Genomic DNA, 283,391 nt, shown 5'->3' with positions numbered 1-283,391 from the left:
AGGTTAATTTTGTACTTGCAGTGCAGAGAAAAGAGATTAGAGATGTAAAGTATGTGCCAAATAAAACCAACATAGAAGTTCAGTGGCAACTGGCAAACTGAAACTTCTGCTTTTAACAAAGTTCCAGAAACAAACTCCAAGAACTTGATGCAGAAATCAGAAAGGAAAACAAAGCAACCTGTGCACTTACTTTATTTCCAGTACTTTTATCATCCTAAGAGAATCATAGAATCCAGCAGGTTGGAAGAGACCTGAATCACAGAATCAGCCAGGTTCAGAAGAGACCTCCAGGTTCATCCAGCCCAACCTAGCACCCAGCCCTGGCCAATCAACCAGACCATGGCACTAAGTGCCCCAGCCAGGCTTGGCTTCAACACCTCCAGGCACAGCGACTCCACCACCTCCCTGGGCAGCCCATTCCAATGCCAATCACTCTCTCTGACAACAACTTCCTAACAACATCCAGCCTAGACCTCCCTTGCCACAACTTGAGACTGTGTCCCCTTTTTCTGTTGCTGAGTGCCTGGCAGCAGAGCCCAGCCCCACCTGGCTACAGCCTCCCTTCAGGCAGCTACAGACAGCAATGAGCTCTGCCCTGAGCCTCCTCTGCTGCAGGCTGCACACCCCCAGCTCCCTCAGCCTCTCCTCACAGGGCTCTGCTTTTGCCTATTGCAATTTGCTGTCTTCTTCCCTCTGTTTTCACATCTGCTGACCAGATAAGTAGCTATTCAGCCAGCAGACAAGAGTCCAAAGCTGCAGATGTCTTGGTGTTTGTGCCCAGGGGACAGCAAGTAACAACCTGTTACAGCCTGCCTGCAAACCCACTGCTCGGCTTCTCATTCTTGAGTCTCTACATAAGTCCTGCTTGATTTTAGTTTGGCACTTTGCTCTTTCCCCTGCAGTGTTGTGGGGGTGCCTGCAATACACAAAGCTTATCAGCTCGTGCAGCACTTCTGTGAGTCTTGGAGAAAGGTCATGGTAGTAACCAGGATGCTAACTTCTCAGCTTCTCAGAGAAGCTGGACCTCACCCTGGACCTTCAAACAGCCATCAGCGGCTGTCTGCTAGGACATTGCTCCCTACATCTGCGCCTTTGCCAATCTTGCATGCTCAAAGGTGTTCGCTTTTAGAAGGTGCTCCTGTAGTGGCAATGCAGTGACTGTGCCTGCTGATCACCAGGTCACCAGGACAGCAAAAAACAGCATCAAAAGCTTAACTACAGCACAAAGTCTCCATGCCTGCTCTGTGGCTGCAAGGACTGCGATCAGGGAAGCACATTCAGATCAAATCACCTTACAAATTCAGACCCAAGAGACTTCATATGAGGGCAGACTTAGGCTCTGTGAGAAAGCAGTGCCTGCATATAAACTCACCAGAGAGCATCTGCTAAGGCTACCTATACTGTGTCCCTCAAAATACCCTTCTGTGCCTGGGGGACTGGTTGTCTTAGAGCAGAATAAGAAGGTTGTGTGTCTTAGAGCAGAATAAGAAGGTTGTGTGTCTTAGAGCAGAATAAGAAGGTTCCATAAAGATAGCATGAATAAATGCTGTTAGTACTGCTTTAAAGAGACCTCTGATCCAGCCTTTGCACAGATGAGTGAGCAAACCCAGGCAAGGCTGCACAGGGCTGATTATTTTCTTGTGTCCCTGAGGAAATGAGCCTTCTTCCATGGGTGGAAGGGAGAACCTGTCCTTTTGCCTCCATTCAGATTTGGCTATCAGACCATCTCTCTGCCTACCACCATGGCAGCAATCATAGAATCATAGAATCAGCCAAGTTGGAAGAGACCTCCAAGCTCAGCCAGCCCAACCTAGCACCCAGCCCTGGCCAATCAACCAGGCCATGGCACTAAGTGCCCCAGCCAGGCTTGGCTTCAACACCTCCAGGCACAGCGACTCCACCACCTCCCTGGGCAGCCCATTCCAATGCCAATCACTCTCTCTGACAACTTCCTCCTAAAATCCAACCTAGACCTCCCCTGCCACAACCTGAGGCTGTGTCCCCTTCTTCTGTTGCTGTTGGCCTGGTTTCCAGTGCTGTGGAATGGTATCTCATGCGAGCAAGATGACCCAAGAGTGAGGAGGACTGAAGTGTGGAGAAGGACTACTGCAAAAGGAAGTGCCATGGTATTTGCAGAGCTCGTCATGGAGGATCAGGACAGCTGGGTAGCCTTGGAGACAGAAATTGAAGGTGTGTCACGGGGATTTAGATGCTGGTGTTGGAAGCCCTGTTTCATTTAAGATGCTTAGCATTATCTGTGAAAGCCCTCAGGAAACTGACTCCTTTACATTTTGATAGAGGCATCAGAAAAGGCATAGCCCCTTTCTTTTAGCAGGAATTCCCTAACCAGGGGCTGGAGGAATGTGTTGCTTTTCTCCTTGTTGAGACTAGGCAGCTGCTGTGCTCACTAGATTATAACCCAGGCTGCATGGGAAGATTTGATTTAAGGCAAGACTGGATGATGACTCTCTGCATTTAAAACTTCCAGGCAAGGGGGAGGGAACAGCTGCAATTACAGTTTTCAACTGGGAAGTGAGAAAATAGAGATAATTTCCATTTCTACAGCAATCTGAGTAATTATCCCAAAGAAAGTGTCTGACTGGCAGCTGGAAGCCTTGCTCCTACTAACCTAGAGCCAGCAGCCAGCAGCAGCAGCACAGATGAAATCCCTGGATGGAGTCACCCACTTCTAAATGTTGAGTCTCCTTTCCCCATGTTGGTTTGTTTTTCATTCTCACTTGAGGTGGATTCCCCCCCCAGAAAACACTGTTTTACAAAGCTTCCACATGGATAACTCTGCTGTGGTTCCATGTTGCTTCCACTTGCATCTCAACAGCCAATCAAACAAGTCTGCAAGCTATTCAGGCACTGAGCCTCTACAAACCCCTGCATCCATCGTGGGGCTAACAGCAACGATGCTCATTTTCAAGCACATTTGAAAGCCAGCCATATTTGGCAGGTGATGGGCACACCCCAGGAAGTTCCCTTCACACAGAGATAGTTTCCTTGAAGCCTTCTCTTCTCCAGGCTGCACAGCCCCAACTCTCTCAGCCTGTCCTCACAGCAGAGCTGCTGCAGCCCTCTCAGCATCTTGGTGGCCTCCTCTGCACTGGCTCCAACACTTCCATGTCCTGCTTGTGCTGGGGGCTCCAGAACTGCCCCCAGGACTGCAGGTGGGGTCTGAGGAGAGCAGAGCCAAGGGGCAGAATCCCCTCCCTTGCCCTGCTGCCCACACTGCTCTTGCTGCAGCCCAGCACAGGGTTGCTGTCCCTTTCCTCAGGGCTGCTCTCCAGCCACTGGCCATGCTGGAGCACATCTCATGCCTATTCAAACAAACAAAAGAGGATGTCTTGTCTTTCACTTTCTCCTTCCTACTAGAGGGAATTGCTGCTTTTCACCATTCTGCTTCTCATCTGGAGAGACTTTGGGGTTTTTGTTTTAATTTTTCAGTGCAGTAAAAATAATACAAAGCTTTGTGAATGAAGCTGGCAAAACACAGAATAGGGCTTTACTCTTCATACACAAAGATAAAATGGTAACATAATATTTAATCAGGGAGTGAAAGAAAGAGAAGTGAGTTCATTAACTTTTCCCTTGAGTGAGAACTCCTGTTTCCATTTTTCTTTTCTCTTTATTCAGATCATTTGAAAGCCAGCACCAGCCGTATGCAAATCCATCTGGGCTCTCAGAACACAGCTTTCCTGGAGAGATGAGCATGAACTCACTCCAATAAAGGGAAAGAGTCAGGATTTTTCCCTGCAAGTAATTGGCCAGGCAGCCAGCAGCAAAAGCTCTGCTAACCTCCCATTGCCTTTTCACTTTCTTGAGGGTGTGGGTACTTCACTGGGCAGTGCTGTGCAGTGAGGGACATCAGAGAGGCTTTGAGCCAAGAGCTTGGCTGCTTCCCTGGGCAGTGCTGTGCAGTGAGGGACATCACAGAGGCTTTGAGCCAAGAGCTTGGCTACTTCCCTGGGCAGTGCTGTGCAGTGAGGGACATCACAGAGGCTTTGAGCCAAGAGCTTGGCTGCTTCCCTGGGCAGTGCTGTGCAGTGAGGGACATCAGAGAGGCTTTGAGCCAAGAGCTTGGCTGCTTCCCTGGGCAGTGCTGTGCAGCCTTGGACATCAGAGAGGCTTTGAGCCAAGAGCTTGGCTGCTTCCCTGGGCAGTGCTGTGCAGTGAGGGACATCACAGAGGCTTTGAGCCAAGAGCTTGGCTGCTTCTCTGGGCAGTGCTGTGCAGTGAGGGACATCACAGAGGCTTTGAGCCAAGAGCTTGGCTGCTTCCCTGGGCAGTGCTGTGCAGTGAGGGACATCACAGAGGCTTTGAGCCAAGAGCTTGGCTGCTTCCCTGGGCAGTGCTGTGCAGTGAGGGACATCACAGAGGCTTTGAGCCAAGAGCTTGGCTGCTTCCCTGGGCAGTGCTGTGCAGTGAGGGACATCACAGAGGCTTTGAGCCAAGAGCTTGGCTACTTCCCTGGGCAGTGCTGTGCAGTGAGGGACATCACAGAGGCTTTGAGCCAGGAGCTTGGCTGCTTCTCTGGGCAGTGCTGTGCAGTGAGGGACATCACAGAGGCTTTGAGCCAAGAGCTTGGCTGCTTCCCTGGGCAGTGCTGTGCAGTGAGGGACATCACAGAGGCTTTGAGCCAGGAGCTTGGCTGCTTCTCTGGGCAGTGCTGTGCAGTGAGGGACATCACAGAGGCTTTGAGCCAGGAGCTTGGCTGCTTCTCTGGGCAGTGCTGTGCAGTGAGGGACATCACAGAGGCTTTGAGCCAGGAGCTTGGCTACTTCCCTGGGCAGTGCTGTGCAGTGAGGGACATCACAGAGGCTTTGAGCCAGGAGCTTGGCTGCTTCTCTGGGCAGTGCTGTGCAGTGAGGGACATCACAGAGGCTTTGAGCCAAGAGCTTGGCTGCTTCCCTGGGCAGTGCTGTGCAGTGAGGGACATCACAGAGGCTTTGAGCCAGGAGCTTGGCTGCTTCTCTGGGCAGTGCTGTGCAGTGAGGGACATCACAGAGGCTTTGAGCCAGGAGCTTGGCTGCTTCCCTGGGCAGTGCTGTGCAGTGAGGGACATCACAGAGGCTTTGAGCCAAGAGCTTGGCTGCTTCCCTGGGCAGTGCTGTGCAGTGAGGGACATCACAGAGGCTTTGAGCCAGGAGCTTGGCTGCTTCTCTGGGCAGTGCTGTGCAGCCTTGGACATCACAGAGGCTTTGAGCCAAGAGCTTGCCTGCTTCTCTGGGCAGTGCTGTGCAGCCTTGGACATCACAGAGGCTTTGAGCCAAGAGCTTGGCTACTTCCCTGGGCAGTGCTCTGCAGTGAGGGATGTCACAGAGGCTTTGAGCCAAGAGCTTGGCTGCTTCCCTGGGCAGTGCTGTGCAGTGAGGGACATCACAGAGGCTTTGAGCCAAGAGCTTGGCTACTTCCCTGGGCAGTGCTGTGCAGTGAGGGACATCACAGAGGCTTTGAGCCAAGAGCTTGGCTGCTTCTCTGGGCAGTGCTGTGCAGTGAGGGACATCACAGAGGCTTTGAGCCAGGAGCTTGGCTACTTCCCTGGGCAGTGCTGTGCAGTGAGGGACATCACAGAGGCTTTGAGCCAAGAGCTTGGCTGCTTCCCTGGGCAGTGCTGTGCAGTGAGGGACATCACAGAGGCTTTGAGCCAAGAGCTTGGCTGATTCCCTGGGCAGTGCTGTGCAGTGAGGGACATCACAGAGGCTTTGAGCCAAGAGCTTGGCTGCTTCCCTGGGCAGTGCTGTGCAGTGAGGGACATCACAGAGGCTTTGAGCCAAGAGCTTGGCTGCTTCCCTGGGCAGTGCTGTGCAGCCTTGGACATCACAGAGGCTTTGAGCCAAGTTTGGGTTTTTTTCCCCTTCTCACTAGTAACAGAAGAAGTTACTTTTGCACTTAAATTCACCATGCCACAAGATTCATGGTCTGGAGGGGTTTGGAGGCTCCATATGTGGTCTGTGGAGCCCCATGTCTCTACTTCTAGATGCCAACAGGAACTTTGGAGTTTGCCTTGAGTGTGCGGTGATGGTTTGGGTGTTACCTGCACCCCACTCTTATGAAGTCACCCAGACTGGACTCAGCCAGCTGAGGGTTAAGGGATGAAGCTTTATGTTCACATCTTAGCACAAGGTACAAGCAGAGAGTTACAATAGTTACAGCTATAGACAGAAACAGACAAGTTAAAGGTGATACAGAAACACAACAGCCCTGCCAGAAACCAGAGTGCCCAGGAGGGGCTCCCAACCACCCTTCCACCTCCTTCCCACCCCTCTACCTTATCCCAGAGTTTGCCTTAAATGCAAGGAGAGACCAGAGGATCAGCAAGAGGGGTTAGAAGCAGAAGGATTAGATACACAGAAACAGGCCAGGGAGAGAAGTGCAGGCACCAGCTGTGACAGAGACACACATACTGTCTTGTTTATGTTCTTGTTCTTATCCATCTCAGCAAGCCTATGAGTGCAGCAGACATCACCAGTGTTTCCTTTCCATGGCCTATCATCTAATTCTCCTCACTAAAGTTTTCCAGCTAACCTCAAACGACCACATGCACTCAGAGGCAGGGCTGCCTGTGACACAGAAGGGCAGGGGAAGAGCAAAAAGGTTTTGATTTTGAATGATGGGCAAGCAACATTCAAAATGTGATGTTTCCATTGTAACCTCATCCACCAGAGACCTGGAAATGGGAATGTGATTCATTTTACAACCAGAGGCCAAAGACAGGGGAAAGACTCAGAGTGACAGCTTTCAGCAATGGTTTGGGTGGGCAGCAGAGCCAGTGGCATCCTGGGCTGGCTCAGGAGCAGTGTGGGCAGCAGGACAAGGGAGGTTCTTCTGCCCCTGTGCTCAGCACTGCTCAGGCCACACCTGGAGTGCTGTGTCCAGTTCTGGGCTCCTCAACTCAAGAGAGCTGTTGAGGTGCTGGAAGGTGTCCAGAGAAGGGCAGCAAGGCTGGGGAGGGGCCTGGAGCAGAGCCCTGTGAGGAGAGGCTGAGGGAGCTGGGGGTGTGCAGCCTGCAGCAGAGGAGGCTCAGGGCAGAGCTCATTGCTGCCTGCAGCTATCTGAAGGGAGGCTGTAGCCAGGTGGGGTTGGGCTCTGCTGCCAGGCAAGCAGCAACAGAAGAAGGGGACAGAGTCTGAAGTCATGTCAGGGGAGGTCTAGGCTGGATGTTGTTAGGAAGTTGCTGTCAGAGAGAGTGATTGGCATTGGAATGGGCTGCCCAGGGAGGTGGTGGAGTGGCTGTGCCTGGAGGTGTTGAAGCCAAGCCTGGCTGGGGCACTTAGTGCCATGGTCTGGTTGATTGGCCAGGGCTGGGTGTTAGGTTGGGCTGGCTGAGCTTGGCAGCCTCTTCCAACCTGCTTGATTCTGTGATTCTGCAACTCTGAGTCTTGATGTATGACTCAGCTCTGCCCCTCTGAGCTGTTCAACAACCATCAGTTACCAGCTTCCTGAGCTGGATCAGGCATCAGCTCCAACTCTTGCTAAGCATCCTCATTATGGGAAGGAATGCTCTTGTCAAGTAGACACCTCAGTTAAAACAAGGCATATAAGAAAGAACAGTGAAGTTTAGCAATAGGAGTGGCTGTTCAGAGGCACTGATCTGGGCTGTCTCATGCAGTTCCACCCTGAAAGCTTCCCTGCCCAAACTGATGGCTGCACACTGTGGCCCTAAAGCACAGAGGCAGCGCTGAAGGAACTCCAGAGTCAACATGTCCTGAAGGTATGCTACTTTTAGAGGAGACTATCTTGTGTCTCTTCCAAATGACCCCTCTTAAGAGTGTTGGCTCCAGCTATACCCACTTGGAAAGCAGTTTTATTGAGCAAAAGCTTTTAAAGAGGTGGAAACCCAATCACTAATATAACCCAAATCAACTAAGCAATTCCCACACCCTCTCTGCAGCATAAAAATGTAGTTCTCTCCCATCACCTGGACCTGTTACTTCTGCATTCTTCCTGCTATCATTTCACAGGATCACATCACAGGCTCAAAGGATATTAGGGCTTGGAAGGAACCCAAGGAGATCATCGAGTCCAACCCCCCTGCCAGAGCAGGACCACACAATCTAGCTCAGGTCACACAGGAACACATCCAGACAGGCCTGGAAAGGCTCCAGAGAAGGAGACTCCACAACCTCTCTGGGCAGCCTGTGCCAGTGCTCTGGGACCCTCACAGTAAAGAAGTTCCTCCTTGTGCTGAGCTGGAACCTCCTGTGCTGCAGCTTACACCCATTGCTGCTTGTGCTATCCCAGGGAGCAGTGAGCAGAGCCTGTGTGATGGTTTGGGTGTTCCCTGCCCCCCTACACTTTGGAAAATCACCCAGAGTAGACTCAGTGGCTCTGGGAATTGAATGAAGCTTTGTATTTGCAGCTTAGCACAACAGACAAGCAGGTAACTACAACATAAACAGTTACATACAGGAATAGACAAGTCAAAGGTAATACAGAAACACAACAGCCCTGCCAGAAACCAGAGTGCCCAGGAGGGGCTCCCAACCACCCTGCCACCTTCCTCCCACCCCTCTACCTTACCCTAGATCTTGTCTTACATTTAAGGTAGCTTGGAGGGTCAGCCAGGGGGGTTAGGAAGCAGAAGGATTAGTCACACAGACAGCAGATGTACAGGGTTAACCCTGCAGGGGGTGTGACCTTGAAGCTCACCCTAGGGGGTCTTGACCCCTCTGCAGGGGTGGGTCTGGGCACTACCAGGTGATGGATACCCACTCCCCTTCCCTGTCTAAGGTCCATAAAAGCAGCGGGACTTGTGTGCTCTCTCTCTGCTCCCTGCTTACCAGCATCACCATCCTGTTCCTGGTTCTCTGTGTTTCACCACGTGGCCATCACAACAAGGCAGACAAAGCCATCACCAGCACAATCTGGCTGTATTTACACAGTTTGCATTTGCTTTCCCTTCCCTATACCTTTGTAACTTCCCTACCTCAGACATCTTTTCTAATTTATTGTTAAACTTTTAACTTCCAAATCGAGTGAGATTCGTTTATTTGGCTGTGCTGACCTTGTCCTCTCTCTCTACAGCCAATTCCTTTCTTTTGGGAAAGAAGGGGGGAGAGGGAAGGGCACTCTATAAATTGTTATTGGTTCTATCACATAGAAATGTGAGTCTCTGGGAATTTGAATTAGAACAGAAGACAGCAGGTTAGGTTAGAGAGAGAAGTGCAGCCCACAAAGCCCAGAGAGCAACTCTGTTACCTGTGTTTGTGTTCTTGTTCTTATCCATCTCAGCAAGCCTATGAGTGCAGCAGACACCACCAGTGCTTCCTTTCCACAGCCTGTCATCTAGTTCTTCTCACCCAAACATTCCAGCTAGGCTCAAACTAGCAGAGTCTGTCCCCACTCCTGACCCCCAGCCCTCAATGTTTACAAACATTTATCAGATCCCCTCTCAGTCTTCTCTTTTCCAGACCAAGCAGCCCCAGGTCCCTCAGCCTCTCCTCATCAGGCAGTGCCCTCCAGTCCTCATAGCCCTCCTCTGGCCCCTCTCCAGCAGCTCCCTTTCAGATGGTTTCTTTTTTAGCTCTCCTTTTAGTTCCCCACATTATCTGCAGCCACCAGGTCATGAGGAAAAGACAAAAAGCAGGAGAGCCAGTCCCTTCCTTGAAGATGCTACTTGTGCCAGATTAGTCTGTGCAAAACAAGCAGGAGCTGCTCGGATAATCTTTCTGGAATATTTCCTAAGCAGCTGCTGAGTCTCTCTGAGTAATAACAGAAGAGAAATCTGAGACGAGAAACTGCAGCTGCTGCCACAACAGAGAGAGCTTATTATGAGACATTGCACTCATTTGGGTTTTTTCACTTCATTTGTTTGGGGGTTTTATTTTTGCCAGAGAGATAAATTGCTGTGTAAAATCTACACCAGGAAGCTGCTATGTACCCCCCACCAACGGGCAGGTTCCCATCCAACCAGGGATGATGTCAGCTCTTTTGGGGACTATAAGTTTTGTTCTCTGTGGCATTTCCAGTGCTTTGCTACTGGAGTCAGTGTCCAGTTCTGCAGCCCCCAGCACAAGCAGGACATGGAACTGTTGGAGCCAGTCCAGAGGAGGCTACCATGATGCTCAGAGGGCTGAAGCAGCTCTGCTATGAGGACAGGCTATGAGAGCTGGAGCACTGCAGCCTGGAGAAGAGAAGGCTTTGAGGAGACCTTGGAGTGGCCTTCAAGTATCTGAAGGGGGCTACAGGAAGGCTGAGGAGGGACTATTGACAAGGTCTGGTAATGACAGGAGAAGGGGGAATGGGTTTAAAGTGGCAGAGGGGAGGTTCAAAGCAGATGTTAGGAAAGAGTCCTTTGCAGTGAGGGTGGTGAGACACTGGCATAAGTTGAGGGTGGGGAGACACTGGCACAGTATCACAGTATCACAGTATCATCATCAGGGTTGGAAGAGACCTCACAGATCATCAAGTCCAACCCTTTACCACAGAGCGGCACAAGTTGCTCAGGGAGGTTGTGGAGACCTGCATCAGTAGTTTGCAGATGACACCAAGCTAGGAGCAGCTGTGGAGCTGTTGGAGGGTAGGAGAGCCCTGCAGAGGGACCTGGCCAGGCTGGATGGGTGGGCAGAGGCCAAGGGGATGAGATTGAACAAGGCCAAGTACAGGGTTCTACACTTTGGCCACCACAACCCCAAGCAGCACTACAGGCTGGGGCCAGAGTGGCTGAGAGCAGCCAGGCAGAGAGGGAGCTGGGGGTGCTGGGAGAGAGGAGCTGAAGCTGAGGCAGCAGTGCCCAGGTGGGCAGCAGAGCCAATGGCATCCTGGGCTGGCTCAGGAGCAGTGTGGGCAGCAGGACAAGGGAGGTTCTTGTGCCCCTGTGCCCAGCACTGCTCAGGCCACCCCTTGAGTGCTGTGTCCAGTTCTGGGCTCCTGAATTCAAGAGAGATGTTGAGGTGCTGGAAGGTGTCCAGAGAAGGGCAGCAAGGCTGGGGAGGGGCCTGGAGCAGAGCCCTGTGAGGAGAGGCTGAGGGAGCTGGGGGTGTGCAGCCTGCAGAAGAGGAGGCTCAGGGCAGAGCTCATTGCTGCCTGCAGCTATCTGAAGGGAGGCTGTAGCCAGGTGGGGTTGGGCTCTGCTGCCAGGCAAACAGCAAGGGGACACAACTTGAGACTCTGTCCCCTTGTTCTGTTGCCGCTTGTCTGGCAGAGGCATGAGCCTGGCTGAGGCTGTGTGCAGCCTGCTCTAGGGTAGGGTGTCCCTGCCCATGGCAGGGGGGTGGAACTGGATGGTCCTTGTGGTCCCTTCCAACCCTGACTGATTCCATATTAAAAGTACTTCAGAAACAGCTGTCTTTATTGCTTAATTATTGCACTCAATTAGTGTGGCAGTGGACAGCTTATGAAGGCAAGCAGCAACAGAAGAAGGGGACACAGCCTCAAGCTGTGCCAGGGCAGGTCTAGGCTGGATATTAGGAGGATGTTATTGTCAGGGAGAGTGATTGGCATTGGAATGGGCTGCCCAGGGAGGTGGTGGAGTTGCCATGGCTGGAGGTGTTGAAGCCAAGCCTGGCTGGGGCACTTAGTGCCATGGTCTGGTTGCTTGGCCAGGGCTGGGTGCTAGGTTGGGCTGGCTGAGCTTGGAGCTCTCTTCTAACCTGGCTGATTCTATGATTCTATTACATTCCATGCCCTCCTCTGGAGGCTGCACACTTTTCTCCACCACTCTTCTCTTGTTGTGCAAGTTCAGTGAAGCACTTGGTGGTTCCTTTGCAAATCTGGACAGAATGATGTGTCACAGAAACCTCTCGTTGTTCAGGATAATTGGATGGATTAATTGCCATCGAGTCTCAAAGGGCAACTTCATCTGCATTAGCAACTCACCTGCTTCTTGCTGCAGCTACTGTACGTACATTGGGAAGGATGGGCAGGGTATGGTGGGAATGCAATGTGAGAAGGAATAATAACAAGCAGGCTGAGCACTCCAACCTTGGTTCCCACAGCTGCAGCATACCTTATCTGGGGCAACAGAGTTAAGTGGACATCTGGTTAATGAGCAAAGCAAGGTGTGGTGTATGTAAAAGACTGGGCTGTGCTTGCCTAGCTCATGCTGATGTGTAGGTGTGTGCTCTGTGCTCAAGACTATGTTAATGGAGTCAGAAGGAACACTAAAGGTCTCTGGTGGGGTCCACATTGAATCCTGTGGAGTCCCTGTGACATCACTCTGATCATACAGGTCCATGTAAGCTTTGCCCTCATTCTCCCACAGCTGCTACAGGATATGAGGAGCTTGAAATCATTTTTACTCTTCACGTCTCTTGCCATGTCTTAAGCAACTTGCCTAAGTGTCTGGCAAGCTGTTAGCACCATGTAGTCAAATGTATTATGAAAGTGAGTCAGAAGAGAAGCTCAAGTTGGTTTGGAGGCTTTAAAGATCTTTCTGAGGCAACCAGCTAGACCACAGCCTCCTAACCAGCTGAATCCCTGCTTTATTTGTCTGTTCTAAAAACAATGAAGTTCTAACCAGCAATGTGACTTTGCAAACAAGCCATTATGTGTTCTGGAATCACAACTGCTCTGTGACACAGACATGTTTCATTATTGATTCAACAAGTTTCGATTCCATATGGCTTCAGTTGGAGAAAAACGAACTGGAGTCTTATCCTTCCTCGCACAAAAGCATCGTCAGCTAAACTCCTCTAACAGAAGCTTGATTTCAGGCATGAGCAAGGGGTGGAAAGAGCCTAACTGAATCTGATTTAATGACTTTGCCAGTTTTAAAAATTACTGTGGATTTCATCTAGATGAAGGGGGCAAAGAACTCCCCAAACCCAAATAAACACAAACACACACATGAAAAGAGGCCATATTCTGATCCGGTGCCTGAGGTGATGACCTGGGCCCATTTGACAACTAGGAAAAGAGTAGTCCTAGAAGGGTACCCTTCCTAGCAGTGCCAGAGGATGGTGTATGTTGTGCAGAGAATCACAGAATCAACCAGGTTGGAAGAGAACTGGTCCAACCTAGCACCCAGCCCTGGCCAAGCAACCAGACCATGGCACTAAGTGCCCCAGCCAGGCTTGGCTTCAACACCTCCAGCCACAGCCACTCCACCACCTCCCTGGGCAGCCCATTCCAATGCCAGTCACTCTCTCTGCCAACAACTTCCTAACAACATCTAGTCTAGACCTCCCCTGGCACAGCTTGACACTCTGTCCCCTTCTTTTGTTGCTGGGTGCCTGGCAGCAGAGCCCAACCCCACCTGGCTACAGCCTCCCTGCAGGTAGCTGTAGACAGCAATGAGCTCTGCTCTGAGCCTCCTCTGCTGCAGGCTGCACACCCCCAGCTCCCTCAGCCTCTCCTCACAGGGCTCTGCTCCAGGACCCTCCCCAGCCTTGCTGCCCTTCTCTGGACACCTTCCAGCACCTCAACATCTCTCTTGAATTGAGGAGCCCAGAACTGGACACAGCACTCAAGGGGTGGCCTGAGCAGTGCGGAGCACAGGGGCAGAAGAACCTCCCTTGTCCTGCTGCCCACACTGCTCCTGAGCCAGCCCAGGATGCCACTGGCTCTGCTGCCCACCTGGGCACTGCTGCCTCATCTTCAGCTCCTATCTACTAGCACCCTCAGGTCCCTTTCTTCCTGGGTGCTCTCCAGCCAGGTAAGTATGGGTAAACTGGGAGAGTTATGGACCAGAATGCAACTCCTCTGCAGATCAGAAGTGAATAGGAACACTGAACCAAGGGGTTTTGATCAGTCCATGCTCCTGATTTTGGCAACCATGGCCTCTTGGTTGCACTGGATCCGACACCAATGATCTTCTCATGGAGGCAAAGCCATTCCTTAATAGAGTGCTGCATGAGATCACAGCAATGCATTTTTCCTCCTGCAGCTTGTGAAGCCAATGCCCACTCAAATCAACAGGAACCACTTAGCAGACTTCAGAGCACCCTGAGCAGGCCCTGATTTGTCGTTGGACCCCATGAGTGTAATTAAAGTGCCCTCTGTTGTGTGAAGTGGAGGATGGGCTTTGTTCCTTGGGTGAGCATTATTTTTGTTTCTGCCTTGTGGGTAGGACTGATGACAACAAAACCACCAATACCAGAAGCATCCATTTCACCCCTGTGTGAGCTGCCCAGGGGCTCCCAGGTGAAGGCTGATTTAAGGAACCATGGCCTTGGCTCACTCCCAACTTGACAAAGATTCACAAAGACATCTAAACCTTCCCTGACTTTTCTAACCCTTTGCTTAATTGCACTGTCCTCTTCTTTTCATTAGAATCATAGAATCACAGAGTCAGTCAGGGTTGGAAGGGACCACAAGGAGCAGCCAGTGCCAACCCCCCTGCCATGCCCAGGGACACCCTACCCTAGAGCAGGCTGCACACAGCCTCAGCCAGCCTGGCCTCAAACACCTCCAGCCATGGGGCCTCAACCACCTCCCTGGGCAACCCATTCCAGCCTCTCACCACTCTCCTGCTCAACAACTTCCTCCTCACCTCCAGCCTCACTCTCCCCACCTCCACCTTTGCTCCACTCCCCCCACTCCTGGCACTTCCTGACAGCCTCAAAAGTCCCTCCCCAGCTTTTTTGCAGGCTCCCTTCAGATCCTGGAAGGCCACAAGAAGGTCACCTGGGAGCCTCCTCTGCTCCAGCCTGCACAGCCCCAACTCTTTCAGTCTGTGCTCACAGCAGAGCTGCTGCAGCCTCTGAGCATCCTCCTGGCCCTGCTCTGGACACACTGCAGCACATCCACATTAGATTGTCTCACTCTCACTTGAGCCCTGACTATAAAGCAGGACATTTCAGGAAGCTTGGTGCTGGATCTACTCTGCTGTGGTGTCATACTGTAGGGCACAAATCCTGCTAGGCCAGTTTAACCCTTGCTCTCCTCCTCCTGTTGCAGGTCCAGGAGTTGAGCAGAATGAGCAAACAATGAAAGGTTTGGCCCCAGCAAAGCCCTGAGGGCTGGAGGCTTAGCACCACGTGTCAGGTGTCCTGTGCAGCCTCTCAGCATGCCTGATGGCCACACGAGGCACAAAGCTGTTGCAGACTGTGCTGCTTGTTATGTTTGCTTGCCATGGGAGCAGTGGCCAAAGGCCTGCAGATCAACATGACCAAGGCCTTGCCACGCAGGTCTCCAGAGGATTCAATGTGAATTATGCCAGAGACAAATCATAGACTCGTAGAATCAACCAGGTTGGAAGAGAGCTCCAAGCTCAGCCAGTCCAACCTAGCACCCAGCCCTGGCCAGTCAACCAGACCATGGCACTAAGTGCCTCATCCAGGCTTTTATTGAGCACCCCCAAGGATGGCGACTCCACCACCTCCCTGGGCAGCCCATTCCAATGCCAATCACTCTCTCAAAGGAAGTTCCTCTGTTTTTCATAGAATCAACCAGGTTGGAAGAGACCTCCAAGCTCAGCCAGGGTCTGTGTTCCAGGCCTCTCACCAGCTTTGTCGCCATTCTCTGGACACATTCTGTACTTTCTGGTCACATTCAGACCACCCCCAAGGAGGAGTCAGGAGGACCAGGAGTGATGTTCAGACCAGCTCCAGGGAGGAGTCAGGAGGACCTGGAGTGATGCTCAGACCAGCTCCAGGGAGGAGTCAGGAGGACCAGGAGTGATGTTCAGACCAGCTCCAGGGAGGAGTCAGGAGGACCAGGAGTGATGCTCAGACCAGCTCCAGGGAGGAGTCAGGAGGATCAGGAGTGATGTTCAGACCAGCTCCAGGAAGGAGTCAGGAGGACCAGGAGTGATGTTCAGGTCACCCCCAGGGAGGAGTCAGGAGGACCAGGAGTGATGTTCAGACCAGCCCCAGGGAGGAGTCAGGAGGAGCTGGGGTGAGGTGCAGACCACCCCCAGGAGGGTTAACCCTTTATGACAGGTTCACTCCAGCTCTTTCCCTGATGACTTTTACTGCTGCTGACAAGTGGCCAGGCAGTGGCAGCTCCGAATCAGGAGCGTAACCCTAACTGCAGCTGGCAGTGTCTTAACTGAGGCTGGCAGCAGCTGACTTTGCAAACCAGCAGGAAGTGTAACAAGCTCGCCAGCGTATTGCGGGGAGGGATGAGGCTGTGCCTGCAGCTCTGGTCAGCCAGGAACCACTGCAGGTGCACTGTGTGCAGAGCCAATTGCAGAGAGACTCAGGGCTGAGTTCTGCTTCCAGGTCAGCCTCCAGTACCGCAGCGCCGGCTCAGCTCCTGTCTTGTGCCCAAGAGGCTGTGTCTGCCAGCGAGACAGAATCTTCCTTCGGCTACGCCTCAACATTAGCTTATGTGTTAGTCTGAGCAAGTGTTTAGGAATTTTTGAAATTGATGGAGGAGAAGAGCAAAAGATTGTCAAAGAGTAACATGGTAAAAATACTTCCAACACACATAACAACCCAATTACAACACTGCAATTTAAAGAAGATATCCAGCAACTTCATGTTCACTCAAAGCAAGACCAAATCATGAGCATAGTTTTATTAGCATTTCACAGTACATATTTATTTTCTCTTTAGATGGAGAAAATCCTGAATGGGAATGATCCATCTTCCATAAACATGCATCTCTCTCCTGGAGTTCTAAAAACTTTCAGTGACTAAGCTTTGCGGCATCACTAAACTTTTAAATCATACTTAGAAAAATGTGAGTACATCTACTCAAGAAGCTTGTTTACACTACATGAAAGCAATCACACAAGGAGAGCAATCTTGTCTGCACGATTAGGTTCTAAGGACAATGGCAGTACCTAGCTACACCCATCTATAGACTGATGGCCTTCTGTTGGCTGAGGGATGAGATGCGTAGTTTCTCCAAACCAAGACTCTCATATACATATCATTATGATGCAACATCTCTTGGAGAAAGCTTTAACTCAAGGCTAACCTGCTGCAGTAGGCTCCAGCCTATGGAAAAAAGATACCTTAAAACAAGTTACTACCCTTAAATACTGCAGTTCAGGAGTACAAAACACACAAGTCCATGCAATATGAGTTTTGAAAGAACAACTTCCATATTAGATGCATTCCAGTGTTACCTGCTCTAGGTGATCTTGCTCTGGCAGGGGGGCTGGACCAGATGATCTTTCGAGGTCCCTTCCAGCCTATGACATTCTATGATTCTAACTGCTGCCTGCCTGCCAGCTTCTCCAGTGACAGCAGTATGGGCCCACTGGCAGCAGCCTCTTCCAGCCTCAGGCTTTGCGGTTCAGTCCCTCCACAGCTGCAGTCTGCTCACTAAGAGGCAGGGCTCCAGGGGCCGAAACGGCAGCTGAGTTAGACGCTCGTGAAGCCCAAAATGAGCCTGCACAAGGCACCCATTATTCTGGCTTCCCTCCACTGCCTTCCTGCTCCTGGTGGGCTTGCTTCTGCAGCCCTGGCATCGTTCAGCTGCCATCGCTGTGCTGGGGGTGTGTAAGACAGATGTCTAACAGCAGACTGACAGCTTTCCTGAAGACTCTTCCATTGTAGCTCTGGGCCAGGTGCCAGGGGAAAGCCCAGGAGACAAGCAGGAGAGTCCTTTGGAGGCCTGTCTCTCCTTGAGAAGCCAGGGCAGTGGAAATCTCAGCTCTGCTTCCTGTAAAACTCCAGGTGAGATCAGGCTCCCAGATCCCAGCTCCCCAGGAGAGCTGCTTGCACTTTAGACCTTCCCAGAGAGGGCTTCTGCTCATGTATAGCTTCTGCTCATGTCCTGGTCATGTGGATAAGCACCCACTGAGAGGAACCATTAAAAGCAACAACTAAGACCTCTCACTTGGAGCCTGTGTGCTTTTGCATGGAAACTAGGTGTAAGGAGGTGGGCATCATTAATCTCTTCTGACTGTGAAGCTGAGACGTGGCCAGGATAGGCACCTAAAGTCAGATGCCACAGAGACCTTAGACTGAAATACTAATACAGACATAGCCTCTGGTACCAGAGATATCATGGAATTATAGAATCAACCAGGTTGGAAGAGACCTCCCAGCTCAGCCAGCCCAACCTAGCACCCAGCCCTGGCCAATCAACCAGACCATGGCACTAAGTGCCCCAGCCAGGCTTGGCTTCAACACCTCCAGGCACACAGACTCCACCACCTCCCTGGGCAGCCCATTCCAATGCCAATCACTCTCTCTGACAACAACTTCCTAACAACATCCAGCCTGGACCTCTCCTGGCACAACTTGAGACTGTGTCCCCTTGTTCTATTGCTGGTTGTCTGGCAGAAGAGACCAACCCCACCTGGCTACAGCCTCCCTTCAGGTAGTTGTAGACAGCAATGAGGTCTGCCCTGAGCCTCCTCTTCTGCAGGCTGCACACCCCCAGCTCCCTCAGCCTCTCCTCATAGGGTTTGCATTCCAGGCCCCTCCCCAGCTTTGTCACCCTTCTCTGGACACCTTCCAGCACCTCAACATCAATCTGCTTGTCTATGTATTTCTGTGTCTTGTTTCCCTTCCCTATAGCCCTTTGTAACTCCCCTACCTTAAATACCTTTTATTTCTTGTTGAAGTTTTTCTTTTCACCTCCAAATGGAAGCAAGACTTCTCTTTGGCTGTTTAACCCTTTTTCCTCTCTACATCTAATTGCTTTCTTTCCAAAGGGGGCAGCATCCTATTATTCTATTGTTCTGTTAGGTATTTGGGCTCTGGGAAGCTACAGCAGACCAACAGACATGACTACACCATGGCTACTTCTATTAAACCAAGCACCACTGCCTCCCACTCAGAAATGCCAGCCAGGATTTTTCACTTACAAAAAGTCATCCAAGCAGACCTTGCAGTTGTTGTGGAGGGCCTGTAGGCCCGAAAATAGGCTTGTTTATGCCTTGCCCTGCCTGGACATGTTTTCCTGCCCAAACCAGAGGTAAACAGATTAAATGGATAGAAGGGGCACAATAGGCCTGGTCCCATAAAGTCTGGCCTGCCAGGACCCCTGCTTGTAAACACCCTGTGTAAGCCCCACGTGCCCAGCTCGTGTCTGCCTAGTGCTAGGCACATGTGGTCCCATATCTGGAGAAAGTCCAAAGTGCCAAAGTGGCATTTGCCTATTATGGCAAGGTTTGGCTGACTGCCAACCTGGTTGGTCATTCTGGTGGCCAAGGGGCCATTCATCTTGGCCCATATGTAATAAATAGGGGTGCACAGATAAACAACATGCTCAGACTTCCCAATTGCCTGACTGCATACTCACTTGCAGAGCTCACTTAAGCCTGCCTATATGTATGTGGAGCCCATAGTCTCCCAGCCAGCTGTGCACACCTGCACACCACTGTGTTATCAGGAGCAGATCCTGCATTGCCTGCCTTTACCTATGGAGTGCAGACTCCCAAGCAGCCGAGCACACCTGCACACCACTGTGTTATCAGGAGCAGATCCTGCATTGCCTGCCTTTACCTATGGAGCGCAGACTCCCAGCCAGCTGTGCACACCTGCACACCACTGTGTTATCAGGAGCAGATCCTGCATTGCCTGCCTTTACCTATGGAGTGCAGACTCCCAGCCAGCTGTGCACACCTGCATGCCACTGTGTTATCAGGAGCAGATCCTGCATTGCCTGCCTTTACCTATGGAGTGCAGACTCCCAAGCAGCTGAGCACACCTGCACACCACTGTGTTATCAGGAGCAGATCCTGCATTGCCTGCCTTTACCTATGGAGTGCAGACTCCCAGCCAGCTGTGCACACCTGCACACCACTGTGTTATCAGGAGCAGATCCTGCATTGCCTGCCTTTACCTATGGAGCGCAGACTCCCAGCCAGCTGTGCACACCTGCACACCACTGTGTTATCAGGAGCAGATCCTGCATTGCCTGCCTTTACCTATGGAGTGCAGACTCCCAAGCAGCTGTGCACACCTGCACACCACTGTGTTATCAGGAGCAGATCCTGCATTGCCTGCCTTTACCTATGGAGTGCAGACTCCCAGCCAGCTGTGCACACCTGCACACCACTGTGTTATCAGGAGCAGATCCTGCATTGCCTGCCTTTACCTATGGAGTGCAGACTCCCAGCCAGCTGTGCACACCTGCATGCCACTGTGTTATCAGGAGCAGATCCTGCATTGCCTGCCTTTACCTATGGAGTGCAGACTCCCAAGCAGCCGAGCACACCTGCACACCACTGTGTTATCAGGAGCAGATCCTGCATTGCCTGCCTTTACCTATGGAGTGCAGACTCCCAGCCAGCTGTGCACACCTGCACACCACTGTGTTATCAGGAGCAGATCCTGCATTGCCTGCCTTTACCTATGGAGCGCAGACTCCCAGCCAGCTGTGCACACCCGCACACCACTGTGTTATCAGGAGCAGATCCTGCATTGCCTGCCTTTACCTATGGAGTGCAGACTCCCAGCCAGCTGTGCACACCTGCACACCACTGTGTTATCAGGAGCAGATCCTGCATTGCCTGCCTTTACCTATGGAGTGCAGACTCCCAAGCAGCCGAGCACACCTGCACACCACTGTGTTATCAGGAGCAGATCCTGCATTGCCTGCCTTTACCTATGGAGTGCAGACTCCCAAGCAGCTGTGCACAGCTGCACACCACTGTGTTATCAGGAGCAGATCCTGCATTGCCTGCCTTTACCTATGGAGTGCAGACTCCCAGCCAGCTGTGCACACCTGCACACCACTGTGTTATCAGGAGCAGATCCTGCATTGCCTGCCTTTACCTATGGAGTGCAGACTCCCAGCCAGCTGTGCACACCTGCACGCCACTGTGTTATCAGGAGCAGATCCTGCATTGCCTGCCTTTACCTATGGAGTGCAGACTCCCAGCCAGCTGTGCACACCTGCACACCACTGTGTTATCAGGAGCAGATCCTGCATTGCCTGCCTTTACCTATGGAGTGCAGACTCCCAAGCAGCCGAGCACACCTGCACACCACTGTGTTATCAGGAGCAGATCCTGCATTGCCTGCCTTTACCTATGGAGTGCAGACTCCCAAGCAGCTGTGCACACCTGCACACCACTGTGTTATCAGGAGCAGATCCTGCATTGCCTGCCTTTACCTATGGAGCGCAGACTCCCAAGCAGCTGAGCACACCTGCACACCACTGTGTTATCAGGAGCAGATCCTGCATTGCCTGCCTTTACCTATGGAGTGCAGACTCCCAGCCAGCTGTGCACACCTGCACACCACTGTGTTATCAGGAGCAGATCCTGCATTGCCTGCCTTTACCTATGGAGCGCAGACTCCCAAGCAGCTGAGCACATCTGCACACCACTGTGTTATCAGGAGCAGATCCTGCATTGCCTGCCTTTACCTATGGAGTGCAGACTCCCAAGCAGCTGTGCACACCTGCACACCACTGTGTTATCAGGAGCAGATCCTGCATTGCCTGCCTTTACCTATGGAGTGCAGACTCCCAAGCAGCTGAGCACATCTGCACACCACTGTGTTATCAGGAGCAGATCCTGCATTGCCTGCCTTTACCTATGGAGTGCAGACTCCCAGCCAGCTGTGCACACCTGCACACCACTGTGTTATCAGGAGCAGATCCTGCATTGCCTGCCTTTACCTATGGAGTGCAGACTCCCAGCCAGCTGTGCACACCTGCACACCACTGTGTTATCAGGAGCAGATCCTGCATTGCCTGCCTTTACCTATGGAGTGCAGACTCCCAGCCAGCTGTGCACACCTGCACGCCACTGTGTTATCAGGAGCAGATCCTGCATTGCCTGCCTTTACCTATGGAGTGCAGACTCCCAGCCAGCTGTGCACACCTGCACACCACTGTGTTATCAGGAGCAGATCCTGCATTGCCTGCCTTTACCTATGGAGTGCAGACTCCCAGCCAGCTGTGCACACCTGCACACCACTGTGTTATCAGGAGCAGATCCTGCATTGCCTGCCTTTACCTATGGAGTGCAGACTCCCAAGCAGCTGTGCACACCTGCACGCCACTGTGTTATCAGGAGCAGATCCTGCATTGCCTGCCTTTACCTATGGAGTGCAGACTCCCAAGCAGCTGAGCACACCCTGCATTCCCTCTGCCTATCACTGCCCGGTAAGCGCCACTGCTGCTAAGAACACCGGGAAGCAGACTCCACTTGTCTGCACGCAATCAGCCTGTCTGGCCAGTGTTACATCGTGCTGAGACAGCATGGCATCCTGACTCTGCACCTGAGGTCCTGCCTGCCAACAATCCTTGGTCAGAACATCCAGGAGAAGCCAGGAGACAAGGGCACAAATTGCATCCTTCACCAGGAGAATAAGGACAGAGACTATTTTCCCACAGCTGGGAAGAATCTCCTTTCCCCTGAAGCCAGGAGGATTCCAGCCTCAAAGTCCACGGGCAAAGACTCCCCTGAAGTCTGGACACTGGCATAGGCTGTGACCTAGCCTCGGAGGGTGATTGATAATTAATAGGAGTTTTGAGTAATTGCTTTAATGCCTCTGTGATATCTGTTGTCTCTGCCATAGAGCAGAAAAGAGTTTCCAGCCCATCCTTGCTGGGTGAGTACTATATATAGATCCCAAGCGGTATTAAGCCGCGGGGCAAAACTCCTCTCTCTGTTTAGAGTTTGGACATTTGGTAGTTATTAACAAGTTATGGTTGGTTTTAATCCTAGAATGTCCTCATAACCGTGTGGAAGCCATTTTAATATTAATATACAGTGGCTGGGGATGGAGAGTTTAGAATATTGAGTTGATTAAATATCTATTTCTATAGGATATTCTTTCACCCCACTTAAAAATTACTCCCCTCAGCCCCAATCGGCATGGGCAGCAGAATCACAGTATCACAGTCTCACAGTATCATCAGGGTTGGAAGAGACCTCACAGATCATCAAGTCCAACCCTTTACCACACAGCTCAAGGCCAGACCATGGCACCAAGTGCCACGTCCAACCTTGCCTTGAACAGCTCCAGGGACGGCGACTCCACCACCTCCCCGGGCAGCCCATTCCAGTGTCCAATGACTCTCTCAGGGAAGAACTTTCTCCTCACCTCCAGCCTAAATTTCCCCTGGTGCAGCCTGAGGCTGTGTCCTCTCGTTCTGGTGCTGGCCACCTGAGAGAAGAGAGCAACCTCCTCCTGGCCACAACCTCCCCTCAGGTAGCTGTAGAGAATCCCCTCCGCGACAGCTGTCTGTGACAGCAGGTGGTGCCTTTTCTCCTAGGAGCTGCGCTGGTCAAAACGGGCAGTGCTCCTTCTGCAAGCCAGCTATGCAGACCCCAGACAGGTTGGGCTCTGGTTTGTTGTGCGTGTTTGTCCTGAGCTGCAGTTATTACAAGCTCTGTCTTTCAGGGACTTGTGTTGGATGAGAAATAGCAACTGATGGCCACGGAAGGTGGAGCCCTGCGTGTTTGCTGTCACGCTGGAAGGCGATGCCATCTGTGACACGATTCACATCGGTGGCTCAGCGAAAGTCTGTTGGCAGGGAGTTATTCACCAGATTAATGTTTCAGAAGTTCTTGTGCTTCCAAAACAACACTTGCCTTCTCACCCTCTCTGATGTTTTCTTTCACGTCTCCATAGGTAGGCCCTGCCAGATGCCACAGTGCTTCATTAGTGTGTCTGGATGAGGCAGCACGTAGAGCCTTTGCCAGCAAAAAGCCACAATGCACAGCCTGACAGGATGAACAGAGACCCTGCCCCTCTGATGCTTTGAGCAGGCAGTTAAAGTGGCACCAAACACTCTCTCATGGGCACACACGCACATCCTTCCCTCAGACCCCATCCTCTTGGCATCCCAATATAGTGCAGAGCAGGTGTAGAACAGACTGTGGAAAGAAAATTTGATTCTTAGTCTCATAGAATCAGCCAGGCTGGAAGAGACCTCCAAGCTCAGCCAGCCCAACCTAGCACCCAGCCCCAGACAATCAACCAGACCATGGCACTAAGTGCCCCAGCCAGGATTGGCTTCAACACCTCCAGGCACAGCCACTCCACCACCTCCCTGGGCAGCCCATTCCAAGGCCAATCATTCTCTCTGCCAACAACTTCCTAACAACATCCAGCCTAGACCTCCCCTGGCACAACTTGAGGCTGTGTCCCCTTCTTCTGTTGCTGGTTGCCTTCATAAGCTGTCCACTGCCACACTAATTGAATGCAATAATTAAGCAATAAAGACAGCTGTTTCTGAAGTACTTTTAATATAGAATCAGTCAGGGTTGGAAGGGACCACAAGGACCATCCAGTTCCACCCTCCCTGCCATGGGCAGGGACACCCTACCCTAGAGCAGGCTGCACACAGCCTCATCCAAGCTTGTGCCTCTGCCAGGCAAGCAGCAACGGAACAAGGGGACACAGCCTCAAGCTGTGGCAGGGGAGGTCTAGGCTGGATGTTGTTAGGAAGTTGTTGTCAGAGAGAGTGATTGGCATTGGAATGGGCTGCCCAGGGAGGTGGTGGAGTGGCTGTGGCTGTAGGTGTTGAAGCCAAGCCTGGCTGGGGCACTTAGTGCCATGGTCTGGTTGATTGTCTGGGGTTGGGTGCTAGGTTGGACTGGCTGAGCTTGGAGGTCTCTTCCAACCTGGTTGATTCTATGATTCTATGATCCAGCCTGTGATAAAACTAGTTTTAATGGTTAAAACCTAAAGTGCTGGGAGCCATCAGTGTGTCAGCTCTGTAAATGCCCTGGCAGTAAGATGCAGTAAATTCACTCACAGCACCAGTGGACCACTTTGGAATGAAACAGAGAAAGCAGAACATTTTCATGTCTATCCATTTCTAGTCTGCTGTGGATTGGAGACTGTGCCTGATGATTTTGTGCAGCAGAGTGACAAACACCTTAAAGAATTACTTCCCTGAAATGGTTTGGAAATGTACCTGTTCTTGCCATATATTTCATCTGTGAGGCAATTTTCCCCTGCCCTTCTCCTCCTCCAGCCTGGAGTTTCTGTGAGAAAGATGCAGTAATACAGAGAGACATCAGCATCACTCAGTGAATGAAAACACTGAAACAGCAAACGCTTTCTAAAAATAAAAGTCTAGTGGCTGTGTCTTTAGGTCTCTAAGGCATGAGATGGTGACTAATCAGAGCAGTTTTCCTGTGAAAAAGGGACAGAAGCCAGAGAGATGGAACCAAATTTAATAGTACAAAACGCGAGGTCGTGCCCCGGGGGAGCAATAAGAAGAATCTCTGCGCCAGCTGGGAGCTCATCATTTGGAAGTGACAGAGGAGGAGGAAGACCTGAGCACGCTTGCTGATCAAATGTCTGTAAGCTGGCAGATGTGAGAAAGACAAATGTGAACCTCAGGCATGTCAGATGAGGGATTCCTGATAGAGCCTGCGAGATGTTAATGCCCTTGCACAAGTATTGCATGGCCATATAAAAGATGGATTCATTTAGAATTGCCTTTCTCTCTTAGGATGACCAGGGGAGGAGAGAGCTTTCTTCTACAAGAAGGAGACTAAATGAGCTGGGCTTTGTGAGTCTAGCAAAATGCAGGCTGGGAAGAGATATATTTGTTGGTTACAAACAGCCCGGAGGGGAGTACCAGGAAGAGAGGAATGCTGTTTGAGTGAAAGGGCAGCGCAGGCACAAGAACAAGCGCCGAGGAATTTGCCAGGAACACATTTCAGCTGGAAATTAGAAGATAAAGTCCTGACTGTCCAAGAAGTCTATTTGTGTCTATTGTGATTGACTTCCAGGAGGTTTTATCGGCAGAAAAGAAACCCCAACTTGTTTAAATGCAGTGCTGAGACAGTTTTTTTTACCCTAACCCCATCGTAGCTGTCCCAAACTGCAGGGGATCAGGCAATATTGTAGCCAGGTGGGGTTGGGCTCTTCTGCCAGGCAAACAGCAACAGTACAAGGGGACCCAGCCTCAAGCTGTGCCAGGGGAGGTCTAGGCTGGATGTTGTTAGGAAGTTCCTGGCAGAGAGAGTGATTGGCATTGGAATGGGCTGCCCAGGGAGGTGGTGGAGTCACCGTCCCTGGAGGTGTTGAAGCCAAGCCTGACTGGGGCACTTAGTGCCATGGTCTGGTTGGTTGGGCAGGGCTGGGTGCTAGGTTGGGCTGGCTGAGCTTGGAGATCTCTTCCAACCTGTCTGATTCTATGATCCTATGAATATGATACACAAAGTCCCTTTCAGTCCTGCTTTTCACTGTCCTCATGTGCCTGTCTCATTCAGCAACCTGAGGGTTTGCACTGATGCTAATCAACTCCATTGGAGCTGTCAAAGCTCTCTGGCTTTTCTTCTTTTCTTGACTAGAACGCGCAGCTGAGGCCTGGTACTGTCTCTTGGCTACTTTCTGGCATGCTGCCTTGTGAAAGTTGGTAAGGACAATCCCAAACCTGCTTCTAATGGATGCATGCCACAAGTCAGGGACTTGAAAATAGGCCAAAGGCTCCAAGGCAGCTGTTGCACTGAAATGAGCTGTGCTCCTGCCTAGGGTGAAGGGAGATCACTTCCTGCCTGACAGTTACCTCTGATGCACATAGACACCTTACTCCTGCAGTGCAAGGAGCTACAGGAGCAATCATCACTAACTCCTTGTGAACAGCTAGAAATGAAGCTTGGGACAAAGGCATGCTGCAGGGTGGAAAACTGTCACTTGGAAGTGCCAGGTAAATGATGAACAGCAACTTATAGCAGCTTGCCTGCCGACTGCCCAGCCCTTTATGCAGCACTCACTCTTATTAAGTCATCTGAGATCCTGAAGAAACCCATGCCAGAAGCACAACTTAACTGGGTATGGCAGATGATTGGGTGGTAGGGGCTGGGTGAGGTTAGGCACATGGCATTGGAGTCCTCACTTAGAATCACAGAATGGTTTAGGTTGGAAGGGACCTCAAAGCTCAGCCAGTTCCAACCCCCTGCCATTGGCAGGGACATCTCTCACTAGGACAGGTCACTCAAGGCCTCATCCAACCTGGCCTTCAACACCTCCAGGGACGTTGTGGAGCACAGAAGCACCCAATGTGATAAAAGATGCTTCTGTGCTCCACAAGCTCCCTGGGCAACCTGTGCCAGTGTCTCACCACCCTCACTGCAAAGAACCCTTGCCTAGCAGGCACTTTGAATCTCCCCTCTGCCAGTTCAAACCCATTCCCCCTTGTCCTGGCATTACCAGACCTTGTCATTAGTCCCTCCTCAGCCTTCCTGTAGCCCCCTTCAGACACTGGAAGGCCACTCCAAGGGCTCCTTGAAGCCTTCTCTTCTCCAGGCTCCAGAGCCCCAACTCTCTCAGCCTGTGCTCAGAGCAGAGCTGCTGCAGCCCTCTCAGCATCTTCGTAGTCCTCCTCTGCACTGGCTCCAACACTTCCATGTCCTTCTTGTGCTGGAGGCTCCAAAACTGCCCCCAGGACTGCAGGTGGGGTGTGAGGAGAGCAGAGCCAAGGGGCAGAATCCCCTCCCTTGCCCTGCTGCCCACACTGCTCTTGCTGCAGCCCAGCACAGGGTTGTGTCTGGGCTGCACTCACACTGCAGGCTCCTGTGGAGCTTAGCATCAGCCCAGACCTCCAGGTCCTGTTCCTCAGGGCTGCTCTCAGCCATTCCCCACCCAGCCTATTGTTGTGTTGGGACTGTGCCCACCCAGGTTAAATGGAAGTATTGAGCAGGTTAAATGGTACCATTGAAACAGGTTAAATGATACTATTGGTGTAACTGCAAGATGGGAAGCTCAGCCTGAGACAGATGGAGGTTTGCTGGATGTCTCTTAAGATCAATATGCTCTGGCCACCTCCGAGCTGCAAGGAGGTTTTTTCTTCCTGTGCCTGTAGCTGGAGGCTCTGGGAATGAACAGATCTCAGAAAGCACTGAGATGCATAGCATTAGATAAGGAAAGCTTTTTCAATAGGTTTCTTTGCTTTCACCCCTTAATATACCAGTGCTGCCCTTTGCTTTCTTCTCCCAGGCATATCAGAGCCATCAAGCTGCAGCACTGTTGGGCTGCTCGTCCTTTTCATGTAGCACTGGAACTTCACGCAGCAATTTGTCACTGTAGATAAAACATCTTTGCTCTCCCAGGCAACTTGCAAGCTAAAGCAGGCATGGCATGCAAATTCAGCTGGAAGTTAAGAGCTGGAGAGCAGATGAGTCTGGAGGAGAGGAAAGAAGTGGGAGAGTGATTCAAGAGGATGGTTTTGCAGAAGACTGCCAAGGAGTTGGAATGGGCTACCCGGGGAGGTGGTGGAGTCACCGTCCCTGGAAGTGTTTAAAAGCAGGCTGGATGAGGCACTTAGTGCCATGGTCTAGTTAATTAGAAGGGTTAGGTGATAGGTTCTACTCCATCTCAGAGGTCCTTTCCAACCTGGTTCATTATGTGATTCTGTCCTGTGCAGAGCAGCAGTGCATGCACAGGCAAGAGCAGGGAGGGCTGTCCAAGCACAAGCACTGCAGCACAGAGGGGTTAAAGGTGGATGCGAGGAGAATTAGCTGGACCTGAGCAAGGCCTTTGGAACTGTCCCACACCACATCCTGGTCTCCAAGCTGGTGACACATGGGTTTGATGGGTGCAGCACTGGATGGATACAGAACTGGCTTGATGGCTGCACCCAAAGAGTGGCTGTCAATGGCTCCATGGCCAAGTGCAGGCCAGTGACAAGTGGAGGCCCTCAGGGATCAGTCCTGGGACCAGTTTTGTTCAACATCTCTGTGGGTGCCATGGACAGAGGCACTGAGTGCAGCCTCAGCAAGTTTGCTGCCCACACCAAGCTGTGTGGTGCAGCAGCCAGGCTGGAGGGCAGGGATCCATCCAGAGGCACCTGGACAGGCTGCAGAGGTGGGCACAAGCCAAGCTCAGGAGGTTCAACAAGACCAAGGGCAAGGTCCTGCAGCTGGGTGGAGGCAATGCCAAGCACAACTCCAGGCTGGGCAGTGAGTGGCTGCAGAGCAGCCCTGAGGAGAGGCACTTGGGGGTGCTGCTGGAGGAGAAGCTCAGCAGGAGCCAGCAGTGTGCACTTGCAGCCCAGAAAGCCAAGCAGAGCCTGGGCTGCAGCAGCAGAAGTGTGGCCAGCAGGGCCAGGGAGGGGATTCTCCCCCTCTGCTCTGCTCTGCTGAGACCCCACCTGGAGTACTGCATCCAGTTCTGGAGCCCCCATTCCAAGAGGGCTGTGGAGATGCTGGAGAGTGTCCAGAGCAGGGCCAGGAGGATGCTGAGAGGGCTGCAGCAGCTCTGCTGTGAGCACAGCCTGAAAGAGTTGGGGCTGTGCAGGCTGAAGCAGAGGAGGCTCCCAGGTGACCTTCTTGTGGCCTTCCAGCATCTGAAGTGGGCTACAAAAAAGCTGGGGAGGGACTTTTGAGGCTGTGAGGGAGTGGCAGGAGTGGGGGGAATGGAGCAAAGCTGGAGGTGGGGAGAGTGAGGCTGGAGGTGAGGAGGAAGTTGTTGAGCAGGAGAGTGGTGAGAGGCTGGAATGGGTTGCCCAGGGAGGTGGTTGAGGCCCCATGGCTGGAGGTGTTTGAGGCCAGGCTGGCTGAGGCTGTGTGCAGCCTGCTCTAGGGTAGGGTGTCCCTGGGCATGGCAGGGGGGTTGGAACTGGCTGCTCCTTGTGGTCCCTTCCAACCCTGACTGGTTCTGATTCTGTGATTATGGAGAAACACAGAGGAAGTAGGTTCAAGGAGGAAGTTAGAGGAGTTAATAACATTTCATATGAACTGTGCAGCTCTGAAAGGAGGGGAAGGAGCCCAAGGACACTGCAGATGACACAGAGTGGCTGCTACTGCTGGCCTAGGGCCTCCCCTCTGCTAGTGGAAAAGAATCATATACACAAACAGATCTACAATGCATTTGGAGATGTTTCAAGGTGAAAGGCACCTAAAAAAGGACTTACTATTGATAACAATAAGAAGCTGCGGAGATGTCCAGGCAGAAATGCACCTGGGGTCTGTCCCTTCACAACACAGATGATATTCAACTGCAAGTCTGCATGGGAGCTCCTTATGTACACATCTGAACACAACACTCGAAGTGCAGCCTCACCAGTGCCCTGTACTTGGCACTGGTGTGGCCACACCACAGGCACTGTGTTCAGTTTGGGGCACCTCAATACAACAAAGGCATTGAGGTGCTGGAGAGGGTGCAAAGAAGAGCAACTCAGCTGGTGAAGGGCATAGAGAAGGAGTCTTATGAATTTGAGAGCACTGGGGCTGCTCAGTCAGAGGAAGAGGAGGCTGAGGGGAGATCTTTTCTCCCCCTACAACTACCTGAAAGGACAATATGGAGAGGTAGGTGCTGGTCTCTTCTCACAAGTAGTCACAGAACACGAGGGAATGGCCTCAAGCTGCTCCAGGGTAAGTTTAGGCTAGACTTTAGGAAACTTTTCACTGAAAGAGTAGTCAAGCATTGGAACAGGTCCCCTGGGGGGGGGAGTGTTGAGTCACCATCCCTGGATGTGTTTAAAGGTCACTTACATGTGGCACTTAGTGAAACAGTTTACTGGTGAACTTGGTAGAGCAGGGTTTATGCTTGGACCTGATGATCTGAAGGATCTTTTTCAACCTGAATGATTCTGTGATTTTATGATCTTTGTATTTAATTTGGCCAGTTGGCTTGGGTTCAGAGCAGTAGAGTCCTTCTTGTGTGTTTGGACAGCACACATATAAAGCCCTTACTCTTAGCACAGCAGCTGAACATAAAAGCTTGTTAGTGCCATTTTATACTCCAAGCACTGAGCAAACTCTCAACAAATGCTGTCTTCAAAAGCTCACTGCACACCCACACCAGTCAACCTTTCCATGGAGTCAGAACCTCAGAAAGCCCTCAACAAGAAAGAAATATTGGCTCACAGGATCAGAGGCTCACAGGGCGTTAGGGGTTGGTAGGGACCCAAGGAGATCATTGAGTCCAACCCCCCTGCCACAGCAGGGCAATCCTATCTAACACAGGTCACAGAGGAACACATCCAGACAGGCCTAGAAAGGCTCCAGAGAAGGAGACTCCACAGCCTCTCTGGGCAGCCTGTGCCAGGGCTCTGGGACCCTTACAGTAAAGAAGTTCCCCCTTGTGCTGAGCTGGAATCTCTTTGGCTGCAACTTACACCCATTGCTCCTTGTGCTATCCCAGGGAGCAGTGAGCAGAGCCTGTCCCCCCCACTCCTGGCAGCCTTCAGATACTTATAACCATTTATCAAATCCCCTCTCAGCCTTCTCTTCTCCAGACTAAGCAGCCCCAGGTCCCTCAGCCTCTCCCCATCAGCCATGCCCTCCAGTCCCCTATTCACCCTTGTAGCCCTCTGCTGGACTCTCTCCAGCATTGGCCTGGTGTGAAATCATTTCAGGGCAGGTGGGACGAAAGAAATTACATTCATCAGGTTTTACCTAGCCTACTGATACTGTTCTGAAAGTCAGCCTCCTACCTTTGTTATATTTTATACCCTCTCTGATGAGCTACATTTTACTCCAAAGCCCTGCAGGGAAGCCAACCTGGAAGTAAGACTAAAAGAAACAATCCTCTTACTCCAGCTTTTTGGGTAAAAATGCCTAGCACTGCAGCAAGCTCCCTGTGCTCAGTGTTCCAGAGAAACTGAGGTCTTGGGGGACCCAGGCTGTGAAACAAACAGGCATGGGGCAGCCCTTCTCAGCAGGGGCTCGGGTAGCACAAAGCAGCTCTCTCCCTCCCTCTTCTCCCATGAGAAGGAGTGGATTCATTAGAGAAGTTCTGCCACTTTATAGAGGGGCAGGCAATGAAGAGACAGAGGTAAGGAGAACACACTTAGCAAGGTGTGTTCAGGACATGGGTGCAGGAGCAAGGAAGGAACCCTGGGGCAGCAGTACAAGCAGGTAGCTGGCTATGCAAGGCTCCTTGCACCCAAAAAGCCTCAGAAGTCCCCTTAACTGAGTACCCAGTGACAGCCTGATGAGCACAGAGGGAGCTTGTGCTGCTCCCATCCCTCTACTGCTGTGGGGACTCAAGGCTGATTGGGAGATAAAGCTACATTTAGGCTGATACCTGGAGGAGGGAACTGTCCCAATGACTTGTTGTTGATGTCCACTGGGGAACCCAGTGTGCCCTTGGAGAAGCCTCAGCCCTCTAGGGAAAACAAGTTTTTGCTGTAAAGGGTTGTGTCAGGGGACAGAGCAGGGCTTTGCTTTCAGGCAGGCTACGTTCACATGATGCAGTGCAGAGCAGATGTCCAAGAGACAGCCAAGAGGTGGGACTGAGGCAAGGAGTGGAGAATGAGTCACCTAGAGCCAAAGCCAAGTGACGGCTGAACGCTGAAACAACAGGGTCAGAGCAGGGTGAGAAAGAGAAGAAGTCATCCTAGCAGGGAGGAAAAGAAATGAAGTGAACCAGAGAGACAGGAGGAGGAGAGTGAACAAAGCCAGAGGAGTACAGGAAAGAAGGGCATGGCAATGACCACACTTCACCAGACATGGGGTGTCTAGCTTGGTGAGCTGCAGCAGCAGCCAGGAGCAGCCATGCAAGGGAAAAGCTGAGAGAAGTCAGGAGGGGCATGGAGCATGACTTTCCCCAGAGGACCTTCCCAGCTTCTGGCAGACCATGATGTAGCAGCATCTTGAGCCAGGGGTTGCACTTGCAATTTTAATATCCTTAAGGGACCTTTTCTCCTCTGAACCTAATTGCTTTGCAAACCCTCCTTTTTGGCTTCCATTACCTGGCAGCAGTGAGCTCCACAGCCTGGGAGCATGCAGGGGGAAAGCATGGGGGGGGGGGGGGGGGGTGAAGGGGAAGAAAGATCACAGGATCACAGGATATTCAAAACTGAAGGCAGTATTCCAGATGAGGTCTCACCAGGGCAGAGCAGAGGGGCAGGAGAACCTCCCTTGGTCTGCTGGACACACTCCTCCTAATACACCCCAGGATCCCATTGGCCTTCTTGGCCACAAGGGCACATTGCTGTGCCATGGGTAACTTGTTAGCCACCAGCACTCCTAGGTCTTGATGCTGAAAAAGTGATGCTGCAAAAAAGATGCTGAAAGGTGAGGGAGAACGAAGGGAATCCTTCTAGGAAGGGACCTACTGCATCAGCTGGCTCAGCTATGGTTAAATTGTTACCCACCAGCACTCCCAGGTCCTGATGCTGGAAAAGTGATGCTGCAAAAAAAGATGCTGAAAGATGAGGGAGAACGAAGGGAATTCTTGTAGGAAGGGACCCACTGCATCAGCCAGCTCAGGCATTAGCACTCCTAAAATGGCAAATCAAGGTCACATCTCTGTGATATGTGGCAAAGTTCTCACGCCTGTCCCTTGGAGGATCCAAGACATTAGCTGTACATTGAAATGGACTGCCCCAAGCATATCACTGTCAGAAGGAAAACTGTTTCTGAGGAAGAAAACATCAAAACAAATGACTTTCAGAACCAAGTGGTTCTATCTCCTCCAGAGGCCCAAGGAGTCCATGGTTTCCACAAGGCCAGTCCCTCTCCAAGGGAAGAGCTTCAGACACTTGAGCAGCCTGCAATGAATCATAGAATCAAGCAGTTTGGAAGAGACCTCCAAGCTCAGCCAGCCCAACCTAGCACCCAGCCCTGGACAATCAACCAGACCATGGCACTAAGTGCCCCAGCCAGGCTTGGCTTCAACACCTCCAGGCACAGCCACTCCACCACCTCCTTTCTGGTCACTTCAGTGCTAGTCAGTGTTGCAGAGGCATAAACTTGCCCCAAGAACAGCAAGAGGAGAGGAGAAGGTCATTTCTTCCCCTCAAATGATAAAGCATTTCTTTGTACTTCCAGGAAACATGCAGCAAATGATAACATTCTACCCCTTAAAAGAGATAGCAAGGGAGGAGGGGACACAGGATTTGAGTTACAAAAGAAGCTGGCACATGACAGCAGTGGAGGCTACCAGGTACAAGGCCACAGTGGAAAAGGAAAAAAGAAAAAAAAAAGAAAAAAGAAAAAAGAAGAAAGGGGGGGAAAGGCATTCAAAGTCTCTACAGCATCCATCAGAGTGATAACACCATTGCATGGTACATTCATAGCTCCCTTACAGCCCCAGCAGCAGCACGTCAGCGGGGCTAGGCTTAAAGCAAGACCCGAGCCAGGTGCCTGCTGTTCCAGCACCAGCGGACAGGCCTGTATTACCCTGTGCAGGGACACTGCCCGGCCACCAGCAGAGACGCTGAAACTCATTCCACCCTTCAATCGGATTTCACGGAGGAGAGCGCAGCACAGAGGAGGGCTGGCGGCGGCTGCTGGGTCCCTGCACCCGCGGGGCAGATGCCGCCCTGCAGGTGAGGAGGACTGGGATGGGTTTGCTGCGGCACTGCTGCCGTCTGCAGCCAGCGGTGGGCTCCAGCAGGCTGCCCGGGCCGGGGGGCAGCGCCGGGCAGCAGAGCAAGCGCTGCCCTAGCTCTGGCGGCAGATTCCAGCCAGCACAAGCCGCTTCCATCTCGGCGCACTGCGAACCGGCTGGAGTAACTGGGTCACACTTCGCAGCAGCGGCAGCGGCGAAGCCTTCTCTTGCTTCAGCGACTGCACCACCTCAGAAGGCTTTTCTGAAGGGCTGCAGCCAGTGCCCGTGCTGAGCGAGGACCCCCCCTGGAAGGGATGAGACACACCTGTGCGGGGGCAGCCCCACTGCTTCGCCATCCGGAGTGAGGAGCAGCTCCTCCTCAGTGCAGTGAGTATGTGCCACTCCGACAGGGACTTTCTCCAGCTCACAGTTTGTATCCAGGAGCTGTCAATGCCCAAGCATTGTAGACTGCATAAGCATCTACCCCAGGCTGTGTATAGCCTGTGCAGACTGCATACACATCTACCCTAGGCTGTGTATAGCCTGTGCAGACTGCATACACATCTACCCTAGGCTGTGTATAGCCTGTGCAGACTGCATACACATCTACCCTAGGCTGTGTATAGCCTGTGCAGACTGCATACACATCTACCCTAGGCTGTGTATAGCCTGTGTAGACTGCATACACATCTACCCCAGGCTGTGTATAGCCTGTGCAGACTGCATACACATCTACCCTAGGCTGTGTATAGCCTGTGCAGACTGCATACACATCTACCCCAGGCTGTGTATAGCCTGTGCAGACTGCATAAGCATCTACCCTAGGCTGTGTATAGCCTGTGCAGACTGCATACACATCTACCCTAGGCTGTGTATAGCCTGTGCAGACTGCATGCACAGCTACCCCAGGCTGTGTATAGCCTGTGCAGACTGCATACACATCTACCCTAGGCTGTGTATAGCCTGTGCAGACTGCATGCACAGCTACCCCAGGCTGTGTATAGCCTGTGCAGACTGCATACACATCTACCCTAGGCTGTGTATAGCCTGTGCAGACTGCATACACATCTACCCTAGGCTGTGTATAGCCTGTGCAGACTGCATACACATCTACCCTAGGCTGTGTATATCCTGTGTAGACTGCATACACATCTACCCCAGGCTGTGTATAGCCTGTGCAGACTGCATACACAGCTACCCTAGGCTGTGTATAGCCTGTGCAGACTGCACAAGCATCTACCCCAGGCTGTGTATAGCCTGTGCAGACTGCATACACATCTACCCTAGGCTGTGTATAGCCTGTGCAGACTGCATACACATCTACCCTAGGCTGTGTATAGCCTGTGCAGACTGCATACACATCTACCCTAGGCTGTGTATAGCCTGTGCAGACTGCATACACAGCTACCCTAGGCTGTGTATAGCCTGTGCAGACTGCATACACATCTACCCTAGGCTGTGTATAGCCTGTGCAGACTGCATACACATCTACCCTAGGCTGTGTATAGCCTGTGCAGACTGCATACACATCTACCCTAGGCTGTGTATAGCCTGTGTAGACTGCATACACATCTACCCCAGGCTGTGTATAGCCTGTGCAGACTGCATACACATCTACCCTAGGCTGTGTATAGCCTGTGCAGACTGCATACACATCTACCCTAGGCTGTGTATAGCCTGTGCAGACTGCATACACATCTACCCCAGGCTGTGTATAGCCTGTGCAGACTGCATAAGCATCTACCCTAGGCTGTGTATAGCCTGTGCAGACTGCATACACATCTACCCCAGGCTGTGTATAGCCTGTGCAGACTGCATGCACAGCTACCCCAGGCTGTGTATAGCCTGTGCAGACTGCATACACATCTACCCTAGGCTGTGTATAGCCTGTGCAGACTGCATGCACAGCTACCCCAGGCTGTGTATAGCCTGTGCAGACTGCATACACATCTACCCTAGGCTGTGTATAGCCTGTGCAGACTGCATACACATCTACCCTAGGCTGTGTATAGCCTGTGCAGACTGCATACACATCTACCCTAGGCTGTGTATATCCTGTGTAGACTGCATACACATCTACCCCAGGCTGTGTATAGCCTGTGCAGACTGCATACACAGCTACCCTAGGCTGTGTATAGCCTGTGCAGACTGCACAAGCATCTACCCTAGGCTGTGTATAGCCTGTGCAGACTGCATACACATCTACCCTAGGCTGTGCATAGCCTGTGCAGACTGCATACACATCTACCCTAGGCTGTGTATAGCCTGTGCAGACTGCATACACATCTACCCTAGGCTGTGTATAGCCTGTGCAGACTGCATACACAGCTACCCTAGGCTGTGTATAGCCTGTGCAGACTGCATACACATCTACCCTAGGCTGTGCATAGCCTGTGCAGACTGCACACACATCTACCCCAGGCTGTGTATAGCCTGTGCAGACTGCATACACATCTACCCTAGGCTGTGTATAGCCTGTGCAGACTGCATACACATCTACCCTAGGCTGTGTATAGCCTGTGCAGACTGCATACACAGCTACCCCAGGCTGTGTATAGCCTGTGCAGACTGCATACACAGCTACCCCAGGCTGTGTATAGCCTGTGCAGACTGCATACACATCTACCCTAGGCTGTGCATAGCCTGTGTAGACTGCATACACATCTACCCTAGGCTGTGCATAGCCTGTGCAGACTGCATACACATCTACCCCAGGCTGTGTATAGCCTGTGCAGACTGCATACACATCTACCCTAGGCTGTGTATAGCCTGTGCAGACTGCACACACATCTACCCTAGGCTGTGTATAGCCTGTGCAGACTGCATACACATCTACCCCAGGCTGTGTATAGCCTGTGCAGACTGCATACACACCTACCCCAGGCTGTGTATAGCCTGTGCAGACTGCATACACATCTACCCCAGGCTGTGTATAGCCTGTGCAGACTGCATACACAGCTACCCTAGGCTGTGTATAGCCTGTGCAGACTGCACAAGCATCTACCCCAGGCTGTGTATAGCCTGTGCAGACTGCATACACATCTACCCTAGGCTGTGTATAGCCTGTGCAGACTGCATAAGCATCTACCCTAGGCTGTGTATAGCCTGTGCAGACTGCACACACATCTACCCTAGGCTGTGTATAGCCTGTGCAGACTGCATACACATCTACCCTAGGCTGTGTATAGCCTGTGCAGACTGCATACACATCTACCCTAGGCTGTGTATAGCCTGTGCAGACTGCATACACATCTACCCCAGGCTGTGTATAGCCTGTGCAGACTGCATACACAGCTACCCTAGGCTGTGTATAGCCTGTGCAGACTGCACAAGCATCTACCCCAGGCTGTGTATAGCCTGTGTAGACTGCATACACAGCTACCCTAGGCTGTGTATAGCCTGTGCAGACTGCATACACATCTACCCTAGGCTGTGTATAGCCTGTGCAGACTGCATACACATCTACCCTAGGCTGTGCATAGCCTGTGCAGACTGCACACACATCTACCCCAGGCTGTGTATAGCCTGTGCAGACTGCATACACATCTACCCTAGGCTGTGTATAGCCTGTGCAGACTGCATACACATCTACCCTAGGCTGTGTATAGCCTGTGCAGACTGCATACACAGCTACCCCAGGCTGTGTATAGCCTGTGCAGACTGCATACACAGCTACCCTAGGCTGTGTATAGCCTGTGCAGACTGCATACACATCTACCCTAGGCTGTGCATAGCCTGTGTAGACTGCATACACATCTACCCTAGGCTGTGTATAGCCTGTGTAGACTGCATACACATCTACCCTAGGCTGTGCATAGCCTGTGCAGACTGCATACACATCTACCCTAGGCTGTGTATAGCCTGTGTAGACTGCATACACATCTACCCTAGGCTGTGCATAGCCTGTGCAGACTGCATACACATCTACCCCAGGCTGTGTATAGCCTGTGCAGACTGCATACACATCTACCCTAGGCTGTGTATAGCCTGTGCAGACTGCATAAGCATCTACCCTAGGCTGTGTATAGCCTGTGCAGACTGCACACACATCTACCCTAGGCTGTGTATAGCCTGTGCAGACTGCATACACATCTACCCCAGGCTGTGTATAGCCTGTGCAGACTGCATACACACCTACCCCAGGCTGTGTATAGCCTGTGCAGACTGCATACACATCTACCCTAGGCTGTGTATAGCCTGTGCAGACTGCATACACAGCTACCCTAGGCTGTGTATAGCCTGTGCAGACTGCACAAGCATCTACCCCAGGCTGTGTATAGCCTGTGTAGACTGCATATACAGCTACCCTAGGCTGTGTATAGCCTGTGCAGACTGCATACACATCTACCCTAGGCTGTGCATAGCCTGTGCAGACTGCACACACATCTACCCCAGGCTGTGTATAGCCTGTGCAGACTGCATACACATCTACCCTAGGCTGTGTATAGCCTGTGCAGACTGCATACACATCTACCCTAGGCTGTGTATAGCCTGTGCAGACTGCATACACATCTACCCTAGGCTGTGCATAGCCTGTGTAGACTGCATACACATCTACCCTAGGCTGTGTATAGCCTGTGTAGACTGCATACACATCTACCCCAGGCTGTGTATAGCCTGTGCAGACTGCATACACATCTACCCTAGGCTGTGTATAGCCTGTGCAGACTGCATACACAGCTACCCTAGGCTGTGTATAGCCTGTGCAGACTGCATGCATAGCTACCCTAGGCTGTGTATAGCCTGTGCAGACTGCATACACATCTACCCTAGGCTGTGTATAGCCTGTGCAGACTGCATGCATAGCTACCCTAGGCTGTGCATAGCCTGTGCAGACTGCATACACATCTACCCCAGGCTGTGTATAGCCTGTGCAGACTGCATACACATCTACCCTAGGCTGTGTATAGCCTGTGCAGACTGCATACACATCTACCCCAGGCTGTGTATAGCCTGTGCAGACTGCATACACAGCTACCCTAGGCTGTGTATAGCCTGTGTAGACTGCATACACATCTACCCTAGGCTGTGTATAGTCTGTGTAGACTGCATAAGCATCTACCCCAGGCTGTGTATATCCTGTGTAGACTGCATACACATCTACCCTAGGCTGTGTATATCCTGTGTAGACTGCATACACATCTACCCTAGGCTGTGTATAGCCTGTGCAGACTGCATACACATCTACCCCAGGCTGTGTATAGCCTGTGCAGACTGCATAGGCATCTACCCTAGGCTGCAAAAAGCCCATGCAAAGAGATGCTGCCACTCCACTGCAGGGAGAAGATGGAATATGAGCCCTGTGTGCTAATGGGTCTGAGAAGAGGCAAGGATCAGCAGATAGAATCATAGAATGGCTTAGGTTGGAAGGGAGCTCAAGGATCATCCAGTTCCTACCCCCTGCCAAGGCAGTTGGAACAGGTCACTCAAGGCCTCATCCAACCTGGTCCTGAACATATCCAGAGAGGGAGCAGGCAAAACCTCCCTGGGCAGCCTGTGCCAGTGTCTCACCACCCTCACTGCAAAGAACACTTTCCTAACACCCACTTTGAATCTCCCCTCTGCCAGTTTAAACCCATTACTCCTCATCCTGTCATTACCAGATCTTGTAACTGGTCCCTCCTCACCCTTCCTGTAGGCCTCCTTTAGATACTGGAAGGCCACTCCAAGGATCTCCTCAAAGCCTCTCGAGGCCCTCTGAGCATCTTCGTGGCCTTTTCTGGGCTGTCTCGAACACTTCCATGTCCTTCTTTTGCTGGGGGCTCCAGAACTGCACCCAGGACTGCCCCCAGGACTGCAGGTGGGGTGTGAGGAGAGCAGAGCCAAGGGGCAGAATCCCCTCCCTTGCCCTGCTGCCCACACTGCTCTTGCTGCAGCCCAGCACAGGGTTGTGTCTGAGCTGCACTCACACTGCAGGTTCCTGTTGAGCTTTTCACACCCCCAGACCCTCAGGTCCTGTTCCTCAGGGCTGCTCTCAGCCATTCCCCACCCAACCTGGAGTTGTGCTCGGGATTGAACCCACCCAGATATTTTGGTGCAACCCCCAGTCTTCTCTGCTTCATTCCCTCAGCTGCGTTGTGGCTCAGGCTGCCACCTCAGCGCTCTTGTAAAGAAGTCAGAGGTAGCCACGGCTCTCACGTGCCTGCTGACAGCCTGGCAGCACTGGGGGAGCCCACGCACTCGCCCTCTCAGCTCAGCATCACCTCTTCACTGTGGCCACTGGCAAGCTTCAGGGAAATGTTCCAGGAAGCCTTGGAGGCAACTCTTAGGAGCTGCATCCCAGTACCTGCCATGCCAAGTAACCCTGACAGAAACCATGAATGCATCTCTGATGCACTTACATGTACAGTTCTACCATGATCCATCATGTTGCACTCCTGGCACAGGCAGTCCAGTTTGTGCCATTTCATCCCCTGAGCTGCTGATGCACAGCTTAGAAGAGCCCTTCCTCCTCACAGAATCAGCAGCTTGTTTGCCCACATTAGCCACTTTGCCCATCAGTGCTGTGTCTGTCTCTTTAAGTGTAACTCCTTTAGGAGCATAAACTGATTTGTCTTGACCGCCTGCACAGATGGGCAGAGTCCAAGGGGATGGGGTTCAATAGCTCCAAGTGCAGGGTGCTGCACTTTGGCTACAACAACCCCATGCAGAGATACAGGCTAGGGTCGGAGTGGCTGGAGAGCAGCCAGACAGAGAGGGATCTGGGGGTGCTGATTGATACCCACCTGAACATGAGCCAGCAGTGTGCCCAGGTGGCCAAGAGAGCCAGTGGCATCCTGGCCTGCATCAGGAATGGTGTGGCCAGCAGGAGCAGGGAGGTCATTCTGCCCCTGTACTCTGCACTGCTTAGACCACACCTTGAGTGCTGTGTTCAGTTCTGGGCCCCCCCAGTTTAGGAGGGACATTGAGATGCTTGAGCGTGTCCAGAGAAGGGCAACGAGGCTGGGGAGAGGCCTTGAGCACAGCCCTACGAGGAGAGGCTGAGGGAGCTGGGATTGGTTAGCCTGGAGAAGAGGAGGCTCAGGGCAGACCTTATTGCTGTCTACAACTACCTGAGGGGTGGTTGTGGCCAGGAGGAGGTTGCTCTCTTCTCTCAGGTGGCCAGCGCCAGAACAAGAGGACACAGCCTCAGGCTGCGCCAGGGGAGATTTAGGCTGGAGGTGAGGAGAAAGTTCTTCCCTGAGAGAGTCATTGGACACTGGAATGGGCTGCCCGGGGAGGTGGTGGAGTCGCCGTCCCTGGAGCTGTTCAAGGCAGGACTGGACGTGGCACTTGGTGCCATGGTCTGGCCTTGAGCTCTGTGGTAAAGGGTTGGACTTGATGATCTGTGAGGTCTCTTCCAACCCTGAAGATACTGTGATACTGTGATACTGTCTTTATTTTTCAAGCTCCTCACCACAGTCTTCCTCATCCAGGTGGGAACAAGGCAGTCACTATTTTTAACCCCTTCTGCATCCATTCTTTGCTCTGCCCATTTTTGCTTCCCGTTCGTCACCTCCGTGACTCGTGCGACGAGACAGTGACTCCAGCCCATAACTCACCTGCTCTGCTGGACAGCAGCAAGGTGCTATTTCCAGCACGGGCTTCTTTTTTACCCTGTTCTTTATATAGGCAGCTATTTTCTTCTCTTTCGTGGCGTCTGCTGCAGACTGAGCAGATGCTGCCACCGAACCGTGCGCGGTGGCACCCAGCCTCCCCCCGGCATCGCCCAGGCGGCCGCGGGCCGCTGCAACCCTAGCGAGACGCTGGCGGCGCTCAGGCAGCTTTCTGCACTGTGTTTGCCGACAGCGACGCTCACCTGCCCCTTCACCCACCTTGGGTAAGCCTCACTGGGTGCCTGCAGGCTTCTCTTGTGGGCATGCAATGTGAGAAGGAATAATAACAAGCAGGCTGAGCATTTCAGACTTGGTTCCCACAGCTTCAGGATTCTTCCCCATGGGAGAGAAGGGACAGTGCACATCTGGTTAATGAGCAAAGCAAGGTGTGGTGTATGTAAAAGACTGGGCTGTGCTTGCCTAGCTCATGCTGATGTGCAGGTGTGTGCTCTGTGCTCAAGACTGTATAAATGGAGTCAGAAGGAACACTAAAGGTCTCTGGTGGGATTCACATTGAATCCTGTGGGGTCCCTGTGGCATCACTCTGATCATATTGCTCTGTGTAGCTTTGTCCATCCATCTCCCACAACATTCTCTACCCTAAGTAATTTCATGCCATCTGCAAAACTTGCTGCTCCACTGCTTCCCCTACTTTTCCAAGTCATTAATAAATATTAAGCACCAGCAATAGGCTCACAGCTCACTGCCCAGCCTGCTCTTCCCAGTCCCAGAGGGAGAGTATGTCCCCACTTTCCTTACTCTCACTGCCCAGCACTTTGCCAGTAAGACCCCTGGCTCCCATCCAGGGCACTGGCTCCCATCCACCTCTGCATCCGTGACCTGCTGAAGGGGGCTCCAGCACTGCACTGCAGCTTTGCAGGGCTGGAAGAGTGTTTTGGTCCTCGATCTGCTGGCATTTCTGACAACAGAGTGTAGAATGCCCAACAGCTGGCTCACTCAGCTCCTCCATGCTGCAAAGTACTTAATAATTCACAATGCTAAATGGCCCCTTTGGTTCAGACTGAGCTTCCCATCCCTCAGGATGCCAGGCACAGCACTGTCAGCTCCTGCTATTCATCCTGCCCTCAAGCCAGACCATGACTGCAGCACACAACAGAGGCCCCCAGACTGAGCTTCTAAAGATCTTCAGGTGCTATTCAGCCCTCTGAGGATGTAGCTCCCCTTCCCATGGTGGGAGGAGGAATCAGTAGGCTGTGGGAGGAAGAAGTGGTCAAGTGTTCCAAAAGGAATTACCCTGGTAGGGATTTCAATGCTGCCTTGCAAGGCAGGAAAAATATGAAGCAGCTTTCCCTGTCTCTTAGGAGGGCACTCATTTTGCCTGCCCACATGCCTTTGCATAGAGTCCAAAAGCAGTTTCTTCCCCTCACCACTCCTCTCTGGCTCATCCTTCTTTCTGCTTGTCCCTGCCTACCACACCGCAGAAAACCCACGCTTGGCTTAAGCCCTCTCCCTGACTGGCCTGGGGGGCCGGAGATGGCCAACAAGGAAGTTGCTGCCTGGGGGGGGGCTGGCAGCCAGCAGCCTGCAAGGTGCTCAGGGGCCAATGGATTTAATGCCTATGGCAGATGCTGACACACTACTGGTTGCCTGGAGAGAGATGGGGCCAGAACCCCCCCACAGTGAGAGGAGGCAGGCAGAATGAGAGCAAGGCACTTGGTGCAGCTTCTGCCTGGTAGCATGCCAAGGCTCAGGCCTACCCACCCCAGCTGGAAGAATAGAATAGAATAGAATAGAATAGAATAGAATAGAACAGAACAGAACAGAATAGAATCAACCAGGTTGGAAGAAATCTCCAAGCTCAGCCAGCCCAACCTAACACCCAGCCCTGGCCAACCAACCAGACCATGGCACTAAGTGCCCCAGCCAGGCTTGGCTTCAACACCTCCAGCCACAGCCACTCCACCACCTCCCTGGGCAGCCCATTCCAATGCCAATCACTCTCTCTGACAACAACTTCCTAACAACATCCAGCCTAGATCTCACCAAACACAGCTTGAGATTCTGTCCCCTTCTTCTGTTGCTGCTTGCCTGGCAGCAGAGCCCAACCCCACCTGGCTACAGCCTCCCTGCAGGCAGCTGCAGACAGCAATGAGCTCTGCCCTGAGCCTCCTCTGCTGCAGGCTGCACACCCCCAGCTCCCTCAGCCTCTCCTCACAGGGCTCTGCTCCAGGCCCCTCCCCAGCCTTGCTGCCCTTCTCTGGACACCTTCCAGCACCTCAACATCTCTCTTGAATTGAGGGGACCAGAACTGGACACAGCACTCCAGGGGTGGCCTTCTTCATAATGATTCGTAAAATCCCATTCCTTCCCATTTTTCAGAGAAGGCAACCCTTCTGCACAGACCCAGGCTGGAACAATGGCCATTGCTTGGAAGATGAAGATTTTGAGCAACAGGGAAACAAGAGGTTAGAGAGAAAAACCGTGCCCCATCTGCCCCTCCGCACCCCCACTTTGCCATGCCACTTTCAGGGGCCATATCTCTCTCCTTGGAATCATAGAATTGTAGAATCACAGAATGGTTTAGGTTGGAAGGGACCTCAAGGATCAGCCAGTTCCAACCCCCTGCCATAGGCAGGGACACTTCCCACTAGAACAGGTCGCTCAAGGCCTCATCCAACCTGGTCTTGAACATCTCTAGGGAGGTTGTGAAGCACAGAAGCACCCAACGTGATCAAATCTCCAAACTCATTCGGGCCAACGTAGCACCCAGCCCTGGCCAATCAACCAGACCATGGCACTAAGTGCCCCAGCCAGGCTTGGCTTCAACACCCCCGGGGATGGTGACTCCACAACCTCCTTGGGCAACCTGTGCCAGTGTCTCACCACCCTCACTGCAAAGAACTTCTTCCTAACATCCAGTTTGAATCTCCCCTCTGCCCATTACTCCTCATCTTGTCATTAGTTCCTCTGCAGCCTTCCTGTAGGTCTCCTTCAGACACTGGAAGGCCACTCCAAGGTCTCCTCAAAGCCTTCTCTTCTCCAGGCTGCACAGCCCCAACTCTCTCAGCCTGTCCTCACAGCAGAGCTGCTGCAGCTCTGTCAGCATCTTGGTGGCCTCCTCTGGACTGGCTCCAACACTTCCATGTCCTGCTTGTGCTGGGGGCTCCAGAACTGCCCCCAGGACTGCAGGTGGGGTGTGAGGAGAGCAGAGCCAAGGGGCAGAATCCCCTCCCTTGCCCTGCTGCCCACACTGCTCTTGCTGCAGCCCAGCACAGGGTTGTGTCTGGGCTGCACTCCCACTGCAGGCTCCTGTGGAGCTTTTCCTCACCCCAGACCCCCAGGTCCTGTTCCTCAGGGCTGCTCTCAGCCATTCTTCACCCAGCCTGGAGCTGTGCTTGGGATTGCACCCACCCAGGTGCAGGACCTTACACTTGGCCTTGTTGAATGTCCTGAGGTTGGCCTGGGCACAGCTCTGCAGCCTGTGCAGGTCCCTCTGGATGGATCCCTGCCCTCTAGCAAGTCGACTGTGCCACACAGCTTGGTGCCATGGAAGGGCTGAGCATGCAAGCCACAGCAAAGCCTGTTTTCCTAAAGACAGAACGGAAACAAAGGAGAGATTTCCCATTCACAATTTCAAGCTTGTTCTCCCTAAAACTCTCTGAAGTGGTGCTACAAACCCTTCTTTGATGTTTGCTTACATCCTCCTTTATCTGCTTCTGGGATTTCGTGTGTGTGTGTCTTCTGCAGCTCCCTTCCTTGCTCTGCCCTGGCTTCCTGCGCTTATTGCACGCAGCTGCTTTCTCCTCTGTTCACACCTCTCCTCCCCGAGCTCCAATATCTGACCCACCTTTTGTACTGCTTGCAATCTGGATGGCAGCTCCTATCATTTCAGCTACAGATTCCACAAAGGAAATGTGTCTGGGGAGTTTTTGCAAGCTTCTTGAAAGAGAGTGGCTGTGAACAGCTGTTGGTGACCTCCCTGCTGCGTCCCATTCATTCTCAAAGAGCATAAATAGCAGGACCAGAGTCTCTGTGACAATGCTGCACACTACCCACTCCTGAATGGTTTTGTCTGAGCTTTTCTGTTGCTTTGAGGCTTTTATTTCCTAAGGTAGGGGCAGGAATGGAAGAAGAGCTTCTGAGAGAGGGTTTATAGATATTGTGTTATTTGCATTATCACTACAGATGAAGCACAATAGAGTGAGAGAATGAGTGAAAACTCTTCCCCCCCCCAAATCAATTCATAGTGCAAAGGCATTCATTATTTCACAGAAGTCTCCTCCTTGCTATCAGACCTCACTATCAAACATTCCTAGAGACATTCCTCCTCCACTGATTAATATGAATTTATTACAGTCCTCATGGCATTCCTTGGAAGAAAGTCACAGCACAAAGATGGTCAGAGGGAGAGGGTCCAGGGAGACCTCAGAGCTACATTTTGATATCTGAAGAGGAACTACAGGAAGGCTGGGGAAGGACTGTTTAGAAAGGCCTGTAGTGACAGGATGAGGGGCAATGGGTTTAAACTGGAGCAGGGTAGGGGTTGTTCAGCCTGGAGAAGAGGAGGATCAGGGCAGAGCTCATTGCTGTCTACTACTACCTGAAGGGAGGCTGTAGCCAGGTGGGGTTGGGCTCTTCTGCCAGGCAAGCAGCAACAGAACAAGGGGACACAGTCTCAGGGGTGGTTCAGGCTGGATGTTAGGAGGAAGTTGTTGTCAAAGAGAGTGATTGGCATTGGAATGGGCTGCCCAGGGAGGTGGTGGAGGCACTGTGCCTGGAGGTGTTGAAGCCAAGCCTGGCTGGGGCACTTAGTGCCATGGTCTGGTTGATTGGCCAGGGCTGGGTGCTAGGTTGGGCTGGCTGAGCTTGGAGGTCTCTTCCAACCTGGCTCTATGATTCTATGATTCTACTCTGTGGTTCAGGTTGGACATAAGGAAGAAGTTCTTTACACTGAGAGCGGTAAAATACCAGAACTCATTGTACAGAGATGTCCCTGGACACATTCAGGACCAGACTCGATGTGGACCTGGGCATTCCTGATCTAGTTGGAAGTGTCTCTGCTCACTACAGGGTGGTTGGACAAAGTGACCTTTGAGGGTCCCTTCCAACCCAGTGCAGTCTGTGAATTTCATGGCCTCTCTCCCAGCTGGTGCTGCACCTCAGTATAACTGGTAGTGTTTTTTTCCAGCATAGATTTGCATCCAGTGGCACCAAAATCTTCACAAGCTTATTGAAGCCTGCATGAATGTTGATGTAAAAATGAAAAAACAAACCCTGAGTGACCAACCAACTCTTCAGGCAGCCAGAAGCTTTAATTTCAGTATTGTCAAAAGGAGGCATTCAGAGCAATTCTTTATTCCTTTCAAGTCAAAAAGCCTCAGATCCTCATAGATGAAATAAAGAAAACTAAATACACATCTTTTCCTCTTTGCTTTGCTGTGTTTTAAGTCAGTTCATGTTTTCTTAATTTATCATTCTGTCAGGGGCTGACAGGAGTTGCCAGTTGAAGCAGACTCTGTTGACTTTCCAGAGCAGAGGAATGATACAAAACTTCTCTACCCATGGGGTCTGCTACAGGCCACACTGCCCCATTCAGGCAGCTGCCAAACTTTCTACAAGAGCTTCTGCCCCTAAAAGTACCCTTCTTAATTTTGCACAGATGTTCTCTGCGTTAGCAAGCCCTGGCCCCTGCAGGGGGAAGCGCTTTAGCCTGTGCTGCACAGAAGACTGCTTCCCGGGGCAGGGCTCTGAGCAGTGCTGGCTTCTCTTCTGCACTTCACCAGTAGGTTGTTCCCACCTGTTCCAGGGTACCCCAAATTCCTTTCTTCACCCCCCCTCCCCACTCTGCAGGTTTAAATGGGAGAAGAAGGTGCAAAAACTGCTTTCCTGCCCCCTGCCCTGCAGGCTTGAAGGGGGAACAGCAAAAGGCACGTTCCGGCTCACGTGCTGACCCATGCGGGAGCCCGCGCTGGAATTGGGCTGCTGCTTGGCTGGGTTTTTGCACCCAGCATAAAATGGTAAATGGACACTTTGTCTAGAAAAGCTTAAATAGAGCAAGGGAGGATGGGAAAACATTCCTGCCTTGAGAGTTCTCACCTTGAGAGTTCCCATCTTGAAAGATTTCCCCACATTGAAGGAGCTCCTGACAGAGTGCCCAACAGGACAAGATCCTGCCATGACTGGGCCATCCCTGCTTTTGGATGGCTCCTGCCTTTTGTATGGCTTTTGGCTTTACCCCACCCCTGCTTTGGACTGCTCTCCCCACTTTTGCACCCTTCTGTGCCAACTTGCAGGCTTGGCAAGCCCTGGGGTCCTTTGAGAGATAGCCACCAGCAGCATTCAGACCAGCCCCTCTCAGATCATATCAGCAGCCAACTTCCTGACTGCCTCCTCAATTGGGAAGACACTAGCAGTTTTGGCTCTCCCCAGCCACTGCAAAGGCAGCATTGTTCCATGATCATCCCACTCGTGGAAGAAGTGCTCAAGACATTTCTGAGTTTGGCAGCTCTGCCACTCGCCTTGGGATTCTGCAGCGTGTATCTCTGTGATTGGATATTGCCTGCAGCGTCAGAAGGCTGCTCCTGCAGAGGAATCCAGCAAGGGATCACTGTTGAATGCCGGCCTCACCTCCACGAGTAAGAGCTGCTGTTCCCTTAATCTTCTGCTCGGCCTGATTGCTAGTGGGGTAAAGCTGTGTTCATAGCTTAGCCTCTTCCATTTCTTGACTTCCTAAATCTCTAAATTTATCTATATCCTTTTTGAAGTAATTCCCAATCAATCTGAATCTGTAGATAAACCTAAACTAATTTTTGTATATAGTTTGGGGGTGGGATTCCAGGAAAATAAAATGATTCTGTTTTTATAATTCCTGCCTCAGCCACCTTAATTCCCTGCCTCCACAACACCACCGGAATGGCATTCTAGCCTAGGAATCTTGCTGGCCTTTCCTCCACAAATGGCTAGCAGTTTGTCAATGCAGAGCTGGCCCTGGGTTGCCTGAAGCACAGAGCATTGCAAGTGTTTCCCATAAACCCATTATCCCTTGCCCACTGTAGCAGAGTCCTCCCATGCTCCATGCTCTCTTTGTTGCCCATAATCACAGGGTGCTGCTGCCAGCATCTGAATTGCAACTTTACAACCTGGCTAAATTGCTGTCCACTCCCCGCAGATCTCATTCAGCACTTCCACTATCACCCTCTCACTGGCTGTCTGTTTCAAATTGATTGGTCCGAAGATGGGGCAGCCTGCACTTGTCTGGGTTATTTCCTGCCCAGGCTGCTAACCTCAATAGACAGAACTTCTTTAAAGAGAGCATCTTGGCAGACCATCAGAAAGGAAAACTCCCTGACGGTGCAATTACAGTTTAATGTGTAATAGAGACGCTGGGAAAGCCCAAGTGCTTTGGGCATATGAAACACAACTCACTGCTGCACACAGAAAAAAAGATGAAAAACCAGCCAGAGAGGACTTTGCAACAGGCAGGGGGGGAATGGATTTGATGTGAACCAATAGCTCATTTCCATCTCCATCTTTGATATCGTGGCCAGGGACAGCTGACAAAGAGGAATGTGGGCCAGGGAAGAAAAGGTGGAGATACCTGTGGGCAGGGACAGCTCCTGGCAATGGGCTAAGTGAGAAAATAACACCATGTGCTAGTTTGAGGCTAACTGGAGTATTTTAGTGGGAGAAATGAGATGACAGGAAACAGTGGTGATGTTTGCTGCACTCATAGGCTTGCTAAGATGGACAAAAACAAGAACACAAAAAACAGATAACACAGTGGGTCTCTGTCACAGCTGGTGCCTGTACTTTTCACCCTGGCCTGCATCTGTGTAACTAATCCTTCTGTTTTCTAACTCCCCTTCTGATCCTCCAGCCTCGCCTTGCACATAAGGTAAAGTCTGGGATAAGGTTGAGGGGTGGAAAGAAGGTGGAAGGGTGGTTGGGAGCCCCTCCTGGGGACTGCTTTCTGGCAGGGCTGTTGGGTTTCTGTATTACCTTTACCTTGTCTATTTCTGTCTGTAGCTGTAACTATTGTAACTCTCTGCTTGTCTCTTGTGCTGAGCTGTGAATATAAAGCTTCGTTCCTTAACTTGCAGCCGGCTGAGTCTAGTCTGGGTGATGTCATAAGTGGGGGGGGGAGGGTAACTCCCAAACCATCACACAGGCCTAGATCACAGGATCACAGGATATTAGGGCTGAGTCTAGTCTGGGTGATGTCATAAGTGGGGGGGGAGGGTAGCTCCCAAACCAGCACACACCAACTTGCCCTGATCTTTGGTTCAGTGACACTGGCAAAGGGATTAATTCAAACCGACTGACCACAACTTTACACTTCACGTTGCTGTCACATATGATTAACGCTGATCAAATCACACACTGCAGATAAATCCTCCAACAACTGCAGCCCCGTCGTGTGTCCCTGAATTATCAGCCAGCAGCCTGCCTACTTAGAGACAGGATTGTTTTAGGACGGCCGTGACAAGCAGTTTGTGTGAAGGCATTTTAACATATGGCTTAGCTGCAGCTCTCCTGCTCCTCGCTGTGCCATTGGTCATGTATGTCATCCTGTATTGCTCCTAACTAGGCACCATACTTCACAAGCAGGAGAAACATCCTCTCCTCATCACTATAAATTTGCAATCATGCTGAATTGTTCCATGAGCCTATTATGCAACTGATAGGGCTCTTCAAAAGAGCTTTGAGGATAACAGCAGCCTGAGCGTTCAATTACATTTATTCACATTACTCTAAAGGATAGCTTGCTTCTCTGAGCATCTTTGTGGGTAGAAACAGGTTTTTTCTACAGAGTGCTTGGGAATAAAATGGGTCACAATTGCTAAGGAAGACAGGCTGCATGTTTTATTCACAAGCACACTTTGTGAACGTTTATTGCTACATACACCCAGCTCTAGTGAAGATGGACATCTCTGCTTTCCCTTCTCATTTGCCCTCCCTTGGTTCTTACTTTTATCTCCATGTGTTTATTCCTGCAACCTATTGACATTTTCAGCTCTCAACTGGGGAACGTGGGGGGAGTGGTGTTAAAAAATAAATAAGTGTTTTGGGGAAACTATGCAAAAGAAAGTATCACACAGTATCACAGTGTCACAGTATCATCAGGGTTGGAAGAGACCTCACAGATCATCAAGTCCAACCCTTTACCACAGAGCTCAAGGCCAGACCATGGCACCAAGTGCCATGTCCAGTCCTGCCTTGAACAGCTCCAGGGACGGCGACTCCACCACCTCCCCGGGCAGCCCATTCCAGTGTCCAATGACTCTCTCAGGGAAGAACTTTCTCCTCACCTCCAGCCTAAATCTCCCCTGGCACAGCCTGAGGCTGTGTCCTCTTGTTCTGGTGCTGGCCACCTGAGAGAAGAGAGCAACCTCCTCCTGGCCACAACCTCCCCTCAGGTAGTTGTAGACAGCAATAAGGTCACCCCTGAGCCTCCTCTTCTCCAGGCTAACCAATCCCAGCTCCCTCAGCCTCTCCTCGTAGGGCTGTGCTCAAGGCCTCTCCCCAGCCTCGTTGCCCTTCTCTGGACATGCTCAAGAATCTCTCAATTCAAGAGAGATGTTAAGGTGCTGAAAAGTGTCCAGAGAAGGGCAGCAAGGCTGGGGAGGGACCTGGAGCACAGCCCTGTGAGGAGGGGCTGAGGGAGCTGTGGGTGTGCAGCCTGCAGAAGAGGAGGCTCAGGGCAGAGCTCATTGCTGCCTGCAGCTACCTGAAGGGAGGCTGTAGCCAGGTGGGGTTGGGCTCTTCTGCCAGGCAAGCAGCAACAGAAGAAGGGGACAGAGTCTGAAGTTGTGCCAGGGGAGGTCTAGGCTGGATGTTGTTCGGAAGTTGTTGTCAGAGAGAGTGATTGGCATTGGAATGGGCTGCCCAGGGAGGTGGTGGAGTGGCCATCCCTGGAGGAGTTCAAGAAAAGCCTGGCTGGGACACTTAGTGCCATGGTCTGGTTGATTGTCTAGGGTTAGGTGCTAGGTTGGACTGGCTGAGCTTGGAGGTCTCTTGTAGCCTGGTTGATTGTATGATTCTTATAACCCCTGCCACAGAAGACTGGAGAGGACCTGCTGTGCTATGGGATCCCAGAATTTCACACTTGAAAGGTCTCGACCATCAAGCTCTTGCAGCAGTGTGTTGGGCTCAGCAGGAGAAAGCAGATCAGGAAAGTATTGACCAACCCAGCAGTGGGGGCTGTGTGTATGTGTGGGAGCCTGTCAGTCAGGGAACAGAATGGAGATGAAATCCTCCTCTCCTAGAGACCAACTCCAAGCACAAGGGATGGAGGAAGAAAGGATCCAATGTCCCTCACACTGCAGGAGGAGGAAGAGGGGAGGTTTCTGCCTTACACAGTTCTTTTTTCTAATGGCTGTTCTTCTATACTGCCTGAGAAAAGTCAGGATGGAAGAGGGAAAAAACCATTACACCAGCTCCAAGATAAAGGTAAGGACTGCTTCCCTCGAAGGCAAAATAAAAAGCCTGACTTAAATAAGAATGAAAAAGAAAAGGAGGTAAAGGAGGAAAAGATAGATAGATAGATAGATAGATAGTCCCTTGACTTGTATGTTATGTTACCATCTGGGAAATATTCTGTGCTAGTTTGAAGCAAGCTAGAATGTTTTGGTGAGAAAAACTAGATCATAGGCTGTGAAAAAGAAAAAAAACAGTGATGTCTCCTTCCCTCAGAGCCTTGCTGAAGAAGAATGTAAACATTAGATAACACTTTTGCCATTTTCACTTCACTCTGCTTCTGGCTTCGGACTGAGCTGCATCTCCCTAACCTCACTGCCACTAACCTTTGCTTCTTAACCTCTTGGCTGAACCTCTCCTCTTCCTTAAGACTGGGGTAAGGTTGAGAGGGGCAGGGGGAAGGTGCAGGGGTGGTTGGGAGCCCCTCCTGGGGACTCAGGTGTCTGGGAGGGCTGTTGTGTTTCTGTATTACTTTTAACTTGTCTGTTTCTGTCTATAACTGTATATACTGTAACTATCTGCTTGTCTATTGTGCTAGCTGTAAATAAATAGCTTCATTTCTATTCCCAGAGCCCAACTGAGTTAGCTGGGGTACCTTCTGAAGTGGGGGGGGGGGGCGGATAACACCCAAACCACCACATATTCTTATCTGTGGGGAGTTGTTTTCAGTGCTGCTGCTCTCGGAGTCAGCTTTTGATGCAGAGTGCAGGTGTGCAAACACAGCTGGATGGGAGGCTCCCAGTTTTCCACACAAGTGAGAAACAGACCCAGATAGCTATGGGGTTGTCAGAGCCAGAGAAACCATCCAGCTCAGCCCTGAGTGGGAATGGTCATGCCTGGGATACCATAGCTGCAAGGGCTGTGGTGTGGCCGTCACACAGATGGATGCAGGTGTGTCACTCTGTTGCTGTGTCTCCATTTGGTACAGCAGGATCTCCAGAGGTCCCCATGTGGGCAGGGGTGACTGAGCACACTGAATGTTGTCTACAACTACCTGAAGGGACATTGTAGCCAGGTGGGGGTTGGCCTCTACTCCCAGGCAACCAGCAACAGAAGAAGGGGACAGAGTCTCAGGCTGTGCTAGGGCAGGTCTAGGCTGGATGTTAGGAGGAAGTTGTTGGCAGAGAGAGTGATTGGCATTGGAATGGGCTGCCCAGGGAGGTGGTGGAGGCACCGTCCCTGGAGGTGTTGAAGCCAAGCCTGGCTGGGGCACTTAGTGCCATGGTCTGGTTGACTGGCTAGGGCTGGGTACTAGGTTGGACTGGCTGAGCCTGGAGGTCTCTTCCAACCTGCTTGGTTCTATAATTCTATGATTCTATGTCCTGTTGTCCTGGTAGGGCCAGGCCGGTTTAACCCTTGCTCTCCTCCTCCTGTTGCAGGTCCAGCAGTGGAGTTAGATGAGCAAACAATAAAGGTTTGGCCCCAGCAAAGCCCTGAGGGCTGAGGGCTTAGCACCACGTGTCAGGTGTCTGGTGCTGCCCCTCAGCATGCCTGCGTGGTCACAGGAGGCACAAAGCTTTGAATGCATTGGCCAGAACAATGATGCCAGTGCCTATTGGCCAGTTGCATTTTCAAGATGAAGAATTTAATGTGGGGGTGATTTAGAAGCTGCCTTTCTGCACTGAGCCTTTCTGGCTTTCTGTCCTCTGCGCTGACCCTCCACTGGCAGCAGCATCCCCTTCACAAATTGTTAACTGGGAATCACGTGTCCACATGTTTGCAGCTTGCACCAGCAGCTGCAACATCTCAGTTCTTCTCTCCTTCCTTCTGCCTGGAATATCTTATATTTTACCCTGAGATCATTATTGTGAGCTTTGGGAGCATCTTTGTACAGGAGACTTACTCAGGGACCAAAGCATCATAAGTACATCTGCTGAACACCTGGAGTGCTGAGTCCAGTTCTGAGCCCCTCAATTCAAGAGAGATGTTGAGGTGCTGGAAGGTGTCCAGAGGAGGGCAGCAAGGCTGGGGAGGGGCCTGGAGCAGAGCCCTGTGAGGAGAGGCTCAGGGCAGAGCTCACTGCTGTCTACAACTACCTGAAGGGAGGCTGTAGCCAGGTGGGGTTGGGCTCTGCTGCTGGGCAACCAGCAAGAGAAGAAGGAGACATAGTCTGAAGTTGTGGCAGGTTGAGGTCTAGGCTGGATGTTGTTAGGAAGTTGTTGTCAGAGAGAGTGATTGGCATTGGAATGGGCTGCCCAGGGAGGTGGTGGAGTTGCTGTCCCTTTAGGTGTTCAAGAAGGACTGGCTGGGGCCCCATGTCTGTTCTAAACCCAAAAGAATAGACAAGAAAGGGCAACGAAGTGAAAAGGATGTGACCAGTTGAGCACTCTAACTCTAGTGAGACACCCAGAAAACCAAGAGCAGGAGAAGAGGAAAATAGGATCATAGAATCAACCAGGTTGGAAGAGATCTCCAAGATCATCCAGTCTAACCTATCCTAAATGGATAAATCCTAAATGGATTCGTTATCAAGGGGGCTGCTGGCACAGCACTGCCAGGACAAGCCAGTGGAGGCTACCCTCTCGGTAAGATGTCATTGAATGCATTTCATCCAAGGATATGCACCCAGTGTTGCTCTCATGGCCTCAAGGCTGTTTAGAGCAAGGTGTTACCACCTTCAGGGGCACCACAAAGCCTGGCTATGTCTTCCCTAGTGGAGCAAAAGAGGCATCCTCAAAAAACAGGGCTCGTTCCTACATAACACTGCACCACATCTCCTTCAGTTGAGTCAGCATCCATTCACCCTACCTCACCAGAGCCTCCCACAACACATGGATGCACCTGGGACCAGTGCAGACAGAAAAACAGACACTCAGAATCACAGAATCATAGAATCAGCCAGGTTGGAAGAGACCTCCAAGCTCAGCCAGCCCAACCTAGCACCCAGCCCTGGCCAATCAACCAGACCATGGCACTAAGTGCCCCAGCCAGGCTTGGCTTCAACACCTCCAGGCACAGCCACTCCACCACCTTGCTGGGCAGCCCATTCCAATGCCAATCACTCTCTCTGCCAACAGCTGCCTCCTAGCATCCAGCCTAGATCTGCCCTGGCACACCTTGAGACTGTGTCCCCTTGGCACAGTTCCTTTTTACTGCACACCAACTGAGCACTGGAACAGGACACTGCTGGCATTCAAGGTACCTGTAGAGCCAGTGCATACCTTTCAGTATCAGTTCCTTCACAGCTCCAGGCTCTTGATCCAAGATATCTCACTCTGAGCATCAGGAAGCTGTGATTTAAATGTAGAACACAGTCACAGAAGCACCTGAATGAAATGTGTCTGGGGCTAAAGCCCTTTCCCCAGGGCATAGGCTTTGCCCTCCTGCAGAAGCTTGCAGCTCATGGCAAGGGCAGGCCACCAGTGGCACAATACCCCCCAAGGCTACATCCCAAGAGCCCTGTGCAGATCATCCAGCAGCAAGGTGTAAGAAGCTTCCCAGGAATGCCCAGAGAGAGGTGAGAAGCACTCAGCATGAGGGCGAAGGGAGACCCTCACCACCTCCCCTTTCCTGAGGCTGCAGTGCAGCACAGCCTGGCTGCCTGCCCTGTCCTACCCCATGCCATGAGCTGTGCTTTCCCAAAAGCTGTAAACCTAAAGCCCCTTCTGCCTGCCCAAGAACCCACATCTCTCACACCCACCATTTGTTGCACCTGGGCTTTCCCCTGCTCCCCCAGCGCCAGCCTGTGAGCAACACACTTGTGGCATGAACTGGGCCAAAGTGCCAGGCAGAGCCTAGGCAGGCTGGAGACAGCCTCCTGACACATCCTGGCGAGAGCAAAGTGCTTGCTATTGCAGCAGTGATGCCACATCACAGCAAGGAGGTGCACAGAGCAGCACAGAGCACCCCACAGGGGGAAAATACTGAATCAAAAGACTGCATTTTGTACCCTTAACATAGGACAGGAGGGAATTCACTGACAGAGTACTGGTGGAGCCTCTTTTAACAAGCAGACATCAGCCCAGGAAAAGGCTTTGCACAACCGTGGTTTCGAGTGGCTCATCTGCAGCACCTTACAACTTGGTTGACAGCCTCAACAAGCAGGAGAGACAGGCAGCAGAGAAATGAGAGTCAGAAACAAGGAGGAAAGAAAGAGCAGAGAAGCAGAGACAGCCTAACGACAAAAGGCTTGTCTGCTCCTGAGACAGAAAAGTAAGCATTTGTGTCTGTGTGTGCAGGAAATGAGCGTGGCAACGCTTGGAGCTCTGTGGACTGCGTGGAAAAAGATCTCTGTACATACACAGTGTGTAGTATGAATTGATCACACAGCAACCTAGAATCACAGAATCAACCAGGATAGAAGAGACCTCCCAGCTCATTCAGGCCAACCTAGCACCCAGCCCTGCCCAACAAACCAGACCATGGCACTAAGTGCCCCGGCCAGGCTTGGCTTCAACACCTCCAGCCACAGCCACTCCACCACCTCCCTGGGCAGCCCATTCCAATGCCAATCACTCTCTCTGACAACAACTTCCTAACAACATCCAGCCTAGACCTGCCCTGGCACAGCTTCACACTGTGTCCACTTGTTCTGTTGCTGCTTGCCTGGCAGCAGAGCCCAACCCCACCTGGCTACAGCCTCCCTTCAGGGAGTTGTAGACAGCAATGAGCTCTGCCCTGAGCCTCCTCTTCTGCAGGCTGCACACCCCCAGCTCCCTCAGCCTCTCCTCACAGGGCTGTGCTCCAGGCCCCTCCCCAGCCTTGCTGCCCTTCTCTGGACACCTTCCAGCACCTCAACATCTCTCTTGAATGGAGGAGCCCAGAACTGGACACAGCACTCAAGGTGTGGCCTGAGCAGTGCTGAGCACAGGGGCAGAAGAACCTCCCTTGTCCTGCTGCTCACACTGCTCCTGAGCCAGCCCAGGATGCCATTGGCTCTGCTGCCCACCTGGGCACTGCTGCCTCAGCTTCAGCTCCTCTCTCCCAGCACCCCCAGGTCCCTCTCTGCCTGGCTGCTCTCAGCCACTCTGTCCCCAGCCTGTAGTGCTGCTTGGGGTTGTTGTGGCCAGAGCGTAGAACCCTGCACTTGGCCTTGTTCAGTCTCATCCCATTGGCCTCTGCCCACCCATCCAGCCTGGCCAGGTCCCTCTGCAGGGCTCTCCTACCCTCCAACAGCTCCACAGCTGCTCCTAGCTTGGTGTCATCTGCAAACTCACTGATGCTGGACTCAATCCCCTGCTCCAGATCACCAATAAAGATGCTGAACAGGGCCATGCCCAGCACTGATCGATGTCTCTGTGCTTACACGTGGTGATGTCCACCTAAGTGTGAGTTATACCTGGGTTATCTGGGCACAGCTACAGAGCATGAAATGTTTATTGTGTGTGTGAGGACTAAGAGAGCAGGGTGCTCACCTGAGGAAAGGAGTTGCAGAGGCACGATGCAATTTGAGCTTCAATGTATAAAGCAAAGCATCTGTTGGTAGATTTTATTCTTGAATCTGCAAGCACCTGGGATAAGTGAGGAGGAAATGTTGTGTTTGGGGAATGGGGGTAAAAAGGTGCATCACTTCACATGTGAGGGAGGGAGAGACCATGGGATGCACACTCCTCCAGAAGGGAAGCACAGCAGGGACTCTGTGCTGTGACTGCATGTGCCAAAATTCACCCTGACCAAATGCCAGCATTATAATCTGGCTGCTCTGCCCAGACACCACCTGAGCTCTATAAGTTTTTCAAGCCCAGCACCTTCGATTTGTAGTCTGATGTGCAAGATCTCTGGCTTGATGTTTGCAGCCTTTGCAGTGCTTCTTTTTACAAGGAGTGATGGTCAACCAGAATTAGCACAGAGAGAGATAGTTTCAGTGGTGTCTCAAACAGACAGCTGAGCCCAGCGTTGCTCATAGAATCAGAATGGTTTAGGACCTCAGAGCTCAGCCAGTTCCAACTCCCTGCCACAGGCAGGGACACCTCCCACTAGAACAGGTCGCTCAAGGCCTCATCCAACCTGGCCCTGAACACCTCCAGGGAGGTTGTGGAGCACAGAATCACCCAACTGCACTCCTGTGACCATCTTGGTGGCCTCCTCTGGACTGGCTCCAACACTTCCATGTCCTGCTTGTGCTGGGGGCTGCAGAACTGCACCCAGGAGTGCAGGTGGGGTGTGAGGAGAGCAGAGCCAAGGGGCAGAATCCCCTCCCTTGCCCTGCTGCCCACACTGCTCTTGCTGCAGCCCAGCACAGGGTTGCTGTCTGGGCTGCACTCACACTGCAGGCTCATGCTGAGCTTTTCAGACCCCCAGGTCCTGTTCCTTAGAGCTGCTCTCAGCCATTTCCCACCCATCCTGGAGCTGTGCTTGGGATTGCACCCACCCAGGTGCAGGACCTTACACTTGGCCTTGTTGAATGTCCTGAGGTTGGCCTGGGCACAGCTCTGCAGCCTGTCCAGGTCCCTCTGGATGGATCCCTGCCCACTAGCAAGTCGACTGTGCCACACAGCTTGGTGCCATCTGCAGACTCTGTCCATGTCACTGCCAAAGATGTCACACAGCACTGGTGCCAGCACTGACCCCTGAGGGAGCCACTTGGCACTGGTCTGCAGGTGGCCATTGTGCCCCTGACCACCACTCTATGTGTGCAGTCATGAGGAGTGAGGTCCTTGCTTGCTCAGGGGGAGTCTTTCTTTCCTCCAAGCCCCAAGCTACTGTTTAACTGAAAATGGCTTTTTTTTATTTTCCAGGGAGCTTTAGGGCAAAACCAACCAACCAAACAGACCCCACAGCCACACGAGGGGGGAAAAGAAAAATAACAACACAGAAACCCCAAACAAAACTCACCCCCTGCCCCCCCCCCAAAAAAAAAAAAAAACAAAAACAAACAAACAAACAAACAAAAAAAAAAAAAAAAACCACCAAAAAAACCCAACCCAAACCACCAAACCAGCGCAGCACAAAGCACCCCAAACCCAACCCCCTGGCTTTGGCCCCTGGCTGGCTGCGTGGCTCCCACGTCGCGGCGTGTGCCGGGGTGGTTGGCGATGCGCACCCTGCTGCAGCCGGCAGGCGCCCGGGGCGCGGCAGGGAGTCTGGAGGGGAGGGCGGCAGTGGCTGGGTGCAGGTGCGAAAGGCAACGCCTGCTGCTGGCCGCCGGCTGAGGAGCTCTCTGTGCTCTGCTCCCACGGCACGGAGCAGCAGATGGCCAGGGAGAGGAAGCAGGGAGCGGCTGCGCGGAGCACAGCGAAGAGGCGAGGGAGGGCGGCAAGGAAGCGACAAGGACGGCAGGGGGAGGGCAGCGCAGGCGGCGCACAGAGCAGCTCTCAGCTGCCCCCTGCTGGCCTGGCTGCGGCGCTGCGATTGCTCCTCTCGCCCGGCCGGAGGGCAGCGCTGCGCGGCACGGCCCCGGGGGGTGTGGGGCAGGCTGTGGATGGAGTCTACCTGGGCTGCAGCAAAGCCTTTGGCACTGTCTGCCACAAGCAGCTCCTGGCACAGCTGGCGCCTCGTGGCATGGACAGATTCACTCTGATATGGGTCAAGAACTGGCTGGAGAGCTGGGCCCAGAGAGTGGTGGTGAATGGCGCCACATCCAGCTGGCAGCTGGCACCAGTGCTGTGCCCCAGGGATCAGTGCTGGGCACAGTCCTGTTCAACATCTTTATTGATGATCTGCAGCAGGGGATTGAGTCCTGCATCAGTAAGTCTGCAGATGACACCAAGCTAGGAGCAGGTGTGGATCAGAGTGGCCGAGAGAGCAGCCAGGCAGAGAGGGCCCTGGGGGTGCTGGTAGAGAGTAGCTGAAGATGAGGCAGCAGTGTGCCCAGGTGGGCAGCAGAGCCAATGGCTGGATGTTAGGAGGAAGTTGTTGGCAGAGAGAGTGATTGGCATTGGAATGGGCTGCCCAGGGAGGTGATGGAGTTGCTGTGCCTGGAGGTTTTGAAGCCAAGCCTGGCTGGGGCACTTAGTGCCATGGTCTGGTTGATTGGCCAGGGCTGGGTGCTAGGTTGGGCTGGCTGAGCTTAGAGGTCTCTTCCAACCTGGTTGATTCTATGAATGTCTATGATCTTGATATAAGAAATATATTTAATCTTGATATAAGAGATTTCATCTTGACCTAAGAAATACATTTTACACAGTGAGAATCACGACAGCACAACTTCCCCAGAGATGGCACGAAGTCTCCATGGCTGGAGGTTTCCAAGCCGTGGCTGGACAGTGTCAATCTCACCTATGCAGCAGATAATCTTCCTTCTAACCTTTTTCTGTTGAAAATGCATTTAGGAAATCCCTGAGTCTTCAGGAACAGAAACATGCCAGCGCTTCCCGTCTGGGAGACTGCTTCTGGTTCCCTGTTGCCCCCTGCCTGGGCTGAGATTTAATTCCAGTTCCCCTGCCTGAATTAGCAGCATCAGACTTCGCCGCGCTGCCTCTGCCGTGCCAGGAAGGAGGAGGCACTTACCGGGCAAAGCCATTAGAGGCCGGGAAAGGTGTAAAGTGAGCCACAAGGCTCTGCTCCCACCTCTGCCCTTCCCTTCCCACTTGGCATTGGCCATGTTCCAAGTGCTGAGTCTCTGCCATCGTTATTTGTCTCCCGGAAGGCAACTCATGGCTGTGTACCCCCTGGGAAGGCTGGGGGCAGCCCACAGGGAGGTTGCCATGTGTTGTGTAAGTGGCAGAATGCGTCTGAGCGGCTGCAAGAGGAACCAAAACTGGAACCCGAAACTAGCAACTGGTGTGTGGCAGAAATCAGGCGTTAAGAGGAGTCTCTAGCCTTGAGCACTCAGATCTCCTCGGGGGAAAAGGAGGTGTAAATTGTATGGACAACTAATCACTGTCCTTCCTGAGCCCTGGGCTGACCTCTTCTACAGACACAAAATACACTCTGCAGGGAGGAGGTAAGTGAGGGCCAGAGTCTGGCTGAGCCCTCTTTGAGCCTGGCCGGTGGCACATAAGCCTGGTGAAAGCTGTGCACGAAGCCTGGGACAGTAACAGTTTGTCTGCTGCCTGTTGTAGGGACAACTCTTACGGCCCCAAAACACTCCCGGGCCTGTTAGTCCAAATGTGAGTTAGTGCAAGGCAGGAGTAAAAGTTGGAGGGAGGGAGGGGGAAGGGAGGAAGGAAGGGAAGGAAGGTAGGTAGGAAGGAAGGAAGGGAGAAAGGAAGAAAGGGAGGGAGGGAGAGAGGGAGGGAGGGAGGGAGGGAGGGAGGGAGAGAGGGAGGGAGGGAGGGAGGAGAAAGGAAGGAAGGAAGGAAAGGAAGGAAAGGAAGGAAAGGAAGGAAAGGAAGGAAAGGAAGGAAGGAAGGAAGGAAGGAAGGAAGGAAGGAAGGAAGGAAGGAAGGGGGGAGGAAGGGAAGGAAGGGAAGGGGAGGAAGGAAGCAAGAAAGGGAGGAAGGAAGCAAGAAAGGGAGGAAGGAAGGACGGACCATGGCCAGGTTGTACCCATGTTGTCCCACTAGATGACAGCATCAACATGTTCCTGTGCACCCTACAGTCAGGCTAGCTCCAAGCAGGCTGCTGCAGGCAAGGCACCTGCTCTCTCCACTTCTTGACCCTGGAGACAGCTGGTAGCACAGCTGGTAGCACAGCTGGTAGCACAGCTGAACGAAGTTCTTGGAACAAATGTTGCAGGCCAGGCCTTTGCACAAGAGCTCTAGGGTAGCTCTGAGCTGTAAACTGGAGCCTGCCCAGCTGGCTGGCAGACGCTGTGCCTGAATATCCCTAAGCTGTTGTCATCGTAAGGCCATCCCACAAGCGCCCAGTTTCCTCCAGTGAGAGCAGCCAGCCACTGCTCCCTGAGAAGCAACAGGCTAGCTGCCCCTTGAGCATGGATCCAGCTTTGTGTCCCCTCCTTCAGCCAAGATGTTCACCACCCAGGGTAGACCCTTTACCCTGGAACCACAGGAAAGAGCCAGTTCCGGGTATAAAGCAGGCGTAGGACAAAATATTCATGCTTCATGCAGGCAAGTAACCCAGGGAACACCTTCAGTGGCATGTTTTAGGTAGAGCATCCATCCTGGCCTCCCCTGGGGGGTACCTGAGTAAAGGCAGCCCCTGAAGTGGTGGTAGCTAGCTGTCCAGCCTATCAAAGCTGCCAAGTGATTCCTAGTAGAGATTCACTGACTGGGTTCCTGTCTGGAAGCCACACCATTTGCAAACAGTTTTCTACTTCCAAGACATGCCTCTTCATGAGACTCTCCACCTGCTTTTCACACATGTGCACCCCACTGAGAGCTGGGAAAATGTGCAGAGCAGCCAAGTCCTACATGAGAGATGAGCCAAGTATGTCAGGCTTTCTGCACAGAAAGCTTTGTCAAGCATTGGTAAAGGCTGTCCTGGGAGGTGGTGGAGTCACCATCCCTGCAGGTATTTACAGTGTGTGAATTTGGTGCTTAGGGACATGGAATCACAGAATCAGCCAGGGTTGGAAGGGACCACAAGGAGCAGCCAGTCCCAACCCCCCTGCCATGCCCAGGGACACCCTACCCTAGAGCAGGCTGCACACAGCCTCAGCCAGCCTGGCCTCAAACACCTCCAGCCATGGGGCCTCAACCACCTCCCTGGGCAACCCATTCCAGCCTCTCACCACTCTCCTGCTCAGCAACTTCCTCCTCACCTCCAGCCTCACTCTCCCCACCTCCAGCTTTGCTCATTACCCCCACTCCTGGCACTCCCTGACAGCCTAAAAAGTCCCTCCCCAGGTTTTTTGGAGCTCCCTTCAGATCCTGGAAGGCCACAAGAAGGTCACCTGGGAGCCTCCTCTGCTCCAGCCTGCACAGCCCCAACTCTTTCAGTCTGTGCTCACAGCAGAGCTGCTGCAGCCTCTGAGCATCCTCCTGGCCCTGCTCTGGACACTCTCCAGCATCTCCACATCCCTCTTGTAATGGGGGCTCCAGAGCTGGATGCAGTACTCCAGGTGGGGTCTCAGCAGGGTGGAGTAGAGGGGGGCCACACTTCTGCTGCAGCCCAGGCTCTGGTTCAGTGGTAGTGGCTTAGTAGCAGTCATGGAATTGCAAGCCCCAGAGAGCAATGGGACACGATGATCCCAAAGCCTCTTTTGCCCTCAGCAGTTCTGTGCTCCTACAATTCTAGGCCCAGGCAGCCATGCATATCCCCAGGCTCAGCCTGCAGAGGGTTGGTGCCTGCAGAGGGTCAGTGCCTGCTGTGCAGTCTGCAGTGCTGGGTTAAGCCTCAGCTGTCCCACAGTGAAGCATCACCTTTAGAATCTCTTCCATCCTGCCTTCCTAACAGCAATTTCTTAGTTTTTTTTGAATGCAACATCTTCTTTTTACACCTTGGAGGATCAGAGCTCTCCCTCCCCTACTGATCAATCTGCACCAGTACAAGCTGGGAGGTGATCTGCTGGAGAGCAGCCCTGTGGAGAGGGACCTGGGGGTGCTGGTGGAGAACATCCATGGCACAGCAATGTGCCCTTGTGGCCAAGAAGGCCAATGGGATCCTGGGGTGTATTAGGAGGAGTGTGTGCAGCAGAGCAAGGGAGGTTCTCCTGCCCCTCTGCTCTGCCCTGCTGAGACCTCATCTTGAGTACTGCCTTCAGTTTTGGGCTCCCCAGTTGAAGAGGGACAGGGATCTGCTGGAGAGGGTCCAGCGCAGGGCTTCGAGGATGATGAGGGGACTGGAGGGCACTGCCTGATGAGGAGAGGCTGAGGGCCCTGGGGCTGCTTAGTCTGGAGAAGAGAAGACTGAGAGGGGATTTTATAACTGTTTATAAGTGTCTGAGGGCTGCCAGGAGGGGGGGACAGGCTCTGCTCTCTGCTGCCTGGGACAGGACAAGGAGCAATGGGTGTAAGCTGCAGCACAGGAGGTTCCAGCTCAGCACAAGGGGGAACTTCTTTCCTGTAAGGGTCCCAGAGCACTGGCACAGGCTGCCCAGGGAGGTTGTGGAGACTACTTCCCTGGAGCCTTTCTAGGCCTGTCTGGATGTGTTCCTCTGTGATCTGTGCTAGACTGTGTGGTCCTGCTCTGGCAGGGGGGTTGGACTCAATGATCTCCTTATCCAACCCCTAACATCCTTTGAGCCTGTGGTCCTGTGATTATCAGGGCCTCAAGAGCAGGTGTCCTCCAAAACTCCAGGTGACAGAGAGGATCAGCAGTACTCAGTGCTTTACATATGCATACATGTGTTGAGTCAGTCGAGGCAGCTGCGGTGGTGCCTGCCTGTAGCGGTGCATTTTTTCATCTCTAGATGAGGCACCAGGCTTGCATTTGCCTCAGGTGCTCTGTCACAGATGTTCTTCTCTAGCACAGATGTTTTGACAGAAAGGAGACTCACCGTTACTGCTTCTGCAGTTGCCATATTGAAATGCCTCTTCTCACATGTCGCTGTCCCCTCTAACCCTGGCACCATCTGTGGCTCCTCAGAGCTGCAGTCTGGTGGCTTTCCTAAAGCTAACTCAGTTTTCCTGATGTGATGCACTCAATACCAACAGAGAGGCACACTTGAGGTACCATTTGATATTCAGAGATATGCATAGCACAGAATCATAGAATCAACCAGGTTGGAAGAGACCTCCAAGCTCAGCCAGCCCAACCACGCACCCAGCCCCAGACAATCAACCAGACCATGGCACTAAATGTTTCATTCAGTCTTTACTTGAACACCTCCAGGGACAGCCACTCCACCACCTCCCTGGGCAGCCCATTCCAATGCCAATCACTCTCTCTGCCAAAAACTTCCTAACAACATCCAGCCTAGACCTGCCCTGACACAACTTGAGACTGTGTCCCCTTCTTCTGTTGCTGCTTGCCTGGCAGCAGAGCCCAACCCCACCTGGCTACAGCCTCCCTGCAGGTAGCTGCAGACAGCAATGAGCTCTGCCCTGAGCCTCCTCTTCTGCAGGCTGCACACCCCCAGCTCCCTCAGCCTCTCCTATCCAGCCCCTTTCCCTTAGAACAGCCCCCAGGCAAGCTGCTCCTGTAATGCAGTGATGGCAAGGAAGAGGGGCAGGATAGGCAGTAGAGAGCCTGACAAGAGAACGCATTTTGGCAGCAGCAGACAGGGACACAGAGCTGTTTTCAGCTGCACAAGACTAGGCAGTCCACATGTGGCCTCAATTCTAGGCCAAGTGAGACATTTGGTAAACAAAGAGGGTGGGGACACTGTTTATTGCCACCCTTTTTTCTGTATCACTCAGACCTGCCTTTGGAAGACCTTGGATTCCACACCAGCTCCTCCAGCACTCAGTATTTAATTTCCACCACAGGGTTTAAAGGCTCCTGCAAGTCACTCTCTGTCCAGACATGTTTCCTATGGTCCCTTCCTGTCAGTGCTCTGTAGTACACGGTTCCTCTTTGGCAGTGGCTAGATTTTGGCTGAGCTTGTCAGGTCCTAAATGGGCTAAAAGCAAATAGAACCTAAAGAAGTTGTAAGTTCAGCAAGAGTGTTGGAGGCTTTTCTGGTTGAGTTTGGGGCTGTGATAGAGGCACTCGCCCTGCCGTAGGAACCACATCCTGGTTCTGCCACTCGCTCACACTGGCGCTGGCTGCTGAAACCACTCTGAAGCCAGCTAAAACTCCAGTTTGGGCTGCAGCAGGGAGCAGTGTGGCTGCAGCAACCGGGCCCTGCAGCCGCCCCGGCAGTGTGCCCCGCTGGCTGTGCAGCCCTCTGTAGAGCCGGGTGCCATGCGGCCATCCGCAGAGACACAGCTCCTGCGGGTGGCACACGGAACAGCTGGCAAGCCCCCAGGACGGCAGAAATGGAATGAAACAGGGGTGCCCCTGTAGACCAACACCCACAAGTACTCTTTTCTCAGACAAAAGGAGAAATCAGGACATCTACCCAGCAGGAATAGGAACAGGAGCACCAGCGAAGCATTCCAGTTCGACAGACTGCACTTGCTCTCCCGGGTTTGCCATCTGCCCCAGCACTCAGGGCAGGGAAAGCCACCAAGGGACAGTGTGAGACAAGAGTCAGGAGTGAGAGCACAGCATAGCAATCCCCAGACCCCTTGCCTCTGGCACAGGGCAGTAGATCTAAGTGAGTTACCCAGCAGAACCCCCTGGTGAACCTGCCAGCAGTGACAGGGGTCTCTGGGGCACCCAGCCACATGAAGAAGAGACCAAAGCAGACTTTGGGGAGAGTTCATCATAGAAGCAAGTGAGGTGCACTCTTTTTGTGGAAGAAGAGCTGGAAACCAAGGGGACCCTTACATAGGAACTCACTGGCAAACTGTATTTCCTTCCCATTCCTCATGGGAAAGCTCACCTTGCCTTTTGACAGAGAAAGAGGGGTTTGTCTGGCTCCACCTGCCAAGAGCAGCAGTCTCAGGCTGTCCCAACAGGCATTACATTTCTGCATGATGCTTTTTAAGGGCTACTTAATCATAGAATCAACCAGGTTGGAAGAGAGCTCCAAGCTCAGCCAGCCCAACCTAGCACCCAGCCCTGGCCAACCAACCAGACCATGGCACTAAGTGCCCCAGCCAGGCTTGGCTTCAACACCTCCAGCCACGGTGACTCCACCACCTTCCTGGGCAGCCCATTCCAATGCCAATCACTCTCTCTGACAACAACTTCCTCCTAACATCCAGCCTATACTATGTAGCTGTCCTGATGCACTGGCCTTACTGCCTGCCCCCACTTCACTGGTGTTCAGCCAGGCAGCAGTAAGAATAGAAATGCAGTTTGAGGATGCCTGCAGACAGCTTTGTTTCAGGGCTTTTCCCCTCCCGTTGTCAGGGGTGCCCATGCCACCCACATCAGTACTTGCATCCTCCTGCCTTTGTACCACATTGGCTCACCTGCCCCATGGCACCCAGCAGGGCTGGAAAGGAAAGTGGCTGTTTGTGTGAGAGGCCAGGCAGCAACCTCCAGTGCTCGCCTGCTGGTTTTATGTAGGCAGAAAAGCGCATGGGAAACGCAACCAATGAGCACCTCTATGCAGAAAGCATCTCTGTTGTGGGGTTATCTCTTCCTGTCATCTCCAGAAAGACATTTCCGAGGCACCGAAGGCGGAATCTGCCTAACAATGTGACCCAAAACAAAGACATGCAAGGCACTGACACCGTATTGAGGGTGGTGCTGCTGAGAGCCAGGTGGGCAGAACTGAACATTGCTTTAGTCCCTTCTCTGCTCTACCCAAGCCTTAACCCTCTCTCTCCCTTTCTGTGTACTTCAATAACACTGGCAGCTTTCAGTGGCAGTGCATGTGCCAAGGGCAGGGCAGCAGGACCTGCCACGGGCTCTGGCTGCATGGGCCTCACCACATGCCCAGCAAGACACAAAGGAGAGTCAGTATCAGCTGTGCACCTCTCATGGCAGGAGACAGCAAAGGTATACACCAATTTACCTGAAAGGAGGTGGCAGCAGGACAAGGGAGGTTCTTCTGCCTCTGTGCTCAGCACTGCTCAGGCCACACCTGGAGTGCTGTGTCCAGTTCTGGGCTCCTCAAGTCAAGAGAGCTGTTGAGGTGCTGGAAGGTGTCCAGAGAAGAGGGACAAAGCTGGTGAGGGGCCTGGAGCAGAGCCCTGTGAGGAGAGGCTGAGGGAGCTGGGGGTGTGCAGCCTGCAGCAGAGGAGGCTCAGGGCAGAGCTCATTGCTGTCTGCAGCTACCTGCAGGGAGGCTGTAGCCAGGTGGGGTTGGGCTCTTCTGTCAGACAACCTGCAATAGAACAAGGGGACACAGTCTGAAGCTGTGGCAGGACAGGTCTAGGCTGGATGTTGTTAGGAAGTTGTTGTCAGAGAGAGTGATTGGCATTGGAATGGGCTGCCCAGGGAGGTGGTGGAGTCGCTGTGGCTGGAGGTGTTGAAGCCAAGCCTGGCTGGGGCACTTAGTGCCATGGTCTGGTTGATTGTCTAGGGCTGGGTGCTAGGTTGGGCTGGCTGAGCTTGGAGCTCTCTTCCAATCTGGTTCATTCTGTGATTCTTTGATATTTTTGGAGGCAGGGATCACTCTTGATGGCACTGGTGAAGGTTGGCGACAGCAAAGTGACCTGGACAAGGCATACCTGAGGGCAACCGTGCTCCAGTGCCACAGGCACACCTTGAAAGTCCCCCCAGTCTCGGCAGACACACTGCTCTTAGGTTGCCATGCATGCAGGTGGAGTGCTGAGGAGTCATTTAAGGAGGGAAATGAACCCCCAGAGTGGGAGCTTGGTGGGACAGGGAAGCTAGAACAGGAAGCGGCGCAGCAGCAGTGCTGCTGGGGATGTCTCGCAGCAGGTCACAAGGCAGCTGGCCCCCGGATCAAAAATAGAGGCAGAAGCAGGAGGCCCAGCAAAGCACCAACACATGCCCCAGCTCAAAGGGCAAACTGCAGTTCAGACAAGAGCTCTGCACGGAAGGAAAAGTCTCATCTCACAACTGCAAGCACAACAAAGTTTCCTGACTCAAAACCTTCCTGGTCATTTATTTCATCTTCTCAAGCAGCCATTTCTGTGCCTGCTCAGACTTCTCCACCTGCTGTATTGTTCATTGTGCTACTTGTACAGAGCCTGGCTTACTCCCTGGGCCAGTTCACAAGCTCTTTGCTCTCCTCCTCTGCCCAAATCCCAGCTGGGCTGGCAGATGTCCGTACTGATGTGAGGATCCTCATCTGCTGCCTCCTCTCTCCCCCAAGCTCCACTTTGCACTTTTTTAGCCATGCTGTGCTGCTCTGCTGAGGGCTTTGGGAAGGCTCCTTCACCCAGGAATCTTCTGTTAGTGTGGACAGAACATCTCCACCCTCGCCAAGGAGGAGAAATTCTACTGAGTGGAATCACAGAATCACAGAATCAACCAGGTTGGAAGAGACCTCCAAGCTCAGCCAACCTAGCACCCAGCCCTGGCCAATCAACCAGACCATGGCACTAAGTGCCCCAGCCAGGCTTGGCTTCAACACCTCCAGCCACAGCCACTCCACCACCTCCCTGGGCAGCCCATTCCAATGCCAATCACTCTCTCTGACAACAACTTCCTAACAACATCCAGCCTAGACCTGTCCTGCCACAACTTCAGACTCTGTCCCCTTCTTCTGTTGCTGCTTGCCTGGCAGCAGAGCCCAACCCCACCTGGCTACAGCCTCCCTGCAGGCAGCTGCAGACAGCAATGAGCTCTGACCTGAGCCTCCTCTGCTGCAGGCTGCGCACCCCCAGCTCCCTCAGCCTCTCCTCACAGGGCTCTGCTCCAGGCCCCTCCCCAGCCTTGATGCCCTTCTCTGGACACCTTCCAGCACCTCAACATCTCTCTTGAATGGAGGAGCCCAGAACTGGACACAGCACTCAAGGGGTGGCCTGAGCAGTGCTGAGCACAGGGGCAGAAGAACCTTCCTTGTCCTGCTGCCCACACTGCTCCTGAGCCAGCCCAGGATGCCATTGGCTCTGCTGCCCACCTGGGCACTGCTGCCTCCTCTGCAGCTCCTCTCTGCCAGCACCCCCAGCTCCCTCTCTGCCTGGCTGCTCTCAGCCACTCTGTCCCCAGCCTGTAGTGCTGCTTGGGGTTGTTGTAGCCAAAGTGCAGAACCCTGCACTTGGCCTTGTTCAGTCTCATCCCGTTGGCCTCTGCCCACCCATCCAGCCTGTCTAGGTCCCTCTGCAGGGCTCTCCTACCCTCCAGCAAATCAACATCTGCTCCTAGCTTGATCCCTCACCATCAGCAGGAAGCCCTACAGTGGCAAGCCATGGCAATGCCACTACTCCTCAGGCTGCTTGGCAATAGTTACCAGATGTATTTTTCTGTGTCAAACAAAAAAGAAGTCTTGATAACCAAAAATACCTATGCTGAGAGTAACCTTTCCTTTTCTCTGCCAGCAGAAAACCACAGAAAACTGAGCTGAAACAGTCCTTAGAGAGGCTGTGTAGCAGGTTCACCTGGGCTCTCAGCAGGACAGGGATGCCCTCACAGGCCTTTGAAACTCCCAGTGCTGGAGATCCTCCCCTAGAAGTTTATTTCAGTGCTTCACCTAATAAATAAATAAATAAATAAGAAGCCAGAACTAACTCTCCCTTGCTGTAATTTAAGCCCAGAGCCAAACATGGTAGAGAAAGTGAAAAGTTTACTGTTTCCCTCTTGTGTTTTTCCCACGCAGATGCTTCAAGTCTCTCGCATCTCCTGTTGGTTTGCTCTTCTCTGCATTAGTCGACAGCAATTCATCCAGCTTCAGACTACCCTTGAATCACATGCAGCTCCTTCTTCATCCAGGAGGTCAGGCACAGAGCTCTGTAGAGCTTTTTCTTACAACCATAGAGTCATAGAACCACCAAATCAGCCAGGTTGGAAGAGACCTCCAAGCTCAGCCAGCCCAACCTAGCACCCAGCCCTGGCCAATCAACCAGACCATGGCACTAAGTGCCCCAGCCAGGCTTGGCTTCAGCACCTCCAGGGACAGAGACTCCACCACCTCCCTGGGCAGCCCATTCCAATGCCAATCACTCTCTCTGACAACAACTTCCTCCTCACATCCAGCCTAGACCTGCCCTGGCACAACTTCAGACTCTGTCCCCTTCTTCTGTTGCTGCTTGCCTGGCAGAAGAGCCCAACCTCACCTGGCTACAGCCTCCCTGCAGGCAGCTGCAGGCAGCAATGAGCTCTGCCCTGAGCCTCCTCTGCTGCAGGCTGCACACCCCCAGCTCCCTCAGCCTCTCCTCACAGGGCTGTGCTCCAGGCCCCTCCCCAGCCTTGATGCCCTTCTCTGGACACCTTCCAGCACCTCAACATCTCTCTTGAATGGAGGAGCCCAGAACTGGACACAGCACTCAAGGGGTGGCCTGAGCAGTGCTGAGCACAGGGGCACAAGAACCTCCCTTGTCCTGCTGCCCACACTGCTCCTGAGCCAGCCCAGGATGCCATTGGCTCTGCTGCCCACCTGGGCACACTGCTGGCTCGTGCTCTTGGTATAATTCATCCAAATATGCATGAAGACAACAAGGAACAGTAAAAGCAAGAAAGACAAAGGCTTCAAGGCTCAGTGCTCCATACCCTAACACGAGGACAGTTAAAGGACAATGGGTACAAGGGTGGCTGCCCATCACCTTGAATCTCCTCTGCTGAGTCTCTTCATCTCCACTTGCTGCCCCCTCTAACTGTCTGCATCCAAGCCGTGCTTCCCTAGCTGAGCGTTACGCGAGGCCGGGCAGGAGGAGTTCCTGGCTATGGGAGGCTCTCTGCCTGATAAATGGTGGAGCAGAGAGGCTGTCATCGCCCCCAGGGTAGAGGCTCAAGGCCTCTGTCTCGGGCGGCTGGGAGCTGGCGGCTGGGCGCGGGGCCGGGGCCGCGGGGGCAGCGGCTGCGGCTGCGGCTGAGGCTGTGGCAGTGGCAGTGGCCGCTGCTGCACGCGCAGCTGCTTCGGGGTGAGACTGCAGGGTGGCTGAGGGAGCTTCCGCACCACCATCTCGCTCTCCACCTTGCAAGCCTGCATCACTTGCTCCTCACCTGCAACGATAGAGGAAGGCAGCGGTCAGGCACACGCCCAGGGCCAGGCAGAAGATGAACAGGTCAATGTCTATGGCTCAAGCAAGATATGAGTCTTACCTGGAAGGCCACTGTCATTCAGCCTGGAAAAGAGAAGGCTTCCAGGAGAGCTTAGAGTGGCCTTCCAGTATCTGAAGGGGGCTACAGGAAGGCTGAGGAGGGACTCAGACCGCACCTGGAGTCCTGTGTGCAGTTCTGGAGCCCCCAACACAAAAAGGACATGGAAGTGTTGGAGCCAGTCCAGAGGAGGCCACCAAGATGCTCAGAGGGCTGCATCAACTCTGCTATAAGGACAGGCTACAAGAGTTGGGGCTGTGCAGCCTGGAGAAGAGAAGGAGACCTTAGAGTGGCCCTCCAGTATCTGAAGGGGGCTACAGGAAGGCTGGGGAGGGACTACTGACAAGGTCTGGTAATGACAGGACAAGGGGGAATGGGTTTGAACTGGCAGAGGGGAGACTGAAAGTAGATGTTAGGAAAGGGTTCTTTGCAGTGAGGGTGGTGAGACACTGGCACAGGTTGAGGGTGGTGAGACACTGGCACAGGTTGCCCAGGGAGGTTGTGGAGCACAGAAGCACCCAACGTGATCTTTGATCACGTTGGGTGCTTCTGTGCTCCACAACCTCCCTGGAGTTGTTCAAGGCCAGGTTGGATGAGGCCTTGAGTGACCTGTTCTAGTGGGAGGTGTCCCTGCCTATGGCAGGGGGTTGGAACTGGCTGATCCTTGAGGTCCCTTACAACCTGAACCATTCTGTGATTCTCAGGTGTTTCTGCAACTCCAGTGGAACAACCAAAATCTTCTCTGTCCGCACCTTCCAGGCAAGCATGAAAGCTTCTTGTCTGCCTGGATGAGGTAAGGTACCTGGAGGCATTTGGGACAGCTCTGTGTTAGGGGAACCAGCTTTGCTGGGGAGGCATCAGTGGCTACCAACTGGACACTCCCAGCCCAGGATGCTCTGTCCTCTTTTAGAAGCAGACTCATTGAAAGGAAAGTGGGATGCAACCTCAGGAAGCAACCTCAAAGCACTTTGTCCTGCCACTATCTGCACTGGGATTTGCAGACAGCTGGAAGCCAGAGGTCCATTTTGCTAACATTAATTTCCCCACACATAGAAGAGGTACACTCGTTCCAGCTGACTTTTAATCACTGACTTGTCATTTGCTGGAGTGTGTCCAGAGAAGCTATGGCACAGTCGCTAATGTGGAACACTCAGCTGGGTATGCTCACAGCAGTGCTGTGCTCAGGAGCTGTGGCACAGTCTCTAATGTAGAAGAACACTCAGATGGGTATGCTCACAGCAGTGCTGTGCTCAGGAGCTATGGCACAGTCTCTAATGTAGAACACTCAGATGGGTATGCTCACAGCAGTGCTGTGCTCAGGAGCTGTGGCAAAATCTCTAATGTAGAACACTCAGATGGGTATGCTCACAGCAGTGCTGTGCTCAGGAGCTGTGGCACAGTCTCTAATGTAGAAGAACACTCAGATGGGTATGCACACAGCAGTGCTGTGCTCAGGAGCTATGGTACAGTCTCTAATGTAGAAGAACACTCAGATGGGTATGCTCACAGCAGTGCTGTGCTCAGGAGCTGTGGCACAGTCTCTAATGTAGAACACTAGGATGGGTATGCTCACAGCAGTGCTGTGCTCAGGAGCTGTGGCACAGTCTCTAATGTAGAAGAACACTCAGATGGGTATGCTCACAGCAGTGCTGTGCTCAGGAGCTGTGGCACAGTCTCTAATGTGGAACACTCAGATGGGTATGCTCACAGCAGTGCTGTGCTCAGGAGCTATGGCACAGTCTCTAATGTAGAACACTCAGATGGGTATGCTCACAGCAGTGCTGTGCTCAGGAGCTATGGCACAGTCTCTAATGTAGAACACTCAGATGGGTATGCTCACAGCAGTGCTGTGCTCAGGAGCTGTGGCACAGTCTCTAATGTAGAAGAACACTCAGATGGGTATGCTCACAGCAGTGCTGTGCTCAGGAGCTGTGGCACAGTCTCTAATGTGGAACACTCAGATGGGTATGCACACAGCAGTGCTGTGCTCAGGAGCTGTGGCACAGTCTCTAATGTGGAAGAACACTCAGATGGGTATGCACACAGCAGTGCTGTGCTCAGGAGCTGTGGCACAGTCTCTAATGTAGAACACTCAGATGGGTATGCTCACAGCAGTGCTGTGCTCAGGAGCTGTGGCACAGTCTCTAATGTAGAACACTCAGATGGGTATGCTCACAGCAGTGCTGTGCTCAGGAGCTGTGGCAGTCTCTAATGTAGAACACTCAGATGGGTATGCTCACAGCAGTGCTGTGCTCAGGAGCTGTGGCACAGTCTCTAATGTAGAACACTCAGATGGGTATGCTCACAGCAGTGCTGTGCTCAGGAGCTGTGGCACAGTCTCTAATGTGGAAGAACACTCAGATGGGTATGCACACAGCAGTGCTGTGCTCAGGAGCTGTGGCACAGTCTCTAATGTGGAAGAACACTCAGATGGGTATGCACACAGCAGTGCTGTGCTCAGGAGCTGTGGCACAGTCTCTAATGTAGAACACTCAGATGGGTATGCTCACAGCAGTGCTGTGCTCAGGAGCTGTGGCACAGTCTCTAATGTAGAACACTCAGATGGGTATGCTCACAGCAGTGCTGTGCTCAGGAGCTGTGGCACAGTCTCTAATGTGGAAGAACACTCAGATGGGTATGCACACAGCAGTGCTGTGCTCAGGAGCTGTGGCACAGTCTCTAATGTAGAAGAACACTCAGATGGGTATGCACACAGCAGTGCTGTGCTCAGGAGCTGTGGCACAGTCTCTAATGTAGAAGAACACTCAGATGGGTATGCTCACAGCAGTGCTGTGCTCAGGAGCTGTGGCACAGTCTCTAATGTAGAACACTCAGATGGGTATGCACACAGCAGTGCTGTGCTCAGGAGCTGTGGCACAGTCTCTAATGTAGAAGAACACTCAGATGGGTATGCTCACAGCAGTGCTGTGCTCAGGAGCTATGGCACAGTCTCTAATGTAGAACACTCAGATGGGTATGCTCACAGCAGTGCTGTGCTCAGGAGCTGTGGCACAATCTCTAATGTAGAACACTCAGATGGGTATGCTCACAGCAGTGCTGTGCTCAGGAGCTATGGCACAGTCTCTAATGTAGAAGAACACTCAGATGGGTATGCTCACAGCAGTGCTGTGCTCAGGAGCTGTGGCACAGTCTCTAATGTAGAAGAACACTCAGATGGGTATGCTCACAGCAGTGCTGTGCTCAGGAGCTGTGGCACAGTCTCTAATGTAGAACACTCAGATGGGTATGCTCACAGCAGTGCTGTGCTCAGGAGCTATGGCACAGTCTCTAATGTAGAAGAACACTCAGATGGGTATGCTCACAGCAGTGCTGTGCTCAGGAGCTATGGCACAGTCTCTAATGTAGAACACTCAGATGGGTATGCTCACAGCAGTGCTGTGCTCAGGAGCTGTGGCACAGTCTCTAATGTAGAACACACAGATGGGTATGCTCACAGCAGTGCTGTGCTCAGGAGCTATGGCACAGTCTCTAATGTAGAACACTCAGATGGGTATGCTCACAGCAGTGCTGTGCTCAGGAGCTATGGCACAGTCTCTAATGTAGAACACTCAGATGGGTATGCTCACAGCAGTGCTGTGCTCAGGAGCTATGGCACAGTCTCTAATGTAGAACACTCAGATGGGTATGCTCACAGCAGTGCTGTGCTCAGGAGCTATGGCACAGTCTCTAATGTAGAACACTCAGATGGGTATGCTCACAGCAGTGCTGTGCTCAGGAGCTGTGGCAAAATCTCTAATGTAGAAGAACACTCAGATGGGTATGCTCACAGCAGTGCTGTGCTCAGGAGCTATGGCACAGTCTCTAATGTGGAACACTCAGATGGGTATGCTCACAGCAGTGCTGTGCTCAGGAGCTATGGCACAGTCTCTAATGTAGAAGAACACTCAGATGGGTATGCTCACAGCAGTGCTGTGCTCAGGAGCTATGGCACAGTCTCTAATGTAGAACACTCAGATGGGTATGCTCACAGCAGAGCTGTGCTCAGGAGCTATGGCACAGTCTCTAATGTAGAACACTCAGATGGGTATGCTCACAGCAGTGCTGTGCTCAGGAGCTATGGCACAGTCTCTAATGTAGAACACTCAGATGGGTATGCTCACAGCAGTGCTATGCTCAGGAGCTATGGCACAGTCTCTAATGTAGAAGAACACTCAGATGGGTATGCTCACAGCAGTGCTGTGCTCAGGAGCTATGGCACAGTCTCTAATGTAGAACACTCAGATGGGTATGCACACAGCTCGTGTGGTGCAGTTGTGATCTCCTCAGCCAGGGACTGGTTGTGCTCACCCTTGTAGTCAGCCTGACCACCTGTGCCTTTGAGGAACCAGCTAGGGTTTCCCACAGGCATTGCCCTCCTTATCTGGACGAGGGCTGCTGTGGTGCACCAAGGACCTTTTGCTCTAACTGTGTACCTGGAGAACTGACTCACACAGACTAGCTGCTACTTGAGATCACACAGGAAGCCTGACAGCGTGCAGGGGCAGCACTTAGAAGCAAGCCTTTAAACAAGCCACTCCTCCCAAACGGACCAGATGACTCTGCTTAAGTGGCAGCTCAATATCCTCTGCACACCCAAACTAACATCAGTGTCCAGGTTGTAACTCAAGGCAAACTCTCTGTCAGTCTTAGACCCCACTCTCAGAGAAGACTCTGGCATCTGTTAAGGTCTAAATTACGGTCCTAGAGAGGGAGGGGTTCTCAACCACAGATGAACTCTCTGCCCACTCCAAAACCCTCACTCTTTAAACTGCTCCAATTTAGATCTCCAGTAGTAGAATAGAATACAATAGGATAGAATCAACCAAGTTGGAAGAGACCTCCAAGCTCAGCCAGTCCAACCTGGCACCCAGCCCTAGCCAATCAACCAGACCATGGCACTAAGTGCCTCAGTGTTTGCTTCAACACCTCCAGCCACAGCGACTCCACCACCTCCCTGGGCAGCCCATTCCAATGCCAATCACTCTCTCTGCCAACAACTTCCTCCTAACATCCAGCCTAGACCTCCCCTGACACAACTTCACACTGTGACCCCTTCTTCTGGTGCTGCTTGCCTGGCAGAAGAGACCAACCCCACCTGGCTACAGCTTCCCTGCAGGCAGTCGTGGACAGCAATGAGCTCTGCCCTGAGCCTCCTCTGCTGCAGGCTGCACACCCCCAGCTCCCTCAGCCTCTCCTCACAGGGCTCTGCTCCAGGCCCCTCCCCAGCCTTGCTGCCCTTCTCTGGACACCTTCCAGCACCTCAACATCTCTCTTGAATGGAGGAGCCCAGAACTGGACACAGCACTCAAGCTGTGGCCTGAGCAGTGCTGAGCACAGGGGCACAAGAACCTCCCTTGTCCTGCTGCCCACACTGCTCCTGAGCCAGCCCAGGATGCCATTGGCTCTGCTGCCCACCTGGGCACTGCTGCCTCCTCTTCAGCTCCTCTCTCCCAGCACCCCCAACTCCCTCTCTGCCTGGCTGCTCTCAGTCACTCTGTCCCCAGCCTGTAGTGCTGCTTGGGGTTGTTGTGGCCAAAGTGCAGAAGCCTGCACTTGGCCTTGTTCAATCTCATCCCATGGCCTCTGCCCACCCATGCAGCCTGGCCAGGTCCCTCTGCAGGGCTCTCCTACCCTCCAACAGCTCCACAGCTGCTCCTAGCTTGGTGTCATCTGCAAACTTACTGATGCTGGACTCAGTTCCCTGCTCCAGATCATCCATAAAGATGCTGAACAGGACTGTGCCCAGCACTGATCCCTGGGGCACACCACCAGTGCCATCTGCCAATTAGATGTGGCACCATTCACCACCACTCTCTGGGCCCAGGCTTCCAGGGGCATAGTTGTGTAGAGAGGACAAATTCTGTGAGATGCCTGAACCTTTTTCTTGCCCTTTCTCTGCCTAATGATTTCAAGGATCACAATTCCACATTAGAGAGATTTAGTGAGAAAAAAGAACCTTCTGACAGAATACCTAAGTCGTATATTTTAACTCACAGATGCTCATGACTGGTGGCCACAGCCAGGTTTTAGAAGAGCAATTCTTCTCTTGCTAATGAACAAAAGGGCTTCCAAAAAGAGTCTTTCATTCAAAGCATGTATCAGAGACTGAGGCCAGCAATGTCAGCTGATCTGCCAAGAGTCACCATGTGCCAAAACCTTCTTCTTGCTCACACCAAGGCAGAGAGCAAGCTCCTGTCCACAGTGGTGCTGTGAGCAGGAAGCTCCAAGTTTTTAGGTGGATGGATAGCAACATAAAACCCCTTCCAACACTTACCATCACCTTCATACTTTTGTCTTTGCTTCTTCCTGATGCAATAAGTAATCAAAATCACAAAGGCCACAAAGAAGACTGCACCTCCTGCTATGATAAAGATGAGATATAAGTCCAGCTGGCCTAGAAAAGGGAATGAAAGGGGATGTCAGCAGGGTAGAAATAACCTGCACAATGTCTACCTGCAATTCTGAATTCTCTTCTGTTGACTGGCTGGGTGCAGTCCCAAGCACAGCTCCAGGCTGGGCAGGGAATGGCTGAGAGCAGCCCTGAGGAACAGGACCTGGGGGTCTGGGCTGATGAAAAGCTCCACAGGAGCCTGCAGTGGGAGTGCAGCCCAGACACAACCCTGTGCTGGGCTGCAGCAAGAGCAGTGTGGGCAGCAGCGCAAGGGAGGGGATTCTGCCCCTTGGCTCTGCTCTCCTCAGACCCCACCTGCAGTCCTGGGGGCAGTTCTGCAGCCCCCAGCACAAGAAGGACATGGAAATGTCCAGAGGAGGCCACCAAGATGCTCAGAGGGCTGCAGCAGCTCTGCTGTGAGGACAGGCTGAGAGAGTTGGGGCTCTGCAGCCTGGAGAGGAGAAGGCTTCCAGGAGACCTTAGAGTGGCCTTCCAGTATCTGAAGGAGGAAGGCTGTGGAGGGACTATTGACAAGGTCTGGTAATGCCAGGACAAGGGGAAATGGTTTTGAACTGGCAGAGGGGAGATTGAAACTGGATGTTAGGAAAGGGTTCTTTGCAGTGAGGGTGGTGAGACATTGGCACAGGTTGCCCAGGGAGGTTGTGGAGCACAGAAGCACCCAATGTGATCAAAGATCATGTTGGGTGCTTCTGTGCTCCACAACCTCCCTGGAGGTGTTCAAGACCAGGTTGGATGAGTCCTTGAGCAACCTGTTCTAGTGGGAAGTGTCCCTGCCTATGGCAGGGGGTTGGAACTGGCTGATCCTTGAGGTCCCTTCCAACCTAAACCATTCTGTGATTCTGAGTGCACAGGCAGCCTCAGAGAGAAAGCCACCCCCTGCCTTTCTCTGTGCACAGCAGAGAGCTGCTGGTCTTCCTTGTGGAGCATTCTGATTGCACACTGATGGATTCAAGTTCTGCAGAAAACTGAGACCAGAGCATTCATCTGAGCCAAATCACCTCACTTAAATTAGCACAAATGTCCTATTCCCGCTAGCAGTGGACCCTGTTAAGGACAGGAAGCATCCAGGCAGCACTCAGCACATATCAAAAATAGACTTTTTGAGTACTTGTTATAGAATCTTGTCATGATCTTGGAGGTCTCTTCCAACCTGGTTGATTCAATGACTCTATGACTATCAACCAATATCCTCAGGTTCCTTTCCCAGTTGCAGCTTTCCAACCAAGCCTCCCCAAGTCTGTAGCTCACTATGGGGTTGTTGTGACCCAAGTAGCAGGACCTGGCACTTGGCCTTGTTGAACCTCATATAATTAACCTTGGCCCATGGATCTAACCTGTCTAGATCTGACTGCAAAGCTTCCCTACCCTTTAGCAGACCATCACATCCACCCAGCTTGATGTCATCTGCGAACTTGCTAAGGAGATACTCAATGCCCTCCTTCAGGTAGTCAATAGATATGTTAATGAGAAGAGGCTCCAGCACTGAACCCTGGGGAACACCACCTGTGACTCCATTCACCTCTACTCCTCAGCCCTGGCCACCCAGCCAGAGTTGCATCCAGTGCCAGAGTGCACTTATCCAAGCCTTGTGCCGTGAGCTGCTGAAGGGGACTGCTGTGGGAGGCAGTGTCAAAGGCCCTGCTGAAGTCCAGGCAGACAATGCTCACAGCCACTGGAGAAGGAGGTCAGCTTAGCCAGCTAGGACCTGCCTGCCATGAACCCACACTGAGTGGGCCTGGTCCTTCAGGAAGCAAGGGGTGCACAGGACAGCAAAGGCCATTCTGCCCCTTGGTTCTTTGCCCTTAGGGCAGTTTCAGCAGACCTTGGGTTGTTTCAGCAAGGCTTCTGCCTTAAAGCTTGCTCCCTTCTTATACCATGGGCTGGCCTCTGGACCTGGACTTCCCCTAAGTTCCATGTGGCACAAATAGCTGCACATTGGAAATGCTGAGCCAGCTCTTGACCACCTCCCATTCTTTGCTAGCTGTTGCAGGAACCTAGAGCAAAAGAGTGCTTGGAGCAAGCTACTCACTGTGAGGTGGAATGAACACAAGCCTAGCACGTTTAAGGACTTTTCCTCAGCACTGCACTGGAAATCCAGACATGGAACTGAATGCAACATCCATAGAATCACAGAATCAGTCAGGGTTGGAAGGGAACACAAAGATCTGCCAGTGCCAACCCCCCTGCCATGCCCAGGGACACCCTACCCTAGAGCAGGCTGCACACAGCCTCAGCCAGTCTGGCCTTAAACACCTCCAGCCATGGGGCCTCAACCACCTCCCTGGGCAACCCACTGCAGCCTCTCACCACTCTCCTGCTCAACAACTTCCTCCTCACCTCCAGCCTCACTCTCCCCACCTCCAGCTTGGCTCCATGCAGTCTCAAACCTGAATCATAGAATCACAGAATCATAGAATCAACCAGGTTGGAAGAGACCTCCAAGATCATCCAGTCCAACCTAGCACCAATATGAGCTGTTCCCTGCTTTTTCCTTAAGTTACAAAGCTTTCACAGGAGGACTTATGACTTCTTTTGCCCATCTAATACTTCTGAGCACGACTCTGCCCATTTAAAATGCAATTCCTTCCATTCTTTGCTTCATCTCTGATTCAGAAAGATGATGTGCTGAGTGAGTAAGAAAATCCATGGTACATTTGTGTTGTGCTCAACTGAGCCAAGCACTCCCAAAACTCAGCTGATTTCTCTGTAACCTCCATCTAGGGACATGCTGCAGACTCCAAAGAGCTTATTTTTCTCTTGTGGAAGCATCCATTCACATCAGAGAAAGGGACCTGGGGGTGCTGGTTGATCGTAGCAGAACAGGAGCCAGTAGTGTGCCCAGGTGGGCAGCAGAGCCAATGGCATCCTGAGCTGGCTCAGTGTGGGCAGCAGGACAAGGGAGGTTCTTCTGCCCCTGTGCTCAGCACTGCTCAGGCCACAGCTTGAGTGCTGTGACCAGGTTTGGGCTCCTCAATTCAAAAGAGACGTTGAGGAGAGGCTGAGGGAGCTGGGGGTGTGCAGCCTGCAGCAGAGGAGGCTCAGGGCAGAGCTCATTGCTGTCTGCAGCTACCTGAAGGGAGGCTGTGGCCAGGTGGGGTTGGGCTCTGCTGCCAGGCAAGCAGCAACAGAAGAAGGGGACACAGTCTCAAACTGTGCCAGGACAGGTCTAGGCTGGATGTGAGGAGAAAGTTGTTGTCAGAGAGAGTGATTGGCATTGGAATGGGCTGCCCAGGGAGGTGGTGGAGTTGCCGTCCCTGGAGGTGCTGGAGCAAAGCCTGGCTGGGGCACCTAGTGCCATGGTGTGGATGCTTGGCTAGGGCTGGGTGCTAGGTTGAGCTTAGAGGTCTCTTCCAACTTGGTTGATTCTCTGATTCTATGATCCACAGGTATCAAGCAGCCAGCAGCTTTGTACATATGTTCATGAAGAGGAGAAAACTGCTGTACAACACCATGAAGATAAAAAGCAAGATCAGATCCCCTGAAATCAATGTCATGGCTTCATATACCCAGGAGAAGATCCCAAGCCATATTTCCCAAAAGTGAGCTGTTAATTTATGTTGTGCTGTTAATTTATTCTGAGCAATTTTATAGTATCCTACTGAATTCCAATCTTTGGGCTAGGTGACTGAGGTCAACCTTTGGGAACTGCCATTAGTTTTAGAGGAATAAAGGAGGATGAAAATGAGACAGAAAGTGCCTCTGCCTTTCCCAGAGTGCTGTATCTGATCAAAGCTCTTTCAGGCCCACCTCCCCACTCTCTTCTCTGCTTCACTGGTCTACCAGTAGTGATGACTGACACCACTTGAGCCCGTCAGGATGCTGACACTACAAAGTCTGTCAGGATACATCTGTCAGCTTCAGGAAAAAGAGTCAGCAGTGATGGAGTGGAGGGAGAAAATGAAGGGATGAGTAAGACCATCGCTCTCATTCATTCCTTTGGTCACCCTCACTGTGCTGGCAGGCTGCAGTTTCCCCCAGGAGACCTCACCTTTGGTGAAAGCAGCATTGCAGTGTGCCCTGGGAACCCCTCTGCCACCCACAAGGCTCTTGATCCCAGATAAAGCTCTCCCTCCTCCTCTTCCAATCACCCAAGGCCTTACTGAACATAGTGGATCAGTGCTGGCCATGGGAGAAGAGGAGGAGCATGGCTCACCTCACTCCCTCTGGCTTGGCCTTTCTGCTGTTGGTGGGAGGCAGCAGCAGAGTGGGGAGAGTGGAGGTGTGACAGGGTTAGGTAATGCCAAGCAGAATCATGTTCTGGCCACCACAGCAGCATTGCCTCTCAATAACTGTAGTGATACTGGCCTTGCATATACCCCAGGTATGGAGAATCATTGATGCTCCTGGCACCTAGACCAGTAGAATCACAGAATCAACCAGGTTGGAAGAGAGCTCCAAGCTCAGCCAGCCCAACCTAGCACCCAACCCTGGCCAAGCAACCAGATCATGGCACTAAGTGCCCCAGCCAGGCTTGGCTTCAACACCTCCAGCCACAGCCACTCCACCACCTCCCTGGGCAGCCCATTCCAATGCCAATCACTCTCTCTGACAACAGCTTCCTAACAACATCCAGCCTAGACCTCCCCTGCCACAACTTCAGACTCTGTCCCCTTCTTCTGTTGCTGCTTGCCTGGCAGCAGAGCCCAACCCCACCTGGCTACAGCCTCCCTTCAGGTAGTTGTAGCCAGCAATGAGCTCTGCCCTGAGCCTCCTCTGCTGCAGGCTGCACACCCCCAGCTCCCTCAGCCTCTCCTCACAGGGCTCTGCTCCAGGCCCCTCCCCAGCCTTGCTGCCCTTCTCTGGACACCTTCCAGCACCTCAACATCTCTCTTGAATGGAGGAGCCCAGACCTGGACACAGCACTCCAGGGGTGGCCTGAGCAGTGCTGAGCACACTACTATAGATCTGTGCAACTGCATCAGGCTTTGCAAGTTTGTCTTAGCAATTATGGCAAAATAGATTCTTTTACCTGAGCACTTAATTACTTTTTCAGCTGTTTTTTCACTGACTTGGTTCTTAACCACACATCTGAAGGGCCCAGAATACCGTGTGTGCAGCTCCAACCTCGTCCCGTTCTTTTGGAGCTTTTTGGTTTTATCCTGAGTCAGCTCTATTAGAAACGTTTCATCTTTCCTCTTCTGCTTCACTTCACACTTGACAGATGCAGTTTTATTGATGCACTCAGCACTGAGAATTGGCTGGGGAACTGGCTCTGAAAAGAAGAGAAGGCACAGGCACATCTGAGATGGTTTCTCCTTTTGAAAAGCTCCAACACAGAGTAAGCAGTAAGGAAATAACAGCAGGCAAATAATAATAGCAAATAATAGCATACAACTGCAGAATAATGAAGAGCAAATTAGACATCTACTGCAGAAGTAATAAAGAAAATCATTGACACTCCTGGCACATAGACCAGTAGAATCATAGACTCAAGCAGGTTGGAAGAGAGCTCCAAGCTCAGCCAGGCCAACCTAGCACCCAGCCCTGGCCAATCAACCAGACCATGGCACTAAGTGCCCCAGCCAGGCTTGGCTTCAGCACCTCCAGGCACAGTGACTCCACCACCTCCCTGGGCAGCCCATTCCAATGCCAATCACTCTCTCTGACAACAACTTTCTCCTAACATCCAGCCTAGACCTCCCCTGCAACAACTTCAGGCTGTGTCCCCTTGTTCTACTGCTGCTTGCCTGGCAGCAGAGCCCAACCCCACCTGGCTACAGCCTCCCTGCAGGCAGCTGCAGACAGCAATGAGCTCTGCCCTGAGCCTCCTCTTCTGCAGGCTGCACACCCCCAGCTCCCTCAGCCTCTCCTCACAGGGCTCTGCTCCAGGCCCCTCCCCAGCCTTGCTGCCCTTCTCTGGACACCTTCCAGCAGCTCAACATCTCCCTTGAATGCAGTGTATTAGCCTGCATGTTTGGCCTAGCAAAGCAGAGCTGCACCGCCATCTCTGGACTACTTTGAGGCTGGTCCTGGCTCTCAGCCAGCCAGGCAAGAGGAGGAAGTTGTGTTTTCAGGGTATGTGGCAGATGAGAGGGACCTGGAGCCACAGCCTCCTTCAGCTCTGCCTTCAGTGGTTTTGTGCAGATGAAGTCAGCTATGATCTGCCTGTGTCCATCAGGGGAGATTTCCTCTGGGCCACAGCAAAGAGCTCCTTAGGATGCTTCATGTGCTGCCAAGGGCACTCAGCTAGCACAGCAGCTGCAGCATGGAAATCCATCAAAAGGGAACAGAAAACACAAACCAGACACCTCTTAGCTCTCAATGAGATTGTGACAGTGAGAATTGATTCCTCTCTCTTCTGATGTCCCGCAAACAGCTCACAGTTTTGGTTCCAGATTCTCCATCACTGCTGATGCTGAAAGAGCCAGGAAGGCCTGCAGGGCATTCCTCAGCTAGGGGCCACTGGCAGGGACATCAGATGGAAAAAAATTGATTTTACCTTTCAGACCAGCTAAACAAAATTATACCAGAGCCACCTCTGCTTATAGGCAGTGTTGGTTATTGAGATCATAAATTTTAAAGCCAATAAGGGCTCCTCATGGCAAATGCAGTCTAGGTTCACACTGTGACATCTGCAGCCTCCCTTCCTCCTTAAGCCCACTCCTCTTCTGCAGTCTGTAATCTACTGTAGAGGAGAACATCCCAGTGTGAAACACTGGAGTCCAGGTCCCCATGATGAAATCATGTAATAGTATCATCTAAACTATTGCAGCTGGGGGGGAACCACTATTTGCCCATCCCTACTAAGTATCATTTGGCTGATAAATTACTCTAGCAGCCAACAGTTGCTAAAGAACTAAGTGTCTAGCAGAGGTAAGGCAGCCTCTATGCTGCAGAGCAGATTAAATGATACAGCACATAGCTATGTTGGAACTTTAACCTGAAATTGAACCCAGGACACTCCAATGGCAGCTTTAATGACTTTAAAGCATAAGCAAATAGCATCAGGTCTCGATGGCTTAGAATCAAAGCATCAGTCAGGGTTGGAAGGGACCACAAGGAGCAGCCAGTTCCAACCCCCCTGCCATGCCCAGGGACACCCTACCCTAGAGCAGGCTGCACACAGCCTCAGCCAGCCTGGCCTCAAACACCTCCAGCCATGGGGCCTCAACCACCTCCCTGGGCAACCCACTGCAGCCTCTCACCACTCTCCTGCTCAACAACTTCCTCCTCACCTCCAGCCTGACGTTCCCCATCTCCAGCTTTGCTCCATTCCCTCCAGCCCTGTCACTCCCTGAGAGCCTAAAAAGTCCCCCCCCAGCTTCTTTGTAAGCCCCCCCTCAGATCCTGGAAGGCTTCCTGAACCTGTAAGTAGTTTGCACCAATAATTCCCAAAGTGGTGTGGTCTGAGGTCAGAGCAGAACTAGTTATGGTCAGTAACTCTGGTTTTCAGCTCAGCCTCCTCCAAGTAACTGCACTTTCTGAAGTGAGCAGCATGTTTGTGCAGAGAGTGCCTGCTTCTTGTAGTGACAGTGTCCAATGTGTGGAGTTAGCACCACGGACAGGTGTGCCCACCACGGTCACTGCTACGTCTTGTGCACCACACTGGGGGTGGCTGCTCCTGTGGGGAGGGACAGAAGACAGCAGAGGTGACCCTAAACTGACCAACAGGGTATTCCATTCCATACACATCATATTCAGTATAAAGCTCAGGCATCACCAGGGTCAGGCTCTTTTCTTCAATGGCCAGCATCTGAGCAGAAACCTGTCCACTCTGCCTTCATGAGATCCTGAATACAGCTCCAGAATCCAGCTCTTGAATCCAGTTCCCATCTGTCTCTGAGTCCAGTCTGGGACTTACCCAGTGCCTGTTCACAGCATCAGTGGTGATGATGATACAATTGCCATCAATCACAGAATCACTGAGGCTGGAAAAGACCTCTGAGATCATCAGGTCCAGCCTGTAACCTAATATCAGCTAAGCCATTACCACCAAGTGCCACATCCAATCTTTTCTTAAACACCTCTGGGGTGGTAACTCCCTGGGCAGCCCATCCCTCACCCTGTTTGTGAGGAACTGCTTCCTAATACGCAGCCTAAACCTTCCCTGCCAGCACTTCAGACTGTGCCCATTCAGCCTGAACTATTCAGAACATGAGGGTGGTTGGGCTCAGTGTTGGGTTTGTTAAGATATATATATATAGATATATATATATATATATATTTAATATATTTAAATATATATATATATAAAATCACAGAATCATAGAATCAAGCCGGTTGGAAGAGAGCTCCAAGCTCAGCCAGCCCAAGCACGCACCCAGCCCTGGCCAGTCAACCAGACCATGGCACTAAGTGCCCCAGCCAGGCTTGGCTTCAACACCTCCAGGGACGGAGACTCCACCACCTCCCTGGGCAGCCCATTCCAATGCCAATCACTCTCTCTGACAACAACTTCCTAACAACATCCAGCCTAGTCCTGCCCTGCCACAGCTTCAGACTGTGTCCCCTTCTTCTGTTGCTGCTTGCCTGGCAGCAGAGCCCAACCCCACCTGGCTACAGCCTCCCTTCAGGCAGCTGCAGACAGCAATGAGCTCTGCCCTGAGCCTCCTCTGCTGCAGGCTGCACACCCCCAGCTCCCTCAGCCTCTCATAGGGTTTGTGTTCCAGGCCTTTCATCAGCTTTGTTGCCCTTCTCTGGCACCTTCCAGAACCTCAGCATCTCTCTTGAATGGAGGAGCCCAGAACTGGACACAGCACTCCAGGTGTGGCCTGAGCAGTGCTGAGCACAGGGGCAGAAGAACCTCCCTTGTCCTGCTGCCCACACTGCTCCTGAGCCAGCCCAGGATGCCATTGGCTCTGCTGCCCACCTGGGCACTGCTGCCTCAGCTTCAGCTCCTCTCTCCCAGCACCCCCAGCTCCCTCTCTGCCTGGCTGCTCTCAGGCAGCTGTCAGTGCTGTCAGTGAAAGCAGAAAAGATGTATGTCTTAGAGAAGTGTCCTAATACAGAAAGAGGGACAACGAGTAGAAGAGGTTGTAGGAGAGGGCAGGGATGCCCAGTCTCATCCAGCTGGGCTCGGCATGGCGTGGTAAGAGCAGCCCTCACCCAGCACGACGAGCGCCGTCTGCTCCTCCGCCACCAGCTTTCCGTTCTCCAGGTACACAGTCACAGTGTAGCTCCCACTGTCCTCTTTCACAACGTTTTCTATTTGGAGAGTCCCGTTTAGGAAAATCTTACACCTGCATTGGTCCCTGGGCACATAATACCTAACTGTCCTGTTGTTCAGCCGAAGCAGCTTGTTTCTGCCTCTCAGCCATGTCGCATCATACACATCCCCGGCGGCAGCAGCCACGCTGAGCAGAGCCGACTCGTTCACTGCCCTGTACATCCTGGTGGCGACAGAGCCTGCCGAGGGAAGCACAACCAGAGACCAGCAATGAGTCGTAGCAGCCCCATTACTATGTTCAGAGCCCACAGCACTGACCCAAAAGGGTGCTACCCCCCAGGCTGCTTGAGCCTCTCTGCATTACTGCTGCTGTCTTCTTTCCCTGCACCTCTATGTTTTTCATTAAATTAATCTCAGAGTCCAATTTAAGCCTGAGAGGGAAAGAAGATAAAAGCTAGGCTTCCAAAAGCTGGCTTTATGCCCTGGCTAAATTATTTAGGGTAATTCTGCATGCCAAGATTCATGGCTGCTGTGAGCTTACTGCTGAGCTTGTGTTCCACATGTGACACAGGCTGCTGCTTAGAGCGCTCACCGCTGCAAACATCACTGTGCACTGCAGCAACACAAGCTAGTGGCAGTCCTGAGGAGTAGGATCACAGAATCAAGCAGGTTGGAAGAGAGCTCCAAGCTCAGCCAGCCCAACCTAGCACCCAGCCCTGGCCAATCAACCAGACCATGGCACTAAGTGCCCCAGCCAGGCTTGGCTTCAACACCTCCAGCCACAGCCACTCCACCACCTCCCTGGGCAGCCCATTCCAATGCCAATCACTCTCTCTGACAACAACTTCCTAACAACATCCAGCCTAGACCTGCCCTGACACAACTTCAGACTCTGTCCCCTTCTTCTGTTGCTGCTTGCCTGGCAGCAGAACCCAACCCCACCTGGCCACAGCCTCCCTGCAGGTAGCTGTAAATAGCAATGAGCTCTGCCCTGAGCCTCCTCTGCTGCAGGCTGCACCCCCCCAGCTGTCTCAGCCTCTCCTCACAGGACTCTGCTCCAGGCCCCTCCCCAGCCTTGCTGCCCTTCTCTGGACACCTTCCAGCACCTCAACATCTCTCTTGAATGGAGGAGCCTAGAACTGGACACAGCACTGCAGGGGTGGCCTGAGCAGTGCTGAGCACAGGGGCAGAAGAATCTCCCTTGTCCTGCTGCCCACACTGTTCCTGAGCCAGCCCAGGATGCCATTGGCTCTGCTGCCCACCTGGGCACTGCTGCCTCAGCTTCAGCTCCTCTCTCCCAGCACCCCCAGCTCCCTCTCTGCCTGGCTGCTCTCAGCCACTCTGTGCCCAGCCTGTAGTGCTGCTTGGGGCTGTTGTGGCCAAAGTGTAGAACCCTGCACTTGGCCTTGTTCAATCTCATCCCATTGGCCTCTGCCCACCCATCCAGCCTGGCCAGGTCCCTCTGCAGGGCTCTCCTACCCTCCAACAGATGAAGGGAGGAAGTCTTTGAAATGAGTTTTCCATTGACAGAAAAAAAAAAGTCTTCATTTCTGCCGAGGAAGATGCTTTATATATCACTTTTTTCTCTTCCTTCTGGCAGAGCAAAAAGCCTTCAACAGCCTTACATACTGTCTGCATCAGAGCAAACAGTGAAAAAATATCTCTGCATGAGTTTATTGTCTCCATCTCTTATAACTTTATGAGTTAACATCTTAATTATTGAGATCAATGTTGGTTTAAAAATGGGAGCAATACTATGCAAAATAGAGAAGATGCATGCATTGCTCACCCTTTTCACTTCCACAGCTCCACTGCAGACAATAAGATGCCTCCTTCTTTCTGTTAATATTTGTAGTAGAATATCACAGGCTCACAGGATGTTAGGGGTTGGGAGGGACCCAAGGAGATCATCCAGTCCAACCCCCCTGCCACAGCAGGACAATGCTATCTAGACCATGGCACTAATCATAGAATCATCATAGAATCCTAGAAATACTCCTTGTCCTCACCCCAGCACTGCTGCCCTTGGGCTTGGCCAGCTGGCAAGGAGGCTGCCAGTGCAGCAAGTCAGCAGAGAGGGGCTGGTAAGGACGGGGAGTGCCAAGCATGCAGGGGTTTTGCTGGATCTCTACCTATCTCTCTCTACCAAACGCAGTGTGCAGGGAGTGTCTCGCTGAGCAGCTCTTCCCTGAGCAGCCAGCAGCTTCTGCAGACACAGATCAGAGAGGAACACATCCAGACAGGCCTGGAAAGGCTCCAGAGAAGGAGACTCCACAACCTCTCTGGGCAGCCTGTGCCAGGGCTCTGGGACCCTCACAGTAAAGAAGTTCCCCCTTGTGCTGAGCTGGAACCTCCTGTGCTGCAGCTTACACCCATTGCTCCTTGTCCTGTCCCAGGCAGCAGTGAGCAGAGCCTGTCCCCCCCTCCTGGCAGCCCTCAGATACTTATAAACATTGATCAAATCCCCTCTCAGCCTTCTCTTCTCCAGACTAAGCAGCCCCAGGCCCCTCAGCCTCTCCTCATCAGCCATGCTCTCCAGTCCCCTCATCATCCTCATAGCCCTGCGCTGGACCCTCTCCAGCAGATCCCTGTCCCTCTGGAACTGGGGAGCCCAAAACTGAAGGCAGTACTCAAGCTGAGGTCTCATCAGGGCACTTGCCCTTTCAAAAGCTCTGCTCCTCTTTGGTAAGCAAAGGAAATCACAAGCCATGATGCACTGTGAGCTGGCTCTCTGATGTAGTGCAAGCTACCTCGAGGGTGGACATAAAACTGCACTCTGGCGTTTCTCGTTATGTATGTGTCAAATTAAGGCTCATTAACTTAAACCCAAAAGTGTTTACAGCTTATTAGTAGAACTGTTACAGGAAGCTCAGGTCCTGCCCTCCCCCCCCCAGCCCCCGGCTGAAAATTAAATCAAATAACAGCAGCGAGACTCCAAAGGTCTTCACTCACTGGGAAAGTGGAAGTCATTTCTTATCAGTACCATCCCACCAGGCAGTAAGTGCTTTAAAATCCAATCTTAACAACATTAGTCTGAAAGGAACAAAAAAAGAAAAAAAGAGAAAGAAAGAAAAGGGGAAAACAGAAAAGGAATGAAAAGAAAGGTAAGAAAGACTCACATCTTACACTGGGGGACAACAACAGCAAACACTTCACTAGGAGAATCCTTCCAAAGTTCATTTTCAGGGTCAAACCCCCCCAGCAAAAGAGTGTCTCCTTGTCTAACAGTAGCTCCTGGCAGGTGAAAGGTTTTCTGCTGTGAGCAGAGTGCTGTGGGACGTGTGGGTACAGCCCTCATGCCCTCCTCCCCTCCTCCAGCTCTCAGCCAGCACTTCTCGTTTCTAGCCCAGGCTGGGCAAGGGCAGAAGTGCCTCTCAACAGGCTGTTTTGTCAGGATGGAGACGACACACAGCAACAAGGAAAGCACACACTGAAGTGCAGGAATGCTCCTGAGGTCTGTCTATCCAGCTTCAAAGGCCACTCCTCACCCTCACAGTATCACAGTATCACCAAGGTTGGAAGAGACCTCACAGATCATCAAGTCCAACCCTTTACCACAGAGCTCAAGGCCAGACCATGGCACCAAGTGCCACGTCCAGTCCTGCCTTGAACAGCTCCAGGGACGACGACTCCACCACCTCCCCGGGCAGCCCATTCCAGTGTCCAATGACTCTCTCAGGGAAGAACTTTCTCCTCACCTCCAGCCTAAATCTCCCCTGGCGCAGCCTGAGGCTGTGTCCTCTTGTTCTGGTGCTGGCCACCTGAGAGAAGAGAGCAACCTCCTCCTGGCCACAACCACCCCTCAGGTAGTTGTAGACAGCAATAAGGTCTGCCCTGAGCCTCCTCTTCTCCAGGCTAACCAATCCCAGCTCCCTCAGCCTCTCCTCGTAGGGCTGTGCTCAAGGCCTCTCCCCAGCCTCGTTGCCCTTCTCTGGACACGCTCAAGCATCTCAATGTCCCTCCTAAACTGGGGGGCCCAGAACTGAACACAGCACTCAAGGTGAGGTCTAACCAGTGCAGAGTACAGGGGCAGAATGACCTCCCTGCTCCTGCTGACCACACCATTCCTGATGCAGGCCAGGATGCCACTGGCTCTCTTGGCCACCTGGGCACACTGCTGGCTCATGTTCAGGCAGGTATCAATCAGCACCCCCAGATCCCTCTCTGTCTGGCTGCTCTCAGCCACTCCGACCCCAGCCTCAAACCTCCTTACAATTTCAGCACCTGTAGGCCACCATCCTGGTGTGAGTTTTTGAACTGATGGGGAGAGGTGATGGGAATCCTCCTGCTCCACAGCCTCAGCAGCAGCAGCAGCAAGAGGACAGCCATTCTGGGATCCCCAGGGAGGAGCAGGTAGTTGATTCCTGTTGGGCAATGTGCAGAAAGGAGGAAGGCTTCCCTTGGAAACTGTTAGGATTGCAGAATCACAGCAACCTCTACCTGTGAAGCGCTGGCCAGTGCTATCCAAAGGCTCCTGCAGGCACAGAGAGCTCTCTGAGCAAGCTGAGAAAGAGGGATGAGAATGGAAGGCTATGAAAACATTGACTTGGGTCTACCTAGAAACCAGCTCTGAAGCTGGTTGGTGTGAGAAAGCTGATGAGGAAAGAATCACAGAATGTCAGGGGCTGAGGTGACCTCCAAAGCTCATCCAGTCCAACCTCCCCTGCCAGAGCAGGATCACCTATACCAGATCACACAGAAATGCATTCAGGCAGGTCTTGAATATCTCCAGAGAGGGAGGCTCCACTACCCCCCTGGGCAGCTGGGAGACTCCACACCCCCCTGGGCCTGGGAGTTAGGTCCAGAAGCACATAAGAAGCTCTTTAGTCCTGTTTCCAATATGAAACTGATTGGGTGGTGAAGATTTTAACTTGTATCATCCCTCTGCTACAGCATCCACTGAAATCTTGCAGCCTCTTATCACAGGTGGAGACCAAGAGAGAAGGCAAAAAAAAGATGTGGCAAAGGAGATAAATATTTCTCCTTCACTTGTGTGACTCTTCTTCCTTGAAGTCATAAGAAGATTGTGCAAGACTCCTCTTCTTCTCCAGCTTCATCATATTCAGCTGGTAATGAAGCTGGCAGAAACTATTCCTTTTTTGCACAAAAAGAGAAGTTTCCTGCAGTAAAGCACACCAAGGGCAGAGTCTGGCTGCCTCTGCACAGCACCACAAAGCCTACCTGCCCTTACTTCGTTTGGCATCGTTTCTCTAGAAAGGATGCACAAGGGAGGCACACGCAGGAGGAGAAAGGCTGCAGCAGCACCAAGATGACATCTCTGTGCTGCCCTCTGTGGGGAAAAGAAGCTGAGGGCAGCGGCTGCTGTGCTTGGGCATGCCCATGTGGGTGCCATGGACAGAGGCACTGAGTGCAGCCTCAGCAAGTTTGCTGACCGCACCAAGCTGTGTGGTGCAGCAGCCAGGCAGGAGGGCAGGATCCATCCAGAGGCACCTGGACAGGCTGCAGAGGTGGGCACAAGCCAACCTCAGGAGGTTCAACAAGACCAAGGGCAAGGTCCTGCAGCTGGGTCGGGGCAATGCCAAGCACAACTCCAGGCTGGGCAGTGAGTGGCTGGAGAGCAGCCCTGAGGAGAGGGATTTGGGGGTGCTGCTGGAGGAGAAGCTCAACAGGAGCCAGCAGTGTGCACTTGCAGCCCAGAAAGCCAAGCAGAGCCTGGGCTGCAGCAGCAGAAGTGTGGCCAGCAGGGCCAGGGAGGGGATTCTCCCCCTCTGCTCTGCTCTGCTGAGACCCCACCTGGAGTACTGCATCCAGTTCTGGAGCCCCCATTACAAGAGGGCTGTGGAGATGCTGGAGAGTGTCCAGAGCAGGGCCAGGAGGATGCTCAGAGGCTGCAGCAGCTCTGCTGTGAGCACAGACTGAAAGAGTTGGGGCTGTGCAGGCTGGAGCAGAGGAGGCTCCCAGGTGACCTTCTTGTGGCCTTCCAGCATCTGAAGGGGGATACAAAAAACCTGGGGAGGGACTTTTGAGGCTGTGAGGGAGTGGCAGGAGTGGGGGGAATGGAGCAGAGCTGGAGGTGGGGAGAGTGAGACTGGATGCGAGGAGGAAGTTGTTGAGCAGGAGAGTGGTGAGAGGCTGGAATGGGTTGCCCAGGGAGGTGGTTGAGGCCCCATGGCTGGAGGTGTTTGAGGCCAGGCTGGCTGAGGCTGTGTGCAGCCTGCTCTAGGGTAGGGTGTCCCTGGGCATGGCAGGGGGGTTGGAACTGGCTGCTCCTTGTGGTCCCTTCCAACCCTGACTGATTCTATGACTCTATGATCTCACCTGTCAAGCAGACTGTGCTGGCAGCTCTGGCCAAGGGGGGGCTGTGAGGACCTCTCTCCTCAGCAGTGCTAACAGGGACATGCAAAGCCTGCACCCTTGTACACATCTGCTTCCATCACAAGTAGTTAGAGGGCTTTGGGTGAAGGCAGCAACCCCCATCTCTCCTGCTTTTTTCTGGGTCCACAAAGCAGCATGGAGGGAGGCCCCCAGAACAACAAAACCACAGCCCACACTCGGCTCAGCCTTGTCTCACCTCTTCCTCAGTGCAGCACCTCTCAAAGCCACTGCCTGCTTCCAGTGTGCCCCTGTGTCTTGCCTTTTTGTTGGCACACTCAGATTGCAAACACACTGGGGCAGGGACCTGCCTTCTGCTCTGTGCACAGATGGAACCTGCTCTGAGCCATCCTGCTCATGGGATAATGCCTGCTAGAGAGCTACACACAGGAGCTGGGAACGCTGCAAATGAAAGAGAGGCATGGGTGTGTGAAAGCCAGAGAGAGGAGAGGTAAAGGACCAGAGCAGTAGAAGAAAGCTGGAAAGGATGCCCTGCATTCATAATGAAGGGCACTACCTAATCAAGCTTGTCATGGCCAGATGCCCATGCTCGTAAAATCACAGCTGCACTGGCACAGAGTGGAAGCCCCTATGCTTCAGCACATCAAAGGTGGCATCCCTTTTCCTCTTACAGCAGCAGGTACACAGAACAGAGAAACTATTCTTCAAGGACAGAAATTACCTGTTCAAAAGCAGGCTTTCTGTGAGCTGTGAAGAGGCACTCAAGAAAGGTGGTGAGGGCTCAATACTGATGTCCCCTGACCACTGTGCATCACAGAAGTGACCCCAAGCTTGGCATTTCTGAGTACTTGGGTGGGTGTGCACAAATAGGCTGAGTGTGAGCCAGCAGTGAGCAGTGTGCCCAGGTGGGCAGCAGAGCCAATGGCATCCTGGGCTGGCTCAGGAGCAGTGTGGGCAGCAGGACAAGGGAGGTTCTTGTGCCCCTGTGCTCAGCACTGCTCAGGCCACCCCTGCAGTGCTGTGTCCAGTTCTGGGCTCCTCAATTCAAGAGAGATGTTGAGGTGCTGGAAGGTGTTTGGAGAATGGCAACAAGGCTGGGGAGGGGCCTGGAGCAGAGCCCTGTGAGGAGAGGCTGAGGGAGCTGGGGGTGTGCAGCCTGCAGCAGAGGAGGCTCAGGGCAGAGCTCATTGCTGTCTGCAGCTACCTGAAGGGAGGCTGTAGCCAGGTGGGATTGGGCTCTGCTGCCAGGCAAGCAGCAACAGAAGAAGGGGACAGAGTCTGAAGTTGTGCCAGGGCAGGTCTAGGCTGGATGTTAGGAGGAAGTTGTTGTCAGAGAGAGTGATTGGCATTGGAATGGGCTGCCCAGGGAGGTGTTGAAGCCAAGCCTGGCTGGGGCACTTAGTGCCATGGTCTGGTTGATTGGCCAGGGCTGGGTGCTAGGTTGGGCTGGCTGAGCTTGGAGGTCTCTTCCAACGTGGTTCATTCTATGATTCTATGAAAATCAACTTGCTCAGAGATGTTATATAAGAAAAGCACAACAAAGCCAGCAAAGGGGCACACCACCCACCTGCAGCAAGGGTTCCACATGAAATCTTGGTGTAGTCCATCCCACTGAGCAGCCCCTTGTCTAATCAGTGCTGGGAACCTCCTGCATCAGATGCAGCTGGACAAAGTCCCCTGTGCAGCTAACCTTGGCTTTCCTGCCAGTTGAGAACTGGCAATACACTTGTGCTTTTGGCCTCTCTTGAGCAGCAAGACAATGTCATGCTGCAGTCCTGCCTTGGCTCCAATCCCTGTATCAGAAGAAGGGATTCTCTGGGTGCTCCTGGGAGAGAAGCACTGGAAGGCCCTCCACTGAGGTGTCCGTTCACGCCAAGTGAAGGCATCAAGTAGGGAGTGTGCAAAGGTAAATGTGTATCTTTGGAGAGCTGGGCAGCTTTGGGCTGCTGCTCCACAGGGATTCCAGAGGCCAGCATGTATCTTCAGCTATGTGGTGTGGGATGCACATCCTGAGAAGAGCTACAGCAGGGAGCAGTGGCAGAGCAGCCTCTGGGACCAACCAGCCATGCCCTCATGGCACAGCTCAAACACCAGCTTGAGCTGTGCTGAGCAGGATGAGGCAAGCTGGGCCAGGTAACCATGCCCTTAAATTCTTCTGCTCACTGCAGGCACCATCCCTTCTCCCCATTACACAGGAAGTGGCACTGCTGGGGCAAGCACGGGCCAGCCAGGAAACCAGGGCACCAACAGGAAGGAGATGGCTCCCAGTGCCCAGGTGCTGGACTCAGCTTCAGTTAGCTCTGTCAGCACATGGCCAAGGATGTCTGCCCTTTGTTTAGCTCACTGCCTTGGTAAGCATTTCAGTCTCCTGAGACACAGTGGAGCAGAGGACCAAGCGCAGCTGTGACCCTGAGGTGTTTATTCACAGCCATTGCTACCACTGTGGTATTGTTTCCACCCCAAACCCACAGAGCACTGCAGTCATTTGCTCTTCTTACTGGTGCTCTCTTTTATTCTTCTGTTCTTTCTACTGTGCTAGGCAGGCTCCTCGCTGGGAATGCAAGCATCATGCTTGCACTTCACATAAAGCTGACAGACTCCCACATGTCTGAAGGCAACACCTCAAGAGGCAAGATGCAGCTGTTACCGGCTGTAAGCGTTCAACTTAGAGATGAGCCAATTAACACTCATGCTTGAGGCTTATTGAAGAGAGAGAGAGAGAGAGGTTGTGATGGTTTGGGCGTTCCCCACCCCCACACACCTTAGAAATCACCCAGACTAGACTCAGCAGCTCTGGAAATTGAATGAAGCTTATATTTACAGCTGGCACAATAGACAAGCAGATAGTTACAGTATAGACAGTTATAGACAGAAATAGACAAGGTAAAAGGTAACACAGAAACACAACAGCCCTCCCAGAAACCTGAGTCCCCAGGAGGGGCTCTCAACCACCCTTCCACCTTCCCTCTACTCTTCTCAACCTTACCCCAGTGCCAAGGAAGAATGGAGGTTTGGTCAGGGGGTTAGGAAGCAAAGTGGATTAGCCAGAGAAACAGCAGAGAGGCTAGAGAGAGAGAGAGAGATGCAGCTTGGAGCTCCCCAGCAGGAGTTATCTATGTTTGGATTCTTGTTCTTGTATCTCTCAGCAAGCCTATGAGTGCAGTAGACATCAGCCTTGTTTCCCTTTCACAGCCTGTAATCTAATTCTTCTCACCAGAACATTCAAGCTAGCTTCAAACTAGCACAGGGGTAATGTTATGAGACCTGTTGGAAGAGTACAGATACACTTATCATGGTGTTCTCAGGAAAATCAGTGTGCAGTGCGGATTTGTCACCCAGCTGCTAATTTGCATCTCCTCTGGTATGAAGCTTGGGTGATATTAAATGGTATTAGCATGGGACAGTCCTCCCTGAAAGGAGAGTGAGACATTGTGCAAGTTTGAAGCTAGCTGGAATGTTTTGGTGAGAAGAATCAGATGCTAGGCTGTGAAAGAGAAACACTGGTGGTGTCTGCTGCACTCATAGGCTTGCTGAGATGGATAAGAACAAGAACACAAACATAGATAACAGAGTCTCTCTCTGGGCTTTGGGCTACACTTTTCTCTCTAGCTTGCTGCCTGACTAATCCATCTGCTTCCTAACCCCCCTGACCAACCCTCCAAACTCCCCTTGTACATAAGGCAAAGTCTGGGGTAAGGTAGAGAGGTGGAAAGAAGGTGGAAGGGTGGTTGGGAGCCCCTCCTGGGCACTCTGGTTTCTGGCAGGGCTGTTGTGTTTCTGTATCACCTTTACCTTGTCTATTCCTGTCCATAGCTGTAACTATTGTAACTCTCTGCTTGTCTCTTGTGCTAAGCTGTGAACAAAAAGCTTCATTCCTTAACTCCCAGCTCATCTGACTCTAGTCTGGGTGATTTCCTTAAGGGGGAGGAGGTGGAGAGGGCAGGTAATACCCAACCCATCACAGACACCCTGCACTCACCAACACCCAAGAGCCCCCACCATGAAAAATAAGAGTGTTGCAAATTCATGCCTCTCAATTTCTCACAAAGACAAGCCTGAGGTGAGGCACAATTTATGAGAGGAGTGAAGTGGATCTCAATTAGAACCCCAGATGGGTAACCTCTTGTGAAGTAAGGGACAGCTTCGATCAGGCTAACCTTATTTTTGGAAGCTCTGCTGGGTTTGCACTCTAGACTGCAAGACTAACAGCTGAGCTCAAAGTTGCTCTGGACAGCAGCTGAGTGTTCTCCAGTGGCACATTCCCTTCTCCTTTAGCATAACTTAGTAGGGCACTGCGAGTTGTGGGCTAGAGTGAGAAAGAAGCAAAGTCAACCTTGGCCCCTGTGCTCAGCACTGCTCAGGCCACCCCTTGAATGCTGTGTCCAGTTCTGGGCTCCTCCATTCAAGAGAGATGCTGAGGTGCTGGAAGGTGTCCAGAGAAGGGCAGCAAGGCTGGGGAGGGGCCTGGAGCAGAGCCCTGTGAGGAGAGGCTGAGGGAGCTGGGGGTGTGCAGCCTGCAGCAGAGGAGGCTCAGGGCAGAGCTCATTGCTGCCTGCAGCTACCTGAAGGGAGGCTGCAGCCAGGTGGGGTTGGTCTCTTCTGCCAGGCAAGCAGCAACAGAAGAAGGGGACACTGTCTGAAGTTGTGGCAGGGGAGGTCTAGGCTGGATGTTGTTAGGAAGTTGTTGTCAGAGAGAGTGATTGGCATTGGAATGGGCTGCCCAGGGAGGTGGTGGAGTGGCTGTGCCTGGAGGTGTTGAAGCCAAGCCTGGCTGGGGCACTTAGTGCCATGGTCTGGTTGATTGGCCAGGGCTGGGTGCTAGGTTGGGCTGGCTGAGCTTGGAGGTCTCTTCCAACCTGGTTGATTCTATGACAGAGGGACAGAACAACCTCTGCCAGCCTTAGACCACACCTTGAGTGCTGTGTTCAGTTCTGGGCCCCCCAGTTTAGGAGGGACATTGAGATGCTTGAGCGTGTCCAGAGAAGGGCGACGAGGCTGGGGAGAGGCCTTGAGCACAGCCCTACGAGGAGAGGCTGAGGGAGCTGGGATTGGTTAGCCTGGAGAAGAGGAGGCTCAGGGCAGACCTCATTGCTGTCTGCAACTACCTGAGGGGTGGTTGTGGCCAGGAGGAGGTTGCTCTCTTCTCTCAGGTGGCCAGCACCAGAACAAGAGGACACAGCCTCAGGCTGCGCCAGGGGAGATTTAGGCTGGAGGTGAGGAGAAAGTTCTTCCCTGAGAGAGTCATTGGACACTGGAATGGGCTGCCCGGGGAGGTGGTGGAGTCGCCGTCCCTGGAGCTGTTCAAGGCAGGATTGGACGTGGCACTTGGTGCCATGGTCTGGCCTTGAGCTCTGTGGTAAAGGGTTGGACTTGATGATCTGTGAGGTCTCTTCCAACCTTGGTGATACTGTGCTAACTACTCGAAGGCCTGTATTAACCACACTCTGGCCTTTCATCACCAGCAAGAGGTTACATAGCTACCTAAGGAAGATACCAGAACAGCTGCTCTTAGAAATACACCTAGGAAAGCAACTTGATACTTCCATCGAAGCAACCTCTCAGATTCCATGAGTGGCAGGAAGAGTTGCCCCTGCATTGTGCAGGGCCAAGTTCCTGCTGAGTTTCAGCCATGTGGCTGATGAGGACCATACATCTCCTGCTTTGCTCTTTGCCTTACATGGAGCCAAGAAAGGAAGAAGCCCAAACTTGAACGAAGCGGTGCAAATACGAATATCATGAACTCAAAGCTGCAGCCAAGGCTTTGGCAAGGATATTGACTCAGTGTTTTGGAGCCTGCCACATTCAAACTGAAAGCACTGCTTTGCCTGTGTGCAGTGGAAACACTCCAAAAATAGCAACACACTCTGTCAGTGCTGAAACAGCTCTTTGCAGAAACCTTTCCCTCCTTCTCTACACAGGGGCAGGTTTTCAATTTGTGGTCTAAGCAGAGCAGCCCTGGAGTGACTGTCTCAAGTTAAATGATTCACTTGTGATGTCCATAACACCACACCATCAGCCTCAGGTGCTCCTGTTCTCAACTCATTTCCTTCTTTTCTAACTGTGAGCCTGTGTCAACAGCCAAGCCTCACAAAATGCATCCAGTTTAAGTGTGAAGATGTGCAACATCCCTAGACACAGCAAGGTGACAAACTACGGGGCACAAAAATGACTGAGGCTGGAGCAGATGGCAGCATCCCAGCAGAGAGTTATGCCTGCAGATGGGGCTTTTCAGCCTGTGATGGTTTGGGTGTTCCCTGACCCCCCACACTTAAGAAAATCACCCAGACTAGGCTCAGCTGAGCTGGAAATTGAATGAAGCTTTGTATTCACAGCTTAGCACAAGAGACAAGCAGAGAGTTGCAATAGTTACAGCTGTAGACAGGAATAGACAAGTTAAGAAGTAATACAGAAACACAACAGCCCTGCCAGAAACCAGAGTCCCCAGGAGGGGCTCCCAACCACCCTTCCACCTTCCTCCCACTCCTGTACCTTACCCCAGCCTTTGTCTTACACTCAAGGTAGTCTGGAGGGTGAGCCAGGGGAGTTAGGAAGCAGAAAGATCTGTTAGCAAGTTAGGGAGAGAAGTGCCTGCAGTCAGAGCCAGAGCCAGAGAGTGACTCTGTTATCTATGTTGGTGTTCTTATTCTTATCCATCTCAGCAAGCCTGTGAGTGCAGCAGACAGCACCACTGTTTCCTTTTCACTGCCTGTCATCTAATTCTTCTCACCAAAATATCCCAGCTAGGCTCAAACTAGCACACAGACTCACTTGTCTGACTCACTGATTCCTATAATCTATAGTGACTAGATTTAGGATCTAACTTTCAGTGCCATATTCTAGTGGCACTTTAGTGGCATTACTACTGCCACAAAACGTGCTGTGGTCCATGCAAAAGTTTGTTGGCATGAGGCATTCAGTCTGCCTTACATGAGAAGCCAGAGGCCAATGGGATGAGGCTGAACAAGGCCAAGTGCAGGGTTCTACACTTTGGCCACAACAACCCCAAGCAGCACTACAGGCTGGGGCCAGAGTGGCTGAGAGCAGCCAGGCAGAGAGGGAGCTGGGGGTGCTGGGAGAGAGGAGCTGAAGATGAGGCAGCAGTGTGCCTAGGTGGGCAGCAGAGCCAATGGCATCCTGGGCTGGCTCAGGAGCAGTGTGGGCAGCAGGACAAGGGAGGTTCTTCTGCCCCTGTGCTCAGCACTGCTCAGGCCACACCTTGAGTGCTGTGTCCAGTTCTGGGCTCCTCAAGTCAAGAGAGATGCTGAGGTGCTGGAAGGTGTTGAGAGAAGGGCAGCAAGGCTGGGGAGGGGCCTGGAGCAGAGCCCTGTGAGGAGAGGCTGAGGGAGCTGGGGGTGTGCAGCCTGCAGCAGAGGAGGCCCAGGGCAGAGCTCATTGCTGCCTGCAGCTACCTGAAGGGAGGCTGTAGCCAGGTGGGGTTGGGCTCTGCTGCCAGGCACCCAGCAACAGAAGAAGGGGACAGAGTCTCAAGTTGTGCCAGGAGAGGTCTTGGCTGGATGTGAGGAGGAAGTTGTTGTCAGAGAGAGTGATTGGCATTGGAATGGGCTGCCCAGGGAGGTGGTGGAGTGGCTGTGCCTGGAGGTGTTGAAGCCAAGCCTGGCTGGGGCACTTAGTGCCATGGTCTGGTTGATTGGACAAGGCTGGGTGCTAGGTTGGACTGGCTGAGCTTGGAGGTCTCTTCCAACCTGGGAGATTCTCTGATTCACTTCAGCAAAGAAGGGCATTTCCTCAGTTTATTCTCCTGAGAAAGCTATAAAGAGGCATTTGTATCTGTCAAATACCAAGCTTTAAACTCTCCACAAAAGGTAAGGAAACAAAGCTCCGTGTTGGGAACTAAATCACCTGCAGAAAGCAAACTCCAAACTGTTAACAGCAGGGCAGGAATATGTACAAGCAGAAGTTTATGTTGCACAGCTTTCAGCATGGCCTCCTATGACAACAGGAGAAATTCTGACCCAGCTTGTGCACAAGAAGGATGTTCTTAGCTGTATTCAGGATTTCTAAACAGCTGGCTGAGTCCTACCTTCCCATCACCCTTCTTCCATCTCACTTGGTGAAAACCATACCAGAAAGCCAGGTCAGAAGAAAAGTCCTGAAAGGTCTGGCTAGAACTAGGTGGAGGCAGGGAAGAAAACATATCTCCTGTTGGCTGCTGTGGGCAGATTTGTATTTACTTCCCTTCTTGGCTTATCAAAACCAGCACAGCACATTCCTTGCAAATGCCTCATGAGAAAGGCAAAAGGGGAGAAGTTGTCCCTGGTGCCCCAGGTGAAGCATTGCCAGAGAGGCTCAGAGGGCAGCTGTGATCTACCATCAGGACCAGTGTGCATCCATCTGAAGAACCTGATTTGTGCCACATGTCAGGAAAAGTAGGTGTGAGGAAGTAGCAGCAGTGGCTGTTGCTTTCTGGAGGACAACATTTCATACTGCCTCAAGAGTGTGCAGGATGATAGAGACAGACCTTGCTTGAGACCCCTGCAGTGTCCCCACCCTTTTGAGGGACACATCTACAACTGCAATTACTCACCATCACTTCTGTACCCTCGGCCATTAAGCCTTTACCCTTTCTTCTTCTTGGATCCTCCTCTCTTGGTCTTGCCATGGTTCATCCTGTGGCAACAGGGATAGAAGAAGCAGAGGTTGTCCCACTCAGGAGGCAGCTCCTGCTCCAGGCTTTCTGTGCCATCTTGGAAACGCCTTCACCCGCCCCAGCTCCTGTAGCTGACTTGAGGTGAATTGAGACTGACTGCCAGGCAGCTGGCCACCCATTCTCACACATAGCCAGATCCTAACACTGCTGTCCTGAATCTTCTAACTAAGAACTTGCCTGCTGTTTCAGAGCAGAAGGCTGAGGCCTGCTGCTCTGAGGTGGAAAGCTTTCACGGGAGTGCAATGTCAACTCTTAGCGCTACTTGCTGCAGGTCACGCAGTGAAAGTCACTGCTGCCATTCCTTTCACAGAAACAAAACCATCATCACTTCATCTTCTCCTTTCATTCTTTATCATTGTTGCGTGACTTTTAGTATCCAGAAAAACTTTACAACTGCTTCACTTCTTGGGAAAAAATGTTGTAGCCTCAAAGAGGAACTTGTGCAAGCCAAAGCTGAGACTGCAGTGCTGGCAAAATGATCAGCACTAAGCTGCATTTCTTTATTCCATTGGCACATGATACAGGGGCAGAAAACAATTCTCTTTCAATGGACTCTATTTGCAACTCCAAATGATTGGCTGGAAACCGCCTCCAAGTAACCCTTGGTCTGTAAGCAATCTGTTCTCTATCCTGGCAGACCATGCTAAAACTATCAGTAGCTGTCATCAGCGTGGGTGACGTACAAAGAGAGGTTACTGTGCCCCTGTGCTCAGCACTGCTCAGGCCACACCTCCAGTGCTGTGTCCAGTTCTGGGCTCCTCCATTCAAGAGAGATGTTGAGGTGCTGGAAGGTGTCAAGAGAAGGGCAGCAAGGCTGGGGAGGGGCCTGGAGCAGAGCCCTGTGAGGAGAGGCTGAGGGAGCTGGGGGTGTGCAGCCTGCAGAAGAGGAGGCTCAGGGCAGACCTCATTGCTGTCTGCAGCTACCTGCAGGGAGGCTGTAGCCAGGTGGGGTTGGGCTCTGCTGCCAGGCAAGCAGCAACAGAAGAAGGGGACAGAGTCTCAAGTTGTGCCAGGAGAGGTCTTTGCTGGATGTTGTTAGGAAGTTGTTGTCAGAGAGAGTGATTGGCATTGGAATGGGCTGCCCAGGGAGGTGGTGGAGTCACCGTGGCTGGAGGTGTTGAAGCCAAGCCTGACTGGGGCACTTAGTGCCATGGTCTGGTTGATTGGCCAGGGTTGGGTGCTAGGTTGGACTGGATGAGCTTGGAGCTCTCTTCCAACCTGCTTGATTCTGTGATTCTATGAAATGCTGCAGAGTTCAGGCTCCAATTTTTGGGCTTTCCCTCATTTCCAATATTAAGTATGAAATAGACACATTATCCTTAGCCCCATCCAATATTTTATCATGGATACTGCCTAAGTGTGACTTATAATATACTAACCAGAGCAGTATAGCAATCAAAAATAAGCTGGCATTACCCACCCATAGTTTCTGCCTCTACAGACCATTAGCATTTGGCACAGAGGCACAATAAGCAGACTTACAGAGGTCTACCCCCCAATGCACTACGACCAGCCCCCGCCCAAAAATGCTCATAAAATAAATGGGTACAGGCAAAATATTCCCCTCTTCCAGGAGGCAGACACTAGATCTATCCTACTCACAACACCCACACCTTCAACCACTAGGCACCACACGAAGAGCAAAGGGAAATCCCACAAGTCATAGACTCAGAGAATCAGTCAGAGTTTGAAGACACCACAAGGAGCAGCCAGTTCCAACCCCCCTGCCATGCCCAGGGACACCCTACCCTAGAGCAGGCTGCACACAGCCTCAGCCAGCCTGGCCTTAAACACCTCCAGCCATGGGGCCTCAACCACCTCCCTGGGCAACCCACTGCAGCCTCTCACCACTCTCCTGCTCAACAACTTCCTCCTCACCTCCAGCCTGACTCTCCCCACCTCCAGCTTTGCTCCATTCCCCCCACTCCTGCCACTCCCTGATACCCTGAAAAGTCCCTCCCCAGCTTTTTTGTAGCCCCCTTCAGATGCTGGCAGGCCACAAGAAGGTCACCTGGGAGCCTCCTCTGCTCCAGCCTGCACAGCCCCAACTCTTTCAGGCTGTGCTCACAGCAGAGCTGCTGCAGCCCTCTCAGCATCCTCCTGGCCCTGCTCTGGACACACTCCAGCATCTCCACATCCTTCTTGCAAAGTCACCTCCACTCTCTCCCTGCAGACCCACAGCCAGCTCCAGCTGGAACATGAGGCATTCCTGATCTCAGTATAGCACGTCCAAGCCCAGCTCCCCAGGTGAAGAGGAGGCATGGTGCTGGCAGATGGCCCCACCTCCAAGCAAAGCTCAAAGGCAACAGGAGGTACAGACTGAAGAAAGTGACAGCATTAGCTCCTGGAAAAGGAACCAAGCTGCCAAGCACATCTGTAGGTGTGTTGAGAGGTGAGTGGTATAGCCATGTATCTAAACTTGCAAGCATAACGACAACTGGATGAAATCAGGTCACTCGTGGTTGACAGGAGGGTGGGGGGAACCCCAGGAATGAGAAGCTGCTTGGAGTTGAAATCTTACCTCCTGGCTGAGGTGGCAAACAGCTTCATGAAGATGGCAATGACACAACCCACTGCTCTGGGCTGTTCATATGCTACATGAATGTGATTGCTATCCAACCTCTGAGGGGCTCAGCCACACCTAGAATCACAGAATCAGCCAGGTTGGAAGAGACCTCCAAGCTCAGCCAGCCCAACCTAGCACCCAGCCCTGCCCAACCAACCAGACCATGGCACTAAGTGCCCCAGCCAGGCTTGGCTTCAACACCCCCAGGCACAGCCACTCCACCACCTCCCTGGGCAGCCCATTCCAATGCCAATCACTCTCTCTGACAACAACTTCCTCCTCACATCCAGCCTAGACCTGCCCTGGCACAGCTTGACACTCTGTCCCCTTCTTCTGGTGCTGGGTGCCTGGCAGAAGAGCCCAACCCCACCTGGCTACAGCCTCCCTGCAGGCAGCTGCAGGCAGCAATGAGCTCTGCCCTGAGCCTCCTCTGCTGCAGGCTGCACACCCCCAGCTCCCTCAGCCTCTCCTCACAGGGCTCTGCTCCAGGCCCCTCCCCAGCCTTGCTGCCCTTCTCTCAACACCTTCCAGAACCTCAACATCTCTCTTGAATGGAGGAGCCCAGACCTGGACACAGCACTCAAGGGGTGGCCTGAGCAGTGCTGAGCACAGGGGCACAAGAACCTGCCTTGTCCTGCTGCCCACACTGCTCCTGAGCCAGCCCAGGATGCCATTGGCTCTGCTGCCCACCTGGGCCCTGCTGCCTCAGCTTCAGCTGCTCTCTCCCAGCACCCTCAGCTCCCTCTCTGCCTGGGTGCTCTCAGCCACTCTGGCCCCAGCCTGTAGCACTGCTTAGGGTTGAACTCTTTAGAAGGGTATCCCTGCCCCCCCCACACACACTCAGACACTTTCCCTTATCATTGCACATCCTTTGCCCTCCAGACAGTCTGCTTTGGCACAGGCAGGGAACAGTTTCCTTATTCCACAGTGGATGGCCATGTGATTCAGCCACATACCAGTTGCTTTCTGGTGATGGAGAGAGCTGGAGCTAAGAGGCTGTCAGTCCCAGAGCTGTACAAGAGCTGCACTTCAGCCTGTTAGGCAGCCTGGAGCCACACAGGAGGCATTTGAGGGAGGCCAGACAGAAAGACAGTGCACTTCCCAGTGGTTACTGTACAGCCCAGAGAGCTCTCTGAACTGACTGTCTCTAAGTTAAATTTCTCTTGACCCAGTTAACACCACACCTGCCACCATTTGCTTGATGGGAAAGTACAAATATTCAGCAGGGCTTCCTCTTGGGGCCATTCAGGTAAGGACTCCTCTGCTGCCTCCAGCCACATCCCCCCCCTGAAAGATGAGTCACACCATCTCGCAGAGAGGAAACGCAGCACTCCCTGTGAGCAAAACCAATGCAGGATGCACTTGCAGCTTGTCTAAGGTCACAGAGTCCCCACTGGGGGATGATGTTGTCTCCCAGCCTACTTTGCACCAGAGGACATGGCCACAGACACTGCATATGCTCAGGGAGGGGCTGACCAAAGGCACCAGCCATGCTCTGATGTTAATCCAAGCCTCTCTGATGACACGTTATCAAATTCTGCTTCCACCTCACACAGAGGTGGGTGTTGAAGTTCTTCTGGTCCACTTCCATTACTGGCCCATGGGGTGTGACTCCTCCACACCTACTGGTAGCAATACCCATCCTTCTGCATGTTATAGCACCTTCAGAACTTGTTGTCTACTGTTCAGGAAGTGGTTTTGAAGATATCCATCAGTGTCACTGCACCCCAGAGCTGAGTCGCTCATGGACTCATCCTCGTATGCTCACTTTGAAGCTGCAGACATTCATAGAAAGTGGCATAAACTTCTCTGTACCTGCCTAAAAGCTAGAGTCTTCTCCTCCAAGATTCTCATAGGCAGCAGGTAACCCAATCACTGCTCACAGGCCTCTTCACAATTCACAGCACACATTTCACTTGCTGTTGTAAGCCATCTCACTACCGGTTGTGTCTATCTCTTCTCAGACACCAACAGCTGCTGCTTCTGCAGTGCTGGCCGTGCAAGGGAGGGCTGCTCCTCCAGCTCCCACGCTGCCAGCTCCTGCCATGGGGCCTCTGGCCCCATGCTGGGTCTGGGGGAGAACCCCAAGGGCTGCATACACAGCCACAGGCGTGGCGACCTGAGGCAGAAGTTGGAAAGCAGAGCACAGATTGTTTCATTAGTGGGACAGACCTGAGAATTCTGTGGAGATGGAATCTATCCAGACAACCAGGCCATGGCACTAAGTGCCCAAGCCAGGCTTGGCTTCAACACCTCCAGCCACAGCCACTCCACCACCTCCCTGGGCAGCCCATTCCAATGCCAATCACTCTCTCTGACAACAACTTCCTCCTAACATCCAGCCTAGACCTCCCCTGCCACAACTTGAGACTGTGTCCCCTTCTTCTGTTGCTGCTTGCCTGGCAGCAGAGCCCAACCCCACCTGGCTACAGCCTCCCTTCAGGTAGTTGCAGACAGCAATGAGCTCTGCCCTGAGCCTCCTCTACTGCAGGCTGCACACCCCCAGCTCCCTCAGCCTCTCCTCACAGGGCTCTGCTCCAGGCCCCTCACCAGCCTCATCGCCCTTCTCTGGGCACCTTCCAGCACCTCAACATCTCTCTTGAACTGAGGAGCCCAGAATTGGACACAGGACTCAAGGTGTGGCCTGAGCAGTGTTCATTCTGAATGCTAAAAAGCAATCTAAATGGTGTGGCCCCCATTCTGTGGTCTGTTACATGTTTATGTTCTGCTTTTGCTTTCACCTCTACCTTAAGACAAATAAGCTCATTCTCTCTTCTCATTTAAATTCACAAACTGCATGAGCTGCATTATGAAAAGACTACACAGTACATTTCATGTCACTTGTTGCTTAGCATATGCCATAAGGAGCATTTTTTTTCCTCCTTCCATCACAAGACCTTGACATGGATACCAGTCCCAATGTTCATTCTGCACAGTACCAGAGGCACACCAGCACCAAAGGCTCCCCCAGCAACCCAGAGAGGCAAGGGCTGGCAGGGCGCAGCCTCACCAAGGCCTGACAGCACCATGTGCACCAAAACATCTTACTTTGCCAGACAGCCCCGGGCCCAAAAGCATCCTCACTGTTGCCTGGGTGATACAGCTTCAGAGTCAGGCTAGAAGACAAATTCAGGCAGGTGGCTCCTTGGGGTGCTGGGTTCACAGGCTGCAGGACAGCATCACTCTCGTCCAGTCACACCACTGTTCCAAGGCTAGCTCTGTAATGGCAAAGGCAAGAGATTTTACATGATCACAAACTATCAGGACAGTGGCTTTACCCACCTGGGCCCCCTCTGCTAAGACTCAGCATGAGAGAGTCACCTCCTCCTTGCAAAAGGAGCTGTGCAGTGAAGCATCCTTTCACATAGCTATAGTGCTTAGCTGTCACCAAAAACCAAACCCACAGCTGGATAAAAAATCATCTCCTTGCATTCCTTATCTGCATCTCACACTTCAGGCAAGGCACCAGAGCAGGGGGTTGTGAGCTGCTGGTGCATGTACTGGAACAGGTTGCCCAGGTTGGTTGTGGATGCTCCCTCCCTGGGGGTGTTCAAGGCCAGGCTGGCTGAGGCTCTGGCCAGCCTGATCTAGGGTAGGGTGTCCCTGCCCATGGCAGGGGGAATGGAACTAGACGATCCTTGTGGTCCCTTCCAACCCTGACTGAGTCTATGATTCTATGAGTCTATGATTCTATTATTCTATGATTCCATGTCCCTAAGCACCAAATTCACACATTTTAAATACCTCCAGGGATGGTGACTCCACCACCTCCCAGGGCAGCCTTTACCAATGCTTGATAAACCTTTCAGTGAAGAAAGCCTATGGCAGGGGGTTGGAACTGGATGATCCCTGAGGTCCCTTCCAACCTGAACCACTCTGATTCTGTGAAGACCTGCAAACACATTATCACCTGCAAACACACACTCTGCTGGGGACGAGTTATGTGGCACTGCTCTGCAGCCTCTTTTTGACTGACTCAGAAACAACTGCCCTTGTCACCTCTGTTACCTAGACTGCTCTAGTCAGTTCTAATCAGTAGTAACTTGGTATCACCTTTCATTTAATTGGACAGGTCAAAAGTCAGAAACCAACCTGTACTCTCAGTGAACACCATAAACAAATGAATTGTTAAATAACAGAACTTAAACGTCTCCACATAAGTTAGAAAAGAGGTCTTTTTATTAGGAGCAAAATTACTGTGGGGGAAAAAAACAACCCACACCTGAAAAGAACAATGACTGGGCATGAGCACACAGAGTTAATGACAGAGCACAGCCTGCACCACTTCTCTCCTTGCCGCACAGAAACAGAAACCTTTGCCCCACTGCTCAGCTGCACCTTCAGCAGGCAAGGACAGAACACTGGCCGGGTCCTATCTGCCTTGCAAAGATGCCTTCTACTCCCATCTCAATACAAAAAGTCCCTCCCGGCTTGGGGTTACCCCAGGGACGGGTGCTAAGAGCCGCCTAAGAGCAGCGAGGCAGCGCTGGGGAAAGCCGGAGCCGCAGCGCACCGGCCCGGCAGGAGCAGACTGGCCCAACCCTCACCCCACAGCAGCCTCTCCAGTGAAGTTCAGAGCACCCTCCAGCCCTTGAAGCATGTATTGGAGTCGACTGTCCCCTGCCTGCCCCTGCCAGGAAGTGCAGGAGAGAAGCAAAGCTGTCTGCATCCCCCCATTTCAGTGACACCGTTCACCAGCATCCAGGTCACTGTGCTGCCCCTCCGGGAGCCTGGTGTCGCACTTTTGTCGTTCACCTCCCAGCCTTCGAGGATTGCTTTTACTTGAAAGGAGACAGCTCAGCACCATGAGGAGAAGAACTATCATCTCCCTCCTACCGTGGAAAATCTGACTCCTATGGCAGCCTTAAAAAGCAGGCAGGCTGAATTACCATCAACACAGCCCATCAGATCCAAAACTCTTCAAAACGGAGTGAGGGCACAGGGAAACAAGAAGAACAAGCACCTAAGGCTGGGCATCACCGACGCAGAGCCTCGCCGTGAGCGCAGACGTGAAGTAGTTCAGGTACGCACGCAGCTGGTCCAGCAGCGCCCCCGCCTGGCAGGGAAGCGCTGCGGTGGGCTGAAGGTACTGCGGAGCTTGCGGGCCTCCTTGGGGGGCACGTACAAGGTGTACCTTAACTCTGTTTCCGAGGGCTTCGTGGCACAATGTCAGCACGACATAAAAAGGGTCATAACAGCAAGAGAGTCGTGCAACACACACTTCTCACCCTTTCCAGCCCCAGTCTCTACCATCTCTGCCTTTTCACTACCATGCATTCCTAGCCCCTCGGGCTAGTTTGACACCAACATGTCTGGCTTCCAATACCAAAATCCACTTATACACTAAATACTTTGGCAGTGTATCCTGCAGCACTCTCTGTGGCCTGACAGCCCAGCAGCCCCTGGCAGCTTCACCAGGGTCCCAGCTACCTGCTGCCTGGGACCAGCCACCCTTGCCCTCTCCTCACCTCATCCTTCTGCTCAGCAGGTCTGCCCCAGCTGCTCTGCTCTCAAACCTCCCCTGAGCAGAACAGGATGTGCTACTTGTGTAGCAGCAAGACTTGCCTAAGAGATTCCATAAATTGCTGCTGTCTGTGCAAATAACACAGCAGTGAGGAAGCCTGCGTGCACGGGCAGATGGCCAGCTCCATCAGCTCGCAGGAGCCAAGCCGTTACGCTAAAGGCACTAATGCTTGCACTAACGAGCAATCGCAGCATTACAATCAGCCTTTCTACCCGAATTACACAGCCCAGCCCCAGGCACCCTTCTGCTGCAAGCAAGCAAGCAAGCTAGTGACAGAGGTGTTTCAATCACTGGTGACCCAAGCAGTTAGGTCCTGGCAAAACACGATCAGTAGCCCCCTGCCACCGCAGCGTATCAACAGGGGAGCGAGCCAGCATCACCCCCTGGGGTCTGCAGGCAGCAGCCCTGCCCAGCCCTGCCGGCCCCACACAGCCAGCAGCGAGGCACAAGTCACAAAGGAGCTCAGAGCAGCGATTCAGATAAACGTCTGGCGCAGCACCTATCTAGCTGAAACCTCCAACGAGTTGGTTGGTTGGCTTTTTCCAGGGCCTGTGGGGAAAAAAATGCCTTGAAATCTCCTAGAAGAGGCTCTCTCAGGAAATTTCTGCCAGGTCTTTGTTTCTCTCTGGGACTGGCAGGCCACTTCGATCCACCTGTGAAGCCTATCCCTTGCAGGAACCACTGCCTGGTGAGGACATGGCAAGGTGTGTGGTGGGCAGGGAGCAGGAGGACCTGTCTCATTTCAGCTGTCCTCCAGGCCTTCAGTGATTAACTGCAGGTCTATTAACAGACAAAGCACTAAAGAGCTGCCCAGTCTGGTTTGTTAGTGAACCTCTCAGCCCACAGCAGCACAGAAGGGAAGCCATGCCTCTGCTTTTTCTTCTCTTTTGGTCTTTTAAATGAGGTTATCAGGCCTGAAACCTCAGCAGTTTCCCCTGCTAATTTTTTTCTGAACCAATTCTTGTACATAATGAGACTATGGGATGCAAAGGACAGGTGTCATAGGCTTCAAGCCAGGGTGGAACAGCAAGCACGCCAGATCAGTTATCACTTGGATCTGGGAAACAGTCTGAGGCATTTTCCTGGCTTTCCACATCAACGATGACCTCTGGGTCTGGTATTTCCTCGGGCTCTGTCCCCACTGGTAAATTTTCTTCCACGAAGGCCTGGGGCTCAGTGCCTTGACCAGTTTGGGCAGTGTCTGGAAGAGAAGGGAGAAACAGCTTAGAAGCGCCTGTGTTGTGCTCCCCCCTCACAGTGGAAATCCTCTGCCTGGTCCCTGGTGCTGCAAGCTGCCTAACCAGCTCAGCCCCCTCTCCCCAGACATATGCAAGGCAAAATTCCCTTTTCTTTGTAACTGCTCCTTTATTGAGCTGTTCACTGGGGCCTTTGGGTTTTAATATAAAATACCTTGGTGCTGAAGCTCTCCAGGCTTAACTGCCCCAAACGTACCCAAGCTAAATCCATTCAGTGACATCTGAGTAATTAAAGCAGGCTAATGTCAGCCCGCGGCTTGGATGGCAACACTCTGTGCTGGGTTAGGAACTGGCTGGAGGGCTGAGCCCAGAGAGTGGTGGTGAATGGTGCCACATCCAGCTGGCAGCTGTCACTAGTGGTGTCCCTCAGGGATCTGTGCTGGGCCCCATCCTCTTTAACATCTTCATAGATGATCTGGATGAGGGCATGGAGTCAGTCATCAGCAAGTGTGCAGATGACACCAAGCTGGGGGCAGATGTGGCTGGGTTGGAGGGCAGAAGGGCTCTGCAGCAGGACCTTGACCGCCTGGACAGATGGGCAGAGTCCAAGGGGATGGGGTTCAATAGCTCCAAGTGCAGGGTGCTGCACTTTGGCCACAACAACCCCATGCAGAGATACAGGCTGGGGTCAGAGTGGCTGGAGAGCAGCCAGACAGAGAGGGATCTGGGGGTACTGATTGATACCCACCTGAACATGAGCCAGCAGTGTGCCCAGGTGGCCAAGAGAGCCAGTGGCATCCTGGCCTGCATCAGGAATGGTGTGGCCAGCAGGAGCAGGGAGGTCATTCTGCCCCTGTACTCTGCACTGGTTAGACCACACCTTGAGTCCTGTGTTCAGTTCTGGGCCCCCCAGTTTAGGAGGGACATTGAGATGCTTGAGCGTGTCCAGAGAAGGGCAACGAGGCTGGGGAGAGGCCTTGAGCACAGCCCTACGAGGAGAGGCTGAGGGAGCTGGGGTTGGTTAGCCTGGAGAAGAGGAGGCTCAGGGGTGACCTTATTGCTGTCTGCAACTACCTGAGGGGTGGTTGTGGCCAGGAGGAGGTTGCTCTCTTCTCTCAGGTGGCCAGCACCAGAACAAGAGGACACAGCCTCAGGCTGCACCAGGGGAGATTTAGGCTGGAGGTGAGGAGAAAGTTCTTCCCTGAGAGAGTCATTGGACACTGGAATGGGCTGCCTGGGGAGGTGGTGGAGTCGTCGTCCCTGGAGCTGTTCAAGGCAGGATTGGACGTGGCACTTGGTGCCATGGTCTAGCCTTGGGCACTGTGGTAAAGGGTTGGACTTGATGATCTATGAGGTCTCTTCCAACCTTGGTGATACTGTGATACTACTGTGATACATTTAATATGTTGTCATTTTAACACTTTTCACATGTGTCTCTGCTTTTTACTTCTATCTAGAAAATAGGCAGTGCCAGGACTAGGGGGAATGGAGCAAAGGTGGAGGTGGGGAGAGTGAGGCTGGACACGAGGAGGAAGTTGTTGAGCAGGAGAGTGGTGAGAGGCTGCAATGGGTTGCCCAGGGAGGTGGTTGAGGCCCCATGGCTGGAGGTGTTTGAGGTCAGGCTGGCTGAGGCTGTGTGCAGCCTGCTCTAGGGTAGGGTGTCCCTGGGCATGGCAGGGGGGTTGGAACTGGCTGCTCCTTGTGGTCCCTTCCAACCCTGCCTGATTCTGTGAAATGTAAATGTGGGATACTTTGTCAGTCACACTGACAATGTGGAGTTTGTTTTTAATTAAAAAGAAAGCTCAGTGCTTTCATATTCATTTACATTATCCATTAATGTTCAGAAACCATGACCTAATTGAATTACTTTAGTTCTGTTTCTTGCACTATGTCTATCAGTAGCATTTAAAATTTTGAAAGCAAGGTAAAGCAGTATCCAGGGTAGACATATGGCATAGCTGAGCTGTTGAGAGCCTGTGCATAGCATAGTGAAGGATACCAGAAGTGGAGATAGCAGATCTAAGACCAGGCTCTGACCTAGGTAATGTTGCTCCAGTTCATGATGTTGATGCTACCAGCATCTGAACTGGCTGATGGTGGTGCGTTACTAGGGAAGGCTTTGCCAGTGTCCATGTTTGTGAAACAAAACTGAAGGAAACATGAGGGAGCTGGGGGGGTGCAGCCTGCAGCAGAGGAGGCTCAGGGCAGAGCTCATTGCTGCCTGCAGCTGCCTGCAGGGAGGCTGTAGCCAGGTGGGGTTGGGCTCTGCTGCCAGGCAAGCAGCAACAGAAGAAGGGGACACAGTCTCAAGCTGTGGCAGGGGAGGTCTAGGCTGGATATTGTTAGGAAGCTGTTGTCAGAGAGAGTGATTGGCATTGGAATGGGCTGCCCAGGGAGGTGGTGGAGTCTCTGTGCCTGGAGGTGTTGAAGCCAAGCCTGGCTGGGGCACTTAGTGCCATGGTCTGGTTGATTGGCCAGGGCTGGGTGCTAGGTTGGGCTGGCTGAGCTTGGAGCTCTCTTCCAACCTGCTTGATTCTATGAAAGACTGGATGGGGCACATAGTGCCATGGTCTAGTTGATTGGATAGAACTGAGTGATAGGTTGGACTGGATGATCTTGGAGGTCTCTTCCAAACTGCTTGATTCCATGAGGCAAGAATTGAAGCATTCTTATCAGGCATGCACAAACCAGGAGATGTCTGAAGGGTTTTCATTGTTGGCCACACTGTGCTAAAGCTGTGAGGTTGTGTTTTCCATTTCTTTAAAGGATTCAAACTGTGACTGTATTCCCACTTCAGCACCAATCTAACAGAAACATATGAGCTTCCGGATTTGAGGGGATTTAGCTATGTTTGCAGTTCAGCATATTATCAAAGAATGGTTTAGGTTGGAAGGGACCTCAAAGCTCAGCCAGTTCCAACCCCCTGCCATAGGCAGGGACACCTCCCACTAGAATAGGTCACTCAAGGCCTCATCCAACCTGGCCTTGAACACCTCCAGGGAGGTTGTGGAGCACAGAAGCACCCAACGTGATCAAAGATCACGTTGGGTGCTTCTGTGCTCCACAACCTCCCTGGGCAACCTGTGCCAGTGTCTCACCACCCTCACTGCAAAGAACCCTTGCCTAACATCTGCTTTGAATCTCCCCTCTGCCAGTTCAAACCCATTTTGATGGATGCTGTCCTGAAGAGGACTGCTTACAAAAACATGTCCATTCTTCTCAAGTGTTACTCTCAAGAGAGGGAAGTGTGTGAGAAATGTGCAGGTAAATGGGTGAGTTTCTAGTGTTGAGAGATATGTGTTTTAGCATGGGACATACTGGGACAGACTGCTGGCAATACCTTCTCTGGGATGCTACTAGATGCCTGCAACTACATCTCATGGCTAAGTGAGGGCCAAAGCTACTTCTGTGCAGAAGGAAGGTATTGATAAATGACCTGCTGCAGCTTCTGACATCTGGACAAGGTGCAGCACCTTCCCTGTGCTAGCAAGTTGCAGGCCTCTCTCTCCAAGCAGCTCCTCCCACATCAGCCACACACATCCATTCTGTCCTTCACTCCAATGTAGCCTATTTGTCTGGCTTAAAAACAAGTCACTGGACCCACCAGGCTTTGAAGGGCAGTCAATTTGGGCAGCTTGAGCCTCGACGTGGTCTCCATTGGGAGGACTCTTCATACCTTCACTGGAGATCATGGACATGGCTAGTCCATCATCTTTCTCCTCCTCTGTAAAACCAAAACCATGACAGAAGGAGGTTTCTCAAGTCCCAGCAGCCTTGACACACTCATTGTGAGGCTAGACCACCAACACATAAGGGCATCTCCTCTTCAGGCGGCACTGGCACTACTCCCAGAGCAGACAGATGCCAAGTATGCTGGGCCACTGCCAACCTGTTGGAGGCTAGCCTTGTCGTGCTGGCAGAATCACAGCCTGAGGCAGCCCCACTGCTATGGGCAGACTGCCCTCGGGGACTGGTGCTGACAAAGGGCATCCTTTCAGGATCAGACCTGAATGAGGCTCAGGCTCTGTGCCCGTAGGTTTTGCTGCGTTCCTTTCTTCTCAGGAGCACATGGTGGCAAACACGAGGTGAATGAAAAAGGGAAGAGCAAGGCTGAATTCAAGCCCCTGCTGGTTCTAACAGATGCCTGTCAGCAAGCAGCTTTCTGCTCCACCGCATCAGAGGAGACAAGCAGCTACCAAGCTGAGACCGTTTCACCTCCAGCCTGCACAAAGGCAGTCCCCTATGAGACTCACCTGAGGGAGCATCTGAACGAGCATTCTCCACTCACCTGAAGGCACTGGAATGAACTTGCGTTTCCTTTTCATGCAGCAACATATGGCCGAGGACACAGCCACCACCAGGATAACCACACCCCCTGCACACCCTGCCAGGATGTAAATGAACCACGGGTACTGCAGCAGGTCTCCTGCAAAAAGGACAGGCTGCTGTTAGCTACCAGGGTGGCAAAGCTTCTTTCTCCAAACAAGAGAGCCCCTGCAGGAAGTTTAGAGCATGAGAGCATTCCTGTTGCTTTGGTTTTGTTTGGATCAGGGGAGCTGATGTATCACAGTATCACAGTATCACAGTCTCACAGTATCATCAGGGTTGGAAGAGACCTCACAGATCATCAAGTCCAACCCTTTACCACAGAGCTCAAGGCCAGACCATGGCACCAAGTGCCACGTCCAGTCCTGCCTTGAACAGCTCCAGGGACAGCGACTCCACCACCTCCCCGGGCAGCCCATTCCAGTGTCCAATGACTCTCTCAGGGAAGAACTTTCTCCTCACCTCCAGCCTAAATCTCCCCTGGCACAGCCTGAGGCTGTGTCCTCTTGTTCTGGTGCTGGCCACCTGAGAGAAGAGAGCAACCTCCTCCTGGCCACAACCACCCCTCAGGTAGTTGTAGACAGCAATAAGGTCTCCCCTGAGCCTCCTCTTCTCCAGGCTAACCAATCCCAGCTCCCTCAGCCTCTCCTCGTAGGGCTGTGCTCAAGGCCTCTCCCCAGCCTCGTTGCCCCTCTCTGGACACGCTCAAGCATCTCAATGTCCCTCCTAAACTGGGGGGCCCAGAACTGAACACAGTACTCAAGGTGTGGTCTAACCAGTGCAGAGTACAGGGGCAGAATGACCTCCCTGCTCCTGCTGACCACACTATTCCTGATGCAGGCCAGGATGCCACTGGCTCTCTTGGCCACCTGGGCACACTGCTGGCTCATGTTCAGGCGGGTATCAATCAGTACCCCCAGATCCCTCTCTGTCTGGCTGCTCTCCAGCCACTCCAACCCCAGCCTGTATCTCTGCATGGGGTTGTTGTGGCCAAAGTGCAGCACCCTGCACTTGGAGCTATTGAACCCCATCCCCTTGGACTCTGCCCATCTGTGCAGGCGGTCAAGGTCCTGCTGCAGAGCCCTTCTGCCCTCCAACCCAGCCACATCTGCCCCCAGCTTAGTGTCATCTGCAAACTTGCTGATGACTGACTCGATGCCCTCATCCAGATCATCTATGAAGATGTTAAAGAGGATGGGGCCCAGCACTGATCCCTGAGGGACACCACTAGTGACAGCTGCCAGCTGGATGTGGCACCATAATGTATCACAGAATTGTCAAGGTCGGAAGGGACCCCAAAGATCATCTAGTTCCAACCCCCTGCCTTGGGCAGCGACCCCCTCCACCAGCTCAGGCTGCCCACAGCCACATCCAGCTTGGCCATAAGGACATTGTGTCACACAGCATACTTACGGCGTGGAATTGTTTGTTAAGAGAGGCTTGTGTGATGAGGCTGTGTGCTCTTGCCTTACAGCTGAGCTAACTCAGCTTTTCATCAAATCAGCCTGGGATGTTGGTGCTCTGGAAGGTACTACACACTTCAACAAGTGAGGACAGGCCTGGGGGTGGGGAGGTTCCTGTTCCATCATGGCTACAAAAAGGGCATGGTTCTGTCTTTGCTGAGCTCCTAGGATTGTTTAGGGTGGAACAGACCTTGGAGTTTGTGAGCAGAGGGCTGGAGCTGCTCTGCTGTGAGGAGAGCCTGAGGGAGTTGAGGATGTTAAGTCCAGAGAGGAGAAGGCTCCCAGGTGACCTTATTGTGGCCTTGAAGTATCTAAAGGAGGCTACAAGAAAGCTGGGGAGGGACTTTAGAGACCGCCAGGGAGTGACAGGACTGGGGGGAATAGAACAAAGCCATAAATGGGTAGATTCAGACTGGAGGTTAGGAGGAAGTTCTTCAGCATGAGAGTGGTGAGAGCTTGGAGGGGGTTGCCCAGGGAGGTGGTGGAAGCCTCATCCCTGGAGGTGCTTGGGGTCAGGCTGGATAGAGCTCTGGACGGCCTGGTCTAGTGTGAGGTGTCCCTGCCCATGGCAGCAGGGTTGGGACTGGGTGATCCCTTGTGGTCCCTTCCAACCCTGACTGATTCTATGATTCTAAGTTTTGTGAACAGAGGCAGGTGAAAAGTGGAGGGAGACCTAAGTCTCCTGCCGACAGTAAAGCTGCAGAATCTGCCCTTAGAGCTTGTTAATGCAAGCTTCAGAGCATCCCCTTAGAATAGCCATGTAATGACCACACCAACCTGAAAGCAAGTCTGATCAGAGCCTCAGGCTCCACGACTTCAGGCACCAGATTCAGGGCTGCAGGAAGCTGGCTTCACTGCTGCCTGGGGAAGGATTGCTTTTTATTCACCTTCCCAACCAAGATCCTGTGAAACATCCAGCAGGAGGTGGTGGCTACATATGGCCAAGTGGAAGGCCACATGCAAGTCTGTAGCAATTATTATCCAGTTCAGAGTCCCTTGCTCAGTCAGACTTGACACAGAGCAGAGAAGTTGGCAGAGAGCATCAGACACGCAGAGAGCCATCCACCCAGACTTGCTCCTTCACTAAGGCAACAGAACCACACAATTCATAGAACCATAGAATCGACCAAGTTGGAAGAGAGCTCCAAGCTCAGCCAGCCCAACCTAGCACCCAGCCCTGGCCAAGCAACCAGACCATGGCACTAAGTGCCTCAGCCAGGCTTGGCTTCAACACCTCCAGCCACAGAGACTCCACCACCTCCCTGGGCAGCCCATTCCAATGCCAATCACTCTCTCTGACAACAACTTCCTCCTAACATCCAGCCTAGACCTCCCCTGCCACAACTGGAAACTGTGTCCCCTTGTTCTGTTGCTGCTTGCCTGGCAGCAGAGCCCAACCCCACCTGGCTACAGCCTCCCTGCAGGGAGTTGTAGACAGCAATGAGCTCTGCCCTGAGCCTCCTCTTCTGCAGGCTGCACCCCCCCAGCTCCCTCAGCCTCTCCTCACAGGGCTCTGCTCCAGGCCCCTCACCAGCTTTGTTACTTGTCTCTGGACAGTAGCTGCAACCCCTTCTGCCATGGGCAGGGACACCTCACAGTAGATCAGGTTGCTCAGAGCCTCATACAGCCTGGCCTTAAAAACTTCCAGGATGGGGTTTTTACCACCTCCCTGGGCAACCTGTTGCAGTGTCTTGCCACTCTCATAGTGAAAAACTTCTTCCTAACATCCAGTCTGTATCTATCCACTTCTAGTTTTGCTCCAATTTTCTCCACCCTGGGGCAGCCAGTAGGAAAACTCTTCTCAATTTGAAAGAAAACATGCAGCCCAACTCCTGCTAGAACAGGATTTCCTTAAAGCTCCTTAGGCAAACCCAAGCCATCCCTTTTTCAGTCATTTGGGTTCTTTCTCTCTGTGCACATGACTACAAGGCACCACACTGGGGAAACTAGCAGCCTTGTTTGAATGGAGCTTGTGTTAAGGCAAGCAGCAACAGAAGAAGGGGACACAGTCTCAAGTTGTAGCAGGGGAGGTCTAGGCTGGATGTTGTTAGGAAGCTGTTGGCAGAGAGAGTGATTGGCATTGGAATGGGCTGCCCAGAGAGGTGGTGGAGTCGCTGTGCCTGGAGGTGTTGAAGCCAAGCCTGGCTGGGGCACTTAGTGCCATGGTCTGGTTGACTGGCCAGGGCTGGGTGCTAGGTTGGGCTGGCTGAGCTTGGAGGTCTCTTCCAACCTGGTCAATTCTATGATTCCAGGAGATACTACACAGTGTCATAGTTCACTTACCAGAACAGCTAAACCAGAGGTAAAGAGGTGCTCCTGTGTGTGAAATCACCATGCACTGACAGTGTTTTCAGAATACTTGTTACTATCTCTTCAGAAACAGCTACCAAGTCCCCCAAAAAATCTATACTCAAACTTTCATCAAATGAGAAATCATTTCCCCAATAATTTTATTTTCTTTTTGATAACAGATTAGAGAATGAACTGGGACTGTTTAGTTTGAGGGAGAGGAGGTGGAGGGGAGAACTTAATTGCTCTCTATGACTACCTGAAAGGAGAGGTAGGTGCTGAGCTCTTCTCACAGTTTGTCAGTGATAGAACATGAGGGAACATCCTCAAGCTGCACCAGAGGAGGTCGAGGCCAGACACAGGGATTCATTTTTTCACGGATAATTTTGGCACAGGCTGTCCAGGGAGGTGGTGGAGTCACCATCTCTGGGGATGTTTAAAGGTCATTTAGATGTGGTGCTTAGCAATATGATTTAGTGGTGGACTCAGAATCACACAATCTCTTAGGCTGGCAAATCCCTTCAAGCTCACCGAGTCCAATCATTAGTTTCACACTGACAAGTCCTTGACTCAACCAAAGCCCTCAGCACAACATCTCATCACTGTGGTTGGAAAGGACCACCAGGATCAGCCAGTCCAACCTTCATCCCAGCAGCCTTCATCACCAGACCATAGCCTCAAGCATCACATCCACTCTCCTTTTAAACACCTCCAGGGATAATGACTCCACCACCTCCCTGGGCAGCCTGTGCCAGTGCCTGACCACCTGCTCAGGAAAGAACTTCCTCCCAACAGCCAACCTAACCCTCCCCTGACACAACTTGAGGCCATTTCCTCCTGTCCTAGCATTAGTAATTTGGGAGAAGAGACCAGCTCCAGCCTACTGCAACCTCCTTTTAGGTAGTTGTAGAGGGCAATAAGGTCCCCTCCCAGCCTCCAGACTAAACACCCCCAGCTCCCTCAGCTCTCCTCACAGCTCATGTTTGCCAGAGCTCTCCCCAGCCTCATCGCCCTTCTCTGCCCCTGCTCCAGCACCTCAGTGTCCCTCCTGTGCTGTGCTGACCAAAACTGGACCCAGTACTCGAGGTGTGGTAGGGTGAATGTTACAGCTTGGTAGAGCAGGGTTAATGCTTGGACCTGATGATCTCGAGGGTCTTTTCCAACCTGAGCCATTCCATGATTCCATTACTCCAAGGTTGTTAAAGGTAGAATAGAAATCTAATGGAAGTATTCCTTTTCTTGCCTTGCTTTCCAGCCCCCCCCCCCCCCTTTAAAATTGTCATTTGTTAAAAGGAGGGGTTGAGATAAAATATTGTATTAAAAATCAGTAATGAATCAATAAAAGTCTATTTTATGTGTGCTGACTTTTTAGCTTCTAAGCTGTCTGCTTTAGAGCCTGCATCATCAGAGTCCTTTGATGCCTTGGAAGTTTACAGTGTTTAGGCCAAACTGCTTTAGGCTAATAATGATTAAAAGTTTCATTTCATCAGCCAATAGGCTGCCTCAGGTGTTTTCACCAGATCTTATACTTACCTATTCAGCCCTCTGCCCAGAGCAAAAAATGAATTAGTCTTTAGTCAATTTAATTGAATTTCTTTTTCTCCTTGCTAGTGTTCAAAATTGCACAGTTCATTGTTTACAAATGTGGTTACATTTGGTGACTAAGAAGTAGAATTGCCACTACTCTCTTGCTCTCAGACCTTTCCAAATGCTCATGCATGCATCCCAGCAGAACCACACAAACATTCAGGCTGTCAAAGCCCCTCAGGATCACCAAGTCCAACCACTAACCCTGCTCTACAAGGTTCACCCTAAACTGTATCCCCAAGCATCACATTCAAAGGACCTTCAAACACACCCAGGGTTGGTGACTTAACCACTTCCCTGGGGAGCTCATTCCAGTGCCTGACCACTCTTGCTGTGAAAAAAAATTCCATATGTCCAGCCTAAACCTACCCTGTTGCAGTTTGAGGGCCATTGCCTCTTTTCTATCACTGTTTACCTCTGAGAAGAGACCAGCACCAACCTCTCCACAATGTCCTTTCAGGTAGCTGTAGACAGCAATGAGGTCTCCCCTCAGCCTCCTCTGTTTCTCACTAACCATCCCCAGCTCCTTCAGTCACTCTTCATAATATTTATTCTCCAGGCCCTTCCTCAGCTTCATTGCCCTCCTCTGCACTCACTCCAGCACCTCCACATCCCTCTCATATTGAGATGTCCAAAACTGAACACAACATTCAAAGTGTGGCCTCACCAAAGTCAAGCACAAGGGGACAATCCCCTCCCTACTCCTACTGGACAGAGCACTTCTAATCCCAGCCAGGATGCCACTGGCTTTCTTTGCCACCTGGGCACACTGCTGGCTCATACTGAGTTGCTTGTCAGCTACCACCCCCAGGTCCCTTGCATCTGGGCAGCTTTCCAGCCACACTTTCCCAAGCCTGTAGCATTCCTTGGGGTTGTTGTGGCCCAAGTGCAGGACCTGGCATCTGGCCTTGCTGAAGCTCATCCGATTAACATTGGCCCATCAATTCAAGTCTCTCTGTAGAGCCTCCCTGCCTTCATGATGATCAGCACTACGACCTAACGTGGTGTCACCTGTGAACTTAGTGATGACACACTCTAGGCCTTCATCAAGGTCACTGACAAAGGTGTTAAATGAAAGTGGTCCCAATACTGAGCCCTAGCTGCCAGCTGGATCTAGCAGACCTATCACTACATTCCCCTGTGGCCTTTTAAGGAGGAAATGGGGAACTGATATCGTACCCAGGGCAGCCACCCAGAACAAACAACGGCATCGGAATTCATGTGATCTATCAGAGGGCTTGACCAAACAGCTCAGGGATGTTCATCCTCATGCACTAGTTCCTCAGCCAACTTGGGGGCTGACTGTGCTGAACACCCTCTGATCTGGAGAAGATTTAAATCACAGCTCCTCTATCACATGAGCCAAACTTGTAGAGATGAGCCAGCAGTGCCAAAGCAATCGGGTACGAGCAGCTCACAGCACTTCTGTTCAATGCCAGCACACATGATAGAGGGTTTATGTCAGCAATGTTGCTTTCACATCAATAACTTGCCAACCACAGAAGAAAAGACACTACCTGCTCTGGAGTTGGAGCATCTCAGAAAAATTCAAAATGCCAGATGTTATTACTGCACAATGTTTTTTTTCCTAGAAGGTGATTAAATTAATTACAGTTAATTTAGTCAAAAGCCTTGTGGTTAAGTTAAGCCACCCTGACATAGCTATGCAGGGTTCTACACTTTGGCCACAACGACCCCAAGCAGCACTACAGGCTGGGGCCAGAGTGGCTGAGAGCAGCCAGGCAGAGAGGGACCTGGGGTTGCTGGGAGAGAGGAACTGAAGATGAGGCAGCAGTGTGCCCAGGTGGGCAGCAGAGCCAGTGGCATCCTAGGCTGGCTCAGGAGCAGTGTGGGCAGCAGGACAAGGGAGGTTCTTGTGCCCCTGTGCTCAGCACTGCTCAGGCCACCCCTTGAGTGCTGTGCCCAGTTCTGGGCTCCTCAATTCAAGAGAGATGTTGAGGTGCTGGAAGGTGTCCAGAGAAGGGAAAGGAAGCTGGTGAGGGGCCTGGAGCAGAGCCCTGTGAGGAGAGGCTGAGGGAGCTGGGGGTGTGCAGCGTGCAGCAGAGGAGGCTCAGGGCAGAGCTCATTGCTGTCTGCTGCTACCTGCAGGGAGGCTGTAGCCAGGTGGGGTTGGGCTCTGCTGCCAGGCAAGCAGCAACAGAACAAGGGGAGAGAGTCTGAACTTGTGGCAGGGGAGGTCTAGGCTGGATGTTAGGAGAAACAGCCTCCTCACAGAACTACATGTCCAAACAGGGGCATGGAAGGAAAGGTCTCTTCCAACCCTGATGATACTGTGATACTGTGATTTCCTAAGCAAATAGCTTCTGTGTTTACCCTGCCTCTAGTGGTGTGGGGCTGATGGAAGGTAACGTGTATGGACTGATGAAACTTTGTGCAGCTGGCCTAGATCAGGAGAAGAGACAAAGCAAAACACCTGAGCCGAGTCCAGCAACAGCAGGGATTAGCTAATGGAGGCTCTTTTACAGGGCTGTTGCAGAAACTGGAAGGCTGTCTGGGTCATGGCTGAATGTCAGGCTAGGAAGCAGCCTGTGTCTGTTAACTGGCATAGAGGATCGGTCACAGGGAAGTACAAGATCTCCATCACTGGGAAGGAGGAAAACAAACAGGGAGTGATGCATCCTTGCTGCGAATTCGGGCAAAAGGACCTCCTAAACAACTTTCATTCCTTCTGCTCTTGTAGGCTGTGTCGATCTGAGGCATGGGAGGGAGAAGGAAGTCAAGGGGACGCGTTCTAAACGCAGGATGTGCTCAGTCTGGAAGACAGATGCCAGCAGACAGAAGCGTCTGGCATTACGCAGACAGCAACAATCCCTCGTGTTCCCTGCGGAAGACCAAAGGAGAGGCTTTCTGGAGACAGCATTGCTCACCATAGTTGCAGGACAGCACAACGGGCCTGGTCCTCGTGATGGTGTTCCCATGGTGAACCTCACACACAAATTCCCCAGGCACGGTCTTGTCCAGGCGAACCTTCTTGCCGCCGTCCTTGACGCACGCCTCGGGCGCGCTGAGCGCGCTGCCGTTCAGCAGCCAGCGGAAGCTGCTGCTCTGCTCGCTGCTCACGTCGCAGTACAGCTCTCCGGTCCCGTTAGGGAAGCACTGGATGTCAATGGAAGGCTCTGGGCACACAAAGCGTGGGGCAGTGGGAATGGGGAGGAAAGAGAGAGGTGAAGAGCAGATTCAGCAGTGAACATAAGCTGGACACAACCTTCCTTTACCAGGTGTGATGGTTTGGGTGTTCCCTGCCCCCCCACACTTTGGGAATCACCCAGAATAGACTCAGCAGCTCTGGAAATTGAATGGAGCTTATATTTACAGCTTAGCACAATAGACAAGCAGATAGTTACAGTATAGACAGAAACAGACAAGGTAAAAGGTAATGCAGAAACACAACAGCCCTCCCAGAAGCCTGAGTCCCCGGGAGGGGCTCCCAGCCACCCCTTCACCTTCCCCCTACCCCTCAACCTTACCCCAGTGCCAAGGAAGAATGGAGGTTTGGCCAGGGGGTTAGGAAGAAAAGTGGATTAGTCAGAGAAACAGCAGAGAGGCTAGAGAGAGATGCAGCTTGGAGCTCCCCAGCAGGAGTGAGTTATCTATGTTTGGATTCTTGCTCTTGTATCTCTCAGCAAGCCTATGAGTGAGGTAGACATCATTCTGTTTTCCTTTTCACAGCCTGTAATCTAGTTCTTCTCATCAAAACATTCTAGCCTGCTTCAAACTAGCACTGCTACTACTACACTTAATGGCATCTAAGGAGCACAGAAATAAGTAACCAGACTCTTCAGAGCTTGCCCCCAGCCCTGAAACATTTAGCAGTGCCCACTCAAGTCTTCTAGTAAGCCCTGTTTTGAGGATGCCACAAAACTCTGGCACCTCTTGATTTTCCTTATTGAAACTGAAAAAGTGAAAAATAAAACTCCTTCACCTGAGAGGACAGTGGAAACACCACAAAGCTTCTGCCAGACAGAGGCTTCCTCTGTCACCAGCAGGTAACTGTAGCTTCAGAGGAGACGCAGCCCTCAGCTGCTCAAATCATGCCCCATTAGGTACCACCACCAGACACCTGCAGTTAGGCAGAGTGATGCAGGCTAGGCCACTTAAAGTGAAGTAAAGAATCATTGTTCCTATTACATTGTCTTGAACCTCTGCCTTTCAGTCTACTGCAAGGAGTCAACCGACATTGGTCACTTTGCAACTAGAGTTTAATGATGAAGGAGGATGTCTATGCAAACATTCACGTAAGTAGGCTCAGGAATCACTTTCTTCAGCTAGAATGTGGTCCTCGAATAAATTTACTGCCTCCAGGAGTGCATTTGGTGTGAAATTGGTTCCCTGAACTAGGTGTGGTAAGAGAACATAAGGAAGAAACAAGAGTTCCCAAAGCAAATCCACTGGAATGGGGGTTAAACACAGGACACTTCTGCAGTCTTTGCCCACTTCCAATCTAAATCCCTGATCTTCATGCCAAGGAGTCACATCTTTGAGCTACTCTCCATGGCAGTTCTGCCTGTTTGCCCCTGAAAAGTGTAAGGATTCATTTGTCTTCACTGAGACCTTTCTGCTCAGACATTTGCACTACAGTTTCATGTGCTTCTGAGAAGCTTGTGGAAATGGAAGCCCTGCAAAAGGAGTGGTGGAGATGAGGGCTAGAACAGTCACTGGCTGGAGCACTATTCAGCAGCAGGGCCAACCCATTTAAGCACTCTCAGTGTTAATCCAAGCAATGAGTCACTTTCTGTCTTCTCACTCCACAGCTGGTTAAGCAGGCTCACGAAGGAGAGCAACAGGGAGGACAGCAGGGGGACTGATGCAGTAACACACCTATTGCTGGTCTCCGAACAGAGACAGAAGATGCTGAGCTCTAAGCTGCTCAGGTGCAGCTAAAACTCAGATTCCTTTAACACCTCTCCCCAGCTGCATGAAGCAAGGAAAAACCCAGCATGCCTCAACCCAGACCTGCACAGAAGTAACAGTTTAGTTGCCACAGATGAGTTCGGTAGAGTTAACTCCTTAAGGTAACACACCTATTGCTGGCCTCTGAACAGAGACTGAAGACGCTGACCTCTAAACTGCTCAGGTGCAGCTAAAGCTCAGACTCCTTTAGTACCTTCCCTCGGCTGCACAAAGCAAGGGAAAACCCAGCATGCCTCAACCCAGACCTGCAGAGAAGTCCAGATCAGTTTCTACAGCTGAGTTAGGTAGAGTTACCCCCTTAAAGAAGGGCACCCACAGGCAGCACAACACCGTCAGCCAGTGGCAGTTTTCACAAGGGCTATGTCTACATACTGTAGGCTCAACGTCACAAACACTTCACGTTGCTTTCTCTTACATCAGGAGGAAAACAGTGCATAGCACATCTGACTGACTACTTGCAGGAAGGCTGAACTGGCAGGAGAGACTGACAATGTGGCTGCAGAAAGAGTCCTGTAGTTTAGTCACCATTACTGCTCCCTGAGCTGACAGAGGCTCACAAAGCTGTTCCAGAGGCACCCGCAAGCTCAAGCAGTTTCTTAGGAAGAATTTCAAGGCACCATCTCCCAGACAGGCTGACAAGTCCAAAAGCTATTTGTTGCTAAGAAGGTCACTTACCAAATACTTCCAGCTTAAAAGATCTGGTGGTGTTCTGAAAAACAAACTCATAATTTCCTTCGTCCTCTTTCTCCACACTCCTCAGCACTAGGGAGCCATTCTGCAAGTTCAGACATCTGCTGGCAGAAGTGCCACACTCTGCCAACAAGGTATCATTTAAGACAGCTGTCAAGCATCTCTTGTCCCCCTTGCTCATTCTGGAGAGGTTCTGCAGACTTTGCACTCCCACAGAAAAGACTGCTGACCCACCGCTGAGAACACCAGTCCAGATGACAGAGCCTGAAAGGAGAGGCACCAAGGGTGGGCAGTGAGCTTGCCGTGTCCATCCATCCCCTCTCAGCTGTCTCCCAGACAGGCAAACGCCCAGGTGAGACGTGTGAGAGACAGACTCATCCCTAGTGCTAGGCTGGGGTCACCAGTAATGGAAAGGCAAAGGACTGGGAAGCCTTCCACACAGGCCAACTTCCCCTCCTGACAGCAGGAGCAGCGTGCACACCTGTGCACAGGGTGACAGAAGGCTGAGCAGTTTGCCTTTTCTCTCCCTAGATTTGGCATGACCACCTACCAACCCCCCTCAGAGTTGAGAGGCTGTGCAAAGAAAGATCCTCAGGGCGTCCATGCCGTGGGTGTTGTACACAGGAGGGCACAAACAACTGCTGCCTGCACGGCTGCTTTCGCCCAGAGTAAGGTCGCACTTTGAGCTCGATCAAGTCTTGCAGCATCCTGGCAAGGATATTCAGGGTATTAAGTTGCTATACTCAAATCAGAGATGGGTAAATGGCAGGGGTCAGCAGCTCCAGGACTAACCCAAGGTGATGGCAAGCGTTAGGAGCAGAACCGCATTGCTCCCCAGCCCCTCCGGCCAGCATTCGGCATGCGAGGAGCTTACGTTCTCCGCTGAAACGCCTTTAGAGATGCAGCACCCTGAGAAAGTGCTATCTCCTCAGCACTCATTTACTCAAACATCATCCCACTGACTCTGCCCTGACTGCCCCTTTCATGCCTTAGTGGTCACACCCTTTGATGTCTCCCCAAACCTAGCAGAGTCCTTAAAAGATCCTGGAGCACGATTAAGGCATCTGCTCACCTAGGCAAAGCTGTGCCAACTTCATAAAGAAAAATGCCACTTACCATGAGTAACAGTGATTACCACCAGCAAGCACTGCAGGGTGAAAGGAGAGCTGAAGTCCATTTTAAAGAGTTCCTTGCATCATATGCTGAGAAGAAGATCTGGCTTCAGAGCTCAGTGAAGCATTCAGGAAATGATGTCAGAAGTGGCAGGGGGGGGAGAAAGAAACTCCATAGTGAATAGATTGAATAATGCTTCAAAATAGAACTGCAAGGTTTTGGGTGACTGAACTCGGGCTGAACCACGGCGAGCACAAAGTGCTCTGCAAAGTCCTGCACCTTGGAGCTAGCTGCAAGTGTGAAAATAGGGCTGAGACATGAGGAGAGATAAAAATATCTCGTGGTCAGCTCACCTTGTTTAGTAAGCTGTGAACACCGAGGCCAGGCAAAGATAAAGGACCTATTTATTTCCTCCTTTTCTAGTTTATCAAAGTGCATCATCCCCACCCAGGGAAGGTAAATCAGCCCAGTCAGATAAGTGACCACACATGGAGACCAGCTGATGTTCCAAAATGCCACTCATGGAGAATCTCACCAGCAGGAGGTGTGGGTGAAGGCTCTCCCTCTGCACACAAAGGCTACCTTGCAAGGTTGAGCCTCATTGGGCTCTCCAGTGACTGAATAGTATCTGCCACACAGGAAAGTGTTCAGTGCAGCCACCAGGCGAAGAATGAAGGTTGCAGAAAGTTAAGCTGTGTTGCAAAACCAGACTGAATACAGCCCAAAGTCCATCCTGGCACTGTTGGGAGTGTGGATCCCAGAGATGAGCCTGAAAATGATTGCTGTGAGGCAGTTGTGTAGAGAGCCACATGCAGCCAAAGGCTTGGTTTGCACTCACTGAGATGGTGTTGAAGCTTGATGGCATTTTGCACTGAGTGGATCACACAAGCAAAGCAGCAGAAACTGACTGGGGGAAGTAAACCATCACAGCATTAGAGCAAACATAGACTCATAGAATGGTTTAAGTTGGAAGGGACTTCAAGGATCATCCAGTTCCAACCCCCTGCCATAGGCAGGGACACCTCCCACTAGAACAGGTTGCTCAAAATCTAGAATCATAGAGTAGAATCATAGAATCACCCAGGTTGGAAGAGACCTCCAAGCTCAGCCAGTCCAACCTAGCACTCAGCCCTGGACAATCAACCAGACCATGGCACTAAGTGCCCCAGCCAGGCTTGGCTTCAACACCTCCAGCCACAGAGACTCCACCACCTCCCTGGGCAGCCCATTCCAATGCCAATCACTCTCTGCCAACAACTTCCTCCTAACATCCAGCCTAGACCTGCCCTGGCACAACTTCAGACTGTGTCCCCTTGTTCTGCTAGTGGTTGCCTGGCAGAAGAGCCCAACCCCACCTGGCTACAGCCTCCCTTCAGGTAGTTGCAGACAGCAATGAGCTCTGCCCTGAGCCTCCTCTGCTGCAGGCTGCACACCCCCAGCTCCCTCAGCCTCTCCTCACAGGGCTCTGCTCCAGGCCCCTCCCCAGCCTTGCTGCCCTTCTCTGGACACCTTCCAGCACCTCAACATCTCTCTTGAATGGAGGAGCCCAGAACTGGACACAGCACTCAAGGTGTGTCCTGAGCAGTGCTGAGCACAGGGGCACAAGAACCTCTCTTGTCCTGCTGCCCACACTGCTCCTGAGCCAGCCCAGGATGCCATTGGCTCTGCTGCCCACCTGGGCACACTGCTGCCTCATCTTCAGAAACAAATAACTTAATCCAACCTGGCCCTGAACACCTCCAGGGAGGGAGTAACCACAACCTCCCTGGGCAACCTGTGCCAGTGTCTCACCACCCTCACTGCAAAGAACTCTTTCCTGGCACCTGGATGTTTTTTAGACACACTTAGCAGATGTTCTAGGGACTAACTGTGACAGCAGTTCAGGATGCAGCTGGGAATCTTCTATTTCCATGCTGTTTCTCTGGACATAGACATAGATGCAGCCCACAAAGGAACCACCACATGGTGTAATTCAATGTTTGCATGCATATCTGAGAACCAGCTAAGCCCCTTGTGAGGTGGTCTCTGCTGTGCTTCAAACAGTTTGACTGATCTAGACTTCAGCCAGTGGCATGGTCACTCTGACTGCTTAAGCAATGACAATTCCTTCTCAGTCCCTGCTCCTAGTGTCCAAAATGCACAAGTTTGTTCAAGGCTACCACAGCCCCATCCTGTCTTTATCATACATGCAGGCCTAAGCTGAGTGGTGGCAGAAATAGCCTTCTCTGAGAAAATCAGTGAAGTGAGACTTCAGACACCCACAGCAGTGCAGAGGAAGAGAGAGAGAGAAAAGTATTTACAGCAAGAAACACTTTCGTTTCCTTCTGTGATGCTGAAATAACACAAAGAAAATTCCTCTCAAATGCCACTGCAGGACAGGGGCAAGCATCTGCCTCAGGCGTGCACATTCCACTCCTTGTCACCTTCATGCTTGAAGGGCAAGCTGGGAGAGCTCAGGGTTGTGGTGCTGTGGTGAAGACAGGAGATAGAAGAGACAGCATGTGCAAGGTTGATCCAAAATACAAAACAAGACCAAGTGCAAGGTCCTACATCTGAGTCGAGGCAATGCCAAGCACCAATCCAGGCTGGGCAGTGAGTGGCTGGAGAGCAGCCCTGAGGAGAGGCACTTGGGGGTGCTGCTGGAGGAGAAGCTCAACAGGAGCCAGCAGTGTGCACTTGCAGCCCAGAAAGCCAAGCAGAGCCTGGGCTGCAGTAGCAGAAGTGTGGCCAGCAGGGACAGGGAGGGGATTCTCCCCCTCTGCTCTGCTCTGCTGAGACCCCACCTGGAGTCCTGCATCCAGCTCTGGAGCTCCCATTGCAAGAGGGCTGTGGAGATGCTGGAGTGTGTCCAGAGCAAGGCCAGGAGGATGCTCAGAGGCTGCAGCAGCTCTGCTGTGAGCACAGACTGAAAGAGTTGGGGCTGTGCAAGCTGGAGCAGAGGAGGTTCCCAGGTGACCTTCTTGTGGCCTTCCAGGATCTGAAGTGGGCTACAAAAAAGCTGGGGAGGGACTTTTGAGGCTGTGAGGGACTGGGGGGAATGGAGCAAAGCTGGAGGTGGGGAGAGTGAGGCTGGAGGTGAGGAGGAAGTTGTTGAGCAGGAGAGTGGTGAGAGGCTGCAATGGGTTGCCCAGGGAGGTGGTTGAGGCCCCATGGCTGGAGGTGTTTGAGGCCAGGCTGGCTGAGGCTGTGTGCAGCCTGCTCTAGGGTAGGGTGTCCCTGGGCATGGCAGGGGGGTTGGAACTGGATGATCCTTGTGGTCCTTTCCAACCCTGCCTGATTCTGTGATTCTATAGCACCCCAAAATGTTCAGAGGCTCATAAAAACAATGAAGCACCAAAGGGGTCTGGGAATAGCCATACTCAGCAAAAGTTCCCCTTCGTCCCCAGCCACTGACAGCAGCCTCACAGAGCTCATTTGCAGACCAGCAGGAGAACCAAAGGGAAATGTGCCCTTTCTACCCTAGCTCTGCTGTTACAGAAGTGACTCTGCATGACTGTGACATTGCAGTGTCCTGTATTTAGTCTCCCTCTCAGTGACTCCAGGGCAAATGAGTACATTTATGAGTTCAATATTTCTGACTGCAAGTGTCCCATACATCATGCAGTAAATGAAGTCCCATTAGGTTGCTGCTGTCCCTCTCATCCTCACTAGACAAAAAAAGGAAAGGAAAAAGAGAGAGAGAAAAAAAATCATCACAGCCAGGATAAAGATGAGAAAATATGCACAACCTGTGTGGTCATCAATCCACAGCCTCCCCTCAGCAGCAACCCTCTCAAGTTTCATAGGCAAAGAAGTTTTAGATATAATTAAACAGTATCATAGAATCACAGAACCAATCAGGCTGGAAGAGACTTCCAAGCTCAGCTGTTTAAGAGGGACAGGGATCTGCTGGGGAGAGTCCAGCAGAGGGCTGTGAGGATGATGAGGGGACTGGAGGGCATGGCTTGTGAGGAGAGGCTGAAACTTTAGTCTGGAGAAGAGAAGACTGAGAGGGGATTTGATCAATGTTTATAAGTATCTGAAGGCTGCCAGGAGTGGGGGACAGGCTCTGCTCACTGCTGCCTGGGATAGGACAAGCACCAATGGGTGTAAGCTGCAGCACAGGAGGTTCCAGCTCAGCACAAGGGGGAACTTCTTTACTGTAAGGGTCCCAGAGCCCTGGCACAGGCTGCCCAGAGAGGCTGTGGAGTCTCCTTCTCTGGAGCCTTTCAAGGATGTGTTCCTGTGTGACCTGTGTTAGATAGGATTGTCCTGCTCTGGCAGGGGGCTGGCCTGGATGATCTCCTTGGGTCCCTCCCAACCCCTACCATCCTGTGAGCCTGTATCATAGTATCATAGAATCAACCAGGTTGGAAGAGACCTCCAAGATCATCCAGTCCAACCTAGCACCCAGCCCTATCCAGTCTTTTCTTGAAGACCCTCAGGGACGGTGCCTCCACCACCTCCCTGGGCAGCCCATTCCAATGCCAATCACTCTCTCTGTGAAGAACTTCTTCCTAATATCCAGCCTATACCTACCCTGGCACAACTTGAGACTGTGTCCCCTGTAGGAGAGGGGAGCTTCTAATGAATAACAGGATCACTAACAAGCACATGGACGTTAACTTGTTAGAAATGGGAGCTGAAGAAGATGTCTCTCCAGCTTGTCATTCATGTCTCCTGAAGGCATGGGGCTGCTCTGCTGAGCATTACAGGACAGCAAAGAGATGGGCTCCTCCAGAGCATGAGACAGGTAGGCATCAAGTGCATGAAACCAAGCTTCTGCTGTGGCTTTTCTCTACTTGGGCTGCTTGAGCAGAGGGCTTCTGCAAGTTAGATCCTCTGTTTCCTCCTGGACACTGTGCAGACCTCATAGTCTCTGTCCCTTCAGGACCTCCCTGCCACACACTGTTACTTGAACAGAAGCATCTGGTTTGGTGGGTCCCAGATAGCCTCAGCATCACCTAGAAAAAGCAAGGGCTGTGACAGGAGTGAGACAAGACCAGTGGTGTGTGTGTCTCACCAGGGAGGTGTCTGAGGCATGACAGACCTGCTGGCAGGGCTCCCAGGTTTCTCTCTCTTTGTGCATCAGAGCAGATGTCCATACAGGTCATCATCCCTGTTGCTAAGCCTCCAACAGAACAAAGTCTTCACCTGTGTTTGTGAGCTCTTGGTTGTTCCTTCCACATCTTGACAAAAGAAAGCTTGAAATACCCACAGATGCTCTGAAGAAGAGACAGCTTTCCCATGGGACCCTGCCTCTGAAGACAGGGTCCTAGGTTGGACTGGCTGAGCTTCAAGGTCTCTTCCAACCTGGTTGATTCTATGATCATCTCCTTGGAAGTTGGGTGGATTGAGCTGAAAGAATGTTCACCTGTAATTTGTCTCTGAGGCACAGACAGGAGGAATGAGAATGGAAGTCCAGATTCCCAGTCTCCTCCTGAGACCATGGCACTAAGTGCCCCATCCAGGCTTTTCTTGATCAAAGATCACATTGGGTGCTTCTGTGCTCCACAACCTCCCTGGGCAACCTGTGCCAGTGTCTCACCACCCTCACTGCAAACAACCCTTTCCTAACAGCCAGTTTGAATCTCCCCTCTGCCAGTTCAAACCCATTCCCCCTTGTCCTGGCACTACCAGAGCTTGTCAATAGTCCCTCCTCAGCCTTCCTGTAGCCCCCTTCAGATACTGGAAGGCCACTCCAAGCTCTCCTCAAAGCCTTCTCTTCTCCAGGCTGCACAGCCCCAACTCTTGTAGCCTGTCCTCAGAGCAGAGCTGCTGCAGCCCTCTGAGCATCTTGGTGGCCTCCTCTGCACTGGCTCCAACACTTCCAAGTCCTTCTTGTGCTGGGGGCTCCAGAACTGCCCCCAGGAGTGCAGGTGGGGTGTGAGGAGAGCAGAGGCAAGGGGCAGAATCCCCTCCCTTGCCCTGTGCCCACACTGCTCTTGCTGCAGCCCAGCACAGGGTTGTGTCTGGGCTGCACTCACACTTGTGATGGTTTGGGTGTTCCCTGCCCCCCCCCCCCACTTTGGAAATCACCCAGACTAGACTCAGCCAGCTCTGGGAATTGAATGAAGCTTATATTTACAGCTGGCACAATACACAAGCAGATAGTTACAGTATAGACAGTTATAGGCATAAATAGACAAGGTAAAAGGTAACACAGAAACACAACAGCCCTCCCAGACACCTGAGTCCCCAGGAGGGGCTCCCAACCACCCTGCCACCTTCCCCCTACCCCTCTCAACCTTACCCAGTGCCAAGGAAGAATGGAGGTTTGGCCAGGGGGTAGGAAGCAAAGTGGGTTAGTTGGAGAAACAGCAGAGAGGGGTGAGGTGAGAGATGCAGCTCAGCCAGTTCCCCAGCAGAAGAGAAGTGAGAGCCTTATCTAGGTTTTGATTCTTATGTGATCCATCTCAGCAAGCCTATGAGCGAGGTAGACATCAGCCTTGTTTTCCTTCCACAGCCTGTGATCTGGTTCCTCTCACCAAAACATTCTAGCTAGGCTCGAACTAACACAACACTGCAGGCTCATGTTGAGCTTTTCATCACCCCAGACCCCCAGGGCCTTTTCCTCAGGGCTCTTCTTGCCTTGCCAGTGCAGCATGTTTTGTCCAAAAGTCACTTGCTCCAAACATGATACAGGAGCACCTTGATTATGCATCTCCAGTCCCTAAATAGCAGGGCAGCTATGATTTCAGAGCTTTGCTGTGAGAAACTAAGTGCATGGAGATCTCTTTGTCACTCTGCCTGCATGCACCTTTCTGTGTTTGTATTTGTTGGGGTTTTTTGCTTGCTATTGCTATTTCTTTGATCAAGAAAGGCTTCAGAGTCCAAGAACAGCTTGCTGGCTGGTTTCATTTAACAAAGAATTGATATTCTTCTGAATATGAGTCTGCATCAGTCTTTACATCTGCATCAGTCTCTGGGGTCCTGCTGCTCCCACACAGAAACGTCTCACAGGTTTGCCCCCTGTTCTCTCCTCCTGGCTGCAGTAAAACTCATCAAAGAGCCACTCAGAGTCTGCTTATAAAACCCCTAATCTCATGTGTGAATAGCTGCAGCTGTGGATTGTAGAGATAAGCTACTATGGCAAGCAAGGTTGTATCTGCCCTGGCAGTCTGTGGTGTAGCCATGGCCATGCTCTTCACTGCAGGGGACAGACAGGTGGAATAGATGGGTTGATAGATGAGTGGATGGATGGATGGATGGATGGATGGATGGATGGACGGACGGATGGATGGATGGATGGATGGATGGATCTCCTGCAGCCCGGTGTGGAGCTGGGGCAGGGAGCCCTGAGCAACCTGCAGAGCCAGCTCTGCATGGCAGGGGCCTGGGGCTTGTTTTCTGTTTCCATGTGCTGAGTTTCTGGCATTTACCTTGGCTGCCTCCCTCTGTGTGAAGCGAGACATTAGTATCTCCCCAGAGACGTGTGCATTTCCTCAGTTAATGCTGACACAAACCAGTGACAGCAAAAAGAGATATGCTGCTTACACTTATCAAAGCAGCATGTCCAGTTACGATGTACAGATGTCCTTGTGATACTTCATAGCTTATTTCCTGCTTTACTTCCTAGCTCAGGTTTTCCAGTCCCCTGTGCTTCACCAGTGCCTTCCATAAGGAATGAATCTCAATTCTCCTTTCATAGAATCAAGCAGGTTGGAAGAGACCTCCAAGCTCAGCCAGCCCAACCTAGCAACCAGCCCTGGCCAAGCAACCAGACCATGGCACTAAGTGCCCCAGCCAGGCTTGGCTGCAACACCTCCAGGCATGGTGACTCCACCACCTCCCTGGGCAGCCCATTCCAATGCCAATCACTCTCTCTGCCAACAACTTCCTCCTAACACCCAGCCTAGACCTCCCCTGCCACAACTTGAGACTGTGTCCCCTTGTTCTGTTGCTAGGTGCCTTGTTCTGTTTCTGGTTGCCTGGGAGAAGAGAGCAACCCCCACCTGGTTACAGCTCTCAGGTGCTGACCAAGACCAGCCAACATTACAGAAGCTCATTTAGACTTCTGGTCATTAAAAAGTTGCTGTCACCCTTAGGATTTCTCTTCTACCTCTTGTCTTATCTATGGGTGTTTCTCTCTCTAGCCTTGCTACCAGACAGCTTAGGGTGAATGTTGTGAATTCACCTTCAGCTCCACTACCACTGAGTGGCTATGAGAGGAGACACCCAGGCAGGTTCACAAAGGAAGCAGAGACATAGAGGAGGTACTGTGCCATCCTGCTCTCTCATCTTGGCACTCACCTCATTGCCAGGTGAGATGAACAACAACATCCCAGCTGCCCCAGTCAAGCTTACCAAACACAGTTTCACTGGCATAGCTCTCCTAGTTCGGCCCATGATGATGAGAGAACAAAAGAAGAGCCCATATATGGAATTACCACATTTATATTTAGCACTGCTGGGGGGAGGGGGGGGACTGTCTGTGAAATGCTTTGTATTTGCTTTGGGAAAGGAAAAAAAACACCTTACTACAGAGCTATTCAAACATGTGGGTACAATCATGCTGCCACGTGAAAAGAGCTTAACTGAAGGACCACATCAAGGGCAGCAAGCAGAGTGCCTACAGTTTATAGGCTTTGGCCAGTTTTGCTCTGCCCTGCTCTGGGCTCCTCAATTCAAGAGAGATGTTGAGATACTGGAATGTGTCCAGAGAAGGGCAATGAAGCTGATGAGGGGCCTGGAGTATCTCAACATCTCTCTTGAATTGAGGAGCCCAGAACTGGACACAGCACTCAAGGGGTGGCCTGAGCAGTGCTGAGCACAGGGGCACAAGAACCTCCCTTGTCCTGCTGCCCACACTGCTCCTGAGCCAGCCCAGGATGCCATTGGCTCTGCTGCCCACCTGAGCACTGCTGCCTCAGCTTCATCTCCTCTCTCCCAGCACCCCCAGCTCCCTCTCTGCCTGGCTGCTCTCAGCCACTCTGGCCCCAGCCTGTAGCACTGCTTGGGGTTGTTGTGGCCAAAGTGCAGAACCCTGCACTTGGCCTTTTTAAATCTCCTCCCATTGGCCTCTGCCCACCCATCCAGCCTGGCCAGGTCCCTCTGCAGGGCTCTCCAACAGCTCCACAGCTGCTCCTAGCTTGGTGTCATCTGCAAACTTACTGATGCAGGACTCAATCACCTGGTCCAGGCTATCAATAAAGATACTGAACAGGACTGTGCCCAGCACTGATCCCTGGGACACAGCACTGGTGCCAGCTGCCAGCTGGATGTGGCACCATTCACCACCACTCTCTGGGCCCAGCCCTCCAGCCAGTTCTTGACCCATATCAGAGTGAATCTGCCCAAGCCACGAGCTGCCAGCTGTGCCAGGAGCTGCTTGTGGCAGACAGTGTCAAAGGCTTTGCTGCAGTCCAGGCAGACTCTATCCACAGCCTGCCCCACAGTCACCAGGCAGGAACCTGAGCATAAAAGGAGATTGGGTTGGTCAGGCAGGACCTGGAGGTGCTTGCACACAGGGCTGGTTTATTTCAACAGGTCTATGGAAACAGGGGGGGTGACAGACTCCTGGGTGAGCCAGCAGAACAGCACCAGTGGGCACAAAGGCTTGCAGCAGCTCCTCTCTTTTTATCAGCCACTCCCTCCTGCCCCTGGCTTGCAAAAAGTAGGAGGAGATGCCTGCAACTACAGCAGGGCTCAGTCGCCCGGCCAGACCCCACATGCACAGGACCTCACCCAGTCCCTCCAGCTTCACGGGCAGGAGGGCACAGCCCCTGCAGGCAGCTGGGCCTGCTCGTGGCTCCCAAGCTCAGGCTTTTCCCACAGCTCCCAAGGGAAGATGCAAAGGGCATGGCAGCAGCCACAAGCACAGCCTGAGCAGCCCCTTGCAGGGAGGGGCACAACAGAGCAGTCTCCTACCTGGAGGGCTAAACACTTCGGTACATCAGAGCCCCACTACCCACTGGTACTGCTCCGTGCTCAGCTGGTGTGAGCAGGGCTTCTGGCCAACAGTTAACTCCTGCCAGCAATACTGGCTGCAGCTCTGTGTGCCAGGAGGCACAAAAAGTGCCTGGGCTTGAGCTCTGCCAGCAGTGTGATCCCTGAGGGCAGCATGGGGGAGCTCTGGCCAGGCACACGGCCCCAAGCAGGGGACAGGTGCTGAGCAGAGCAGCCCTGCATGGACAGTAGCACTTCCCCTGCCACAGTCTGAACTTTCCAACTCATTGCACAATTCAACGAGAAACTCTGGCAAAGCTCTTCTTTCTGGTTTGATGTTTCACTCTGCTTCAGCTTTTGCTTCTGATTACCTTGAAATCTGGAGAGAGAAAACATCATCTCCTCAGTTGTTGCTGGTTTAGCCTATTGGTTGCCTCTCAGCAAATCTTTACCCCTTGGCTCAGTGGAGTTTGTACTACCTAGTCCCTGCACAGCAGAGTTTTCATCACTGTCTAGAAGGAAGGGGGGAAAACAAACAGACATTCAAATGATTAAACATTTAAATGATTAAAAGGGGAAAAGGATTTGGGGGTCCTAATGGATGGGAGGTTGTCCATGAGCCAGCAATGTGCACTCATGGCCAGGAGAGCCAATGCCATTCTGGGGTGGATTAGAAGGGCTGTGGTTAGTAGGCAGAGAGAGGTTCTCCTGCCCCTCTGCTCTGCCCTGCTGAGGCCACATCTGGAGTACTGTGCCCAGTTCTGGGCCCCCCAGCTCAAGAGGGACATAGAATTGCTGGAGAGAGTCCAGCACAAAGCCACAAAGCTGCTGAAGGGACTGGAGCAGCTCTGTTAGGAGGAGAGCCTGAGGGAGCTGGGGCTGTGCTGCTGGGAGAAGAGGAGACTGAGAGGTGACCTCATCAAATATGTGCAGGATGAGTAGCAGGAGGCTGGAGCCAGGCTCTGCTGGGTGATGCCCAGTGACAGGACAAGGGACAATGGGTGGAAGCTGAGGCATAGGAAGTTTCATTTAAACATGAGGAGGGTTTTTTAACCTGTGAGGGTAACAGAACACTGGAAGAGGCTGCCCAGAGGAGATATTCCAAACCCAACCAGATGTGTTCCTGTGTGATCTGCTCTAGGTGCTCCTGCTCTGGCAGGGGGTTTGCACTGGATGAGCTTTTGAGGTCCCTTCCAGCCCCTGACATTCTGTGATTCTAGGATTCTATGATAACAAACTCAGTGTGGACAACAACAAAGAAGGAGTTGAGATGCAAGTTCCTGGGCTGACTACGAACTTGCTTTCCTTTAGACACTCTTCTTAAGACACTCCTGGGGCAGGAATGGAGGTTTTCATGATATAAAACCCACTGTAGCTCAAGGTTTAGAGTCCAGGCAGGCAAAATGGCTTTGGCAAATATGTCAGCACAGACAGTTTGTGACCAGTGCCTACAGTTCCAGCATTTTCACCTGAACATCATCACAAGTCCCTCTGCCAGGGGTCTCCACAATACTTCAATGTGTTTTCCTCAAGCACTTATCATAGAATCAACCAGGTTGGAAGAGACCTCCAAGATCACTTGTTGGTGAATCCAGTGCTGAAAGGCAAGAAATCAGTCTGGAGAAGCAGGGAAGTGTAGGGACTAGCTACAGAAAGCTCCATAAGTAATTACAGGGATTTAGGCTGAGTGCCACCTTCCATGCAGAAATACCTTCAGAGAAGAGAGCAAAGAGAAGTGTTTGACAGCTGATGCCAAGTGGCTAAAATTAGATTTGTATACTTACTGAAAAGTCAGGGAAAGTGCAAATTGAAACCTAAGGCTCTGCAGTGCCTCTCAAGAAGAGTATCTGAGTTTCACTTCACTTTACTCACCACCTCCATCACTTCCTGTGACTGCAAAACATAGCAGAGGAGGAGCCAGGAAGATACATCTGCTCCCCGAATCACTCACTGCACACATGATGCCTCTCAGGTTGCACTGCTCAGCACTCAGAGACCCCTTTTGCACACAAGAGAAGCCATTGGGCTCTTCACACTCCCACCTTATGTGTGACTGCAAGGTCTGCTCACTGCAGATTACATCTTGATGTCTGTCAGGGACAGGGTCTCCAGGCTGATGAGTCCCATATGCCCAACACAGCCTGGCTCAGGGCTAGCATGGAAACTTCTCCTACCAAGTGGAGAGAACTGTGTAAGGGACACAAAAGAGAAGGAGGAAGGGAGCATTAGGGAGGAGACAGGACTTACACAGGGAAGGACCTATCACTGCAGTTAATACAGGGCCTCCTTATGATAGAATGGTTTAGGTTGGAAGGGACCTCAAGGATCATCCAGCCCAATAGGCAGGGACACCTGCTCCCCCAGCAGTTGGTCAGCCTCGTGCTCCAGGAGAGCACATGCAGTGCTGAGGCATAGCTCATGCTATGTTGCTGGGCAGCTAAGGCACCATAGAATCACAGAATCAACCAGGTTGGAAGAGAGCTCCAAGCTCATCCAGCCCAACCTAGCACCCAGCCCTGGCCAATCAACCAGACCATGGCACTAATTGCCCCAGCCAGGCTTGGCTTCAACACCTCCAGGGACGGCGACTCCACCACCTCCCTGGGCAGCCCATTCCAGTGCCAATCACTCTCTCTGGCAACAAGAACTTCTCTTTCACAGCCTGTGATCTAATCCTTCTCACCAAAACATTCTACCTAGCTTCAAACTAGCGTGGCAGTCAGTCTCTGCAGAGCTGTGTCCGGTCTCTGTCTCAGTAGTGTAAAGCTGCAGCCTGCTCATCTTAACCTTCCCCATAATAGAAACTGCCCTGTCAGATCCCCCCTGAAGTGCAGAGAACTGGATCTACACATGAATGGCTCACATTCAAATAGGGCTCCTGTCCTCTGAAAGTGTTCAACTGACATGCCTTTGTGCTTCTGACAGTGCCACATCTGTGCAACCAGGGCAGCAATAACCACAACTCCTAGTGATACTGCAAGGGTATAGAGCAGTGCACAAGCAGACAAACATCTTCCAAACATCTCCTTTTGCTCTATAAGGAAAATTCAGTGTTAAACAAAATCCCACACTGTGCTTTCATCCTGCTGTACTATGTTAGATTTATTGACCTTTGGTTTTGTAACATCCTCTAAGAACACCACTGCCAGAAAGCTGACTCCCAGAATTAAATTAAAGGTTATCTTCTTCCTTTGCTCTAAGGACTTTACAACCAAAGGGTCTCTTTTCACAAAGCATATAGGGCAGCCTGCAGCCCATGGCACTGGGACAGACCTCAGCCAGCAGCCTGCCTCACTGGCTGCTCTTCAGGTAGTGATAGGACTAGGGGGAATGGAGCAAAGGTGGAGGTGGGGAGAGTGAGGCTGGACACGAGGAGGAAGTTGTTGAGCAGGAGAGTGGTGAGAGGCTGGGATGGGTTGCCCAGGGAGGGGGTTGAGGCCCCATGGCTGGAGGTGTTTAAGGCCAGGCTGGATGAGGCTGTGGGCAGCCTGCTCTAGGGTAGGGTGTCCCTGGGCATGGCAGGGGGGTTGGAACTGGTTGATCCTTGTGGTCCCTTCCAGCCCTGACTGATTCTGAGACTCTATGATCCTTCTTCACCTGCCGCAGAGCCAATACATATCTTCCATCTCTACCAAGTGCATTTGATCGCTGTTGTAGACAGGCAGCTTTCCATCCTGCCCCTGCTCTGTGGAAAGTCCTTGCTCCCCAAAACCACACTGTGCTTGCCCCTTCCTGCACACCCTGCCTTTGGGTGCTCTGGCAGTGTGCACCACAGCAGTCCTCCCCTTTTGCCTTCTCTTTGTCTCGGGTCCCCTCACCCAGCATTCCTGGCACAGCACTGCTCACAGATTCTCTTCTTCTGCCTCACACCACTGAGACACCTGTAAGCTGCAGTAAGAACAGTTAGTGAGGTATATTCACACACTAGGCATTTTACTACCACTGCATGATACTCCAAGATACTTGTAAGTCTCTCTGCATCTGTCTGGTTGGGGTTATGTATCACATGAAAATCCAAGCAGTTGGTCAGCCTCTTGCTCTGAGGGAGCACATGCAGCAATGAGGCACAGCTCATGCTATGGCGCTGGGCTGCTAAGGCGCCACTGAATGGTAGAATCATAGAATCAAGCAGGCTGGAAGAGAGCTCCAAGCTCAGCCAGCCCAACCTAGCACCCAGCCCTGCCCAACCAACCAGACCATGGCACTAAGTGCCCCAGCCAGGCTTGGCTTCAACACCTCCAGGGACAGCCACTCCACCACCTCCCTGGGCAGCCCATTCCAATGCAAATCACTCTCTCTGACAACAACTTCCTCCTAACATCCAACCTAGACCTGCCCTGGCATAACTTGAGACTGTGTCCCCTTCTTCTGTTGCTGCTTGCCTGGCAGAAGAGACCAACACCACCTGGCAACAGTCTTCTGTTGTGGGGGGCCTGTAGGCCTGAAAATAGGCTTGTTTATGCCTTGCCCTGCCTGGACATGTTTTTCTGCCCAAACCAGAGGTAAACACATTAAATGGATAAAAGGGGCACAACAGGCTTGGTGCCATAAAGGTTGGCCTGCCAGGACCCCTGTTTGTAAACGTGTTGTGTAAGCCCCACGCACCCAGCTCATGCTTGCCGGGTGCTAGGTCTGTGTGTTACTGTACTTGGAAAGTCCAGGCCTGTGGCTTTGCCTATCATGGTGTTGTTTGGCTGACTGCCAAAACCTGATTGTTCGTTCTGGTGTCCAAAGGGCCATTAGTCTCAGCCCACACTTAATAAACAGAAGCACACAGGTAAACGACGTGCTCGGGCCCCGTGCTCAGGACTTCCCCCACGCTCACATTCAGGCACACTTGCTCATTGACAGATTCAGACTCGCCAGCACTGCTTATGCCTATTTGCTTTGCTGTTATTGCGGAGACAGAACCTCCCATAGTCTCCCAGCCAGCTGTGCACACCTGCACGCCACTGCGGTGAGTTATCAGGACCAGATCCTGTACTGCCTGCCTTTACCTGTGGAGCTCAGACTCTCATGCAGCTGTGCACCCTACTGTATGCCTGCTGCCTTACTGCCTGGTAAGCGCCACTGCTGCTGACTGACCAGGAGCAGACCCCACTTGTCTGCACGCGATCGGCCTGCCAGCCAGCATGAGACTGTGCTGACACTGCACAGCATCTTACTCCTGCACCTGAGGTCCTGCCAACAGCCCCTGGACAGAGCACCCACGAGAAGCCAGGAGACAGGGCAGAGATTGCATCCTTCGCCAGCAGCACAAGGTCAGAGACTGTCCTTCTCCAGAAGCTGGGAAGAATCTCCTCTCCCCAGAAGCTGGGAAGGATCTCCTCTCCCCAGAAGCTGGGAAGAATCTCCTCTCCCCAGAAGCTGGGAAGGATCTCCTCTCCCCAGAAGCTGGGAAGAATCTCCTCTCCCCAGAAGCTGGGAAGGATCTCCTCTCCCCAGAAGCTGGGAAGAATCTCCTCTCCCCAGAAGCTGGGAAGAATCTCCTCTCCCCAGAAGCTGGGAGGATTCCAGCCTCAAAGTCCACGGGCAAAGACTCCCCTGAAGTTTGGACACTGGCATAGGCTGTGACGTAGCCCCGGAGGGTGATAATTGATAATTAATCAGAACTGTAAGTAAATGCTTTGTTGCCTCTGTAATTTCTATTGCCTCCTGCCACAGAGCAGAAAGAGCTTTCAGCCCACCCCTGCTGGGCAAATCGCAAATAGACCCCAAGCGGCATTAAGCCGCAGGGAAACTCCTCTCTCTGTTTAGAGTTTGAACTGTTTGCTACTTATTAATAAGTTATGGTTGGATATTAACCCTAGAATGTTTCCATAACCGTGTAGAATTCTTTTAATATTAAATACAGTGGTTGGGGGTGGAGAGTTCAGGATATTGAGTTTAATAAATATCTATTGTTATAGAATATCCTCTCGCACCAATTAACTTCTCCCCTCCAGCACAATCGGCGTGGGCAGCAGAATACTCCTTCACAACACCTCCCTTCAGGTACTTGTAGACAGCAGTGAGGTCACCCCTGCGAGCTGCTCAGAGATGTTTGGGACCATGAACACAAGAGTCCATCAGCATTATAAGAAAAGGCAAATAGGATATGTGGCTTATTTTTTACAGTAACTGTTTATCAAGTAAAAACACTAATTGTGGCCATTTGAGCTGGATTTCTAGCTGGGACATTCAACAAATTGGAACAGAGAAACTTAGCAGTGAAAGCTCTGAATGGAGAGGTGAACATTGTAGGGATAGGCCATAGAATGGCAACAATGGGTAAGTTAATATCATTTCACTGGAGCATCAAGAGCTGGGAGCACAGCTTGGAGCTTCCCCTTGCTACTTAATATCATACAATCAGTCAGGGTTGGAAGGGACCACAAGGAGCAGCCACTTCCAACCCCCCTGCCATGCCCAGGGACACCCTACCCTAGAGCAGGCTGCACACAGCCTCAGCCAGCCTGGCCTCAAACACCTCCAGCCATGGGGCCTCAACCACCTCCCTGGGCAACCCATTCCAGCCTCTCACCACTCTCCTGCTCAACAACTTCCTCCTCACCTCCAGCCTCACTCTCCCCACCTCCAGCTTTGCTCCATTCCCCCCACTCCTGCCACTCCCTCACAGCCTCAAAAGTCCCTCCCCAGCTTTTATGTAGCCTCCTTCAGATCCTGGAAGGTCACAAGAAGGTCACCTGGGAGCCTCCTCTGCTCCAGCCTGCACAGCCCCAACTCTTTCAGGCTGTGCTCACAGCAGAGCTGCTGCAGCCTCTCAGCATCCTCCTGGCCTTGCTCTGGACACTCTCCAGCATCTCCACAGCCCTCTTGCAATGGGGGCTCCAGAACTGGATGCAGTACTCCAGGTGGGGTCTCAGCAGAGCACAGCAGAGGGGGAGAATCCCCTCCCTGGCCCTGCTGGCCACACTTCTGCTGCTGCAGCCCAGGCTCTGCTTGGCTTTCTGGGCTGCAAGTGCACACTGCTGGCTCCTGTTGAGCTTCTGCTCCAGCAGCACCCCCAAGTCCCTCTCCTCAGGGCTGCTCTCCAGCCAGGCACTGCCCAGCCTGGATTTGTGCTTGGCATTGCCTCCACCCAGCTGCAGGACCTTGCCCTTGGTCTTGTTGAACCTCCTGAGGTTGGCTTGTGCCCACCTCTGCAGCCTGTCCAGGTGCCTCTGGATGGATCCTGCCCTCCAGCCTGGCTGCTGCACCACACAGCTTGGTGTGGGCAGCAAACCTGCTGAGGCTGCACTCAGTGCCTCTGCCCATGGCACCCACAGAGATGTTGAACAAGACTGGTCCCAGGACTGATCCCTGAGGGACTCCACGGGAAGAAGCAGGAAATAACTCTATGCCTTTTCTCACAAGCTGAGTTTGGCATGTCTGAGTTACAGAGCCATTGCAGTCCAAATGAAAAGAACTCCCACACAAATGCTAATTACTTGCATCTACAAAGCTGACTGCTTCTGGGCAAAGATTAACTTGCCCTAAGAAGCAAAGCTTTAGCCTACATAGAAACCACCTGCCAGAACACAGTTAAGTTGCCTGGCCATTTCAAAACAGGACAGGACACATCTCAAACAGCATAAAATACTTCCTGTTTGTTTATTCTCTCCATCCATCCAAGGAACAAGGAGAAATAAAACCTCTTTGGTTCCTCCCTCCAGGAAAGAGAGGATGAGAACTGACTAAATGGCACCAGAAAGTGTCACCTCATACGAAACCCACTCTCTACTCCATGGTCTTGTGTTGCTCTGGCTCAAGTCAGAGAAGGCAAGCTCAAGCCACTGAAGCATAAAAGATTAAATTGCTGTCAATGTCGAGGCTTTTGGGAGACAGAATGCTTTGGCAGGTGCTGACAATATCAAAGAAGCAGTGTAAGGAAGAAAGTCACTCTCATCCTCCACTCCTGGCTGTGACATGCAAGGAACTAGAGTGAAAGGCGGCAAGGAGGGTAGAGAGCAAGTATCAACCTCAGGGTACTCAGCCTGCTGGTAAGGATGGAGAGAAGCATCAGCTCCCCATAAGCCATGAGGAAGCAGTTAGTAACCTGTTATGCCACCTGGACACTCACAGATCTCTGGGGCTGAATGGGATTCACCCAAGAGTGCCAAGGGAGTTGGTGGAGGAGCTTGCCAAGATGCTCTCCATCATCAATCAGCAGCCCTGGTTCATGGGGGAGATGTCAATTGGAGCCTTGTCAACGTGACACCCACCACAAAAAGGGCTGAAAGGAGCATCCAGGGAACTACAGGCCCATCAGCCTGGCCTTGGCACTGGGAAAGGTGCTGACATGTAAAGTGCAGGATAACAGAGGGATCAGAACCAGCCAGCATGGGTTCATGAAAGGTAGGTCCTGCTTGACCCACCTCATCTCCTTCTATGACCAGGTGACCTGCCCAGTGGACAAGGGAAAGGCTGTGGATGTTGTGTACCTGGAAGTGAAGCCTTTGACATGATCTCTCACAGCATTCTCCTCAAGAAACTCGTGGCCCAAGGCACTGACTCTTTGCTGGATTAAAAACTGGCTGGGTGGCTGGGCCCAAGGAGCTGTGAAAAACAGAGTGAAATCCAGCTGGCAGCTGGTCACAGCTGGTGGCCCCTAGGAGCCAGTATTGTGGCCAGCTGTGTTTAACATCTTTATTAATGGTGTGCATGAGGAGATGGAGGGCAACATCAGCAAGTCTGCAGATGACACTAAACTGAGCAGGAGTGCTGATCTGCTCGAGGTGAGGAAGGCACAGGTTGACAGCAAATTATCCATGGGACAATAATGTGCCCTGGTGGCCAAGAAGAACAATAGCACAATAAGGTGTATTAAGAAGAGTGTGCCCAGCAGGTTGTCCCTCGTTAGACCACATCTGGAATACCACACACAGTTCTGGGGTCCCCAGTTCAAGAGAAGAACTACTGGAAAGAGTTCAATGGAGGGCTCCTAGGGAACTGGAGCATCTCTTCCAGAGAATCCTAGAATCATAGAGTGGTTTAGGTTGGAAGGGACCACAAACCTCAGCCAGTTCTACCTCCCACTAGAACAGGTCACTCAAGGCCTCATCCAACCTGGCCTTGAACACCTCCAGGGAGGTTGTGGAGCACAACAAAGATCACATTGGGTGCTTCTGTGCTCCACAACCTCCCTGGGCAACCTGTGCCAGTGTCTCACCACCCTCACTGCAAACAACCCTTTCCTAGCAGGCACTTTCAATCTCCCCTCTGCCAGTTCAAACCCATTCCCCCTTCTCCTGTCATTACCAGACCTTGTCAATAGTCCCTCCTCAGCCTTCCTGTAGCCCCCTTCAGATACTGGAAGGCCACTCCAAGGTCTCCTCAAAGCCTTCTCTTCTCCAGGCTGCACAGCCCCAACTCTCTCAGCCTGTCCTCACAGCAGAGCTGCTGCAGCCCTCTCAGCATCTTGGTGGCCTCCTCTGGACTGGCTCCAACAGTTCCATGTCCTTCTTTTGTTGGGGGCTCCAGAACTGCCCCCAGGAGTGCAGGTGGGGTGTGAGGAGAGCAGAGCCAAGGGGCAGAATCCCCTCCCTTGCCCTGTGCCCACACTGCTCTTGCTGCAGCCCAGCACAGGGTTGTGTCTGGGCTGCACTCCCACTGCAGGCTCCTGTTGAGCTTTTCATCAGCCCAGACCCCCAGGGCCTGTTCCTCAGGGCTGCTCTGAGGAAAGACTGAGAACCTGGGGGCTGTTTAGTCTGGAGAAGGAAGGCTGAGAGGAGATCTTGTCAGTGTTTAAAAATATCTGAAGGGTGACTGTCAGGAGGACGGAGCCAGTCTCATTTCAGTGACACCCAGTGACAAGACAAGGGGCAATGGATGTAAACTCAATCACAGGAAATTCCATCTCGGCATGAAAGAAAAGTTTTCTACAGTGAGGGTGACAGAGCACTGGTACAGGCTGCCCAGAGAGCTTGTAGAGTCTCCTTCTCTAAGCATCTTCAAACCCTGTCTGGATGCATTCCTCTATGATCTGCCCCAGGTGGTGTTGCTTTGCAGGGCAGTTGGACTCAATGATCTCTGGAGGTCTTTTCCAACCTCTAGCATTCTGTGACTCTGTGACCTAATTTTTTTAGCTAGCAAATTCAAGCACTGGATAAAGAGACAAAAAACCCACATGTGCTAGTTTGAAGCTAGCTAGAATGTTTTGGTGAGAAGAAATAGATTACAGGCTGTGAAAGACAAACAGTGATGATGTCTACTTCACTCATGGGCTTGCTGAGATGTGTAAGAACAAGAATCCAGACGTAGATAAGGCACTTCTTCAGCCTGGGAGCTCTGAGCTGCATTTTTTCTCTCTCTACCCTCTCTGCTGTCTCTCTGGCTAATCCACTTTGCTTCCTAACCCCCTGGCCCAACCTCCATTCTTCCTTGGGACTGGGGTAATGTTGAGAGGGGCAGGGGGAAGGTGCAGGGGTGGTTGGGAGCCCCTCCTGGGGACTCAGGTGTCTGGCAGGGCTGTTGTGTTTCTGTGTTACCTTTTCCCTTGTCTATTTCTGTCTATAACTGTCTATACTGTAACTATCTGCTTGTCTATTGAGCTAAGCTGTAAATATAAGCTTCATTCAATTTCCAGAGCCAGCTGAGTCTAGTCTGGGTGATTTCCAAAGTGTGTGGGGGCAGGGAACACCCAAACCATCACACCACTAGATCTGAAATAGTCTAAAATTAGCTCCCAAAAACTAAACAAGGAAATCACTAAGAGCTCCACACATTTAGGTGCTGAAATGGTTGGGTTTAAAAGTCCTAACCGTAACATCTTGGTGTGATGGTTTGGGAGTTACCTGCCCCCCACACAGACACTTATGAAATCACCCAGACTAGACTCAGCCAGCTGGAAGCAAAGGAATGAAGCTTTATATTCACAGCTTAGCACAAGAGACAAGCAGAGAGTTACACAAATATACACAGCTGTAGACAAGTTTAAACTATTACATAAACACAAAATCCCTCCCCAGACAATCAGACTGTCAGGAGGGCTCTCGACTCAAATCTCCTCCCCCCTCCCCTCTTTCCTGTGGGGGGATTTCTTGCTAACAGAGGACACGAACTGATAACCACGAGCAACCTGCGCTGCGGCGTGTCCTTGAGTCCGTCCTGCCGGCAGGAACTAAGGCAGTGAAGCGAACTCCCACGGCCAGCTGCAGGAGGCAGGGTCTGCTGGCCGCAGGAGGCTGACCCCACAAGTTGTTTATATAAGTTTAACCTGTCTGCACCTCACACATAGCCTTGAGCCTATCTGTGCCTTCCACATGTACCAATCTTAAGTGAGTCAGCCATGCATGCCTCTTCCAAGTTAGCATATCAGTCACTGCATCATGGCAATAAACCAGAGAACGATGATCTAACCATACCCATGTAACGACCTGCTACTCTGGGGTGCAACACCAGCACCTTCCCTCCCTACAGAAATGACCACATCAACCCCTGTATATCTCACATAACAAATCTGGAGAGATCTGAAGATGTCAAAAAGACAACAAGGAGGTCAGAGGAAAAAGGGTTAGGTCAGATTAAAGAGTCAAGGCAAAGGCAACCACACAGACCAGACTGCCAGAAAGAAGGAACAGAAGTGAGAGCTGAGCAGGGTGTGAGCAGTGAGAGTCTTCTCTACACTGTGACTAGTTGCATTTCTCAGCAGAGGAATAAGGGATACAGGCTATTGTTGTTTGGGTTTTTTTTCTTTCTTAGCACAGCTAAGGATTTCATTTCACTCAGCAAAATATTCCAATTAGCCTCAAACCAGCACACGTGGGTTTAGAGTTGTAGCACAGTGTAGATGCTAACTGCAAGTCTAACAACCTTTAGTCAAAAAGGTAACGTGCCAGGTTTCTCTTCTAGACTATAGAAACCCAGAAACAAGGGCAGAAGCTGCTAACTATCACAGTATCACAGCATCACAGTATCATCAGGGTTGGAAGAGACCTCACAGATCATCAAGTCCAACCCTTTACCACAGAGCTCGTGATCTGCTGGACGCACTCTGCCTAATACAGCCCAGGATCCCATTGGCCTTCTTGGCCACAAGGGCACATTGCTGTGCCATGGATGTTCTCCACCAGCACCCCCAGGTCCCTCTCCACAGGGCTGCTCTCCAGCAGTCACCTCCCAGCCTGGACTGCTGCAGTTTATTATCCCTCCCCAGGTGCAGGACTCTGCACTTGTCCTTGTTGAACCTCATTTGGCTCCTCTGTGCCCAGCTCTCAGTCTGTCCAGGTCTCTCTGGATAGCAGCACAGCCTGCAGCTGTCTCAGCCAAGCCTCCCATCAAACTTGCTGAGCAGAGTCTGTGCCCTCACCAATGTCATTGATGAAGACATTGAACAGGACTGGACCCAGCTCTGATCTCTGGGGGACTCTGCTCTGTCTATGCCCAGCGTTGCCATGTGTCTAGTGCTGTGAGGATTTATTTCCCTTGAGCCAGCTCATCCAAAAAGGCCACTCCAATTGGGGACAGTCAAGGTCAAAAGTACCATAGTCACACACTCTCCCATCTATCATTGTCACCTCACCGTAAGCTTAAAACACAGCACGCAGGACAGAACAGCACTACTAGACAGTTCAGCCCAATTACAGCCACCAGGCTGAAGCTCTGGTGCTTACACACGTTTGAGAACTTCATCCAGGAGCTGGCATTTGAGACCTAAAACTGGGATTCACTTCCAAATCCAGTTACTGAAATACAGGCTCTCAAAGGAATCACCAAGCCCTGGTCTGTCCAAGCACCACAGCTTCTGTGCAGATGGTTTTGTACTAGTCTTCCTCCTCAGCACTTTCATAACACTTCAGTGAGAAACTCCTTTTCAGTAAGAGGTTTTTGATGAACTACAGAGACAACAGCACACTCTGATAGAGAAATGCTGAAAACTATTCCTGGCAGCTAATGAATCAGCCCCTTCTATTCTCTCTTCTACAGGGTTAACCCTCCCGGGGGGGAGTGATCTTGAACCTGACTCCAGGTGGCCTTGACCCCTCCCCAGGGGTGGGTCTGAATACTACCAGGTGATGGTTAGCTCACTCCCCCTTCCTGTCTAAGATCCATAAAAGCAGGGGGGGCTTCCTATTCACTTTCTCCCTCCCTGTCTGCCAGCATCACCATTCCTGTTTCCTGCTGCTTTGTCTTGCCACATGGTGGACAAAACCCACTGCCATCAAATCTGGTTGCCATCCCTGGAGCTGTTCAAGGCAGGACTGGACGTGGCACTTGGTGCCATGGTCTGGCCTTGAGCTCTGTGGTAAAGGATTGGACTCAATGATCTATGAGGTCTCTTCCAACTCTGATGATACTGTGATACTGTGATACTATATTTACACATTTTGAACCTTGTTTTCCCTTCCCTACACCTTTGTAACTTCCCTACCTCATATACCTTGTATTTATTGTTAAACTTTTCTTCTTTAACTTCCAAATCACAGTGAGATTCTTTATCTGGGTCTGCAGACCTTGCCTCTCTCTCCAGCTAATTCCTTTTTTTTTTTTGGGAAAGAAGGGGGAAGAGGGAAGGGCATCCTATAAATTGTCACTGCTTCTATCAACTATATTTGAGTCTCTGGGAAGCTTAAATTAGAACCCAGACATCTCTACATACAAAGACAGAACTTGCAACTCGCCCTCAATTCATATCCCCTAATAAGCCAACTCTGTCAAGTTATATTTGTTTGATTAGCATTATCTTGCCAGAGTTTATTACAGCACTCCTTCAAACATGAAAGCTTTAAGAAAGAGCTCGATGCTTAATTAATATTCTGGGTTTAATTGCTTGACTTTTTCATATTCCAATTACACTGATGTAATTCCTTTAGCTGAACTCTTTTATTTCCCAGTGGAATTAATTCCAAGCAGAGGCTACTTACAATAGCAAGGGTGGTAGCCAGAACACTTTGGGAGCATAATTTTGTTTCAGCCTAGCACTCAAATGTTGTTCTGGTTCTGCAGATAATAAACCCAGAGGCATAAACTTCTAAGAACACATCTAAACAGATTTCACATTCTCATTTAGCATAAAATTACTAAGAATCAAATAAATGTTCTCACCTGTAAGAATTATTATTCTTATGCAACCTGGGAGGTTAAACTAGGCAACATTTCAAAGGTGACCTTTCCTTTGCTCTTAGGTACACACTTCTTCATGAGCTTGTTCACTGGGAAATGTTTTGTGCTAGTTTGAAGCTAGCTAGAATGTTTTGGTGAGAAGAACTAGATTACAGGCTGTGGAAGGAGAACAAGGGTGATGTCTACTTCCCTCATAGGCTTGCTGAGATGTATCAGAACAAGAATCCAAACATAGATAAGGTCTCTCCTGGGGACCTATGAGCTGCATCTCTCTCTCTAACAGCATCTCCGTCTCTCTGACTAATCCACTTTGCTTCGTAACCCCCCTGGCTGAACCTCCACTCTTCCTTGGGACTGGGGTAAGGTTGAGAGGGGTGGGAGAAGGTGGAAGGGTGGTTGGGAGCCCCCCCTGGGCACTCGGTTGTCTGGGAGGGCTGTTGTGTTTCTGTATTACCTTTTACCTTGTCTATTTCTGTCTATAACTGCATATACTGTAACTATCTGCTTGTCTCTTGTGCCAGCTGTAAATATAAGCTTCGTTCAATTTCCAGAGCTGCTGAGTCTAGTCTGGGTGATTTCTAAAGTGGGGAGGGGTGGGAACACCCAAACCATCACACATTTAAATCCCACTAGCTTATATCCCTAGGGAATGGTATGCATGAAGTAAGAAGGGGAAGAGAAAGATGTGCTAATATTTCCTTACTGAGCCTGACCAGAGAATGTTCAGACACAAAGGCTATTTTGCCTCAAAAAAATCATGAGGCTGCAACTGCTGTCAGAGCAGCTGTAAGCCACCAGCTTGACACAAGCCCTGTGAGGAGAGGCTGAGGGAGCTGGGGGTGTGCAGCCTGCTCAGGGCTCAGGGCAGAGCTCATTGCTGTCTACAACTACCTGAAGGGAGGCTGTAGCCAGGTGGGGTTGGGCTCTTATGCCAGGCAGCCAGCAACAGAACAAGAGGACAGAGTCTTAAGTTGTGGCAGGGGAGGTCTAAGCTGGATGTTAGGAGGAAGTTGTTGTCAGAGAGAGTGATTGGCATTGGAATGGGCTGCCCAGGGAGGTGGTGGAGTCACTGTCCCTGGAAGTGCTCCAGCAAAGCCTGGCTGGGGCACTTAGTGCCATGGTCTGGTTGCTTGGCCAGGGCTGGGTGCTAGGTTGGGCTGGCTGAGCTTGCAGGTCTCTTCCAACCTGCTTGATTCTGTGATTCTAGGGTTACCAGAAGAGTATGCACCCAAGAGCCTTAACATGAAATGAGTGTCAGCTGACTCACATTTGACTATCCAAAATGACCACTTGCTGTGGCTTGCACTCATACAGAAATGAGCGACACAACTCAAAGGTGACCATCTGAATGACCTCAGGATGACTTAAAGTATATGCACACTTCTTGTGTGCAGACTTTACAGGAAAGCACTCACAACCTTCACTGGATATATTTGAAATATGCAAAATACAGCTTTGTGTGTGTCCCAGGTTGAGAATTATAGGGTTAAAAATCTTCCGGGGACTAGAGTATTGTTATTCAATCCCATAATTCTGCTATCTCTTGATAAACTCACAACAAGGTCAGCTCCTGATCCTTTCCTCCTCCTCCTGCCTTGTGTCTGGCAGGAGCCACTTGATTGAGAAGAACATAGAATCATAGAATCAAGCAGGTTGGAAGAGACCTCCAAGCTCAGCCAGTCCAACCTAGCACCCAGCCCTGGCCAATCAACCAGACCATGGCACTAAGTGCCCCAGCCAGGCTTGGCTTCAGCACCTCCAGGCACGGAGACTCCACCACCTCCCTGGGCAGCCCATTCCAATGCCAATCACTCTCTCTGACAATAACTTCCTAACAACATCCAGCCTAGACCTCCCCTGCCACAGCTTCAGACTCTGTCCCCTTCTTCTGTTGCTGGCTGCCTGGCATAAGAGCCCAACCCCACCTGGCTACAGCCTCCCTGCAGGCAGCTGCAGACAGCAATGAGCTCTGCCCTGAGCCTCCTCTGCTGCAGGCTGCACACCCCCAGCTCCCTCAGCCTCTCCTCACAGGGCTCTGCTCCAGGCCCCTCCCCAGCCTTGATGCCCTTCCCTGGACACCTTCCAGCACCTCAACATCTCTCCTGAATTGAGAAGCCCAGAACTGGACACAGCACTCCAGGGGTGGCCTGAGCAGTGCTGAGCACAAGGGCAGAAGAACCTCCCTTGTCCTGCTGCCCACACTGCTCCTGAGCCAGCCCAGGATGCCATTGGCTCTGCTGCCCACCTGGGCACTGCTGCCTCAGCTTCAGCTCCTCAATCCCAGCACCCCCAGCTCCCTCTCTGCCTGGCTGCTCTCAGCCACTCTGGCCCCAGACTGTAGTGCTGCTTGGGGTTGTTGTGGCTGAAGTGCAGAACCCTTCACTTCGTCTTGTTCAATCTCATCCCATTGGCCTCTGCCCACCCATCCAGCCTGGCCAGGTCCAGTACTCAGTGTCTGAATCTTTTTAAAGCCCAAAACAACAGCAAGACTTTCTCAACAGCAGCAGTCAGCATTTTTAGCTGTCACTTTATTCTGGGTTTAAAGTGGAAAGGTGTTGAGTTGCACCAAGAGTCACACTGGTCTGGTTAACATGGCTGTGCCCACTGCAATTGCCACACCACAATGAAGATGTGTGTGTGTCTGTGTACACATTTATGTGCAGCTGTAAGCTGGGCTTGTTTAAAGCTCTGTCTTGCTTGTTTGACCCTCGGGCAGTCATTGTAACCAGAGAAGGCCCACAGGAAAACCAGCTGAGTGACTTCAGCCTCCCTTTGATAGGCTTGCTGTGCAAACCAGCCTCCAGGACTGTTCTAACTCCTTGAACTGTTTCAGAAGTCTCTGTTGATAACCACACACAGACCACTGAAGCTCAAATAACTTGCATGCACCAACACCACTGGGCAGACACAGCATCTGCAGGCCATTCCAGGGCAGATACAGCATCTGCAGGCCATTTCAGGGCAGGTACAGCATGTGCAGGTCGTTTCAGGTACACAGTGTCCCTGGGAACTTGTTGGATGATCGGAATTGAAATGAAGTTGCCCTGGGACCCAAGGCTGCTACATTTCTACTTTCCATAACACAGTTATCCTGAGGTCACCAAAATATGTATTTCACTAAATAACCACACCAATGTAGCTCAATTCCTGGATTAATCTTGACCTAAAGTGAAGTAATCCAGGGCTGAGGGAGCTGGGGGTGCGCAGCCTGCAGCAGAGGAGGCTCAGGGCAGAGCTCATTGCTGTCTGCAACTACCTGCAGGGAGGTTGTAGCCAGGTAGGGTTGGGCTCTTCTGCCAGGCAAGCAGCAAGAGAACAAGGGGACACAGTTTCCAGTTGTGGCAGGGGAGGTCTAGGCTGGATGTTAGGAGGAAGTTGTTGGCAGAGAGAGTGATTGGCATTGGAATGGGCTGCCCAGGGAGGTGGTGGAGGCACCGTCCCTGGAGGTGTTGAAGCCAAGCCTGGCTGGGGCACTTAGTGCCATGGTCTGGTTGCTTGGCCAGGGCTGGGTGCTAGGTTGGGCTGGCTGAGCTTGCAGGTCTCTTCCAACCTGCTTGATTCTGTGATTCTATAGATGGTGAAAGAGCGACCCCTTCAGTACATCAGTATCCTACTCCTCAGACATCTGAGAGCAAAACTGCTTTCTCAGCACTTCATGGGACATTTATCTAGATGAAACAAAAAACAGCACAGGAGAGCCAGTTAAAGCTGTACAAACAACGAGCTGCAAGCTCTCTCTGGTGCAAAACAAGCTTTCAAATGCAAATTATAAGCACCTCAGCTATGCTTCTCCTTCGTATTCTCCCACAATTGGTTCAAGGCATTTGTATTAGGTTTGTGTGGCAAGATCTTCGGAAGCAGGGGTAGCCTCTGTGAGAAGCTGCTAGAAGCTTTCCCTATGTCAGAGCCAACACCAGCTCCAAGATAGCAAAGGTCAAGCACACCAGTGGTAGTCATAGATCCTGAGTGTTAATGTATTTGAGAAGCAGGGGGCAAAAATACAGCAACTGCAGCAGTGAGAGAGGAGTGAGTCTGTGTGAGAGAGACAACTCTGCAGACACCAAGGTCAGTGAAGAGGAGGGAGAGGAAGTGCTCCAGGTGGCAGAGCAGAGATTCCCCTGCTGCCTGTGATGAAGGCCATGGTGAGGCAGGCTGTCACCCTGCAGCCCATCAAGGTTAACAGTACAGCAGATGGCCACCTGCAGCACATAGATGGCCCCACACCAGAGCAGGCAGACACAGCAAAAGGAGGCTGTGACTCCACGTGCAGTTCACACCAGAGCAGGTTTGCTGGTATGATTTGTGACCTCGCTGGAGCAGGGTTTTTTGAAAGGCTACACTGAATGGAAGGGACCCACACCAGAGCAGTTCCTGAAGAACTGCAGCCCATGAGAACAACTGATGTTGGGCAAGTTCACAGAGGATTGTCTCCCATGGGAGGAACACTATGCTGTAGCAGAAGAGTGTATGTTTTCCTCCTCATGAGAATCACAGAATCATAGAATCAACCAGGTTGGAAGAGACCTCCAAGTTCAGCCAGTCCAACCTAGCACCCAGCCCTGTCCAATCAACCAGACCATGGCACTAAGTGCCTCATCCTGTCTCCTCTTGAATACCACCAGGGATGGCAACTCCACCACCTCCCTGGGCAGCCCATTCCAATGGCAAATCACTCTCTCCATGAAGGAAGAGGATGGGCAAAGACAATACGTGATGGAACTGACCACACACCCCATTTCCCAGAATCAGTTCAGGGAAGGAGGTAGAGAAAAACTGGAGTAAAGTTAAGACTGGAAAGAAGAGAGGGATAGGAGAAAGGTGTTTCTAAGACTGGGTTTTATTTCTCACTAGTATACTCTGATTTGGTTGGTAGTAGATTAAGCTGATTTTCCCAAGTTAAGTCTGTTTTGTCCACGACAGTAATTGCCAAATGATCTCTTCCTTTTATTATCCTGACCCATTAACTTTTCATTACATCTTCCCTCCCCTGTCCAGCCAAGAAGACTGACTGATAGAATGGCTTTAGTGGGCACCTGGCATTCAGCCCATCACATTTCACTTCACCCATTCTGATTCGCCTCCCAGAGATGCTAACTGCCTACTGTCCCTCCATACACAGGTATACATCAGCACTACCTTGCTGCTTCTGTGGTGGTAGACTTGATGGGGCAAACATGGGCTTATCCATATTGGCTTGCCCAGACATGCTCCCCTGTTCCCCTGCTCCTCCTGTGCTGGGGGAGACAACCACAGGAGGGGAGGGCAAAAGTCCTGGCTTCACCTAATACGGTGAGGCCTGGCAAAGTGCCATTCCAATTGGCTACTCTGTGTCCAATGCCCCACTGGTCACAGGCTAGATACTGATAAAAGGGATAAGTGGGTAGCACAGGGGCTGCTGCTGCCTCATTTTTGCATCCTTGAATTTGCCTGGAGAGCTTACCAGGAACAGGCTCTAAATGGCTGCATGCGATCTGAGACTGCACATGGCAAGACATCCTGCTTGCACCTGAAAGTCTCCTGCTGAGACGAGAAGTCCTGGAGATACACAGGTCATCCAGAGGAGCCAGGAGACAAGGTCAGAGATTGTCTGCCTCCTGTCCCCAGAAGCCTGGGAAGAATCAAGTCTCAGCGGCAGACAAGAGAGAGTTCCACCTGCTTTGGTACTGCCTGATTTATATTGTTGTGAGTAAATACTTATAAGCCTCTTCAAGTATACTTGCATTTGCCATGTTAAGAAATAAGAGCTCTGGTTTTCCCTGTGCCCTGCCTGTATAAATTTCCAACCTGTGCATTTTTGAACCTGTGAGTACATTTTCTGGCGAGTTTTAATGTTACTAAACAGTTTCCACAGTTGTTAACAATCATCACCTGGATATCAAAATTAATACAGATGATTAATTTTGCATCATCCCTCACAGCTTCCCATCACTGTTAGACAAATAAATGCATACCTGTCGCTTCCCCTCACCTAACTTCTGCTGCTCAGTATGCTCTTTGTGCATGAGTTTCCCAAGTACCTAACCAATGCTCTGTCACGGAGGGGTATTGCCCATACGCCAATTATGGCAGGGGGGAGAAATTAATTAATGCAAGAGGATATTTATAAAAATATATATATTCATTAACTTCCAATATTCTGAACTCTTGGAACCCCTAACCACTGAACTTTAATATTCGTTGTCACACAGTCATGAAAACATTCTAGGATATATCTCTACAGTGTAACTTATTAATAACTAGCAAACATTGCAACTATTAACAGAAAGAGTTTTCCCCACGGCTTAATGCTGCTTAGGGTCATATACTATTTGCCCAGCAAGAGTGAGCTGAAAGCTGTTTCTGCTTTATGGCAGAGGTAGTAGAAGTTACAGAGGCATTCAGGTATTTACTCACAATTTGGATTAATCAATAATCACCCTCCGGGGCTACATCACAGCCTGTTGCAAGTGTCCAATTCTTCAGGGTCTCTGCCTGTGGACTTTGAGGCTGGAATCCTCCATCGTCAAGGGAAATGGCAGTCTCCAACCTTGTGCTGCTGATTTCTTCTGGCTGCTCTCTCCAGGGGTAAGTAGGCAGGATCTCAGGTGCAGAGGCAGGATGCTGTGCAGTCTGAGCACGGGTCTAACGCTGGCTCCTCGGGCCAATTGAATGCAGACAAGGGTCTGCTCCTGGCAACTTGTGGCAATGGCACACGCCAGGCAATCATATAAAAGCAGGCATAAGTACGCAGGCAGGCAAGCAAGCAATGTGGGGAAGCCACAAGTAATGTGGGAAAGCTGCACGTTGTCCCGGGTTTGGGCTGATCCCTCCCCCAGGAAGAAAATTCACAACACAAACCCCCCTCCTTTTTTGAAAGTCAGGGAGAGATGAAATTGTATTTTCTTATAGTATAAGTATAACAATGTAAAGAGAGATAATAACTAGAGAAGGAAGGAAAAAAAAACAATACAATAACCTTAAGGGAGATGGGGGAGGGGTCAAGCGGCAGTGAAGCAGCTGCAGCAGCAGAAGCCAGCGGGAGAAGGGGGAGAACAAACTGTGCTTCTAGACATTAAGTTCTTGATGCTCCAAAGAAATTATATTAATTTATCTATTGTTGCCATTTATGTGGCCTATCCCTGGAATGTTCATCTCTCCCTTATGTCTGAGCTAGAGGATCAGCTCAAACGGCCACACACGTGAGCCTGTGTACCCCTATTTATTAAATGTGGACCGAGAGTTAATGGTCTCATTGGCCACTAGAATGACCAATCAGGTTGGCAGTTAGCCAAACCTTACCATACTAGGCAAAACCCACAGGCCTGGACTCCAAATATGGAAATCATGTGGGCCTAACACTAGGCAGGCATGAACTGGACGTGTGGGGACTTACAAAATCAGGTGTCCTGGGCAACTGACCTTATGGCCCCGGTCCGTTGTGCCCCTTTGTGCTCATTTACCCCTCGTGCAGGCAGAAAGACATGTCCAGGCAGAGCAGGCATAGACAAGCCTGCCTTCAGGCCTACAGACCCTCCACAACATGCTCTGACACAGACTGTACATCCCCAGTGTCACTGATGACTAGTTCACTCCAGCTGACACAAACACAGAAGAAGGAGAGTATCGACTCACATGACACCGAGTTCCATGTTGAAAAACATCTGTGTATTTAAAAGAACGATGGTGGACAATGACAATGTGATAAACTGGGACTAGATTTGTGTCAGTGAGAAAAGAAGACAAAACTTGTGAAATGCTTCTGCAGGAACTTGCAAAGAGTTATTTTTACACAACAAAGAGTTTTCATGGAAACCTGTGAAAAGACAAGGGATGCTTGTTGAGAATCAGTAACAGAACAAACTAGCAGATATCAGAAACTGAGACTGCTGACCATGTAATGCTAACTATGTAACAAAACTTCTACAAGGAGTGCTGGACTTACACCAGAAGAACAAAGGGGATATTGAAGATGTATACAGAAGGATGACTCCGGCTTTGTATCTTCAAAAGAAACAACAAAGGGAAAGAAGAGACCCAGGAATTTTCGCCCATTCCAAGAAATAACTAGCATAACACTGGCCTGTCTTGGAACAGTTAATGAGTATGTGTGCTCTTCTTAGCATAGCTAATGCATATGTATAGAGAAGTATAATATAAAGCTTTGCACTAAGAAACTAACTCATGCTTGTAGGTGGAGATGTCTCCCCACGGCACCCAACGCGTTGTTTGCTTGCTTCTCATCAGCTGAATAAAACTTTTCTTCATTCATTTTGAGTCCATCGATTGTAACAGTGAGCTTCAGCAATGCCAGATTCAAAGCGCTACTGCAGAGCGTTTGCCGCCGTCTTCAGTGCTTCCTCCCTGCGGCAGTACATACAAAGCCACTCCTCACCCTACGAAACCGGGATGGGGGAAATGGAGATGCTGGGAAAGAGGGAGTGATTTGATTGGGAATAATCTGACAAGGCAAAAATTACAAAAGCATAGTTATTTTTATCTTCCCAAAAAGCCCCACCCCAAAACTATATACAAAACTACTTACATTTTATTTACAGGTTCTAATTTGTTCAGGAATTTTCACAAGAGGCAATTTTAGTAATTTAGGAGAGTCAGACAATGGAAAAGTCTAAGCCGCAAAATAGCTTTACCCCACTCAGAAATCAGAGGCAAGCAGGACCCTAGGGAAAAGCCAAGAGAGCACTGGATTCACTCACCAGGGCTGAGTAGGCATTTGGAGGTGGCCCCTGGATCTCCTCTGCAGCAGCCTCTGGAAACTGCAAGTTATAGTCCAGTTGTGGAACTACACAGTGTAAATCCAATGCAAATGGAACCTGCCAAAGTCAAAGAGTCTGCAGATCTGGTGGAGCGGCACTGCCTTAGCAGCACAGGGACAGTCGCACTGCTGGTGTGTTCCTGCCAACAGCAGCAGTTAACGGCAGAGGCAGAGTCGTTGCAGCTCGGGGGTAGGGAGCAGGAAGCCAGGATACGCTAGTCTGAGGAGAAGCTGGGTCCAGGTGCTGCACAGAAATCTCTCGAATGGATCAAAATGGAACTGCATGAACCAAACAGTCCTGTGCATGCTTTCTGGTCACTCCATTTAAAGTCCTTCCTAGACAATGTGTCCAGTGCCAATATACAGTGGGCATGAAGAACCCAGCCAGTCACAATCCCAGATTCCAGCATGGGCTTTCTGAAGAGTGAATATATGTGTGGCAGTGGAGGAAAAGGCCTTTTGCCTTTCCCCATTCAAGCTGGCAGTGGGGAGCGAAAGCAATCTTGCACCTTTGTCTTCCCCCATTCAAACTCTGCAGGTGAAGTGGAGGAAGGGAGTTTGGAATACCCTACAACATCGAGAGACCCTCCCCCCACCCAAGGCTGTGGGTCAGTGGACTCACATGAGAGCCCTTCCCCCAAGCCACAGGCACAGTATGACACAGACCCCATGCTGTGGCATGTTGTGATGGTTTGGGATTTACCCACCCCACACACACAATGAATTCACCCAGACTAGACTCAGTCGAGCTGGAAATCAAGGAATGAAGCTTTATATTCACAGCTTAGCACCAGAGACAAGCAGAGAGTTACAATAGTTACAGCCATAGACAGAAATAGACAAGTTAAAGGTAATACAGAAACTCAACAGCCCTGCCAGAAACCAGAGTGCCCAGGAGGGGCTCCCAACCACCCTGCCACCTTCTTTTCACCCCTCTGCCTTACCCCAGAGTCTGTCTTACGTGCAAGGTGAGTTGTGAGGATCAGCAAGGGGGGTTAGAAGCAGAATGATTAGTTGGGTTACACAGATACAGGCAGAGCAGCAGAAGCCCAGGGAGAAAACATAGACACTGACTCTGTCTATGACTCTGACAGAGACACTGTCTTGCCTGTGCTGTGTTCTTGCTTTTACATATCTCAGCAAGCCTATGAGTGAAGCAGACATCACCTTTGTTTCCTTTTCATAGTCTGTAATCTAATTTATCTCATTAAAATATTCCAATTAGCCTCAAACCAGCATAGATGTCTAAGCAGAGGACATCTCTTTACCTGTTCCTGGCAGCTGCTTCTTTTGTCTGGGCTTTGGCCATGCTGTCCTGGTGACACGTGACAAAAACTAGAATTGGCTTTCACAAAACGGGTGAGCTGCAGCACAAGTGAGCTCATTCAGTCTTCCCCCCACCACACACAGGGACTAAGCAGAAGTAGCAGTTCAGGAGGATTCTCTGACATAAAAGAAGATGAAAAGAGGAATTTCCACAACATTACTGCTACTTTTGGATCTATATCTTCCAAATACTATTCTTGAGCAATCTGTAACCATTCCTGTTGTGAAGATAACCCCCAACTGAACTATCAAACTTTGTGTCATGTTATGAGGGAGCCAGAGACAATTTGATACACAAATATACTAATAATTTCTAACCTTATTCCCCTTTATTCATAACACCATGATGCTTAAGGAACACTTTCCTCCCCCCACCCCCAGACAAGAATGTCAATTAAATAAGGGAGACTGCATTATATTTTGAGCAGTCTGAAACATCTTAGTGTAAACCTTCTTTGCCTCAGGAGTGAGAATGATTGTTGTCTGGGTACCCAGCCCTCTGAGCTGGTAGACAGGAAAGGGGAAGAGAATGAGGACCCCATTCTCCAAGCAGAAATGGTTTGTAACCTGCTACACCATTTAGATGCACACAGGCCCATGGGACCAGATGGGATCCATCCATGGGTGCTAAAGGAGCTGGCAGAAGAACTCTCAATCATTTTTCATCAGTCCTGTCAAACTGGTGAGGTCCATACAGCCTGGAGCTTAGCAGATGTGATGCCCATCTACAAGAAGGGCTGGAAAGAAGGATCTGGGAAAATACAAACCAGTCAGTCTGACCATGGTGCCAGGAAAAGTCATGGAGCAGATCACCATGAGTGACAGCAGGTGTCACGCACAGCACAAGAAGAGGATTGGTCTTAGGCAACATGGGTTTATGAATGGCCAGTCTTGCATGACCAAACAGCCTTCAATAGAGTTTCCCACAGCATCCTCCTAGAGAAACTGACTCTTCATGACTTGGACAGGCACATACTATGTTGGGCAAAGAACTGGCTGAATGGCCAGGCCCAGAGAGCTGCGCTGAATGGGGTTAAATCCAGTTAGCATCCAGTCACAAGTGGTGTTCTTAAGGCCTCAGTACTGAGGTAAGGGCAAGTTCTGTTTAACATCTTGGTTTGGATTGGAGGATGGAGTGCACCCTCAGTAAGACTGAAGATGACACCACCAAGTTGGGTGAGCATATCAATAAGCTGAAGGGAAGGCTGGATCTGCAGAGAGACCTGTGCAGATTTGATTGTCTAAGGCCAATGGTGTGAGATTCAACAAGATCAAGTGCTGAGTGCTGCACTTGGACCACAACAACCTCCTGCAACACTATAGGGTAGTAGAAAAGACTCTGGAGAGCTGCTTGAAACACAAGGATTTGGTGTGGTTGATGGCCAACAGCATAGTCAGGTGGCCAAGAAGGCCAAAATCATCCTGACTTGTATCAAGAATAGTGTGGCTAGCAGGTCAAGGCCTCTAGAGGTCTAGGTCACTACTTGGCACTGGTGAGGTCACACCTCAAATACTGTGTTCAGTTTTGGGCACCTCGCTCAAGAAAGATTTTGAGGTGCTGGAGTGTGTCCAAAGAAGAGCAACTAAGCTGGTGAAAGTCCTTGAACACAAGTCTCATGAGGACCATCTGAGGGAACTGAGATTTTTGTCTTCAGGAGGATAAGAGCAGACCTCATTATCCTCTAAAACTACTTTGAAGGAGGTTGATGCAAGGTGAGCGTTGACTTCTTCTCACATATAAGAAGTGACAGAACAAAAGGAAACAGCCTCAAGTTGTGCCAGGTCCATCCAGGTCAGATATTAGGGAAAAAATTAATAGAAAGGGTTGTCATTGGAAAAGGCTGCCCAGGGTGGTGGTGGAGTCACCATCCCTGGAGGCATTTAAAAGGCATATGGATGTTGTGCTTAGGGACCTAGTAGTGTAGCAGCATTCTGATCTCTAGGTGAGTGGTTGGATTTGATGATCTCAAAGGTCTCATCCATCCACAACAGTTCTATGATTCTGTGAGGTACAAACTATAGTGTGTTACTGCTAGGAGCAGCTGTGGAGCTGTTGGAGGGTAGCAGAGCCCTGCAGAGGGACCTGGCCAGGCTGGATGGGTGGGCAGAGGCCAATGGGATGAGACTGAACAAGGCCAAGTGCAGGGTTCTACACTTTGGCCACAACAACCCCAAGCAGCACTACAGGCTGGGGCCAGAGTGGCTGAGAGCAGCCAAGCAGAGAGGGAGCTGGGGGTACTGGTAGAGAGGAGCTGAAGATGAGCCAGCAGTGTGCCCAGGTGGGCAGCAGAGCCAATGGCATCCTGGGCTGGCTCAGGAGCAGTGTGGCCAGCAGGACAAGGGAGGTTCTTGTGTCCCTGTGCTCAGCACTGCTCAGGCCACCCCTGGAGTGCTGTGTCCAGTTCTGGGCTCCTCCATTCAAGAGAGATGTTGAGGTGCTGGAAGGTGTTGAGAGAAGGGCAGCAAAGCTGGGGAGGGGCCTGGAGCAGAGTCCTGTGAGGAGAGGCTGAGGGAGCTGGGGGTGTGCAGCCTGCAGCAGAGGAGGCTCAGGGCAGAGCTCATTGCTGTCTGCAGCTGCCTGCAGGGAGGTTGTAGCCAGGTGGGGTTGGGCTCTGCTGCCAGGCAAGCAGCAACAGAAGAAGGGGACAGAGTCTGAAGCTGTGGCAGGGGAGGTCTAGGCTGGATGTGAGGAGGAAGTTCTTGCCAGAGACAGTGATTGGCATTGGAATGGGCAATTAGTGCCATGGTCTGGTTGACTGGACAGGGCTGGGTGCTAGGTTGGACTGGCTGAGCTTGGAGGTCTCTACCAACCTGGCTGATTCTGTGATTGTATGGTGCACATTTCTGAAGATGTCTGTAGCAAACCACAAAATGCCAAACTTTGTAGAAATGTCAGTTGATGATATGCAAACCTAAACAGCAGCCACTGCAGACATGCCTGCAGCTACTAGTTGGAGAGCTGTGATATGTAATCTTGTAAAGACCCAGGCCTGCAGTGACTAAGGAAAGCAGGAAGGAGACAAAGAAGCAGAGATATCCTGACAGCAGCAATAAAGAGGGTCCTGCTGACGAGAGATGAAAAGAACCCTGTGAGGAAAACTGCTGGCACTCAGATAACCATTCAAGACCACTGTGGGGGGTTGGAACCGGGGTAGAGAATGGGGTAACACCTATGTAAATGAACTCCAAGGGATAACTGTAACAACTCTAAATCTCACTGTGAATATGCCTGCTCTCGTAACACAAACTGCGGGTTGTGGCAGCATGGGGTGCGCAGGACTGATGGAGCCATCCTGCCTGCCCCCAGTGCTGCAGTGAAACATACCTGCTTCCTAACTCTGCGGTGAGTGGGGGGCTCGATTCGCAGGTCAGTTACCTACTGGTAGTGAGTGCCTGCCGCAGGTTCGCTATTTGCGATGCGCCGGGCGCAGTCCTGCCTTCGTAACAAACCTTTCCATACTGCGAGTGCGTTCGTTTCTCACACCTATTAACTCCCATACTCCTTCAGACGGCAGCCTCTTCCAAGGCCCTCTCCACACTATTCTCCCCACCTCTCGGAACTGCTTCCCCCCTTTCCTTTCAGATCTTTCCAACCCTTCTCCACCCAGCTCCTGTGGGACCACAATCCGCGACACCCACCCTAAGTAGCCTCCTACCTACAGCGCCTAGCGTGAGGGAACCTCTGCAGGGCTGGCTCCGTCCCGCAGGGCCGGCACAGGACGCCACGGAGGGTGCCTGGAGCCCTGCCGCAGAAGCCGTAGGGCGAAGATGGAATTAAGAACGGAGGGACAACATCGCCCAACCCTGCCCAGAGGACAGCGAAGAACCTCTAAATACGCGCGGGGAGTGACAGACAAACAGACGGTGCTACGTCGCCGCCTGCGCTACCTTCTCACCGTGCCGCCTACCAGCGCCTGCTGGCGCCCTCGGGCTGGCAGTGCAGCTTGGCGAGCTCCGGGTGCTGTACCGCGGCGGCGGCAGCGCTCCGCTCCCCGTGCTGTGCAGCCAGACGGAGGCGGCGCGGCGCAGACCGCGTATGCTCGGCCGACCGTTCTCACGGCCGCGGCTGCCGCTAGGCGGCGCACTCGCACCGCTCCGGCCGGCCGGCAGCGGCAGGGGGAGCCGGGTGGCGCCGCCCGGAGCGCAGGGGCTGGCTCTGCCAGGGCTGCCCGAACGGGGCTGTTCGCCGCGGGAAGGCACGGGCTAGCACCGAGTCACGGAACGGTAGGGGCTGGAAGAGACCTCTGGAGACAAAATAGAATCAAACAGGTTGGAAGAGACCTCCAGGCTCAGCCAGTCCAACCTAGCACCCAGCCCTGGCAGTCACCCAATCAAACCCAGCAAGAAGCTCCTAGCAACAAAGGGTTGCTACGATCTCCTGGACTGCCAGGATCATGTTAGGCCCAGTCACAGGCATCCTTGAGTCTCCTGGAAGAAAGTTCTTTTTCTGCATCCATTTTTAAGGCTGTTAGCAGATTTCACTCAAGGCAAGAAGCTCAAACCAGCAGTTACCACCAAGGCATAGTATTAATACTGTAAGATGGAATCCTGTCAAAGTGCTGGCACATCCTGTAGTCTGAGGAATGGGTCTGTGATGTACAATGAAATTCTCTTGAGCTACCTGTCCAACCAGCATGGGTTTAGGAAGGGCAGGTCCTGCCTGACCAACCTGAGCTCCTTTTATGCTCAGATTCCTCCCTGGTGAATGTGGGGCAGGCTGTGGATGGAGTCTGCCTGGACTGCAGCAAAGCCTTTGACACTGTCTGCCACAAGCAGCTCCTGGCACAGCTGGCAGCTCCTGGCTTGGACAGATTCACTCTGAAATGAGTCAAGAACTGCCTGGAGAGATGGGCCCAGAGAGTGGTGGTGATTGGTGCCACATCCAGCTGGCAGCTGTCACCAGTGGTGTGTCCCAGGGATCAGTGCTGGGCCCAGTCCTGTTCAGTATCTTTATTGATAGCCTGGACCAGGTGATTGAGTCTTGCATCAGTAAGTTTGCAGACAACACTAAGCTAGGAGCAGCTGTGGAGCTGTTGGAGAGCCCTGCAGAGGGACCTGGCCAGGCTGGATGGGTGGGCAGAGGCCAATGGGATGAGATTGAACAAGGCCAAGTGCAGGGTTCTGCACTTTGGCCACAACAACCCCAAGCAGTGCTACAGGCTGGGGCCAGAGTGGCTGAGAGCAGCCAGGCAGAGAGGGAGCTGGGGGTGCTGGGAGAGAGGAGCTGAAGATGAGGCAGCAGTGTGCCCAGGTGGGCAAGAAGGCCAATGTTATCCTGGCCTAGGTCAGGAATACTGCTCAGGCCACACCTTGAGGACTCTGTCCAGTTCTGGGCTTCTCAATTCAAGAGAGATGTTGAGGTGCTGGAAGGTGTCCAGAGAAGGGCAGCAAGGCTGGGGAGGGGCCTGGAGCACAGCCCTGTGAGGAGAGGCTGAGGGAGCTGTGGGTGTGCAGCCTGCAGCAGAGGAGGCTCAGGGCAGAGCTCATTGCTGTCTGAAGTTGTGCCAGGGGAGGTCTAGGCTGGATGTTAGGAGGAAGTTGTTGGCAGAGAGAGTGATTGGCATTGGAATGGGCTGCCCAGGGAGGTGGTGGAGTCACTGACCCTGGAAGTGTTGAAGCAAAGCTTGGACGAGGCACTTAGTGCCATGGTTTGGGTGTTTCCCCCACACACTTTGGAAAATCACCCAGACTAGAGTCAGCCTAGCTGAAAATCAAGGAATGAAGCTTTATATTCACAACTTAGCACAAGAGACAAGCAGAGAGTTACAATAGTCACAGCTATAGACAGGAACAGACAAGTTAAAGGTGATACAGAAACACAACAGCCCTGCCAGAAACCAGAGTGCCCAGGAGGGGCTCCCAACCACCCTGCCACCTTCCTCCCACCCCTCTACCTTACCCAAAACTTTGCCTTATGCTCAAGGTAGCTTGGAGGATTGGCTGGGGGGTTCGGAAGCAGATGGATTAGTCACACAGATGGCAGGTTAGGTTAGAGAGAGAGGTTGAGCCCTAGAGAGACAGAGAGCAACTCTGTTATCTGTATTTATGTTCTTGTTCTTACCCATCTCAGCAAGCCTATGAGTGCAGCAGACATCACCAGTGTTTCCTTTTCACAGCCTGTCATCTAATTCTTCTCACCAAAACATTCTAGCTAGGCTCAGACTAGCACACATGGTCTGGTTGATTGGCTAGGGCTGGGTGCTAGGTTGGACTGGATGAGCTTGGAGGTCTCCTCCAACCAGGTAGAATCTATGATTCTATGAAATTCAGAAATAAATTTGCTTTCTGAGGTGATTGTTCAGCTGGGAGAGATGTCTTGGAGCAATGGACGTCTCTAAAGAGTTGTAGCAGTTTGGCTTCTTCACATATGCTGCTTTATTGAGGAGAAAACGAATCCCAAAACTTTAATAAGCTAAGGGATGCCATTATCTTCTTGGAAGGCACTGCACTTAATCTTGGATAGTGTTGTAGTGGTTTGGGAATTACCTGCCTAATCCCACAGCTAGGACTCAGTCAGCTGGAAGCTTTATATTTACAGCTTGGCACAACTTACAAGCAGATATATGCAGTCCCGAGGAAGAATGGAGGTTCAGCCAGGGGGGTTAGGAAGCAAGGTGGATTAGTCAGAGAAACAGCAGAGGCTAGAGAGATAAAAAAATGCAGCTCCAAGCTCCCCAGCAGAAGAAGAATGGCCTTATCTATGTTTGGATTCTTGTTCTTATACATCTCAGCAAGCCTATAAGAGAAGTAGACATCATCCTGTTTCCTTTCACAGCCTGTGATCTAATCCTTCTCACCAAAACATTCTAGCTAGCTTCAAACTAGCACAAAAACTAACTTACCTATTTGCTTTGTCAGGGAAAAACAAGGAAGAAAAGGGAAAGGGACTGCCAAATCACTACCCAGCTGAAGGTCAAAGTTATCAACAACCACGGTGGTGTTTCTGAACTAATACAGCTATTTCGAAACCCAGTCACTTCTTTGACAGCACCTGTCCAGTAAATGCTGCCTTACCATTTGCATCAAGCTGGAGGCTTTTCCATTTGTGCATTTTTAAGACAGGCAAACCCTTTTCAGAAGATTTATCCCAAATTACCAATTTTTAGTTACTGAACTGCCTGCAGGATGCTACCTGCATGGTAACTCATAAGTGCCCATCTCTTGGTCACAGAATCACAGAATTGTTGATCAGAAGAGACCTCTGGAGCCCACCTCCTGCTCAAGATGAAATATTTATCACCAGCACCAGATCTGGTCAGCCATGGCTTCAAAAACCTGCAAGGGCAAAGATCCAGCAACCAGGATTTCTTGTCTCTTTCTTCCTTTTGCATACATTTGGACCTTGACTGAACAAAGTGATCTTCAGTCCTCCACATTTCTCAGCAAATGTGCTGCACACCATGGGACGAGGATACAGCAATGTGCCTGTCAATTGAACTGCACTGTAAATTGAGGCTATGTTTTCCCTCTCATTCTATTTCAGTATTCCCATCTCATTTTGTTGACATTCATTTCTCCATCTGTCCACAGCCAGTGAAATTAGCCTATGAGTGTAACAAGCCCATATCAGTCATCACTTCAACAGTCTTTAATGCGAATTGAAGCTTAAACCTTAGCAAACAAAGCCTCAGCATGACAACACTGAATGCTGCTCATTTCTCTCTTAACTTCAGGGCACACACTGCTGACTAATTCAAATCACTTCTGCTCTGCTAAGAACAACTTGAAGTGGCGATGGAATGAGGAGGCTTTGAGTGCATCTGTCACTTTGTTAATAGGAAAGATTTCCAGATTCCTGAAAAACTCTCCTTTCTCAGCACTGCTCAGGCCACTCCTTGAGTGCTGTGGCCAGTTCTGGGCTCCTTAATTCAAGAGAGATGTTGAGATGTCCAGAGAAGGGCAGCAAGGCTGGGAAGGGGCCTGGAGCACAGCCCTGTGAGGAGAGGCTGAGGGAGCTGGGGGTGTGCAGCCTGCAGAAGAGGAGGCTCAGGGCAGAGCTCATTGCTGTCTACAACTCCCTGAAGGGAGGCTGCAGACAGGTGGGGTTGGGCTCTTCCGCCAGGCAAACAGCAACAGAACAAGGGGAGAGAGTCTCAAGTTGTGCCAGGGCAGGTCTAGGCTGGATGTTAGGAAGAAGTTCTTCCCAGAGTGATTGGCATTGGAATGGGCTGCCCAGGGAGGTGGTGGAGTTGCCATCCCTGGAGGTGTTCAAGAACACACTGGATGAGGCACTTAGTGCCATGGTCTGGTTGATTGGCCAGGGCTGGGTGCTAGGTTGGACTGGCTGAGCTTGGAGGTCTCTTCCAACCTGGATGATTCTATGATTCTGTGCACTCAGCTGGGTTCTCATCCCATGGCCAGACTGTTTTGTACCAGTGGTGAGTTAGGTCCTAGAAAGGCTGGGTAATTTTCTATACTATCACCATAGAGCAAGTGGTGGCTTGAAAAACCACCACCCAGAAAGGCAGTGTATTTATCCATTGGGTTTCAAGGGACAAGGTGAAAAGATGTTTGTTATTTGTGGCCTACTGACATGAAGTGAAGCTGCTCTCTCCTGCCTGTGGCTACAGGATGGCTTCCTCTGTGTTCAAACCCACTCCTAATTACCTGGTAAGGCAGCATAGAAACCCACCTCACCTGGGCAAGAAAACAGCAAGCATCCAGGTCACCAGCAGGAAAATTGTGATGGTACAGCTGGCCAGTCCCTGTCTGGCTGGAGGTGCAGCCCCCACGGGATCAGACTGCTGGCTGTGAAAGGCCAAGGCAACAAACACACCCCCACCGTGCAGGAGAGCAGCCGCCTGGGCTAGCGCTGGAGGCCAGTGCCGCAGCCAGCGTATCCAAGTTGCTATAAATGATCTTAGGCACAACCCAGTTCGGACCAAAGACAACAGAAAAATCGTTTGTTAAAGCAGAAGCAAGCAGCGCTGGGCACGAGGGGAGGCTTCACTCTACCACCTCGCTCAATGAGCACACAACAGCCTCTGCCGCTTATGCATTCAGCTTACACGTTGTACAGGGCTAACCCCCCAGCGGGAGTGACCTTGAACCTGACCCTAGGTGGGCTTGACCCCTCCCCAGGGGTGGGTCTGAACAGGTGACTCATGGTTAGCCCACTCCCCCTTCCTGTCTAAAGGTCTACAAAAGCAGGGAGACTTCCTGTTTCTCTCTCTCTGTGCTCCCTGCCTCCCTGCTTACCAGCATCACCATCCTGTTCCCGGTTGTTTTACCACGTGGCCATCACCCGCGAGGTGGTCAAAGCCATCACCGTCAAAAAACATCTGGTTGTATTTACACATTTTGTATCTTGTTCTTTCCCTTCCCTGTACCTTTGTAACTCCTCTACCTCAGACACCTTTTTAATTTATTGTTAAACTTTTCTTCTTTTTAACTTCCAGATCGAGTGAGATGCTTTATTTGGGTGTGCTGACCCTTTCCTCTCTCTACACCTAATTCCTTTCTTTTGGCAAAGAAGGGGGAAGAGGGAAGGGCACTCTGTAAAATTGTTATTGGTTCTACCAAATTTATTTGAGTCTCTGGAAATTAAAATTAGAACTGAGACATTCAGGAAGGCACATCAGAAGGCAGAAGGATGTGTTACACAGAAGATGCCCAGGGAGAAAAGCAGAGACAGAGCAGACACACACACACTGACACTGTCTGCCACTGTCTTATCTATGTTTGTGTTCTTATTTTTACACATCTCAGCAAACCTACAAGTGAAGCAGACATCACCATCATTTTCTTTTCATAGCCTATCATCTAATCTTTCCCATCAAAATATTCCAGTTAGCCTCAAATCAGGACACGTGTCTCCGCCGTCTGGGCTGTTGGCGGTTCCCTGGGTCTCTCTGGTGGTCGCTGGAGATGAAAACCCATGTCCTCCTCCATGCAGCCTCCCGACTGACCCCTGGTGCTCTCACACTAAAACCCAGCCGTGCAAGTCCCCCTCCCCTCCAGGTGGCACAACCCCACCAGTTCCTGGTAATTCCCCATCCCAGGGAGGCACATCTCCCCCCCAGTGGTATCCCAACATGAATCATACCCCTGTTCATCACAAAGTGGCACAGCCTAGTGCACACCGGTAGGCAGTAACACTGTGGGGACTGCTCTTAAGTGCAGTCATGCCGGGAACTGCCCAGGAGGAGGCTGTCAGTGCACCCAAGGCAACAGCTCTTCAGCACCAGCGCTTGTGTTCCAGTGCCCTGAAGGGAGCCTGCGGGCCATGAACTTAGGTTCAGAACTGCAGAGGATTAACTATGTTAACCCCTTCCTATGACACCTGCTGCACAGCGAGAACTCTAACATCATTGTGGGGAGAACTGATTTTCAAACCTAAGCTCTCGGACCCCCCACATGTAGCCATCTGCTTTTTCAACCCCTGCAGGATCTGAGTTACACGGAGAAGTTAAGGAAAGAAAGCACCATGTGGTAAAACCAAGTGTACATTTCTTTCCCCTGGGGAAACTCCAAATGAGGCAGTAACTGAGAACACCGAAGCGACTTCCTATCATCTCCCCGACCTTGCGTGGCGTGGTGTCCGCACAAGGAGGTGCAGAGCCACAGGAAAGCTCTAAGCACTCCACCTCAGCTGCTTCCCTTCTCCTCTAAAGCTAAGCCTGGCAGTTTAATGTCAAAGCACCCGAGTGTTCTTTAGCAAACACAACAACCCGTATACGGGCCATGAAACAACAGTGCAGCTTCAAAACCCCGCAGTGTGCGAGGGCATACCTCTAGGCAACAGCCAATGAGGCAGTGCTGGATTCTTAAGTCTTATTCTTAAATAGCAGCGATAAACGCCAATAATCTACCCCTCCTCCCACCTGACCCCGGCGCAGGTCCCCAGGCAAAGAGGTGAGGGACGTCAAGCAGCGAGGCCGTGGGCGGTGAGGCTCCCCGGCAAGGGGCGCAGGGAGCGGGTCTCCATCCCAGCGGCGCTGCGGGGTGCCGGCACTCCGCACCCAGGGCTGACCCCCAGGCCGTGGGCGGTGAAGCTCCCCAGCAAGGGGCGCAGGGAGCGGGTCTCCATCCCAGCGGCGCTCCGGGGTGCCAGCACTTCGCACCCAGGGCTGACCCCCAGGCCGTGGGCGGTGAAGCTCCCCGGCAAGGGGCGCAGGGAGCGGGTCTCCATCCCAGCGGCGCTCCGGGGTGCCAGCACTCCGCACCCAGGGCTGACCCCCAGGCCGTGGGCGGTGAAGCTCCCCGGCAAGGGGCGCAGGGAGCGGGTCTCCATCCCAGCGGCGCTGCGGGGTGCCGGCACTCCGCACCCAGGGCTGACCCCCAGGCCGTGGGCGGTGAAGCTCCCCGGCAAGGGGCGCAGGGAGCGGGTCTCCATCCCAGCGGCGCTCCGGGGTGCCAGCACTCCGCACCCAGGGCTGACCCCCAGGCCGTGGGCGGTGAGGCTCCCCGGCAAGGGGCGCAGGGAGCGGGTCTCCATCCCAGCGGCGCTGCGGGGTGCCGGCACTCCGCACCCAGGGCTGACCCCCAGGCCGTGGGCGGTGAAGCTCCCCGGCAAGGGGCGCAGGGAGCGGGTCTCCATCCCAGCGGCGCTGCGGGGCGCCAGCACTCCGCACCCAGGGCTGCCCGCCGCGCCCGGCGCCCCCCGCCCCGCCCCGCCCCGCCCAGGAAGCGCCCTTTGCCCGGGAGCAGGAAGCGGCTGCGCGGCGAGGCGGGTGCCGGGCGCGCTGCAGGTAGGCGCCGCGGGGCCAGGCCTCGCCTCCCGCACCCGCTCCGCTGCGCACAAAGTCAGCTGCGCGGGGCAGGTCCGGGGGTGCCGGCGCGGCTCTGCGCTGGGGGAAGGTCAGCCGCACCCAGAGCTGTTGGCTGTCGGCCCTGTGCTGTAAGGAGCTGCCCGCAGCTCGGAGAAGGGGAGGGTCAGCCTGCCCCTTTAAAGACCCCGCTGCGCCGTAGTTGCCACCCTTGTCCGCTTACAGCCCTTAGCTGTTGCCGTGTCTCTCTTACGTCCAGAGCAGGGCCAGGAGGATGCTCAGAGGCTGCAGCAGCTCTGCTGTGAGCACAGACTGAAAGAGTTGGGGCTGTGCAGGCTGGAGCAGAGGAGGCTCCCAGGGGACCTTCTTGTGGCCTTCCAGCATCTGAAGGGGGCTACAAAAAAGCTGTCAGGGAGTGCCAGGACTGGGGCAGTGGAGCAAAGCTGGAGGTGGGGAGAGTGAGGCTGGAGGTGAGGAGGAAGTTGTTGAGCAGGAGAGTGGTGAGAGGCTGCAATGGGTTGCCCAGGGAGGTGGTTGAGGCCCCATGGCTGGAGGTGTTTAAGGCCAGGCTGGCTGAGGCTGTGTGCAGCCTGCTCTAGGGTAGAGTGTCCCTGGGCATGGCAGGGGGCTTGGAACTGGTTGATCCTTGTGGTCCCTTCCAACCCTGACTGATTCTGAGACTCTGTGATCCTTCTTCACCTGCCGCAGAGCCAATACATATCTTCCATCTCTACCAAGTGCATTTGATCGCTGTTGTAGACAGGCAGCTTTGCATCCTGCCCCTGCTCTGTGGAAAGTCCTTGCTCCCCAAAACCACACTGTGCTTGCCCCTTCCTGCACACCCTGCCTTTGGGTGCTCTGGCAGTGTGCACCACAGCAGTCCTCCCGTTCTCCCTTCTCTGTCTTTGTCTCGGGTCCCCTCACCCAGCATTCCTGGCACAGCACTGCTCACAGAGCTGGGCAGCAAGGCAGGTACTGACAAGCTCCATCCGTTATCAACAAATCTGACAATAAAGAGAAGTGGGCTCTCAGAAATGTGTACAGCTGCACAATTAGCTGTTTTCTGTGAGCAAAATAAGTTTAAAAGCCTTCATCTTTGGACTTTAAGGCAAGCACTGCCTATCCCAGGTAATACTTAAGGAGAAGATTTGAACACCTTCTTCTAAATTGCAGGTTCAAGCTGTCACGCTTGCTGTGACTGTGCAGAGAGCATGTCACCACTGACAGCACGTCGGGAGCAGGAGAAGCTGGAAGCATGGAGCTCTACAATAGGATGAGCTCTATAACCTCCACAGCGCAGGACAGCCATGGGAGGAATACAGACCTGAGTGATGTGGGCAGAAAATAAGTAGCCAAGGTAAAGACATAAATTGTAGGATGCAGCTACAAAATCTGTATATGCTTTCACAGTATGAAAGCCAAGGCCCCAGGAACATTATGGCATGTTTGCAAAGACCCTTCTGGAGGTCCAGATTAGATGTCCTTCATATCTTGTTTTATTAAAGTAGTGAATGTTGCCAGCAGTGACCTCTCACACCCACCAACAAGAAATTCAAGTTTGGGTTTTGCTTTTTGCTTCCACATATGATTGCTGCCAACCAATTCTGAGCCCAGCACATCTGGTGTATGTCCTATTATATATCAGAAGAGGAGCAACCCTGAGTTAAGGGCAGTGTCTGACAGCAGATACCTCAGTAGTGCACAAGATGTCCATAAATGTTTGTTGCTTAGTTGACTTCATTCTTGTCTGCAGCGTCTTTGTTTGTTCCTGATATTCAGCAGGGGCAGTAGACTTTAAGGCCTGTGACAAGCTCTTGCTGAATGTTAAACAAAAATTACTTTTGTTTGCTTTTGCGAGAAGGATTCCTGATTGCTGAACCTGATGTAATTGCCCAGATGGACCAAGAAAAAGAACAAGATCATGAGCCTGTGGAGGAGATGCACATGGGTAAGGAAAAAGTTAGGTAAGTTTATAGACAGCAAGTAAAATGCTCTTTGAGCTGCCTCAGTGTTATTTAAGCCACTTTGTGTTGTGCAGCTGACATTGAAACCTGCTCTCTCCCCCTCAGGGCAGGCCAACAGCCTGCCTTAGCCTGCTGCAGAAGACAGAATATTAAGACAAAATGTGAAGATTTCTTAGGAGCGAGGAGACACCTGTAGCATTGCCCTTGGCTCTTTGTTCACAGCACGTCTGCTCTGGGCCTCATGACAAAGCCATACAGTCTTTCCTGCAGATAGGTTTCCATTTGCTACCAGTCTTTCTTCTACATGCACCTACGTGATGCTGATCAGGCTCTCTAGGATAACAGTTTGCCCATTCTCTGCTGTGTCCTACGTTTTGCCAGGTGGTGACCTTCCAGATCACCTTGCAAGCACAGATCTGCAGGACACGTTGGCAGTGGAGTCCAGAGGAGGAGAGGAACAGTTTGGGGTCAGCCATGGAAGTCAGTACAGTTCCTCAGAAGCTCAGCAAGGTGGCTGTGAAGAGGAAGAAGAGGCTAAGCTGTCTTGCTCCAATATCAGCCTGGTGAAAAAACGGGAAAGAAGGATGGCAGCAGCCTCACGGCGAGCTCCTCATGTAGAGCCACCCACCATTTGCTCTGAGTGTGGCAAGGGCTTCAGTCGGAGCATCCATCTCATCCAGCACCAGCGAATGCACACTGGAGAACGCCCATTCCTGTGCAGGGAGTGTGGCAGGGGCTTCAGCCAGAGCTCCCATCTCATCCAGCACCAACGGGTCCACACGGGCCAGAAACCCTACACCTGTGCTGAGTGTGGGAAGAGCTTCAGCCAGAGCTCCAATCTCCTCAAGCACCAGCGGATTCACACTGGACTCAAACCCTATGTGTGCAGCGAGTGCGGAAAGGTCTTCAGCGACAGCTCCACTTGCATCAAACACCAGCGTATGCACACAGGCGAGCGGCCCTACAAGTGCCTAGCCTGTGGGAAAAGCTTCATCCAACACTCCCATCTCCTTCAGCACCAGCGAGCCCATGCCGGTGTCCGACCTTACGCCTGTGATCAGTGTGGCAAATGTTTTGGGCAGAGCTCTGACCTTATTAACCACACTCGTACCCACACAGGTGAGAAGCCTTACAAATGCAGCCATTGTGGCCGTGGCTTCAGTGGCAATTCCAACCTCATCAAGCATACTCGCATCCACACTGGGGAGCAGCCATACCGCTGCACCCAGTGTGGGGAAAGCTTTCGGTTCCAGGCCCAGCTGGTGCGCCACCAGAAACGCCACACACAGTAGCCGATGGAGAGAAGGCCATGTGGACCATAGGTAGCTGCTCCCTGGGGATGGAGCTCTTGGAGTCTGTCAGCTTTTATTCTGAGTAAATCTGTTTGTGGACGCTGCCCAGACCCTGGAACAAAGAGTGGGGCCACTGGCAAATGAACTAGTTCACATTCACTGTGGTGCAGTGGTTGTTCTGAGCCCCTCTTTTGGAGGTAGGGAAAAGAAAGATGCTTGTCTGTATGGTATGTTCAAGGCCAGAGGAGAAGATAAAGATATGCTGAGGATTGGTGCCTTTTTCTGTCATTTCTAGTGGGAAATTATTTTAATCCCAGTAAAAACCAGGTAAACCTGTATAAGCTGCCAGGACTTTCCCTTGTGCTAAGGGATGATCACTTGCCTTAGAATCCACATCTCCCATTTGCCAGTGTCCTTGTTTCCAGGTGGCATTAGCATCTATTTTAACCCCCCACAACACTGCTCTGCATACACATTGTGGGCCCAGCTGATGCTCTGCTGGGGCCATGTCTATGGAATGGTGGTTTTGCTGGGTTGTATGGTTGCCAAGCTGACGGTTCCATGGATCATACTGCTGTCTTACAGCTCAATCCTCAGCAGCAATTAAGTAACTCAACATCCTAATAGGTGTCTCTCTCAGATTCTTGTTTAGGTGCTTTTGTGAGTAGCACTTTATGAATGTTTTTATAAGGCTTTTAGAAGTATTTAGGATGACTTTTTAAATTGTGATCTTCTACTTGCCACTTGATGAACAGAAGAAGGATGACATTTGAAAAATAAACTATGTCAAACTTTGATTTTATATTAAATGTTAAACATTTTTTCTTGCATAACACTTTTTAACTCAAATGCTGTGGTTTTGAGTTGTTGGTGATTACAAAGAGGTAATTATGTTGATTTCTAGAATTCCTGTGATATTTTTGTGAGTGGTTTTGACATCTTTAATAATCAGTTTCTGAGGAATATGAAGGAGGAAGGATTCTGAGAAAGCAGAAAGAACTGACTTCTGAGGAGATCTTCTTCACTTTGAGGAAGAGAATACTACCCCTAGGAGTGGGTCCTTAAAAGGAGTATCAGCTCAGACGACCACTTGGTATGGGGGAGGAGAGAACTGGCAGTATTTACAAAGCTGTTAATAGCTCTAGCATAGAACTCCCTGTAACGAATGTGGCAGTGTATACTTAAATGCCTGTTCCACCCACGGAGCCAAGGGGGAAGAAAGCACAGTGTGCTTCAGGCAAAAAATGAAGTGATAGAATCTGTGGTGCTGTAGAACTTTTATTTCCAGCACCACAGATAGGCCTGATGCTAGCAATGAGCTTTCATGTGGAGGTGCACTCCCAAACGGGGGCTTATCGCTAAGGGCAGAGAGCACCCAGCTTGAAGAGCACTGGGTCTTGAGAAAAGAAGCAAACTGTGAACAGAAGGAATGTGACTGAAATTACTGGCTGAGTAATGCAGACACACTCCTATCTCCTTAGTCACCAAATGCTATCCTAGAGGGCACAGCTTCATGCTTTGTTGGCACAAAGATCTGGTCTCACTGTACTCCCACCTCCTTCCCTAGAGCCTGAATTAATACATAGAATCATAGAATCATAGAATCAACCAGGCTGGAAGAGACCTCCAAGCTCATCCAGTCCAACCTAGCACCCAGCCCTAACCAATCAACTAGACCATGGCACTAAGTGCCTCATCCAGTCTTTTCTTGAAGACCCCCAGGGACGGTGCCTCCACCACCTCCCTGGGCAGCCCATTCCAATGGGAAATCACTCTCTCTGTGAAGAACTTCTTCCTAATATCCAGCCTATACTTACCCTGGCACAACTTGAGACTGTGTCCCCTTGTTCTATTGCTGGTTGCCTGGGAGAAGAGTTGCCTGCTGAGTTCAGAGGGCTGTGCCCCAAGTCACATCTATAAGATGATCCACACTTTTTAAATTACAGTCTTTGGAGAGTTAATTTTAAACTGCATTAGTCCAATCTAGACCACAGCCTCATGTCCTGGAGTCCTGTACCCCTAAATTCCTCTCCTGCCCGGACTTTGGGGGGGAAAGGGGAAAAGCCGCCTGGTTTCCCCCCCCCCTCGCCTGCCCTGCAGCCGTGAAGGGGGGGAGGACTGCCCCGTGAGTTCCCGCGCTGGAGCCAGGCTGGGATTGGCCGTGCGCTTTCGCACCTAAGGTGTGGTAACTCTGCCCTTTGTCTAGCGAAGGTTATAACTATTGGGGGTCTTCCCGCCTTTGGGGTTCCCGCTTTGGAGTTTTGCCTGTGCCTGGACGTATGTGTCTGCCTGAGCTCACACACTCCCCTCGGCTGGACTGCAGAGAGACCTTCAAGGATTTGCTTTCCTATTGACACCTTTGTGTGCCTAACGACCCTTAACGACCTCTTAACGATTCACCTGCAGCCCCTGGAAAAGAAGAGGAAGACAGACCGCAGGAGTGAGTTATTTGGCTTAGTTTAATTTAGTAAGAAACCGCTATTAATTAATAGTTAATGCCTTTTCCAACTTCTGACTTCCAAAATAGTCAGATTATTGACGGTGTCCTTGTAGTTTAATTCTCAAGCGACTGAATCTGCTAATCAAACTAAATTAATCTTTGTATATCTAGTTGTGGGGGCGGGTTTTTTGAAAAAAATAAAAAATAACTATTTTTGATAAATTCCTGACTCAGCCACGTATTAATTCCTGCTCTGTGCAACACCTCGTGAGCATCAGAATCACAGAATCAGCCAGGTTGGAAGACACCTCCAAGCTCAGCCAGTCCAACCTAGCACCCAGCCCTAACCAGTCAACCAGACCATGGCACTAAGTGCTTCATCCAGGCTTGGCTTCAACACCTCCAGGGACGGCCACTCCACCACCTCCCTGGGCAGCCCATTCCAATGCCAGTCACTCTCTCTGCCAACAACTTCCTCCTAACATCCAGCCTAGACCTCCCCCAACACAACTTGAGACTCTGTCCCCTTTTTCTCTTGCTGCTTGCCTGGCAGCAGAGCCCAACCCCACCTGGCTACAGCCTCCCTGCAGGTAGTGGCAGACAGCAATGAGGTCTGCCCTGAGCCTTCTCTGCTGCAGGCTGCACACCCCCAGCTCTCTCAGCCTCTCCTCACAGGGCTGTGCTCCAGGCCCCTCACCAGCTTAGTTGCCCTTCTCTGGATGTGTTCCAGCACCTCAACATCTCTCTTGAATTGAGTAGCCCAGAATGAGCACAGTACTCAAGGTGTGGCCTGACCAGTGCTGAGTACAGGGGAGCTCAGTGTTGGAAGAGGACAGAGTAAAAAGAAAGTCACGTGGCCAGCATTGCTGTTAGTTTCCAAGAAACACATCATTTAAGATGTTACTTTACACACTTTGTTTTTTAGTGTTTCTTTATTGTGCTCCCCATTCTTCCATCCCCCATTGCCACAATGTGATGTGAACTACACTTGGTTTATGTGGTGCCCTTGTTGCATGTGTAAGCAAAACCTGTATTTACCCTGCATGGTAGTTCTCCCTCATAAACTGTCTGAAAACACATCTTTTGCCTTAGAGCTGGAGCGTTGGCCTGTCGTGTAGATTTGTGGAAGGAGCAATGCAAGGCAATGGATGGAGCAGGTGCACAGGTGAAAGGTATGAGAGGCACAGAAGCCAGACAGTATTAGCCCAGGTGCACTTGGCACTCTCTTGCTCTAATGCTGCTTCTGTTTCAAACAGAGAACCTGCCAGTGGGCATCATCTACACTCAATGAGTCTTCATACAGGCACTGCACACCTTTGTGCCATCACTGTTCGCTCTTGCCATGGCAAGCCAGGGCACTTCACACTGTCTCTGTTGTTACAAACTCCCTAGTTCAGCATACAAAACAGCTTAATAGATGGTTCCCTTACCTGGTAGCAGTGGGGAGCAGAGCTAAGAAACAACATCTGAGGACATTTTCTGTCCTACACCTTTCATACTCTGTCTTCGTACTGGAAGAACAGGATGTGGGCAGTTTTGGGACCAGCCTCTTTCCAGGAAAGGCAACTGAAAATGCTCTGAGAACTACTCTATGATTCTGATTCTGGTATTTTGGAGGTCTGACTTTCATGTTACAAAAATACCAGGCTGACATCTAACTAGGCACGGCCCAGCCCACATGCTGGTTTTGATGCACCTGTGCCCTAGTGTCACGGAAGGTAGTTTGGGAGGTTGTGGGGAAAATACGCGAAGGCTCACTTGTGGATTTCAAGTGATTTATTGCTCAAACACGGAGATCCCCTCCCGAACTAAATTCCCCACCTGAATTCTTTAGGATTGAAGTTGTAGAATAACATTTCAGAAAATAGCAGATAAAGGAGAGTCTGTGATTTCCTTAGAGTTGAGTCTTTAAAGTTACTCAGTCTTTAAGTAGAAGAGCCTTTGATTTACTCACGATTCTGCGGTTCAGATTAGCAGGGTTCGAAGTTTGGGCGGTGTCCCTTTGTTCGTCAGGATCGGGCCCAAGCGGGTTCAGACCTCTGCGGGCCCCTCGTCGGGCAGGGCCGATCAGGAGTGGGAGGTCACCGGGGCAGGAACCAGGCAGGCAGGCAGGTAGGCAGGCTAGCGAGTGAGCAGGCAAAAAGCGCGGGCAAAAAGTTTTCGACCCGGGCAGGCAGACTGTTTTATAATGTTTCTAAAGAGGTGTGACCCACCAATTCAAACTAATTTTACGTTCTTCTTACAGATTGGCACAAATTATAATTAACCCGTATGATTGGACAATTTCTACCAAAAACAACTTCTGAGACCACCCCAAGTTCGGACCACACCAGGTGTTGAGCGTGCATGAGAACCAAGGCTGACAGTTGGAAAAACAGTGGCCAATGTTTACCTCTTATCTTGACTAGGGAGGAAACTTCTCATGGGACTGGAAGATTGTTTTGGGTTTACGATGCTTTGGCCTTCAATGTGAGACACTGGTACGCACAACATGGGGACCTGCTAGGGAGCTTTGCTACCCTCCATGACACCGAGTCTCCTACACACGTAGCTCTCCCAAGGTACCCTGCTGGTCCTTCGGGAGCAGCTGGAGTTACTGAACATGGACTCTTGGAAGAAAATGTACTGCACAACATAGCACAGAATATAGCACACTACCATGTTGTGCAGGGGGGACTGAGCACCCTGGTTAACTCCGCAGAGCTATATTACATGCCAGTGCAGACGTAAGGACACTAATAGCTGAGTAGGGTGGTAGACGTTCATGCAGCATGTCTGTGCTGCCACTTGCTATACTGAAGCACACCAGCACCTTCTCCTTTCACTTTGCTGATAGTCTGCAGGCAGCTGTTCTCCTTTTCTCCTCCAGGCTCTCTCTGCCAGCTGCTTCGAAAACATTAGCCTCCTCTCTCATGAGCTTAAACAGTTTGTCCAATATTTTGACCACAGATTCTTTGTTTTTCCCATTAATTGGAAAAGATTTAATCATTAAGTCAGTGTAATTGAAGTGCTTAAACAGGAAATTACCTAAGCTCTGCTGCATGGGCTGCTGCTTAGTCGATTTGCCCACAAGAGAAGTTGGGCTTTTCATGGCAGAGCTTAGATTTCAAGTGTCCCGAGCAATACTTGGGATGCTACCCACATCTCTCTTGAATTGAGGAGCCCAGAACTGGGCACAGCACTCAAGGTGTGGCCTGAGCAGTGCTGAGCACAGGGGCACAAGAACCTCCCTTGTCCTATTTTGTCATGTCTTTCTCATCCCCTTAGTCCTCGAGCTATGGGCAGCTTTTCTGTTTGCAGGTTTGGAGGGGGAGGGAGCAGAGAGGGAAAGAGGAGTAAAGAGGCTCCAAGTCTCCTCAGACATGGGAGAGAGGAAAAAACGGGCGGGGAAATGAATGACGATTTTCACAGGCAAGCTGTTAACCTTGGCGACTCTAACGCCGCACACTCCACCCCCACAGCCTTTCACCGCGCCCCCACCAGAGCTGCCGCTTCGGCTGAGAGCGGCGCTAAGGGGTCGTGCTGCGCCTCCGCGCCACGCTCCATGCCGCCCTCCGCGCCGCGGTTATCGCCGCTGCTGTCTGGCCGCCAGGTGGCGCTGCTGAGCGGCCGCTCGGTGCTGCCCGCGCCGCGGCGCCTGCTCCGCGCCCTCGAAGGGGACGGTGGGAGCCGAGTGGAGCGGCGCGGCCGGGTCCGTGGGCTTCTCTGGGCGAAACAGGAGTACTATCGACTCCGGATCCTCCGCTCGGCACAGAAGGGCATGGCGGGGGGGGGGGGGTTGGCTGTGTGTGCCTCTCTGTGCGCGCCTGTGTATTGTTTCAGGTTACCTGGGGGCTGTGCGGCGAGCTGAGGAGCCGGGCAGGTCTGTGAGAGCCTGCGTAGGTGTCTGGGGTGCAGACATCAGCTGTTGGCTTGGCAGGGGGTAAGGGTCGAGGCCTGTGGTTAGAATCATAGAACGAACCAGGTTGGAAGAGAGCTCCAAGCTCATCCAGCCCAACCTAGCACCCAGCCCTGGCCAAGCAACCAGACCATGGCACTAAGTGCCCCAGCCAGGCTTGGCTTGAACACCTCCAGCCACAGCCACTCCACCACCTCCCTGGGCAGCCCATTCCAATGCCAATCACTCTCTCTGACAACAACTTCCTCACAACATCCAGCCTAGACCTGCCCTGCCACAGCTTGAGGCTGTGTCCCCTTGTTCTGTTGCTGCTTGCCTGGCAGCAGAGCCCAACCCCACCTGGCTACAGCCTCCCTTCAGGTAGCTGCAGGCAGCAATGAGCTCTGCCCTGAGCCTCCTCTGCTGCAGGCTGCACACCCCCAGCTCCCTCAGTCTCTCCTCACAGGGCTCTGCTCCAGGCCCCTCCCCAGCCTTGCTGCCCTTCTCTGGGCACCTTCCAGCACCTCAACATCTCTCTTAAATTGAGGAGCCCAGAACTGGACACAGCACTCCAGGTGTGGCCTGAGCAGTGCTGAGCACAGGGGCACAAGATCCTCCCTTGTCCTGCTGGCCACACTGCTCCTGAGCCAGCCCAGGATGCCATTGGCTCTGCTGCCCACCTGGGCACTGCTGCCTCCTCTGCAGCTGCTCTCTCCCAGCACCCCCAGCTCCCTCTCTGCCTGGCTGCTCTCAGCCACTCTGGCCCCAGCCTGTAGCACTGCTTGGGGTTGTTGTGGCCAAAGTGTAGAACCCTGCACTTGGCCTTGTTCAATCTCATCCCATTGGCCTCTGCCCACCCATCCAGCCTGGCCAGGTCCCTCTGCAGGGCTCTCCTACCCTCCAACAGCTCCACACCTGCTCCTAGCTTGGTGTCATCTGCAAGCTCACTGATGCTGGACTGATGTTGGTTTTAATATTTGGCTCTGGATCCATGATTGCCAAGGGATAAAGCTGGGATGTCGACTAAGTCTGGAGCCTGAGCATTCAAGTGGAGGTGTAACACTGCGTGACATCCAGGAGTGGTGTCCAGGGCAGGTCTGAACATGCTGAGGCTTGAGCGGCATTGCCCTGGGAAACAGGTGGCCCTGGAATGCAAGGAGTCTGAAGAGACAAGGGATGATGCACCTCCCACAGAAACATGCGGAACAGAGATGGGAGCAGAGTGCAATTATCCTGCACCCAGCTGCTGATCATGCCGAGCAGATATGCATCTAAACATGAAAATGCTGCTCAGATTACAGCTACAGTGTGGGAGTCCACATCCATTATTTGTAACATAGAAACAGGATCTGAGTGAAGTTGTTGTGAGGCATGAAAAACACCTGTCCAGAGTAGGTAAGGACAAAGGGCTCAGACTGCCAAAAGGAAAGAACCTATCTGCAGGGAAAAGATAAAGTTTCCTAACAAAATCCTCTTCAAAAAGGTTTCTAGGTCTGCAAACCCAAGAGGAGTTCATCATTTCTGTGAAGGAGTATGGGTCCGTGGGGTACTCAAAGGGATTTCTTGTATGAAATTATGCTGGGCAGGATGTACTCATATATGTTACCCTCTGAGCTAGGTATGCAATTTGCAATGGGGTCTGCTGCTCCATGGGAAAGTGTGTGGGCTATAATGCATTAATCAGAAAAGGGTTGAAAAATCACTTGTGTAAACTGCTGTTCTCTTGGGGGATAAAAGCAGGCAAATTGTTTGCCTGCAGGATAGTGAAAAGGCAGATTGGCAGTAGCTTTTCCTGCTTTTATTCTCCATGGTGACAGAGCAACAACTTGGAAACTGCAAGCGTGGCAACTATATAAATGCTTGGCAACTGGAGGTGAGGATGACTCCCAGAAAGCTACAAAAGTTGCATTTTTGTTATACAGAGTGTTGTTATGTCCTTCTCCTCCCCATGTTGAAAATAGGTTGGCTACAGATGAGAGGGACAATCTAAGTTCAAAACCAAACCCAAGAACCAAACCAAACCCAGCCAGCTGCAGCAAAGTAAGCCACTCACTGCATAAGGTGTGGGAAATCATCTTCTGTGGCTGAGCAGCTGAAGAAAAGCCCAGCTTGATGATAAACAGCAAGAGGACTATACCCCTGGGCTGAGGCTTTCAGCAGGGTCTAGGAGAAGTCAGCTGCAGAGGACACCTAGCTCCCAGCCCAGAGTATCCAGACTGTGTAGCTTCTACAAACAAGGTGGATCTGTTGGGACACATGACAAGGGACAGTATTGGTGCTCTGCACTCAGTCTGCCTGGGACAGAGGTGCATGAGTGGCTCCTTTCAGGTCTTAAGTTCATTTTGGTGCTTGGAATCATAGAATCAACCAGATTGGAAGAGATGTCCAAGAGACCATCAAGCCCAACCTAGCACCCAGCCCTGTCCAATCAACCAGACCATGGCACTAAGTGCCCCAGCCAGGCTTGGCTTCAACACCTCCAGCCACAGCGACTCCACCACCTCCCTGGGCAGCCCATTCCAATGCCAATCACTCTCTCTGCCAGGAACTTCCTCCTAACATCCAGCCTAGACCTGCCCTGGCACAGCTTGAGGCTGTGTCCCCTTGTTCTGTTGCTGCTTGCCTGGCAGAAGAGACCAACCCCACCTGGCTACAGCCTCCCTTCAGGTAGTTGTAGACAGCAATGAGCTGTGCCCTGAGCCTCCTCTTCTGCAGACTGCACACCCCCAGCTCCCTGTCTCTCTTCACAGGGCTGTGCTCCAGGCCCCTCACCAGCGTTGTTGTCCTTCTCTGGACCCCTTCCAGCACCTCAACATCTCTCTTGAATTGAGAAGCCCAAAACTGGACACAGCATTCAAGGTGTGGCCTGAGCAGTGCTGAGTACAGAGGCAGAAGAACCTCCCTTGTCCTGCTGCCCACACTGCTCCTGAGACAGGCCAGGATGCCACTGGCTCTGCTGCCCACCTGGGCACACTGCTGCCTCCTCTTCAGCTACTCTTTACCACCCCTCCCCAGGTCCATTTCTGCCTGGTGCTGTTGGGGCACAGAAGACAACATTGGTCTCAGAGCACTTGTAGAGGCTTTGCAGGAAAATGAAGTTTGTTCTGTATGAAGGGAGCAGGTAGAGAGCCAGCACCAATCACTGGAGATTAAACCTTTGCCATTTCCTTGAACTGAGCTTTGCTATTAAAATTATTTTGTGAACTTTTAGTTCATACTTTTAAGCTCTAACTAATAGCATCTTGGAATTTCATTTGCTTTCTGTGACTCATGAAATGCTGCTGCTCCCTGCCACAGCTCTCAGCAAGGACAATGAAAACTGGATGCACTTGGCTCTGTTGTTTGCACGGCAGAGCTCTGGCTGCTGCTGTGGGTTTGAAAGCAGTGCTTGCTCGTTTTGAAATTACAGTGAGCTTTACTTTTTACATTGTTTCCAGTAACATGTGCTTGGCCTTGAGAGATTATCTGAAGGACATGGGGGCGTTGTTTTGTGTATTACATAATTTTCACTTTTATAGGGGGCAAAAATGTCTTTCTGCAAAAAGCCACTCACTCTACCTCTAAGCTGACTGGAATGTGTAAGCACAACGCTGAAGGGTAACTGGGAGGAGCCAAGGGGGCAGAGAAGGATTCCAAGCATGACAAAAAATGACCAGCAGAAAAGGAGAGGAGGTGCATGTCTCTCCTGGGACAGGCCCCACGCAGGCAGGGGTGAATGCCAAAAAGCAAAAATAAAGGTCCCAAGAGAACTTATATGGGAGCCATCATGGATTCATTTCTTCAGTGCTGGCTGACTTTAAGATTTTTCTGTTTCTAATCCAGCCTGCATGTTAAAGCTCATATACAAATTACAGCTGTCCCATCACGTTATGCAACTGACTTCCTTTCTGCTCTTCCATGCAATGGGGAAGGGGCTTGAGGAGCCCCACATAGCAATGAGCGTGGTTGAGCCCCACGTAGCAATGAGCGTGGTTGAGCCCCACGTAGCAATGAGCATGGTTGAGTCCCACATAGCAATGAGCATGGTTGAGCCCCACAGAGCAATGAGCATGGTTGAGCCCCAGAGAGCAATGAGCGTGGTTGAGCCCCAGAGAGCAATGAGCGTGGTTGAGCCCCAGAGAGCAATGAGCATGATTGAGCCCCACAGAGCAATGAGCGTGGTTGAGCCCCACATGGCAATGAGCGTGGTTGAGCCCCACATGGCAATGAGCGTGGTTGAGCCCCAGAGAGCAATGAGCGTGGTTGAGCCCCACATGGCAATGAGCGTGGTTGAGCCCCACATGGCAATGAGCGTGGTTGAGCCCCAGAGAGCAATGAGCATGATTGAGCCCCACAGAGCAATGGGCGTGGTTGAGCCCCACAGAGCAATGAGCGTGGTTGAGCCCCACATGGCAATGAGCGTGGTTGAGCCCCACAGAGCAATGAGCGTGGTTGAGCCCCAGAGAGCAATGAGTGTGGTTGAGCCCCACGTAGCAATGAGCATGGTTGAGCCCCAGAGAGCAATGAGCATGGTTGAGCCCCAGAGAGCAGTGGGCATGGTTGAGCCCCAGAGAGCAGTGGGCGTGGTTGCACAGGTGTTGCAGAAAGCACACGTGGCCCTATGGAGATACACTCCTACACACTTCCAGAGCCATGGGGGCAGATCTGCAGCACATGGTTTATGCCAAAGGTCTCTGCCCTTGGACCTAGTCAGGAAATGAGCTATATCCCCTTTAACTTCTGTCCTAAGGCCTGTACTCAGTAATGCAGAGCAGAGCCATGCCCAGGTCTTTGTGTGACAGAAGAAAACAGAAGCTAGCTCCGAGCAGTTTCTCAGCAAAACAATCTCCATGACATTAAAATTCTCCCCAGAATAGCCTGGGCACAGTAAGCATTGTGCTGTGTGCATGTGGCAGGGCTCGACCTCAGAAACACTTTGTGATTGCTCCTTCTCAGGGATCTCTATTCGTACAACCCAGGCAGGGGCTGTCCTGCATCTCTTCCGAGAAGAAGCTTTGGGAGGGACCTTAGTTCAGAGAGACACAGGCCCTGCAGTGTCGGGAGGATTAGCAGTTAGTTTGCTCAAGACAGCCTGGAACTGTGGGAGCAGGCGAGCAGCTCGACCAAGCAAAGCTCTTCTGTGCAATCTCAGATCAGTGTTACTGTCACAGCCCAGTAGTGGCATCCATTGTGGCTAACTCTTCTAAAGCCCTCCCCCCTCCAAAAGGCTCTGATAATGTCCCTTCTCTCCTCCCTGCAAAAAGGTTCTATCTTAAAAAGCTCAATACTTCTTTTGCTACTCCCTTCCACAAATTTCTCTGGCCAGTTTTAGCTAAGTCAAGAGGGTTGCCATTTAGAAGTCTCCTTGGTGATTGCAGAATCATGTCTGTTATGACAATTGGTTTTGCCCACCTAATGGAGGGTTGTTGCCCTAGGTCAGGACAACTGCCTACTGCTAATCCAGGGGCAGCAGGTACCCAGAGTCCCGGGCCAGAATAAAACCCCCTGTTAAGTGAGCTAGAGAGGGACCCAGAGACATCAAAAGAGGAGCTGGGACCTCTTGGGGAAATTCAACACACACAGCTGCCAGTGCTGGCTGCGGGGAAGGTGAGGTAGGCCTGGGGCATGCTGCCAGTGGCCATCTGTGACCTATTAATAGTAATAAAGGGTGGGATGGTTATGGTTCCGGTCTGCCTATGCCAGCACAAAGACTTGAGTCCATTCTGGCTGTTTGGCTCAAGTGATGTATGTTGGAGGTCCTGAGATTTTAAAAAAGCATTCAAACTGCTACTGTTGTTACTTTTCCATTTCCATGGGAATGGAGTGGTCTGAGGATATTCACACTGAAGCCACCCACTGCAATGTTTACAATGCATCTGAAGTGGGTTTAAGGCAGCTGAGGTTGTTTTAAAGCAAAGATGATTCCTAATTAAGGGAAAAAACTTGTAGGGTCACCAGGTGGTTCTGGAGTTTAATGAAAGATGGTAGCTTTGGAGACTTCAGCCTTCACTACTGAAAGGGAGCTTGGCATGATAGGACAAGGGGGTTTGAACTGAAAGAGGGGAAGATTAAGATTAGCTACAATGAAGAGGGTGGTCAGGGCTTGGTCTAGTGGCTGCTGTTGCTGCCCGTGGCGGGGGGGCTGGACTAGATGATCTTTAAGATCCTTTCCAACCCAAACCATTCTGGGATTCTGTGATTTTAAAGGAATAAGGGAATAATTAGAAGTCATTACCATCAGTATTTATTTTCCCATTCCATTATGTCAAGAAGTTGTTCAGTAGCCCAGATCACATTTCTGCCAGCACAGCCAAATTAACCACTGATGCCTGATTGTGCTGTTGGTCTAAGAGCTCTTTTTAATGACTTTCTTTTTTTATTACAGAATTTACTCAGTATCTCATTGTCACTGTTGTGATGCTTCATTTTAAAGCCAAAGAACCATCGTGTCCTTGACATGACCCAGGCACCCATATCCTATATGAAGGGGATTTTAATTTTATGCCAGCAGCATTACTGGATTACTGGAAAATGAGAACTTGAGACCACATAATAACCAGGTTCATTATTGTCCAGTGCCAGCAGCTGCAGGTGTTCTCAAAGATGGAGCAGGTACAAAGCATTAGTTATTTCCTGAAACAGGAGGCTCCTCTCAGCCTCTCCACCAGCTTCTGGCCCTCTACCAAGCCCTATGAGGAGAGGCTGAGAGAGTTGGGGGTGTGCAGCCTGCAGAAGAGGAGGCTCAGGGCAGACCTCACTGATGGCTACAACCACCTGTAGGGAGGCTGTAGCCAGGTGAGGTTGGTCTCTTCTGCCAGGCAGCCAGCAACAGAACAAGGGGACACAGTCTCGAGTTGTGCCGGGGGAGGTCTAGGCTGGATGTTAGGAGGAAGTTGTTGGCAGAGAGAGTGATTGGCATTGGAATGGGCTGCCCAGGGAGGTGGTGGAGTCACTGTCCTTGGAGGTGTTGAAGCAAATCCTGGCTGGGGCACTTAATGCCATGGTCTGGTTGACTGGATAGGGCTGGACTGGATGATCTTGGTTGGATAGGTTGGACTGGATGGCTAGGGATGGGGGATAGGTTGGATTGGATGATCTTGGAGGTCTCTTCCAACCTGGTTGACTCTATGATTCTATGACTCACATCACTGGGGTTGTGTAACTCTACAGAGGAGTCCCTCCTCTGTGTCACCTCTCATGTTTTTTTGATTTGGTCCACTTGGTGCTGCTGCAGAAGCTTTTTAAAATAAAGCAAAACAAAAGCAGCCTGAAGATAGAGGCTGTGAGCAACTGAGAAGTCTTTCCAGTTTGAACAGGGTGATAGGGAATTTACATTTTAGAGCAAGGTGGAGGCAGCTGATGGGGTGCCCACCAGATCCAACTTCAGGGACTTAAGTAAGACCTGCTCTGTTTTTTGGGGGCTGAACTTTTTATCATCTGATAGCACTCATAGAATCATTAATCATAACATTGTCAATACTCTTCCAGGTACTTGGACTCAGAAGGAATGTTGGATGGTTCTTATGAACCACTGTTTCTACAATTAAACGTTTGCTTAAGAGAATTAACTTGCAACTGCCTATTTATAAGCGAGATACATCAAAGGCAACTTCTTACACTTGGTGCACAAATGCTCCAAACAGCCAGCTTCAAGCAAACAAAACTGATGCCCACAAGTGAGGGGAAGGTTTGTATTTCTGATGCACACAACTCATTCCTGAGGCCTTGACCAAACAGCCTGCAGTGACCGAAAAGGGGGCAGATGTAACTGCAGTGAGGAGGAGGTTGTGACACTGGCTCTCATTGTGATCCACACGGTACTGGTCTTCAGAGGCTGTCAGATCACCAGTTTGGCTCCTTCCCAACACAGTCACTGCGGTGTCACATTTCTATGCAAAACGTTTCCTGAGTCTGCTGGATGCCTAATGGAGAAGATGCAAAGCCAAACTTCCTTGAAATCCATGGCACAGAGATTCCCAAGGTTTTCAGACTGCCAAAACATCCACATTTCTTTGCTGCTAGTATCGTCATATGTCAGGGATGAAGTCTTTAATCTACACTAGCATGCAGTGTACCTCTGTAGGCTTCTCAAGGCCACAGGGATGTCCTGTGAGATCCAGAGATCACCTGCCTGCCTCTTGCTACGTGTGCTGTGATTTTCCTAGCAATGTGTATTAAAGACAAAAAGCACAATTAAAACCACTTGAAATGTAGTCTCTGCAGACATAATACCTGTAGTTGGCATGCAGCTGGCAAATGCAGCTGCTCTCCCAAGGGGGTCAGGAAGGAACTGGAATAAAAGGAACTACACCCTTTTTTTTTAAAGGGTGAAAAAGAGGACCCTGGGAACCACTGACCAGTCAGCTTCACCTCTGTGCCCAGTTATGAGCACAGAAGACATCCTTCTGGAAGCTATGCCAAAGCATATGGATGGCAGGGAGGTGATTAGAGACAGCCAACATAGCTTCACAAAAAGCAAATCATGCCTGACTATCTGGAGGGCTTCTATGATGGAGTGACTGCATTGGTGGATATGGGGAAGAGAAACTGATGTCATCTCACCTTGAATTTTGCAAGCCCTTTGACAGTTCCACACCACATCTGTGCCCATAAACTGGAGATAAGCTGGTGAGGGGCCTGGAGCACAGCCCTGTGAGGAGAGGCTGAGGGAGCTCGGGGTGTGCAGCCTGCAGAAGAGGAGGCTCAGGGCAGACCTCACTGATGGCTACAACTACCTGAAGGGAAGCCAAACCACCACAGGAGGCTGCAGCCAGGTGGGGTTGGGCTCTGCTGCCAGGCAAGCAGCAACAGAACAAGGGGACACGAGTCTCAAGTTGTGCCAGGGGAGGTCTAGGCTGGATGTTAGGAGGAAATTGTTGGCAGAGAGAGTGATTGGCATTGGAATGGGCTGCCCAGGGAGGTGGTGGAGTCGCTGTGTCTGGAGGTGTTGAAGCCAAGCCTGGCTGGGGCACTTAGTGCCATGGTCTGGTTGATTGTCTAGGGCTGGGTGCTAGATTGGACTGGCTGAGCTTGGACGTCTCATCCAACCTGGTTCATTCTATGATTCCATGCTAAGGGTTTGAGGGATGGACTATCTGATGGAGAAGAAACTGACTGGATGGCTGCATCCAGAGTTGCAATCAATGGCTCAGTGTCCAAATAGAGAAGTGATGTCCCTCAAGGGTCTGTATTAAGGCTAATACTGTTCAATCTTTATTGACAGAGGGGGACCAGGTGTACCCTCAGCAAATTGGTGGGTGACACCAAGCTGAATGATGCAGTTCATCGACTGGAGGGACAGAATGCCACCCAAAGAGATGCTGATAGGCCTGAGGAGTGGGCTTGTATGAACCTCATGAAGTTCAACAAAGCCAAGTGCAAGATCCTGCACCTGAGTCAAGGCAAACCCTGTATCAATATAGGCTGGGAGATTAAAAGATGGAGAGCAGCCCTCTGAAGGAGGACTTGAGAATAGTGACAGATGAAAATTAGACCTGAGTCAGTAATGTGCACTTGCACCCCAGAAGGCCAGCCGTACCCTGGGCCGCATCAGCAGCACAACCAGCAGGCTGAGAGGGGCAATGCTTTCCCTTTACTCTGCTGTCGTGAGACCCCACTGGGAGTACTGTGTCCAGCTCTGGAGCCCCAGCACTAAGACCAAGCAGGTGCAGAGGAGGGACACGAAGATGACCAGCAATCTCAAGCACCTTCCCTGTTAGGAAAGGCTGAGAAAGTTGGGGGTGCTCAGCCTGAAGAAAGCTTCAGGGAGAACTTACAGCAGTCTTCCAGTACTTAGAGGCAGCCTATAATAAAGATGGTGACAATCTTTTTAGCAAGGCCTGTTGTGATAGGACAAGGAGTAATGGCTTTAAACTGGAAAAGATTAAATGTAAGGAAGAAGTTATTTACTACAAGGGTGATGAGACACTGGCACAGGCTGCCCAGAAAAGTTGTGGATGTCTGATTCCTGAGAGTGTTCAAGGTCAAGCTGGCTGGGGCTTTGAGCAACCTAATCTGGCACAAGATGTTCAGTGTTGGAGCTAAACATTTAAAGTTCCCCTCCTGCACAGATTGTTCTGAGTCCATGATTGTATGCCCTTGCAGGCTAACTCTTCTCTGGTCAGAAGACCCAGGACTGGGATTTCCACAACTAGTCACTGCTGGAGGAGCATGGGAGGAGAAATAAGGTATGGTTTCACCAAATTCACCTTCTAGCATGAAAACTGCACTGCCATGAAATCTAGGGACATTATTCTTCTCCTCTGACTACTGCTGGTGATCTGGCAAAGGAGTGATACAGAAATGAATCACCATTTTCCTGGAGAACTGCAGCGATGTTAACACCTGTTGTGTTCAAAACAGTATTGCTAGAGTGAGCACCTGCAGCCAGACAGCTCCCCAGACTGCCAGAGTAAGACTTTCCTTTTTTTGCTTCTTTAAAACAAAAAGGCCACTCACTATGCAGAGATGTCTGGTAGTGCTGGAAGCAGAGCACCAGCAAGGCTAGAGCACTGCTTATGAAATGATGGAGTAGATATTGTAGCTTGAAACTCTACAGGGTCATAGCTCAGCTGCATGGAAATCCAACTGTATGAAAACAATTCACAGTTGGGATGGGGAAAACACATCATGCTCTCGTTACAATAAAGCTACTTTGGTCCACTTTCAAAACAATACATCAACCTCACCTGCAACTCTCATCACACTATGAACAGAACTAAATATACTGAACAAACCAGCTTGTCATTGTTTCTCTCTGTTCAGCCCTTGCCGAAGTAACGCCTCATCAGTCCTCTGTGATAGTGCCTGTAAGGATGGAGATTTTCCTTCACAATTTAAGGCCCAATCAGCTGGAGGCAGTCTGCAGCTGTAAGAACAAGGCCTCCTCCCAGCATGGGGATGATACAGACAAGGCTCTAAGTATGAAGACAATTCTGATCCAAATAGAGAACAGAGAGAGAGTATATTGGCCTCTGCAGATGGGACAGGGCAAGAGGCACAAAGGCAGCCTTGCTTGTAGTCCAGGGCTGCAGGGACAGCAGGAACGTGGCTACCTTCCAGTGCAGAATGGAGGGCACTGGAAAACAAGGTGCCAAAGACAGCCCTGGCCTCATTTTCCTGGCAGAGTCCCAGAGCCTCTGAGACCAAATGCTGTTCATGGGAGTCCATCTCTTATCAGAGCCTCTGCTCCCCCGATGAAGCAAACAATCAAAACAGTGCATGGCTGATAGCTGTGAAGGTTCACAGAGGCTTGTCTTGCTCGTTGCTCTCTATCTTTTCTGCCGTAGTCACCTCATGGTGTCCAGCCCATCAGCATGACATGTCCACAGGAACTTCAGACCACAAGGGACATCCTTGTTGGGAAATCATTCTGAGAGCAAAGAGAGAAGATATGAAATGTCAGGAAAGCCCCCACAGAACAGACAAAGAGACAGACACAACTTTGACAGAGACACAACCAAACAGCAACAGCTTTGTCTACTCACACCCATTTCCTCTCTCACACATGCCACTTGAGCACTGGCCTAACAGCCAAGCTGCTCTAGTGACAAGGCCTCCCTTATGGAGCAGACGTCAGCCAGCTCCTTGCCCCAGCGAGCAGAACTCCACAGTTCTCACTAGCCCAGGCTGCCACAGGATGCTTTGCGCTTGCTGATAGTCTGTGAGGAATGCTTTTGGTGCACATGACCTGACACATGCTCTTGGGAAGGCACCCACTGGAGTCAGTATCTCACCCCTTTCAGAACAACAAAGTCACTTATACCATACCTTGCTACCAGCCTTTTCCCATATAGAAGAACAAAGCCACTCACTCCTGCCTTAACAAGTGCTAGGGCTACAGCAACGCCCTGTCATTTGTGTAAGCCCTGAATAAGCTCCCTCCCCTGCCATGATCCTCCTAAATCCTAGATAAACTCCCATTTCCTTGGATCACCAGGCCACAGATACCACAAATATCCTTTCCCTCCCCAGCTGCAGGCACACCTGGCTCTCCTCTCCAACACCAAGTCCTCTGTTGGAGCTATTTCCCTTTCTGGTCTAAAATGCCCACAGTGACTCCCCTCTTCTCACAGCAGCTCCCCTTATCTGGGCTTCCCCAACACATGTTCCCACTTCTGGAGAGCCCCTTTCCCATCAGCTCTGGTTTGTAACCCCTGCCTGACTGCATCCCACTCAGCCAACAGGATCAGGAGCACCAGACATGGCCTCACTGCTTTCTTGGGGTCCTTTTTCCTCTTCTTCTCGGAGGCATTGAGGTAGGCCTGCTCCCTGGACCTGTAGGAAGGGCCTCGGCTCAGCTCCCTCTCACTGTACGGGGGCAGGGTATCCTCCTCTTCCTCCTGCTGAGGCGCTGCTGGTGGCTTCTGTGACTGCTGCTGCGACTTCTCGGCTTTGTAGGTAGAGGGTGGTGACCAGGCATAGTATGTCCCCCCTCCTCGCTGGCTGGGCTGTGAGCTCAGCTTCGAGGGCGTTTCACAATGGTCACTGCTCTCATCGTAGCTCCGGGACTTCCTCTCCAAGACGCTGCTGAGGTAGGAGTGATCGTACTTCTGGCTGCCTCCGGGAGTCCGGCTCACCAGCCTGGGCAGGTGCTTCTCCTCATGGGCCCGTCTCCGGGGCGGGCTGTACGACCAGCCGCGCTCTGAGTCCGTCAGCAGCTCTCGGTTGCCTCTGCTGCGCTTGGTGTAGTACTCCTCTATGGAGCTGTCCTGGTGGGGCAGCCCTCCGCTGCGGCCGCCGTGCGACTCGGACCGCTCGAAGCGCCGAGTTTCCTGGCTGTCGGCCCGGCGCAGCCGCTGGCTGTAGGACTCTGCGAAGGCTGCCAGCTCGTCCATGGAGACGGCCGGCACTCCCACCGAGAAGCTCTTGCGGGACAGCATCTCCGACTTGGACCGCTCCTGGCTGCAGCAGGGAGAGGTAATGTTAAGAGGGCAGGACTCAGTTGCTTTCAACCCCTTGGCTGCCTTCACAGGCAAGAGGCACCTCTCAGGGCTTCTGTAGGAAGAGATCTATCCAATGCCACTGGCATCCTGGCCACTATCAGGATTGCCTGTATTGGGTGGCCCAGGGAGGTGGTTGAGGCCCCATCCCTGGAGGTGCTTAAGGCCAGGCTGGATAAGGCTCTGGGCAGTCTGATCTAGGGTAGGATGTCCCTGCCCATGGCAGGGGGGTTGGAACTGGATGATCCTTGTGGTCCCTTCTAACCCTGACTGATTCTGTGATTCTAGGAGCAGTGTGGGCAGCAGGACAAGGGAGGTTATTCTGCCCCTGTGCTCAGCACTGCTCAGGCCACACCTGGAGTGCTGTGTCCAGTTCTGGGCTTCTCAATTCAAGAGAGATGTTGAGGTGCTGGGAGGTGTCCAGAGAAGGGTAAGGAAGCTGGTGAGGGGCTTGGAGCAGAGCCCTGTGAGGAGAGGCTGAAGGAGCTGGGGGTGTGCAGCCTGCTGTGCTAGTTTGAAGCTAGCTAGAATGTTTTGGTGAGAAGAACTAGATCGTAGGCTGTGAAAGGAAAACAGTGGTGATGTCTACTCCCCTCAGAGTCTTGCTGAAGGAGAAATGAAAACATTAGATAACACTCTCGCCACTTTCTTTCACTCTCGCTTGGGCTGCTGGCTGAGCAACATCTTACTCCCTAACCTCACCTTCCATTTGGCCTAACCCACTTTGCTTCTTAACCTCTTGGCCGAACCTCCCTTCTTCCTTAGGACTGGGGTAAGGTTGAAAGGGGCAGGGAGAAGGTGGAAGGGTGGTTGAGAGCCCCTCCTGGGGACTCAGGTTTCTGGGAGGGCTGTTGTGTTTCTGCATTACCTTTTACCTTGTCTATTTCTGTCTATTACTGCATATACTGTAACTATCTGCTTGTGTATTCTGCTAGCTGTAAATAAATAGCTTCATTCATATTTCCAGAGCCAGCTGAGTCTAGTCTGGGTAACTTCTAAAGTGTGGGGAGGCAGGGAACACCCAAACCATCACACATGCAGAAGAGGAGGCTCAGGGCAGACCTCATTGCTCTCTACAACTACCTGTAGGGAGGCTGTAGCCAGGTGGGGTTGGGCTCTTCTGCCAGGCAGCCAGCAACAGAAAAAGGGTACACAGTCTCAAGTTGTGCCAGGGGATGTCTAGGCTGGATGTCAGGAGGAAGTTGTTGGCAGAGAGAGTGATTGGCATTGGAATGGGCTGCCCAGGGAGGTGGTGGAGTCACCATTCCTGGAGGTGTCCAGGCAAAGCCTGTATGGGGCACTTAGTGCCATGGTCTGGTTGACTGGACAGGGCTGGATGCTAGGTTGGACTGGATGAGCTTGAAGGTCTCTTCCAACCTGCTTGATTCTATGATTCCATGATTCTACTTCTCTTTGCTGACTACAAAGGCAGCTTAGCATGGATAGCTCAGACTCTACATGTCTAATGCTACTTCAGACTGCATCTCCCTTATCCTTTGGTATTCAAGGCTGGACTTGCTTCTCCTTGGCCTCAAAGCTTGTAAGTGTATATTCCACTGGCAAAACCCAGGAACCTGGCTACAGAACCTCGTGGCAGGGTAATTTTGAATTAGCTTCAAAGAGAGGGAGCTAGCACAACAGCCCTGTACAGAGGGAAGAAAATCTCTGCCATTCACAGAACACAGAATGTTAGGGGTTGGAAGGGATCTCCAGAGGTCATCGAGTCTAACCACCCTGCCAAAGCAGGATCACCTAGGGTGGGTCACACAGGAACACATCCCGGTGGGCAGAGAAGGAGACTCCACGACCTCTCTGGGCAACTGTTCCAGTGTTCCATCACCCTCACTGTAAAGAAGCACTGAGGTGGAACCTCCTGTGTTCTAGCTTGTACCCATTGTTCCTTGTCCTACCACTGGGTACCACCAAAATAGCCTGGCCCTTTCATCTTGACACCTGCTGCTTTTGGGCGCACAGGCTGCTGGTACGTGAGGGAATGTGCCCTTCTGGGCACCAAAAGTATGAGGAGTAGAGCTCCGTCTGCACCAAAGCACCAGGGTGCGACTCCTCTATAGCACACCAGCAGTGGGAGCGCTGAAGAGATCAGGAACAAATCTCAGAAGAGGACTTTGGGAAGGGCAGCTTGGTCTCCTACTGATCTCACTTGTACTCCCTACAGGGAATGAGGCCAGTGCCTGGCTTTGCCCAGCGGGGTAGGCTTCAGCAGCTCATGGCAATCAGATGCGTTCCAACCTCATCTAACGACACCTCCGGATTTCACAGTTCTCTCTAAGCGTGTCCTGCTAAGCAGAACGCGAGCAGCAGGAAACACAGAGGAGCCAACAGTCCATCTGTCCCTGCTCCTGCAGACACAGCCACCTCCAGCGCGGCGCTCCTCACCTGTGCCGGAAGCTGTCCCGCTCATCCCTGTAGTCGGAGACCGCCTGTGACCTCGCTGTGCCGCCCCCGCCCATCACCCCGGCCCAGTACTCGGCGTCGCCGTCCAGGTCTTCCGCGGGAGGCAAAGGTTTCCTTCGCGCCTGGCGGTAGGGCTGCCGGAAATTCAAGTCCTCCTCATGCAGAGAGCTGAGTTCAGAGATGGTGTTGTTATCTGCAGAGGAGGTGGCAGAAAAGAAGTGAGACAGGCACCACCTGACAGAAGGTGTGAGAAGAGTGCAGAACCGAGCTGCAGCTTTCTCAGAGAGAGGCTGAGCTGGCCTCTGCTACAACTAAACCAAAATGGAATCCAAGGCTCCTCTCCAAAACCTTAATCCATTCTGGCTAGAACTCCTGGGGCTTAGTGTGACCATAGAGCTGCTGTTAGACCTACAGGTCTTCTGAACTGCTAGCTGGCAGCCAGGTGGAACAGCATCAGGTGGCTGTGTTCCAGGTGACTGACCTCAGCCTCTACGCTCAAATCCCCACCCAGCCCTGCGACAGTAACGCGCTTGAGCTCCGTGTCCTCAGGCGGTGGGCACTGAGCTTAGTAGAACATCATCACAACAGTTGTGCCACCTCCCCCTTTCTTGGTGTGAGACAGGCTGCCTCTGGATTTGGCCTAAATTGCCCAGCTAAAACTGAAGCAACCCCCTAGGAAAAAAATAGAGAAGCAAAGAACGAGACTGTCTGAATCACTGTCAGTCTCTACCCAGTCAAGCACATTGACATCTGCAGGCCTGATATACCCATGTGGAGAGGCCTTTTTATAGCACATCTTGTGGGTGGAGAATACAGTGTGCTCAGCAATGACTATTTTAGAAGTATATATAATTTGTTAGTTATGCCTACTCTGAACAGAGCTTTGATGCAGTGTCATTCCCTAAAGCCCTTACCTTCACCAGTTTGCTGCATCTCAGGCATCTGTTTTAAATGAGGCTCTACCAGTGCCTAAACATGGCTAGCTCTGCCCATACTGGAATCACAGAATCACAGAACCAACCAGTTTGGAAGAGCCTTCCAAGCTCAGCCAGTCCAACCTAGCACCCAGCCCTGGCCAATCAACCAGACCATGGCACTAAGTGCCCCAGCCAGGCTTGGCTTCAACACCTCCAGGGACAGTGGCTCCACCACCTCCCTGGGCAGCCCATTCCAATGCCAATCACTCTCCCTGCCAACAACTTCCTCCTAACATCCAGCCTAGACCTGCCCTGGCACAGCTTCAGACTCTGTCCCCTTGTTCTCTTGCTGCTTGCCTGGCAGAAGAGCCCAACCCCACCTGGCTACAACCTCCTTTCAAGTAGTTGTAGACAGCAATGAGCTCTGCCCTGAGCCTCCTCTGCTGCAGGCTGCACACCCCCAGCTCCCTCAGCCTCTCCTCACAGGGCTCTGCTCCAGGCCCCTCCCCAGCCTTGATGCCCTTCTCTGGACACCTTCCAGCACCTCAATATCTCTCTTGAATTGAGGAGCCCAGAACTGGACACAGCACTCAAGGTGTAGCCTGAGCAGTGCTGAGCACAGGGACACAAGAACCTCCCTTGTCCTGCTGCCCACACTGCTCCTGAGCCAGCCCAGGATGCCATTGGCTCTGCTGCCCACCTGGGCACTGCTGCCTCCTCTGCAGCTCCTCTCTGCCAGCACTCCCAGGTCCCTCTCTGCCTGGCTGCTCTCAGCCACTCTGGCCCCAGCCTGTAGTGCTGCTTGGGGTTGTTGTGGCCAAAGTGTAGAACCCTGCACTTGGCCTTGTTCAATCTCATCCCATTGGCCTCTGCCCACCCATGCAGCCTGGCCAGGTCCCTCTGCAGGGCTCTCCTACCCTCCAGCAGCTGCACACCTGCTCCTAGCTTGGTGTCATCTGCAAACTTACGGATGCTGGACTCAATCCCCTGCTCCAGATCATCAATAAAGATACTGAACAGGACTGGGCCCAGCACCAATCCCTGGGGCACAGCACTGATGACAGCTGCCAGCTGGACGTGGCACCACCCAAAGAACAGAGCCCCCAAAGTGCTGCTATCCTCACACAGAACAGCCAGGGGTCAAACAGCAGCACTTTAAGCACTCCTCATGCACACACCTTGTCCCACCACTGCACCTCTGTCTCCTAGTATGGGCAGATCCTCACTTAGGCTTGCATTCCGATACCCATTAAGCTCAGCTTCAGCCTTCATTTGGGGAAATAAAGCTTGCAAAAGGTTATCTGGAGACAGTGAGGAGTTCCACATGGCAGCTCGATTCTGAGTCTGCACCGTGTCCCTACTCATCACCCTCCTCACCTTCCCCTACAGTGGCCTTACTGCCAAGCCATCAGTACTTGTGTCCACCTCTGATCTTATGTTGACCAGCATCACCAAATCTCATGATCCCCTGGTTTCCTTAATCTTTCTGGTAACCTCTCCTCTCCTGCAGGGCAACAGCCATTCCAAGCTATCTCCATCCTTCAAACCACACCACAGTCCCTGAAGCACACAAAACACACTTCTAATAAAATCATCCCTCTCCTACTTTACCGTGCTGGGAATTTGCAGTCATCACACTGCCAGACATGAACTGTGAAGACAAAATGCCAGCTATTATCACACCACAGGCTGTAGAAGGCAGGAATATGGATTTGGCTTGTCAGATGCTGAAAAAGTTTAATTATCCGAGTGGACAATTTCCATGAGCATCTGATTATCCCTCTCCTTGTTTGCTCTAATTAAGAATGATATGGTAAGAAGCAGGTTGTTGAAATCAGAACACACCTGTAGATGCACAGGCTCTAGACTTTATCTTGCCCCAAGTACAATATCCTGGACACCATATCCTAGCAACTGTCTCTAAGGCAAAGCTGGTGAACTTTTAACTATAAATTGAATGAATTTGAAACTATGAACTATGAATTTTGACTATGAACCTCTGCTATGAGGACAGATTGAAAGAGTTGGGGCTGTTCAGTCTGCAGAAGAGGAGGCTCCCAGGTGACCTTCTTGTGACCTTCCAGCATCTGAAGGAGGCCTACATAAAAGCTGGGGAGGGACTTTTTAGGGTATTAGGGAGCAACAGGACTGGGGGGAATGGAGCAAAGCTGGAGGTGGGGAAATCTGGGCTGCACATGAGGAGGAAGCTGTTCAGCATGAGAGTGGTGAGAGGCTGGAATGGGTTGCCCAGGGAGGGGGTTGAGGCCCCATGGCTGGAGGTGTTTGAGGCCAGGCTGGCTGAGGCTGTGTGCAGCCTGCTCTAGGGTAGGGTGTCCCTGGACATGGCAGGGGGGTTGGCACTGGCTGCTCCTTGTGGTCCCTTCCAAGCCTGACTGATTCTGTGATTCTCTGAATGTGCAGTCTTGTTCAGGTCACTGGAACAAACCAATCAATGCAGCATGCTTGTTGCTCACATCGTTCTCGCATCCTCCTAGACGGGTCAAACTGAGCCAGCTCCTTCTCCACATAGTACAGCACCTTCATGGAGTCCCTCTCCTTGTCAGTCTGGATCCTGTACCCTTTGCGCACTGCTAGGGAGAAAAAGGAAAGCATTAGAGGCAAACACACTTAACTCCAAGGAGTCTTTCCAACAACACTGCTTCCACAGTTGAGCTCAGCTCTGCAGGCAGGTAGGCTGTGTCTTCCAAAACACACTGAGTCAGTCCTTGCTACTGAAAAAATCTGTCTGTGCCGTGGGACGTGAAGCTGTGAGCAGCTGCACAATTTGTGAAGTTCAGGGCAGCAAGAAAAATGGTTTGGAAATGCCCAATCCATACAAATGTATTAAGTGGTGCTGTTGCCACAAAGTGATCCCACCTCCCACAGAGGATGGCAGAGGGAAAAGTAGCACTCATTTGCCCTTCCACTGCAGCGCAGAATGGATTTGTCGTGGTATGGGTGAGACAGCTCCAGAAGATCAGGCTTCCACTCTGCAGCAGGGTCTGTCTGCTCCCCGTCTGCAGGGGAAGCAGGTGGCTGAGCAATTGGGAGCTGTCACTCCACAGGATCCCTCCACCCTCCCATCCCAATGAACTCTGCTCACACAGGTTCAGGAGCATGTGGCAGGAGAACCTCCAGAGAATACAGAAGGAAGCACATAAAGTTCTAGGAAGCACATCACGTTGCTTTGAGGTTTACACCAAATCAAATGATGAGGCAAATCAGGTCACTGGGTAACTGTGAGGCTGCCTGCTCTGGCATGCCTTACAAGCTCTGCTTTACAGAAAGGATACATGAGGGGCTTGACTCCTGGGATTACTCCATTTGCAGCCAAAGTCTGGACAGCTTTTTTGGGTTGTTTTTCCACAACTCTGTGTGTAGAACAGAAGCACCTATAGACCTGGAATCACAGCAGCTCTAGCTCTGGCAGGCTGTCTCCATGCACATTTCACCTGCTAACCCTATCAACAGCATGACTACCTCAAGGCAGCTCTGCAGTCAGCAAGCACAGGACTCCAACTATCAGGATGTCGAACAAAATAAGACTTTCAGAGCAGAGCATTTAAAATAGGTCTCCATCTAGAGTCACTTTGAGACTGACAGAAGCACAGGCCTGTGTCCAAAAGAGGAATACAACCTTCAGATTTACATTTGTAGAATCATAGAATCAAGCAGGTTGGAAGAGAGCTCCAAGCTCAGCCAGCCCAACCTAGCATCCAGCCCTGGCCAATCAACCAGACCATGGCACTAAGTGCCCCAGCCAGGCTTGGCTTCAAGAGACAGCAACTCCACCACCTCCCTGGGCAGCCCATATCAATGCCAATCACTCTCTCTGGCAATAACTTCCTCCTAACATCCACCCTATGCCTCCCCAAACACAACTTCAGGCTGTGTCCCCTTGTTCTGTTGCTGGCTGCCTGGCAGCAGAGCCCAACCCCACCTGGCTACAGCCTCCCTTCAGGCAGCTGCAGACAGCAATGAGCTCTGCCCTGAGCCTCCTCTTCTGCAGGCTGCACTCCCCCAGCTCCCTCAGCCTCTCCTCACAGGGCTCTGCTCCAGGCCCCTCCCCAGCCTTGCTGCCCTTCTCTGGACATTAGAGAATCTCAAGGGCAATTCACTTAGCACTACGAAAATGGAACCTGTCTGCCTCACACAGGGCTAAAATGTTCCACTGTGTGAATACTGCAGTGCTCTATGAGTGCTCCTCTTGTGGCACCATTTGAACACTTGGAAGGTGGTTCTAAGCCAGCACACTCTTTCTGGTTTATCCCACACCCCAATACAGCAAGCTACTAACATATGGGCTCGGTAGTACGTCGTATAGCATGTACTGTGTGGGCTGAACAAGGACTTGGCAGAGGTATTCTTAGGCACCTTCTGTCCTGAAGTGCTGTGCATGTGTCTGTGCACTATTAAGTAACCAATGCTCTGCCTCAGAAATGGCTGTGCCATAGAAACGGGTAGAAAGCTTCCTATAATAACCACACAAAGTGCAGCAGGAGAGAAGTGCTTTACTGAGAGTTTGACTGTGTACCTGTAAGGTAGGTAACTCCATCCTGAAATACTAGCTTCTGCATCTCTCTTTGGGAAACCAGGAGATGTTAAACATAGCTTATTAAAAAAATTACCTATTTCTTGAACTCTCTCAGGGTTGGTGGTTAAAGAAAACTAGAAGAGACCAAACTAAACAGAAGTACATAATTGTTAAGCAGATCCTTAAGGCCAGTTTTTTAGGGGTCTGACTCTAACACATTCACCAGCACTATAATAAAATGCAGAAAGACAGCAGGCTGTATTCTCAAAAGCCACAACAATGATTAAAGAAGTTGAATATCCATCCTGTTCAACATCTTCACAAATGACACTGATGAAGGGACAGAGTCTGCTCAGCAGCTTTGCTGATGACATAACTGGGAGGCTTGGCTGAGACAGCTGCAGGTTGTGCTGCCATCCAGAGAGCCCTGGGCAGACTGAGAGCTGGGCACAGAGGAACCAGATGAGGTTCAACAAGGACAAGTGCAGAGTCCTGCATCTGGGGAGGGATAAGAAACTGCAGCAGTACAGGCTGGGAGGTGACTGCTGGAGAGCAGCCCTGTGGAGAGGGACCTGGGGGTGCTGGTGGAGAACATCCATGGCACAGCAATGTGCCCTTGTGGCCAAGAAGGCCAATGGGATCCTGGGGTGTATTAGGCAGAGTGTGTCCAGCAGAGCAAGGGAGGTTCTCCTGCCCCTCTGCTCTGCCCTGCTGAGACCTCATCTTGAATACTGTGTTCAGTTTTGGGCTCCCCAGTTGAAGAGTGACAGGGATCTGCTGGAGAGGGTCCAGTGCAGGGCTAGAGGATGATGAGGGGACTGGAGGGTACTGCCTGATGAGGAGAGGCTGAGGGCCCTGGGGCTGCTTAGTCTGGAGAAGAGAAGACTGAGAGGGGATTGGATAAATATCTATAAATATCTGAGAGCTGAGGGTGAGGAGGGGGGGACAGGCTCTGCTCACTACTCCCTGGGATAGGACAAGGAGCAATGGGTGTAAGCTGCAGCACAGGATGGGGAACTTCTTTACTGTAAGGGTCCCAGAGCCCTGGCACAGGCTCCCCAGAGAGATTGTGAGTTTCCTTCTCCGGAGCTTTTCAAGGCCTATCTGGATGTGTTCCTGTATGACCTGAGCTAGATTGTGTGGTCTTGCTCTGGCAGAGGGGTTGGACTCAATGATCTCCTTGGGTCTCTTCCAACCCCTGACATCCTGTGAGCCTGTGATTTTCCTTATGAGGACAGACTGAGGGAACTTGGGCTTTTTAGCTTGGCGAGGAGAGAACTAAGAGGTGACCTCATTAACGTTTATAAATATGTAGGAGGCGAGTGCCAGGAGGCTGGAGCCAGGCTCTGCTGGGTGATGCCCAGTCACAGGACAAGGGGTAAGGCTAAGGCACAGGAGGTTCCATGTGAACCTGAGGAAGATTTTCTTTCCTGTGAGGGTGACAGAGCACTGGCACAGGCTGCCCAGGGAGGTTGTGGAGTCTCCCTCTCTAGAGATATTCAAGAACCATCTGGATGCATTCCAGCGTGAGCTGCTCTAGGCGATCCTGCTCTGGCAGGGGGCTGGACCAGATGAGTTTTCACAGTATCACAGTATCACAGTATCACCAAGGTTGGAAGAGACCTCATAGATCATCAAGTCCAACCCTTTACCACAGAGCTCAAGGCCAGACCATGGCACCAAGTGCCACGTCCAGTCCTGCCTTGAACAGCTCCAGGGACGGCGACTCCACCACCTCCCCGGGCAGCCCATTCCAGTGTCCAATGACTCTCTCAGGGAAGAACTTTCTCCTCACCTCCAGCCTAAATCTCCCCTGGTGCAGCCTGAGGCTGTGTCCTCTTGTTCTGGTGCTGGCCACCTGAGAGAAGAGAGCAACCTCCTCCTGGCCACAACCTCCCCTCAGGTAGTTGTAGACAGCAATAAGGTCTCCCCTGAGCCTTCTCTTCTCCAGGCTAACCAATCCCAGCTCCCTCAGCCTCTCCTCGTAGGGCTGTGCTCAAGGCCTCTCCCCAGCCTCGTTGCCCCTCTCTGGACACGCTCAAGCATCTCAAGGTCCCTTCTACAATTCTGTGATGATTCTATGGCAGTTTGTCTATCAGGCTCCTGCTCTCAACATGTCTCCAGGGAGCTTAGCTGACAGCACTCTGGAGTTTCACTGTATTTTATTATGCCCAGGGTCAATGACTGCAGATGCACCCAGTGATCTACAGAGCACAAGGAAGTGGAAGGGCAGCACTGCTGCTGTGAAGAGGGGCTGGACTGACTGCCCTTGGAAGTGATGACTCCTGTTGAACTGTCTGACCAACAGCAGGGCGAGGTCTCCTCTTCACCACTGTGGCTGACCTCTGTCTGGTACCTTGCCAGAAGAGGCCTCTCACTATTCTGCTAATGTATCTACTAGGAACTCAGCTAAACTGCCACCTCGTTTATACACAGGCCAGCAAACAACCAGCAGCAGGAACCTGCTCTCACCTACCAATAACCTTTGGGGAACTTGAACAAGCAGATTCCAGACTCTGTCTCTCCAGAGCCACTGCTCACGCTGAGGCTGTGCCAAGTATCTGTCTGGGCAACGTTTATAGCTCCTGGACTGATGGAGAATTAGCAAGGCTTCATGCTATGTTCATGCTCCACTTGCTACTGCAGCTGTGTAGCAAAAGGCAAATTAACTTCTTAATTCTATAAGCATCTAGAAATTAGCATTTAAGTGTGCAGATGACAAGTTGCAGAGACAGAAGATTGATGGGTGGACTGTTCAGTGGGTAAGGAATTTGGTAGATGGTTTCATCCAGAGGGTAGTGGTCAATGGATCGAAGTCCAGATGGGGATCAGTGACAATGATGTCCCTCAGGCATCCATACTGGGACCAGTGCTGTTAAGTACTTTTGTCAGTTATGTGGACAGTGGTATCAAGTGCACCATCAGCAAATCTGTAGATGACACCAAGATGAGTGGTGCTGTCAGTATGCTAGAGGGAGGGGATGTCCTACGGAAGGATACAGACAGGCTGGAGAGGTGAGCGCAGGTGAACCTCATAAGGCTCAACAAGACCAAGTCCAGGGTCCTGCACCCAGGCTGGAACTATCCTTGCTATAATGCAGGCTGGGGGATGAGGAGATAAAAAGCAGCCCTGCAGAAAAGGACTTGGGACTTCTGGAGTACAGCTCTCAGATCAAAAGCTTCCTTGTGTGCATGGTTTAAGGAATCTGTGCAAGAGTATCCAGGTAACTGCTGCCTTTAAAGCAGACAGAGCGCTTGCTGTCTCACCCCAGCAACACCACCAACACCACCACCAACATCCTCTTGACTTGTGTGTTGCCACCAACACTCTTCTAAATAAGAGAGATGGAAGTTTATGGTTTTTCCCTGTTAAGCCCAAAGTTTAGGCTGGAGTTCCTGGAGGTTTATCACGTGGCTTTTATGTAACCCTAGACAAATGCTCACGCCTGAGTTCGCTCACTAGATCGCCTCACAGCAGTCACTATCAAGCACAGAAACTATCTCGGGCAGAGGCTGTCCTTTTCAGCCTGGCAGCCAGGATTACAGCATTCTCTGGTCTCTCTCACCCAGCACTTCTGCTCTCTCTTTGTTTTTTCCCTTTTAATACATTTGACAGAAAGGTTGAACTCTTAAAGCTCTCAAGTCTCAGGTCAGACCTGCTGCACTGGATGTGCGGAGAACACAGAGACCATAAGCAGTGCTCCTTCCGAGAAGAAGCCTTTTTTACCAGCTCAACCATTACCTGCTTTCTTTAGCTCACTGTCTGGCCAACGTGCAAGAAAGTAGCTTGCAACAGCAGGATAATGTCTTCTCTTCTCCAGTCTGTAATTAGGGAATATTCTAGCACTGTGGAAGACCTTGAAAGAAAGGGCACAGGATGCAGGGCATCTCCTCCTCTTAGCTCCACAGTGGAAGGCACACCTTGCATGACAGCTGCACGATCCAGACAAAGGGTTTGTCTATATTGTTGCAAAAAACATTACTTACCATTAGATTTTATTAAGAAAGCACTTCTGCTGTCTTGCCACAAGAGCTGGAAGTGCAATAATGGCTTTACTTGCAGTATACAGCATTTCCTCTCAAGCCCTGAGATGAGGCTGATTTGGATCACATCATAAATCCACCTTCCCATGTAACAAACAGGGAATGCTAAGAGCCTTTCCATTTGGTTATCAAACACCTCCACAGCTTTTCACTCTGCTTTTGTGCTCGGCTGCTAACAACACAGATGAGACTGGGGCTGTGCTCTGACTCTTAAATTCAAAGTCCCTCGAGTTCCCATGGCCAGCACCACGCAGTGCCATTTTTCACAGGACAAAAAACACCTAAGCACTCGGTTGTCATTCATCATTTTGGGCCAGAGCAGTCTGGGGAGGGCTTGGAAGGGGGAGATTAGCGGGTGGAGGAGCTGAGGGCTTGGAAGGGGGAAAGTGGCAGCTGGGGGAGGCTGAGTCAGGCCTGGAAGGGGGATAATGCAGCTGGAGAGGCTGAGGAGGGCCGTGGGGGGATAATGACAGCAGACAGACACTGAGGCGGACTCAGAGTGGGGATAGTGGCAGCTGAAGAAAGCTATGGGGGGATGATGGTGGCTGGGATAAACTGAGACAGGTTCTGGGAGAGAAATAATAGTGGCTGGAGAGTCTGAGGCGGGTTGTGGGGGCATAGCTGTGGCTGGGAAGAAGCTATCATGGGCTCAGGAGGGAGGGGGGGTAATGGTAGCTAAAAAGGCTGAGGTAGGCTTGGAGGAGGTGTACTCATGGAACAGGCTGCCCAGGGAGGTGTTCAGGAAAAGCCTGGATGAGGCACTTGGTGCCATAGTCTGGTTGACTGGACAGGGCTGGGTGCTAGGTTGGACTGGACGAGCTTAGAGGTCTCTTCCAACCTGGTTCATTCTATGATTCTATGATTTTCTGACAGAGGTTTTTTGAATTGGATACATTCTGCTGTGGGTCTGTGATTGATTGATTCATTGATTGACTTCCTATTTCAAAATGTCCCATGCCAGAGCTCTGTTTGATTTTGGGGGGGAGGGGGAAGAAGTACAGTTATTACCTCTTGTAATTCCAAAGAAGTTAATATGCTGACTAGGGCAGCAGCAGGATGTGTAGGGCTGTTTCAGAAGCTTAACTATTTCATTAACATTGTCATTAGCAAATTTAGCAATGGATGATTAGTGTGGTGCTTTAAAATCCGACATGTCTGGATCAATGTGGCTGTGTCACTGTGGTGAATCTACACTGGTGAAAGGCCTGGGGGTGCTGGGTGCTGGTAGAGAATAGCTGAAGATGAGGCAGCAGTGTGCCCAGGTGGGCAGCAGAGCCAGTGGCATCCTGGGCTGGCTCAGGAGCAGTGTGGGCAGCAGGACAAGGGAGGTTCTTCTGCCTATGTGCTCAGCACTGCTCAGGCCACCCCTTGAGTGCTGTGTCCAGTTCTGGGCTCCTCAATTCAAGAGAGATGTTGAGGTGATGGAAGGTGTTTGGAGAAGGGCAGCAAGGCTGGGGAGGGGCCTGGAGCACAGCCTTGTGAGAAGAGGCTGAGGGAGCTGGGAGTGAGCAGCCTGCAGAAGAGGAGGCTCAGGGCAGAGCTCATTGCTGTCTACAACTACCTGAAGGGAGGCTGTAGCCAGGTGGGGTTGGGCTCTGCTGCCAGGCAGCCAGCAACAGAACAAGGGTACACAGTCTCAAGTTGTGCCAGGGCAGGTCTAGGCTGGATGTTGTTAGGAAGTTGTTGGCAGAGAGAGTGATTTGCATTGGAATGGGCTGCCCAGGGAGGTGGTGGAGTCGCTGTTCCTGGAGGTGTCCAGGCAAAGCCTGGCTGGGGCACTTAGTGCCATGGTCTGGTTGACTGGACAGGTCGGGTGCTAGGTTGGACTGGCTGAGCTTGGAGGTCTCTTCCAACCTGGCTGAATTGATTCTATGATTCTATGCTGCAGCATGTTTGAATTTAGACAGCTACAGTGATACTGTAATGCTAGCATGTGGCTAAATAGCAGTCCTCTTTTGCCTTGATGGCAGCATCCTGCAGCCAAAAGTGATCCTTCCCAACACGGAGTCAACATACTGCTCTATGTCTGTGACACTGACCCATAACTACTTTCAAGCTAGAAACATTTTACCACTCACATTTCAGAAATGGAAAGGCTGAATAAAAAAACTGATCCACTGCCTTCTTTAAGGTAGGGAAGGGAGTCCAGCTCCAAATACACTCAGGCAGAAATGCTAAAGGAGCACACCCCACATGCCATGGGGATGCTAAAACATGCTGCAACAAAAACTCCTATATCATAGAATCACAGAATCAGTCAGGGTTGGAAGAGACCACAAGGATCAGCCAGTGCCAACCCCCCTGCCATGCCCAGGGACACCCTACCCTAGAGCAGGCTGCACACAGCCTCAGCCAGCCTGACCTCAAACACCTCCAGCCATGGGGCCTCAACCACCTCCCTGGGCAACCCATTCCAGCCTCTCACCACTCTCCTGCTCAACAACTTCCTCCTCCCCTCCAGGCTGAATTCATCTCCCCACCTCCAGCTTTGCTCCATTCCCCCTACCTGAGAGCCTAAAAAGTCCCTCCCCAGCGTTTTTGTAGCTCCCTTCAGATCCTGGAAGGCCACAGGAAGGTCCCCTGGGAGCCTCCTCTTCTCCTGCCTGAACAGCCCCAACTCTTTCAGTCTGTGCTCACAGCAGAGCTGCTGCAGCCCTCTGAGCATCCTCCTGGCCCTGCTCTGGACACACTCCAGCATCTCCACAGCCCTCTTGTAAATGGCCTCCAGCACTGGATGCAGTACTCCAGGTGGGGTCTCAGCAGAGCAGAGCAGAGGGGGAGAATCCCCTCCCTGGCCCTGCTGGCCACACTTCTGCTGCTGCAGCCCAGGCTCTGCTTGGCTTTCTGGGCTGCAAGTGCACACTGCTGGCTCCTGTTGAGCTTCTCCTCCAGCAGCACTCCCAAGTCCTTCTCAGGGCTGCACTCCAGCCACTCCCTGCCCAGCCTGTATCAAAGGTCAAGCAGTGCCACAGACAGGATTAAAACACAGTTTCTCTGTGTCTCTTCTGTTCATAGCACTCTACCAATGACAATCATTCCTCCCTTTCCCAGCCCTGCTTCCAGGAAGAGGTATGAAGGTTGTGCTTGCCACTGAAATTACCATTTTGGCTTCCTCCACTGGCTTCACTCGGGGCTAAGGGAGCTGGGTGCGACTTATCCATCAGCACAGCAGGAGAGGGGACGCCAGCTACAGGAACGCTGGGGATGTAGTATGCACCTGGCATGGCAGAGACTGCAGGAGGGTACCCAGCTTTTGCTGCTTTGCCTGCTATATACACTGAAAAACAAAGAGAAAAGGACAGCAGTCAGCATCACAACAGCCTCCCACACACCCACGTGGCCAAAACCTGCACATCACCAACACTGCTGACGACTCAGCAGGAGACAACAGTGAAATGACCAAGGCCAATCTGAATTTCTCCAAGTCTCAATGGGCAGTGAGGGGAGTTTGAAAACTACACACAGCAAGGAGGATGAGCACTGTGAGATGCCCAGCAACCAAAGGACATTCAACATGCTGTATCTGCCATCATTTAGTGGCAGTTCATCTTCAAAAGCAACTGATGACTCAAGGATCAGAGTGGACACTCATGAAACTTGACAGTTCTGCCTGAGCCTGAGCAGGAACCTTGCTGGGTTACAAGGATTTTGCAGTGTTGTAGAGGGCAGCTGCTCTGCATTGCTGGGAAGAACCCACCCAGGATGCTGTAGCTCTGACCCACAACATTCACTGACATGACAACTTTGGAAGGGAAGCATGCCACTCTGGAGTGGGAGGCGCAGCTGCTAAGGCAGGAAGTCACCTTAGTAATTAATTTTGAGCGCTCAACCATTGAGCAATAGGTCAGATGCCTTACCCTGCAGGAATTAGTTCTTAAGTGAAGCAAAGTGCTCAGGGCAAAGGAAGCAATATTAGCAAATTCCCCTCCTGTTTCACCAGGGAGCAGAAGTGCATGGGAAGGTTTAGAGCAGGTCACTCACATGCCCGGGGACAGCAGCACGACTCAGGGCAGCAGGGACAGCGGACGTAACAGCAGCAGCTGTGTGGGCAGCACTGGCACCAGCAGATCCCCACCAGGAGGAAGAACAGGAACACCCCCAGGATCACCAGGCCCACAAAGACCCACTCTGGAAAACAAGACAAGAAAGGGAGACACTTGCAGCACTGCGATCACTGTGGAGAGAAACCTCAGCGACATAGAATCCACCAGGCTGGAAGAGAGCTCCAAGCTCACCCAGGCCAACCTAGCACCCAGCCCTGGCCAAGCAACCAGACCATGGCACTAAGTGCCCCAGCCAGGCTTGGCTTCAACACCTCCAGGGCCGGTGACTCCACCACCTCCCTGGGCAGCCCATCCTCCCAGGGAAGAGCACAGGGACAAAACAAGCAGGTGAATAGCAGCTCTCAGCTGCCTGCAGGCCCAGGACAACATGCTCCTCTGCGCTGAAGCAGCAATGCCACATGTCAGTGAGAGACGGAGCTACGGCGATGCGGTCCCTTCTTGCAGTGCCTCTGGCTGGCGGAGGTGAGCAGCACAGAGGCAGGAGCTCAGGACCCCTCTGCCCGCAGCCGCCTGTACAAACGCCGCAGCAGATGCTCCATCAGCGCTGGGATCCCGTGAAAGGCTCATTCCTCCCGGCCGCGTTCTCGCCCTGCCTGTGTGCTCCTTCCCTCCCCACGTTCCAGCGTCAGTGGGACAAGCGACGGCGAAAGCAGGCTATAAATAGCCCCACACATGTGCCAGGCCTGCCCCTGCGCAACGGGGCCCACGCAGGCAATTATTCCTCTCAGCGTGCCGAAGCAGCATCCCATTCAGCCAGCCAGCAAGCCTCACAACCGCTTCCCACCCCCGCCAGGGAGCCTCAGATGACGGCTGCCAGGCCCACAAAGGGAGCAGCTGGAAAGCATCCTACAAGTAAAAGCACAAAGAGCAGGTGCACAAAACCGGGACGCAGTTTGAGGGGAAAGGGAACCAAGGGCAGTATCTCCGACTGCAACAGCAGCAGCGGCAGCAGGTGCCCAGCAGCTCCCAGCTCTGCATCTGGCCACCCTGTGCTTTGCAAGGGGGGCTGTGTGCACAGGGCTGCACCCACTGCAACAAGGGGATTTTCTGGACTAAGGGAATGACCAGTGAACACATCCAGACCACGAAATGTCAAGCCTCTGGATATACAGGAGGCCTGGGGCTGGTTTTATGCCAGAGAGATGCACCAACCTAGCCAGAAGTCAGATGCCTGGTGGGCAAAGGCTCCAAGCGTACCCAGGTGGTTATTCAACACCCTTGGGAAGATGGTGAGAAGACAAAGGAAAAGGTGAAGGGGCTGTGTCCAGTGGGGTAGGGTTTACTCCCAGCTCAAGAGAGAAAAAGCAGAAGACCACTGCTTCTGAAGAGGAGTTCAGTGCTCATGAAGGGGGTCTCCTGGTACACTGCTGCTTAGGATGAGGACATACCAACACAAGGAATGCAATGTGAGTACAGATTCACACTGCAAAAATAGGGCACCTCTCATCATTTGATTGGATAGGGCTGGGTGACAGGTGATAGGCTGGACTGGATGATCATAGAATCACAGAACCAAGCAGGTTGGAAGAGACCTCCAAGCTCAGCCAGCACAACCTAGCACCCAGCCCTGGCCAATCAACCAGACCATGGCACTAAGTGCCCCAGCCAGGCTTGGCTTCAACGCCTCCAGGCACAGCCACTCCACCACCTCCCTGGGCAGCCCATTCCAATGCCAATCACTCTCTCTGCCAACAACTTCCTCCTAACATCCAGCTTAGACCTGCCCTGCCACAACTTCACACTGTGTCCCCTTCTTCCATTGCTGTCTTGCCTGGCAGCAGAGCCCAACCCCACCTGGCTACAGCCTCCCTTCAGGTAGTTATAGAGAGCAATAAGCTGTGCCCTGAGACGACTCTCCTCCAGGCTGCACACCCCCAGCTCCTTCAGCCTCTCCTCACAGGGCTCTGCTCCAGGCCCCTCCCCAGCTTCATTGCCCTTCCCTGGACACCTTCCAGCACCTCAGCATCTCTTTTGAATTGAGGAGCCCAGAACTGGACACAGGACTCAAGCTGTGGCCTGAGCAGTGCTGAGCATAGGGACACAAGAACCTCCCTTGTCCTGCTGCCCACACTGCTCCTGAGCCAGCCCAGGATGCCATTGGCTCTGCTGCCCACCTGGGCACTGCTGCCTCATCTTCATCTCCTCTCTGCCAGCACCCCCAGGTCCCTCTCTGCCTGGCTGCTCTCAGCCACTCTGTCCCCAGCCTGTAGTGCTGCTTGGGGTTGTTGAGGCCAAAGTGTAGAACCCTGCACTTGGCCTCGTTCAATCTCATCCCACTGGCCTCTGCCCACCCATCCAGCCTGGCCAGGTCCCTCTGCAGGGCTCTCCTACCCTCCAGCAGCTGCACACCTGCTCCTAGCTTGGTGTCATCTGCAAACTTACTGATGCTGGACTCAATCCCCTGGTTTAGATCATCAATAAAGATGATGTTGAAGGTGTCTTCCCACCTGACTGATTCTGTGATCTGCATGACTCAGCTGAAAAGTCAAAAATAATGTTCCACTTGGAACAATCAAAACAAAAGGTTGTTTTTTTCTCTACTTCTTAATAAAATGCAAAGCCAAGAAGTGTCATTTTTTATCATTTCACAGCATCCTGTTTGAACAAAAGTGAAACTCTTTGCTTTGCAGGAGATCCCCTTAACTCTTTTACAAACAATTCCCCTTTTTAATGCCACTTTCAAGTCAGAACTTCAAATTTAATTTAAAAAAAATGTCAGTAGTGAGAGCAGTGGCATTTGCAAATCAAAACATTTCATTCCTGAAGTGTCAAGTGAAATGTTTTCTAATTGTGGAATATTTTATTGCTTTTTTGGCAAAACCAGATGAATTTCATTTAAATTTGAAGATAATTTCAGCCCTTGTGGGATTAATTTTTTTTTATAAAGTTGTTATAGGCTGAGAAAAATTCATCTAATGAATAAGGAAATGGATGGAGGGAAGCATTCATGAATGCAAAAGTAAGAGCTAAGAGGAGATTACTTGAAATATTACTTGAAATGGGATGAGTTTTAACAAGGATAAGTGCAGGGTTCTACACTTTGGCCACGACAACCCCAAGCAGCACTACAGGCTGGGGACAGAGTGGCTGAGAGCAGCCAGGCAGAGAGGGAGCTGGGGGTGCTGGCAGGGAGGAGCTGAAGATGAGGCAGCAGTGCCCAGGTGGGCAGCAGAGCCAATGGCATCCTGGGCTGGCTCAGGAGCAGTGTGGGCAGCAGGACAAGGGAGGTTCTTGTGCCCCTGTGCTCAGCACTGCTCAGGCCACCCCTGGAGTGCTGTGTCCAGTTCTGGGCTCCTGAATTCAGGAGAGATGTTGAGGTGCTGGAAGGTGTCCAGAGAAGGCCAACAAAACTGGGGAGGGGCCTGGAGCAGAGCCCTGTGAGGAGAGGCTGAAGGAGCTGGGGGTGTGCAGCCTGGAGGAGAGGAGGCCCAGGGCAGAGCTCATTGCTGTCTGCAACTACCTGAAGGGAGGCTGTAGCCAGGTGGGGTTGGGCTCTGCTGCCAGGCAAGACAGCAATGGAAGAAGGGGACACAGTCTGAAGTTGTGGCAGGGCAGGTCTAAGCTGGATGTTAGGAGGAAGTTGTTGGCAGAGAGAGTGATTGGCATTGGAATGGGCTGCCCAGGGAAATGGTGGAGTCACTGTGTTTGGAGGTGCCTGGCTGGGGCACTTAGTGCCATGGTCTGGTTGATTGGCCAGGGCTGGGTGCTAGGTTGGGCTGGCTGAGTTTGGAGGTCTCTTCCAACCTGCTTGGTTCTGTGATTCTATGATCAGTTCCTCAAGCACCACTTCCAGGAGCTATCTTATTGATTTTTTCCGTGAATGCCCTTGACAGAGAAAGTAGAACTCTGTGAATGCTTCTTGAGGGCAGGAGGTAAGGAAGCACTGCCACTAAACATGAAGACTGGGATATGTTGTAGGAAGGTCCAGTCGCACCTGGGCCTACAGTAAGACACAAAAGGCAGCAATATATTGAATTCCAAGGTATGCAGCAAGACTTCCAAGGTCACACATTCAAAGATTAAGAACAACTTCTGTTCTGAGCAGGACTTCATTAGCTGAAAAGAAATGAAGACCGAGAGAAATGTACTAGTCCATCATAGGACAACTCCAACCATTCACACAGTACAGCCACAGAAATGGCAAACATTATTCTGTGCTCAAAAGGGAGGAATTTCCTGTACCCATCAGACAAGGCCTCCATGTCAGCTTCATCAGAAGTTACTGATGTGTTATACAGCTCTTGGTTGTCTTCCTACAAAGATTAATTCAGGATGGAGCTGATGCAAAGCAGATATTTGAGGGCATGAAAGGTCTTCATATCCTGCCTTGCAGCAGGAGATCTGAAGCTTGCTGCATTTGTCTATTGAAAAGAAGGCTGAGCTGCTGCCTGCATTCTAGGAGGAAAAGCAGCTCTTGTGGTTAAAATCTTACACAAAAGTGCAGGAACAGGCTACAAGTAATGTAGATGGAAGCCACAAGCAGCACACCAAAGAAAGTGGTCCAAAGGGAGAGAAAAAGTTCAAAACCAGGCTCCTCTTAAGCTTGTTAAGCTTATGGCAAGGATGAAATTGCAGGGCACTTAGAATATCAAGCAGGATGGTGAGCCAGACAATCCTTTCCAGTCCTATGGTTCCTAACCTATGCCAATCCCAGCAGGGCAACAGCTCAGTGGCTTTTCCTTTTGTAAGGTGCACATCTTGTTCTCTGGGACTATCACTGATGCAGAGAAGGTGATGAAATAGTATGGTGTGACACAAGTGGCCAGCCACAGCTACGAGATGAAGCTCTGATGCTGGATCTCCAAGGATCTCCAGTAGACAGCTCACAACCACTCCATAAAAGAGGAAGGAGGGAAAAGACAAAAAAAATCAAACAGCAAGTCCAGTGTAAGTGTATCTGTGGTCTCTCTGAGAACTTGCTAGGAGCACAAAAGGTGCTACTATGTACACTGCACACTGCAAGATAATCACTCAGTGCCAGAACCGGGTGTTTGAAATCTGTGTCCCAGTCATGGGGACCTATGATTCAGGAAGGATTTGACTCCACAAGAAGTTACACCATTTGCTTCCCTGAGGAGGTGAGGAAAATTGCCAAAGAGCCTGCTGGCCTCTTTGTTGCCCAAAGCTGGGCCTGGACTTGTACTAGATACAAAAGTGTAACCCTAAGATTCAGATGAGTACCACACCAAAATGCTGTGTCTTTGCTGTCTGTGCTTGCAGGAGCAGCTGCTTTTGTCGGCACAGGCAGCAGGCAATGCAAACAGCTGAAATGTGTTTTGCTGCTGCCTTTTAAACTTTCTTGCTTATATTCATGCAGTGAGGGTACCAGAAAGCATCCTGGCTAACACACAACGATAGAACTGCAAATAGTAGGGGGAAACAGACAATCAACTTCCATCTGCTGAAAAGACCAATCCCTCTACTTCCACGCTGAACTTTTAGGGTGCTCGGGGTTACACTGAAGGGGGGAGAGGGTCTACCTTCTCTCTGTTTGCATCTCTGGGACAGCCTTGAACAAAGCTTCACACATGTATGTGAAGCTGCATTTTTTCACAGACGTGAAAGAAACACTCCCTGGGCACCGTCAGGGGATGATCAGATGACTCAAGGGCTAAATGTTCTCACAGATTTTCCCTTTCAAGGACAGTCTGTTGCACAGTCTCTGTTTCTCCTGCAAGGAGGGCCAGAACTGGTAGCTCTCATCAGTCTGGTTACCAAGGGATTTAGTTTATCACGGGCATGGCATTTTCACGCCTGGTCCAACCACCTGCTGCTATCAGGATAATGCCTTGGCCACGTAGCACAAGAGGTGCTGTGCCACTGAAGGGTTGCTCATCAGTGGCCTATTTCTAGCACCCCCTGTGCCACCATCTGCAGCACTCACAAGATAGGGTGTGGGGAGAGGAAGCTACTCCCGCACCAGAGTAGCTGCCATACAAAGCCATATGGTCACAAGAGGCTGCCGGCGTCTCACGGGCTGGGGCGGCGTTACCTTTGTGCTAGCAAAGGGAGAGCAGAGGAGCCTGACATAAAACCTCTCCTGAACAGTGCTGCCATTTCTGCTCTCACACTGATCCTGGCATGGCATCAACTATCTCTGTACATTGGCTGCCAGCATGACCATTCCTCCCCCAAGTCCCAGCATCAGCTCTCTCAGTTCTCAACCCAAGACACCTTCCCAGTCAGCAGGAGGCTCTTCTCTCTGTAATCCCCTGATAAAACACATGTACAAGTGAAACATACACCACATAAAGATGCCACAGAAGGATAAACAGACATGATGGCAGAGGACTGGGTGACTGAAGGGTGAAATGACTGAATACCTGGCATAATCTCCACAGCAAAACTGGGCAAGAGATCAGCAAGCAGCCCTGTCCTGCCTAGAAAAGACAGAAGGAGGAGAACAAGGAGAGAGGTTACTGCAAGAAAAACATAGTCCCCAGCCCCCGCCTCAGCCTCCAGTCCCCTTCCTCATCAGCCCACTTGCACGCCGTTGAGTGAATTCCTGTCAGTCATAGATGCCATCCTGCTCCATGCCTGGGGTTTGCCTCTGATGAGTTCTGCCATTTCTGTGTCCTTGTATTTTATCTTTATCAGCAGAGCTGGGGAGAAATAATCTGGATCAGAGCTTCTCCCATCTAGACACAAAATAACAAGAATCACAGAATGGTTTCGGTTGGAAGGGACCTCAAAGCTCAGCCAGTTCCAATCCCTCATCATAGGCAGGGACACCTCCCACTAGAACAGGTCACTCAAGGCCTCATCCAACCTGGCCTTGAACACCTCCCTGGGCAGCCTGTGCCAGTGTCTCACCACCCTCACTGCAAAGAACCCTTTAGCACACAGTAACATCTCTCTGGAGTGACACTCTACACATGCAAAAAGCTCCTGGGAATGCATGGCAGCACTCCAGCAGCAGGAGCGATTGTAAAGGTACTCGTGCAGTTTGGATGCCCTTGGCGAGTCAGCCATATGCAACCGACACCTGTAGGTGGCGCTCTCTGCGTGAGGGCTCTGCAGGGACAGCTCCAGGAAGAGGACTCTGGAAGTCACCATCGGGTACTTAACCTGCACAAGCAGCTTGGCAACACTGAGCAAAAGAGGCCCAACTCTCAAGCAAAGATAACCAACCAGGGAAGAACTGGGGTAGAAATTCGTGGAACCCCTTTGCAAGGAGAGAATAATAACTAGACAGACAGACAGACAGATAGATAAAGGCAAGTCGGCTTCTAACTTACAGAATCACAGAATCAGGCAGGGTTGGAAGGGACCACAAGGAGCAGCCAGTTCCAACCCCCCTGCCATGCCCAGGGACACCCTACCCTAGAGCAGGCTGTACACAGCCTCAGCCAGCCTGGCCTCAAACACCTCCAGCCATGGGGCCTCAAACACCTCCCTGGGCAACTCTGCTAGTTTGAAGCAGGCTAGAATGTTCTGGTGAGAAGAACTAGATTACAGGCTGTGAAAGGGAAACAAGGCTGATGTCTACTTCACTCATAGGCTTGCTGAGAGATACAAGAAGAAGAATCCAAACATAGCTAAAGTCACTTCTCATGCTGGGGAGCTCCGAGCTGCATCTCTCTCTAACCTCATCCTCCATTTCTCTGCCGTCTCTCTGACTAATCCACTTTGCTTCCTAACCCCCTGGCCAAACCTCCATTCTTCCTTGGCACTGGGGTAAAGTTGAGAGGGGTAGGGGGAAGGTGAAGGGGTGGTTGGGAGCCCCTCCTGGGGACTCAGGTGTCTGGGAGGGCTGTTGTGTTTCTGTATTACCTTTTCCCTTGTCTATTCCTGTCTATAGCTGTATATACTGTAACTATCTGCTTGTCTATTGTGCCAGCTGTAAATATAAGCTTCATTTAATTTCCAGAGCTGCTGAGTCTAGTCTGGGTGATTTCCAAAGTGGGGAGGGGTGGGAACACCCAGACGATGACAGCAACACATTCCAGGTTCTCACCACTCTCATGCTGAACAGCTTCCACCTCACATGCAGCCTGACTCTCCCCACCTCCAGCTTTGCTCCATTCCCCCCAGTCCTGTCACTCCCTGACAACCTAAAAAGTCCCTCCCCAGATTTTTTGTAGCCACAAGAAGGTCACCTGGGAGCCTCCTCTTCTCCAGACTGAACAGCCCCAACTCTTTCAATCTGTCCTTATAGCAGAGGTTCATAGTCAAAACTCATAGTTCATAGTTTCAAATTCATTCAATTTATAGTTAAAAGTTCACCAGCTTTGCCTTAGAGACAGTTGCTAGGATATGGTGTCCAGGATATTGTACTTGGGGCAAGATAAAGTCTAGAGCCTGTGCATCTACCTGGGAGCCTCCTCTTCTCCAGCCTGCACAGCCCCAACTCTTTCAGTCTGTGCTCACAGCAGAGCTGCTGCAGGCCTCTTAGCATCCTCCTGGCCCTGCTCTGGACACGCTCCAGCTCCTCCACGTGCCTCTTGTAATACAATGAATACAAACCAAATCCAATCCCACAGGCAGCTTGGTGCTTACTTGCTTTGGCACTCAGTGTCAGGGGTATTTCCAACACACAGTGCTCGGCTATAGGCCACACATACTGGTGTGTCACAGAGCAGCTCTGCACAGCTGTGCTCTGCACTCTTCATATAGCACCAGGACCATGCTAGATCTTTTAAAGACAAGCATAATATAGGATAGCTGCACTCTGAAGAGAGACATACTCTATGAATTATAATGAAACACCTATGGGAAAGCCAGTGCAAAAGTGGTAGAAAGCTACCATTAACCTCCCGACACAGCCTTCAGGTCCTTCAGATCCTGTTCAATGTCTTTACTGATGATCTGGAGCAGGGGATTGAGTCCAGCATCAGTAAGTTTGCAGATGACACCAAGATAGGAGCAGGTGTGCAGCTGTTGGAGGGTAGGAGAGCCCTGCAGAGGGACCTGGCCAGGCTGGATGGGTGGACAGAGGCCAATGGGAGGAGACTGAACAAGGCCAAGTGCAGGGTTCTACACTTTGGCCACAACAACCCCAAGCAGCACTACAGGCTGGGGACAGAGTGGCTAGGACCTGGGGGAGCTGGTAGAGAGTAGCTGAAGATGAGGCAGCAGTGCCCAGGTTGGCAGCAGAGCCAATGGCATCCTGGGCTGGCTCAGGAGCAGTGTGGGCAGCAGGACAAGGGAGGTTCTTGTGCCCCTGTGCTCAGCACTGCTCAGGCCACACCTGGAGTGCTGTGTCCAGTTCTGGGCTCCTCCATTACAGAGAGATGTTGAGGTGCTGGAAGGTGTCCAGGGAAGGGCAATGAGACTGGTGAGGGGCCTGGAGCAGAGCTCTGTGAGGAGAGGCTGAGGGAGCTGGGGGTGTGCAGCCTGCAGAAGAGGAGGCTCAGGGCAGAGCTCATTGCTGTCTACAACTACCTGAAGGGAGGCTGTAGCCAGGTGGGGTTGGTCTCTTCTGCCAGGCAGCCACCAACAGAACAAGGGGACAGAGTCTCAAGCTGTGCCACGGGAGGTCTAGGCTGGATGTTAGGAAGGAGTTCTTGCGAGAGAGAGTGATTGGCATTGGAATGGGCTGCCCAGGGAAGTGGTGGAGTCACCGTCCCTGGAGGTGTTGAAGCCAATCCTGGCTGGGGCACTTAGTGCCATGGTCTGGTTGATTGGCCAGGGCTGGGTGCTAGGTTGGACTGGCTGAGCTTGGAGGTCTCTTCAACCTGGCTGATTTTATTACTCTAAGCAGCACTCAGACACAATGATGAACTGGATGCCAAGTTCCTTAGCTTCTAATCTGTCCTTGAAGTGTTAGCATCAAAGTCCCACTGCACTGTCCATCTTTTCTCAGTGCTTCAGCGGAGGTGCTCTAGAGATCAAAAAGCCTCATGGATGCCTGGTGAAGCCATAATAAACATACTCTGAATGTTGGCAGTGTATTGCAACCAGTTGCAACTCACTGAAGCTGTCTAGCACTCACAGTAATGCCATTATGACGCAGTGCTCCTGGAGGCTTAGCAAAAGATACAATGCTGATCCTTCAGATACTTTACTACTTTGAAGGAGGACTCTTGCCATCAGTCTACTGCAACGTTTTCATCTACATGCAGAAAGAGGTTCGTGACTTTCTTTGCTATTTCCTGAAAGGATCAGTTGTCCAAACTCCTCAGGGCTACCTTGTTATGAGAAAAGTCCTCACGTGTGCTTTCTGACTGTGCTAGTTTGAGGCTAACAGGAATATCTTAATGAGAAAAATTAGAGTATGGGCTGTGAAAAGGAAACAGTGGTGATGTCTGCTGCACTCATAGGCTTGCTGAGATGGATAAAAACAAGGACACAAACATAGCTAAGGCAGAGTCTCTATCTGTCAGTCAGTGTCTGTGTTTTCTCCCTGGGCTTCTGCTGCTCTCTGTAACCCAACTAATCCTTCTGCTTCTAACCCTCCCTTGCTGATCCTCCACCTCCAACCTCACCATGTACATAAGGCAAACTCTGGGATAAGGTAGAGGAGTGGAAGGTGGAAGGGTGGTTGGGAGCCCCTCCTGGGCACTCTGGTTTCTGGCAGGGCTGTTGTGTTTCTGTATTACCTTTAACTTGTCTATTTCTGTCTCTAGCTGTGACTATTGCAACTCTCTGCTTGTCTCTTGTGCTAAGCTGTGAATATAAAGCTTCATTCCTTAACCCCCAGCCGGCTGGGTCTAGTCTGGGTGATTTCATAAGAGTGGGGGGAGGGGCAGGTAACTCCCAAACCATCACACTGACAACATAATATAGGTACGTATACAGCACGTGTGGATTAAGTCCTGGGTGCCACAAGTGGGCTCCAGCCACACGTGCCAAATGTATGCCTTGTGTCACAGTATGCAAGATCTGCATTACAGTCCATGTACACATTGAATATATCCCTTATTTTCTCAGTACACACACAGAATACACAGTTGTTGCATAGGCCTCTGTGTGCATCATAGAGTCATAGAGCCATAGTGTCAGAGCCATAGAATCAACCAGGTTGGAAGAGACCTCCAAGATCATCCAGTCCAATCTATCACTCAGGCCTGTCCAATCAACTAGTGCCTCATCCACTCTTTTCTTGAACACTCCAGAGCACACAGAACACATGGGCAGATGCAGGCACACAGCTTGCCTCCCAGTGGTGCCTTCACACGAGCTCATGTGCAGCCATAGCCTGAGAACAGACACCAATGGACAAACAGCTGGAGGTATACAGCTAGTTTAGGGCTGAGATTGCTAGTGCCAGAAATAAAGAATCATGAACCAACCAGGTTGGAAGAGACCTCCAAGCTCAGCCAGTCCAACCTAGCATCCAGCCCTGGCCAAGCAACTGGACCATGGCACTAAGTGCCCCAGCCAGGCTTGGCTTCAACACCTCCAGCCACAGCCACTCCACCACCTCCCTGGGCAGCCCATTCCAATGCCAATCACTCTCTCTGCCAACAACTTCCTCCTAACATCCAGCCTAGACCTGCCCTGGCACAGCTTGAAGCTGTGTCCCCTCATACTCTTGCTGCTTGCCTGGCAGAAGAGCCCAACCCCACCTGGCTACAGCCTCCCTTCAGGCAGCTGCAGACAGCAATGAGCTCTGCCCTGAGCCTTCTCTTCTGCAGGCTGCACACCCCCAGCTCCCTCAGCCTCTCCTCACAGGGCTCTGCTCCAGGCCCCTCCCCAGCTTTGTTGCCCTTCTCTGGACATGTTAAAGGACACAACCAGAAAGAGCAGAAGACCCATCTCAGGAGTCCAGATTCAGAGCCTGCTTTATTTTTAACCTACCCAAAGAGCCTTGGTCCCTACTAGTGCTGGGTCTCACAGTGCCTCCTGATTCCCAGGAGGAACCATATGTTCAAGGGGGAAGAAAAACCTCTCCAAAATGCCAGTGATTGAGAACCTGGCAACTCGCTAAAAGTTAATCAGCGTAGTTCCCCTGCTCTGCCTCTGAGCAGCCAAGTAGTTCCCACTCCTGCAGCCTCACTCACTCTGCTGAGGTGCATGGGTCCCGCGGATGCCAGCCCAGCTTGCACTGCCCAGTGCGAGCACTTAGGGAATCCATGGCACCTGGGAGGGTGCATGGCAGCGGCGACCCCCACCACAGCTCAGCCTGAACTCTGCTGCCTTGACCAGCCCACCGGACAGCCAGCAAGCACAAAGCCCACCTCTGGACTGCTGTGCCCCCAGCAGCTTTCAAGGCACCACAGCTCTCCCCTCCCCCAGTCCTGGGACTAATTAATTCACTTCTCAGTGAAGACAACAGGGGGAGGCTGCTGGCCGCAACGGTGGCCCCGCAGTTGCCATGGCAACATGAGGCTCCCTACCACTGCCTCTCACTGAAGGCAACTTCCCTCCTGCGTGGCCAGCAACAAGTGGAGCAAAGGCTCCCAGCCCACCAGCCAGGCAGCCAAGCTGTGCAGAGGCAGGGCAGGGACACAAGGGCCACCACTGGCTCCCACCTGCCTGCCCTGTGCAACCCTGGCCTGGGGAGGCCACAGCCCGTCCCGGGCAGAGGGGAGCCCAAGATGGCAGGCACCACTTTGGCTCACACAGTGCCCAGAGCTGTGCCAGAAGGCAGGGTTTCAGTAAGCAAGGTCTCTTTTTGGAGCCTGGCTTAAGTGCCAGCCAGGAGGAGGCCACAGCAGCTGTGGCCAGCACCACCCAGACTCTCTGTGCCCGGGCTGCTCCTCCCATGGGCATTAACCTCGATTCACTTCTCTCCTGCACCTTTTCCTTTTTTTCTTTTTCCTTTTTTCCTCCTCTCCTTTTGTTTTTCCTTCCTTTCCCAAGGCAGAGGGCTTGGGGGCTAGACTGCAACTGGTGAGCAGGAAACAACCTAGTAAAGTGTCCTGCTGAAAGAGCATCCGAGTATGCCACCTCTGCACCAGCTCTGCCCACCCGAGACAGGGCTGCGGGCACGCCAAGACACGGCTAGGCACAGCAGCCAAGTCACAGTTCTGGGCCTGCACCTACAAGGGTTACATCTCCTCTCTGCAGGTCTCACCACTGAACCCCAGCAGACACTCCTGAGGGACAGGAGGAACAGAAAATGGCCCCATTTACCAGGGCTGTTCTGGAGAGCTCTGCTGGAGAGAGGAGCATGTCCTCATTGCAGCACACTTCTGGGACACATTTTCACCAAGCTGCTGGGAGGTTTTGCCTGTCCACAGTGGCCTCCCACTGGGGATCTTGCATATCCCAGGCCCCAGCCAGTGTGACAGAACCTGTGAGACCCCAGTATGAACTGGCACACACAGTGGAAGAGGGTGGGAGAGGAAAAGCTCTAAGGGGGTGCAGAGCAGCTCCAGAACATGCAAAGATACAGAAGAGGTAGGCAAGGACAGAAGCTAATACACAGGAGGTAGGCAAGTGATGTAGTGAGGGAACCAACAGCAGCACATCAGGGAGGACCTGGAGTCAAGGCAGACAATTAGCAGAGAGTCTGCAGAGAAGAGACACAAAAATAATGAGGGTAAGCAGTAAAGCTGCAAAGAAATGATGGCTTGAATAAAGCAGGCAGAAGTGCACCCAGGAAGATGGCAGCTGGGTAAACACAGGCATGCAGTAAATGCTGGCAATAGCCCAAGTGTGAGAAATATGGGTTAAATGTGGGAATAATTGTTTAACTGGGCTCCTGTTGAGTGCTGCCTCCTCAGCCTCCCATCCACCTGCACCAGTGGGACCACAGGAGACAGAAGCTACAGAGGGAACTTTCTTCCTCAGCAGCAGAAAACTTTGCCAAGTTGTGCCATGTCAAAAGGCCCCTGGCACAAGACACTGCTCTGAGGGGAGGCTGGAAAGCACAGAAGAGGAAGCATGGCCCTTGTAAATCAGAAACTTCTTCACAGAAGCTGCTGTGAGATTTATTGGGAGACCATAGCTCTGCAGTGAGTTTCTCCATGCTCCCCCTGCCCAGAGTAAACTTTATCCTTTCTTCCTATCCTTCTCTTCAATTGGGGAAAGAAACAGCAGCAGCCCTTCTTAGAGATCAAAGTTTTAACAGGCAGCAAAGACCTCCAAGGAGGCTGTTGCCATAGCTACCTTAGTAACAGAGGTCTTTTAATCATGCCCGCTCCTTTGTGAGCAGCGTGTGGCTGTCGCTGGCAAGCAAGGAGGAAAAGAGGGGCAAAAAACCTCGGCAACAAGTAACACTTCCAAACGGTGTGAAATAAATAACTAGGAGAAGGCTGGGCTAGGATGAGGGGATTGGCCCTAGATTACAAAGGCAGCAGCACACTAGTGCAAGACAGGGCAACGGCTGTGCCCAGCAAGGACAGGACAAGCGCTCTGGAGGTGGGAGGACATCAGCAGCTCTTCGGCCTTAATGCCTTTCCTGGATCTTTGAGTGGAGGGCTCCTGCGCCGATCACTTCCTCCACCTGCTGGCACTAGCCACCTTTGGCCACCAAGGCACAGCTCGAGGCTGGAGAGCCCTTGCCATGAAGCTGCTTACAGACACTCCCCGGCTGAGGTCTGGCCCTCATTGCTAACACGTGGCCAGCAGCACTGACATCTCTGCCAACTGCTGGGACCAAGTACTGCCTCAGATGCTACTGGCAGCTTTTCAGCACAACAGAGCAAAACACTAAAACCATCTTCTTGCAAGGGAAAACTTTGCCAAGTGCTTCTCTGTCTCCAAAATTCACATCAACTTGTATAACACAGCCTCTTCTGGCACACGAGAGACTCCAAACCTGACTGCATTTATACCAGCTATGAGTCACTATGCTGAGTAAGAAAGTGTCTTAATAGCATTGCACACCACACACACACACATCCCACCAGAGATTTATCCTCTCTGAAAGCCAAGGCATGTCTCTATTAGTACATTAATTACTCTGAAGTATGCTGTATGGATACGTAGCTGCATTATTCCCTACCTAGGAGTGCCAGACTTGACAAAGTTTGGGTTTAGCCTATAGCAATATTGGCTGGTTATATAAACTACCTAAGATACCAGTTTGCCAGGGTTAAGTGAGAGCTGACTTTGGAAATTAACAAAGCCTTCAAGTGATAATTGTTTTTATATAAAGCACAACAGCAGAAGCCAAAGCTTCTACAAGAGTCATTATAGAATCAGGAGGCTCAGGGCAGACCTCATTGCTCTCTATAACTCCCAGAGGGGAGGTTGTAGCCAGGTAGGGTTGGTCTCTTCTGCCAGGCAACCAGCTACACAGTCTCAAGTTGTGCCAGGGGAGGTCTAGGCTGCATGTTAGGAGGAAGTTGTTGGCAGAGAGAGTGATTGGCATTGGAATGGGCTGCCCAGGGAGGTGGTGGAGGCACTGACCCTGGAAGTGTTGAAGCCAAGCCTGGCTGAGGCACTTAGTGCCATGGTCCAGTTGATTGGCCAGGGCTGGGTGCTAGGTTGGACTGGACGATCTTGGAGGTCTTTTCCAACCTGTTTGGTTCTCTGCTTCACTAATCTATAATTTATTCACGTAATATTAGCTGCCAAACAGCGTGGAAAGAGGCAGACAATAGCTGTCTAACAAAGCACGTGGATCACTAACCAAAGCCTCACACCAACAGCTGGGATTAGTGGATCGCTTTCCTGCCTCTTCCAGCAACTTGACACATCCTTGGGAATGAATCCACTGTTTCGTGAAGCATGTCTAAGCTATGAGGAGTCTTGAAATGCAAACACTGCTGCACTTGCACAGAGCTAGGCACTTCAAGGCAGCCAGCTGTGCCTAGCTCTAACTACAGCCACCACTCTAGGCTGTACCAGCTGGGGCAGGCAGCAATAGCACTGCTTTCACAGGACCCTGCACTTCATTAGTAAATTCTCACTCTCAGAAAGGCTTACTGGGTTGCATGCAGTCTCATGCAATGAAGCTAGACTGCTTCCTCGTGTGAGCTGGGTCACACGAAGCTGGGGTGCAGTATCCACTGCCACTTCTCCGTACGTCTGATTTGAAGGTTACTCTGGGGGCCCTGCATCCACTGCACTGCTACACACACCTGCAGCTCTCTTCAGCTAAGGCTGCACTGAGTGACTTTACTGAAGGCCACTGACATTCTCATCTAAAAAGTAGTGCACAAAGGCTACAAATAACAATTTAATAGCAGCCTCTGTTTTGAGAAGCAGGATACCTAGCTGCCATAAATGTGGACTTAAATTCAGCATTCAGCCTCTTGGATTCAATACACTGGTTCTGAAGAAAATGAAAACATAGAAAGTACTGGTGCAAATGGATTGTGATGTCAACAAAGGGCACTACATCTCTGGTAACACACAGGAGGGCAGAGTGTTACTTGACTCCTCTTGTGGAACTGTACTAGCCTAGTCTTGCTGCAGTAGAAGCAAAGTTCATATGGTTTCCAGCATGCCTGGCCTCGTCTGGAGATGCCAATGCCACCAAAATACAAATAAAAGTGTAACAGACTCACAGAATCATAGAATCAACCAGGTTGGAAGAGAGGTCCAAGATCATCATTCTGGTTAGTGATCCATGTGCTTTGTTAGACATCCATCGCCTGTGTCTCTCTCCACGTGGTTTGGCAGCTAATTTTACATGAATAAATTATAGATCAGTGAATCAGAGAATCAACCAAGTTGGGAGAGACCTCCAAGCTCACCAAGACCAACCTAGCACCCAGCCCTGGCCAAGCAACCAGACCATGGCAGTAAGTGCCCCAGCCAGGCTTGGCTTCAACACCTCCAGCCACAGCCACTCCACCACCTCCCTGGGCAGCCCATTCCAATGCCAATCACTCTCTCTGACAACTTCCTCCTGACATCCAGCCTAGACCTCTCCTGGCACCACTCTAGACTGTGTTCCCTTGTTCTGTTGCTGCTTGCCTGGCAGCAGAGCCCAACCCCACCTGGCTACAGCTGCCCTCCAGGTGGTTGTAGACAGCAATGAGGTCAGCCCTGAGCCTCCTCTGCAGGCTAAACAAGCCTGGCACTTTTTTACTGTAAGTTCTTCCCTTACTCTACAGGAAGTTCACTCTCAGCCAGTCCCCTAAGTTTCTGAGACACAGACATTCCTACCCCTCTCCCCTGCGCTAGGGAGGGTTAAACTCCCTGATTAAGCAGAGGCTGTTACTCAATGGTCTTTTCAGCATTAAGCACATGCTTAGCACCAGGTACATGCTGAGCACTAATGGATATAAATAAATTATTTTATGTATAAAAATAAATGCTTATACTTATGGAAATAAATAAATGCTTATCCAGTGGCACTGAGTGCACCCTCAGCAAGTTTGCTGAGGAGAGCAGGCTGTGTGGTGCAGTGGACTCACTTGAAGAAGGGATGTCATCCAGAAGGATCTTGACAGGCTTAAGCAATGGGTCAGTGACAACTGCATGAGGTTCAACAAGTCAAAGCGCAAGGTCCTGCATCTGGGTTAGGCCAGTCCCAGGCACAAATACAGGCTGGGTGCAGTGTGGGCTAAGAGTAGCACTAAAGAAAGAGACTTGAGTGTATTAATTGATAGGCAGCTGCTCAACATGTGCAGTGGAAGACTAGGCTGGATGTTAGGAGGAAGTTTTTGGCAGAGAGAGTGATTGGCATTGGAATGGGCTGCCCAGGGAGGTGGTGGAGTCGCTGTCCCTGGAGGTGTTGAAGCCAAGCCTGGCTGGGGCACTTAGTGCCATGGTCTGGTTGATTGGCCAGGGCTGGGTGCTAGGTCGGCCTGGCTGAGCTTGGAGGTCTTTTCCAACCTGCTTGATTCTATGATTCTAAGATTCTATGAGCTGGCAGTGTGCTCATGCAGCCTGAAAGGCAAATTGTATCCTGGACCGCATCAAGAAGAGTGTGTCCAGGAGGTCAGAGAGGTAATTCTTCCCCTTTACACTGCTCTTGTGAGATCCCTTTGAGCACTTTGAATACTGTGTCCAGTTCTAGTGTCTCCATCGTAAGGACACAGAGCTGTTGGAGCGAGTCCGGAGGAGGGCCACAAGGATGATCCAAGGGCTGGAACACCTCTGCTGTGAGAACAGGTTGAGGGAGCTGGAGTTGTTCAGCTTGGAGAAGAGAAGACTCCAGAGGGACCTTAGAGCTGCCTTTCAGTAGCTGAGGGGATCCTACAGGAAGGCTGCAGAGGCACTTTTCATGAGGGTGTCTGGAGACAGAACAAGGTGGAATGGTTGAAGCCGAGGCAGAGCAGGGTTAGACTGAAGCTTAGGAAGAAGTTCTTCAGCACGAGACCCTGGAATAGACTGCCCAGTGGCTGTGTGCTCGCTGGGGTGCTCAAAGCCAGACTAGCAGCCAATTCTAGTTGAGAAGCATGAGAGGCATCCCTGCCTGTGCTGGGGAGGTTGGGGTAAGATGATCTCCGAGGTCCCTTCCAACCTGAGCCATTCTATGATTCTACAATCATGTTTTCTGAGACAGGCTTAAAATGAAGAGAGCACACAGGGTTCTCTGATGCTACCTAGACTTGTCCATCTGCTTTGTGTGTCAACACAACACATCCAGGTGACACGACTCAACAGCTTGGCATTAATGTGAAACTTCTATTTCCTTTTCTGGTTTGATTTTCCTGTCTTCCCCTACTGATAACATGAGTGGCTGGAACCTCTGCTCTGTTCAAAATCTAACCTATCCTTAAATCATGCAACAACCACAAAATTAGCAATCTAAATTGTATTTGAAAGTCCACTGTTAAGCAGAGAGCTAACAGCTTCTTTGACATTGGGTCCCCCCATATGACACCAGGTCTGCTGGCAGCAGAAGGGGTGCACCTCTCTCCAAGTGGAAGAAGGTTTCTATCACAGGGGTTGGCTGGGATCATTAATCATGCTTTAAACTAGGTTGGAAGGGGGGGAGGGTGGAAGCCAGGCTTACTACAAGCAAGCCTGAGACAACTGTGGGGCCATGTGTCAGCTCCACTGGTGGCTCAGGGGAGGTAGGTAACAGTGAGTTGTGTGCTGGAGAAGAGGCAAGAGAGGCATAACAGGGAGGGAGGCTAACAGGAGCCTTCAGCCTGTTACCCTGCAGCACCCTGGGGACACACAAGAACTCTTTAAATCTTGCAGAGATGGACCATGGGGATCAAGCAATGAGGAATCAGCACATGCAGAGCTTACTGCTAGGTTGGGGGCCACAGAAGGGGCTGGGAATGGTGACACAGCAGGAGTGGAAGCTAATGGACTGACTCCCTCCCTGAAATGCTTATACACCAATGCACAGAGCATGGGGAATGAGCAGGAGGAGCTGGAGATCTGTGTCAGGCCGAATGACCATGATATAATTGCCATCACTGAGACATGGTGGGACAGCTCCCACGACTGGAATGTTGTCCTGCATGGCTTTGTACTGTTCAGGAAGGACAGACCAGCAAGACGAGGTGGGGGAGTTGCCCTCTATGTGCGAGAGCAACTGAAATGCGCTGAGTTCTGCCCAAGGCAGGGGGCAGAACAGGTTGAAAGCTTGTGGGTAGGAATTAGGGGATGTGGAAAAGGAGATGATGTAAGTTGCAGCAAAAGAGGTTCCACCTCAACAAAAGGGGGAACTTTACTGTAAGGGTCCCAGAGCACTGGCACAGGCTGCCCAGAGAGGTTGTGGAGTCTCCTTCTATGGAGCCTTTCAAGGCCTGTCTGGATGTGTTCCTCTGTGATCTGTGTTAGATAGGATTGTCCTGCTCTGGCAGGAGGGTTGGACTCGATGATCTCCTTGGGTCCCTTCCAACCCCTCACATCCTGTGAGCCTGTAATGTGCTTTGGCAATCACAGTGTCTCTCACAGACACAATCCTTCCACTGCTCCCACTCCACTAACGGGAAGTTCAGGTTCCACCCAAAGAGCAGCAAACAACAAAACAATAAACAAAACCCTTTTACCCCATGTCTTTCCTGAGTGGAACTGCTCTAATCTATACCTGTCTGAATGCAGGATGATAGAATATTAAGAAGTGGTATTTTCACTGCTGGCTGATTCCATCTATGGGAAAAGGGAAAGAAAATTAAAAGAAGGGGAGCAGAAAGGCAGAAAGAAAGCAAGAGAGGAAGGAAAATGGGTAGGTAGCATGGAACTGCTCCAAAAGCTGGAATGCTGCCTTCATGCTACCTAGGAAAAGAAATACACACAAGCTGCTTTGAACAGCATGAGGCAGAACAAAGCATGCCCACGACAAGAATGCTTTCATGCTGCTGCCAAACTTAGCAGAGTGCTCTACAAAGTGCAAGGTCAGATCCACAGGCTGTGGTAGACAGAAAAGCAGATGTGGTCAAGGTAATGCAGGCCAAGCTAGGTGTATCTGCAGAGCACAACCACAATGAACTGGGGCTGGGGACATCATCAATCCAGCTTCAGAGGAGGCTATTTCTTTGTTTTCTCCTCACATATAGTCTTCTGCACACACTGAAAAATAGATTCGTCCTGTTACCATGGCACTGTTTTGTCACTGGTGACTGAGCAGAGTCATAGACACATACAAGAGGAAGACATCATATCCTGAACAGGAAGGTGAAAAAGGGACTAAATTCAGCAAGCCATAACCACAGAATCACAGACAGGTCCTTTGGAAGGGCTACATGACAGCTACAGCTGCCACCCAGCAGAGATAACCTCGGCAGAACACGTCGGTCTTGTGCCTGTTAAAGGCAATGTATGATACATGGTCACACTGTGCGTTTAGACAGGGCTACGACACTGTCTTCTGGAGGAACACATTCTCCAGTTGTCCACTGCCTGACTGACTCCTGAAGGAGTGACAGGAGCTGATGGTGGTGTTATATTCGATCAAGCATTCGACCTGGTTTGCTCTGTGATGACAACTACAGGACCAAACATAAATCCCAATTAAACTCTGACCCCAGCTAGCAGGACACTTGACAGACACGTTCTTTCACATGCCTCACAAATCACCTTCACACTACAGACCCTAGCTTTTTAACATTGCCTTCACAGGATGGACAGAATCTGCAGACTCACAAACCATCCAAGCAGGCTGACAGGCAAGCACTGGCATCAGCAGCTCTTAAGGTTAGGTGGGGAAAACTCACCACCTTCTCTTGGGGCATTGTAACAGTGAAACACTAGAGCTAGCCCAAGGCAGGGTCAAAAAATGCCCCTGCTTTCTCCACTAGCTGGGGTGGGTGACTTCTTGACCTTTACAGTGAGTTGGACTGTGGAAGCCATTACCAAAAGCTAACTTTGCAAACAGGAAAGAAACTGACCCTGCTGACAGTACTGCTCAAGGAGTTAAGCAGAAGCACAGCCAAGCACCTACTGCCGAGAGAACAAGCCCCTGCAGTGGCAGCATGAGCTCAGACCTGACTAGGGTCACTGTGAAACTGCACCTTTCAGTGGAAGAGTGCAGTCAGCCAGATGGAAGAACCTCCCAAACTGCCACACTCAAGCAGATCAAACACAGTGCTTCTTGAAACCCTCTCAGGGATACAAAGGCAGTGAGAGAAGACTGCAAAAGGCATATGATTTGATATCTTCTGGGTGTCTATTTTTAGAAGACTGTCTCAAGTGCTGCAATTTCATGGGTTCATGCCTTAAGAAACAAGGGTTCTGACTTGCCACAGCCCTGCATTTTCTGCAGTCATTTATGACTGTGCAATGTGTGAGTGGGGTGGGTGCAAACATGACTATTCTGGTTTCGTAGCATTTGCCACCCACTTTGCCTAGGTGTGAATGACTGCACAAGGTGCAAGGCAGTGGTGAAGGTACTGAGGGGACTGTTTTACACAGATCTGACAGCCATAGTAATATGGTGCACAAAAGTGTAGAGAGAGCAAGAGAGCAGAAGGAAAGATGTATCGGCTCTATGCTGAGAAAGGAATGTGACAAGGAGGCTTACCAAGCACAAGCAGCTCCACCGATTCTTCATTCTTGCCCTCCACATCATCTGGTGTGATAATAAGGCAGTAATAGAGCCCACTGTCTCCCCACATCAACTTCCCAATCTGAAGATCTGCATCTAAGAGGCAAAAAGGAAACATCAGGCTTTCCCTTTAACACCCACAGGAGGAGTGAAGCATTGAAGGAATTGCATCCATCTCTCAGTCCCAAATCCATTTCTCCCTGGGAAGAAGAGGGGTAAACTTATCCAGAGTATCACAGCACCCAGGCAAAACCAACAGGCTCAGGACTCTGTGGCTTTACGTGGGAAGGCAGGTTAATGCCACAGAGGCAGCTCACTCTGCAAGTGCCAGGAGGTAACTAATGCCACTCTCTGTCCTTCCTTCTCCGACCCCACCTGCAGTCCTGGGGGCAGTTCTGAAGCCCCCAGCAGAAGCAGGACATGGAACTGTTGGAGCCAGTCCAGAGGAAGCCACCAAGATGCTCAGAGGGCTGCAGCAGCTCTGCTATAAGGACAGGCTACAAGAGTTGGGGCTCTGCAGCTTGGAGAAGGCTTCAAGGAGACCTTGGAGTGGCCTTCCAGTATCTGAAGGGGGCTACAAGAAGGCTGGGGAGGAACTACTGACAAGGTCTGGTAATGACAGGACAAGGGGGAATGGGTTTGAAGTGGCAGAGGGGAGATTGAAACTAGATGTTAAGAAAGGGTCCTTTGCAGCGAGAGTGGTGAGACACTGGCACAGGTTGCTCAGGGAGGTTGTGGCTGCTCCCTCCCTGGAGGTGTTCAAGGTCAGGTTGGACGAGGCCTTGGGTAGCCTGTTCTAGTGGGGGCTGCTCCTGCCTATGGCAGGGGGTTGAACCTGGCTGATCCTTGAGGTCCCTTCCAACCTAAGCCATTCTGTGACCTAAAGCCTGGGGTCCCAACAGTATCCATGCTGTGTAAGAAGGGCTTAGACAGCGTCTCATCTACAGCGCTTCACTCAAGCATCAGATAGGTGACATGGCTACAGGAGAGAGTGCTCCCCTTTGCTGAGGCTGGTCACATGCTTTCCTCACCAAAGGGCCTCCACTGCTGGTGAGGTGGTTTCCTGAGTCAAGCAGAAGCCTTGCACTTTTGAGGGACAAGGTTTCTCACACAGGCTTCCACACCAGATGTTTAAGAACTCTGCCAACCCTCATCTCCACGCATCTGGACTGCACCCCATGGGAATCTCTGCCCTTCACAGTGCCCAAGGCTTTTCTGAGGGCTTAGGTTCATGACAAAGTAAGCTGGTGAACCCCCAGAGCAGAGCAAACATGAGATGCAGGACAAGTTTACTATTTTGGAACCATGACAAAAACCAGCAGAGGCTGTAATGAAGAAAAGTCCAGCCTACAGGGACTGCTTTCACCTTGCTGGCATCCCTTTCTTCATGAAAACCTACAGACAGAGCAATATGCAGAAGGCAGGGGGAAAATCCTCCCATTTCATCCAAGGGAAAAGAATGCTGTATCAGGATTGGAGAGCTGCATGGATCTGGGCAGAGGGAAGTGCCTTTGGGTCTAGGGCATGAATCCTAAACATCCGATACCCAGCAGCTCCCTTCCAGCAGCATTTCCTGAGGGAGTTAACTGAACAATTACTGAGAGCCTGCAGTATGCCAAGCTGCTAAGGGTCCATTCCAACCCCCACCAATGATCACTGGCCAAGAGAGTTACCGTGGACAATGCTGATATCCCTTTCCTTATAGAAGTCCCCTATGGTGATGGCTGATCCTTGTTTGGAAGCCACGACACGGACTGTCCTCCTGCTGTCCACGCAGTCCAAGTAGGGATCCCAGTCCAGGTTTCTCTTGCTCATTGTTTGTAAACCAGAAGTCACCATACCCAAAGCTTCTCCCATCCGGTCTTGGCAGTAAGACTTAAACCTCCACTGCACCACAGCTGGCTGGGTGGAAGAAGTAGAGAAATGGCAGCGAAGCAGAGCAGGCTGAAACAACATTGCCACCTTCTTCTTCTCAGGCACGGTGACTTGCAACCCTTCCACCTCAGCTGAAAGACAAAAACATGAGTGTCATATGCCTCACCATTGCTGGAAGTGGAAGATACTGCATTTCATTCCAGCATCATTCTCTCTGCACACACCAAATTCAACTGCATGTCTCTTTCGGGGGCTAGAGTGCAACACTCCCCAGTGTATGGAAGCACAGATGCCAGCAGCAGAATTTTGCTGTTTTCACAGCCTACAGCCACAAAGACAAATGCAGCATGCTGGGGGCTGATGGTTCAAACATAGTACCCTTAAGTACTCCAGCCCAACGGTATGACAAGTCACAGCTTCTGTGGCAGGTTCACAGACAAAGAAGAGGTATTTAGGGGTGGCTATAGTCCACTTCTACATCAGGTCAGACAAGGGGACAGATCTCAAGTCCAAAAAGAATCCCAATACCAAAAAAGTCATCCTCCCTCCCAATCCAGGCACCTCTGCTCGGAAAGTTGGGTAGCACACAGCACCTGGCCCAGCCCATAGCACACCAGTGCCCAAGGCAGTGCTGACTGCTCTGCCTAACTCTAGAGACGCATGAAAGAGCAGATCCAAATTGTGGAGCTCCTGCCAGGGCTGGCATGCAGCACTGAGAGAAACTGCTCTGTGTGGGAAGTGTGGAGAAAAAGGGCCTAAACACTTAAGTTCTTCACATTCCCAGAGAGGAGATGGATCTCTACACACAATGTTTATCTACCAGCTGACAGCAGACCTGTATCTTGGAGATGACACATTAAGAGCTCAGAGAAGATGCATGAGACAGCTACCACGTCCTTGTAGAGCTTAGGGAGAAGCAGAGAGGCAGTGAGCAATGTCATCAGAGAGCTCTCAGGAGAGTGAGGTGCTCCATCTATCTGAAGCAGCATGGCTGAAACCTCACACACATGCCCTTCATAGCTCCCCTCCCTCTGGCGCTGCAGGCAGCAACGACAGAGAGCACTTACACAACGCTGGAAACACATGCTGACACTTTCCCATGCAGGGATGTGCCAGCCTGTGGAGGAACACAGCCAGCCCAGAAGCAAGGAATTAAGTTTGTAACCAGGGGCACACTCTGCAGCTGAGGAGCAGAAGGGCCTGGCAGTGGACAGTGGGTTTGTAAGAGAAACAAATGTCAGCATGGGAGACGTTAATTACACCCCATTACCACACACCCCACAGACCAGAGCAGCACATCGTGGAGAAGAAGGCAAAGAAACACTCAAGAGAAAACAAAACAGAAGATAGCATCAGGAGCAACTGGTGGACTAAAGGGAACTCTGGGAAGGAATGAAAGGCTGAGGACAAAGTAAGGCTTCCTATGTTGGAAAGCAATAGGATGGAAGAGCAGATGCCAGGAAGTAACAAAGCAGGCAAAGTGCAGATAAAGCATCAGGGTATAGGAAGCAGAAGGACAAGCAGGATGACAATCGTGGAAGCAGGAAGCAACTGAAGGAGGTGACAAAAGTTTCAAAGGGCTGGAGCCAGGCTGCAGGCGATGAAGAAATAGTGCAGAGATGAGAGGAAATGGAGTCAGAAAAAACAAACCACCTGCTCAGGAACTAGAGATGGAAAGGAGATGGAAGCTGGCAAAAGACAGTGCAATGACAGGAGATATCTTGAGGATGAGGGTGGGGGGAAAGGCACAGGCTAAAGCACTGGAACGTTAAGCAGATGGAGAGCAATAAATGCAGCAACAGCATGACAACCACAGGCATAAAGGGACAAGGTCAAGTTGGAGGCAGCTGCACACCTGGAAAGCAAAACTAAGCAGAGATCTTGCAACCAGCAGTCAGAGCCAAAGGAAAGTGAAGAGGCTGGACCACCACTGAACAGGCATTTCAGCAAGTTACCTATGCCCAAACTGTGACTCTCAATGGAGTCTCTAAATACCAGTCAGGGGATGAAAAATATGGACAGAACCTAGGGGGAGGCATATTTCAGAAAGGAAAGGCAGCCACAGATGCTAACAGAGCTACTGATCTTGACAGGATTTGATCCTGGGGACTGCTGTGTGAAAGCCTGCAGTGCACGAGGGTACTATGGCACTTGCACAGGAATGCTCCAGCAGGCAGAGGATGAATGCAGGACATGATGGACATTGCACTTGTGCCACATGGGAATCAGAGACTCAGAGTTTCAACCAGGTGGGAAGAGACCTCCAGGCTCATCCAGCCCAACCTAGCACCCAGCCCTAGCCAATCAACCAGACCCTGAGCCTCCCCTTCTGCAGGCTGCACCCCCCCAGCTCCCTCAGCCTCTCCTCACAGGGCTCTGCTCCAGGCCCCTCCCCAGCCTTGCTGCCCTTCTCCAAACATCTTCCAGCACCTCAGCATCTCTCTTGAATTGAGGAGCCCAGAACTGGACACAGCACTCAAGCTGTGGCCTGAGCAGTGCTGAGCACAGGGACACAAGAACCTCCCTTGTCCTGCTGCCCACACTGCTCCTGAGCCAGCCCAGGATGCCATTGGCTCTGCTGCCCACCTGGGCACTGCTGCCTCCTCTTCAGCTCCTCTCTCCCAGCACCCCCACTTCCCTCTCTGCCTGGCTGCTCTCAGCCACTCTGGCCCCAGCCTGTAGCACTGCTTGGGGTTGTTGTGGCCAAAGTGTAGAACCCTGCACTTGGCCTTGTTCAGTCTCCTCCCATTGGCCTCTGCCCACCCATCCAGCCTGGCCAGGTCCCTCTGCAGGGCTCTCCTACCCTCCAACAGCTCCACACCTGCTCCTAGCTTGGTGTCATCTGCAAACTCACTGATGCTGGACTCAATCCCCTGCTCCAGATACTCAATAAAGATAGTGAAGAGGACTGTGTCCAGCACCAATCCCTGGGGCACAGCACTGGTGGCAGCTGCCAGCTGGATGTGGCACCATTCACCACCACTCCCCGGGCCTAGCCCTCCAGCCAGTTCTTACACAGGCAAGGTCATCAGTTTTGCCAGAAGAGCCTAGATCCAAAGGTAAATGCTGACATGTGGCTGTCCCCCAGAGGAGCAAAATCACAGCAGGACTCCCAAGGAGATGCTCCCACCAGAGAGGCCGAGGCATGAGGCAGCTCCTCCACGACCCCGAGGCAGAGGCAGAAAGGGAATTCAAGAAGTGCCAGCTGGGAGCTCTCTGCCAGGGCTGCTCCCGGGACTGGAGGGGCAGAAAGGTGGGGGGCATGCAGCACTGAGAAGATCAACACTTGCCTCTCAGGCTGAACCAAGGGGTAGCACTCTTTTATTCCCTCCAAAGACTCCCGAGTCGCACCTGAACGCCAGAGGCATGAGGAATACCTCGAGAAACAAACGGCTGCAGGCCAGGGGTGCATCTGGCAACCCTGTGCCTGACCCCGGGCAGCCCACGGCCACAGCCAGCATGTGGCACAAACTGATCAAGTGACTCATCACGTTCCTGCGGCTGTGGGGCTAAAACAGTGGCCCAGGGAGCACTTCACTCTCTCCCTTCCGAACGAAGTACACTGCTTAGCAAACGCAGTGCTTGCCGCCAGCCATGCACCACAGCCCTCCTGCCCTCTTAATGAGATTAATGAGTTTGGCAGGCCAGGCACTGCTTTAATCAATGATTAGCTGCACTTCAGCAAGTCCTCATCTGACTAACTTCCCCCACCCAACCCCCATGTGAATGTCTGCATCAAGAAAAGCAGCTTTGGGGAAAACACAGGAATCCTTTTTCTACCCAAAAGCATTTTGCAGATGGGCTGTAAATCATCTGGCATCTTCTATATCCCAACCAAGCTCTTTAGTAACTTTTGAAGTATTATTTTCACAGGATCACAGGATCAGAGGCTCACAGGATGTCAGGGGCTGGAAGGAGATCATCCAGTCCAACCCCCCTGCCAGAGCAGGACAATATTAACACAGGTCACAGAGGAACACATCCAGATAGGCCTTGAAAGGCTCCAGAGAAGGAGACTCCACAGCCTTTATGGGCAGCCTGTGCCAGGGCTCTGGGACCCTTACGGTAAAGAAGTTCCCCCTTGTGCTGAGGAGGAACCTCTTTTGCTGCTATTTGCACCCATTGCTCCTTGTCCTATCCCAGGGAGAAAGTGAGATTTTAGGAACCTTTAGTGATCTGGACAGAGGAATTGAGCAAGTCTGCAGATGTGTGGCACAGTCGACTTGTTAGAGGGCAGGGATGCATCCAGAGGGAGCTGGCCAGGCTGCAGAGGTGTGCCCAGGCCAACCTCAGCACATTCAACAAGGCCAAGGGTAAGGTCCCGCACCTGGGTGGGTGCAATCCCAAGCACAGCTCCAGGCTGAGTGGGGAATGTCTGAGAGCAGCCCTGAGGAACAGGCCCTGGGGGTCTGGGGTGATGCAAAGCTCCACGGGAGCCTGCAGTGGGAGTGCAGCCCAGACACAACCCTGTGCTGGGCTGCAGCAAGAGCAGTGTGGGCAGCAGGGCAAGGGAAGGGATTCTGCCCTTTGGCTCTGCTCTCCTCAGACCCCACCTGCACTCCTGGGTGCAGTTCTGCAGCCCCCAGCACAAGCAGGACATGGAAGTGTTGGAGCCAGTCCAGAGGAGGCCACCAAGATGCTGAGAGGGCTGCAGCAGCTCTGCTCTGAGGCCAGGCTGAGAGAGTTGGGGCTGTGCAGCCTGGAGAGGAGAAGGCTTTGAGGAGACCTTGGAGTGGCCTTCCAGTATCTGAAGGGGACTTACAGGAAGGCTGTGGAGGGACTATTAACAGGGTCTTGTAATGCCAGGACAAGGGGGAATGGATTTGAACTGGCAGAGGGGAGATTCAAACTAGATGTTAGGAAGAAGTTCTTTGCAGTGAGGGTGGTGAGACACCGGCATAGGTTGCTCAGGGAGGTTGTGGCTGCTCCCTCCCTGGAGGTGTTCAAGGTCAGGTTGGACGAGGCCTTGGGCAGCCTGTTCTAGTGGGAGGTGTCCCTGCCTATGGCAGGGGGTTGGACCTGGATGATCCTTGAGGTCCCTTCCAGCCTAAACCATTCTATGAGTCTATGATCCTTTCCAGAAATAGCACTTAAGAGCAACACAGTGCCTCAGACTGAGAGACCGGAGCAGTGAAACCTCTAGACCTATTTAAGGCACATCACATACAATTATATATGGCTGAGCTGGGAAATTATACACCTGCTATTTCCTCTGCCAGAAAAAAAATGATCAGAATGGGCTCACACCACTGCTGTAACAGTGTCCATCAGAAGGCCAACAGGATGTTCCGCTGCCTGAAGACAATCCAGTTACCTCTGTGCACGCTAATTAGAGAGGGCTGCTCAGGATTTCCTCAACTTCAAGAAGACACTGCTGACCTCAAAAACCTTCAAGAGACTAGCCAAGATTAAACAAAAAAAGCCTCAGATGCATCCCAGGACAGAACTCTGGGCTGTTTGTCCAGCAGAGCAGAAAAGAGTGAAAGATGTGGAAAAGGCTGACAAGCTTCGTGACAGCACCGTGGTAGTTCTTTGTCTAGTTTAATACAAGTAAGCCTAAAAAAGAGACTTGATTGTGCTCTGCTGTGTTTTGACTAATGCAGACAAGCAAGATTAGCCCTGATTTCAAAATCATCATGGCAATGGAATTCCAGCACTCCAGCGAAGCAACCTGTCCACTGTGACATTCACATCTGAGCTTGCACCAGGAAAATCCACCTGCTGAGGGTTTCGGCACTATGTGACACTTGTGCTTTCCTTCCTCCTTGTTCTCCTCCATCTATAGAAAGAGGTCTGCAAACATTGGTCACATGCACCTTAAAAGCACAGATATTCTTACAAACAAAAGGGATCCATGGTCTGGCATGCCTGTGCCTGTGCACAGATACACTCACAGCATCATAACATCGCTGTGGCTGGAAAAGACCTCTAAGATGACATCAAGTCCAAGCACTGACTTAACACCACCACGACCAATGTGCCACATCCTGCAGTGCCATGTCTGCGTGGGTTTTGACCACATCCAGTAATGGTGATTCCACCACCTCCCTGGGCAACCTACTCCAATGCCTGACCACCCTTTCAGCAGAGAAATGTTTCCTAATATCCACTCCCAGAGAATAACAGGTTTCAGAAATACAATTGCATGGGGTCTGTCTAGTTCTCCTCTGCAATATCTACACCCCCTCGCTCCAATTACTTTCCTAAACTATCCTCATTATTATTGTGCATTCAAAGTGTGCAATCAACCTTCCACACAAACTATCACTAACACATTTCAGTGGGGATTACAGAAAATTCCAGGAAGTGATTATACAAGGGGTATTTGTAGGGGAGCACTTGAGCCTTGTGAGCCTCATCCTCCTAAGAGCCTTCTACAAGTGAAGAGAGAAGGCAACTGAGAGGTGATAAATCACTTTTTGGTTGCCCCCTGGAGCCTGTACCTCCCTGAGGCTAGATGGATCCCAGGAAGATTTAGCTTCACTACACAGCCTTTATGAATAGAATCACAGAGCAGTTGGGTTGGAAGGCATTTAAAGATCATCTAGTTAGAATCAAGTTGATCTGAAGCACTAACCCCTGTAATAGTGATTAGATGTTGTGCTGAGGGATTTGGTTTAGTCAAGGACTTGCCAGTGTGAAACTAATGATTAGGCTTGATGAAGTTCTCTTCCAATCTAAGAAATTCTGTGATCCTGTAAGCAATGTCAAAGCCAAACACTGTAGTTCAGTGTAACAGGTCTCCTTCTAGCATGTGAGATGTGAGCCCAAGAGAAGACAGCACAATCTATTCTTCAGATCAGCACATGTCTCTACACCTGTGCATGCCATGCACTTCTCTTTCTTTGCAGGTATTTGGCTTCTGCTGCCACTTGCCTGAGACACTGCAGCTGATGATATGAAATGGCAAAAATTACATCCTCAAGTTTTTATGTACCTTTATTGACAGGAGTGGCACTTGTGCACACAGGAGAATGGAAGGCAACTCAGAAAAAATTACTCCCAGGCTACAGCAGAGGGCTTTGGCATATATTGACTGGTAAGAGACAGTGCTGCCAGGGTAGTTTATATCACTTCCCCAGACAAAGTAACCCCTTTGCAAAGGGTAAAAGAGTGCTCTAGCTTTCTTTTTCATGCCTTGGCTACTATGCATCCAATAAAGTGTTCTTTCCCCTGCTGCTGAAGACCAGCAGATCAGACACACTGTCACAGCATCCACATTTGCAAGCATGGATCAAGCCTGAAACAAGAAGTGCAAGACCTGGGCTTCAAGCCCGGATAGTCAGAGGTGATAAACAGATGTGTGAACAGGGGAATGGAGAGATAGTGGGCTCCCTGAGACTGTGTTCTACAAATTCTTGCCTACTCAGGCTGGACTGCATCAAATAAATGCAATTTATCAGCAAAACCATCAGACTGTGCTGAGTGGCTTATGGGAAACTAACTGGATGTCTTGCTCTGACTCCTATCAGACTCGTGTTCTTAGCTCTGAGGCCATTGTCAGCTTTTTTAGGCAGTAAGAACCAGTGTCTAAATAGGTCAGCTGCATCTGAGGCGAAAGCACAATACTGGTTTTTATAGCTCCATACCAAAACCAAGAGTTTCAGCTCCCTAACTGCTTCATCTGGAAACAGGCAAAAGCAAAACAGCTGGAGAAAGGCACAGCCTTGCACACCCAGCACTCACAGCACAGAGTCTCGCTACAGAAACGCTCCATGTAGGACCCAGCCCAGACTCTCGAAGCTGACCAGAAGACATGTTGGGCTGTTCCTCGCTATCCTCCATTCCCTGTGATGCTGGCCCCCAGGCACTCCAGCTCCTGACTTCTCTACCTGAGTACAAAGCTCTGACATGGCAAGGACTGTAGAATGGCTTTCCACAAGAGCTCTGGATGTCCCATGAGTTTTCTAGGCACTGGCCTCTCTCCATCAGCTTACCTGTGCTCCTTACACTCCTACAGCATGGCCCTTTCACACAGTCACAACATTCCAGAGGAATTACCTCCTTTTGGTCACCAGATCAAATCCACCCTGTCTGAGAGCTGCTACAATTCTCAGAGGGCTCCCAGTTTACAAGCCTGCTTGCTATCTAAGGAGTTAGTCCCAGAACTATCACTAAGGAACTGGTGGCCACCAGAAGCCCAAGACAGCAATCCTTGGGCTGGCATTGGCTTTTCCACTGGTGCCAGAACCACTCAAGGTGATCTCACAGGAATAAAAAGTAAGAACAACGTGAGATTTCTTCGCAGTCACACAATGCTTATGCTGTGTGCAAGCAGACAAGGCAAGTCAGAGGAATACTTTAAATCAAGGCAGATGAAAGAAACCATCCATTGCCCTTCCTTCCCAAGACGTCTGCTCAGTTGGTCAGGAAACAACTGTGCTCCAGCATGCCCCTCTGCCTGCTCTGATAAAGTATGGCTTGGGAAACAGAGGCTGTACATCTACCTGCCTTCCTTTGTACTGTACTACTGCATTACCATGGCTCTGCTGCACAGGGAGAGCAAACAGGTACCGACTGCTAAACCAGTGGTGAAAAATGATGTAACAGAGAGAGAAGATCACAGTGTAATGTGCAGACTTCTAACTGTAAGCTCTGTAAGCTCGAGTGGCGAGCTGGATGAAAACTTTGCTCTGCTTCTTCTGTAGGTAAAAGCGGAGTGCAACTTCCAGTGCAACACTTCTCTCTAGCTTTAAATGCATTAGGAATTACAGCATCAGTAATAATGGTAACCATGAGGGAAGGAGTCATTTCAGAATCAAGCTGCACTTGGTAGTTTAGAAGAATCAGCTTTACAACGGGGCTTAAGGATACTTGAGGAACTGTACTTTCTTTTTCTACAGCTCGAAGAACACAGTCCCACACATTTCCTGAGCAGTTTCACTTCACAGGAAGGATTAAAGTATGACCTGCTCTTCGTCCTTTTGCTGTTGTTACTGAAACAGCAGCTTTAGGCATATGGGAGAGCAGGGCTGCAGGAAAAGAAGCCTAACCAAAAGCCACTGTACATCACACAGAGGTGGGGGTTTTTTAAGTGCAGTTAAGTCACAATGCACATAACCAAACAAAAGATAAATGCCAGAGCCAGAAATTAAAGACAAACAAAGCACAGAGAGGAATTATTGCTGGAAGGAAAGGAACTCTGAGAGCTGATTAGAAATTTCTCAGCCCACCTCGAGGAGGCAGCGCGGGGTGGGGGAGAGAAGGGAGCGAGAGTCTCTCTTTCTTACTCCCTTTTGTCTCCCTGCGTCCTCCCCATCTCGCACTCTCTTACCCTGGCCCCTCTACCTCCCAACCCCCACTTCTCTTTCCCAGACTGGAGCGTACCACTGTGGCTGGATCAGGGCTCCTTACCTTGATGCAGACCTTTCATTCCTTTGCACAGCCCCTGGGGAGAGGAAAATCTTGGATCCGTGTTTGCCAGCCTCTCTCCCTTTTCTGTGCACACACGTACACACACCTTTGCTTACTTGCGTTCTCTTAGCCACGAAAAAGGAGCGCACCCCCTCCTCTAGCGCAGCGGAAGGGAGGCTGCAGAACAAGCTGATACCAGCTGCCTCCACACTGGCTCACGGCTACGGCTAACCTGCTGCCTGCCGGAAGCCTTTGCCTGCCAGCGGTCGACAGCAGCAGGGCACTCCTGTCTCAAAAGCCCACGACTAGAGGAGACTGCCAGGTCTCCCTACTGCAGCAGTATCTCTCTCTGCACAGCCCTTGCATGCTCCAAACAGCAGTCGCTACCAGTAATCACCAACTACCTTTAATGCAGTGAGAAAGGTTCCAGCAGCCCATCTTTTCGCCTTGACGTTAAAGGCCTCATTTAGCCGGACTTGTCCAGGTAATGAAGCTCTCCAAAAAGAGGAAGGAACGCAGTGTCATCTTTACCTACACCCTGTACTCCTTTAGCAGTCCCTAGATGCTGCTTTTCAGCGCACCACCGTGGCTAGCAGGAAAGCAGCGCTAGCAGTTGCAGGTGCACTGGCACTCCACACCAACTCAGTGAAGTGGGACACGTTTGGAAGCAGCCAAGTGCAGGGAGGTACGGGAAAAGGCAAGGAGGGAGGATGAGCTGGGAGCTGATGGAGCCCCAGCTGAGGCCATGAAAGCCTGGAAGGGAGCAGTAGGCAGGCACCAGTGCTGATGACTCAGAGTGAAAAAGCAAGGAAAGCGGTGGGTGGGTGGGAGGAGAGAGGTGTTAGGACTAAAAGCCGAATTCACTGCTGGTGACTCCTAAATCTGAACAGGAAGAGCCTGAGGTCTTTTTTGTGGGATACACTGGTTAAGGGGGGAGATATATGCCACTTCATCCAAGTGGGTCTGCTGCTTCTTTCAGCCTTATTCCAGCCTGCCTGGCTAAGTCTGACTGCTCCTAAAGCCTCCCACTCCTGCCTCTGCCTGGATTTTGCACCGGCTCAGAGGAGGCAGATGCTGACACAGCTGGGCTCCCTCTTTCTCTCCGATTCCCGGCCACTCTGCCGCTCCTGTTTAGCTGTAATCCCTACCCTCGCCTTTGCTCGCTGTCCGGCTCTCAGGCCCAACATCTTTTCAGCTTCTTCCCCCTGCCCTCTTCCCGCCGCAGAGGCCTCTCTGCTCTCCTCTCCTCCTTGCTTAGAGGGGACGCTCGACCTCTCTGCGAGCCCACCGCCTGAAGGAGCCGGGCAGGGAGCCGCGCCGGGGGGATGCAGTCCCGTCCTGCCCTCACAAAGCCTGGGCTCTGGGCACCACGACCTGGGCGGCCGGATCCTGCCCCCCTAGAAGCCGGCTCACAAGCAAAGCAGCCTTCTCTCGCACCTCTCTTAGACGGATGCGCGGCCAGGACACGGGCAAAGAAGTTCCTGCCATTGTTCCCTGCCCGCCGTAGGCAGGCGGGAGAGCTGAGGGTTACCGCCACCCCCCTGCCCCGCAGCCACAGCCACTCCAGCATCACCGCGCTCCTTCCGTCCCCCCAGCTCGGCTCCTACCTTCCCCGTCACAGACGCCCCTCTCCTGGGCTCCTCTCACCCCTCCAGCCGCAGGCACCCAAACGACCTTGCACCCACAAGTGCCTGCCGGGGATCCCCGGGCCGTGCCCCTACCGCGGCCTGCTTCGGCCCCTCGGCCGGGCCCGCGCAAGCAGCAGGCGCCGGCCGCCTCCTCCCGTCCCCTGCGGGACCAGACCTCTTCGCGAAGTCTCTGCCAGCTGCACCTCGGCACCCCCCGAAAAGCCCTGCCACCTCACGCCGGCTCACGCCGAAGCTGCCCGCCCTCACTCTGCCACGGCAACTCCCCAGGCATCCCGGCTTCCCCGCCAAGAAAGGCGCAGTGCCCCGCCGAGCGCGGCACAAGGCACGTCGGGGCCGTCGCGACGCCCGTCTACCCTCCGCTCAACGGCCAGCAGCCCGCTGCTACCTGTGAGCCACAGGAGGACGATCCAGCCCAGGACGTGCCCATCCATCTTCCCGCTGGCCCCGGCGGGCAGTAGGGGCGAGGCGGGGCGGGCGCGACCATGCCGCGGGGCGGCGAGAGAGGTCCGGGGGCGGGGGAGAGGTCCGGGGGCGGCCCCGCCCGGCGCGCCCCGCGGTCCGCTCCGGTGGTCGCCTCCTCGCAGAGTCTGCGCGGCCGGCGGCGAGCGGCCGCACGGTGTGGCTCTGCTCCGCTCCGCTCCGCTCCGCTCCTCCCCCGCCGCCGGCTGCCGGTTCCCGCGGCAGCTGGGGGCTGTCCGGGAGCGGCGGCAGGCGGGGACAGCGCGGCGACGGCGGCGGGGATCGGGTGGGGGGCGCCGCCGCCGAGAGGCAAGCGGAGGACAGCAGGGGGCGGGGAACGCGGCTGCCCGAAACTGCTTCCCCCTCCCTCCGGCGAGGGCACGTTTCGGTTGCCAGGTGCCGCTGGGGGGTTGCCGGGGCTTTGCTCTGCCTGCGGGCGCCCCGACACGTTTCTCTGCTATTGCTTCGGCCGCCGGGCACAACGCGACACGCAGCCCCCGACTGCACCGCGGGGCGCTCAGCGGCCTTCGCCCCTGCTTACAACTTCTCCAGTAAGCCCTTCGAAACATCCGCTCGGATCGTCTGTTCTCCCCCACTTAAGCAAGCACACACGTCGGGAAATGAACGGAGGCTGCTCCCATTCCGAATTTCCTGGGGGTTTTCGCTTCCTGCACGGGCACTGCAGCTAAGAATTTCGGAGGAAGAGGAGACATCATTTCAGACGGTGAAGAGGTGGTGCTCTGGCGGCCGACAGTGGACAGCCGAGTTGCGGGGCATTTTCACAGCAACATGGCGCTGGAAGGGGATGCAAGTTGTTTTGGGACGAAGGGGACAGCCAGCTAGAAATGCAGATCACGATTAGAAAAGATGGATGCTGCTCCGAAAGTTAAAGGGTCCTGGCCACAGCAGCCCCACGAGTGCACACCTGCTGAACTCAAAACTTAGAAGCTCTCTGGGAAAGCAAAATGAGTCAGTGGAATTACTCAGAGGCCCGGAGCTGGCTAAATGGCAGCATGCTTTCTCTGGTGGCTCAGCACCAACGGGAAGCACCTTCCAACGTGGCACCCACCATTCACAGCACCCGGCACACCACCTGGTTTTTCTTCCATGAGTTTGGCCAGCGTTTCTAACCAAAGTTTGGGTTCCACAGACTTCTGTGATCCGCGTGGGAGATGGGCGTAGTCTTCGACTGCTTTTCCTCTGGAATCTGCCAAAGAACACAATTCCAAGTGCCAAGCTGGGCCTCAGAAGGGAGCAGTGTGAGGTGTGTCCTGCTGCTGAACACAGGGTGCACATGGATGCCTGCAGTAAAACCCTACAAGCCATTTTCATTCTAGCAGGTTTGACCCAATTGCCTGTAGATTCCTCACAGTTTTGTCTTTCAAAGTGAACTTCTCTACAGGCAAGATAAGCTTATTTCAAAAGCAAATAAAATAGAAAAAGGGGGAAAGGGCAAATAAAAAGGAAAAAAAAAAAAGAAAAGAAAGTAAAAATAGATCAGTAATTCTTGATGAAAAAGCAAACCAGCCAGGCTGGAAGAGACCTCCAAGCTCAGCCAGTCCAGCCTAGCACCCAGCCCTGGCCAATCAACCAGACCATGGCACTAAGTGCCCCAGCCAGGCTTGGCTTCAACACCTCCAGCCACAGTGACTCCACCACCTCCCTGGGCAGCCCATTCCAATGCCAATCACTCCATGAAGAATTTCTCACTAACATCCAGCCTAGACCTCCCCTGCCACAACTTCAGACTGTGTCCCCTTGGTCTGTTGCTGCTTGCCTGGCAGCAGAGCCCAACCCCACCTGGCTACAGCCTCCCTTCAGGTAGCTGCAGACAGCAATGAGCTCTGCCCTGAGCCTCCTCTTCTGCAGGCTGCACACCCCCAGCTCCCTCAGCCTCTCCTCACAGGGCTGTGCTCCAGGCCCCTCACCAGCTTCATTACCCTTCTCTGGACACCTTCCAGCATGTTTGTTATAATAAAAGATAAGCTGAAATGGTTTTGTTTCTTTTGAACAATTATAGTCCTTCTGTTAACATAGTTGAAATGGAATCAAGCAAGGCTACGATCCCCCAGCAGCCAGGCTGGTTGTAAGTGTTTCCTTTGGATCTATTCAGTGTTATTTAAACAGACTTTTCACACAGATGTTTATGCAAAATGTTTTAAAAATAAAACACACACCCACTCCAGTTGGTGTCCTGATGTTCCTCTGACCTGATACGTTACAAATTTAACTGTTTTGCAGTAATAGCTGAAAGCTACTATTAAGAACTGAGATCCTGTTGTGCTAAATAATGCACACATATAGCAGCACGCAGTGCTCTGACGCCCCACTGCCTTTGTGTGTATTTGCATGTGGAAGGCAAAGTAAAAACTCTTGTTAGGGCCACAGCTGTAGCCTCCAGGAGGACACTGGGCTGCTGGAGCAGGTCCAGAGAAGGGCAGTAAAGATGGTGAAGGGTCTGGAGAACAGGTCTGGTGGGGAGCAGCTGAGGGAACTGGGGTTGTTCCATCTGGAGAAGAGGAGGCTGAGACCTCGTTACTCTCTATGACTCCCTGAAAGGAGGTTGATCCAAGTGAATGTTAGTCTCTTCTAACATCAGATGGAAAGAGCAACAAGAGGCAATGGCTGGAAATTGTGCCAGGGGAGGCTTAGGTTGGAGATTAGGAAAAAAATATTTGCTTCAGGAGCAGTCAAGCATTGAAAAAAGCTGCCGAGGGAGGTGGTGGAGTCACTGTCCCTGGAGGTGTTCAAGAAACATATGGACATGGCACCTGGGGACTTGGTTGAATGGCCATGGTGGTGTTAGGTTGATGGTTGGACTGGATGATCACAAAGGTCTCTTCCAACCAGGACAGTTCTATGGTTCTATGTAGTTCCAGAGAACTCAGATGAAGCTACAATACTTCACATCAGCTGAGCTCCTGCCTCACCACTGTTAGGTGTCTGTGGGACATAATACGTGCAAGGTCATGTGAGCTGAAGTACGACACCTAAAAGGAGAACACAAAGCTATTTTTTCTCTCCCACCCTCAGCCCTTTTTCCCGATAAGCCTCAACATTCAAAGTGAGATCCTGGTTGCCTTTCTGTAACTCGCTTAGCCAGAAGTCTAATGCAGAGTTTCCTGAGACAGTGCTGATGTTGATATTATCTCCCATGTCTAGCACTGGGAGCAGTACAATCCCTTATGCGTCACTATTGTTAGCTGCTCCTAGCTTTTTGCTGTTGTTGTTTTTTTAATGTGCTCCAGCTTTTGCAAGTAAATTTGGCATAGAGCAGTTTTGCTAAACTTTCGACTCACAACAAAGGAAGGAAAGATTTTCAATAGAAGGAAGCGCCATTGTTTTTCATTTAACTTTGGATTTATAGCTGCTTTGACATTTGCATCTCCCCAGACTGACTGTACAGATCTTTTCCAGTTACTGTGATCTGACATTTGTATACATGCAGGTATGATAGATGCCCGAGCCCCGAATAGATGTTCCAGATCTCTGCAGACCTTTGATCTGAGTATTGCAACAGCTGAGCTGGCTTAATAAGTAATGTTGGGATGTTGTCTTTCCTTTTAGCCGGTTCTTGGAGGCAAAAAGCTGCAGGACTGACTGCTGTTAGCCCAAATTCACCTTCAAACGGTTGGTAAATTCCTATGCAATTAGTCAGATAGTTCTGAGACACAGCCCAGCAGGGATCCTCTGTCCCCTGAAAAACAGCATGCTGATGGACTTCAGCCTTCTTCGCCTTCAGTTACTTGATAACCTTGATACTGGATGACCAAATTCCCCATGCCTGTCCTGCATATTTTTCCTCCAGTCTGAATCTGAAGAATGCCTTGTTTGATGTGAAACTGCAACTCTCTCTGGAGCAGCTCTCCTCTGCGCGGTGGGATCATGAACGAATTCAATTGAACAACAGGGGGAAAACCCAATTTTTTTACTCATGCTGTAGCAGCTGCAGGCTCTTTTCTTGCCAAATACTACGTTCTTCCTTCCTTTCACCTTCCAGTATCAGGGTTTTGTTTTTGTTTTTGTTTTGTTTTGGTTTTTTTTGTGGTCATTTCCTTTGTTGATAAGTGGAGTTTTTTATGTTACCAGCATCTGGAACGATTTACACCGGAATGACCCATCTCAGCAACAGCCCTGAATACCTGCTATGTATGCTGCACGGAAATACCTCCGTTCAGCCTCCTGGATCTCCCTTGCAGAAATTTCCATAGAAACAGTTTCAGCAGCTTTCTGGGATGTCATACTGGATTCAGCCATTAGACTCTGCACTCTGAATTTAGGACCGAGGCCAGCACATTAACAGAAAGCACTAGGTGACACATCATCAGATCAAAGTGTTCAGTGAGTATCTTCAGAATAGCTACAAGCTAAAACTTTCCCTTTATTGCTTTATTACACTGGTGTCTTGTGAATCGTTGATAGCTTCACAGCAAGACATGGCTGAAATATATGTCTCACTACATTTAATAGCTTCTACTTCCCATTAATGTCAGGAGTGAGTGATATGGGTATATAAACTGCTTTTGTTCTTATCCATAACATGTGTACCAAAACATTAGGAGAATATTTAAAGGAGAAACTGGAGTCCTCAGTCCAATGAACTTTGAGTTCTGTAATATTGTGCTAGTTTGAGGTTAACTGGAATATCTGAGTGAGAAGAATTAGATGACAGGCTGTGAAAAGGAAACAATGGTGCTGTCGGCTTCACTCAAAGGCTTGCTGAGATGGACACAAACATAGATAAGGCAGTGTGTGTGTGTCTCTGGGAGCCTGTGCTTTCTCCCTAAGCTGCCTTCTCTGTAACTAATTCTTCTGCTTCCTAACTTACCTTGCCAACCCTCCAAGCTCACCTTGCACATAAGGCAAACTCTGGGACAAGGTAGAAGGGTGAAAAGAAGGTGGAAGGGTGGTTGGGAGCCCCTCCTGGGCACTCTGGTTTCTGGCAGGGCTGTTGTGCTTTTGTATTACCATTAACTTGTCTATTCCTGTCTATAGCTGTAACTATTGTAACTCTCTGCTTGTCTCTTGTGCTAAGCTGTGAATACAAAGCTTCATTCCTTAACTCCCAGCTGGCTGAGTCTAGTCTGGGTGATCTCATAAGAGTAGGGGGGCAGGAACGCCTGAACTGTCACAAATACAAATTCAGCATCAGTAAAAATCCCAAGAGAACAGCATCTGTCTATAGTGTCTGTATAAGTTCTCTGTGCTGCTCCTGATTCTTTCTTGGACACCAAAAATCAGTGTACCCTTGCTATGCTCTCATAGGGAACTCAAAATTTTCCTTTAAGTAAAGAACTAAGTGCATATCAGCAATTGTTGGAGAATTTCTTGCTAGCAGAGGACATGAAATGATAAACATGAGCAACTCATGCTGGGAAGTGTCCTGGGGCCTGTCTTGGGAGTTAAGATACCAGGCGCTGGGTAGCACACCCCACACACAGCTGCAGTGGGCAGAGTTAGCCAGCCTGGGGGCTGACTGTATAATGTTATTGTATTCCACCCTATCCATGCCTCACATGTAACCCTGTACCCCTCAGATGTAACCAATCTTAGTTGTGCACGCCTCTTGACAGAAAGCATATGAGTCTCTGTAACACCAGAAATGAAGGGACTACGACCATCTAACCATAGTGGCGAACAAAGAGTCCTTTTACCCAGGTGCTCCACCAGCAAGCAGTGGTGTTTTGGGAAGTTATTACAGAGGTACATGACCATCCCAGCTCACAACCTTTTGTGTATCACCACCTGCGAAAATACACAGAATAGGAATAAGACAAACTCTGCTTGCATATTTACAGATAATCAGGGAGATAATGAGTTTTCAAACCTTCTGTAGTTTTGGCTGTAGAGAAGCTGTGGGCAGCACAAACATCTTCAAGAAGCTGGAGGTAACAAACTGGACTTTTGTCATTGTCTGATCCAGCTTTCTTAATAAAATAGGCCACGTTACTTTGCCACACTACAACCTGATTGAACTACAGCATATCTGTTAGCAAAAGAAGCACAGAGTGCCATGGGCTGGGAAGGACCTCATCTTGCCTTTAATTTTTATCTAACTTCACCTTCTAGTATTGCCAAACTAGTTAAAAGGGCCCTCTTAAGGCATTTCTGAGCAGAGGTAGTGACAGACTAGGATGAAAGTGCCCATGGTGTTCTCTCTGCAAGTTCAACAGACTGTTCCTTTGTTAACATTCTTGAACACCAAATCTGGAGAGCATCACCACTTCTGCTTAGTATGGTTTGTTTTTTTTGTTGTTGTTGTTTTTTTTTTCACAGTATCATCAGGGTTGGAAGAGACCTCACAGATCATCAAGTCCAACCCTTTACCACAGAGCTCAAGGCCAGACCATGGCACCAAGTGCCACGTCCAGTCCTGCCTTGAACAGCTCCAGGGACGGCGACTCCACCACCTCCCCGGGCAGCCCATTCCAGTGTCCAATGACTCTCTCAGTGAAGAACTTTCTCCTCACCTCCAGCCTAAATATCCTCTGGCACAGCTTGAGGCTGTGTCCTCTTGTTCTGGTGCTGGCCACCTGAGAGAAGAGAGCAACCTCCCCCTGGCCACAACCACCCCTCAGGTAGTTGTAGACAGCAATAAGGTCACCCCTGAGCCTCCTCTTCTCCAGGCTAACCAATCCCAGCTCCCTCAGCCTCTCCTCATATCCTTCCAGGGATCACAGTTATTCCTTTTGACACAGCATCACATGGGAAACTCCTCTTAGTGGATATCCCCCTCTTCTTTGGTGGATATCCCCCACTGTCACCTATGTTGTTAACAAATCCCTTAGCCTCTGTATCATTTGCAAGTATCTGTGATCCTCATACGTTTCCTTCAAAGGTACCAACAAATATTTAGCAGTATGTAAGAAATGACCTAAGAAAGATCTTACTGCAAATGTGCATTTACAGTTCCTTCTTTAAAATAATACTTGCAAATGACATATTTTAACTGGGGACTGGATGGTCTCTCTGTCATTGCATTTCCTTGATGTAGTGTTTTGTGGTCGTCACATGTCTCAGGTATCTGAATTAATTACATTTAGCTACTACACTTAATATCTTTTTCATGCCATTACAAAGCAACATGACAGAATCTATTTTCTGCAAACCCATACCAATTGGCACTAATTACATTACTTTCCTTTAATTCATTACTGAAGCAACAGCTCTATCAAGAATTCTTTTGCCTGGGATCCCTAGCCAGCTGATGGGTCTGGTATTACTCAGGTCATCCTGCTAAGGGGCTAATGCAAACCAAGACATTGGAAAGTTTTTGGAACCTAACATTTAGAAGAACAACCTAAAATCCTCTCCTTCAGCAGCAGCTCAAAGCTCAAAGCACATGTGTACTGTCGGAGTTGACTACATGCTGGGCCCAGTCCAGTTCAATATCTTTATTGATGATCTGGAGCAGGGGATTGAGTCCAGCATCAGTGAGTTTGCAGATGACACCAAGCTAGGAGCAGGTGTGGAGCTGTTGGAGGGTAGGAGAGCCCTGCAGAGGGACCTGGCCAGGCTGGATGGGTGGGCAGAGGCCAATGGGATGAGACTGAACAAGGCCAAGAGCATGGTCCTACACTTTGGCCACAACAACCCCAAGGGGAGAGGTCTAGGCTCTAGCACCCAGCCCTGTCCAATCAACCAGACCATGGCACTAAGTGCCCCAGCCAGGCCTTTCTTAAATACCTCGAGGGATGGTGACTCCACCACCTCCCTGGGCAGCCCATCCCAATGCCAATCACTCTCTATGCCAACAACTTCCTCCTAACATCCAGCCTAGACCTCCCCTGGCACAGCTTGAGACTGTGTCCCCTTGTTCTGTTGCTGCTTGCCTGGCAGAAGAGACCAATCCCACCTGGCTACAGCCTCCCTGCAGGTAGTTGTAGACAGCAATGAGGTCTGCCCTGAGCCTCCTCTGCTGCAGACTGCACACCCCCAGCTCCCTCAGCCTCTCCTCACAGGGCTCTGCTCCAGGCCCCTCCCCAGCCTTGCTGCCCTGCTCTGGACACCTTCCAGCACCTCAACATCTCTCTTGAATTGAGGAGCCCAGAACTGGACACAGCACTCAAGGTGTGGCCTGAGCAGTGCTGAGCACAGGGGCACAAGAACCTCCCTTGTCCTGCTGCCCACACTGCTCCTGAGCCAGCCCAGGATGCCACTGGCTCTGCTGCCCACCTGGGCACACTGCTGCCTCCTCTTCAGCTCCTCTCTCCCAGCACCCCCAGCTCCCTCTCTGCCTGGCTGCTCTCAGCCACTCTGTCCCCAGCCTGTAGTTCTGCTAGGGGTAGTTGTGGCCAAAGTGTAGAACCCTGCATTTAGCCTTGTTCAGTCTCATACCACTGGCCTCTGCCCACCCATCCAGCCTGGCCAGGTCCCTTTGCAGGGCTCTCCCACCCTCCAACACCTCCACAGGTGCTCCTAGCTTGGCGTCATCTGCAAACTTACTGATGCTGGACTCAGACTCCAGGTCCAGATCATCATTAAAGATGCTGAACAGGGCTGTGCCCAGCACTGATCCCTGGGGCACACCACTAGTGACAGCTGCCAGCTGGATGTGGCACCATTCACCACCACTCTCTGGGCTGGACTCTCCAGCCAGTTCTTGACCCATATCACAGTGAGTCTGTTCAAGCCATGAGCAGACAGCTTTGCCAGGAGCTGCTTGTGGCAGATGGTGTCAAAGGCCTCACTGAAGTCCATCAGGTCCATTGGAGTCATTAGGCCAAAATGTGTGAGACCAAGAGAAAGCTGACGGCTATAGCTTACTGGTTAAGTTATTTGTGCAGGAGAAGGGAAGCCTGCAGGTTCTTATCCCTGAAGTGTTTCTGCATTCCATAGGAAAGAAGAATAGTTACTGGACTGGAAAGGCAAGGTTTACACTTTATATCATTCTCCAGGGAAACAGCAGGTTTAAAACCTCCATACAGAAGCTGAGGAAGACATCAGCTCGGAGCTGAGATAAACTGCTTTGATGGTTTGGGTATTATCTGCCCCCCCACTCTTGTGCAAATCACCCAGATTAGACTCAGCCAGCTGGGAGTTAAGGAATGAAGCTTTCTATTCACAGTTCAGCACAAAAGACAAGCAGAGAGTTACAATAGTTACAGCTATAGACAGAAACAGACAAGTTAAAGGTAATACAGAAACACAACAGCCCTGCCAGAAACCAGAGTGCCCAGGAGGGGCTCCCCACACACCCTTCCACCTCCTTTCCACCCTTCTACCTTATCCCAGACTTTGCCTCACATTCAAAGTGAGTTTGGAGAATCAGCCGGGGGTGTTAGGAAGCAGAAGGATTAGTTACACAGGCAGCAGGTTAGGGAGAAAAGTGCAGGCAGCCAGAGACACACAGTCACTGTGTTATCTGTGTTTGTCTCCTTTCTGTACATCTCAGCAAGCCTATGAGTGCAGCAGACATCACCACTGTTTCCTTTTCACAGCCTATCATCTCATTCCTCTCACCAAAATACCCCAGCTAGGCTCAAACTAGCACAACGGCAGCGAAGCAAAGAGTTAAAGCAGTGCTTCCTTCAGAGGCACTGGGCTGTCCTCAAGGCCTAGGGAGAATACTGATGACATGGTGCTCTGAAGATGGGATGCTCCTTGTTTTGTCTCTGCCCTCCCATCCCAAGTAGGAAAATCCTTTCTCTCTCTGCTGCTTATGCATTTTATTTTCCAGCCACACCTCTAGTCCTAGGAGAGCTCTTAACGGAGCCCTGTGCTTTGCAAACTGTCCATGGAAGCATTATCTGAGTTTCTTTAAAAGGAAGGGCTGCTAAAGGGTGGCTCCCACAGCTGCACATGGAAGAAAGAACATGGTGTGAAAGAAAGCAAAACAAACCTGCACAGATGCACTCCTAGCAACGCCTCTTAGAGCAACAGAAGAGGAAATGCTTGCCTTTCTGACTGAAAAGGTAGGCTCTGTGCAGAAGTTGGTTATTTCCAAGATGTGTGATACTTCTCGCATTTTCCCCGCAGAGATTTCGCATTCATGTAGCAGCAACTAGATGGGAATATCAATTATGTCCCACAACAGTCAGTGACTGAAAAATGCTTACCTGTTCCTGAGTTACAGTGACTTTAAAAATGCTTACCTGTTCCTGAGTTAGAGTGACTTTAAAAATGCTTACCTGTTCCTGAGTTACAGTGACTTAAAAATGCTTACCTGTTCTTGAGTTAAAGTGACTTAAAAATGCTTACCTGTTCCTGAGTTACAGTGACTTTAAAAATGCTTACCTGTTCCTGAGTTACAGTGACTGAAAAATGCTTACCTGTTCCTGAGTTACAGTGACTTAAAAATGTTTACCTGTTCCTGAGTTACAGTGACTTAAAAATGCTTACCTGTTCCTGAGTTACAGTGACTTAAAAATGCTTACCTGTTCCTGAGTTACAGTGACTTAAAAATGCTTACCTGTTCCTGAGTTACAGTGACTTAAAAATGCTTACCTGTTCCTGAGTTAAAGTGACTTTAAAAATGCTTACCTGTTCCTGAGTTACAGTGACTTAAAAATGCTTACCTGTTCCTGAGTTACAGTGACTTAAAAATTCTTACCTGTTCCTGAGTTACAGTGACTTAAAAAATGCTTACCTGTTCCTGAGTTACAGTGACTTTAAAAATGCTTACCTGTTCTTGAGTTACAGTGACTGAAAAATGCTTACCTGTTCCTGAGTTACAGTGACTTTAAAAATGCTTACCTGTTCTTGAGTTACAGTGACTGAAAAATGCTTACCTGTTCCTGAGTTACAGTGACTTTAAAAATGCTTACCTGTTCTTGAGTTACAGTGACTTTAAAAATGCTTACCTGTTCCTGAGTTACAGTGACTTAAAAATGCTTACCTGTTCCTGAGTTACAGTGACTTAAAAATGCTTACCTGTTCTTGAGTTACAGTGACTTAAAAATGCTTACCTGTTCCTGAGTTACAGTGACTTAAAAATGCTTACCTGTTCCTGAGTTACAGTGACTTAAAAATGCTTACCTGTTCCGGAGTTACAGTGACTTTAAAAATGCTTACCTGTTCCTGAGTTACAGTGACTTAAAAATGCTTACCTGTTCTTGAGTTACAGTGACTTTAAAAATGCTTACCTGTTCCTGAGTTACAGTGACTTAAAAATGCTTACCTGTTCCGGAGTTACAGTGACTTAAAAATGCTTACCTGTTCTTGAGTTACAGTGACTTAAAAATGCTTACCTGTTCCGGAGTTACAGTGACTTAAAAATGCTTACCTGTTCCTGAGTTACAGTGACTTAAAAATGCTTACCTGTTCCGGAGTTACAGTGACTTTAAAAATGCTTACCTGTTCCTGAGTTACAGTGACTTTAAAAATGCTTACCTGTTCTTGAGTTACAGTGACTGAAAAATGCTTACCTGTTCCTGAGTTACAGTGACTTTAAAAATGCTTACCTGTTCTTGAGTTACAGTGACTGAAAAATGCTTACCTGTTCCTGAGTTACAGTGACTTTAAAAATGCTTACCTGTTCTTGAGTTACAGTGACTTTAAAAATGCTTACCTGTTCCTGAGTTACAGTGACTTAAAAATGCTTACCTGTTCCTGAGTTACAGTGACTTAAAAATGCTTACCTGTTCTTGAGTTACAGTGACTTAAAAATGCTTACCTGTTCCTGAGTTACAGTGACTTAAAAATGCTTACCTGTTCCTGAGTTACAGTGACTTAAAAATGCTTACCTGTTCCGGAGTTACAGTGACTTTAAAAATGCTTACCTGTTCCTGAGTTACAGTGACTTAAAAATGCTTACCTGTTCTTGAGTTACAGTGACTTTAAAAATGCTTACCTGTTCCTGAGTTACAGTGACTTAAAAATGCTTACCTGTTCCGGAGTTACAGTGACTTAAAAATGCTTACCTGTTCTTGAGTTACAGTGACTTAAAAATGCTTACCTGTTCCGGAGTTACAGTGACTTAAAAATGCTTACCTGTTCCTGAGTTACAGTGACTTAAAAATGCTTACCTGTTCTTGAGTTAAAGTGACTTAAAAATGCTTACCTGTTCCTGAGTTACAGTGACTTAAAAATGCTTACCTGTTCCTGAGTTACAGTGACTTAAAAATGCTTACCTGTTCTTGAGTTACAGTGACTTAAAAATGCTTACCTGTTCCTGAGTTACAGTGACTTAAAAATGCTTACCTGTTCCTGAGTTACAGTGACTTTAAAAATGCTTACCTGTTCCGGAGTTACAGTGACTTAAAAATGCTTACCTGTTCCTGAGTTACAGTGACTTTAAAAATGCTTACCTGTTCCGGAGTTACAGTGACTTAAAAATGCTTACCTGTTCCTGAGTTACAGTGACTTAAAAATGTTTACCTGTTCCTGAGTTACAGTGACTTAAAAATGCTTACCTGTTCTGGAGTTTTCATTATTCATTATATATTTTCAACAACGTGATTGACTTTTCCTTATGTTTAACAGCAAATTCATTAAGTGGTTCAGAAACATAATTCAAACTGTTCCAGTGGATCTGAGCAAGACAAAACAGCCTCTCTAAGACTAAACCGCCTGAGCGTTTGTAAGCCCCAGAGAAATCATGCACCAGCGAGATACAAGAGCAGTCTGAATTGCCCTTACTTGCAAGTAGGTGCAGCACAGACACACGTAATGATTTCAGCTAAAAACGTACGTCTCAACAACAGTTACCTCCTTTGCAGCTGAACAGCTCCAAAAAAAGAAGGCAGCTAGACTGAGGTGAAGAGGCAGAGTTTTCCAGTGATTTGGAGATACATGGAGGTGCTTTATCACTGGATTTATTCTCATGTCTAGGCTCTCAGTAAATTAAAGAGTATTTCAGCATAAAGAACTGGAAAGAATCTTCCAAGACAGAGCTATACTATTTCTTTTCTGCCAGGCACCCAGCAACAGAACAAGGGGACACAGTCTCCAGTTGCGGCAGGGGAGGTCTAGGCTGGATGTTAGGAGGGAGTTGTTGGCAGAGAGAGTGATTGGCATTGGAATGGGCTGCCCAGGGAGGTGGTGGAGTCGCGGTTCCTGGCGGTGCTGAAGCCAAGCCTGGCTGGGGCACTTAGTGCCATGGTCTGGTTGCTTGGCCAGGGCTGGGTGCTAGGTTGGACTGGCTGAGCTTGGAGGTCTCTTCCAGCCTGGCTGATTCTATGATCTCGTGGAGGATGTCCCAGCTAACTGCAGAAGAGTTTGTACTGGGTAACCTCTGGAGGTTCCGTCCAACCAAACCATTCTATCATTCTATCATCACGGCAGTGCCGCCCCGTGAGGCTGCCGGTCCCCTGCCCGCCAAAAGCCGAGGCAGAGGCGGGGCCGCCAGCCCGAGAGAGCTGCGCTGACTCCCCGTGAGGCTGCCGGTCCCCTTCCCGCCAAAAGCCGAGGCAGAGGCGGGGCCGCCAGCCCGAGAGAGCTGCGCTGACTCCCCGTGAGGCTGCCGGTCCCCTTCCCGCCAAAAGCCGAGGCAGAGGCGGGGCCGCCAGCCCGAGAGCGCTGCGCTGACTCCCCGTGAGGCTGCCGGTCCGCTTCCCGCCAAAAGCCGAGGCAGAGGCGGGGCCGCCAGCCCCAGAGAGCTGCGCTGACTCCCCGTGAGGCTGCCGGTCCCCTGCCCGCCAAAAGCCGAGGCAGAGGCGGGGCCGCCAGCCCGAGAGAGCTGCGCTGCAGGCGTGCGGAGGCCGGTGCGAGGCGCAGCTGGGCTTGCTGCCGCCATGCCAAGGCGGAATCGCTCCTGCAACGCTTACTGCTGCTTCGTGCGCGACCAGCTGCCTGGACTGCGGGAGCGTGGTGTGCCCGTGAGCCGTGTGGTCGATGCCATCCCCTACTGCTCCGAGGCGTGGGCGGTGAGCGCGACGGCCTTTCCTGCTTGCCGTCTGTCGTGTGCGTGGCCTCTTGTGGGCAAGGCATGCGGAACGGCTTCGAGTGGGCCTAATGGCGGGGGGAGGAGCGAGGAGGCCCACGGAGCGGTCCTGCTGCTGCCGCCGCTGCCGCGGGGTGCCGGGGTCATGGGTTGCGTAGCAGCTCGCTTGCCTCTTTCTGGTGGGAACCTGCCCCATCCGGTGGGTCTGCGTAGTGCCCCTGTACAGGTTTTGTGTGGGACAGTGTCAGCGTGACCGTTCTTGGAGGGTAAAGTAGCAGGTGGCTCAGCTGCTCTCTGTGCTTGCCGTGGGGCATCTTGGATGCCCTTGGCTCTGGCTAAGAATTAAAGCGAGCTGCACTTCTCCCTGCAGTTGCAGGGGAATGGCTTTGGCTTCTGCGGGATGGCTAGTGGCGTCCCTGGCTGGCAAGGGGGTTTTGTGGGGCATTGACAGTTTGCCTTTGAAGATCCTTCAAAAGCATGTGCTTAGTAAGTGTTCTGGATCAAAGCTTATGGCTCTGTTAGGGAGAAAGGTAACCAGACAGAAATGTTTGGGTCGGTGTTAGCTGAGCTAGCCGTGGCTAGGCGTGAGCTGAGCTAGCCGTGGCTCGGCGTGAGCTGAGCTAGCCGTGGCTGGGCGTGAGCTGAGCTAGCCGTGGCTCGGCGTGAGCTGAGCTAGCCGTGGCTCGGCGTGAGCTGAGCTAGCCGTGGCTGGGCGTGAGCTGAGCTAGCCGTGGCTGGGCGTGAGCTGAGCTAGCCGTGGCTGGGCGTGAGCTGAGCTAGCCGTGGCTGGGCGTGAGCTGAGCTAGCCGTGGCTGGGCGTGAGCTGAGCTAGCTGTGGCGAAGTGCAGAGAATGGCGTTTGGAAATGAACAGTTCCATGTTTTAGACAGAACTTGCTGGTTTGTGGGGCCACTAGAAGGAAATGGTAGAAACATTTTCTTTTTTAAACATTTTTCTCTCCTTCAAGTTGCTGAGCAAGGAGGAAAAGATGATGTACAAGGAGAAGGCTCATAAGGAGAATGAAAAGAGAAGCTCTCAGAAGACAGTGGCAGAGGTAAATGCCGAGAAAGTGGCACCTTTCAATGTAGCTGAGTAGAGAGAGAGTAGGTGGTGGTGGTGTTTGGCCAGCTCTAACACTGTGCAAGATCACCTGTGTTTTGTATGCTTCAGCCTCTGCAGGTTTTGACTGCTGTGGTAGTTAATGTCATTACGAATGGAGCTCATATGTGTTTGTTTGGGTTCAAGTTGAAAGTGAAAATACATAATTTTTGTAAAATCAGCCAGGTTGGAAGAGACCTGCAAGCTCCTCCAGTCCAACCTATCACCCATCCCTGTCCAGTCAACTAGACCATTTTTCTTGAGCACCTCTAGGGACGGAGGCCCCGCCACCTCCCCAGGCAGCCCATTCCAATAGCAAATGGCAGCTTGTTCCTTTGGACTCCTGTAGCAAGTCGAATGTAATTCTCTAGCAGCTTAGTTTTGTGTTGAACAGTATTTTGCTGTGGCTGACTGTGTTTCTTTTTCATTTACAGTACTGTAAGTGTGTGTGATTTTGGTCATAGGTTCATAGTGTGTTTGCTTTGCTTTATGGCCTTGGTTTATGTGACCCTGGTCTGAATGCTTCAAACTATGTCTACCTGCAGCTGGATGTGGCATGCTCAAGTGTCTGCTCAGGTGAAGGAAATCATGCAACCCTAACAACAACAACAAAAAGAGTAGTTGTAGCTTGCCATTATTTTTAGGTTTGCTTGATTATGGAAAAGATAGACTGTTATGGTGGAGGACAGTCCCACAGTGTTGACCTAAACAGTGAGGCTAAGCTGAATATGGCTGTGGTCAGAAAGAGCGCTACTCAGATCCTTGTTTGCTGCCTTGAAGAGGAATGTGTGGGGTTTAGTTTGTGGGTTTTGTTGTTGTTTTGGTTGGTTGGTTTTTGGGGGAAAGGGGTTTTCTTTGTTGTTGTCTTTGGTTTTGGTGGCATTTTTGCTTTCATTGTGTGATTTGGGGGTTTTGTGTTGTGGTTGGGTTTGGTTGTTTGTTTTTTTAAAGCTCTTGTTCAATTTTTTTCTTTCCCCTTTCTGTCTCTCCCTTTTTCATCAGTTCCCTGAAATGTAGTTTATGTCAGCGTATGAAGTATGTGAGGTGTCAGCTTCCTTTAGTCCGGCTTTGGTCGGCAGTGAAAAGCTTGTGTGTCACAGCAAAGACCTTGCCTGAGTGCTTGGGCATTTGGGTGTTTCCTTGCTGGACATTTACTTATTTATTCTGTATGACCAAGTACTGAGCAGGAACTACAAATTACTGCTGAGAGTAGAATGCAGGACTTGAAACCCATTACTGAAGAGAATGAAACAATGCTTATACTTGGGGGCAATTAGTAAATCTGTGTTAAATTAGTCCCTCTAGGGTAGTAGGGAGCTGTCAGGCAGTGTGTTCTGGGTATGGGATTGGAGGGCTACCTGTATAGGAAAAGGCTTTCTAAAACATGATTCTATTAATTACCAGGCTAGGAGCATGTAATTAATGAAGGTCAGTGCTGGACCCAGTCCTGTTCAATATCTTTATTGATGATCTGGAGCAGGGGATTGAGTCCAGCATCAGTAGTTTGCAGATGACACTAAGCTAGGAGCAGGTGTGGAGCTGTTGGGGAGGGTAGGAGAGCCCTGTAGAGGGACCTGGCCAGGCTGGATGGGTGGGCAGAGGCCAGTGGGATGAGACTGAACAACAACTCCAGGCAGCACTACAGGCTGGAGACAGAGTGGCTGAGAGCAGCCAGGCAGAGAGGGAGCTGGGGGTGCTTGGAAAGAATAGCTTAGGATGAGGCAGCAGTGTGCTCAGGTGGGCAGCAGAGCCAATGGCATCCTGGCTTGGATTAGGAACAGTGTACCCAGCAGGACAAGGGAGGTTCTTGTGCCCCTGTGCTCAGCACTGCTCAGGCCACAGCTTGAGTGCTGTGTCCAGTTCTGGGCTCCTCAATTCAAGAGAGATGTTGAGGTGCTGGAAGGTGTCCAGAGAAGGGCAACAAAGCTGGTGAGGGGCCTGGAGTACAGCCCTGTGAGGAGAGGCTGAGGGAGCTGGGGGTGAGCAGCCTGCAGCAGAGGAGGCTCAGGGCAGAGCTCATTGCTGTCTACGGCTACCTAAAGGGAGGCTGTAGCCAGGTGGGGTTGGTCTCTTCTGCCAGGTAAGCAGCAACAGACCAAGGGGACACAGTCTGAAGTTGTGTCAGGGCAGGTCTAGGCTGGATGTTAGGAGGAAGTTGTTGTCAGATGTTGCAGAATGGCTAAAGGAAAATGGACATGACTTAGAGGTGGGCAAGCAGGATGAGTATATGGAACTAAATTAAGGCTGTGCTAGGCCACACTGAAACAAAGGCCACATTGAAGAAACAAAGACATATTGAATAAACAAAGGCAGCATTTAATATAGCTAGCTAGGGAGGCACTGTCCTTGATGAGTCGGCGGACAGCTCAAGCAGAGCAGGATACAGCTAACTCTGAATAAGATAAGAAGTAGTTTGCTGCTTGCAGCTGCACATAGCAAGTAGGTGCACCATGCAAATGGGGTATTTAGAGATTCAGCCATTTAGCTCTTTACATGTATGCATATATTATCTGTAACACATATAAGCACGCGGCTACTAAATAAAGTTGTCACTCGCTTTTGATCCACATTGGATTGTGCGGTGTCCTTGCATAGTTGAGATTAGCCCTTCTCCGCGAGATCTGCCTCACCGCAGATTGGTGCCCGGAACAGGGACCCCGATTTGGGGGGACCCTAGGAAACACGGAGGAGGACAGGCCGGCGGAGCGGGCCGTCGGAGGAGAGCGACGCCCGCTAGCAGGACAAAGCTAGGACGGGGTGGCGGACCAATTAGGTGGGCCTGAGGCTGATGACAAGAGAGCCAGCCTTCGTCGCTGCAAGGAGGGCAAGCGGGACGCCGCGGCATGGATAAAGAGGTAGCCCTTTCCTTGCTATCTTGCTTCTTAGAAAAGCGCAAAGTGAATTTTAATACCAAGTATTTGCCAGGACTTTGTGCATATGGCTATGCTAAGGGTTTCTTTAAAACCCCCGAGTCATATTTTGATGAAGCAGAATGGAGGGCGTTCGGCAGTGAACTGTGGGATGCAGTAATAGACGGGGATCCAGCAGCTAAGAAGCTTCAAGTGCCTTGGCGAGAGACTGTTAATGCTATAAAAAAGTACAAACTGGAGAAGGATGTGGCGGCGGTGGCTACCACTAAACTCTCCGGCGAGAAGCAAGATGGGGGACAAAAGGCATCCTCTGTGTTTAATGCTCTCGCACCCGGACCGCCAGGGCTCGGTCTTCCTGTCGTAGTCAGTCCCACAGCCACTGATGCACAGCGGCGCTTGGAAAAGACCAGTACGGGACGCTCTTGGTCTATAAAGTTTCCCAAGTTCTCCTCATCTCCGGCAGCATTACCAGTAAAGGACATGGGGGACTTGGGGAAGGTTTCGTCAGAATCCAGCAAAGACGAGGGAGAGAGCGAGCCCACTCTGCCGCGCTTTGCTTCTGAGAATCCAGCCGTTACTGAGACCGCGGTACAGACCTCTGTGCCACCATCCGAGTCCTCCAGTTCAGAATCGAGCGAACCTGAGGCTGATAGCGATGATGATACCTTGTATGAGGCAGCACAGCGAATAATACAGCGTTTAGCTAAGAGAAAAAGTTCGAGACAGCGAGCCCTTGCAGTCAGTCAGCAGGAGGCTGAAGGGAGTGCCCCGAGCAAGGAAGGAGTTAACAATGCAGGCAAGAAAGCTGAGAGGTCCGGCTCGCGACTACCACCTCCCAGGCGGCAGCCGTGGGGAAAGATAGCTAGGGAGGCCTTATCAGATGGGGACACAGAGGCTGCAAGTATGTTATCTAAAGTATGTCCAGTAGTTTATGATAACCGAGCAGATGAGACGATTATTGGGGAGCATCAGGCATTTGATTGGAAACTGTTAGCCCAGCTTAGAGAGACAGTATCTAAATATGGACTCCACAGTGACCCTGCTCGGCAGATGCTACAGTACATTTTCTCTGCCTCAGGGACGCTAGCACAAGAGGACTGGAAACAGGTGCTGAGAATGATACTAACCCCCTCGCAACAGATGCAGTTTAACACTGAAATGGAAGCATTGTGTCAGGGCTCTGCTTCACTGCCGCGGGCGGAAGGTGACCCTCTGCTGGGAGTCAGCGTTAGCCAGCTGAGAGGCGAAGGTCAATGGGCTGGGGTGGATGCTCAGCTTAATATGGCCCCGGAGATACTAAGAGAGAGCATGAGGTTAGCTCAGGTAGCGCTGGGGGGAGTAAAAGCAGCCCCGATTGCTCCGTCTTATACGTCGGTTAAACAAAAGGAGAATGAGCCTTTTGGCTCCTTTTACGACCGGCTTCATGAGGCGTTGAGCAATTCTGATTTGCCAGAATACATGAAATACACCCTTCTACAACAACTTGCCTTTGATAATGCAAATGCTAAAACCCGGGGTATATTAGTAACTCTGCCTCGGGATGCCACAGTAGCACAAATGTTAGAAAGAGCGCAGCGAGCGGAAACCACACCCCTAGAACCTAGGGCTTATGTTGCAGCCTCTCCCGCACCGGACAGCACTAGGCACCCGCTAGAAAAGATTGTTGAACAACAGGCACAGGCATTAGCAGCTTTAGCCCCGATTGGATCGGCAGGAGGAGCACACTATTCTGTGCGCCGAATGAGATGTTTTCGCTGCGGGAAGATAGGTCACCTTCGCTCTCAATGCCCACTGTCCAGCATACGCTGTAGCAAATGCGGTGTGAAAAACCACTCAGCGGCTGCCTGCCGGCGATCGGGAAACGGGGGGAGGAGCGCGAGGAGCAACCGCGCGCCGACACAAATGGCTGCTCCCGTAACCTACAGCCAGCCACCAGGGGAAGCCTCGGCGTGGACCTGGCAACAGCAGTAGAAACCACCTTAATCGACAATAAGCCCCAAAAGATTCCGTCCACCTTAAAGGGACCAGTGACTATTAACGGCCAAGCCTGCGGGGGTATACTTCTGGGGAGATCATCAGCATCCATAAGAGGACTGTTTGTTTTGCCTGGAGTTATTGATTCGGACTTTGAAGGAACTATCCAAATTATGGTTCAAACGGACTTTCCACCAATACATATTCCTAAAGAGAGCAAGATTGCTCAGCTCGTCCCAATTCCATGCCTGCTACGATCAGTAACTCCTCTCTCACCACAACATCGAGGAGAAAGGGGATTTGGATCAACCGGAGGTATGGCACTATTAACTTTACAACTGGGACAAAGACCTGTGGTGACAGCGAACTTATCAAATGGACCTGATGGATTACAATTGCCGATGCTTGTGGATACAGGTGCAGACATTACCATTGTTGACAGAAATCAATGGCCTATACACTGGACCACTCAACCCTGCGTAAAAGGGGTTGAAGGGGTGGGTGGTACAGCCGAAGTACGACGATCCACTCAACGTCTGCAGCTCACCGTTGATAACCGAACTGCCAACCTCTATGTGACTGTAATGCCTCTACCCAGTGGTGTCAACGGACTAATAGGGAGAGATGCTCTCTCTCAGCTTGGACTGGTCATTACAAACGAGCGTTGTTTTTATTAGCGGCCACTGAGAAGCAGCCTTTCCCCATTCGACTAAATTGGCTAACAGATAAACCGATATGGGTGGAGCAGTGGCCGCTTAAAGCAGAGAGGCTGCAAAAGGCACACGAATTGGTCCAAGAACAGCTGGCAGCAGGACATTTGATTCCTTCCACTAGCCCATGGAATACACCTATTTTCGTCATTCCAAAGAAATCAGGCAAGTTTCGACTGCTCCATGATCTTCGAGCAATCAACGACCAGATGCAAGCGATGGGAGCACTACAGCCTGGCTTGCCAACTCCTGCTATGCTTCCTGAAAAATGGCACTTATTGATCATAGACCTAAAGGACTGTTTTTTTACTATTCCACTACACCCGGATGATTGTCAACGTTTTGCCTTTACCCTGCCATCACTGAATAGGCAGGCACCAGCGAACCGTTATCAATGGACTGTGTTACCTCAAGGCATGAAGAACAGCCCCACAATCTGCCAGCTTTATGTGGACAATGCATTGCGACCACTGCGAGTACAGTGGCCGACTACTTCTATTTATCATTATATGGATGACATTCTTTTTTGTCAAGAAGCTCCATTTAGTGAAAGACAATTATCACAAATTGCAGCAGCAATGAGCAAACATGGATTACAAATTGCCCCGAATAAAGTTCAAAGAATATCGCCATATTTGTACCTCGGATGGAAGATTTCAGATTCACAAATCCGGCCACAAAAGCTCACTCTACACACAAACATTACGACACTTACAGATGCACAAAAACTAATGGGTGACTTACAATGGCTCCGACCAGTTATTGGATTTTCTTCAGAAGACTTGGAAAAACTTAGGCCTTTGCTTCAGGGCCGTGACCCTGCGGCTACAGTGCATCTGTCTTCAGACCAGAAAGCCATCATTGATAAACTATCAGATCAAATTGCCCAAAGATGGGTCAGTCGCCTAGACCCACGGGAACCTATAGACCTGCTTATTCTACCATCAACCCATACCCTCATGGGCGCAGTTTGCCAGAGCAAAAACAAAAAGGGGGAGAGTCTAAGGATCCTGGAATGGATTTTTACGCCCTTACAACCAAAGACAACGATTCAACAAAAAGTTGAGAATTTGGCAGAGTTGATAATTCGAGGAAGACGTCGTATACTGCAGATTAGTGGCACAGAGCCGAACACCATATTTCTCCCTATCAAAAGGACTGACTTGGAGCAAATGCTCTGGCAAACTCCTGCGTTACAATTGAGTCTACTATCCTGTCCTGCACATTTATCCACACAACAAATTTCATCTCCCACGCTAAAATGGATGAGCCAGGGTGAATGGTTACGCCAGGGGAAGAGATCACTACGACCACTGCCAGATGCCATCACTGTGTACACCGACGCCGGGAAGAAATCGAAAACAGCCGCAGCTACGTGGTGTGAGAAACAAATCTGGAAGCACCAACTATTAAAAGGCCAACCTGGGGACTCTTTACAAACACTGGAATTAGCAGCAGTAGTTTGGGCTCTTTCACGATGGATGCAAGAACCACTGAACATAGTGACTGATTCTTTGTATGTAGCAGGAATCTTGGAGCGCATAGAAAGTGCTTTTGTGAAGGACATATCAAATGTTCGTTTAGGGCAGCTTTTGAGAGCTATGCAAAGTGCAGTGCAGCAGAGAACAGAACAGTATTGCGTGATCCATGTACGTAGTCATAAATGGGACATAGGTTTGGGAGAAGGGAATGCAAGAGCAGATGAGTTAGTTTCCACGGTTGTTCCCCTGAGTGAGTTCACGCTTGCACGAGAAGCACACCAGAGGTTTCACCAAAATGCAAAGGGTTTGCACAACCAGTTCAAAATCACGATGAATGAAGCTAAGGGTATAGTTCAGGCTTGCCCTGAGTGCAGCCATCATGGTCCGGGTTTGGGTATTGGGGTGAACCCCAGGGGAATGGAAGTGTTGCAGCTGTGGCAAATGGATGTCACACATGTTCCAGAATTTGGAAGGCTGAAGTATGTCCATGTTACGATTGATACTTATAGTAAGTTCATCTGGGCCACAGCTCAGACGGGTGAGAAGGCATTGCATGTTCAAAGACATTTGACTGTTTGCTTTGCAGTGATGGGAGTACCAAAGGAGATTAAGACTGACAACGGGCCAGCATATGCCAGTGAAAGGATTAGGCAAATGTTGCAAGCATGGGGTGTTAAGCATACTAGAGGAATCCCGAATTCACCTACGGGACAGGCAATAGTAGAAAGAGCAAATCAGACCCTGAAAAGGTACCTTCAGAAGTACCCAGAAATTGCTGATCCAGTTGAGCGTTTAGCAATGACCCTCTTTACCCTTAATCATCTATGCATCTTTTCTGATCAGGATGTGCCTCCAGCAAAGGTGCATGGTGGTACAGTAGAAAAACAGCCACACAAAAAGGTCCGGGTGATGTACAGAAATCCTAAGACAGGTATATGGGAGGGGCCTGCAGAGGTACTCTATTGGGGCAGAGGATACGTTTCTGTCTCTACATCAACAGGTCCGCTTTGGGTTCCAGCGCGATGGACAAAGACTGCTCCTTCCACTGATCCTGTCGCTACTTCTGGGAGCGGTGGCCAATGCGATCGATCGAGTGAATCCCCGAGCGAACATGTGGGTGACATGGGCGAACCAGACGGGTAATATGGACTTCTGTCTGAGCCTGCAATCGGCTACTGAGCCTTTTAAAACATGTCTGGTAGGACTACCAGGATTCGACCCGGAAGACTTTAAGGGCTATGTGGACAATTATGATTGTAATGGGATCCAAAATGCTTCAGATTGTGCTGCATTACTGATAAGAGGGCTGAATGTAATCTTGCCCTGGGACCCACAAGAACTAGAGTTATTAGGGAGTCAAAAGATAGGGAATCTGTCCACAACTAATTGGACCCGAACTTGCTTTGCTTTTGGGACAAAATATCAGGGAAATTTAGGATATTGGGTTTATCGGAAAATGTCACAGCAGTGGACAGACGTATCACCAGGAAAACCTTACACTTGGGGTAATGGTAGGGAATATTGTGGCGTGACACCATGGATGAGCGAAAAGGAGAAAAAGAGGCCGGCACTGGATGCTGTGTATGGTGCGGGCGTAGGGCAAACCTTGTGGAATAATGGGTCAGCCAGAGCACTTCCTAACAACACCTTCCTTATCTGTGGTGATCGTGCCTGGCAAGGGATCCCAAAAAATGTTATAGGGGGTCCTTGCTATCTGGGGAAACTCACTCTATTCGCACCACATAAAAGAGATTGGTTGAACATGATACAAGCTGCTTCTCCAGGAGGGGGATCACGCCAAAAACGAGCTACAAAGTGGCACAATCTGAAAGCAGACTGCAACGACAATGTACAGTTATGGTCAATAACTGCAAATGTTTTTGTTACTGCATTTATTCCGCATCTTGCTGTAGCACAAGCAGTGAAGCAGTTAGAACGACTGACATGCTGGTCAGTCAAAGAAGCAAATGCTACTACTCAGGTTTTAGAGCAATTACTACTAGATCAGAACAGCTTAAGGCATGCACTACTGCAGAACAGAGCAGCAATAGATTTCTTGTTATTAGCACAAGGCCATGGTTGTAGCGATTTTGAGGGGATGTGTTGCTTTAACCTCTCGGACCATGGGGAGTCTATCCATAAACAGCTTGCTTGGCTGAAAAATCATACTAACCGCATTATTGTTAATGAAAATCCCTTTGACCAGTGGCTAAGATCAACCTTTGGAGGTTTGTCTCCCTGGATACTACAGCTTATCAAGGAGGGCCTCCGCCTGCTGGGAATAGTACTGCTTATGCTTATATTACTACGCATAGGGTATAGATGCATTCTGAGGGGTGTGGATCGAGTTACTGGGGGTACAGCCCTGCTTGCCCAAAAAGAGAAGAGGGGAATTGTTGCAGAATGGCTAAAGGAAAATGGACATGACTTAGAGGTGGGCAAGCAGGATGAGTATATGGAACTAAATTAAGGCTGTGCTAGGCCACACTGAAACAAAGGCCACATTGAAGAAACAAAGACATATTGAATAAACAAAGGCAGCATTTAATATAGCTAGCTAGGGAGGCACTGTCCTTGATGAGTCGGCGGACAGCTCAAGCAGAGCAGGATACAGCTAACTCTGAATAAGATAAGAAGTAGTTTGCTGCTTGCAGCTGCACATAGCAAGTAGGTGCACCATGCAAATGGGGTATTTAGAGATTCAGCCATTTAGCTCTTTACATGTATGCATATATTATCTGTAACACATATAAGCACGCGGCTACTAAATAAAGTTGTCACTCGCTTTTGATCCACATTGGATTGTGCGGTGTCCTTGCATAGTTGAGATTAGCCCTTCTCCGCGAGATCTGCCTCACCGCAGTCAGAGAGACTGATTGGCATTGGAATGGGCTGCCCAGGGAGGTGGTGGAATCGCCGTCCCTGGAGCTGTTGCAGCAAAGCCTGGCTGGGGCACTTAGTGCCATGGTCTGGTTGGTTGGCCAGGGCTGGGTGCTAGGTTGGACTGGACGATCTTTGAAGGCTCTTCCAACCTGGTTGATTCTGTGATTTGGTTTTGGATGTAATGGAACTATAGCAGAGGTGACTACTAAGTCATAAATGGAGGCTTCTGTATTTCTCTCAACAGTCTGTAGTGAGAAAGTGGAATAGCTGCTTTGCCAAAATAAAAAGCACCATTGGAAGTAGGCAAGTGTGTGTGGGGGGATTTTGAGAGACCTCAGTTTATGAATTGCTGCCTTGTAGGCAGACAGCCAGAGTTACTTTGTGTGGAGAAAAGGCTTAGTCATCTTTTGGAGATGGCCTAAGCTTCCTTGGATGGAACTAATGTCTTGTTTTATTTTAGACTAGTTCAAACTGATAATCAACCAAGTTTGGCTGAGATGGTCATCTGGAATGAATGCACCTAGTTGGTACCCAATTTGGGTCTTGAGTGATTGAATTCTGTAAGCCTGCCAGGTTTCTCTTCCTGGCCTCTTAAAAGCTTATTGTTCAGGCGTGGATTTGCAGTGCTTAATGGGCCTCTGTGCCCCTCTTACTTGCTGCATGCCAGAGCAATCTGATGACTTCCTTGAGGCTTCATCAGCTTTTCATGAGTTTAATTTGTAGTCAAAGGCAGCTAGCATATGCCAAACGTTTTCATAAAGTTTATGGAGAGCATTTTTAAACCAAACCTGGAAAGTCCTTTGCCTGTGGCAGATGGTTTGAGCCTCACAGAATCACAGGGGAGTGTGTTTGTTTGTGTTCATTTTTACAGTCTGTTTTGTAAGTGTAGCTGTAGTTCTGTCCGCTTGTAGGAAGTTGGCCAAGGTATTAAGGTACCTACCTCTGCTTTTGTTACAAGAGAAATCCTTCATTCCTGTCTGCATGTACCCAGACATTGGTATGTGAGCTGCAGACTTTTCTGGTTAACACTAGCTGGTAGTGGACAGTGTTTGCTGTAGTGTAAGGAGGTCAAAGACTTTACTGGGGGTTTGTAGGCTCTTTAGTTATTAATGAACTTGCTCCTCTTTTGCAGGCTCCTCCAGTTCCTGCCCATCTGACCACAAAGATGCCCAGTGTTCCTCCTCTTCTAGATGCATCTGATCCTGGTAGACAAAAAGCTGCTTCTTTATAGATATTCTCAATGGAGCCCATGCATCTTGTTTGTGTTTTGCTGATAGCCATTTGTGTCAGCTCTTTGTTTTACCCTAATGATCTACTGTTGTAAAAAGGCATATTGTAGTAGAGAGGGAACTCAGAGCAGGTGTCCCTCTCCCCATGCAACAATTCTGTTCTGTTTTTTACTTTGATGGGAATAGAGTCAATAATATTTTCTTTAATATTATTTCAAGATTTTGAAGACAAAGGTAATTCTTCAGCTTCTTCACTTAGGATTTACATGGTTGTGATATCCAAGCTCAGCCTAAAGTGCTTGTGCTTATTTTCAAGGAGAAGGAGTTGTTGAATATCAAAGTTAAAACGCTGTATGGTAGGAATGTTAAATAATCTGGCCTCTTTGGGAGAATAAAAGAGGAGGAAAGGTACTTTGTCAGTGTTTCTGTAATACAGAATGGTTTAGGTTGGAAGGGACCTCAAGGATCATCCAGTTCCAACCCCCCACCATAGCCAGGGACACCTCCCACTAGAACAGGTTGCTCAAGGCCTCATCCAGTCTGGCCTTGAACACCTCCAGGGAGGGAGCAGCCACAGCCTCCCTGGACAACCTGTTCCTGGCTTGTTTTTTCACTTAAACTCTTGAAAACTAAAGCTTTCTTCTCTGTACTCCCTCTTCCAACAAATGTTTTAACTAGAATTGAGTTACCCATATATCTGCAATATTTTCCCTAGTGAATATAACCTCATTCTGAGAAATGATGAGTGGTGGTGGTTACAAGATAAGTAGCCAGTTCATAGAAGCTGTCTGCTGTGGTTATGTCTCAGCTCCAGCCATTCACCTGCAAGACTCTTGACTTCTTTTCATACTGCTGTGGTTATGGAGAGGCAGGGATGAGTAGTTCCTGCCAGAAATGATGCTCCCCTTTACTGTCATACAAATTCTATTCGATTGATCGTGGTGGCTTGAGGTGACAACATTGAACTTTAACCTGAAGAAGAGTGATAAGCAGAAATGACAGGTGGATGATGGACTCAATCCCCTGCTCCAGATCATCAATAAAGATAGGGAACAGGACTGTGCCCAGCACTGATCCCTGGGGCACAGCACTAGTGCCAGCTGCCAGCTGGATGTGGCACCATTCACCACCACTCTCTCGGCCTGGCCCTCCAGCCACTTCTTGACCCATATCAGGATGAATCTGTACACTGAAGCTTTCACTAGATGAGGTGAGGCCAGGGTGGCTTGCTGTGGCCTCTGGTGGCTCTTTGAACATGCTTTGGTTTTGTTCTCTCAGCTGTCGTTGCAGAAGTCTTCTGCTTCCTGAACATTTACAGCCATGGCAAGCTGCCATCCTACTGTGAACAGCGCTTCCTTCCCTGTGAGATTGGGTGCGTCAAGTACTCCTTACGAGATGGCATAATTGCTGATTTCCATCACTTCATAGATCCAGGTGGGTTCCGAGGAAGGGAGACAAAAGAGTCCATCTTGCTTTGGGGTGGGAGGGAAGCCTTGTAGTGTCACTCAGGTCAGACTTGTCCTCTTAGGATGGGTTTATTTCTCTGACCGTAAGTGGCTAGACTTCTTACAGTGTCAGAGCAGTGCTGATTGTTTCACAAGAGATGCACTCAAGTGTCAGAAGTGCATGAAGCTTCAGAGAGGGTAGAATAAAACCAGAAGGACCTTTAGGAGTTGTGCTTTATCTTGCCTGCCAGTGCGTTTTTGCCTTGGACCAAAGCATATACACTGTACAGAATGCTTTGGTTTTTCAAGTGCCTGCAACTGAAAATAACTTTTGGAAGAAAAAGAGTTTGTGGCACTTGTGCAAAGCCACAAGGGAAGGTGAAGCTTTTCTCTCTGCACTGCAGTGTCTAGATGAGAGTTAAGGATCTGTCACTGTGGATGTTGGGTGGTGATTGTTCTTTTTCTCTTCTTTCCCCTGCTCTTCTGCAGAAGTACCACCGTGTGGTTTTCGGTACCACTGCCAGACTGCCAGTGAGTATCAGTGGAGAAAAAGAATGGTGGGCAAAGGTGTGCACTTTTAGACTTTGCTTGTGACCTGCATCCAGGTGGTTTTTGGAAAGTCTAAAGTTTCTCCTTCTGGTAACTTGTCTAAGTTTCAAAGAGGAAGGAGTGACAGCAGCTTGTCACAGTCACCTTGTATATGTTTCTTGTACCCACAAATGGCAGAGCACTTCTGTCCCTCCCAAAGCAATTTGAGATGAATTATTTGTGTTCTGTCTCCCTATTTCAATTCAGTAACTACTGTAGTATGCTCTGAAATGGGCAAGTTTACACAGCCTTAAATGCTTTCAAGCCTATCTGAACAGTGTCCTTCTCTTGATAGTCCTTGTGTATATCTTCACCCTGAGGTGTCAGTTTGTAGTAGAGTAGCTCAAAGCTACTGGTTTGTATTTCAAAGTTGGAAGTGTTCTGCAGCTTTACACAGATCAACAACGTCAAAGTTTTTACACTCTCGTTGGGCCTGGCCTGCCTTGTTTCCCTTGTGACTCTTGCATAGTGTTTGTAGATTCCAGTTTGTTTCTGCTGGGACACTTCCTCCCCGTGTGTATAGAGGGAACAAACCTGGCCCGTGTTTTCCCGTGCAAATACTTAGATAATGACCTTGTAAATGCAGGAACTGAGTGGGTGTTTGCTCACATCCCAGACCCACTCGTCTTCTGCTGAGGGAAGCAAGCTTTTGGTAGCTTAAGCCCAGACTCTGCCTGTAGAGTAGGGAAGGGTTTGGGTGCATACATCTATGTATAGAGAAAGACACAGAGGAGAGGCAAAGGCATCGTTTAAGGAAAGAGGATTTTTCATAACTTGGATTGATGGGTTTTTTTCTGCCCTACCAACCCCCCTTTCCCCTTTCACTAGGTGATGCCACTCATAAGATCCCTCTATCTGGATTCCAGCTTCCATGTGCTGGTTATGCAGTTGTCTTACGGGAACTTCTTGAGTTTGTCCGTCCAGCCGGAGGAGTTCAGCCTCACGTTTACTGCAGGGTATGCTTGAGGTTAAAGTAAGATGTTCTAAGTCAAAACCTTTACCCTAACTGCTTTTGCATGACAAAGGAGATACTTCACTCTAATCAGTGGAAATAATTGGGAAAAGACATTATTGTCTGAAGTTTGGCAGTTCCATGCCAGAAGAAAAGGCTCCAAACCTATAGATGAAGCTGAGGTGGTCTTCTTTTTAGCCTGCACTTCCGATTGTGATCCATACAGAAACATTTCATTGATTGTCTGGTGTTCTTTTGACTTAGGTTATGGGCTTGTAAGGTGGACTGAAGTTGACTGTGCTGAATGACAGTCACATGAGCCTGCTTTTCTAAGGGGCACTTTTATGTTTTTATTGCTCTTTCCCCTGGACAATACTAAACCTGCTAAGTTTTTGTTCAAATATCATTTGCTGTTGAGCAAAACAAAACATTAAGATTCAGGAGAATTTAGGCTTCATGACAGCTAAGTTATGTTTTGGCTCCACTCCCACTTAATGTTAATTCTTAAAAAGGTGGGAAGGTCCAGATTTTTGGCTCAGTCCATAAATACAGACCTCTGAAGAAATACAGACCTCTGAAGAAATACAGGTGAAAAAACAATCTCTTCAGAGTGATACCAATAGCTTGGGGTAACCTCTAACCTGTCTGCAAACTTCAGTCCTAAACTCCTCCTGTGCTTTGGGTGAAAGCCTCCATGGAATCTGGTTCCCTTTCAAGGTAATTTTTGGGAAGAGTGTACACTTAGTCCTGAAAACATTTGATTTCCTTTTGGGTGGGAACTTTTTTCAGACCCACTCAGAAGTCTTGCAGATGTCAGAATTACATGGGGTGCTGCTTCTGTGTGACTGAGGTTTTCTTTCCTTTAGTATGACAGCAGATTCCGAGTTCGCTGGTGCCTCGATCGAATGGCTACTGTGACAGGTAGGAAATGGACTGTCCTGGGCCTGCAGCCCAGCCCCAGCAAGGGAGGGTTATGTAATCGTGGAGTGCTGTATTGAGCTGAAAATCTGCAGGTTCCATCAGAGTTGGTACTGATAGCCAGAAAACCTTTGTGTGCTACAGGCTGGGGACAGCGTAGCTGGGGAGCAGCCAGGCGGAAAGGGGCCTAGGAGTACTGGTAGAGAGGAGCTGAAGATGAGGCAGCAGTGTGCCCAGGTGGGCAGGAGAGCCAGTGGCATCCTGGCCTGGCTCAGGAATAGTGTGGCCAGCAGGACAAGGGAAGTTCTTCTGCCTCTCTACTCAGCACCTTGTGTGCTGCCTCCAGTTCTGGGCTCCTCAATTCAAGAGAGATGTTGAGGTGCAGGAAGGTGTCCAGAGAAGGGCAACAAAGCTGGTGAGGGGCCTGGAGCACAGCCCTGTGAGGAGAGGCTGAGGGAGCTGGGGGTGTGCAGCCTGCAGCAGAGGAGGCTCAGGGCAGAGCGCATTGCTGTCTGCAGCTGCCTGAAGGGAGTCTGTAGCCAGGTGGGGTTGGTCTCTTCTGCCAGGCAAGCAGCAATAGAAGAAGGGGACACAGTTTCCAGTTATGGCAGGGCAGGTCTAGGCTGGATGTTGTTAGGAAGTTGTTGTCAGAGAGAGTGATTGGCATTGGAATGGGCTGCCCAGGGAGGTGGTGGAGTCGCCATGCCTGGAGGTGTTGAAGCCAAGCCTGGCTGGGGCACTTAGTGCCATGGTCTGGTTGATTCTCCAGGGCTGGGTGCTAGGTTGGACTGGATGATCTTAGAGGACTCTTCCAACCTGGTTGATTCTATGATTCTCCCTCTTCCACCCCCTCAGTGACATCAAACCAGCAGCCTGTGTAGCTGACTAATGAGCAGGTCTGTAAAATAACAGCCGCTTTTGCTCAGCCAGTTAAAGGAGCACTAGGGTCAGTGAGAGTACTGTGAAGGTGAGCATGTGGCAACACATGGAAAAACAAAGAGCTTCTGAGGAGTGAGCCTGCAAGTAGTGTACACAGTTACTTAGGTGGGGAGGATTATAGTGGTACCAGATGAGGCACTTTGATGAGAAGCCAGGTTTTCTGAAAACCACTGGTGGAATAACTTGTTAAGGTTTACAAAGGCTTTGATGCTGTGCTGAGAGGCTGGGCAGTGGGCAGGAACTGACTGAGAAGTGGGCTAAACAGGAAGCATTCACTGACTCTTCTGTTCTCATGGTGTGCATTTTCTCTGGGCTGCAGGCATTGAGACCCATCTGGAGCTTCTTGCTGTAGAAGACCTGGTAACAGAACTGTACCAGAAGAAGAACCAAAAGGAGCCATCCAAGACTTGGATGTGCAGAGAACTCGATGGCTTCCTGTGGGATTTCTGCAGTAATACCAGGTATCTTGGGTTCTTTGTAGAAATGGGTGTTAGCCTGACCCACCTTAGTGCCTTACAGACAGCTTGTATGCTGCTAGGCTAAAATGTTCTGTGAGCTTTCTAACCAGAAATGCTTCTTGTCACAGCGTGAGTACAAGTGGAAGTGACAAGTGCTTTCCCAGAAGAAGTGTAGTGATAGATGGCTTTTTAATGTTGCATCTGAGGCCTAATTTAAAGGAGGGGGTCAAAAGTGGGAGGGAAATTCATTGTGGAATGGAAATCAAAGAAATGAGAGATTTGGGCTCAAAAGGAGTGCAGTTGGGATGGGATGTGTTGGTTGTTACACATCAAGTGTCTCAATTCTGCTGCTTTGATGAAGGACGAGCTGGCTTTCCAGTGGTACAAATCACTTTCTCAGGCATAACTGTGAAGTGTGCTTTCTTCTGGAATAAATGTTGTTTGTTCCACATCTAGAATATTTGTTACTCCTTAGGATTTGTGTGTGTGTGTGGAATGATGAAACTCCCTGCTTTCAGATTCTTCTGTGACTGTACAAAGTAGTGTTTATGTAGCTTGTGGTGCTGTAGAGGAATATTTAGCAGTGACACAGTTAACTGTAGACATTAACTTTTCTTCTGCTGCTGCTCTAAATAAGAACCAATAGTTTGGTCTTAAAGTCTACTGTGTCTTTAAAAGTAAAATTGTTCTTGGAAGTCAGCTCATGGTATGGACTTAAGATCCATTGAGAGAATGTGTGGTGTTATCTTCTCCTAGCAGGCAGTTTTCCATTTCCATGAGTATCTTCAGCCTAGAAATAGACCTGAAGCATGGAAAAATGTACTTTAAACCACCTTCTGGAGGCAAAAGTGGAGATACTTACACTAAGAGGAACTACTTCATATTAATGGGAAGCTTCAGATTGTCTTTAAATTCCATCTATCTTCCAGGAGTCTCTTTTTCTCCCTTCCCCCCACCTCTGCATGGAGCAGGCTGCCTGTTGAGCATAGCTTTTCACTCTGCATAAACCACTTAAAGCTTAGTTACTGAACATGGGTCCTCTGTGGAAGTTTCAAGGGACTTGCAAATGGTCACTGTGACAAAAAATAACTTGTGCTTGGAAAAGTGAAGTCTCTTCCATATTGATAACGTTTCTGTTACAAGTTGTTGTTGTTGTATCCTATGAGTACTTAGGAGTGTCTTCACAGTCAGCCTAGGGGCTTGAAGTGGCTTTCAGGAGCTTTTACCTGAAGCAGCTGTTGCATCCAGTCCCACTTAGCTGTCTTAGCCTGATACGTCCTCTTGTGCCAACCTAGCTCAGGCCTGTCTGGCTCTGCTCCCACCTTACCTGCTAGTTTAGCACAGTGCTTTTGATTTGCCACTCATGCTCCTTGCAAGAGTAACCAGAGACTACTCTGTATGTGAGAGCTGATTTCTGAGCCAGGTTACTGCGTCTCCTTCTCTGGGGACAGGATGTTGGAAGGGACCCAAGGAGATCACTGAATCCAACTTCCCTGCCAGAGCAGGACCACACAATCTAGCCCAAGTCACACAGGAACACGACCAGCCAGACCTTGAAAGGCTCCAGAGAAGGAGACTCCACAACCTCTCTGGGCAGCCTGTGCCAGTGCTCTGGGACCCTTACAGTAAAGAAGTTCCTCCTTGTGTTGAGCTGGAACCTCCTGTGCTGCAGCTTACACCCATTGCTCCTTGTCCTATCACAGGGAGCAAGTGAGAAGAGCCTGTCCCCCCATCCTGATCTCCAGAGGTCCCTTCCAACCCCTAACATCGTGTGTGCTTCTTTAACAGTTGTTCCTGTTCCTTCTGACAGACCAATTGTTCACAATGATTGATGGTAGGGATGCTTCTGAAATAAGGGTGAGCTTTGTTTTGTGTAGGTGCAAGTGGCATGAAGAGAATGAGATCTTCTACTGTGCTTTGGCATCCTGTAAGAAAATCGCGTGAGTATTGCCAAGAACTTCTCTCCACTGGCATGAGATTTTCTTTTGTCATGGTGCTCAGCTTCGGCTTTGGCTTCTCCCAGCTGATTGGAGCACTGAGTTGTAGATTCTGAGTTTTATGTACTCCTTTCACTGGCAAGATTCTGATCTGCTTGCAGCTTTAGTTATTGTTTGTATGGCTCAGTAGTACGCTGTAAGTCTTGGCACTTAAACGCAGTGTCACTTCTGTTATGGTGAAGTCCATCATGCTGCAGTCATTGTTTCAGGACCTCCACTTACTGTTGGATAATGGAGAAAAGTGTTAAAATTCCATTAGAATTCATGGGTTTTCTTCAGCAGTTTGGCATCCCTGTAGTTTGTGAGAGATTCTTAGTATATTCTACTGTGTCTCTGTGTTGGAAACTTCTGTGCTGCCTTACGTCTAATGCAGATACGTAAAGTTCTGTAATCTCTCTGGTGTGGGGGAAGGGAAAGTAGTTGTATTTCCTCGTTTCCCCCATGAAAAGATCTGGCAGTAGCAGCAGCACTCTGAGAGATAAGAAGAAGTAGTCTTTAATGAAAAGAACTCTTGTGTAATACTGTGCCTTGCAGAAAAAAGTTGCTTTTCACACTTCTAAGTGGCTACATTTGATCCTGTGGGGGAGTAGCCGTTTCAATGTCATGTGAAACTGTAGAACAGGCTGGTGGTCTTGGAGGGATGCAGGCTAACTTCTTAGCTGCTGTGAAAATGGCTTTTTGCCCTCTTTCGTGCTCTCTGCATTTCAGTCTGTGCTGACTTTGGTTTGCCTGTTAAAAAACTACAAATGCTGTGCTTCTGTATGTGAGCACTGCAGCTGCCTTAGCCCAGCTCTCCTGTTTTCTTTGTTCCCTTGGTCAAGTTACTACATCAGCAGATCTTTAGCTGCCGTCTATGGAGTCTCACTGACAGCTGCTCACCTGCCTGAAGATGCTGCTGATGGTGAAAGCAGACATACCAGGATGGTGGTACTGGATGCTGGACGTTTTCAGGTCAGGTTGTTTAAACTAGTGTCCTGGTTCCTTTCCAGTCAACTGAAATTTGCTAACCTGCAACTGGCAAGCTGCTTTTTTGTGCCGTGCATTGGGCAGAGTGAATGGCAAATAATCTCAGCTTGGGCCATTTCCTGTGATTTTATGTACTGATTGTTTCTTTTAACCACAGGCTTTGTGCATAGTTGTGTTTATGGCATTTTAAAAGACAAGTATTATCTTGACTGTTTCTTTGGGCAGGGAGCGAAGGCTGAGTGTTCTGGCAGTGACAGAGACGTAGCTTCTCCAAGTCAGAATCAAGAGCTCAGTCTTTCTAAGGGTGAGTTTAAACCTTTCAGGCATTTTAAACTTAATCCAGTTGCTGCTTTTTCAGGTGTCTGGGCTTAGATGTTGCCTGTCAGTGGCGTAAAACTTCAGCAGCTCTCCATGAGCTGCACTTATTCCTGCATATAGATTTCACTGAATGTCTGAAGACAGAGAGAGCTGCCCTTTTTCTTACTGGACACAGTCTTGTGGTCACTTTATTGTTTTGATGACCACTGTTGGTCTCCAAATTACACTCCCTTATTTTTCTGCAGCCCTCATGTGTGGAGGTGCTTTAAGGCAGGGCTGTCTTTAAGGCAGTTTCCTAGCTCTTCAGTCATTATGTATGCAGACGTGGCTGGTCCGTGTTGCAAGGATTCTGCAAGTAGCTTTATAAAGACTGCTCATTTGAAGTTCTCTTTTTGGAGGTGCAGTTTTAGTAGGAGGCATGTGAGCTCAGTTCATCAGGGCAGTTGATGGCTAACCTTCAGAAGAACAGAATCTCTTTCTCTGGAGCCTTTCAAGGCCTATCTGGATGCATTCCTCTGTGGTCTGTGCTAGATCGCGTGGTCCTGCTCTGGCAGGGATCATCTTGGGTCCCCTACAACCCCTAACATCCTGTGAGCCTGTGTGTAGGAAAAAGCTGTGAGAACTGAGCTGACATCTTTTGTATTGCATGTCACATACATGCTGAATTACACTTTGCAACTCCTACGGTTATAAATTGTGAGATCTCATGGTCTTGGTGTTGATAGAGGAGCCTTGTCTCTTGACTTTTTGTGTTGGAGCTCTTTGAATAGGTTTAGCAAAGAACAACTCCATTCATTTGTGCAAGCTGTGAAGACTGATTTGATTTGCAAACTGGATTTAATCTTTTAGGTGATCCTCCACGTGGTGTGAAGAATGTCCTTTATGGAGCCAGTACCATGCGAGGAAGAGGAATTACTCGATTGGTGAAAAGTGCCTCGGATCTGTCCCAAGTCTTGTAACTGAATTTCTTCTACAGGACAGCTGTAAATTCTCTCTTTCCTTGTTTCCCTGGGATAAGCAGCAAGCTGTGGTGGTGCTTGCAGTGAGAATTGTAAAAGTCTGTGTACTGCAAATAAAGCCATTAACCTGATGCAGCCCATTTAGTGCTGCTCTTTGGCATATGTTGAGGGGGCTTCCCAGCAGCTGCTGGATGGTAGAAAATCCTTCAGTTTGGGAGCTGGCTGTTGCACAGTTGGGAACTTTTGTTTGGCTGCTTGAGAAATAAATTCTGCTTCATAAGCACAATGTGGCAATGCTTCTGTCATTTAATGGGAAGATTTACAGCCTAAGCATACCTCTGAAGTCCAAGGAGTGCTACTGGTAAAGCACAGGATTCTCCCCAATTGCATGACAAAATTGTCAAGGGGGAATAAAACCAAGTAAAGGCAGAGTGGTTCTTGAGCAGAACTGAATTGGTGTAGCCTGGGAGCTTTAAACATGTCCTTTCCATGTGCTAAGAAGTCAACAGTAATTTAATACTCTTTGTGTGGGGGTGCCATGGTTTAGTTAATTAGAAGGGTTAGGTGATATGTTGGACTTAGAATCACAGAATCAAGCAGGTTGGAAGAGACCTCCAAGCTCAGCCAGTCCAACCTAGCACCCAGCCCTGGCCAATCAACCAGACCATGGCAATGAGAGCCCCAGCCAGGCTTGGCTTCAACACCTCCAGGCACGGCGACTCCACCACCTCCCTGGGCAGCCCATTCCAATGCCAATCACTCTCTCTGGCAGCAACTTCCTCCTGACATCCAGCCTGTACTTCCCCCGCCACAACTGGAGACTGTGTCCCCTTGGTCTGTTGCTGGTTGCCTGGCAGAATCCCCACCTGGCTGCAACCTCCCTTCAGGTAGTTGCAGGCTTGATGATCCTGGAGGTTTCTTCCAACATGGTTAATTCTGTGATTGTGTATTTGTACCTTATGATTGGAAC

General features: G+C 51.2%; 5 protein-coding genes across 13 annotated transcripts; 2 read left to right on the top strand and 3 right to left on the bottom strand.

Annotated features, from left to right (window-relative positions):
* Positions 1 to 70,755: 70,755 nt before the first annotated feature.
* Positions 70,756 to 90,184, bottom strand: CD2 (CD2 molecule). The gene is made up of 5 exons (XM_064152138.1): positions 90,051 to 90,184; positions 86,871 to 87,170; positions 82,795 to 83,037; positions 77,688 to 77,807; positions 70,756 to 71,317 (listed from the first exon to the last, which is right to left on the bottom strand). The coding sequence occupies exons 1-5, from the start codon at positions 90,109 to 90,111 to the stop codon at positions 71,103 to 71,105; spliced, it is 939 nt and encodes a 312-aa protein (XP_064008208.1). The 5' UTR covers positions 90,112 to 90,184; the 3' UTR covers positions 70,756 to 71,102.
* An 18,432-nt stretch (positions 90,185 to 108,616) lies between these two features.
* On the bottom strand, positions 108,617 to 127,650 carry LOC135179958 (uncharacterized). Its single transcript, XM_064152137.1, has 6 exons — positions 127,583 to 127,650; positions 126,452 to 126,730; positions 123,733 to 123,981; positions 115,468 to 115,605; positions 114,784 to 114,903; positions 108,617 to 111,184 (listed from the first exon to the last, which is right to left on the bottom strand). Exons 1-6 carry the CDS (start codon positions 127,641 to 127,643, stop codon positions 111,024 to 111,026), a joined length of 1,008 nt encoding a protein of 335 aa, XP_064008207.1. The 5' UTR covers positions 127,644 to 127,650; the 3' UTR covers positions 108,617 to 111,023.
* Positions 127,651 to 172,388: 44,738 nt separating this feature from the next.
* Positions 172,389 to 177,340, top strand: LOC135180070 (zinc finger protein 3-like). Of its 3 annotated transcripts, none has more exons than XM_064152258.1 (4): positions 172,389 to 172,421; positions 174,449 to 174,632; positions 175,137 to 175,223; positions 175,621 to 177,340. In XM_064152258.1, the coding sequence occupies exons 3-4, from the start codon at positions 175,172 to 175,174 to the stop codon at positions 176,529 to 176,531; spliced, it is 963 nt and encodes a 320-aa protein (XP_064008328.1). In that variant the 5' UTR covers positions 172,389 to 172,421; positions 174,449 to 174,632; positions 175,137 to 175,171; the 3' UTR covers positions 176,532 to 177,340. The 3 variants fall into 3 exon arrangements, with proteins under 3 accessions (XP_064008328.1, XP_064008327.1, XP_064008330.1); XM_064152257.1 differs by lacking the exon at positions 172,389 to 172,421 and adding an exon at positions 173,208 to 173,257; XM_064152260.1 differs by lacking the exon at positions 172,389 to 172,421 and adding an exon at positions 173,208 to 173,257 and having other exon boundaries at positions 175,137 to 175,239.
* Positions 177,341 to 189,048: 11,708 nt separating this feature from the next.
* On the bottom strand, positions 189,049 to 247,021 carry ILDR2 (immunoglobulin like domain containing receptor 2). Of its 6 annotated transcripts, none has more exons than XM_064152256.1 (10): positions 246,742 to 247,021; positions 235,152 to 235,484; positions 233,455 to 233,574; positions 218,066 to 218,122; positions 211,660 to 211,806; positions 210,779 to 210,955; positions 201,575 to 201,691; positions 198,166 to 198,376; positions 195,040 to 195,730; positions 189,049 to 194,198 (listed from the first exon to the last, which is right to left on the bottom strand). In XM_064152256.1, the coding sequence occupies exons 1-10, from the start codon at positions 246,785 to 246,787 to the stop codon at positions 194,163 to 194,165; spliced, it is 1,935 nt and encodes a 644-aa protein (XP_064008326.1). In that variant the 5' UTR covers positions 246,788 to 247,021; the 3' UTR covers positions 189,049 to 194,162. The 6 variants fall into 6 exon arrangements, with proteins under 6 accessions (XP_064008326.1, XP_064008321.1, XP_064008322.1 ...); XM_064152251.1 differs by having other exon boundaries at positions 201,575 to 201,688; positions 246,742 to 246,877; XM_064152252.1 differs by lacking the exon at positions 246,742 to 247,021 and adding an exon at positions 245,112 to 245,160.
* Positions 247,022 to 260,109: 13,088 nt separating this feature from the next.
* On the top strand, positions 260,110 to 282,711 carry MAEL (maelstrom spermatogenic transposon silencer). Of its 2 annotated transcripts, none has more exons than XM_064152247.1 (12): positions 260,110 to 260,620; positions 261,604 to 261,690; positions 272,785 to 272,857; positions 274,160 to 274,315; positions 274,816 to 274,857; positions 275,743 to 275,870; positions 276,733 to 276,787; positions 278,043 to 278,184; positions 280,059 to 280,121; positions 281,000 to 281,129; positions 281,370 to 281,448; positions 282,312 to 282,711. In XM_064152247.1, exons 1-12 carry the CDS (start codon positions 260,489 to 260,491, stop codon positions 282,419 to 282,421), a joined length of 1,197 nt encoding a protein of 398 aa, XP_064008317.1. In that variant the 5' UTR covers positions 260,110 to 260,488; the 3' UTR covers positions 282,422 to 282,711. The 2 variants fall into 2 exon arrangements, with proteins under 2 accessions (XP_064008317.1, XP_064008320.1); XM_064152250.1 differs by lacking the exon at positions 260,110 to 260,620 and adding an exon at positions 261,100 to 261,123.
* Positions 282,712 to 283,391: the final 680 nt, after the last annotated feature.

The sequence above is a fragment of the Pogoniulus pusillus genome, chromosome 12 (genome assembly GCF_015220805.1).
Source record: "Pogoniulus pusillus isolate bPogPus1 chromosome 12, bPogPus1.pri, whole genome shotgun sequence".
Taxonomy (NCBI): domain Eukaryota; kingdom Metazoa; phylum Chordata; class Aves; order Piciformes; family Lybiidae; genus Pogoniulus; species Pogoniulus pusillus.
This window is presented reverse-complemented; position numbering and strand designations above follow the sequence as displayed.

Bases quoted from the DNA above. Each gene is read 5' to 3' on its own strand.
- MAEL (XM_064152247.1), top strand. From the start codon at position 260,489: ATGCCAAGGCGGAATCGCTCCTGCAACGCTTACTGCTGCTTCGTGCGC. The intron at 274,316-274,815 runs GTGGGTTCCGAG...GCTCTTCTGCAG, and splicing joins CCATCACTTCATAGATCCAG to AAGTACCACCGTGTGGTTTT. The intron at 280,122-280,999 runs GTGAGTATTGCC...CCCTTGGTCAAG, and splicing joins GCATCCTGTAAGAAAATCGC to TTACTACATCAGCAGATCTT.
- ILDR2 (XM_064152256.1), bottom strand. From the start codon at position 246,787: ATGGATGGGCACGTCCTGGGCTGGATCGTCCTCCTGTGGCTCACAG. The intron at 211,807-218,065 runs GTATTCAGTCAT...CTTGTTTTCCAG, and splicing joins TGCTGTGGAGATTATGCCAG to AGTGGGTCTTTGTGGGCCTG. The intron at 198,377-201,574 runs GTGAGCAACAAG...CCTCCTCTGCAG, and splicing joins TAGGAGGATGCGAGAACGAT to ATAACAACACCATCTCTGAA.
- CD2 (XM_064152138.1), bottom strand. From the start codon at position 90,111: ATGAACTTTGGAAGGATTCTCCTAGTGAAGTGTTTGCTGTTGTTGTCC. The intron at 87,171-90,050 runs GTGAGTCTTTCT...TTCCCTCGGCAG, and splicing joins GTTGTCCCCCAGTGTAAGAT to GCTCTGTCGCCACCAGGATG. The intron at 77,808-82,794 runs GTAAAAGAATCT...TCCCTTTTCTAG, and splicing joins AAAAGTAATTAAGTGCTCAG to GCCAGCTGGACTTATATCTC.
- LOC135179958 (XM_064152137.1), bottom strand. From the start codon at position 127,643: ATGGACTTCAGCTCTCCTTTCACCCTGCAGTGCTTGCTGGTGGTAATC. The intron at 114,904-115,467 runs GTGAGTGGAGAA...TTGGTTTTACAG, and splicing joins GTTCATTCCAGTGCCTTCAG to AGGAGGAGAAAGATGATGGA. The intron at 111,185-114,783 runs GTGGGTCCAGTG...CTTCTCTTCCAG, and splicing joins TGACTGCCCTTCAAAGCCTG to ACACTGCCCAAACTGGTCAA.
- LOC135180070 (XM_064152258.1), top strand. From the start codon at position 175,172: ATGGACCAAGAAAAAGAACAAGATCATGAGCCTGTGGAGGAGATGCAC. The intron at 175,224-175,620 runs GTAAGGAAAAAG...ACGTTTTGCCAG, and splicing joins TGTGGAGGAGATGCACATGG to GTGGTGACCTTCCAGATCAC.